Here is a 218,690-nt window from a genome sequence, read left to right on the forward strand (position 1 = left end):
AGGCCTCAAGCTGCTCTCACAGAACATTTGCCCCCATCCCGTGCCCACTGAGGAGAGAGGCCAGAGCGCAAAGTAGAGAATTACAAGGTCAAACACTTGTTCACATGCAGGCCGCACCCCAACCCAACTGACACGTCCCAAATGGGGCTTTACAGGGGGTTCTGATGCCCTTCAGTCCTTCAGGTACAATGGAGCTTCACTCATCACCAACACCAACGCCACCCAGCACTGAGAACACTCCAGCTTGGCAAAGCAGCTCGAGTTTGGAAGCATTCGTTCTTAAGGATTTTGGCTACAACACCAGCCAAGAAAATTTACAGTTAGAACTAACGCAAGTTCCCTCCTCCATTGGCACCTCTTTCTCCATCGGTTCTCTGCATTTCTTTAGTTCCTGGGGAGGACACACCAAGACTTTCCTCATTTAAATAGAGGAGAACGAGGAGTCACAAGCCTGCAGAAAACCTGACATCCATACAGAGTGGACCCACACAGGAACAGTCTCAAGGCCCCGCAGATACACAAAAGATTGAATTAAGGAACCGTTTTCCTAAACAGGGAGAAATTAAGGATCAATTGGGTACAACCACCACTTGTGGTTACTGTTGCTAGCCAGGAAGTGGAAAGAATGAAGCATTAATGCTGTCCCATCAGGGACATCAGGACCGTGAGGAAGTCTTTGTGGCCTCTCACCCCAAGGCCTGTCCAGAGCTGCTCCTCACGTCAGCTCAGCCCTGCATATGGGACGTGGCTTTTGACTTGTGGCCACAGGACTATTTCAGTTGGCAGCTTCGTAGACATGATGGGGAGGGGTTGTCAGCAGGATCACCCATGACAAGCTGTGGCACGATGCAGAATCACAGAATCACAGAATCATTTTAGTTGGAAGAGAACCTTAGGATCACCAAGTCCAACTGTTAACACACCCCTGGCACTACCCCATTTCCCCGAGAACCTCATCTCCACGTCTGTCCAACCCCTCCAGGGATGGTGACTCCAGCACTGCCCTGGGCAGCCTGTTCCAATGCCCCACAGCCCTTTGGGGAAGAAATTGTTCCCAAGATCCAACCTCAACCTCCCCTGGCACAATTGAGGCCGATTCCTCTGCTCCTGTCACTCACTATTCGCATTTTCCCTCCTTGACGCTGCTGCCCACTATGAGCTCGCACACAACCCCAGCTCTCCAGTTGAGAAACGCGGCTGAAGTGCATTCAACTGCAGCCAGGAGAGAAGAGGAAGGAAAAACGAGAGGCACTAGGAGGACAGAGACATGACGGGAAAATGCTCAAAATGTTTTAGATTCCCGCACCAATCTGTTGGTATTTCCCACATGGAGAAACATACATCCCGCCCCTTCTGTTCGGTTGTCAGGGAAAGACCAAAGACTTTGAATGCTTCATTTGCCACTAAAGTATTCAGGATCAATTTTCCTGTGTTTCTAGGAAAACGGTTACAGGAAACATCCTCTCCAACATGTTGATAAGGTCACGGGCTCGTCCTCAGCCTCACCTGAGCCCCATTGCAGGTACCAAGAGACACAGAGATCTCATTCCCTGTTGAAGACCCCAAAACCAGCTTGGCTGGTAAAGCTTCCCATCACAACTACCTCTAACATGTATCTTCTGATTGTACTTAATCCATTTCTCAGTAAACTGGCCTAGAAAAAGGAAATTTCTAATCCTAGTAAAATAGTGGCTATACAGGAATATTTTTTGACACGTTAACATCGCTGGCAATGGAAAGCCCACTTAAATAATTTTCTCTATGTAAATTAACCCTATAGTAACATCATCACACCTGTGCCAGGGTTATGCATATGACAGATCGATCTGGATTTTGCAGACGATTTAAAAAAAATAATCATAGAATGATAGAATGCTATGGATTGGAAGGGACCTGGAAAGCTCATCCAGTGCAATCCCCCCATGGAGCAGGAACACCCAGATGAGGTTACACAGGAAGGTGTCCAGGCGGGTTGGAATGTCTGCACAGAAGGAGACTCCACAACCCCCCTGGGCAGCCTGGGCCAGTTCTCCGTTACCCTCACTGAGAAGAAGTTTCTTCTCAAGTTTAAGTGGAACCTCTTGTGTTCCAGTTTAAACCCATTACCCTTTGTCCTACCATTGTTTGTCACCGAGAAAATCCTGGCTCCATCCTTGTGAACACTCACCCTTTGTATATTTATAAACATTAATAAGGTCACCCCTCAGTCTCCTCCAAACTAAAGAGCCCCAGCTCCCTCAGCCTTTCCTCCCACGGGAGATGCTCCACTCCCTTCAGCATCTTGGTGGCTGCGCTGGACTCTCTCCAGCAGTTCCCTGTCCTGCTGGAACTGAGGGGCCACAACTGGACACAAGATTCCAGGTGTGGTCTCCCCAGGGCAGAGTAGAGGGGCAGGAGAACCTCTCTGACCTACTGACCACCCCCTTCTAACCCACCCCAGGTACCATTGGCTTCCTGGCCACAAGGGCCCAGTGCTGGCTCATGGTCATCCTGCTGTCCACCAGGATCCCCAGGTCCCTCTCCCCTACACTGCTCTCTAATGGATCATTACCAAGTTATACTGGAGCCTGGGGTTGTTCCTGCCCAGATTCAAGACTCTACACTTGCCCTTGTTCTATTTCATTCAATTTTTCCCCACGCAACTCTCCAGCCTGTCCAGGTCTCTGATGGCAGCACAGCTTCCAGTGTCAGCCACTCCTCCCAGCTTGGTGTCAGCAGCAAACTTGCTGATAGTGCACTCTAGTCCCTCATCCAAGTCATTGATGAATATATTGAACAGTACAGGCCCCAGCACTGCCCCCTGAGGCACTGCACTAGATACAGGCCTCAACTGGACTCTGCCCCATTGACCACGACTCTCTGGCTTCTTCCCTTCAGCCAGTTCACAGTCACCTCACTACCCGATCATCCAGACCGCACTCCCTCAGTTCAGCTGTGAGGATGCTGTGGGAGACTGTGTCAAATGCTTTACTGAAGTCAAGGTAGATCACATCCACTGCCCTGCCATCATCTATCCACCTCGCTATATCTTCATAAAAGGCTATGAGGTTGGTCAAGCGTGACTTCCACTTGGTGAAGCCATGTTGACTGCCCCTAATGACAATCTTATCCCTCATATGCCTTGAGATGGCACAAGGATAAGTCGTTCCATTACTTTCCCAGGGATGGAGGTGAGGCTGACCGGTCTATAATTACCCGGGTCCTCCTTCTTGCCCTTTTTGAAGACTGGAGTGACATTTGCTTTCCTCCAGTCCTCAGGCACCTCTCCGAAGACTTGGCAAAGATGATGGAGAACGGTCCAGCAATGACCTCAGCCAGCTCCCTCAGCACCCGCGGGTGCATCCCATCTGGGCCCATGGATTTGTGGGTGTTCAGATGGCCTAATTGTTCCTTCACCCAGTCCTCATCAACCAAGGCAAATTCTTGCACCGTCCTGCCTTCCTCTGGGGCCTCAGCGGTACGGGATCCTCAGGACAGCCTCCAGCAGAGCAGACAGAGACAAAGAACCATTCAGTAACTCTGCCTTCTCTGTATCTTCTGTTGCCAGGGCAGCCACCTCGTTCATCAGTGGGCCTACATTGCCTCTGGTGTTAGTTTTATCTGCCATGTATTTGAAGAAGCTCTTCTGTTGTCCTTGACCCCTCTCGCCAGGCTTAATTCTAAGGAGGCCTTAGCTTTCCTAGTTGCCTCCCTACGTCCCCTGACAACAGCCTGATATTCTCCCCAAGTGGCCAGCCCCCCCTTCCATGGTCTGTAAACTCTCCTCTTCCACCTGAGCTTACCCAGCAGTTCCTGTTTAACCACGCAGGTCTCCTGGCTCCCTTCCTTGACTTCCTACATGTCGTGATGCTCTGATCTCGTGCCCCATAGAAACAGCCCCTGAACACCAACCAACTATCCTGGGCCCCTTTACCTTCAAGCAGCCTTGCCCATGGGATTTCCCCCAGCAAGTGCCTGAAAAGGCCAAAGTTGGCCCAGGGTTGCAATTCTGCTTGCTGTTCTGTTCCTGCCGCACAAGATCCTGAACTCCACCATTTCATGGTCACTACAACCAAGGAAGCCTTCAACCTATACCACTTCAACCAGACCCTCCTTGTTAGTGAGGATGAGCTCCAGCAGCTCCTCTCCTAGTCGGCTCCTCCACCATCTGCATGAGGAAGTTCTCATCAATGCACTGGAGGAACCTCCTGGGCTGTGCCTGGCTGGCTGAAGGGTCCTTCCAGCAAACACCAGGGAGGTTAAAATCCCCACCACAACCAGGGCCTGTGACTGTGAGGCTGCTCTCAGCTGCCTGTAGAGGCCTCATCAGCTTCCTGACCTTGATCTGGTGGCCTGTAACAGACACCCACAACAGTGTCTCCCCTGCCAGCCTGCCCCTTAATTCTCACCCATAATAATAAAAAACCAGTCTTCACAGCAAATATACTCATTGAAAGCAATTGATAGAGGCCTGGAAAGAAAGCACAACTAGAACATTCCACAAGGAGACACAGACATGAATCCTGCTGCTGCTGAAAATAAGAACAGGGGATTAGAGAGGAATGTGCCTTGATGTGAGTCGAGCAAACATGGATGTAATAAGGACGAGAAGAGGATGCTCATAAACTTTACACAATTTCTTTCTTTTTATTTCACAGTTACTGGCTTTTCTCTTGATCGTATCTTCAGGTGTCAGGGGCACAAACAATTAAAAATAAAAATAAAAAAAGAAGAAAGGAAAGGAGAGGAGAGGAGAGGAGAGGAGAGGAGAGGAGAGGAGAGGAGAGGAGAGGAGAGGAGAGGAGAGGAGAGGAGAGGAGAGGAGAGGAGAGGAGAGGAGAGGAGAGGAAAGGAAAGGAAAGGAAAGGAAAGGAAAGGAAAGGAAAGGAAAGGAAAGGAAAGGAAAGGAAAGGAAAGGAAAGGAAAGGAAAGGAAAGGAAAGGAAAGGAAAGGAAAGGAAAGGAAAGGAAAGGAAAGGAAAGGAAAGGAAAGGAAAGGAAAGGAAAGGAAAGGAAAGGAAAGGAGATATGATAGTAAGGAGAAAGCCACCTGATGAATCCAGCTTTCTCTGTACTCCAGTCAAGCTCCGTCCAGCTGCATCAGTCACAGCCCCAGACAAGCAAACGCTGCTCCCACCTCCTGCTCATCCCGACCCTGCACGGCCCGAGTACCTGCGCATCTCCACTATTTTTATTCAGTCACAGAATCACAGAATGGTTTGGGTTGGAAGGGACCTGCAAAGCTCATCTAGTCCAGCCCCATGCCATGAGCTTAGAAACAAAGCGACAAATGTCCAGGTTCTGGAGGATCCAAGTATATTAGTTCTATGGAATAGGATAAAAAAGGCGAAAAACATGAAAACAAAAAATATGTTTCATGCCGGTGTGGAGGAACAGGAGGAAGCAAGGCTCTCATTCAAGTCACATCTACACAGCTGTGGAAAACCTTCTGGAAAATTCTGGCTCCCAAGGCCTCTGTGATGTCACCGCGTGCTGCCATGACGACCCCACGCTGTCCCCAAGCCCATCTGGCCACTGACAGCCCGCCTGTCCGGTCAGATTTCCTGCGCTCTCCAGTGATTCCCACTGCGAGCAGAGCACTCGAAGGCGAACTCACCTGATTTCTCCCGACCCTCACCCACCTTGATCCTCGCCCGTCCTGATCCTCGTCTTCCTCCTCATCCAACCCCGTCTCGTCTGTCCTTCTCGTCATCCTCCTCCTCGCCCGTCCTCCTCCTCTCCCTTGACCGTCATTCCTCGCCAACCCTCGTCCTCATCCGGTTTGTTCACTGCAGCTGAGCCAGGTGATGGACCAGGACTCATTCTGGGGGAGGTTTCAGAGCTTCCCTGCCGCAGTTTAGCACCAGTGATGGGCTCCACAGGGTGTGATGGGAGATTTGTCACCCCGCTCAAAGCACTTTGGGCACCAGGAGAAATTCTGTCAGGCTGCTCTACATGAGGAGCCAGAAGCTCTGTGCTGGCAATCCTCCTCCTGTCTGCCCCGCTTGCAGGGAAAGCAGCACGTGGGGAGCACAGGGCAAATGACCATGTGGGTCTGAGGAAAACATGAGCCAATCAGCCCCTGGAGACTCATCCTGATGCAAAAAACTGGAGAGAAAAAATTCTGGGTGATGAAAAAGAAACATCTTTCCTCCCCGGCCCTCGTCACTACAACAAACTGGGGTGAAGAAATCCACCTCTCCCAAAAAGTGACGCTCGGGATGGGGAATCGTAGGGACAGGAGACCATCATGACAGGAAACCATCGTGGGTCTGAGAAATCATTACTAGGAAACATTGCTGGGATGGGAAACCACCACTTCGGGCAGGCCAGGGCAGGCAATCACCAGCAGGATGGGAAATCACTGAGATGGGAGGACGTGGTGTGAAAACTCAACCCCTCACAACACTGAGGCTGATGCTGGTGGAATCATGGCCATGGGGATGGAGGCTGTTTGTCCCCAACCAGCCCCACGCTGACCAACAGACATGGCTGGGGCAGCAGCAGCTCCCGTTCCTCCTGCTGCTCCTGCCCTCCAGGTCACCCCCACCGGCTGTGACCCCCAGGATCTCACCCCATCTCCCCTCTGTGCTTCCCCCAACAGAGAGGATCCCTCGCCAGCTGCTGATGGCGTGGCAGGCACAAGCCAGCAGATACACCATCCCGGCCATGGCTGCACCTGTGCCTGCCCACCTGCTGCCCACCGGCCAAGGGCTGCTGGTGCCCCCCCAGCCTGCCCAGTGCTACCCTGTCACCTACCACCTGGGACAGGGGAGTGTCTGGCAGGGGGTGCCAGGGACCCTGGGGCAGCTGCTGCAGCTCCCGCCAGGGATGCAGCTGCAGCAGGTCCCCCAGGTGGTGCAGCTGTCCCCAGGGGTGCAGCTTTGCCAAGGGGTGCAGCAGGTCCAGCTGCCCCAAGGGGTGCAGCTGGTGCAGGTCCCCCAAGGGGTCCAGCTGCTCCCTGGCCCTGCTGCATTTCCACCACCCTACCCCTGGGGACAGCAGCTGGTGACCGGCACCACGCTGGTGCCACAACAGCCCATGGGGCTGGGGCCATGGGCCGTGGTCCAGGGGCAGCCCCTGTACCCCCCGGGCTCTTACCAGATGCCTGTCCCTGCCCGCCCCGGCCCCCCGACAGCCCGTGGCCCCGCGGCTCGGTGTGTGCGGAGCCGCCCTGAGCCCCACACCCTGCCTGACACCAGCAAGGAGCCAGCGGAGGCCTCCGGCAGGGACGGGGTGGCTGCGGAGCTCAGTGTCCCCGCTGCCAGCCTCCACCAGCCCGCCCTGGCTGCGCCAGCAGAGACATCCAGTGGGGAGCCCACAGGTGAGTGCCGGGGCTGGCAGAGCCTGTGGGCAGGTGGCCAAGCTGAGGACAGCTGGCATCACCCGCCTTGGGTGGCTTCGTTTGCTTTGTCAGCAGAGGTGACCACCAAGGCAGCCCTGGGGAGCCCGGGGGGTCTCCCCCAGCAGGAACCACCTGCCTGCACGGGGGCTGCTGACGAGCCGGACCCAGACACCGTGGCCGACAACCTGATCGCCTGGCTCGAAGCCACCCTCGGTGGGGATGACGTCCCCGATGTCGCGGACAGCCCCGACCTGGCCAGCTTCCTCCGTGAGCTCCCTGACCTCTCTGGGTACGTGGGACATGGCGGCTGCCCAAAGCAGCCAGCGGTGGCACTGGGGATGGGGAAACCAGCCCCCATGTCCCTGACACCACAAACCCACCACCTGCCTCAACGAGCTCCCCGATGTCTCCGAGCACAGGGCAGAGAACACCAGCCCTGGAGAGCGAGTGGCGGCGGTGGCGCTGGAGGACGGTGAAGACACCAGCCGTGTCCCCAGTGCTCCCACCTTCCTTACCGAGCTGCCGGACCTCTCCGAGTACGTGGCGGATGGCGGCTGCTCCAGGGATGGAGTGGTGGCCATAGGGCTGGGGGACACCGAGGACACCATCCCTGATGTCCTTCGTTTCCCCAACAGCCTCAGGGAGCTCGATGGGTTCTGGGAGCAAGTGGATGACAGCACATGCTCCCAGGACCAAGTGTCGCTGGCACAGCTCGGGGACAGCGGGGATGCCGGCGTTACCACCTGTGGCCCCTGCATGACCGCTGAGGCCGTCGAGGAGCTCCCAGACCTCCCCAAGTACGTGGCAGAGGGCAGCTGTCCCAAAGAGCTGGTGGTGGTGGGGGGGCTGAGGGATGGTGAGCACACCATCCCCGATGTCCCTGACATCCCCCACTTGACCCCCTCTCTCAACAAGCTTCCCCACCTCTTGGAACACAGGGCGGAGGGCGCCTGCGTGGACATGGAGGACCCAGTGACAGAGGAGATGCTGCTCTACGGGGACAGCACCTTCCCCGATGGCCCTGACAGCCTGGCCAGCAGCACCCCTGTCACTGGGGACTTCTGGGAGCACGGCCCAGAGGGTGACAGCCCGCAGGAGCGACTGGCGACGGCCGTGATGGAGGACACTGACCCCTTCTGGGGGGTGATGGCCTCCCCATCACCGGCTCCCTGGGGGTCATGGGATGCTGGGGACAAAGACCTGCAGGAAGCCCTGCACAGCCCCTTGGCCAGCCCCCCGCCTGCGCCCCAGCCTCAGCCGCCCTCCATGGACCTCCTCATGGAGGAGCTGCAGCGCACCCGCCTGCCCCTGCCACCGGGCACCGTCACCTGCCGGGGGCTGCCGGGACCGGGAGCTGCAGGCGCAAGAAACACCAAGCGCCCCGCGCCATTGAGAGCTCCTGAGGGCCACAGGACTGCTCCGCTTGACACCCTTGACACCATCCCGCGGAAGCGCATAAGACTGTGACCAGGAGCCCCCCGGCCACCATCCTGCGCTGGCCCTGGCACCGCCAAGCGCTACGTCGCCACCTCCACCTGGCGACCCTGCCGGCCCCAAGCCTGGAGAAGAGGCCACGGCCCTGCCCGGCACCTCGCGGTCACCCAGGGGAACCACCATCCATAACCAGGACCCCCCGGCCTGGTACCACCAGCACTGCGACCGCCACCTCTACCCCTTCCTACTGCTGACAGCCACAGCACCGGCATCCCCACCACCCGCTGGGACCGGCGGCCCCAGGAGCAGCGTCCCCACCCGGGCTGAGGACGCACCCACCGGGGGACACAGGACTGAACACCAGTGATCCGAACCCCAGCAGCTGAGCTGGCTGTGCCTGTGCCCACGGGGACAATCCAGCGCAGGGACTGTGGCAGCAGCTGCCCGGGCCCCGCGGCTGCTGCACCTCCCGCCAACTCCTCGCCATTCCTGGGCCCCTTGCCCAGCACGGGCAGGATGGGGCAGGGGATGCATTTTGCTCCCTCCAGTCTTTTGCTAATAAATAACTGCTATAATTTATACCAGTGTGGAATTCGTGGTGGGGGAAGCAGCTCCCTGGGTATGTGGCTTTTCACAGCTGTGCAGCAATCCAGAGCAGGATCTGGTCACAGGGATGCTTCCCTCTGGTTTACTGCCCCGAATGGGATCTGTGCTGGAGACATGGTAAAGGCAGCAGCAGGAGTGTCACCCAGGGGCCCATCCCCTGGCCGTGGTTGGCACAGCCCATGCCGTGTCCCGCACCAGCACCAAGACACAGACGGTACTGGGGCTACACAGAGAAATAAACCCACTCTGGGCGCAAGGTTTAGTGGCAAGGAGGCTGTTCTGAAGGAGGAGCGTGTGGCGGTGCCAGCTGTGGGGAGGGGACGGGCTGAGGGGACAGGGCATCCGGGCCCAGGGGGTGTCTGGACACAGGAGCAGGGCCGGCACTGGGCATGGCCCCAAAACAGTTCGTTTTGGAGCCCCTGGGGAGCGTGGGCACATCCAGCACGGCAATAGCTGGTGCTGCTGTTCCTGAAACACCTGCAGGCCGGTTTGCCCTGGGGATGGGATTAGTTGTTTGGTCCAAAGCCATCATGCACATCTGTCTGCTGCGTGTTCCTGGTAAGGCTGGGGACACAGGGACACTCTGGCATGGTCATTTGCAACCTGCAGCCTTGTCTTTGTTTGGCAGAAACCTGTCACAGCAAAACTCTGCTGAACAAACCTGGCAGGGCAGCAGCTCTCTTTCCCGAGGAGAATAATGCCATGTTGTTAGGAAACATAAATTTCTTCCTAATTTTGTGTAATTAAGTAGTAATTCACTCCCTAAGCAGTTGCTTAGCCGTTCAGATGCTAAGCAATAATTAAGGCCATTGATTGCCATGACGGGGAGGCCAGAGCGGAGCTGTCACCTCCCCCCGCAGTGGGGACGCTGTGGGGCGGCTGGCGTGGGACTGGAGACGATACCCGGGGGCACTGGGTCCCCAGGGAGCTGCTCCCTGCCCACACTCCTCGCTGCATGGCGGGCAGGGACGCCCCGAGGGCCTCTGCAGACCAGGTTTGATGAAGCCGCACGTCCCCAGCTCTGCCGCGGGCAGCCAGAGCCACGGCCACGGGGGGAAGAGGAGGCCAGCCCCGCTGGCAGGCAGGGGAGCAACTCGCCAGGTTTTATTTGACTTTATCCATGGCCTTCCAGCTGGAGCACAACCTTCCCTAGAAACGCTGGCGGCAGGAGCAGGCAGGTCACAGGCAGGTTGCAGGCAGGGAGCAGGCAGGTTGCAGGCACGTTGCCGGCTGGGAGCAGGCAGGTTGCAGGCAGGGAGCAGGCAGGTTGCAGGCGGAGCAGGCAGGTTACAGGCAGGTTGCAGGCAGGAGCAGGCAGGGAGCATGCAGGTTGCAGGCGGAGCAGGCAGGTTGCAGGCAGGGAGCAGGCAGGGAGCAGGCAGGTTGCAGGCGGAGCAGGCAGGTTGCAGGCAGGTTGCAGGCAGGTTGCAGGCAGGAGCAGGCAGGTCGCAGGCAGGGAGCAGGCAGGGAGCAGGCAGGGAGCAGGCAGGTTGCAGGCAGAGCAGGCAGGGAGCAGGCAGGTTGCAGGCAGGAGCAGGCAGGGAGCATGCAGGTTGCAGGCAGGTTGCAGGCAGCGCAGGCAGCTCGAACAGGAGCTGAGCCACGCTGGCACCGCCGGCAGCACCGCAGCTCGGGCACCAGCAGGATGCCAGGATGGAGCAGTGAAACAGGGAGGCAACACCAAAGGCCATGAGCTGCCTGTGAGCAGCAGCCCCGGCTCCATCTCCCACAGCACAAGGCGGGGAGGAGCACCCTAATTACATGATGGAGTGGCTGTGTGAGGGCTGTGCAGCGCCCTCAGCCCCGCGCTGCCCAGCGGGGCCGCAGGAGCGGGAACACCCCCAGACCCGCGGGACGAGCTCCCTGCGGGGAACACGCTGCTGCTGTCGGGCACCACGGACGCAGATTTGCTTTTGCTGAAGCAGTTTTAGGATGTTTGGCTTCAGGCTTTCGGCTATGAACCCCAAACTGTGGTTTTGTGAATGCAGGGAGGCAGCATTGACCTGAGGGGCATTTTGTGGTACCGGCACCATGGCGGCATTGGAGCAGAGGACATCTCAGAGGGGTTGGTCCAGCCTGGACCTTGGGCAGCCTGATGGTCTCCCAGGGGGCCAGGGTGCAATGGGCGGTACAGAAAGTCACCCCAGGCTTGAGTAAAGATTTCCTTGCTGCCCAATGCAGACACCTCTGCTCCCACTTGGGTCTTCATGAATGTCTCCCCTCCAGGGAGACAGACAGAGACCATGGGTGGGGAGAAGAGCATCGTGCTCACAGCCCAGCCCGGTCCTTTGGTTACAAACCAAGGGCTTCCCGGAGTGGGAGAGCAGAGGAGCTGCCAGTCCAGCCTCCTCCTGCACGGGGCTCCCGTGGCAGCTCAGGTGGCAACAAAAGTGCCGCAGCATGTGGCCACCTCAGAGCTGCCATTGACCACGACCACACAAGGACGGTGCAGGCAGGGGCTGGTGTTGCCGGGGTGGTGCGGGGGGGCCGTGGCCCCCGGCTGCTGGGATGCACCAGCCCCAGCCGCAACCAGGCGCTGGAAATAAATGCCACCAGGGGTAGCAGCTGACGAGCTGATTTTGTCCCACTGGGCGCCATGCACCAGCCCCCCCTGCACAGCCACAGCAGCCAGGGACAACCAGGCCTGGGGGAACAGGGACACATGGTCACCTTTGGGGAGCGGTGGGGCAGGGTGACAGCTGGGGACACTGTGGAGATGCAGGGGAGCGGCCACCTCCCTGCATGGTGTCAAAAGGTGTTCTCCTGCGTGTGCTGCAACCTTGGGCTGAGCTTTGGGTCTTTCTTCAGCGTCCCTTGGCCTGCAAGGGTCCCAGGGGCTCCCCAAAGCACACTGGCACCCCCAGGCTCCTCCCGCTCCCCCGGAGTCTGCCCTTGCTGGGAAGGTGCTGGAGGTGGCTGCTACTCATGCCCCTATTCCTTCCCACCTGTCTGACCTGTCCTGCCAGAAACCTGCACTTTTGCCCAAAAATATGTATCTTAAGTTTCTCTTGTTTACTTTTGCCTTGTCCCATCCCTGTTTTCTCCTCCCCTGCAACTTATCTGCTTGGGCCTGAATAAATCCTGTCCTCCTGCCCTCCCTCCTCCGGGATGGTGCTGTCAGTGCCAGCACTGCGTCCCTGTCCCCGGGAGAAGTGTCCCTGACAGGGACACAACGGGGCAAGCGAGGCCCTTCCCTCGTGCTCGGCAATGAGCCGGTGCTGACAGACACCTCGTGGCTCTGGGGTTTGTTCTCTGGTGCTCGGTGACCCATCGGCACAGCTGTGGCCTCAGCGGGGTCGTGTCCACATGCTCCCAGCCCAGAGCACCGGGATGGGGCTTGGGGGGGCTCATTTTTCCAAGGCTCCCCCTGCAGAGCCCTGTCTGGCAGGGGAGGGAGGCGCTGCCGGCAGCCTCAGCCCTGGCAGGCGCGTTGGGCAGGAGGTGACATCCGCCCGCTCCCTGGCTTGGTTTCCCCATCAGATGCACACGGCTGACGCCCCAGGGCTGCACAGTGTGGGGTGCCCAGGGGTCCTGGCTGCCGCTCCAAGGTGCTGCCTGCACCGGGACGGGCATCGGTGACCGCAGGTACCAAACCAGCCCCTCGCCTGATGGTGGGGACAGGCAGCTGCTTGAAAGGCGGCATTTCGGCAGGTGAGGGGTGCACGGTGAGGGATTTACAGCTCAACCCTCTGCCCACATGGAGAACTGGTGATGTTCAGTGCCATTAATACCACTAAATAATTGTGCTGGTTCGCCAGGGTTTGTAACAAAACCATACGGAATCATAATTGCTTTAATTCCCTAAGAATTGCTGTGACATCTTCAAGAGGAGTAAATTGTCCATTGCATCAAGAGAAGGAAAATGAGTTTTGCTTTCAGCGAGGAAACTTCCCCATCACACGGCATTCAGCTTCAGCACAGCATTGCTACCCTAAAACACGAGACCTTAAAAAATTCCCTGATCCTCTTCTTTCCTGTTCATCTGCAGCAGAGTCCCCGGCTCGGTGCCGTGGGGTGGCCACGGGGCCTTTGGAGGACTCCAGCCTGGCCTCAGCCCCTCCTGTCCCAGCAGCCACCCCAGCTCACAGCACGGAGCCTGGCTCTGCTCCGCTCCTGCAGCCCCCATGCTGTTGGTCCCCCCCACCCAGGACACCCCACAAACTCACACCAGGTCGTGTCCCCTGGGACCACGGGAAAAACCTCCCTGGAAAGTTGTGGGAACAGCCAGGCCTGGGGTGGCACTCAGGGACCGGGCTCCTCTCCCGCAGGGTCAGCGTGTCCCAACGGGCTTTTGCTTCTGTGCAAGGTGCTGCAAAAAGGGAGGTGTTGGCAGTGGGGGGGTCCCCAGGGCAGGAAGGTGCTGTCGGTGCTGGGGGCACATCCTGCTGCTGCCCAGCCCCGACCATCGCCTGGGCCGCTCCAGCCCAGCGCTCCTGAAAGCTTCTCCGCTCCCCGCTGCCAGCCCGGGGGTGTCCAGCACCCACACGCGTGCCGGGCACACCGAGAGCCCAGCAAGCTGGGTTCCTCTCCGGCCAGATCCAGCAAACAACCACATGGACACAGTGGGAGGATGCGAGCGCTCCTCGCATTTGCATTGATGGCTGTTTAATGAGCTAATTTTCCTTCGCAATATTGATTTCCCTGGGCTCTGCTGCAAGACGGCTTGCTTCTAGGTAATGAAGACTTGGCCGCTCCGAGCGGAGTCCCGCCTTAAATCCACAGGACCCGCTGGCACGGCGGGCAGGGAGCGTCCCACCGCCCGGGGCTGCTCTGAGCGGGCCTGGAGGGGGCTCCTTTCTCCAAGCTGGTGTTGATGCAAAAAGCAGGAAGCTCCGGGAGAAGACTCTCACGCATGTCCAGAGCTTGGATTTGCAACAGACTCTTGAAATGCCCACGTATTGCCTTGCAGCTGGAATAACCCAAGCCTGGCTTTTCCCAGCTCCAGTGCTGTGCTGGGAAGCTGCTGCAGAGCGGGATGGACGCGGCGGCCATGCACACAGATATGCACACACACACACCCGTACATGTGCACACACATACACACACACAGACCCTTTTACTTGTGCCACCACTGACCCTACAGACCAAAGGGGCCCTGGGCATCCCATCCCTCCCACTGGCCCCTTGCTGTGACTCCAGCGGGGGACAGGCTGTCCCCAGGCAGTGTCACCCCTGCCCAACAGCTGCCTCCAGCAGCACTGGGGCAGACGATGTTCAGACCGCAGCCTGGCTACCCTCCTGCGTCCCCCCACCCCCCTCCCTGCCCCTCCTGGCACCAGCGATGGAAGCAGAAGTGGCACCAGCCTCACCAGCCCCAGCCCGGCACCGGCTCTGGGGCACAGCTGGCTCTGCAGCCCCATAACCACAGCTTGGACGAGACGCAGCTGACACTGGAGGGGGCACTTCCAGCACAGCCCTTGGGCACAGACGATGACAAGGGGCCAGCCCACTGCACGCCTGCCCCGTCTGGTGCTTGGGAGGGATAAACAAAAGGAGCTGGAAGTCTTAATGCGTGATCAAGATTATGATTTAATTGGCATAACAAAGGCTCGGTGGGCTCAGCCACGTGACTGGAATATTAATATGGAAGGATGCAGCTTGTTCTGGAAAGACAGGCAGGGGATTAAGGAGGAATGTGTTGCTTTGTATATGAAGGCTGGATATGTTTGGTTTGCAATCCAGGGAGAACCTGGCTGCCACCCCTCTGCGGCGAGCGGCTTTCATGAGCAACCGCCAGGCTGACCCAAAGCCCGGGACATCCTGGTGACGGAGAATGTCCCTACCCAAGCGACTGGTGTGGGATCAGGACAGCAGGGACAGGCTGTACAGCAAACACTCCCAAAGCATTAAAAGTGATTTTTGGGGGGAAGAGGCGAGTAGATGAGAAAGGCTCTGGCTTCGTGTCTGACCTTCAGGGCATGGATGCAGAGGGCAGGGGGAAATAAGTGGGATGAATGCAGCCAAGACATGAAGGAGTTCTGTCTCTTACAGATGGAAAGAGCCAGAGCTTGAGACTGAGAAAAGGGACATCTGGGGACGCTGGGTCCAGCACGCTGCTCTGAGCAGGGCCAGTCAGACCGAGGTGCTCAGGGCTTTGTACAGGGGTGGTTGAAATAATCTTCACAAGCAGAGAGCCCAGACCTCTGTGAGCCCTGGGCCAGGGGCTGACCGCCCTCATGGGAAAAGTCGTGTCCTTACATCAAGTTTCCCTGAGCCTGCTGGGTCCTGTCCTGCCTCTGTGCACCCCAAGTGCCCTGTGGTCCAGCCCTCTGATACCTCCTATTTTTGGCCGTTTCTGCCACCTGCTGAGAGCAGCCTGGCTGCAGGGAGCCTGCGGGAGCCCACGCCAAGGGCCACACCAAGGGCCAGCATCCCGGGCTCCCTCCAAACTACCAGCCTTGGACCAGCTGGCTGGGGAGTGGCTGGGAAGCAGGCGGGCAGGCTTGAATGCAAATGTATCAGCTTGGAACGCAAAACCGAGAAGGCCAAAGGGAAAAGCAAAAGGATTTGGTGAGCAAGGCGATGAGAGTGTGTGAGGAGGAGGGGGACAGGCAGAGCCGGGGCGGATGCTGCAGGGCAGCGAGGGGGAGCTCTTGCCTGGCATGCTGCGGTGCCGGGGGCGTTCACTGCCCCGGTGCCTGGATCAGCTGGGGGGTGCAACCAGCACCAGCAAAAGTGCAACAGCTCTGAACAGGGCTGGGGAGCTCGGAGAGACCCAGTGGTGCAGGCAGGCCAGGCCTGGCTGCCGTCTCTGCAGGTGCAGGCGGAGCTGGCAGCAGGAGAGCCCGGAGCGGGAGGGATGCAGCCAAAGTCGACGGGGCTGCGGCGGCAGAAGGACAGCATTGTGAGGCCTTTTAAAAAGAAGACAACTGAGTACTCAGCACAGCTTCGGTCCCCTGAGAAATGCCAGGACAAGCAGCAAAGCAGCCCCAGGACCCACAGGACAGCACCTGGAGGAGCAGCCGCCAGCATCGACTTCTCACGGGCAAACCGTGGCAAACCCAAGCTTTGCCAGGAGAATGGGAAACACAGTGTCCAGATCTTGATGTTTGCAATGCTTTTGACTCAGGCTCATAAAGAAGCTCAGAAGCAAGTTGTAAATCCTATTCAGCCTAACTCTGCTATAAAATGAGTGCTGGTCACAGCTCAAGTAACTACCTCTGGGCTGCAGCTGCCAGCAGGTGAGATAACGGGATACAGGACTTGCAGACAAAATAGGAAGATAGGAAGAGTGGGAATTATGCTGGAAGGCAGATTCCTACCCCCAAACTCTTCCTCCACACCACCCTCACTGACAAATTGGATAAAGAGTCTTGGGGAGCAGGACAGCACACAGCACACAGCACAGCCCAGTGCCGGCAGCATCCCAACACAACCAGGCCATTGTGTAAACAAGAAATGGGGAGCAAGAAGCAAGAGAGTGATTTTTCAGGGGAAGGACCTGACACTCTAATAAATCACAGCAGAGCGGGGAGCTAACAGCAAAAAAGGGGCAAACACAATGCTGGGATGTGTAACCGGGAGGGCTTCGGAGATGCTGGATACAGCTCTGATTTCTCCGTGGCACCGGGAAGCCGTGGCTAGAGAAGGCGGCTAACGCTGGACATTGCCCTTTGGGCTGGCTGGACAGGATGCAGGGAAGGATGTCAGAGACCTGGAAAACATGATTGGCAAGAAAAACCAGCAAGCCGTGGGACTGCTTAATTGGTAGGAGAGAGCGCAGGGGGCTGCAGCAGCAGTCTGAGGAATGTAAATGATTCCTGCAATGAGGAAGAGATTAATGTGCTCGTGCTGGATAACGCATGGAGAAGCAGGGTTACATTATCGCAGGGAAATTCAAGGTAGGCAATGGGAGAAATCTTGCCAGTCATGAGGGGTTTGGGGCTGGAGTCTCCATTGCCGAGGTTTCCAGGAGAGCCGGGTCCCAGGCAGTGCGGTGTTAGCTGGCATTGGCATCAGCTGCTCCCAAAGGCTTCTTGTTTCTAGGATTCCACCATTTCTGGCTACAAGCATACGGAAAAACCCTTAAAGTACAGGCCTGGCTGGCTTCATGGCCTGCAGAGAAGGAGAGGGGGAAAAACTGGGCAAGCCCTGAGAATAGCCCCTAGAGACCCCAAGGGATGAAATGGTCTGCAGGGACCATGGTGGCAGCACCAGCATCATCCCCCCGAGCCACACAGGGGGTCAGATGTCAAACCAGCTTCCCCAGGAACTGACAGTGAAGCCAGGGCTGGAGAAGTCACAGGAATTAACTTTCGGAGTAAAGCAAAGCAGGTGAGGCTCCCATGGGCACCAGACCCCATATCACGCTGGGTGCTCAATAGGAGCCTGGGGAAGGAGCAGCCTTGTGAGGAACCTGCCTGGAGCCAAAATCAGTTTGAGTCAGCAAGAGGAAAGTGTGCTGAGAGAGAAACAGTGCTTTAAGAGTGAGGGCTGTGTGATTTGTACATCATTTCTGCTGTGTCTGTCCAGGGGCGGTCGTGGCTCTGCTTTAGTTTCATGCACAGGATGAGCAGAGCTCACGTGGGAGGCAGGTGATGGGTGCTCAGGGACTGGCTCATGATGAGCTGCCTGTTAAACACCTTTCACTCTTGGTAATTGGAGAAGTGATTAGAAGCACCTGTGAGCTGGCAGCTCTCAGCAACAGGAGCCATAAAACTTGAGCAGGAAGCGTCCCAGGGATTTCACTGAGAGCACTGGGAACCTGCTGCTGGCAAATCTTTCCATGGTCCCACGGATGTCACCTCCCATCTCTGGTGCCAGAGCACAACTTTGGAGCACCGTCCCCGCAGCTCCAGCCTTCAGATGCTCAGCATTAGAGATTGTAGGGCATGAGATGGTTGATGCGGACAGAGACGGGTTTAGCCAACATGTTTCCCAAAGCAACTGATCTTTGCTTCAGGCAGCAAAAATCTTTGCAAAATCAAAATCACTTCTGTGACAATCCTGAATCAATGTAAGGAGGTTTGTTCTACTGCAGAGACAGACATATTGAGTTTTGCTCTAGAAGATGTGATTTTATATGACCTCTGGCAGTTGCTCCTCAAACCCTGCTCTGAATCCCAGGCCAGAGATCAAGTGGGTCTCCAGCCCCAGGATGGTTCTGCACAGTGTCTGCTCACAGACACAGGGCTCATGTACTGGGGTACAACTACAAACCCCGTGGCTCACATTGAACCTCTGTCTATGTCTGAACCTTTAGGACCAGAAGAAGAGCAGAGGCCGAGCAGCCCAACAGCCCCATCACACCCAGACTCTGGCCTGAAATGACACCGGCACACTCCGGTTGCACTTGTGGCACGTATGGGGAGAGGATGCCTGAGGATGCTCGAGCTGCCCTGACTGCCAGGAGCAGCACGACCGGGCTGGCTGTGACCCCTTGCTATGGCCAGAACACGGTCCATCCACACCAATTACTCCAGTGCAATAACTCCAGTGGGTTTGTCCAGGTTTGTAGCAGCATGGGCAATCTGTCTTGAAATTTGCTTCCAGAGAAAAAGGATGCAGTAAAACTAGAACTGTCTGCTGATGTGCATCTGACAGGGGTTTATGTATCTTAGAGTCTCAGGTCCAAACTTGGAAACAGTCTTGTGTGTCCAATACAAAGTCTGCAGGACAGCTTCTAGACAAATGTACCCCTCTGCCTCGCTTTTCAAATGGATCATCAAAGAGGGATGAGAGAACTGAGGCTCCTGGTCCTTCCTGCCGACCTCCATCTGGACAGCCTGGATGGAGGAGGACAGTGCAACCTGGTGATGATGAGAGCCGAGCTTCCTGCACCTGGCGCTGTGTGGTCAAGCCCTGGGCATGGAGGATGCACAGCAGAAAGGAGCTGAGGGATCCTTCACTCACCTTGTGCTGGGACAAACATCCACCACAGGCCAGGAGAACTGCTCTGGTTTTTACACAAAGCTCCAAGAGCCCCAGCAAAGCTTGAGCTTGTAAGGAGGACACAGATAACCATGGGAGACATGCCAACCTCCCCAGAACCAGGCAAGTCAGCCCTCTGAGATGTGCAAATGCTCAGATGGCCACAACAAGCAAAGGACCGCTACATCATACTTGAGACTAATGTACTGAGGTGGACAAAGCCCTGAGTCCCTGTACCCAAAAAACCCCACGGCTAACAGCAGTTAATTGCTCCTTTAATCACCTTTTCAGACTGCTTCCAAAACCTGTGGAGTGGCTGCCCTGTTCCTGGGTGAGGGCTGCCACCATGGAGAAAAGTCTGTATCTCCCTGCGCGATGGGCAGGAACCCCGGCACGCGGGGCTCGGCAGCGCCCGGGCCGGCACGTCTTGCAGGCAGCACGGGAGTGTCCCTCTCTGCAAGAGGATGAGTCCAGCCTGGAAACACCTGGCATTTCTTCAGCCTCAAGGGACTCCTTCCCTTCCGCTGCCGAAGGTGTCCCCAGGGCAGCCAGCGCCTGTCCCCATGGTGGCAGCGTGCCCAGCGCGGCAATGGGGCTGCCCGAGGCTGCACAGACCTGCGGTGTGCCGGCACAGGCACCCTCCCAGCCGAATGTGCTGCGGCACTGAGGTGTGCCTGGGAAATCCATACTGCCACTGAATATCAAGCAGGCATTGGAAATCTCTAGGGCTCCTGTCCAGGAGAAGCAGCGTGGTTGTATGAGTCTGTAGGCACGGCGCTGCCGCTCGGCCTGGGCGATCCTGGCTGTGGAGGCAGCACCTTTCTGCTGCAAAGTCTGCATCTTGGATAAACCAGTGACATGTGCAAGAGTAGCGTGCAACGTCAGAGGTCTCCATCCCTGGTGACAAGCTCAGCCATCGCTGCTGTTCCTGCACCCCGGCGCAGAGCTGCAGGCAGTGGCCGCAGGCAGCCCCGCAGCCAGGGTGCTGCTGTGCAGCTGCTGCTGGAGCAAAGTCACTGCCCCAGTCACACAGTGGACATGGGTCAGGTCACAACCAGCAACCTTGGGACATAGCTCAGGAGCCTGTGCCCAGCTCCCTGCAGACACTGGGAGTCTTCAGGAGCTCTCTGTAAGCAGGAGCACATCCCAGGCCCCAAATGATGACACTTGTCCCACTTCATGGACACTGGCCAGGAGAAAGGCACAGGTGCCCAAAGAGCCAAGGTCCTGGCAGGTAGGTCACCTGCAGGTCACACTCTGCCTTTCCCACTGACATCTGTGAAAGCCAACAAAGTGTATTATTGCTATAATTTTCTCACTGCTTTCTTTTGCATTTCTCAGTGTTGCATAGCTGAGATGTTGTGAGTAACCACCATGATTCGCGTTTTGCTTTTCCTGATTCCAGTTATCATTGGGTTCAAGGTAAGTACGTAACAGTAACACGTTCCTCATCGGGGTGGGACACGTCTGTAAATCAGGGCCACGGTGGATGTTCATGCACGAGGGCAGCAGAGCGGTCTGCAGCACATTGCAGGTAACGATGCAGGTACTGATGGCCCTTCCATGCATCCCACGCGGAGCTGGCCCCGCTCCCCGGGAGGAGGCAGAACCCCCTGGCCAGTGAAGTATGGGGGTGTCCTGAGCCCAGAGGAGTTTGCCCAGGGGGACTGTCACAATCCCTCTTTGTAGAGGCCAAATTATTATTATTATTATTATTATTATTATTATTATTATTATTATTATTATTATTATTATTATTATTATTATGTGCTGATCCCAAAGATGGTGTACAACGATGGCAGCTGGCAGCAAGGTTGTGCTCCAGGTGACACTTGACCCCAGCTCTGTTCGGTTGAGTACTCTGCGCACACAGGGGTTACATCCTGTGTCCAGGGGGATTTAGGAATAACCAAGCTCAGGACTCAATTCTGCTTTCCAGAGAGGCTGAGGGGGTCCAGTACTGGCATCAACAGGTGCTGGGGCCACCCAACAACAGAGTTCACGCTGCCTTTGTGAGGGGACCAGGTGGGAATGGTCCCAGTTTGGGTGCACTGTTCAGTCCTGTTAGGATGTCACTAGCACAGTCAAAGACCGACACTGGGACAAGTCTCCAAATCACCTTGTCCAAAACACAGCAATCCTACTCTGTAAATAATATAACAGATGGGGCCTGGATTGGTAGATGAGTTTCTATTATAAAATAATACATTCTGTCTTTACTGCATCCAGTTTTTGGGCCCCCAATACTGAGAAGCCAGAGAGGCATCAGTGATGGAAGAACAAGACGGGCACAGGGCCCTGAATACAAGTGGAAGAGCTGGGTCGGTTTCCTCTGGTGTGGAGATGCTGAGGAGCTGGTGGCACAGCAGCCTACGAGCACAGGAAGGGCAGTTACAGGGATGATGGAGTCAAATCCTCCTTGGTAGTGCCTGGTGCTCCATTAAGGAGCAAGAACCACAATGCCTGAAAGGCTCGGGTGGGATGTTCAGAAAACCCTTTTCTTGGGAGGATGGTGCAGCCTTGGCACAGGTCACCACAAAGGTGGGACAATCACTGACCATGGAGGGCACTAAGGGTCAGGTAGGCAGAACCACATCTGATCTCATCTTGTGTTGGTCACCAATGTGATGCTGAGGAGGGACCTCTGGAAATCTCTAACATAACCTGCTGTGGTCCCTTCCCACCAACATTTCTGCAAGTCTATAACAAAGGTGTTAAAACGCCTTCCCAAATTATATTTGCCAGATGAATTCTCATGGAGGGGAGGGATCTGCCTCTTGCTTCGCCATTTCCTAGTGACTGGGCCACCTATTTTGCATGTACAGCAATGAGTCACTTAACCACCCTTAAGGGTTCTTTTAAGACCAACTGACCAAAAAGTAGTTAATCTGAAAATAAGCTGCTTTGATTTGCTGGTCATAAAGTACCAATTAATGCCACCTTACAGGCATTCTTCACACAGAGGCCAAGGTGCTGCTCTGGAGGCAGGGGGAGGGTAAAGGTTGGCCAGCGCAGGATGAAAACAAAAAGCTCAGGTGGCTAGAGGAGCAGGCAGGACGAGGGAAAGAGGAAGGCACTGGACAGGAATAATTTATGCATGTTGACCTTCTATAAGCAGAAAAAGAATCTGACCCTGAGGTCCAGGAGAGACAAAACACACACATGAGATCTCAGCAGCATCCAGCAGTGCCGTCCCCGGGCACGGAGCGAGGCTGAGAGAGGAAAAAGGGCGGAGGGTGAAAATGTGGTTGGAGCAAGTGAGAAAGGAGAAAGGGGAACGCAGCAGAGAAGGAAGCCCTGCCTTACTGGGAAGAGGACAGCGCTGTACTGGTCTGTGCAGGGGACCTGGAGGAGGCGTGGAATGAGGTGGGAGCAGCTCCGTGACAGCTCTGCGTCCCTTGGCTGTACCCTCTGTTTGACCTACACGAGTGCAGCGACAGGTACCTCCAGAGCACACCTGCACTGCCCGGCGGTGCTGCCCAGGAGCCCAAGAGCTGTACGGCCAGGGGAACAGCACCTGGGGAGAGCTGGGAGGCGTCGAGGGGACGCGGCAGCCGGACAGCACCGGATACCGGCACCAGCTGCTGCTGACCCAGCCAGGGTACCGCGGGTGCGGCGACGGGCCAGCATCCCGGGGCAAGCGGGTTAATCAGCCCTGGGTCTCGGCAGAGCTCATTAGCTCTAGCAGAGCTTCCTTCTGGTGCTGGAGCTGACTCGCTCCAGCGATGCAGCGACTCCTCACTGCCAGCCTGTCCCCCGGAGCAGGGACACAGCCCGCGCCTCCTCGGGCACCAAGGCAAGGGTGCTGCCGCTCTGGCTGCCGAGGCGCTGAGCCGCAGGGCCCACACTGCCGTGCAAAGCCCCCGAGGCCGTGCGACCACGCACCGGCCCCCGAGCAGCCCTGGCCGGGAGAACTCCCGCACAAACCCTTTCTCAGCGGGGCCGCCCCCGGGCGCCTTCGCGCCGCTCGGGGCCTCAGGCGACCCCGGGCGCCAGCGCCTGCGGGCAGCGGGGCAGCGAGGCGCGGCCGGGGCCGGCCGGGGACACCCGGGGGGGCGGCGGGCTGGCGGCGCCGCCACAGGCCCCGGCGGGGCCGTTCACATCCGGGAACGAGCGGCGGGCGCAGACGTGGAGGGCGCGGGCGGGGCGGCGGCGGGGGGCGGCGCGCGGGGGCGGCGGCGCGGCCAATCGCCGCCGCGCTCTCATCGGTGCAAACAGGAGCACAATGGAGCGAGCGGCGGGCGCGCTGCAGCCAAGCCTGCCGCGGCCGCCGCGCGGCTGACGGGCCGGCCTGCCAATGGGCGCCGGCGGCTGGCGGCCGACAGCCAATGGGCGCGGGGCGGGGGCGTGCCCGGGCGAGGTTAGGGTGTCCTTGCAGGGTGCTGGGCTAAACTTCACCAAATAATAGCTGTTTGTATTTGGGCGGCCGAGGAGCCATTTTAGGTAAGTTCTGCCCCGAACTTTTGGGTTCGGCCGCCCGGCGCGGCCGGGGGCGGCGGCGGGGCGGGGGGCGGCGGCGGGGCCGCGCCGGGGCGGCGCTATGAATGAACTCGGCGGCGCGGGCCGCGGGGCGGGCGGCGGGGCCGGGGCGGCCGCCGGCCCTGTCATGGCTCCGGCCGCGGGGGAGGGGCGGCGGCGCCCCCGCGGTTCCTCCTCGCCGCCCTCCCCCGCCCCCCCGGGGCCGCCGGCAGCGGAGGGTCCGCGGCCCCTCTCGCCGGCCCTGCCCGCCGCTCGCCCCCGGCCCGGGGAAGGCCGGGCCTGGCCGGCAGCTCGAGGCCCGCGGCGGTGCGGGGCCGGGGGCGGAGGCGGGGCGGGCTCCCCCCGGCGCTGCGCGGAGGCTCCTCCCGGCTGGGGTGGGGGGGTGAGGCCCCGGCCCCACCGAGCTGCGCGGCGGGATGCGGCTGCCGGGAGCCTGCCCGCCGGGAGCCTGCCCGCGGGGCGCCGCTCCCGCCGCCGTGCCGGCCGCAGTGCTCCAGAGAATCCATAATCAAGTCTTTAAACTTCGCGGGCGGGGGAGAAGCGGCTCCCTTTGCGGGCTGGAGGCCCCGGGGCACGGGTTTCCTGCTGCCCGGCGCCCGCCGAGCAAGGGCACCCGGGGCGGGAGGGGGGGATCCGGTTGAAGGGCCGTTCCCTCCGCTCCGGGCGGCTCGTCCCGGGGGTCGGCGGGTCCGTCCCGCCGGTCCCGCTGCGCTGCCGCGGCTCGGGGTGCGATCGCAGCCGCGGCTCAGCAGCGGCATCGCAGTCACGCCGGAGTCGCGGCTCGTTCGCCGCAGTCATCGCGCTGGAGTCGCCCCACGCAGCCGCACGGCCGCTGTGTTTTGGTGGCTGCGTTGTGCAATTCTCCCTGTTCTTAGCAGTGGGTTTTGCTGGCGATCGAGGTGGATTTTAGTCTGGGTCAATGAGGTTTGTAGGGTAAATGAGAGAAATGCACGCAAACAGAATACGGAAGGAGGAAGAGGAATGGTCTGCCGGTATTGCTGCCTGGTGTGCACACCCGGCTTGGAGCAGCTAACGGTTTCTGTTTATCGATTTGCCTTCCTGACAACTACGCTAAACTCACAGTAAAGTCGGGGACCTCGGAGGCCAGGCGGACTGCTCGGCACACGGAGAGCTGGTTCTGCTCGGTCTGCTGCCGGCCTCTGTTGCGCTAGAGCTTTCCCGTGATTTTGCTGTGCAAAGTGCTTGGTGTACTTCAGTGAGTTGGGATGCTTTTTGCCAAAAGCTTGCGCTTTTTTGTTGTTTTCCTCCTGCTTGGGAAATGCAGCCAATGCTTTTGGGGTTGGAGAATGAGGGGAGAAGGGTAGAGATGGTTCGCTGTGGTTGTGCAAAGTGTCCTGTAGGCCCGTGCAGAAGTCTCCGTGCCCCTCTGCGGTCCCTGGCAGAGGCTCCGCGGGGGCAGACAGATGTGGCTGGAGTTGCCAGGTGTTTATCCCTGACCCCTGCGCTTACAGGGCTACAGATATTTCGTAGCTGGTGCTGCCTGTATCTTTGTAACTCATATAGGGTCAGTTGGATTTGGGTGTTGCCGGAGGAGAGAACACTGGGCTCTGTGAGTATTTGCCCTGCCAGGAAGTGTTGCTGTTGCTTTTGGGCCCGTTCTGGTGATGGCACAGGAGTAGGTGCTGCCTTACCGCTCCTTGCCCTTTGTTTACCTCATTCACGTGGGAGCTCTGCTGTGCTGCTTTGCACAGAAATTGTTGTTTTGGAAACGCTGTTGAAGTATGAAGCAATAACAGCATATTTTTGTTCTGGGAGTAAATTCTTCCTGGAGTAAATAGGTTGTTTCTCTTGAGGCTTCTGGCCTGCAACTGGGTTGGTTTTGTTCAGGGCTGCCACTGGGTTCCTTTCCCACTTGTTCCGTGGAAAATTGATTCCTCTGCCGCTACAAAGCTTAATGTTGTTATCCGTTTGCTTTTGAAAAGCTAATTCTGCGCATCGTCTCCGAATTTGTACAGTTGCCTAAACTTGCAGGTCCTTCGGGAGCGTTGGACATGCTGCTGAGTTTCCTTCGCTGCAGAGATGGAAGCGCAGCCGCGGTGGGTGAAGCTGGTGGAATGTTGCCCCTCGAGTGCTTCAAGCTGTAAAGCATGACAACCTGTAGACTTGCATCCCACCAAAATGTCTGCCTGTGCCTTGTGCAGCAGAACTGGAAGTATGTATTATTCTTCTTCAAACAGAAGCCAAAGTCAACAAGAGGGCTTGGAGAAAGGCTGGTCTTGGTTCGTTTTCACTTCCATTAAGTTTGAAGCCCATCCTGCAGCCGTGGCTATTTGTTTCTGCCTCTCGTCTCATTCTTTAAGCAGAAACGTTGGTTGCCCTGTTGCTGCGAAGGCCGCGGGGCAGTACGGCTGTGTTAAAACCTTGCCTGTGTGAATCTGTGAAGCCAAGGCAGCTCTTGTGCTGTTTCTCAAGGCTAGCAGCATGTGAATAATGCGCATCTCTTGCGGAAGGTGCTGTCAGGGTCCCTCGTCACCCTGTTCTGAGCGCTCTGTTTGGTTTGGTAGCATATGTCTTGAGTTCAGCTCCGTTGCCCCACGTGTTGGCGTTAGGGGAGAGTGGCTGTGTCTGAGCTGCTGGTCTTCGAGCAGCTGGCCTCTGACGTTGCAGCGTTAACTCTGAGGGTCGGTGCGGTGGGTGTTTTTGGGGTCTGTTGATTTCTAGTGGCTTGGGGGAGGAGGCTCTCAGAGGAATGTTTCGTTTTCCCAGCTGCTTTTTACCATCTTTCTTTAACAGGAAGCAAAACTCTGCCTCTCCCTCTCTAGAAGTATCTCAGTAATTTTTAAGATCTACTCTTCCTTGAGAGATCTTGAATATTTTCCCAAGAGATTCTCCAAAGACATAAACTTTTACAGGTGGATAATATAAAGTGTCTCACTTTATCGGGTTGTGTTATTTCAAGAGGAGTTTGCACAAGCAAGTGAACGTGTTTTTGTGAGATGGCAAGGCTGAGAGCTCGGCTGCTGGAGCAGCCCTTTGTTTTTCGCATGAGGCGGCGTCCTGGCCTGTCTGGGGTTTGTGGAGATAAGAGCTGGTATCAGGTGCATCAGCGTGCAGGAGAAGCTTCCCCTTGCGAAGGAGGGGAGAGGGTTGATCGGTCTTGCACTGCGAGTGAGCCCTTGGTGCAGGAATGCGGACTGGCTGTGTTGGGGCTGGGAAGCAGGCGTGCGTAGGGAGGCTTCTCTGAACTTGTCTTAAAGAGACACTGGCAAGCACGGTGCTTGGATTCTCACTGGGCTTCAGGGGAGCCGAGAGGGCTCGTTGTCATGTCTCCTGTAAGTAGCAGTGGAAGTGTTTCTCCTCGCTCATCCCCAGTTTCCCGCTTGGGACAGTGGAGTCAGCCTGTGGTGTTGGTGGCTTCGCCCTGCTCTGTGGAAGCAGAGGCAGAGCTGTTGTGGGGCCAACAGGCTGTGTGAAGGGGCAGGAGATGGTCAGAGTGAATGGTCTGGGTGTAGTCGAGTGACAATGTTTGCTGGGAGCAGAGGGTTGGTGACAGCATGCAAGGTTTATATGGTGGGTTCTCAGCACCCTAAAAAAGCACAGAAACAGGGTTACAGTTCACAGAGGGAACGGTGGCAATGTCAATGCCTCGTTGCCAGCGTGGTGGCGTTGGGACCAGGACCCTCTGAGGAGGCACAGGCCCCGTGCAGCAGCCCCCGTGCTGCCAATGCCACGCTGGCCGTGCCCGTCCCAGCAACCCCGGCATCCTCGGGGACGGGAGTAACAGCTGGGGAAAGCGAGCTGACCGAACCACCAGCAGAAGGGGAAAAACATGGTGCTGCGGGTGTCAGCTTGTGACATGAGGAGACTCATTTTGCTCTCTAATATCCCGGGCTGGTGCGAGATGTTTTCCGTGTGATAGGACAATGCCTTCAACTTTCCCTTATATGGGAAAATCTGGTATGCAGCCTAACAATCTGCCAATACGTGGCTATTAATTTTTAGCATTGCTCTGCTGGATGTGTCCAGTCAGCCTAAGAAGTAGAAAACACCTGGGATGCTGTGGCTGGGCTTTAATGTTTGAGGCAGGTCCCTGAGCGGTGTCTGGGGAAGGGTTGTGGCTGTGCCCTGGGAACGCCTGAGCACACCCGGCTCCTCGGGCAGGCAGCTCAAAGCCGGGCGAGTTTGTTGGCCGGCTCTGGGGCTCCTGCCCTGCGCTGCCCTCGGCCCGGAGCGCAGAGGGGACCTGGGGACCGTGGCTGTGTCGCTGGAGCACTCGGCCCATCCTTTGTGCCGGACCTTCCCCCTGCGGAGGGTCGGTGGAGGGTAAGGGCTGTGCGCTGTTCCGTACGGCAGCCTGTTGCCTCCAGGGGATTCCCAGCCTGGAGGAAGTATAAATCCTGCTCTAACAGGAGCAAAACACTCTCTTCAGTCCAGAAATGAACGTGAGAAGTGTGGGAACTGAGTCCCAGTCCCTCTTTGTTTTTATGTGGGTGCTGGACATGCGCTTGCAGAGGTGCCTTGGGTGTGGATCGAGTGCGGGTGTTACCGCGACGATGAGATGTCGGCTTGGCCGTGGGGTGCACATCACACTTCCAGCCCCGGTTTCCCTGTGAGGGACGCTGTTCAGTCGCAGTCTGCGGTGATGGTATTAACGTCTGTCCTGGGAGGTACAGCACATCTTCTGCAGTCCCGCCTTTGCCTTCACTTTATGCAGCCCTAACGTTGCACTAGTATAGGTAGTGTCAGCTGGTTGGTTGGTTTGGGGGTTTTTTGTGCTTTGTTTTTTAATTGTGTTATAACTGGTGAGATTAAGTTTAGATCTCTTCTGGTGAAGCTTTCTGACACTTGTCTGGCTCTTTCTGCTGTTTGGATCTGTTGTTGTGGGAAGTCTGGGTTGAGATGCAGGTAACTCGTTGCTTCCTCTTGAGGTGACTGTGCCAAAAGCAGGGGAAAATTACACTTGTCAGTGTCAATTTGTGGAACAATTGTGTTTCCTAAATGTTTCCATGAAAGCGTGGGAACTATGGAGCCCTGCTTTGCATTAGAGTAAAAGGAGACAATACCTGGGGTCAGGCTGGTGTCAACCCAGCCCTGTGAACTGCATGTCCCTAATAAGGCGCATGTTGTTGCGAGGGAGGGACAGGTGGGCAGTGGAGGGGCAGGGTTGTTTCATTCAGTATCATATATGGTGCTAAAGCATGTGTTTAAATTGCAGCCTGGGAGCTCTAGCACAGGAGCAAAGGTGGGGAGGGCACGAGCTGTGAGGGATCCCAGGCCAGAAGCCGGGGCAGGTGCCGGTGTCCCTGCAGCCGACCTGCTGACAGTGCTGTGGGGACAGAACTGCAGCTCTCACTGCCTCCCTGGGACGGGAGACCCCCGCCCCTTCTCCCAGAGGGATCTCATCTGCATTTCTTTGAAGGCAGAGGCAGGACTTTAGCTAATTGACTGACTTCAGCTACCAGGCCCTCCACATTAGCAGCCACTGCTGAGAACTTTGGTCCCTCTATATTGCACTAGAATTAGACATTTGTTATGTGGACTTAGTTGAGTTTCATTCAAGAAACATCCACTTATTAAACCTCTTTTCCAAAGTCATGAAGGTAGTTAGATATCTAAGTTGCTTTATATGCTTTCTGGTTTTCATTTTGCAGGTAACGTATGCTCAGTGGCTGCCTTTGAACTCCAGCGTTAGCAATGTGCTAGTGAGCTCCACGCGGGAACAAGGATGATGCAAAGTTTTTAGGGACTTCCACTTTTTTGACATATAGGTAGGTGAAGTATTGGTTCTTTAAGAAACATTAATGCTTTGTTATATGTGTGCGTTGGGGCAGAATTAAAGTCAGTCCTAGATACAAGAATAAACATTAGTACTCTGCTATAGACGTGCTGTGAAAGCTGCTATTTTTGTGTGAGCTGCTGCCTTGACTTCTCTAGCTCGTGTGTGCAGAGCACCTTTAACCCTAAATGTCTCATCCACTTCGGTTGAACTGAAGCTTCATTTTTTCTTAAGTATGTTTTAAGTGTTAGGTGTCCGTTAATTGAGGATCAGAGGAGAGAGCGCTGTTCTCATGATGAGTTCTGTACACACATGTGTACAGGGTACATCCCCGCTGTACCCTGTGCTGCTGGGCCAGGGCAGGGGAGCGCACAGCGCGCTACTCTCATTTGTATGCTCCTCCGCTTGTCGCTTTAGCGCAGGTGAAGCCCTTTTTCTCAGTGATCTTTCCTGGTCCCCATAGGGTGCCCCTCACCAGGGTATCGGAGCTTCTCCCGGCATGCACTTGTGTGCATGCATAAAGGCAGGATTCCCTCCTCCACCGCAGACAGCGGAGACTGTGCTCTGTTTGTTCCCTGTGCGGTGGTGCTGTGGGAGAGTGCCTGAAGCAAGGCTTGTGCTTACTGGGAAGGTGCTGGGGTTTGTGGTTACCCTGATTTCTCAGAGAAGCGGTTACAGATCTGTGGGTCAGTCACAGTGGGTGCTCCATGTCCTTGCCCCAAAGGCTGAGAATAACATCTCTGTTTTGGAGTTGGGCCAGTCTGCTATTGTCCTTTGAGAGTGAGGACCAGGGTCCTGAATCTGGAAGGTGAAGGAAGGAGTGGGTCACTATGGGCATAGGCTCTTGGAAGCTTTAGTAGTTGTAATTTCAGTGGGAGCAGCGTCTCGGGGAGCCCTGCAGCGAGCTGTGACTGCCGGCTCGCAGGCCGTGTGCATTTGGATAGGTACAGCTGTGCCCACATCTGGCAGGGACAGCCCACTGTGTGGGGATGTGGTTATCTGCAGAGGCTGCTCTCGGGTTTCCAGACAGGCTCTCTGCTTGCTGCTTTGCTGAGTGGAGTGTGACATCAGGGCTGAGGAGTTCTGGATAATGCTCCTAAACCCTTTCCTGGATCCAGCTCTACCTCCTGCTCTTCCTGCCACCCTGAGCTGGGAGTGGGGATGCCTGCCGCAGAGCAGAAGGGCATTTGTGGCCCTTGTTGCACAGTAGTTCCTCCAGAGATGTCTGCTGAAGGAAGGGGTCAGAAAATGAGTGGCTTACCAGGTATGGAGGGAGAGGAGATGTGGAAAGTGTGCTGGCGTGGACTTCTGACAGATACATGCAGGAAGAGTGGGCTAAGACATGGGTCTGTGGGACCCGTGCCCTGCTGTTGTGTCCGGAGCTTGCTTGCCTGGTCTTCATGTTGCTCCATGTCAAAGGACACTCAAGTCTGTAGGCTGCCAGGGCCAAGAGTCTCTTGGTAGCTGGGTGCAGCCGAAGCCACGTGCTTGCCCGCTGGCTAGCCGACCATGAAGATGGTGCTGGTTGGCCAGGAGGGTCCAGGACACGGTGGGTGTCTTCTGTGTCTGTGCCCCGAACAAACGCAGCTGGACGCCAGGGGAGACCCATCGCAGCTCTGCCTGTGTGCTGTCTGAAGGGGCAGGTGTGCTCTGAGGTCCCAGCTCCGCTGAGAAAAGGGCTCTGCCAAGACATTGCTCTGCAGTCAGTGTTAGTGGTGGCAGTTTGGGTGTGCTCTGGCAAGATCCCCCTCCCTCTGCAAGCGTGGACCTCAGCCTGGCCGGGCCGGTGCTTTCTCCGCTGCTCCCTGAGCTGGTGTCTGGCTGGATGACTTTATGAGCTGGGACAAGAAGGGGCTACTCTCCATATGTGCTTTCAGTAGCACTTAACCTGCAACATGTCATGGCAAGAGCTTGGGTGCTTGCAGGTTAAAAAGGCTGCCCAAGTGCATTAAAGAATTGCCAGTAGCTGAGGAGGGAACCAAACCTGGTGTTGCTGAACTCCAAACATTTGCACTTGAGGAATCGAAGAATTTCTTTTTGGCACTTCTCTCTCCCTCCTATGCAGGAGTGTCTCTTGGGATGGTGTAAAAGACACAAATGTAAGGAAGCATTGAGATGATTGAGAGGAATATCTACTTACAGATGGCATCTGAACTCTGGAGACAGTTCTTCAAAGTAGTTTCAGCTGAGATCGTGGAGAACTTGTATCCCAGAGAGTTAAATTCAGAATAAACTGGAAGCCCTTGGGGGTAAATGTCAGGGGGTTACAGACCTCGCAGCGCAGAGCACTTGAAGTGGAGATGTGGGTGGATGTGGACCTGAGGGCTGTGGGGTAGCTGTGCTGCTGGTGAGGCGAATTCTTGCTCTGTGTTGCATCAGGAGGGTTTGCTACGTTTTGCTTTCTCTCCCTGTTCTTTAGGTACTTGGGAAATAGGTCTGATGCTTCCATATACAAGTTCTCAGGCCTGGAGAACAGCAGATTTCGGTCTATTGCTATTTTGGGCCAAGGTCTGCTAGTTTCTCTTAGGATGTACAGGCAGAACAGATGCCATGAGCCGTGGGACCTCACCACAGCACAGAGCAAACTCTCAGGCTGTGGTTGGTTGGGGTGTTGCTTTCCTGGATGCCGAGGAGCAGTTTGGCTCCCCCAGTGCCTGGCACTGCCACAATGAGGGGTCTTGCCAGCCAACCTTTCTGCCCTCTCCTGGGCTGGGCGGCCTGTCTTTGCAGTGCTGACGCGGCAGCTGCAGCCTTTGCTGGTGGAGAAGCTCCTCTGCAACACAACAGCATCCAGCAAGTGACCTCTGTAAGCTGGTGGTGGATGTGCCCTGTACTTGGGGTGTCAGCAGTGTAGCAAAATGTCCTTTACCCCTGGAGGTCCCTTCTGCTCCCCCTCCAGTCTTCACTGTATGAGAGAGCAGACACTGAGCTGAGCTGCCTTTGTCACCTGGGTTTTGAGCCCCCTGGGACGAGGACGGCAGTGCTGGCTCGCTTGTCAACGCTAAGACGTAGGTTGGGATTGGCCTTCAGTGCCTGTGCTTGAGAACTGTGTGTGGGACGCAGCTGTGGTGGATGAAGCGCAGCTGGCCCCGAGCTCCCTTCGTGCACTGTCCCCCTTGCCTGTATGCAGACAAGGCACTTGGCAAAGCAGAGGTGTCCGGCCTGCTCGCGAGGCCCTGGAAATGTTTAAAATGCTAACTGTGCTCCTGTGGCCCACCTGCTGGTGGCCCGGCCGTGTTCTGTTCAGCTCCTGGCTTGGATGTGTTTCCTATGGCCCATTCCCATGGGCCGTTCTCTAGGTGAAGCAGGGGCGGGTTGGCAGCAGGGTGCAAAGCCTGGTTTACCCTTTTGCTTTACTGTGGTTTTAGCAAGAGGGCAACAGGGAATAACGTAAAGCTGGAAGGTAACAGCAAACGGGTGTGGGGACACCAGCTGGATGGCTGGCAGGGGTGATCCACCGTGGAGCTCTGTGGTCTAGAGCAGGGAATTCAACTGGAGAAGGGTGACAGAAGCTCCTGAAGGGAAGATTTTCAGCAGGACCGGGCTCTGCAGTGGGGTCTCCATCACCTTTTGGAGCTGGGGCTGGTGGTGCTGTGCCATCCCAGCAGAAATCTGCTCTGGGTGTCAGATGTGCTCTTCGTATGTGTCTCCAGCCAAGCCTTGAAGTGCATGGCAAGTGCTTGTTGATGCTCTCAGTGGCCCTGCTGGGAAGGCTGATTTTTATCCCCATTCTGCAATTGGAAAATAGAGGCACAAAGGGCTCTGGTTGCCTTTGAGGAGCTGTCTGTGGTGTGGCAAAGTTGTTTTCTGACAACTGAAGTTTGCTGTGCAGAATATTAACAACAGCGAGAGGGGAAGATCTGTGCTTTTAGGAAGGCCATCGCATTTTTCAGCTCTCTGCCTTGGGATAGCTCAAGTTTGGTGCTGTTCGGTGTGTAGCTGTCAAGCAGTAACCTTACAAAAGGTTCTTTGCATTGGCCAGTTGTCAAGGTCTACCGGTTGAGCTGGCTTTTGTATACCTTTTGTACTAATAAAGGTGCTGTGGGCTAAATTATGTGCCTGGTGGCATCTTTACAGGGCTGTGACCTTGAGGATGGACTTGGGCAGCTAAGTGAAGTTCCGAGTGCTTGTGCGTGAGAAATAAAAAGCAGTAGGAAAATCTGCAGAGTATGCAGAGCTCTGGTTTCTGCTGAAACCTCTGTATTCCTGCCGATAGCTGGAGAGCAGCTGGGTGGTTTGCCCTGCCGCAGGAAGGCTCCGAAGCAGCTGGCAGGAACCTCCGTGCTCCCACGTGCCCAGTAATTGGGCAGAGGCTTTTCTTACGCTGCTGGGAAGTCTGGTTCCCCGTGAGCACTGGTGCGGGAAGCCAGCAGGAGCTGAGCCCGCCATCCCATGTCTGCCCAGGGGTAACAGCCAGGCACTTCAGAGAAGGGAGCCTGTGTGTCGCCAAGAGTGTGTCTCAGAGCTACGTTGCCTGTTGCCATCTAAACTGTAGTGAGGGTTGTATTGTCACTCTGACCTGACGCAGCCTTGGCACATCCTCCCCTTGGTACACGAGGTTCCCTGCCTGCGAAGGAGCAGAGCGGTGCACAGTCCCAAGCTGAGGAAGAGGAGTTGCCCACCAGGCATCTCTCTGTTTGCCGGCAAGCTGGTCCTGCAGCTGTGTGGCAGTGCTGTTGTGAGGAGTGTGCTGTGGCTCCGGGCCGGCGAGGGCAGGGGCTGCGAGCCACTGGGCTCCTGCCGCAGCGGTTCAGAGCCGTGCCGAGGCTGTGCCGGTGGTGGTCTGCCATCGGCTTTATTGGCCTGTGCAGCGCAGGATGCTCCTGCAGCACATGGGTGCAGATAGTGTGCTTTCCCTGATTTAAGATAGGAGGTTGAGTGCTGGGACTGTGATGGGAGAAGTGGGAAGGCTTTATGGCCACTGGCACAGTCTGTTCCCTGGACACCCCATTCACAGAATCATGGAATCCCAGAATGTCAGGGGTTGGAAGGGCCCTGGAAAGCTCATCCAGTGCAATCCCCCCATGGAGCAGGAACACCCAGATGAGGTTACACAGGAAGGTGTCCAGGCGGGTTGGAATGTCTGCAGAGGAGACTCCACAACCTCCCTGGGCAGCCTGGGCCAGTTTTCCATTACCCTCACTGAGAAGAAGTTTCTTCTCAAGTTTAAGTGGAACCTCTTATGTTCCAGTTTAAACCCATTACCCCTTGTCCTACCATTGTTTGTCACCGAGAAGAGCCTGGCTCCATCCTTGTGAACACTCACCCTTTGTATATTTATAAACATTAATAAGGTCACCCCTCAGTCTTCTCTTCTCCAAACTAAAGAGCCCCAGCTCCCTCAGCCTTTCCTCACACGGGAGATGCTCCACTCCCTTCAGCATCTTGGTGGCTGCGCTGGACTCTCTCCAGCAGTTCCCTGTCCTGCTGGAACTGAGGGGCCACAACTGGACACAAGATTCCAGATGCTCCTGATGCAACATGTCCTTCCTTGTTGGCTTGCTGATCAGCATGCCAGGGCTGGTGAATAAGTGGAAGGGAAAACTTGACTCTGGTGATGGAGAAATGGCTTGTTAAAATTTGGCAGACAGGGCAGTTGATTTGGCCTGTGCGGCAGCAGGGGTCGAGTACCACACCGCTTCGTGTTTGTGTTTAACGGGGAGCAGAGGTCTGGAAAATGCCACATCAGTGTGATGGGCTTTGCTGGTGTGGCAGGAGCTTGAGCTGGTGGTGCTCTTGACAGGGCACGTGAACCGTCCTGGCGGGTGCCACCCTGCAGGGGGCTGCTGCGGCCCCCGCGTGTGCAGGAGTGCTGCACGTGTTCACACACACCACTGCACCCTCACCATGAAATCCTGGCCCTCGGCATTGCTGAGCGTGGTCATGGGCCTGCTGCCCACGGGAGCCCAGCCTGCTGGGTGCCAGCTATGGAGCTGGGTGGGCTTGGCCTGCCTACCTCCTCTCTTCCTTGTCTTACATAGGTACTGAGCTGTAGAGATTTATTTTGCCTCTGGTTTTTGCCTTGCTGATGCTTAGGATTAAAATCCACTGCCTGGGGCTTATGAGCAACTGTTTGGAGTGAGGCTCTTGGCCTGCTGATCAGAAGACAACAGACGCAGGCTTGAGAAACCTGCCTTGCTCCTGGCAGCTCCTGCACAGCAGGCAGCAGGGCTGTGGTGTGGGAAAGGGGTACGGGTAACGCTGGGTACATCCCCATGGTGGGAAAGGGGTACAGGTAATGCTGGGTGCGTCCCCATGGTGGGAAAGGGGTACAGGTAACGCTGGATGCGTCCCCATGGTGGGAAAGGGGTACAGGTAACGCTGGGTGCGTCCCCATGGTGGGAAAGGGGTACAGGTAACGCTGGGTGCGTCCCCAGGGTGGGAAAGGGGTACAGGTAATGCTGGGTGCGTCCCCATGGTGGGAAAGGGGTACAGGTAACGCTGGGTGCATCCCCATGGTGGGAAAGGGGTACAGGTAACGCTGGGTGCGTCCCCATGGTGGGAAAGGGGTACAGGTAATGCTGGGTGTGTCCCCATGGTGGGAAAGGGGTACAGCTGATGCTGGGTGCATCCCCGCTCTGTAGACAGCCACCTCTCAACCCCCAGTGCTGCTGGGGAGTGACGTGTCCCCTTGTGTTGAGCTGTCCATTAGGTGGTGAGAAAAATACATGTCTAGAGTGAGTTCAGACCTGGTTTCCCTCCCTTTAGCAACAAGCTGGAGTGCAGTGTCTTCATGCACGTGCTGGCTGGCCAGGCATGGCTTTGTGTTTCGTGATGTGCCATCACTGGACAAAACCGAAGGTGTTTCCAGCTGTTCTGTGGCTTTCTCCCCCTTGTGCTGTTGGTGCCTGCTTGCTGCTGTGCTCACTGGAGTCTGAGCGGGCCCTTGGTTCTCAGCCCTGTGGTGCTGTGCAGCTTGGAAATAATTGCTGAAGGTCATTGTGGTTACGGGCTTGGGTTAGAAGCTGCGTTTGAAAACTCCCCAAAAAGGAGCTATTGCAGTGTTTGCCACGTGAGCTTGTCATGAGAATCATGAAGCACAGCTGACTGAAGCTCATTACCAGGGGCTGCATCCAGCCTGTGTGTGCTCTCTTGCTTGTCGAGCGTCAACAGAGCATCCTGTGTGCACAGGCAGTGGCACTGTCCCAAGTGTCTCCCCAGGGCCTCTGACGTGGCTGTAGCTTTAGGGCTGGGAGCTTGCCTGGGAGGGCTTGGAGCAGAGGTGTTGGTGCTGAGCAGGCTTCTTGGAGGGGGAATGCTGTGCAGCATCTCCGTATTCCTTGTCCCATGGAGCAAGCAGCAAGGCAGTTGCAGCTACTTTGTGCCTGCCCATCAGTGTCGTGTTGCCTGTTGTCCTGTGGGGTGGCGGAGTTGGGTGTCCTGGGAAGGTGCTTGCAGTACTACCACACACACTGGGTGTCGTTATCAGCAGATCTCTCAGCTCCCCTGGCCCCACAGAGAACACAGATAATTCCCTCCCTCTCCTTTTTTTAAAGATCAAAATATTTTAAGAGCAGAAGGTTGCTTGGAGCACAGCTGTGAGTCTCCTGGGTCTGGCCTCCGGTGCGATGCTCAGCCCGGCCTGCCCTGGAGCCACCTGAGAGCTGTTTGCTCCCTGACTTTGGATTATTTGGACCTTTTGTACGCTCCTTTCTCCCCTTTCTCTCTCCTTCATCCTGCGTGTGTCCTGCTCAGGGGAGTGGGGCCTGCGCCCCTTCCCATCGGGGCAAAGCAGCAGTTGAGGGAGCGTTGGGGCGGCTCTGAAACGAAGAGCATTTGGCTGCTCAGTGAAGCCTCTGCAGTTGGGATGCTGAATGGGTCTTGCTGTCTGTATCTGTGTGTGCTGAGCTGGGAGGCTGCCTCTCCACAGTGCTTGGGAAGGAAAAATGTGTGCTGTAGCTGCCTCGCAGCAAGCTCACAGGCTCCCCAGCCCCCTGCCTCGCTGCTGCTGCTGCTTCTCTTACTAAATGACTGGGTTATTTTTAACTTGGAAAAATCACAACCCAACATTTGCATGCTGTACCCCCAGCGGAGGGCTGGAGGCAGGATGTGGGGGAGGCTGTGCGGAGGGCTGGGAACGCGGCTCCGCGCTTCGGCAGCCCCTGCCCAGCGGCTCCTGCCCCTGCAGCGCTGGCCCTGCTGGGCCCTGCGTGCTCGCCCGGCTGCGAGGCTGCGCAGGGGGCAGGCAGGGGGACAGGCCGCTTCTCCGCGCGACGTGGCTGGAGTTTCAGCCTGGATTCCCATGGCGAAAGCACGGAGCAGCTGCAGACACATAAACAACTCCTGCCGCAGCAGGCTGTGCGGAGAGAGAGGCTCTGTGCTGCCAGGCTGCTTGCGTGACAGCCTGCAGACTGGTGACTTCTGTCAGGGGCTGGATGCCTCCTTCAAAGAGTATCCCACAGAGCAGCTCCCGGGCGACTGAGCGTGCTGTGGAGGAGCAGCCGGCTGGGTTGCTGTTTTGCCCAGTGGAGGAGGCTTTGCTGGGCCGTGCAGCCCTCCCTAACTCAGCTTGCTGAGAGCTGCCTGGGAGGAGCCAGGGAGGGAAGTGTCACTCTTGCGCCATATTTCTTTCCCCCTCCCATAGCTCTGCCCCTTCAGTGTTTTGCAGGCGGTTGTCTTGTCAGTGCTCCTCTCCCCTGCCCAGATTTCCCCAAGTGAGCAGGAGTGTGTCTCTAAACCTGGTGGCAGGGCCGTGTCTCTGCAGAGCCCCTTCTCCGTGCAGCCCACAGGAATGTAGCTGCCTGAGTCCCCCCGGATTGCACCACAGATACTCCGGCTTCAAGCTCCGGTAGCTCTGCCGGCTGAGACGTGTCTGTGCAGCCCTGCTTGGGAACGGGAACTGATAAGATAGCAAGAAGGGGACTGCAGGCATCTCTCTTCCAGCTGTTTGGTGCGTCAGAGAAGGGTGTTGGTTGAGCCAAGTGGATGAAAGACAGTGCAGGCTCTGAGTTCTGCTCTCGGTCTGTCCCAGCTGGACCTGTGGGTCCTTTCCTGCCCTTCACGGGTGGTGTGGATGCATCATGTAGGGAGGGTGGCTGCTTCCTGGGCCATGCTCGGTTGTCCTCGGGCTTGCCAGCAGCAGAGCCACTGGGAGTGAAGAGCTGCAGGGGCCCCTCTGATGGGCAGGTGCCAGAGCCCGTCAGTCCTGGCCTGGCATCGGCTACTCCGTAGTGCTCCTAATGATGAGGACAGGAGTAGCCGGGCAATGCAGCAAACCTCTTGGCAAGCAATGGCCAGTGCTGTTTTCCTGCAGTTGTCTTCAGGCAGACGCAAGCACCCTTGTTCCTTTGGGAGTGATTTGTGTTTGTTTGCCAAGACTGGTCCCTTGCCTCCAGCACACTGGTCCAGCTTGGCCCCACACGCTTCTGGTCTGTGTGCTGGTGCGAGGGGCGTTCCAGGCTGTGGAATGGAGGTGCTGGTGTTTTCCTGTGGCTCCGACCATGCCAAGTACCAGGACTCTGGGAGTTCTGCTGGAGCAGCAGTATTAATGCCTCAGCTCTGCAAACGCCTCAAAAGCTTCACGTGATGCCTGACCCTGATAGAAAAATGACATGGCTGGGGGTCATCTCTGCATGGTAGGGCTTGGGTGCTGACTACTCTCCTCTTTCCTCAAGGCTGTAAGGTTCATTGTCAGGCATGAGGCGCTGCTGCTGTGATGACAGGAGGCGGTGGGAGCAGAGCAGCGCTCAGGCTCCCAGGACTGGGGCAGCACCTCTTCCCCCGAAGAGCTGCTTCTGCAGCCTCTGTGAGGCAGCGGGGATGTCCCTGCCGCCCCAGAACGGCGTGTGCACACAAGCACAACTGCTGACACTGGCACAGGGGTTGGTGTGGGGTGACAGAAAGACCAGGACCCTTTACTTGTGCGACAGTCTTGTGAAAGCTCTTGGTTGCCCCGTTGCCTGATGCCCTTTGTTGCTGCCCTGTGTTTGGAAGGGCTGAGCAGGGCCCTTTGCTGTGGCTGCGGGAGCTGCCCCCAGCTCTGTGCTGCTGGGAGCACTGGCTCCTGCTCTGGAGAGGCCTGAATCTTCTCACTCTGACCTCGGCCAGCCTTTCTCAGGGCAGGCTGGCACATCTTCTGGTACCAGAGCAGGGCTGTGCTGAGCCTCCCCGGCTCCACCAGCTGCGCTCTGAGCCTGGCTCGCTGCTGGCCCGTGGGCCTGGGCAGCACGTTTGGACCCAGCACCCCTGACTCATCTCTTTTCCTTCAAGCTGTGCCCAAACACTTCCTGAGGCTCTTCAGCAGAGCAGACCTGCTTGTCTGAAAATCAGTCATTTCATGGCATGGCTGTGCAGTTCTCCTCTCTGCTTTATCTCCCTGCTTGGCCTTGGGGGTTGCCTGCAAAGTGCTGTGTCTGCTTGGGATCTTTGTGTTCTAGAGATCCTTTCTGTAATCAAAACTATAGGAGGGAGGAGAGAGCAAGGCCACCTGATGTGGAGGAGGTGAGCGAGGCTTGCACCCTCTAATCTGGAAGGAAGCATCACCAGAAGTCTGCAGACAGATGGAGGTCAGACACTTCTTGATGCCTCCATCTCAAAGGAGCTGCTTGCAGTGAGACCTCATCCTTGGTGCCTCCCGGAGCCTGAGCCCGCGGTGCTGTGGGTGTGATCCGGCCCTGGGAAGGGGAGCCTGGGCTGCAGGGAGCAGGGTTGGCACACGGGGCCAGCCCGGGGAGGGGGCATGGCCAGTGGCACCAGTGCCACCCAGTCCGGGAGATGAGTGAGGGTATGTGGAGCCGGGTATACTGTTCTAGGGTACTCCTGGTTTGTAATAAGCAGAGGGGCCTCCAGCCTGAAGTGTGGGGTTCCTGTTCCCCTTGAATGTCTTTGATGAACCACAGAATGAGTTCATCTTCCAGTCTGCCATGGGGGAGAAGCGTCTGGGAAAGCTGCTAATCTCTTAATGCTGGCTGTTAGCTCCTGGTGAGGGTGGGCAGCTGAAGCATGGACCCCAACTGGTGTTTTCAGAGCCATTTAAGATAGTGTTGTGAGCCTGCAGTGTCACCATGTGCTCCTGGTTGGACCAAAAGTAGGTGCTGGTGGGGTCCCCGCCTTGGCCATGGTGCAGGGCTGGCTGTGACCCCACCGGCCCCAGTTTGCTTTGCTTCAGGAGCAGGTGTCGGGGGCTCTCACTTCTGGCCTGGGACCTGAGTATCCCAGGGACCTGCTGAGATGCAAATGCAATGTCTTTGCTGGGTTTTTCTCACTTCATTGAGGTGTGGCATACGTGTGCAGGGTGCTGAGTGGCTGGGTTGTCTCAGTGAATGTTTGCTACAGCTGTGGTCTGAAAATCAGAATTGAAATATATTGTGTGGTGGCACACAGAATTATTGCAGTTGGCAGAGACCCTCAGGATCATCGAGTCCAACCATAACCCAACCCAAACCTGGCACTAACCCATGTCCCTGCGAACCTCGTCTAAGCGCCTTTTAAACCCCTCCAGGGATGGTGACCCCACCACTGCCCTGGGCAGCCTGTTCCATGTCACCTTAGAAGTGACTGTTCATGGTGCCTGTGGCTGCAGCCCAAGGCTCCTGCCTGTTTCTGCTCTTTGCTGTGGCAGCTTTGGAGGGGCTTCAGTGCAGAATTCCTGCTTAGAAAGCGACAAGGAAGAGTGCAGGTTTTCTGAGTCTATTATCCCCAGTGTTCCTGGCACATAGGTGGGTGGCCCACTTGTGTCTGTGGGTGCCCCTTGTCCTTCAAGAGGTGACTTGTGAGCCCTGGTTGCTCTTTGAATCCTGGCTCCTGTTGTGCTTCCCACTTGGAGAAGGCCACATGCCACTTTTGTTCATCCTTCTGAAGAGGATCCATAATCTCTAAGGACCTGATGGCTGGGTGTTGATTTTTGTTTTAGCTGCACGCGTTGTTTCCTGGCTGCAGCTTATTTCTACAGATAAAATCTGTTCTTTTCCCTTTTAAGAAGGAAGCCACCTGCCTCTTGCAGGCGGCAGATCATGGCGCTGTGCTGCAGGGATGTGCTCTAATAAAGCAAAAAAAACCCTTGTCAGTGCTGCTGTGCTGAATAAGGAGCTTTCTTGGGCAAATGCCATCAGTTTCTGCAGATGCTGAGGCCTCTGCTTTGTCTGAGTTCGTAGCTGTTTTGCTTGTTGGTGACAAGTGTGGGGACAGGGCCTGGGGACCGGAGCTGGGAAGCAGAGGCAGAGCAGAAGCAGGACTGTGTTCAAAGCTGCTGACTCCCACCCTCCTCACCGCGCTGCAGATGCGATTTCCCTGCAGGAAATGAAAGTTGCTCTTTGGATAAAGGCTATGAATAAAACTTACTTTCTGAAGCGCACTGGTGTGTCTGTGACTGAGGGGCTGTTGGAGCATCTGCCCCTGTTGGGGTGCAGAACGCTTGAAGGGGTGTCAGGTCTGCACGGGGAATGCCAGCCTGCCCGTGGGGATTGTGCTTGCGCGTCTAAAGTCATCTTGGGAACACGTGCAGGAGGAAGGGCTGAGGCAAGGCTGGATGTGTCCCCAGGGGAAATACAGGGGCACCCCCTGACTCTGGATGTGCCTTACTGGTTTGGGGAATTGTTCCCAGTTTTTGTGAACCATAGAAACATATTACCTTAGAAAAGACCCTTAAGATCGTTGAGTCCAGCTGTTAACCCAGCACTGCCAAGTCCACCACAAAATAATGTCCCTAAGTACCACACCCACACATCTTGACCCTCTCCAGGGATGGTGACTCCAGCACTGCCCTGGGCAGCCTGTTCCAATGCCCCACAGCCCTTTGGGGAAGAAATTGTTCCCCAAATCCAACCTCAACCTCCCCTGGCGCAACTTGAGGCCGTTTCCTCTGCTCCTGGCGCTTGTTCCTGGGGAGCAGAGCCCGACCCCCCTGGCTCCAAGCTCCTTTCAGGCAGTTCAGAGATCAGAAGGTCTCCCCTCAGCTCCTGTTCTCCAGCTGAACCCCCAGGTCCCTCAGCTGCTCCCATCACACTTGTGCTCCAGCCCCTCACCAGCTCCGTTCCCTTCTCTCCACTCGCTCCAGCGCCTCAAGGTCTTTCTTGGCGTGAGGGGCTCACAACTGAACCAAAGCTTCACCCCCTGCACTGTTCCACCAAAGCACTTGTCTCGTTGGGACCCCAAGAACTGGCCCTGTCTGGCTGATCCTCTCCTGTGTATGTATTATATTACATGCAGGGCACCTTGTTGCCAGGTGTCTTGGTGACCAATGAACTTCTCTTAGCCCAGACTTTTTTGGAGGATGCACTGCAAAATCTACTGGAGTTTCAGATGTGGGAGCCCACCAGGAGCCTCCTAAAAGGCACAGAGGACGTCAGCTGAGAGCGGCTTGGATGGCGCAGACTCATCCTGCTGCCTGCTCTTGGAATACATGACCTGTATGCACAGTCCTCTTCTGCTTGTTAACACATGCCCTGTTTGCAGCTCGTTGGCTGTGGAGACCTTCAGACTTGTGGGCCAGTCTAATTACAGCTCGTTCCCGCAAGATATGTTTTAATGTAATTCACTCCTAGGCGGTGGTGCTCTCTGCGATGAAGCTCCTCTGCGCAGTCAGAATAATCCTTGTCTGGCTCTCACTGCTTTGCAGTGCAAATCTTTGCAGTGCCTCGGGCGGCCTTTTTTGTAAGGTTTCAACGAGAACGGATGTTGTTTTTGATGAAGAGGTTACAGAAAAAGGCAAAATTTGATCTTTTACCTGTCCTTGTAAAAATTCAGCCAGCCTCAGCAAAGCACCAACCTCCGAAAATAAACACTTGATTTTTTAAAATGCCGTTTGTTGCTTTGCTCCATTCCCTTTACACCTGAATGATGGACGGCAGAAGCCTGTTACCCTGACTTTGTGTTACCTTAAATGGAGAAATCCTCTTTCTCTCTCACCTGGTCCCCATCCTTCTGCTGAGCCTTGGGCAGGAGCCCCCGGGTGCTGCACAGGTGAACATTCCTCCCATGCCAAGTGTCCTGGCCGCCGGTTCCCGCCCGCCGCGGGAGCTCCGTGCTGCAGCCGCGGCCTCGCTGGCCCTGGCGCTGCGCTGCAGAGCAGACCTAGCGCCGCTCTCCTGGCCGTTCCGTTCGGCAGCCCCTTCCCAGCCCGCTCTCTGCAGCTCCGGCCCTTCTCTCAGCCCCGACTCTCCCTTTCCAGGGGGAGCTGTAGAGAAGCTGCTGAGCCGTTTTCCAGACCGAGGGTTTCTCCTCACCCTGGCCAGTTTCCGTCCCGGCTCCAGTTGCTTCTCTAGGCTTTCTCTTCAGTGTTACCCTGATTTGCAGCTGAACCTTTTGACACGAGATGCTGTACAGGAGATGATTCCCAGCCAAGGTCTGTGGGCAACCTAAACCAATCTTTGGCAGCCCATTGCTAAGCTTGTTCCAACTGAAACCCTAGGCTTTTGCTTTCTGTCAGCCTTAACCCTAGTTCTCATCTGATCCTGAGACATGGAAACCCAGCAGAAAGATTTCTGCCAGCCCTAACCCTGGCTCTAGCTCTCATTTTCCCATGGAACAAAAGTAAAGGCCCCACAGCCTTTCCCAGATGGGAACTTACCCAGCCCAGCTCTCTCGGTAGCCCCTGCTCGGCTGCTGAGCCCAGCCAGGCTCAGCTCTAAGCTCTCCACTCAGCCCTGTCTCCTGTTCTGTGTGAGGAACTGTTGGGAAGACCCATGGCTCACTCCAAAGCTTCCTCTCAGCCCAGGACTCTTGACAGCACCTTTCCAGCTTGGCTCCAGCAGCCGGACCAGGCTTTCTGCTTCTCCGCCTGAACCTCCTTTGCCTGCTGGGCTGTCAGGAAGGTTCTCCCAGCCCTGTCCTGGTACAAGGTGTCTCCCACCCTTTCCAGCCTCAGCCCAGCTGTCTGTCCCCTCTCTCGGTTCAGGCCTGGGGAGCTGTTTCCAGCTGGGCTCTAGGGAAGGCCCCTGAGCCATTTCCCAGCCCAGAGCCCTTGGCAGTCCCCCTGGCAGCCCTTGGCCATCCCCACCTGAGCTCCGGCCTTTCTCTGAGCCCCAACCCTGGCTTGCCAGCTGAGCCTAAGCCAAGCCCCAGCAGTTTCCCCCATGAAAACTTTCTCCCAGGTGAGGCCGCTCACAGCCCCGCTTTGCTCGGGCAAGCCCTCCCTCACCCCGCTGTCACTGCACCTCTGGCTTTGCTTTTTCTTAGCCAGAACCCTGATTCTCCTGGGAAGCTGTAGAGAAGTCTCCTACTGATTACCTGGACCAGTGATTCCTCCCAGCCCAGGCTTCTTGGCAGCTGCCAAGTACTTTTGCAACCCCTTTCTTGCCCCATTCCAGCTGCAGCTCTGCACTTTGTCTGGGCATTCTCCCAACCCTAACCTTATGGCTGAATGCTGCACAAGATCATCCTTGGGGAAGGTTTCTGCAAGCCCAGGTCTTTTAGCAGCTGCCACTTTCATCTCGTCGTCCCCCCCAGCCCCTCTCGAACTGCAGCTTTTATCTTTCTCTTGACTGTAACCTTAATTTTACATCTGAACCCCAGACAAGGGCTGTTGGATGAGCCTTCGCCTGGACCAGGTGTTTTGGCAGCTCTCACTTTGCTTTGGCAGTGCTTGTGCAGCCCCACTCCCCTGCCTGGCCTGTGTACCCAGAGCTCCCGTTCCCCAGGCTTGCTGGTAACGGGGTTCCTTAAGATTTTATGTGCAGATTTCTGAAATTATTTTTTTTTAAGTCAGAAAACTGCTATCTCAAAGTTGAGCGGTCAGACAGGGATTGTGCAACATTCGCTTGCTTCCCTTTCCCCTTCCTCTCCTGCCGGGCCGGTTGGGGACGCGGCTGCCGGCACACACAGGCTGCTCCTGCGCGGCGCTGGATCCGGCTTTGGTTTGGCTGCTGGAATTGCTGCTGCCGTGCAGCATCGGTGGGCAAGGCTTTTCCCATGGAACAGCTGCCTACAGGAGTTCAATCAATAGTGCTTGTGCTTTTGAGTGCTTCCACTGCTGTCCTTTAAATATCCTCTTGAGACGTGAGGAGGTGTGGTTGAGATGCAGCCCAGGCCCGTGAGCATCCCGGACCGCGGGATCCTGGAGCGGGGAGAGGTGCTGGCCTGCGGGGTGGCGGCAGCGGTGCTGGCATCGCTCCCTGCCGCAGAGAGCAGCTTTATGGGCACAGCTCAGCTGGCAGCCTGTAAAGAAGTTCCAGGGCTCTCGTTTGGCTTCTAAAGGTGACCTGCAAAGATTTCACGGAAAAGGAGCCACCAGCAGGTTGCTGAGTGCCTGTGATGGGGGTACAGGCTCTGAGCCTGGCTGGCCCCTCGGCGTGTGGTCAGCAGTGCTGCCCGCCCATCACACTGCCCCTCTGCTGCCTGCCCCTCTGCCTGCCCGTCACACTGCCCATCACACTGCCCATCACACTGCCCATCACACTGCCCATCACACTGCCCTGCTGCCTGCCCTTCACACTGCCCATCACACTGCCCCTCTGCCTGCCTGCCCCTCTGCCTGCCCATCACACTGCCCATCACACTGCCTGTCCCTCTGCTGCCTGCCCCACTGCCTGCCCCACTGCCTGCCCCACTGCCTGTCCCTCTGCCTGCCCCACTGCCTGTCCCTCTGCCTGCCCCACTGCCTGTCCCTCTGCCTGCCCCACTGCCTGCCCCTCTGCCTGCCCCTCTGCCTGCCCCTCTGCCTGTCCCTCTGCCTGTCCCTCTGCCTGCCCCACTGCCTGTCCCTCTGCCTGCCCCACTGCCTGCCCCTCTGCCTGCCCCTCTGCCTGCCCCTCTGCCTGTCCCTCTGCCTGCCCCACTGCCTGTCCCTCTGCCTGTCCCTCTGCCTGTCCCTCTGCCTGTCCCTCTGCCTGCCCCACTGCCTGCCCCACTGCCTGTCCCTCTGCCTGTCCCTCTGCCTGCCCCACTGCCTGTCCCTCTGCCTGTCCCTCTGCCTGCCCCACTGCCTGTCCCTCTGCCTGCCCCTCTGCCTGTCCCTCTGCCTGCCCCACTGCCTGTCCCTCTGCCTGCCCCTCTGCCTGTCCCTCTGCCTGCCCCTCTGCCTGCCCCTTTCTCCCAGGTGCCGCTCTCTGCTGCTCTGGGAGGGTGGGTGGAGATGTCAGGATTGTGCCTCTGCTGGAAAATCTGCATATTTTATGTTTTCCTGATGTGAAACTGCAGCCTCCGGGTCTGGAAAATTGTTTCAAGAAAGCGAGCCTGAGGGTTAAACCCTCTCCGAAACCCTTTCCTTTTTTTGGATAAAACAAGACCTTGAAAGAGCGTAACAAGTTGCCAGCTGTCCTGGCGGGGTGGGTGGCCAGCACTGCGCCGCACCCCCGCCTGCTCGCCCGGCCCAGCAGCGCTCCCAGGAAGCTGGAAATAGTTGGTGCTTCCCATCCCTGGGGCAATTATTTGATCCTCTGCAGCTGATCTGAGCTATTCTCAGAGCTAACAGCTGGCCTGGGCCAGGCCCTGGGTTGGGGGCTGAGCACCCCCAGGACTGGGGCTGGGTTCTGGAGGGAGCAGGCAGGAGCCCGGGCTGTGAGCTGCCCCCGTGGGTCCCGTGAGCAGCCGGGGGTGCTGGTGCCGCGGGGCTCTCCTGCCGCACGTCCCCACCAGCGCAGCCTTGTCCCTGCTGCGTGAAGACCCGCGGTCCCCAAAGTGAGCTGCATGTATGAGCGAACTTCACACAGAGCTCGCTGTCACACGGGGTGATGAGAGGAGTGTTAGAAATGATGTATTCTTCTGCGGTGGTATTAAACACCATCAGTTTTGGAAGCAAGGTCAGTGGGGGCTGACGTACGGTTTGTAGCTGTCTGGGAGCTTTGTGCACCCCTGGCCGCTGCATTGTTGGTCCTCCTGGCCGCTGGTTTGTCCTCCTGGCCGCTGGTTTGTCCCCCTGGCCACTCTTCGGAGGGAGGTGGGTGCTGCAGCAACCATCTTCCAGACGGACAGCAGCAGCAGAACAATGCTGCTTGCTGTGGTTACAGACCACTGGCTCTGCGCTATGTAAATGAAATTAATGTTACAGAACTATGTTTGAAACTTCGTTGTCTTTAACGTTTCAAAACCTGGTTAATCCCATTAAATTGTGGACTCCTTTGGGTCACGATTTGAGACTGTGATGGGATATGTCTGAGGTTATCTGAGACCTAATTGGTGGGTAAACAGGGACCCTGAAGAGCTGCTGCTTGTAACGCTGCTTACTGGTTGCTAACGTTGTGACTATTTTTGCAAACCACATACTAGGAATTCTTTGGTGTCCTGTGGCAGTTTGTCTTCTGGATTTCCTGCTTCCAGCTGTGACTTGCAACATTTCTTACAGCCGTGCAGACCCAGCGGTGTCGCACCGTTTCTGTAGGGGCCTGGCAATGCACCGCGGTGGCCGTGTCCGGCGCTGCGGGTGGATGCCCGTGGGGACGCGGGGGCATGCTCGGGGCACCCAGCCCCGCTGTTGGCCCGAGGACTTCTCAGACTGGATGGTCACAGTGATATGTAGGATGTGTTCAGCTCTTTGGACAGATGTGGAGCTGAGCGGGTCAGCCTGACCTTGCAGTAACTGCGGGGGGGTCAGGCTCGCGGAGGGGCTGTGACACGTCCCCCTGGGCTGGCCCCTGCCCTGGGCAGCAGCGTGGCTGGGGAGGCGCTTCCAGAGGCCCAGTGAAATGCTGGGATACTGTCTCACCGGGGGATGGCTCAGCACAGTTGGAGAAAAAAAGGGCTGTTCTTGGTGGGGCTGGCTGCAGGGGACCTCCTGTGGGCAGCGTGCTCTGGAGCGAGATGTGGTGGCACACAGGACAGGGTCCCGGCATCCCCTGGGCTGCAGAGGAGCTGTGCCTTGCCATCTGTCTGGCACAGGCCTCTCCGAGCCTTCCCCAGCCCCAGTGGTTCCCAGTCACGCCAGCTCTTGGGAGCATCGGCTGTGCCGTGAAATTGCTGATGACTCCAGGCTGAGCTGTGTCTTGGATTTTCCTGGGGGTTGAGTGCAGAAAGGGCGAGTGCCGCGTTATTTTCAGCTTCAGTCCTCTCTGAGTTCAGGCCGGCCTTCCTCAAAGCACAGCCCCAGGCACGTGGAGCAGCGGCAGGGAGCGGGCTCCAGCCGCGCACGCATTCCTCCTGGTTTTACAGTGTGGGGCTGCCTGTATGCTCTTTTTAGTCCCCTGTACAGGATATAAATATAGTAAATAATAGGAAGAGACAAGCAAGACAGGTGCAGAAAGCCAAGCGTCCTTTTCCAGCGCTGGCCCTGGCAGGAGCTCTGGGGAGGGCTGCGCGAGGAGGCTCTCCGAAGCACACGGGAGCAGGGACATGCTGTGTGACATATGGATGGCCCTGACAGCAGCTTTGCTGCTGAACGGTGCTGTAGCTTGGCTGTTGGAAGTTGCCTGGGGAGAGGGAATGCACAGCCAGGCTGGGCCGTCAACTGAGCAGTGAATTTTAAGGGAACATGGTGGTTTAAAACAATGGAGGAAGGTGTGGGGAGAACTGCGGCCCATGTGAACTTACCTCTCCAAGGTGGTTTGGTCCTGTCTGAGCACCTACTGCTTTGCTTCAGGGCTTTGTATGAGCCGGGAAGGATGTGTTGCCTGTGTAGCTGTAAAATCCTTGCCTGGCACGTGGGAGGCTGTGCCGAGGGTGCTCTGAACAGCCTCAGCTCGCCACTGTGTTTGCAGAAGTGCTCTCAACCATGGGGTGCTGGGAGGGACCTGTGGGGTGCCCAGGGAGGAACAGGGAGGTGCTGCAGGCGGCCGGGCAGAGCGAGCCCTGGGGAGCTGGTGGGGATGGCCGTCTGGAGCGAGCTGGTCCTGCCGGCCCCGAGTCCTGCGCACCAGGATCCTGCGCTTGGTCTTTGCATTCGTACCTTTTCTGCTGGGCTCAGGGGTGGATCCAGCTACTCTTTGGGTGCTGTACACTTGGTACCTGCTCCCACCACGTACAGAGGGGTGTACCTGCTGCTCAGAACATCTCCTGGCTCTGCTTCATCCAGGTGCTTCTCATGCTCCTCAGGGTCTCTCTGCAGGCTGGGTGCAGGGGTGCATGTTCCTGCTCTGATGGTGCTGCAGCAGCTGCATGTACAAATGGAGTCCTCAGTGTTCTGCATACGTTGCCCGGCTCGTGCATCAGTCGCAGATTGCACTTGAGGGTGAGTACACAAGTGTGCATTTTGTTTGCTCGGAGCTGTATTTTCAGCAGATGGTGTTGAGCAAGCAAGAAACCGGATGCTTTGGTGTGGAGACATGTTGTATGGTGGAAGGTTTGGAAAGGCGCTTTGACTTTTGTGCCAGGACCCTCCTCTCCTTCTGACGTGCAACAGTATGTAGGAATCCACAGTCTGTCTTTCCATCAGGTACAATCTTGAAAAGCATCCAGAGCGGTGGCCTGGCTGTGCCGGCTGCGTCCTGGGCTGCTCAGGGCTGTCTGTGGCAGTGCTGAATGCAGCCCGAGCACACGGCCTCAAAATGTTGTTTTCCTTCGTCTCTGCTAACATGAATGAGTTAATGTGCCACATGGGTGCTGGGAGGCTCGGGATGGCCAAGGCTCCAGCCCTGCGAGTGCTGGGGCTGATCCAGGCCAAGCTACGCGTGCCTTTGGGTATATCCCTGTGACTGCTTTATTGGTTTTCCTTCACACGTTGACCTCCTCCCTGAAAGGTGTTTCTGGAACACGTGTTCAAAGTTCTCCTCTAGCCCTGGAGAAGATCTGTCACTTTACAGGTTACTGCAGCTCTCAGCTCATTTTCAACACCCTTCCACTTGAAGATCATCTTGAGAAGATCTCCCATTTCTGAGCGAAAACAGGGGTGAACCACTCCCTGGGGATGTGTGCTGATGGGTAGATGATTGCCCCCCCCAATTAGCTGTGGTTGCTCTCACAGGGTGCTCGTGCGTGTCTGTGCTGCAGGGCCGGTGCCCAGGGCTGCGTGGCGGGAGTGCGGTGCATGTCTGCAGGGTTCTGCTGGCACGTGAGCCACATGTCAACGACCCTCAGCCTCTGAACTGGGAAAATCCGTCCTCCAGCTGCAGCGGAGAGCTTGGCCACGCGTGTGGGAAGGCTGGTAGAGGGGGAGAGCACGCGGTCACTGCTTGGGCTTGGGTTGGTGTTGGCTCAGATGTGGAATTTCTGATGATGTTTTTGACTTGTGCAGAGATGCTGCAGCTCCTGGAGGAGCCAAGGCAGGAGCCACAGGAAATTCTGGCATGATGTGGGCTCGGTCTGTCGTAGGGATGTCTTGTGCTTTCAGAACAATAAAAATAAATCCAAGGGAGGAGGGTAGTAACCTGAGGTGCCCCAAATTGCGTAACTGAAAACGTCATTGCTAGCAGCAGGTGCTTGGTAGAGGCTGTGCCACAGCGAGCTGGTCTGCTCATGCGGAGGGACAAAACACAGCTTTCCGACTGCTTCGCTCCTCTCCTCAAATGCAACAAGACAGCTCGCGAGCGCACGGTCAGCCTGGCCGCGCGGGTGCCGGTCCCTGCGCTCGGCCGTGCGCCGAGGGGGGACACAGTGCCACGGCCTCAGGGGGCAGGACTTGGGGGATTGGACTGGATGATCTTTTGAGGTCCCTTCCAATCCCTGACATTCTGTGAGTCGCCGTTAGGCATGAGCGCCTGGTTCTGGGAGTGTTGCCGGCTGGCAGTGCTGGTGTGGGACGTGCATCAATTTTCTTGGGTTAAAAAGGCATAAAAACTTGAGCATGGAGAATAAAAACTCCCCACTTGTGACAGTGGCAATAAAGCTGAATCTAGCAGCCTGGAGCGCTTGCATGATGTGCTAGTGAGAACATGTTGATCTCCATATGAAAACCATAAGCTCATTTAGAAAATTGGGCTGTCTCATTTGAGATTAGAGTTTCTCTTTAATCTGCAAATACTTAATTAGCATGGAAATGGCTAGTTAAATGGAGTTCTCAATGTATATATCCACATGGCAGTGTGGTGGTGCTCCCTGGCAGGTGGTGTTTCCCTTCAGGATGCTGGACAAGGTCCTGGCTCTGAGGCCAGGAGAGATGCTCTGGATGCAGCAGGCAGACCACAGCACATGCAGCCATGAATGTGTTCCTTTCCTCCTCTCCAGCTTGTCCCCTAAGAGGGGATGGCAGGACATCCTTGCTCCACCAGGATTTTCAACAGTGGGATGTATTAAATGCCCCGGGTTCCCTGGATTCACAGCTGGCCGCAGGGGCTCTGCTCCCTGGCCAGCACAGAGTCTCACGCTGGCTTGTACACCCCAGGATGGCACCTCACCCCGGGAGCTGCAGGGGCCGCTGGGGACTCGGGTGCTGTGTCCTCTGCGTGCGGGGAGACCAGCTCCTGACACCCGCACGGGCTGTGCTGGGCCTCTCCTTGCACTCAGTGACTTGGCACATGGTCAGAGTAGGTGACTCTGTTAAACCATGTCCTCTGGGTCTAACTGGTATCCCAGCCTTGTTTTATCACAACAGATGCACACACTGGCCTCAGTGCTATGGAAATACATGGGTGTATGGTGGGGTGATACTGTTGTGTGGCTGTTGCCAGCTGCAACAGAGGACGGAGCGTAAAGGAGACCAGTCTGCTGGTGGTTCGGGCTGCTGCTGGGCGAGGGACGGCCCTGCCTTGGGCTGGCCTGGCCCTGGCACCGCGCGCTGCGCCAAGCAGCTGGGCTCCGGTGGTGGGACGTGAACAGAGCTGGTGATGCCTGTGTAGAGCTTGGCATGTTCAGGCTGCTGTATGTGAGGACAGACAGAAAGAGAACCTGTACATGTTTACCCTTGGCGCTTTGGGAGGGAGCTGGGTGAGTGTCTCCCGCTCTGTTCCTGTCTGTCCTGGGCTGTGGCTGATGCTGGGTGCTGTCGGGGCACAGTCTGTCCTGGGCTGTGGCCTGTGCTGAGGGCTCTGCGCCCTTTCCCTGCCAGGGGCTGGCGTGGCTCCGTTTGCAGCTGCGGGCAGCCCTTGCTGCCTAGAGGAGAGGGGACACAGCCGGTTCGCTGCCTGCTGCGGGCAGCCCGGGACGCCTCCCCAGCCCAGCTCTGGCCTCCCACCCTTCACCCGTGGGTGTGAATCTGAGTAGGAGCAGAGGTGTGTGCTGAGAAGTGACCGCTCTGCTTCGGTCACAGAGAAACCTCGTGCTCTGCTCTCCTGTGTCCTCTCTTGAACCTGTGCCCTTGTCCCCTGTTGCCCCAGTGCTCATTCGGAGCGTGCCAGCGGGCTGGCCAGCAGCTCCTTCTCGGTTGCCGTGTGCCGGTGCTGCCAGCCGCGGCTTGGCCAGCCCGGTGGCTGCGCTGCTGTGCCTCTTGCACAGCGCTGGAGCCAGGGGCTCTGCCGCCCGCGTGCTCCGGGAGCTGCGGCAGCCCTTCCCCAGTACTAACTTGAACCTGGGCAGAGTTGTTCACGAGCCATGTGTGTGCAGGTGAGTCCTTGTGTGCTCCCTGGGAAAAACGATGTTAGGAATGTGCAGCCTAGCCCACCGCAGCCTGGTGCAGGGCTGCCCGGGAAGGAGAACAGCCGGCTGCAGGAGAGGGCTCTGGGGCAGCAGCACCCGGCTCTCCTTCCCCTGGGGAGCCCAGGAACATCCCAGCTCTGCGCGGCCCCTCCGCGGAGCACCGGGCCTGCGGCACAAACCTGCTGCCGGCTCCTGTCCATACACAGCCTGCCTCTGCCTGCCTTCCTTCTTGCTGTTCATGAAGCAAGGGCTGAAGCTCCTTCCCTGCGCAACTTGCTGGTAGCACTGGCTGCCCTTCCCTGCCTGCAGGCACCATCCTGCCCAGTGCCTGCTCAGAACCCCCCTTCGCCGAGGGCTGGGTGCCTGCGCAGCGCCAGGCAGGGTGGTGCCTGCGCAGTGCCAGGAGGCGCAGCAGCGGATGCCGGGGCTGTGGGGCTGAGCCACCAAGGCTGATGGCAGCGGGTCCCCAGCCCTTGCCTGGGCTCTGCAAAGGCCGCAGGGCTGGGGCACTTGCTCACTGTCACATTGGGCTTCCTGGCACCCCTCAGCCCTCTTGCTCAGCTGCTGTGCTCCCACTGTGCACAGGTGGGGAGTGTGTGGGACCTAGGCCACTAAATGTGTGTGATCCACAATGTCTGAGGTTTGTTTCATTTTGACCAAAAAAAGCCCTGAAAACCCAGAGCTGAGTGACAGAAGCAAGCCCTTGTAAGCCATGGGATAAGACTTCTAGCCTGGGCTAGCCTGGTACTGAGGGACTTTTAACAAGGGATTTAATGTTGCTTTTACTTGCCAGAAGTGGTGCTGAACTGCTGCCTTGCAGACCACGTCCTTTCTCCTTCCCAGGATCCATTCTCTGGGTTACTCCAGAAGAAAATCCGTGAGTGAAAGGCTGGGAAGCAGAGGCAGGGCAAGAGCATCTCCCACCCTGGGAGCCGAGGGGCTGGCTGGGCCCTGGCAGGACCTGCTGGGCGCAGGAGGGGCTGGTGAGCCAAGGCCAGTGTGCTCCCGCGCTGCTGGTGGGGAGGGTGAGTGAGCACCTTGGAGTCTCCTGCAGCCCAGAGGCCTCTGTGAAAGCTGAACCAAACCCAGATCTCCAACGCTTCTGGCTCTGAGCAAACCCTTGGGATGGGGCTGCTCTCTGCTGGAGCCCGGCAGGATTGTGAGCTGCAGCAGCCCTGTGTCCTGCAGCCCTTCTGGGGCACGTTTGGGGGTACAGGAAGGGCTGGCAGGAGCAGTCATGAGAAAGAAATTCTGTGTCATCCTGTCCACAGATGCCATCAAGCTCCTCCCCAGTCAGCTGGTGGCGCTGGGTGCCTTGCCTTACTGCCACCAAGCTTGACCTACATGTGAGACAGGCTGGGCTGGCCTGTGCCATGTAGCTGGGATCAGAGTAAGAAGGCTTTGCCTCTTCTCCGTGGTGTGGTGGCCATGAGCCATGGACCAGCACTGACACGCAGAATTCATCCAGCAGCTGCGTGGGAGGCTCCTGTGTTGCTGTGGCTTGTGGTGTGGGGTTTGTGTGGTACGGGAGGGGAGCAAGAGGCAGGTGCTTGTGGGATTTGTATCTAAATCCCTTGTAAAATGCTCTGGGCTCTTTAGTGCCCGTTGCTCGCACTGTGGGAGCAGACAACTGCTTGGGGTCGGCTCCCCAAAAAGCCTCTATTGCCTGGAGCAGGGTGCTCTGGGCAAACCCCAGCAGCTCCGTCAGGTGTAGTGTGGCTGGGCCTGTTGTGGGGAGCACATGGGGCTGTCACCTCACTGTGTCACCTTGACTGTGGCAGGTGAGTGTGTTCATCCTGGGGAACTGCAGCAACCCCCATCCACCCGGGATCGGTGCCGATCGCCCCGTGTGTGGCGGGGCTGCTCCTGGCCTTCCTACCGACACAGCAGCGGCAGGAGGGAAGCGCTGGGCCCGGCGTTCTCCTGTGGCTGGCAGGGTCCAACCTGCGCCCAGTCCAGAGGAATCGGGCCTGGGCAGCTGCGTGTCCGCTCGCCCGCCGGCCGCACGCTGGGGTGGGTGTCAGGGCACAGAGGTGCTGGGTGCTGTGTGGGGTGGGTGTCAGGGCACAGAGGTGCTGGGTGCTGTGTGGGGTGGGTGTCAGGGCACAGAGGTGCTGGGTGCTGTGTGGGGTGGGTGGCAGTGCACAGAGGTGCTGGGTGCTGTGTGGGGTGGGTGTCAGTGCACAGAGGTGCTGGGTGCTGGGTGGGGTGGGTGTCAGTGCACAGAGGTGCTGGGTGCTGTGTGGGGTGGGTGGCAGTGCGCAGAGGTGCTGGGTGCTGTGTGGGGTGGGTGTCAGTGCACAGAGGTGCTGGGTGCTGTGTGGGATGGGTGGCAGTGCGCAGAGGTGCTGGGTGCTGTGTGGGGTGGGTGGCAGTGCGCAGAGGTGCTCGGTGCTGTGTGGGGTGGGTGGCAGTGCGCAGAGGTGCTGGGTGGGGTGGGTGTCAGTGCACAGAGGTGCTGGGTGCTGTGTGGGGTGGGTGGCAGTGCGCAGAGGTGCTGGGTGGGGTGGGTGTCAGTGCACAGAGGTGCTGGGTGCTGTGTGGGGTGGGTGGCAGTGCACAGAGGTGCTGGGTGCTGTGTGGGGTGGGTGTCAGGGCACAGAGGTGCTGGGTGCTGTGTGGGGTGGGTGGCAGTGCGCAGAGGTGCTGGGTGCTGTGTGGGGTGGGTGGCAGTGCGCAGAGGTGCTGGGTGCTGTGTGGGGTGGGTGGCAGTGCGCAGAGGTGCTGGGTGCTGTGTGGGGTGGGTGGCAGTGCGCAGAGGTGCTGGGTGCTGTGTGGGCGCAGCTGCTGGGGCAGCACCTGCGGGAGCTGTGGCCATGGGGAGGGACCAGCCAAAAGGTGCCACGGGGGGCAGGGTGCTGAGCCGTGGAGCAGGGAATTTGCGGAACAGTCTTCGCCCCAGAGAGCTCTCGGATTGCTGCATCACCATAGATCCCTCCTTGGTCCCCTCTGCTAGTGGGGGACAGTGTGGGGACCTGTTTGCACAGGCAGTTCTGCCTCTGGCACTGAGGTGCTGCTCAGGGCTGGACTTGGGCAGGCTGGTGGGGGTGCTGCTTGGGAATCACCTCACCTGCAGCTCCCCGTCCTGCGCTGGGGACACAGGCTGCGGGACAGCCGGCCCCTGGCCCTGCCCCGCCGCTGCTCCGGGGCTGCTGCAGCTTCTGGGGAGCTGGTGTCTGCCAGCACAGCTCTGCCCCCTCCTTGCCCTGTCCTCGTCCCCTGGCAGCTCTTCCTTGGCAGGAGGGCTCGCAGTCCGCTCCGAGCTCCTGCATCCTCTCATGTCTCTCCCTGCTGTCTTTGCTGCTTGGCAGAGCCTGGTTTGTTTACTGCGTTCCTCTGCTGCAGCGGGGCTGGCAGCAGCCGACACACCTCTCAGGGGTGCCGGGGTGGCTCTGGGGCTCTGGGGAGGTGACGTGAATCTCCGCTGGCCCTGGCTGCGCCACTTCATGCTGGGACTGTGACTGTGAGGTGGGTCCTGCCCGGCGGGTTCAGGCAGCACCGAGCTGCAGAGATGTGTGGTCGGGCTCCTTGCCATGGCTCAGCAGAGCAGGTGTCCCCAAGCTTGTCCCCGAGAGCGTTTCAGTCCTGCAGCTCTGTTGCTCTGAGTGGCACTGGGGTTGGCTCGGCCTCTTGGAGGGGTGATGTGGAAGGATGGAGCACCTCAGGTTCACCAGTCTCTTTATTGTGAATTTTTTTTTGTGTTGTGTCTTGCAGAAATAACATTCATCCCAGATTTGATGATAATGAAAATACAGAAAAAAGAAAAGCAGGTTTGTGACCCTCTCTCCTTCTCCCAACTAAGCTGGCAAGGCCTGGGGACCTTGTCCTGTGTGTGAATTGTTGCAGATGATGTGTGGTGGAAGCGGGGGGGGCTGCATTTCCAGACGAGGCTGCAGCTGAGCAGGTCAAAATTTGATCTGAGCTGCAGCCTAGAGCAGATGAGTCTGATGTGGGCAATTGAACAAGGTGCGGGTTATCTTCAGTAATGGAAATGCTCTTGATTCGGTTCTGTTCCCTGTGGAGGAGCAACCCTTCATTCCCTCAACGTCCCTACCATTGGTTCTTGTTTGAATCTCATCACAATAATCTTACAAAACTGCATGTTTGCTGTGTTTGCTGCTGATAACATGATGCTCCAGGACTGACACGGGCGGGGAGGCCGGGAAGGCCGTGGCTGCGGGGCTGTGAGAGCTTGGCCAGGGAATCTTCCCTTGCTCAGAAATAATCCCAACCCACCAAGCTGCCATTTCAGAATTGCCGCATTGGATCATATCTACCTGCTGCTCCTGGAGGAGATTTATGAGCCGGTGGTATTAACTGTGTGCCGAGGAAGAAGCTGAGCGTCGGCACTCTGATCAAGGGAAAGGACCTGTTAGGTGCGTGGAGAGTTGCTCTGCATGCCCGGGTGAAATACGGCTGGAGGTATAAAACAAACCGGTCCACTCTGCGCTGATTTGTGTCTGTGCTGCTTTTAATAGGAAACCATTAAATTGCACACTGAGCTAAGGGATAAATCTGCTGGAGAGCACGAGCTGGTGCCATTTCTAGCCAGCCCTGAAGCAGCATTTTCGTGCCGCTCGGGGCAGCTGCAGATGGCACCGTCACGGCAGGTTCATGGCGAGGAGGAAGGGGAGGAAAGGTTTGGAAAAGCCGAGTGTGCTGTTGTGAGCTTGCAGCAAGCCAGCCGCTGTGGAGACAGGAAGGTGTGTGTACGGAGCACCGATGCTGTAGGGAGTTTGTCAGCGTGTCCTAAAGACGCTGTGAAGGAGCAGAGCCGGGCTCAGGGGAGGAGGAGGGGAGCGCGGCCGGTCCTGCGTGCCAGCCCTGCCGGGCACCCGGGGCGCGGGCCAGGCAGCTCTCTCCTCCGGGAGCCAAACCCAGGTAAGGAATTCCCACCGCTCCTTTGGACTAGTGTAGCGGGTTATCCGCTCTGGAAATGGGATTGCTGAAATCACATGGGTTTTCAGCACAGCAAAACCGTCCTCCCTCAGCATTTGGAGATTTTAGAGGGCTCAGCTGCCAAAGGGTTTTGTGTGATTGCCCCGGCAGATAAAGTCTGGGATGGAGATAAAGGCATGCCGGTGTGAACCAGGAGGGGTAGGGGTGGAGCTGCTCATCCCCTGAGCTCTCTGAACTGGTGGCAGCATAGGACAATTCTTGCAGCATGTCACAGAGTGAGCTGCAGCGTTCCTGGGGTCACCAGCTCTGCAGGGGCTGTGCTGGGCTGTCCCCGGAAGGGTCTGGGCAGCACTCAGAAGTGCTGCTGTGAGTTCGGTGCTTGGCTGAACTGGCTAAGCGGGGCTCCTGGGGGTCTGGGTTCCTGATGGGTGTGGTGGAGGGGCTGGCTGGGTCCCTGCCCTGCTCTGCAGAGCCTGCTGAGCGGCCTTGGAGGCAAAACAAGCAAGAGGTGCCATTCCACATCCCCCCGGACACCTGAGCGCAGGACCTCCCACACCTTATAAACAGACTCCTCATGGCACCAAGGCTGTTGCCTTCACAAGTCCATTGAGCAGTCTCTCTGGAGAAGACAAGATGCTTGTGTGCTTCCCAGGGCTCTGAAGGGCCATGCGTGTCTGTACGTCTCCCTGCCAGCCTCTCACCTGCAGAAGCTCCACCTTGGTCGTGAGGTGTAGGTTCAGGTCCATGGGTACAAAGGTTGGCAAAATGCCGGCACCCTTCACACGGGGCAGGGATGGCAGGAGAGCTGCCGGCTTCCTTTGGGAATGGGTTCTGGATGCGCTCTCTCCTTCGCCGTGCCCCTGGCTGCGCTGAGCAAGTGCCTTGTCCTGGCCATGGCCACCGCGGTGGCTTGTGAAGCCTGGGCTGGAGAGCTGGGGTGTCGCAGGGAGCTGTCCTGGGAGGAGCTCCTGTCTGTGTCCCCTTGGTGTCCCCCGCAGCAGTGCTGCCCTTCCTGCATGCGTTAGGATGGCTTGGCACGCAGGGCATTGCCAGCTGGTGCACCAGATGAGGGGCTGTTGTTAGCGCAGGCAGGGTCTGTGTTTGCACGACTCGTCTTAGTAATGCATGAAAATCTGGTGGATTTGTCACCAAGCTGTGACTAACTCATGAAACCTGTCACTTCCCTCGTGACTTAGGAGGCTTCATGCCAGGGTGCCTCGTCTGCTGGCAGAGGTGGGACAGGGGTTTCCCGCTGCCTTGGAGAGCAACAGCAAGCCATGGATTTAATTTGGGGGCTTCAGCAGCACCATTGCCCCTGGGCTGCCTCTCCCATCTGTGCCCTGCTCCTCTCTGGGCACTGAAGGGTCTTCTGCATATTTCTGCCAAGCTCTGACTTGTTGAATAACCTGAGAAATATTGAACTAAAATAAATGCAGTTATCCCACAGTGCCTGTAAATGCCCTTGTTCTAGACCCATGGAAGTGCTCCCGTCCGCTCAGACTGTCGGAGCAGAGCAGCACTGATTGCCTCTTGGAGAGGGAGGGGATGGGAAGCCCTGTGACCCCCGGCTCCTACTTTCTCCTCGAGGGCTCTTCTATTTCCAGCCGGGGCGTGGAGGTGGTGGGATGTCCTGCTCCCCAGGGGTGCGCAGCGGCAGCGTGGGGCGGCAGCAGGAGCGGTGCTCGCAGCAGGAACGGGTCAGGGCATGCGGCCCCCAGGAGCGTCTGTGGGAGTTCTGCTGGCCTTTGCTTCAGGCACTCACTGCATAAAATGAAAGCTTTTCCTGAATTTTGTGGGTCTGTGTAAGTGGAACGGGAACTTGGTTGTCTTGCCTGCTGCAAATGCTGCCCAGGGCTGTTAGTGGAGCTGGCGGGGCTGGAGCAGAGCGTGGGCAGCAGCGGGAGCCGGTGCAGGGAACGGGGCTCCCCAGCCTGGGGGCACCTGGGGCTCTGTCCCAGGCTGTGTCCATGGGCTCCTGGCCCATCCTGGGCTTTTTTGTCACGATGAGACTGTCAGGTGTGATGACCCGTGGTGCACGGAGGAGTTTTGCTCTGCTGAGCAGCATGCGGGCACCTGTGGCTGTAAGGACAAAGGGGAGCGGTGAGCTGCCAGGGTGCCCTGCTCCTCCACCCACAGCCAGGAGCGCTGGTCCTGGTCCCCCCCGTGGTCCCGAGGGCTCCTCACCTCACCCTGCTGCTGCACAGACTCTCCTCTTTCCATGCCCTTTCCTGCCTTCCCCCCTGAGCAGAGAGGACTGAGCGGGGAGGACGGCCTGGGCAGCCCTGGGCAGCCCCGGTTCCCGCTGCCCCGGCCGTGCCCTGTGCCAGGGCGGTGGGGACATGCGCGCCAGGGCTGGCTCGGCCACAGGACGGAGCTTCCCGGCTGTAGTTGCTGAGGGCTGTGTCTCAGTGGAGTGTTTCGGGAATGGAGCCAGGCCCCACCTCCATCACGCACATCCCATGGCGACTGCAGAGCCTGCTCGGAGACATGACGGAGGGTGGCACTTGTGTATTTTTAGCTTCTGCTGCATTGCATTAAGAGCTGGAAATGAGGGGTGTGGACACCCAGCGACTAGAATACACCAGCCTGTGCTGTGCACACCAGAGAGGACGGCTCAGCAGCCTGCTGAAACGCTGTGTGTGGAAGGAGCTGCCTTCTCCACTTCTGTCACGGGGCTCTGCAGCCGGCTGTGCAGACAGACTGGGCCGGTGGCGGCCAGTGTGACCATCTGGGGATGGCAGAGCTGTGTGGTGGTGCCACCTCCAGCTGCTGGTGGCTCCGGTCAGTGCCCTGGGGGAAGCCGAGCAGGCCGTGGACATTGGCCTCTGTGTGAAGAGCATGGAAACCTTTGGTGAGCCCTGCAGTCAGGGTCCCCATGGACACTCCACATATAGGACAGATCTCTGTGTGCAGTGAGCTGTGCCCTAGACCCAAATGCAGGGCTTCTCTGGCGGAGTCCTTCGGGGGACTGCAGGAAGGCCTGGCCCAGCCTGCAGTGAGCGGGGGTTGAATGACGCTGGCACTCATGTGCAAGATGGCACGTGGGGTGGCCACTGCTGCTGGCTCTGGTCACACTGCCCGGCAAGAACGTGTTGTGTGGGTGTTGTCTGAGCCCAGCAGCCGCGGGAGCTGGCTTTGCTCTTGGCGATGACTGTGAAAAGGGCTCAGCTGTGGCCTCCTCGCAGGATGGAGCTGCTGTTGAGACCCTGAGGCTGTGGCAGAGCTCTGCCCTGCTGGGAACGCGGTGCTTTTATGGGGAGAGGCTCAGGGCAAGGCCCCGAGGCGCAGGATGGGCAGCGGGGTGGACATCGAGTTGTTGCTTCTTTTCCCCTCCCAGCCCCAGACTCCTGTGGTACTGCGGGATTTGGGTACGGATCAGGAGCGATGCCCGTGCACTGTCCGCTTCATCCCCATCACACCTCCAGCAGTGCTGGCCTGTCCCTGCTGCACGTGGGTCCAGGGGGGCCTCCCTGCTCCTGCCTTTCTGGGTGTCACATGGCAAGTGTGCAAGCTGTGTAATCGGTGCCCCCTTTACAGGCCACGGGGTGATGCTGGGCTGCCCGCGCATGGGCTGGGAGCCCAGGAGCGCTGGACGCAGGGAGGGTGATGTGGTCTCATGGGCCGTGGAGGGGATCTGCAGGATCTTCTGCCCCATGCAGCCAAGCCTGACCCCTCCTGCTGAACCTCTCCCAGGTGCTTGGGCCTGATTTTCTCTTTTCTTCACCCAAAACTGCCTGCTGTTCTCCATTCTCACTTGCTCCGTAGGACCCTCATCCTGTAACATCTTAGTGCCATCCTGACCTCCTGTCATAGCTGCCCCCTCCCTGTCCCCTGTTCGCTCTCCACCTTCTCTTCGCAGTTACTGTTCCCCTCGTTCCTCTTCTCCGTGGTTCCCTGCGCAGGTACCTGGGGTTTGGGGCCGGCTCAGCCCGTCCCGCGGGCCCCGGGCTGCTGCGGGCCCTGGGCACTCGCGGGGAAACCGCTGCCGAACTTCACGGCTCTGAGCACCCTGCACACGTGCCAGAGGGAGTTTTTAACTGTTCCCTCAGGTCCCGTGAGCCCAGCTCTGCTCTTTGCTGGGGGCTCGGGGAGCGCTGCGGCGGCCGCTGCGTCCTGGGTTGGGAGAGGGGAGGGAGCCCGGCCGGGGCAGGAGCCGCCGCGCCTCTGGTGCTGTGTTCCCCTGCATCCTGAATGGAAACTGGGAAGCCGAGTCAAATGGGGACTCTAAATGAAGTGAAACAAGGAAACACACCGTTAAAGCCCACCCTAACCTTGGCTTTGCCCCCTAATGCGGTCGTGCAATTACAAGTGCTCTCTGTTAGCCTTCACGGCTCTCTGGGGAGGTTTCAAACATTTTTGTCCCTCTGACCTTCTCTTTGATAGTAGTTACACACATGGGACGAGACTTTGTGCTCCAGCTGCTGCCGAGGGACTTGTTTCCCTGTATGAAATGTAATTTATAGAAGATTCCTCGGGGAATAAAAAAATGTACAAAAGTTACAGAAAAGCTTATTCCAAAAATGTAAAATCATTACAATGTCACCAAAAAAATGCCAGTTGAGAGACAGCGCAGAGGCACAGCTTTACTGATCAAAGTGGCGCTGGACGTGTGGGGGCTGCCTGGGTACCAGAGGTGGGCATCACCTCCCAAAACCTGGACGTCGGGCTTTCGCTTCCCCTGCCTCCAAAATACCCCAGAAACAACAACCCTGCATGGTTAGACAGGCACGTAAGAGACACGTAGAAGAGGCTGTTCAATTTAAAATACTGGCTTCCTTTAGTTAAAAAATGTTGTAGTAAGAAAAAGGACACATACTCAGGGAATTTAAAAGTAAAACAAGGCGGGACTAAAAAGATTTTTAGGAACCACTTGCTAAAGACCCAGAGTTTAAGAATAGTTTTTTTTTCCAAGTATCTTAGGACTAAAAAGCCTTGAAGAGGAGTCAGAGGGTAAATAAGCATTGCGGTGTCAAGTGAGTGCTCATGGAAACGCGGTGTTGGCAGAACGGCTCCCAGCCCAGATCCGTCGCCAGTGCCAGACCCATCGGAGTCACCTGTAAATTAAAGGCTTTGATAAAGACATTTGTAGCAAAGTAACACAGGCCACCTGGCTCTGATGGTGTTTGCTCTAGAATTGTGAAGGAGCCTGATGAGATGTTGGGAAGCGCTAACAAATAGTGTTGGGGGCCGTCACCCATCAGGGCCACGTCCATGGAAGGGGAGGTGCAAGTGTGAAACTAAAGGACAGTAGGTTTAGCTGGGTATTGGATAAATCATTAGGAACTAGAATAAACACTTTGTCTACGAAACTACTACACTGGTGAATAGTCAGCATGGCTTTTGTAAATCAAAGGTAGTCCTTGCGGTCTGCCCGGGATGTTGGAGATGGCCACGGCGCGGGCTGAGGTTGGTCTGGGCTGCACAGTGCGCAGGGGCTCCCAAACCACTGCCGGGAAAGTTCCTCACCAAATGCTTTTACATTGTCCTAATCAGAGGTAATCCTGTAAATTAGTGACTGGTTAAAGAACAGGAAGCAAATCAGAGGAAGAATGGCTCTGTTGTCATGGTGCAGAGCAGGGGACAAGGTACCAGCTGATTCCTGCGGTCATCAGAGGTGCTGAAATGGAGTCCGAAGAGTTGAAGAAGAATCTTAAGATGTGCCAAGTAATGCACACGGGGGAACCAGCCTTGTGTGTCTTTGCTCAGGGTGTCCCCGCTTCTGGAGGGGTCTATAAAACGCTGGCAGAGAGTGTGTGATCTGCCTGCAGGTTGTCCCAGAGGCACATCTAGTGTTTGGGAAATGGAGAACAATGAGTCAGAACGATGTCTGAGAGCTGGCCTGGCCGGAGGGGAAGGGGACTTGTCACCTGTCCCTTAGCTGGGCTGAGAGCTCTGCAGGGGAGCATGTGATGGGGAACAGCAGAACGGGGAACGGAACAGAGCAGGTGACAAGGTGCTCTCACTACTTGAGAACTAAAAGCCACTTAGGAGGGCAGCATGATTTAAACAACATTAGCAGGTTTTTCCCATACCTTGTCAGCTTGTAGTGCGGAATGTCGCCAGCTGCTTTGGTGCTCGTGGTTACACAGTTGGGTTCATGCAGCCCTTAGCTGCCGTGGTCTGGATGCCATCCTGCCGCTGGAGCTCCGAGCTGCAGTCAGGCTGGGCAGACGGGGTGGCAGAGCTCGCTGCCCGTGCTGCCCACCCTGCCTGTGCTGCCCACACTGCCCACCCTGCCTGTGCTGCCTATACTGCCTGTCCTGCCCACCCTGCCTGTGCTGCCCACACTGCCCATCCTGCCCACCCTGCCTGTGCTGCCTGCACTGCCCACCCTGCCTGTGCTGCCCACACTGCCTGTGCTGCCCATCCTGCCTGTGCTGCCCACACTGCCCATCCTGCCCACCCTGCCTGTGCTGCCCACCCTGCCTGTGCTGCCCATCCTGCCCACCCTGCCTGTGCTGCCCACCCTGCCTGTGCTGCCCACACTGCCCACCCTGCCCACACTGCCTGTCCTGCCCACACTGCCCATCCTGCCCACACTGCCTGTGCTGCCTGTCCTGCCCACACTGCCTGTGCTGCCCACACTGCCCATCCTGCCCACCCTGCCCGCACTGCCTGCACTGCCCACCCTGCCTGCACTGCCCACACTGCGTGTCCTGCCCGTCCTGCCCACCCTGCCCGTCCTGCCCACCCTGCCTGCACTGCCCACACTGCCTGTCCTGCCCGTCCTGCCCACACTGCCCACACTGCCTGTCCTGCCCGTCCTGCCCACACCGCCTGCGCTGCCCGCCTGCTGCAGCAAGCATCCTGGGGCTGCGATGTGCCAGGTTTAGGCTCGTGAAGCTCGTGTTTCTCCCCTGCGAAGGGACGTGTTGGCGTGTCACCGCTGTCTGTTCCTGCAGACGTGGTGGCTGGTAGCCCAGGCAAAGCCGTGGGCAGCCTGATGGCTCATGGGGATGTGTGTCTCAGGCCACTCAGCGTGCTGCAGCAGAGCTCCCTGCGGTGCTGTGTCCCCATCGGTGTGGCACGGCCCTGTGGAAGCAAAGGTGGTGGTTCCCGGTGGCACTGGGGCCGCGGCTGGTCGGGGACAGTGTTCCTGCGGCTGTGAGTGTGCTTTGGAGCCACGCAGGAGCACAGATAACGCTGGCACTGCGTTCTCAGCCTCTTCCTGTTGACGAGAAGCCAGGATAAACTGAACCTCAGCAAGGGAAGTAGGAAAAGCCCATTCCTGGCTCACAGCAGTGTGCTGAGCTCTGGCTGCCGCTTTGTGCTTGTGTGGATGGCGGGAGCTTGCCATAGACTTGTAAGAACATGACATGGAGCCTTTTGCCCTCAAGAGAAACGAAGCAGCATTGGATGCTGGAGGGTTTCTGGGGCTGGCAGTACCTTGCCTGGTGTCCCGGTGCCTGCTCAAGCCCTGGCCATGAGCTGCTCGGTCCCAAGGCTGGTGTTTGGTGGCCCTTCCATGCCTTCCATGCACCAGGCCTTGTGGCTGCTCCAGCTGGACGCAGGTGCTGCTGCCCCGTGCCACAGCAGCTGTGAGGTGATTGATGCCCACGGGACATCCCGTGGCACAATGCCGGCACTGCTGGTGCCGGAGCCGCGGCGCTGCCTGGGAGGTGGCCGAGGTGGACACTGAGGCACGGAAATTACTTTGCAACCTGTGAGGTTATAAAGAGGTATGTTTATTCAGCGCTGGACACACGGGGCAGCTCTGCCCAAGATGTGTAAATTTCCAGCAGCTGCGAGTTTGGTTAAATGCTGTAAAGTATTTCATATTCATGAAAGTTCTAGGAATGCCTATACATATTCATAACCTGTCCCCGAGAAGGGGTTTCTTATTACAATGAGATCCGGGAAATCATTTCCATAGTCTCCACCTCCGGTCCCTCCTGGCTGTGCCTGTGCGGTGATGGTGGCCGGGGTCTCCTCCGCTGTGCGCTCTGACCCTGGCCTGGCGTGCTGAGCTGGCTGGGACTCAGACTGATGAGTTGGTTAGAACTGGCTTATCTCCTGTCCTGTGCCCAGCATTCTGTTATCTAGTTCACCCAAGGATGCAGCGAAGGGTTTTTTATCTTTGCAAGGCTTGTGAAGTCATCTTCGATCTCCTGTTTCTCATACAATAAGTTACACAAAACCCTAAGCTAGGCAATTCTATGTGGGCTAAGGGTTAGCTCTTTAAGGGTTAGTTCTTCAAGTGTTAGTTAGTGAGTTCCCTGTACCAACACGTCTGTGCTGCCGCGGTGGTGTGCTCGCCCAGAGGCTGGGGGGCCGTTGGCAGCCTGGAGGTGCTGCAGGAGGAGCAGAAGGAGTGTTGCATTGCAGTAGCCAGACCGTTGCCCATTGGGGGGTCTGCCTGGAAGCCGGCGGCCCCTTGCGAGACTCAGGGCTACAAGCTGTGGCTGGGAAGAAGTAGTTCACCCTCCTGCTGTGCAGCGATGCTGAAGATTTGCTTTCTGTCTGGTGTCTGCACTTGGCTGCTGTTTAGTGCAGGAGCAGAAGGAGATCCAGGCTCTTGGGGGTCTGCGAGCTTTGTAGCTAATCCAGTGAATTGTTCCAGCTGATCCCGAGCTTGCAAGATCTGAGGAATGCAAAGGCTGGGACTGATCCTGTTGCTCAGCCTGTGGGCTCAGAGGCAGCATCTCTAGTGCTGATTTTTTCCCAGTCCAGAATAGGTTCCGCTCAATTGCTTGGGTGCGCTTTGATGGCTTGTCCGTGTGACAGGAGGGCTGATCTCCCCGTTGCAGGTCGCAGGAGCAGCCGCGGCCAGGGCAGAGAGCCGGGGGTGGCCACGTGCAGGCAGGTGCCGGTGTAGCCAGCCCGGATGGTGCCAGATGTGCCAGCAGCCCCCTTGTGGATACCTGCAGGTGCCTGGGGGGCTGGAGGTGCCTCGGGTGGCTTTTCCCCTTTGCAGCCTGTTTCATTTAATGCTTCCCTCTAATGCAAATCAGAAATCTGAGCATACACAGTGCCCTGTGCCTAGACCACTCTGAATGGGCTCCAGTTCTCAGCCATGGGATGTCGACATTTAGATTCTCTCCCGCAGCTTGGGGATGTCTGAAGAGCTGGATGGTGCTGGGCTCCGTGGGGCCGGGCATTGCTGCCACGGGCACCGGCACCTCAGCACCAGGGAAGTGGCTCATGAAGGAATCCGCACCCCTGGCCCAGGGCAGCTGTGGGCGCAGGGTGCCGGGGGCCAGCGCTGCCACTGTCCCCGCGGGCACAACACTGCCCAGCGCCACCCGGGCCGCTCACCACAGCCCCACAGCTTCCCTGCGAGGGGCTGCCACCCCCAGGCTGGCAGGACAGGCCTGACAGGGCCTCAGCCTCACAGGACAGTCACCAAACACCCACCTGCAGGACCAGCTTCCAGCCCCGGTCACGCTGCCGGGCCCGGGCTGATGCTGACCTGCAGCCTTGCGGCGCTGAGCCAGGCCGGGGTGGCCGCAGCTCCCCTGGGACATGGCTGGGCACCAGTTAGAAGGAGTGGATCGGGTGGCTGTGGGTGAGAAGTTTGCCGTCTCCTGTGGAGGATGTGGGGTTGGCTCTCCCGCTGGGCTCCGTGCTGGTGCTGCACAGGCTCAGCCGTGCCCCAGGGATGGGCGCTGGCTGTGGCCCCGGCCGCAGGCAGAGAGCAGAGGGAGCCGTGGGCCGGCGGAGCGTGCAGGCAGGGCCAGGCGCTGCCTGTGCCGGTGCGCTGGGGGTGGGAACTCACTGCACAGCAGCTAGGCTGGAGACTGACATGTTCCCTTCCCCATCCTTGTGCACGGCTACGCTTCTGCCCGGCCCTTTGTGCAGCCCTTGTCTCTGCCCCTCTGGCAGCTGCTGGAAGGGATGTCTCTGGTCCCGGCTGTGAACCCCCACCCACAGGTCCCTTCCTCCAGCTGTCCCCTGCCTGCCCTGCCGGCCCGGGCTGCTCCTGAGGGGCCGGGATCGCTGCTGACAGTCCCGGGCTCCTGGTGACAGACGCTCCTGCTGCTGCTTGAGCACACCTGGGCCTTTTCAAGCTGTTTCTGGTTGGGCTGCCATGGCGGAGCGCGCCAAGAGGCAGCTGAATTCCCATCAGTGTCCAGCATTGGAAAGTTCGTGAGACGTAAAGGAAGAGCTGGAGCAGGAAGAGCAGCTTTGGCTCCCAAGCACCCAGCAGCTCTCAGGAAAGGTGCATGTCTAACTCCCTGAATGGACCTGGGGGCCTGTTTCTTGTTGCAGAGGCCACACAGCATCCTTAATGCCCTCTCGTGCCCTGCTGGGACAGTCCCTGGCTCTGTGCAATGGGCAGGAGGTGGCCTGGGCATGTGGGTCGCCCTGGGGCTCAGCAGGTGGGGTGTGAGGGTGCGATCAGAGGCAGGATGGTGCTGGGGGACCCAGCAGAGGGGCCAGCGCTGGAGCTGCATGGGCTGGGGGGAACTGAAAGGCCTTTCCAGCCTGTGAGCCCCTGTCGGGCAGGTAAGAGGTGTCCTCTGCCGTGAGCTGCCTCTGTGTGCGGTGGCCATTAGCCATAGACCCCGTAGGTTGAGGGATGTTGCTCGCGCTGCAGCCAGGTGATTAGAGCCTGTCTGGGGCTGCAGGTCCCCCTAAAGCACTTGCTATTTCTGTATGTGGCATTTACTTCACATGCCGCCTTTCTGTTCTCTCTGCAGCCGCCAAACTTCAAAGCACTGAGCTGCTCCCCGATGTCAGATGCCTGGGAGTGCGAGGCACAGGACCCCTTTGGCAGCAGCGAGGAGCAGGACGAGGTGCCCCGCCAGGTGACGGTGACAGCCATGGACACGGGTGGCCAGTGCCAGTGCCCAGAGGAGGAGCCTGACGAGACTCCGCAGAAGCGGACGAGCACCCAGAACGGGATGCAGGACAGTGGGGGTGGGGGCACGGGGGTGAAGAAGAAACGGAAGAAAAAGGATCTGGGAGAGCAGGAAGGGGGAGAAAAAGCGTCTGTGGAGGTGAAACCAAAGAGGAGGAGAGAGCCTAAAGAACCAAAAGAGCCTAAAAAGGCCAAGGAGCCCAAGAAGCCGAAGGAGCCCAAGCAGAGGGAGGTGGCCAAGAAGCCCCGGAAACCTCGGGAACCCAAAGCCCCCAAGGAGCCTAAAGACAAGAAGAGCGGCTCTGAGCCTGCCCCCAGAGCAAGATCCAGGAAGAGCAGGTGGGTGGTGGTGTGACCTGGTCGCTGTGCCCGGTGTGGATGGGGCTGTGGGCTTGCAGGAGCTTCGGCCAAGAGAGCTGCGCTGGGCCACCACGTTGCAGGTGCGTGGGCTGGACGTGGTGGTCGGGAGGCCAGAATGAGCCCTCTGGCCACACAGAGACAGGACATGTGAGTGCCCTTTTGGGGGACGAGACCCCAGATCCAGAAGAGACCAAAGAGTGTTGGCCCCTCCTTGGCCTGGCCCTTGTGCCGAGTGTCCTGGGGGGCAGAGGGACCGCAGGGAGGTGTCACCAGGGCAGCGAGGTACGTGGTGCCTGTGACGCCTGTTTTGGGGTGCGGGCAGAGGGTATGTGAGTGAGCCGAACCTGCCCCCGGGCTGTCTGTGCAGGCCAGGGTCCCCGCTTGCCTGGGGTCCAGCAGCCTGGCCTTCCCTCGGCTCAGCTTTGGGGGTGCTGGAGCTCATCCTGTCTGTTCTCCCCATCCTGGCCGGCAGGACCTGTCCTTCCCTCGCGCTGCGGAGCTGTGCTGGCAGACGAGGGTGGCAGCAGGGGGAGGCCTGAGGACTCCCTTGTACTGCACAGCCCAGCGCCACTGCCTCCGGTAATTCCTCATCCTTTTAATTAACGTGCTGATTGGCCAGAAGCTCTTATTTCTTAGCTCTGGCTGCTTTTTAATTGGGAATGTGTGCAGATAGCAGAGCAGGTCTCAGCAGCACCAGCGTCATTTGGTTTACTGTTGTGCACTGGTGAGAATAACTGTTTTTGGAGAGGCCCGTGCAAAGCAGGCCTATCGATTGGAGCTCGGTCCTCCTCCTGTACTGTGAATAATCCATAGGGTGGATATATTTCTGCTGTAAATGGGATTACTGTAGGAGCCAGCTGGGAAGTTTTCAGCAAAACCTGCCTTTCTTGGAAAACACCAGTTTGGTTGAGCTTTTCGAGGGCACTTTCCTGGAAGTGGTCACCAGAATGGGCGTCCCAGGGTCAGTGGGATCTGCCCAGCTCGCTCCCATCCGCCTGCCCGCAGGACACGTGTGCAGCACGAGGACCGAGCCCGGGGTCTTCCACAGCCCGGCTCCTTTGGAGCTCGCTGACCGCAGATGAGGAGCTGGCGCCAGGGGGGCCGGTAGTGCCGTCGGTGTGGGCTGGTGGGGAAGAGAAGCTGTGGGGCAGGGGAGGGGTGGGGCAGCATCACTCCCATGCCAGGCTGTCACGGAGCTCCGCGGGGTGAGGGCTGGGTGCCGTGTCCCCAGCGGGTCCCTGGGCTGTGCAGCACTGTCACTGCTGCTGTCCCTTCAGCATGGGGCTCTGCACGTGAGGGAACCATGAGCGGTCGTGGGCCAGTGAGCCAGAGCAGATGGGGATGGACAGATATGCGGACAGTGCCGGGAGGGCTTGGGGTGGGGAGGGTTACAGTATGACCTGCCGTGGGGAGCTGGGGGGCAGGTCCTGCTGCTGGACATGGGGCTTGTGGCAGTGGAACCCCGGCTGCAGAGCTGGACACCCTGGTCCCTCCTGCAAAGGCACGGCGGGGTTTGGGGGTACCAGGAGGGGGATGAGGGGGGATCCACTTGCTGTGCTGGGTGTCAATTAATATAACTCCATAACATATCGTGCAGCCAGATGTGGGAGTCTGGGGGTGCCACAGAGCTCTGTGCTTTCCTGATGCCCTGTCCCAGTGTAGCCTGGGCCTGTGGAGCTTCGTCCCGCTCACCCCCACCTTCCAGGAGGATCAGGCCCACCCTGCTGCTTGGAACGTCCAGCCCGTGGGTCCTCCTGGCAGCTTCCCCCTCCGCAGCCGCTCTGCCAGCCTCCTGTGGGACTGTCGCCTTGGCTCTGGCTCAGCCCCCAGCAAACCACCCACGGGAGGCACGGCTGTGGGGCGGAGGCACCTGTGGGTGCCAGCTCTGCAGGGACAGCGCCGTGTCCCCCTGTGCCCGCTGGCTGGGCCCGGCAGCGCAGGCAGGGAGAGGCGAGCGGAGCGGGGGAAGCCTCGGCGCAGATGGAATGATTGCTGGGAGTCCTCTAAGTGGCAGATAATGGTGGCATAATTTCTTCTAAATTATTTCTAATCATAGCCAACTACTGGTTCATGAATGAAGCAGTTGTTAATTGTGACTTACAAATCAATATCTCGGGAGTTATTGCTCGGGTGGCAGCAATGCTCGCAGTGCATTTTCAGGGCCTCTAATTGAAGTGTGAGTGCATGGCCGGGGTGTTTTTGGCCTGAATAGCAGATTTTTAAGTGCTTGTTTTTTGCTGGCCCCAGGCAAGCAGTGATTTTTCTCATGTGATGTGGGTAAAACCTCGACACGGCTTTGTAAGAAACTGTTCCTCTGCCGCTGTGCCGGTCTGGGCTGTGGAGCGGACAGATGGTGCGGCCATGAGTGAGGAAGGGGACATTGCTCAGCCTGGGGACAGGCACCAGCTCTTTGAGATCTTTCCCTTAACTGAGTTCCCTGCAGAGAGTGAGGGTGGACGGGCACGTTGAGAGACGCTGTTTTACACTGGTGCTTCCTGGGCACTTTCCCTTGCGTGGGCAGGTCGTGGTGGGTGCTGGGTGCCACGCGGGGACAGGTGGCCCTGACCCCAGGGCATGCCACGGGGCTGGGTGCGTCGGCATGTTTTGTATTCACAGGAAGGGGGTGGGATGCACAGGGAGCAGGGCCCAAATCCCCTCCACAACTGGAGCATGGAGGACAGTTTCCTGGTGGGACGGAGCCTCCCGGGCAGCCCTTGGAGGTGGTGGTGACCAACGTGTTGGCCATTGCACCGGTGGGACTCTGGGACCTGCATCCTCCCCGTGTTCATAGCGATCATGGGCCTTAACTCCCTCCGGCTGAAGGCACAGGCCAGCGGCTGCTCAGCTGCCGTCCCGGGAGGGGACTCGGTGCTGTGGGTCAGGGAAGACAAACTGCGAACTGGAGCAGCTTCTGCCTCAACGCTGCTGTAAGCGTTGACCGAGGTCTGGTGGGGCTGGGCAGCACACTTGGGAGGTTGCCGGCAGGATGGCCAGTCCTTCTCAAACTGGGCTAGAAGGTTTGTCTTGGGGGTGCCAGGACACGGGTTGCCCCTGGAGCCGCTGAGCTGTATCCCTGATTTCGTTGGAGCAGGATGTGTCTGTGGGTGCCTGTTGCCCTGGCCTGCTGGGGTTGCTGGTGGGGAGAACCCCTTCGCACCCGTGCCGGACACAGGTCCCCGTCTCGGTCTCCAGCTGGGGCAGATGCTGCCGTGCTCTGTGCAGGACCTGCCTTTGCTCTAGAGGCTTGCTGGTCGCAGAGGGGCCACCCTGCCTGGAGGGGAGAAGCTGGCCTGGTTCCTCATCACCTGAGACGCTGTCCAGAGCATCCTGCCCTCACACATCTGGGCTGCCCATGCCAAAGGAGCTGGCCATGAGCTGGACTCCATCTCATGTAGCCCTGTAGGGCTGTTCCCCTGGCTGAGGGGAACCCCCAGCCCGTTCCTGCCCCACACCAGAGATGGCCAGGTGGACACTTTCATCCCAGTGTACTGGAGCTGGATGCAGAAATACTTGATGGTGATGAATGAGCATCACTGATTGGGGATCCCAATGCTGAGGGTGCCCCAGGAGCCTTGAGCGGCCTCTGGGTGATCCGGTGGGAGCAGAGCCCTGTGTGGGTGCCTGCTGGCTGTCCCTGGGATCCCTAGGACAAGATCTAACTGTTAGTCTGTCTTGGCAGCAAGGACACCCCAGTGGAGAAGAAGAAGAAAGGGAAGAGGAAAAATGAGATACCAGTGGACAGTTTGGATTTGGATCAGGATCTCCTGAGCCCATCCGTGCAGAGCCCAGAGGAGTCTGCAGAGTCAGCTGACAGCCAGGTACGTCCGGAGGCCTCGGCTGGCTCTGAGTGGGGGAGATCTGGGTCCTGGGGTGCAGCAATCGGAGAGCACATTCACCAGCAGGGCTGGTAGACCCTGGACCCAGAGATCTACCAGCCACACTGCTTAATGGCAGCTGGCGGCCTTGGGTTGGGTGCACGCTGCTGCCCTGGGTGCTGCTTGTCCCTCAGCCTGGAGTTTCCCTCTCCTCGGTGGCTCCGGGCAGCTGCTCTTTGCCGCCACAGCGCAGAGAGGCAGGTCAGCCCTGCAGGGCTGGGGAGCTGCACGTGTCCCCGCGGGCTCCTCTGCCTCGGGGCTCGGGGGCTGGTGGAGCTGTGTGGGTCAGACATGCTGGAGACATCAGTTTACCCCCAAGGGCTGCCTGTTCTTCCCACCACCTCCATCCCACTGGGGCAGGGGTTGGGCTGGACATCAGGCAGCCCTGGGGTTTTCTCTCCTCTGCTCAAGCAAGGAGGAGGTACCTGCTCTGCCCACCGCCCATGAATGCCTTTTTCATCCCGTACACAGAAACGCCGCTCAGGACGGCAAGTGAAGAGGAGGAAATACAACGAGGACCTGGATTTCAAGGTGGTGGATGATGATGGCGAGACAATAGCTGTGCTGGGAGCTGGGCGAACCTCCGCGCTCTCCGCCTCTACCCTGGCATGGCAGGCAGAGGTAGGGCTGGATGTGGGACTGGGGTGACAGGGCCGCCTGCCCCACACAGAGCGTCCCAAGGGTGTCAGTGCTGAGGGTCAAGAAAGTGGAGGACCCAGCACAAGGATGGGGTGAGAGCGTGCCTGCCTGGGAGGCTGTGCAGGGACTGTGAGTGCACAAAGGGACGGGCAAAAGGCGTCCAGGTCCAGTTGTCCCCCTCCTGCTTGGAGACTAAGGCCTCTGGAACATGCCGTGTAGCTGGACATGTCCCTGAAGGCATGACCCACCGTTGCCCGTGCCCACCTTTGGCTCCTGTCTCTGTAGCCCCTGTCTGTGAGGTTGGTCTATTATTTTGGCTCTGCCAGCCGAGGGTTTTGTAGGTGCCAGGTCATCATTTTCTGCCCACACTGCTGCTCTCCATCAGTGCCTCATAGTGTAGAGATGCCCAGCCTGACACCTGCCAGCCAAGCTGATGTGCTGGACAGTGTGGCAGAGCTCTGGGCAGCGTGGCAGAGCTCTGGACAGTGTGGCAGAGCTCTGGGCAGCGTGGCAGGGCTCTGGACAGCGTGGCAGGGACCAGCCAGTGTCACTGCAGGTCAGGTCTTGCTGCCCTGCTGCCTTTGCCTGCTTGTTCAGCGCTGGCTCCCAGTGGATGCTGGCAGCTCCTTCCTGCTGGTCGGTGTTCTGGATCCTGCAGCTCATTCCCTCCCTTTGGTTTCTAACAAAGCTGCCAGATACTAATAATGGTCACTAATTGTTTTCATAGTGTTCCCGTGTCCCTCTCTAGTTCCCTCTTCACAAGGCTGCTCCCAGGTCAGGGCTGACCTGGCAGGGCAAAGTGGGTGTGCTGAGGCCTCAGGGCTGCTCCCCCATGGCTTGGACTTGCAGGCTTCCCCGCTGGATCCCGGCCATGTTCCTCAGCAGCTCTCTGGGGTGGCGCAGGGCTCCTCTGGCAGCCAGCACTGAGCCACGGGCCTGTGTGAGCCGGCTGGGCTGCGGGTCAGCGTGGGAGCTCCCAGCACGGAGCACTGGATGCGGCTGCAGTGGCAGCGCTGTGCCCCAGCCGTGCTCACACCAGCCTTTGTGGCCAGGGTCGGGTTGGAGCCCGGTAGCACCAGGGTGGATGCCCAAGTGTGGGAAATGAGCGCTGCACGAGCTGTCCCGCTCCCTCAGTGCCGGCTCTGCTGGCTTGTGGGCTGGGAGAGGAGCCCGTGCTGTTCTGTGCTGGAGGGTGCCAGAGCCAAGCCACACCATGAGCCCGTGAAACAGCGCTGTGCTCTCCTGTCCCCAGGAGCCTCCTGAGGATGATGCCAACATCATTGAGAAGATCCTTGCCTCCAGGATGGTGCAGAAGGAGGTGAGTGGCAGAGGTGTCAGTGGGGCTGGAAGTCCCTGGGCAGAGGGAGGAGACGGGATCTGGCTGCCTTGTGCAGCAGGGACATGAGACATGGCAGCATTGGTGCTGCTGTGCTGTTCCTTGTGCTCGCTCATGGCAGGGTGCTGCTGCGGTGTGCCCAGACTGGCACCATTCTGGGTGGGGGATCAAAGTGGTGCCTCTCCTGCCGTGGACACCAGAAAGCCCCTGGAGATGAGCCTGATGCCCAGGAGGTGTTTGAGTCCCCCTTGTGCAAGAGTGGTCTCACACCATGTTCCCTGGGGCCACTGAGCCTCCGGGGCTGGCAGCGTGCTGAGTGTCCGGCCACCCTCCCTGGCCGTGGGGCTCAGCCCATGGCCGGACAGGGGACGCTGTCTGCCCAGGCCACAGAGGATGCCCCCGTGGTTCTGCACAGGCTCTGACTGTCACTAACTCTCCTTCCCTTGGTTGCAGGCTCATCCCGGAGGCCTGACATTTGAGATGGAGGAGTTCTACGTCAAGTACAGGAACTTGTACGTGCAGCGTTGTGGTGCTCTGTGCCGCGGCGGGGGGCCCTGTGCATGCGGGAGCGAGGGCTGTGCGCTCCTGGCTCCCCGTCTTGCTGCCCCTGTGCTCCTGAGGCAGCCCCGGCAGTGGGAAGCAGAAAAGCTGCTGCAGCCCCAGTGCTCAGTTTTGGCCGGTACCTGGGCCACAGCTTCCCCCAGTTTGGGGTTTCACGTGGCGAGGCGCAGGCTGGGTGTTCTCCAGGCTGCTGCGAGGTCCCTGCTGGTCTGCGTGGTGATGGGATTGGGTCCAAAGGCTCTTTGGTCGTGTTTTGTTGATTTTGTTTTCCTCCACAGCTCCTACCTCCACTGTAAGTGGGCAACGCTGGAGGAGCTGGAGAAGGACCCCAGGATCTCCCAGAAGATAAAGCGCTTCCGGAACAAGCAGGCTCAGATGAAACATATTTTTACAGAGGTGAGAGTTGAGCGTGACAACCAGCTGTGCCCAACCCCAGCCCTCCAGGGCCCGGTGTGGGGCTGAGCGGGCCAAGAGCTGCGTGCTGCCTCTGGCGCCTCCAGCGCCGAAATTCCAGGCTGGGGATGGGCAGGCAGGGCACACTGTGCCGTTAGCTCAGCAGTGTCGGGGTGCTGCCCAGAGCCCTGCCCGTGCCCCCTCGCTGGCACCGCCACAGTGCCCCGCGCAGCAGCCTGGCACCCTGAGCTTCCAGGCTGGTGTGAACCAGGGCACAGCAGAGGAGGGTGAGCGGGTGGGGGTGCTGGAGCCCGCAGTGTCACTGGCAGAGGTGTGGGCAGGGTGACAAATGTCACTTGCAAGGCACCACCAACCCTGGAAGCGCTGCTCAGTGCGAGGGAGGGCAGCGTGCAGTGCTGGAGGTGCTTTCATGGTGGAGCAGAGATGCTGTGGGAGAGAGTGAGCTATAAATACTTGGGCTTAGGGCAGCTCCTGCCTGCTCTGCTCTGTAAGCAGATTAATCTTGTTTAATATGAAAGGTGTTCTATAATTTATCTTGCTGCTTCGGAGATAGTTGTTGGAACTCCTCAAACTGCCCTTACAAGTATAAATCAGGCCAGTAGGCTATGAAAATTTCTCCATGAATGTAGTTGGAATGCTGGGGGTGTGTGACACATTTCTGACTCCTGAGTCTGTTTGGGGTCTTTCCCAGGATGCAGAGAAAAAGCATGTGTTGGAATGCACTGTACCACTAACAATTTAGCAAGGAGCAAATGCTTTTTCCTGTGACTAACTGGGACTTGAGGAGCTGTGAACATAGAATCCTGGTTTTTCTCCTGCCCCAGCCCTAGACAATGTGTCTCTCGAGGACAACTGCTAGTCTAGAGCCCCCTGCTCCCCAGGGATTCCTGGCAGGAAGATGAGCCTCAGGAGCAGTTGCTGCTGGTGGCAGCTGAGCTGAAGGTGGGGAGGAGAGGCAGAAACAGAGAACACAGCGTTGTCCCTTGCAGAGGAGTTCAGCGGGTGCTGTGTGTGGCTCTGCTGTGGCAGTTACAGCTCTGGGTGCTGCATGTAAGCTGGAGCGTGCAGCTCAGGGCTTTGTACCTTGGGGCCAGATGGGCTGCTGAGGACATTTCTGCCTCCCAGCAAGGGCAGCGTGGAGCCCGCAGCTGCTCTAAAGCAAGAGCTTTGTGTTCTGCAGGGCTCCTGCATCCTCCTTGCCCAGAGACAGATGTCACGTACCTGTGCCCAGGGCACTTGGTGTGCTGCACACTGTGAGCAGCGTCCTGGGGACAGGTGTCCTGCAGCTGTTTGCTCATGCTTGCCATCTGGTTAACCCTGAAATCACCTTGAACTTACCTCTCTTTTTACTCTTTGCTGTCGCAGCCTGATGAGGATTTGTTCAACCCAGACTATGTGGAGGTAGATCGAATTCTGGAGGTGGCTCACACGAAGGACCCTGACACCGGGGAGGTATGTGGCTGTGTCATTTGCTCCGTGGAGGGAGGGAAAGAGGCTGGGCAGGCGGCCCAGACCCACAACCCGCATTGCGTGTCATCTCTGAGCACCCTGAGGCCTTCCCAGCGCTGCACATCCCCAGGGACCCCTTGGCACAGGGGTAAATGGAGGACTGCGCCCAGACGCAGGGGCTGAGCGGCCGGAGCCCTGCGCTGACCCCCAGCCTCTCTCGGTGCTGCAGGAGGTGACTCACTACCTGGTGAAGTGGTGCTCGCTGCCCTACGAGGAGAGCACCTGGGAGCTGGAGGAGGATGTCGACCCAGGGAAGATTAAAGAGTTCGAAGCCCTCCAAATCCCTCCAGAAATCAAGCACATGGTAACGTACCCAGAGGTAACGTACCCGGCTGGCAGCTCGCTGCCCTGGGCAGGCAGGGGCCTTCTTGTCCCCACTGCTGCAGTGCAAGCCCCGTATCCTCCCCTCCAGATGGGTTAGTTAGCAGGACCTGAGGGTGGGATCTGGTGGCCCAGACCTTGCTGTGAATCAGCTGTCAGTGACTGTTGTGAAGGGTTGTCCCGATGCGCAGCCCCAGAAGCAGGGCCTGCCCTCGCTGAGCATCAGCCTCTTCCCCGCCACGGACCTTGCTCCTGCTCTCTCCTCCTAGGAGCGCCCAGCATCTGACTCCTGGCAGAAGCTGGAGAAGTCCCGGGAGTATAAGAACAGCAACCAGCTGCGGGAGTATCAGCTGGAGGGAATGAACTGGCTGCTCTTTAACTGGTATAACAGGTGAGGAGGGGCTGGAGCCCTGTGCTCCCACGAGGAGTCCTGCTGTGTGCAGTCACAGGAGCAGCAGTGCTGGGGGAGCAGAGCTGACAAATGGGCCTGACAGAGCAGCTGCTGAGACCTTCCAGTGCAGGAGCTGACAGGCAGCTGCCAGAAAAACTGTGTTAGTTTTAGCTTTGCAACTGAGTCTTTAGGGCTGTTGCTCCCTGGTAAATGCCGATGAGTCTTGGAGATAGCGGGGCTTAGCTATGGTGTTGGCCAGGCTGCTGGTGACCCATTCCTGTGGCAGGAGTGCAGGAATCTGCGTGTTCTCAGCTGCAGCAGGCCATCAGACATATCTCCCACTGGCTAGTGTGCGCCCAAAGGACAGCATCGCTCACACTGAGTCCATCGTCTTGCAAGAAGTTGGATGGTCTGGCTTACCCAGACCTGGTTTGGGCCACTGTACCAACGTTCCTCCATGCTGCAGGGTCAGAGAGGTGTGGGTGGAGGTGGTGTGCCTGACATCCCATCGAGGAGCTGGCAACAGCGTGTTTCCTGCCCCGGAGAGCCCCGTTCACCTGCCCCTGTCCATCTCTGCAGGAAGAACTGCATCCTGGCTGACGAGATGGGGCTGGGGAAGACAATACAGTCGATCACCTTCCTCTCAGAAATATTCCTGATGGGCATCCACGGCCCCTTCCTCATCATCGCACCTCTCTCCACCATCACCAACTGGGAGAGGGAGTTCCGCACCTGGACGGAGATGAACGCCATCGTGTACCACGGCAGCCAGATCAGCCGGCAGATGATCCAGCAGTACGAGATGGTGTACAGGGACGCACAGGTGACTGACACACACGACACTCCCGGGGTGCGGCCCCCAGCCCTGGCTTCCTTTACTTGGGAGGCTCTGAGCTGCGCGTGGAGCTCGTGGTTCACCTGGAGAGGGAAAAGTGATGTTTTAAGACCTCTTTGCTGGCGTGGGCTCAGGGTGCACTCTGTGGGAGTGGAGAACAGGCCCAACTCATGCAGAAAGGGGACAGTGCAGCAGAGCCCCAGCTGTGGTTCTTATCCAGGCCTGTTTGTCTGCCCTGAAGCAGCGTCTGCTTTGGAGAGACGCAGCCTGCAGCCAGCAAGGAGGACTGCAGGAACCTGCCCTCTGCTTGAGGGAGATGGGGAGATCCCAGCTAGGACCCAGATGCTAACACTGATGTCTGACAGTGTCTGCCACCCTGCAAGAGTCAAGCGCTGCGTTTGGTTTGTGTCCCCCTAGGGTAACCCTCTCCCTGGGATCTTCAAGTTCCAGGTGGTTATCACCACCTTTGAGATGATTCTTGCCGACTGCCCGGAGCTGAAAAAGATCCAGTGGCGCTGTGTGGTCATTGATGAGGCTCATCGCCTGAAGAACAGGAACTGCAAACTCCTGGAGGGACTGAAGCTCATGGCCCTGGTGAGCACGTTCTGCCCAGGTTCACGTGAGATCAGGGGGGCAGAGCTGGCCGTGCTTAGCAGTCAGGGCTGAGAGCTCCCGTCAGAGCGTAAACCATCCAGGACCCATCAGTCGCTGAAGCGGTGCTGGTGATGGGGCACCCTTGGATGGCTGGGCCACTGGTGCCCTGCAGCCGTCACAAACTCCTTTATGCTGAAGGGGAATGATAACCCACAGCCCCCCATGCCTTCCCATCCATGTGCACTCCTGACCGTGCAGCGCAGCTTAGGCTGCTGCAGCAGACGGGGCAGTCGCTGTCCGGCCGTGCATGGCATCCTCTGGCCGTGCTGTGCCTCCTGCCCTGCGGTGAGCAGGGCTGCAGGGTGCAGGCTGCTTTCTTACTGCTCTGCAAACATGGGACCAGTCCCTGCCAGGGATGAGGGTGCAGGACTGTGCGTGGTGAAAAAGGGATCAGTGGGCTGCTCTGAAAAATGAATTTGGATGTCCAGCTCCTTTCCAGCCCTGGGAAAGGCGGCACTGCTGTTTGCTGGACCAAGGGCCATTAGACCGATTGGATCTACCCAGTTTCCACTACACTCACCTGTAGCTGGGTGAGGCCTCTGAAAATTATTAGTCTTAGGTCTCCAGTTCCCAAAGACCCAGCTGTTTCTCTTGTGCAGGTCCCTGCTGGGTTGTGAGTAGTCCAGGGCAAAGCAGGATTGCTGCTGGTCCCACTTTGTAACCATCACCTCCCTTTGTACAAACCCTGTGGGAGCCTCCCACCCTACAAGTGCCCTTCCTTCATGGCTGTGACTTCTGGGGACATTCCCTGCATTCGCTTGGGCAGGAGGATTAGCAGGAGCGAGCACCCAGGCCTGTGGCACTGCTGGCACAGAGCGGCTGCTGCACCCCGAGAGGCAGCACCCGGGGGTGCCTGAAGCCAGAGCCCATGGTGTCGGTGTGGGAAGGGAGCACATTGTCCTTGAGGGGCCATTGCTCCTCACACCCTCAGGTCTTGGGGGGTTGTCTGGACCCCTGTATGGACCCCTGTCTCACCTACATGGTGAACCTCTGCTAAAAGCTCCTGCTCGTTCGCAGTGCACATTGGACACAGTCGTACGTGCCCCTGCTGATTGTGGATCATGCCGCTCACGCTGGCACTAGCAGCAGGTCCCCGATGCCACTTGTTGTCACGTGGCTGTGGGCCGTGTTTCCCCTTGTTCTGCCCGAGCTCTGGGGAGGGACGTCCCAGCCCCGGGCACAGGGGGCTCGGGCTGTGCCAGTGTCCCCATCCGGCGCCAGCGCAGCCTGAGGGGCTGTGCCAGGGCAGGGCTGAGGCCTGGGGGCAGGTGGGGTTCTCGGGTTTGGCTGTTGCTGCACAGAGCTGGGCTGCGCCACGTCCAGGGGACGTCCTGAGAGCCACAAGATTGTGCGTGGCAGTGGCTGGGTCAGGGCTGGCACCATGGCCAGGGGAGACTTTCAGGGAGCGTGTGTGTCCCCAGGCCACCCAGAGTGCTCCTGAGGCTGAGGACAAGGAGCATTGTGCTCCTGGGACCGCTCGGACCCAGCCAGTGGGTCTGAGCCCCCAACCTGTTTTCTGTGTATACACAGGAGCACAAGGTGCTGCTGACAGGGACCCCCCTGCAGAACTCAGTGGAGGAGCTCTTCAGCCTCCTGAATTTCCTGGAGCCACAGCAGTTCCCCTCGGAGACGGCCTTCCTGGAGGAGTTTGGAGACCTGAAGACAGAGGAGCAGGTACCTGGGAGAGTGACACTGGTGACTGTAGCACAGGCCACTGGGACAGATGGTCGCCAAGCCAGGCACGCACTCTGAAATGTGCCTCATGGAAGCGAATAGGACTCCTCATGGCGGGAGAAGCAAAGTTGTGATGGAGCCCCCAACGCTGCTCTGGAGAGATGAGACCAGCCTACAGCAGGGTGGGGTCTGCTCCCCCCTTGCTCCCTGCTGCCCCTTGCATGGCTGGGCAGCACAGCCACCCCAGCAGTCCCACCCGGACTGTCCTGAGACCAACAGGAGTGCAGGGGGAGGGAGGAGATTGGTAAGTCCAGGTGTCGGTTGCCCTTGGCAGGTTCCTCTGGGCAGCCCTCCTCCAAAGTTGCCCTTGAGCCTGGGCCATGGAGAGCAGTCCTGTCCCCTGGGCTGTCTCGCTGCTGTTTGAATGTCTGGCGAAAGTGGAGATTGCACAAAGATGGTCATTCTGAGGGAGCAGGGATGGGCATATGGAGCAACCATCACCTCAGCTGCTGCCAAAGCTCTCAGCTCTCCTCTTGAGCTGACTCGTGCCCAAGGCTGCTGGCAGCAGAAGAGTGTGAAGCTGGTGGCCTAGGGCTGGTCACCCAAGGAAGCCAGACCCTGAAGGTGTCCTGGCTGTCAGCAGAGCAGCTGCTTCAGGGTCATTTGTTGTGGGTTTCCAGCCTGGGGAGGCTCTAGCATTGCAGGTCCCTCTGCTGTTGTCACTGTGTGCTTGCCACGCAGGGAGAGCACTGAATCTCTGTGCTTGCTCTGGCAGGTGAAGAAGCTGCAGTCCATCCTGAAGCCCATGATGCTGCGACGGCTGAAGGATGACGTAGAGAAGAATCTGGCACCCAAGCAGGAGACCATCATTGAGGTGGAGCTGACCAATATCCAGAAGAAATACTACCGGGCCATCCTGGAGAAGAACTTCTCCTTCCTCTCCAAGGGTGCTAACCAGCATAATATGCCCAACCTCATCAACACCATGATGGAGCTGCGGAAGTGCTGCAATCACCCATACCTGATCAATGGTGAGGGCTCTGCGCAGGAGGCGTGTGGGGATGGTGTCAGTGCAACGTGCACTGGTCACTGCCTGCAGCGCTTACCTGGCTTGGCAACCAGCTCAGGGCGTCGTGCCACCTGCTGCTGGTGTGGTTGTGCATCCAGGGCCAGCACGGGATGCAGTGACCTGCCTTGTTGCCCTCATGGGCAGCCCAGCTCCCCACAAGTGCTGCTGGCTGCTGGGCACCTCAGGGTCTTGTGAGGCTCGCTGTGTTTGGGGTGTTCTGGTGCAAGGCCATCTCCCAACCTGGTGTGTTTTGACAAGAGCTGGTGCAAGCCCCAAAGAAGCAGCATCCCGGGAGTAGAGGGGCTGCTGGAGGTCTCTACCTAACCTCCCTAGATCTGATTGACTTTGTGGGTTCTGTTGCCCCGGGCAGGAGGCTGTGGCAGCTGCACTGACAGCCTCACCAAGAGCTCATGTCCCTTCTCACCTGGCAGGGGCAGAGGAGAAGATCCTGGAAGATTTCCGTAAAACACACAGCCCAGAGGCACCGGACTTCCAGCTGCAGGCCATGATCCAGGCGGCAGGGAAGCTGGTGCTCATTGATAAACTGCTTCCCAAGCTGATCGCTGGTGGGCACAAGGTGCTCATCTTCTCCCAAATGGTGCGCTGCCTCGACATCCTGGAAGACTATCTCATCCAGAGGAGGTTAGTACAGGCTTCAGCATTCACCACAGCTCCTCCACATCTCCTGTGTCCCGTGCTGTAGACACAGAGTGGAAACAGCCCAGGGTGGGGGTTTGGCCATTCTGTGCCCACGTACCAAAGCAGCCGAGTTGCAGGCCACTGCTGGTGGGTGCAGGGACCCCAAAGCTGGGCAGCTCTGACCTGTCCTTTCTGCACTGCCCAGGGCTAGTCCTGGGAGTGACCAAATGGAAATAGGCCCTTCCCTTGGGCCTGGTTCTCACGAGCCCCATATCTACGCACCATGCATGAGGTCGTGATGATTTTGCCATCATAAGAGGAATGAGTTTTGAGAATAACCACATTGCACAGAGGCTGTTGTGGCCTGAGCCTCCACCTGTGCGCAGGTCCTACCAGTAAGTCCCAGCTGCCCCACACACAATGCAGGGAGGGGGCACGAAGGGGTTTGTGAGCCGCAGCCAGTTCGGGCCCCGCTGTGACGCTGCTCTCGCCTCTTCCCCTCGCGGAGCAGGTACACCTATGAGCGCATCGACGGGCGGGTGCGCGGGAACCTGCGCCAGGCTGCCATCGACCGCTTCTGCAAGCCCGACTCGGATCGCTTCGTCTTTCTCCTGTGCACGCGGGCAGGCGGGCTGGGCATCAACCTGACTGCTGCTGACACCTGCATCATCTTTGATTCGGACTGGAACCCACAGAATGACCTCCAGGTAACGGGCTGGGCTGCCAGGAGCCCAGCATGGCTGCAGCATGGCCCCTGTCCCCCATGCCAGCAGGGGAGGGACAGGCAGCAGCACCCAGCTGTGCTGGCATGGGGAGCTGTGCTGGAAGCCCCAGCAGGAGCGGGCAGAGGGGGCACGTCACAGGAGGGTTCACGGTCTGGCTCTGAAAGCAAGGGCGGGCCATGGAACAGGCAACACCTTGTCCATACCTGGTGCTGGAGCAGGTAAAGTGTTGGGTGCCCTCACCTGCAGAGAGCCAGGGCTCCAGCCTGAGCCTCGTGTCCTTGCTCGGGGTGCAGGGGTGTCCGATTCCTGCTCCACCACCGCACAAACCCGGCATTAACCAGCTCAGGCACGGGCACCAGGTGACGGTGCTCGGGTGTGTGGTGGGTGCTGGTGCAGGTGCCACAAGCCACGTGTTGCAGTCCTGCTGGGCTTCCCGTGCTTGACGCCGTGCCCTCTGCACTCCCAGGCTCAAGCTCGCTGCCACCGGATCGGGCAGAGCAAGGCGGTGAAGGTCTATCGCCTCATCACCAGGAACTCCTACGAGCGGGAGATGTTCGACAAGGCCAGCCTGAAGCTGGGCCTGGATAAGGCTGTGCTGCAGGACATCAACCGCAAGGGCAGCACCAACGGGGTAGGTTGGCTGTCAGAGTGGGGCTGGGTGGGCAGCCTGGCAGGAGAGCTCTGCTCCTTCCCCTGCAAGTCAGTGCCAGCTCGGAGCAGAGACCTGGGCAGGCTCCTGGGGATGGAGAGCCTGGTCCCGCACACTCCCATTGCTGCTGTGTGCCCTGGCAGGCTGTCCCTGCACTGACACAGGGCTGGGTGACGTGAACCGAAATTCCTGACAGTGCCTCAGGCACCGTTTTGAAGTGACCTCTTTGCTGTAGCAGTGGGAGGTCGGGGTTGGCTTGGGCATCTCTGGCCTCACTCCTGGGGCAGAGGGAAGAGCATTCTCCTGCTGTGCCATGCCCAGGGCGGCTGGCCAGGTTGGTGATGTCCCTGTGTTATGGGCAGGTTCAGCAGCTCTCAAAGATGGAGGTGGAGGACCTGCTGCGGAAGGGGGCCTACGGGGCTCTCATGGATGAGGAGGATGAAGGATCGAAATTCTGCGAGGAAGACATTGATCAGATCCTCCAGCGCAGGACACAGACCATCACGATCCAGTCTGAGGGGAAGGGCTCCACCTTTGCCAAGGTGCGCTGTGCTTCCTCAGGAGGGAAGGGGGACAGGCTGGGAGCGCACAGGGCAGCAGTGGTGGGCTGAGCTCTTCTGTGTGTGGAGACACGTCTGCATGGAGGCCAAGCTCTCCCACCTGTCCTGCGCCAGGAGCGAGATGTTGCTGGGGCACAGCAGCAGCCGGATCTCCTGTATCGCTGGTGTCAACAGAGCAGCAAGGAGGGGACCCCAGCCTGGGCGGGTGATGTGGGGCTGCCTGGGATGGTTCAGCTCGGCAGCTTCCACTCTGCCTTCGAAGGCGGCTCAGGCTGGTGCGGAGGCAGAGCAGGGGCTGTTGTCCACGTGCCGGGCAGTGCCAGGGTGCGCTCTGTCACCGGTGGCCGTGTGGACACATGCAGAGCTGCTCCTGTGTCCTAGTCGGGGCACTGCAGGATGGGGGCCTGGCTCTGCTCAGGGGCTCAGGACTCCTTGCTGTGGCCGCTGGCCGTGCCTGAAACGAGACCCTCTGCCCAGGGCTGGTGTGGGCAGGGTCAGGCCTCTCCTTGGGGAGATGGATGAGTTCAAAGCCTGGGTGAGATCCAGGCCTGAGCATGGGCTGAGCTTATTTGATCCAGGCTCTGTCGCCTTCCCTGAGCTTCCCTGAGCTTCCACCACTGCCTTGGTGCGGTGCTTTGCTGAGCAGAAATGCAGGTGGAGACCTGGGCTGGTGTTGCGGGGAGGAGCTGTGGTACCTTCAGCACAGCCCTCCCACAGCGCAGCCCATCTCTGCCTCCACCCTCTTCTGCTGCCGTGGGACCTGGCTCTGCCAGAGACCCTGGGCTGGTGGGACCGGCTGCCGGCCTGCACGATTCCCAAGGCTGGGTGCTCTGGGTGCTGCTGTGCACCAAAGGGCCGTGATGTCCCCACAGGAGAGAGCCTGAGGGGCCAGCTCTGTGTTGTGCTTGACGCTGGTGTCTGCTGGGGGCACCAGGGGCCATCTGTCCCTCCTCCTCTTGCAGTGTCACAGCCCAGGCTCTGTGTCCAACGGGTCAGGCAGGACGGCAGAAGAGAGGGGTTCAGCTCCCTTAGGCCTATGAAGAGCCCTCTGGTGCATGTCAGCATGGGGTGTAACCCCATGGCAGCGAGACTGTGCCCTGCAGACAGATGTGGGGAGGGATCTCTGTATGGGGAAAGGTGCCTCTGGGCAGTGGATTGCACCCCGTTCACTCCTCTTCTTTCACTCCCAGGCCAGCTTCGTAGCATCAGGAAACAGAACTGACATTTCCTTAGATGACCCCAACTTCTGGCAAAAGTGGGCCAAGATAGCAGAGCTCGATACAGACGCCAAGAATGAAAAGGTAGTATCCAGCTTGTGACCTGTGCTCTGACCCCGCGCGGTGTGGTCTCCAGGCAGGAGCCGTGTGCTTCTGCTGGGCTCGTGAAGGGCTGTGTGTTGGGCACCAGGAATTACTGCATGGGAAGACTGACGCCTGAGTGCTGGCTTTAGCCCCAATTGCTTTAGCCCCATGCTGGGCTGTGTCTGCCTGGCATTTCAGGGCGCGCAGGCTGTGCTCCCAGCTCCTTCCCCAGCCCCCTCTAACCTAGGACAGAGCTGAGACCCAAACCAGAGCACCCACACACAACAGTGCTCTGACAAACCCAGTGCCACAGCATTCAACATACATCCCTGCAACCTGCCTTCGTCTGGGAGCGTAAACAAGGCAGGAGAGCAGCACAGCACCTCACAGCATTGCCGTGTTCACCAGAAAGAGATTTTTCTTCTGCCCAGAGGTGCTGCCTTCCAGCCAGCACAGCACTCCCAGTACGGGCCCCGCTGAGCTCCTGGGCTCAGCCGCAGCCTGGGCCTTTCCTCCCAGCTCCTCCATTGAGCTGCAGTGTGGCCCCGGGGCCTGCTGGAGTTCCAGCTAAGGCAGCACCGCGGTAGAGATGGTGTTGGCACCAGGTGAGAGGCCCTGCAGTGCTGCAGAGCTCACCGCTCCAGCATGGAGAATGGCAGGAGGGCATGTGTGTGTCTGTCCCACGTGCTTGAAATCCAGGCAGACTTAGATGACATGGATTCATTTGACAGGGTGTGGGGAAGGAGAGGAGGCAGGTACATGCTGTTTAATTTCTTATGGCTCCCTCCTGCACCTTCTTGTAAGCTGCCTTTCCCGTTCCAGCCCAGCCCTGTCCCCATGACACAGAAATTCCGCTGCCTCCAGCGCTGCGCTGAGCGCAGGCAGCACTGGGAGGGCCGGGAGGATGATTCAGAGCTGAATCAGCTGCTGGTTCTCAGCAGTTTGAACCCAGAGGGCCTGATTTTCAGCCTGCCATGGTTCAGGCTGGGTTTTGTGCTGGCCAGGAATTGTCTTGTGTGTGTGGGCAGATCTGCACGCAGGTAATTTGGAGCAGGTATCCCAGTGGGAAGCTGATGGGCAGGCATGGGGCTGGTGAGCCAGGCGGGGCGTGGAGGGTGGAGAGGACGTGCTGTGCCCTGAGGGAAGGCCGGTGGTTCTGGTGTTCCTACCCGTAACTGATCACATCCCCCTCTCTGTCCCTTGTAGGAGAGCCTGGTCATCGACAGGCCCCGGGTGCGGAAGCAAACCAAACACTACAACTCCTTCGAAGAGGACGAGCTGATGGAGTTCTCCGAGCTGGACAGTGACTCGGACGAGCGACCCACACGCTCACGGCGCTTCAACGAGAAGACACGGCGGTACCTGCGGGCTGAGTGCTTCCGCGTGGAGAAGAACCTGCTCATATTTGGGTGAGTCTCGCCCCCTCCCAGAGAACATGGCCACAACCTCCAGCTGCCCCAGCACACACAGGCCACTGGCTGCCCCAGCCACCTTCTGTCCCTCCTTGCAGCAGTGACCTCCTTGGTGGGACCTGGGCTCTGAGTGACCATTTGGGATGGAAGGAGCATTCTAAGCTTGAGCTGCCAGTTGGCACTTCCAGAGGCTGCTGCTGCTTCTACCCTATTCAGTCCTCAGCAAACATCTCCCCCATGGTGTGGGGGCAGAACATCCCTGTCCGGGGAGCTGGCAGGGAGCTCCTGGAGGGAGACACCGGCGAGGTCTCTACTTGCACAGGAGTGTTAATTCTGTCTGTGTTCCTGCTGTTCCAGCTGGGGACGCTGGAAAGATATCCTGACCCATGGGCGGTTCAAGTGGCACCTGAATGAGAAGGACATGGAGATGATCTGTCGGGCCTTGCTGGTCTATTGCGTCAAACACTACAAGGGGGATGAGAAGATCAAGAGTTTTATCTGGGATCTCATCACGCCGACCAAGGACGGCCAGAACCAGGCTCTGCAAAATCACTCAGGTATTGCGTGTTCTCTCTGCCATTGCACCTGTACCTGCTGCCGCTGTGCCAGCCTGTGGTACCGCGGCTCAGGAGGCAGAGCAGAGCTGACTGCAACAGGCAGTGAGAGCAGAGCTGACTGCAACAGGCAGCGACTGGGTGTGCTCGAGCACCGTGACTGTCTGCACAGAGAAAGCGGCTGCCGTGAGACTGACCCCCACACTGCCCCTCAGAGCCGGCAGGGCTGGCTGGGTGGGGAGGCTGTTTCCTGGCTCCCAGTGCCGTGGCTGGTGCAGAAAGAGCCTTGTGGTGGGCACAGGGATGCCATCTGGCTCTCACATGGGCACTGCTAATTTTTCTCAGGCCTGTGAATACTGCCAGGGTGTCTGGGGACAGGGTGTCCCTGCGCAGGGCACTGGTGGGATGCTGGTGATGGAATGAGCACGTTCAGTGTGATCGGTGTGAGGGTGCTTACTCCAATCGGAGCGCAGACGTGCCCGGCTGTTTCTCAGAGCATCGCAGGACAGGGCACGGTTCATTGTGCGGGGACCCTGCTGTGCCCCAGTGACAGCGGCTGTGGCACCACATCCAGCACCCGCAGTTGCACTGAGAAGCTGCCTGTGTAGCCACCTCACCCCAGGTCACCAGCTTGTGTCTCCTCATCATGGTCCTTGTCCCAGACATACTGGTCTGCAGTGCATGCCCTGATGGGTGCGGGGGCAGCGCTGGGTCGTCCCGAGACCTCTGTGATGCAGAGACCTACCTGGGTGGTGCTGCCTCCTCTCACTCCTTCTAGCAAGACCCTTGACCTCAGGTCTGGCTGTTCAGAGGACTCGTGTGCTTGTTTCCCAGTGTGTGTGAGGTCCATGTATCACACCACGTGTCCATTTGCATCCATGTGCTGTTGAGTGGAGGTTTCCAGGGTATGCTCAGCTTCAGGCAGGGGCCACCAGCACCGTCCCCAGCCCTGCTGTCCCGCTGGCTCTCCCGGCCGCGGGCACTGCAGATCCCCTGCCCGCAGTGCCACGGCTGCTCCCTGCAGTGTCCCATGGGGCTGGAGCAGCACAGCGTAGAGCCCACCATGCAAACAGCATCATGCAACCACTTTTGTCTTTAACAATATGAAGACAGAGCCATTGCCAGCTCCTTGCATCAGCTGTGGCCTGGGACACGTGGTCAGTGCCCATGCTGTGTCAGGGGACTCTGTGCTGACCAAACAGCACAGCGCCTGCACCCTGTGGCTCCAGGACAGGTGAGCTGGGCTGGGAGGGCTGGCAGAGGAGGCCACGACGCTCCCTTGGGGTGGCCAGAGCCCCGGCTGGGTGCTGCTGTTGTGCACGTGGGTCTGTGGCACAAGGTGAGTAGCGAGGAGGCTGGGACGCTCCAGTCTGCTTTTGGCATCGGAACCAGGCTGAAACCTGGGGCTCCTGTTTTGCGGTGGTGGAGCACCGGGAAAGCTGGTCTGGAGTCGTGCTGTTGCTGAGCCCGAGAGCACTGCCTGTTACTTGGTGCTTAAAACTCAGCATCACCATTTCTTCTGTCTGGAAATGTCTGACTGGTTCACAGTGTGAGGTCAGCGTGGCCTTCAAGTGGTTTCCTGAAGTTACTCTGATCACCTCCTACACTCTGGCAGGGTCACCTCCTGCCGTTGTCACACAGCCCTGCCTGGAGTGCCGGGACTGGACTCAAGAGCCCTGCAGGGAGCAGTGCAAGAGGTAGAAAAAAATTGGCTGATGTGAATGGGCTTCATTTAGATAATGCCAAGTAACGAACAAGCCGTGGCGTCAGTGGAGGGTCAGGGAATGCTTTGGTGCAAGAGCAGCACTAAAACGGGATATTTGGGAGAGAAAAGCAACCAGAGCTTTTCAGAATGGCTCCTCCCGCCTGTGAAACCTCCATGTGGTCTTGGCCAGGGGAACAACAGAACCATCTTGCCTGACCTCAGGAGCTGGAGGGGAGCAGAACCCTCTGGTGCGGAGCAGCCCTGGCTCGCCAAGGACCTGCGGTGCCACTCGTGTTCATGGAGAGCTGGCCAGGCGATTCGTACTCTGCGCCTCCTTGATGTGCAGGGAGCGTCAGCAGCCTCCAGCCCTTGCTGGTGCATCCCGGGGCTGTTCCTGCTCAATCCTGTATCCGTGTGACTGCGAGGGGTGAGCACAGCATGCAGGCAACACAGCTCAGAGCTCCGCTCTGCCCCATCCTGTGTCCTGCCCTCCCTCTCAGGAGAGGCCGAGCTGCTGAGGAATCGGCGTTTGCCCAGCGTTTGTCAGGCCAGTCTGGGGCTGGGGACAGGAGTCCTGGTGCCACCTGGGCTGGAGCCCTTGTCCTGTCGTGGAGCTGCAAACTTTATGCAGGTGTTGAGGACATGGCAACGCTCTCTCTTCTTCCCTGGTGCCGCAAGACCCAACAGGTGGGACAGAACTGCCAAGATGCTTCTTCCCCTTCACACAGAGGCAGGAGAGGAGATGTGCAGGACCCGCACTCAGAAACGACCGCCCGGGGAGTCAGCTCCTCCCTCTCAGAAGACTCCAAACAATGGTGACCGCACCGGGAGTTGTTTCCATGTTCTGCTGTGAACTCACATCTTATTTCAAAGTCGAAAATGTGTTCAATTTTCAGCTCCAGCCACTGGATCTCATTTTATCTTTTGTCAGCCAGATGGGATTGCATTCCTGTTCCTTTTGGTATCTTTGACAAGTGTAAATGCCCCCTGCAGTGAACTTGTTCCCACACAACCCTCCTCTTCACGCACTGAGTAGGAAATAACCCTTACAGATCAGGTCATCAGGGTTGTCTTCTGGTCTTTGATCATTTGGGAGCCTCTTGTCTGAAATCTTGTCCCAAATCAGCGCGTTGTCCCCGTAGGGTGAGCTTCAGAGCTGGCTGTAGCATCTAGGTAAGGCTGTGCGCAGGAACAAGGTCCCTTCTATGCTCTGTGCTGTTTTGACACATCAAGGGGCCGTGTTATCCTTTGGGCTCAGTATTGCACTGAGAACTCGCAGCAATTCCATTTCTGTGGTGATCCCCAAGTGTTTCTTGGGGATGGAGCCTCCCGTGCTCTGTGCACCCCGTGCACTTCCCAGCCTGTCTCGCCGACCTGTGGCCAGGAGCTGTGCACGCAGCAGCAGCGCCCGGCCTGCCCGCGGTGCCCGCGGTGCTCACCGGCTGCCACTTGCTGTTACAGGCTTGTCAGCACCGGTGCCCAGAGGCAGGAAAGGGAAGAAGACAAAGAACCAGATGCTGCTTCCCGAGATAAAGAACGCGGACTGGCTCGCCACCTGCAACCCCGAGGTCGTCCTGCATGACGACAGCTACAAGAAGCACCTCAAGCAGCACTGCAATAAGTGAGTGTGGGGGCCCACCCGGGCTCGTGGGGACGGGGGCTGCCGGCCTTAGCGCAGGGAGGCGGGAGGAGCTGCAAAGGGCTCCCGGCCCATGCAGGATCACCAGCTCCGGCTGCTGGACCGCTCTTGGGTGCTCCTCCAGCTAATGGGAGCTGTGTCCTGAGCAGCAAACCCCCAGCTGCTGGGCCCCAGCAGTTCTTTAGTGACCAACGACAGAACCCAGGGAATGGCAGCAGATGTGCCAGGGGAGGGTCAGTTGGACATGAGGAAAAGGTTCTTCCCCCAGAGGTGCTGGACACTGAACAGGCTCCCCAGGGAGGTGTCACGGCCCAGCCTGACAGCGTTCAAGAGACTGGACAACGTCCTCAGACACACGGGGTGACCTGTGGGGTGTCCTGTGCAGGGACAGGAGTTGGACTCCATGAGCCTTGGGGGTCCCTTCCAACTCAAGAAATTCTACAATTCTGTGATCAGAGGGCTGGACACTAGCGAAGCACCACATGGCTGGTGCCTATCCTGCTTTGAGAAAGTGGGTCCTCCCACGTGGGGAAACACGGTGCTGAGCAGGGTTCCCTGGCCTCACCCGCCCTTGGAGCGTCCCCCTGCAAACGCTCTGTGAGGGCTGTCCGGCCAGACCCTGGACTGGTGCCTGGGCACCTGTGTGTTAACATGTGTCCCTCTTTGCTGCCCTGGGACAGGGTTCTGCTGCGGGTGCGAATGCTCTACTACCTGAAGGCTGAAGTGCTTGGGGAGGCTGCGGACAAAGCCTTTGAGGGGACCCCTGCCAGGTAGGGACCTTACGGTGATCCCTGGGATGCCTCTTGGGGAGGTGGTGGCAGCACCCAAGCTCTGCCACAGCCGCCAGCGCAGCCACGGCTGGGCTCACCACAGCGCTGGGGTCACATCCTCACATCTTGCTCAGGTGAAACTTCATCCTTGGACAGCAGCTCTGCCTGGGCAGGGCCGTGGCCGTGGCAGCCCTGTCGAGGCAGCTCTGAGGCTGCAGCACCAACCCGGGGTGGGTGAGGACATTTGGGGACACCCTGCAGGAACATGTCACCACATGCTGCTTGACAAATTGGCCTTTGATCCAAAGTGGGAGCCCACAGACACTGTGCCCGGTTCCCAGGACCAGGCCTCAGAGCAGGGCATGCCCTGTGGCTCTGGGCTGCAGTCCCTTCCCAGCGCTGAAGACAAGGGGGCCAACAGGCTCATTGCTGCTCAGCCTGCAGCCTGCCAGCTCCTGGCCTTCCTGCAAAGACTCAGCTCATGGTGTGACATGCTGAGTTCAGTTTCCTAGAGGAAGGGGCTGCCACCTTCCCCAGCACAGCTCCACCAGCATGAGTCTGTGCGGGAGGGGACATTGCAGCCCACCCCGCCAGACATACTGTTCTTTTGGGGCTGGTAAGTTTGCAGTGTTTTCCCCCAAGAGACGCTGCTCAGATCAGATGGGATCTCCAGTCCTGTGGCGTTGCTGTGGTGGGAGGGGAGAGGGGCTGTGCAGCCCCTCCATCTCTACAGATGTACACCAGGCCGTGGCATGGCCCGGTCCCCAAGCCAGCCAGTGATGGCTCCTGTCTGCCCCAGCCCCTGCCCAGCAGCGCTCAGTGCCCTCCGGTGTTTGGTGGTGCTGGGAGAGGGGCATTCACCCCTTGTGTGCTGCAGGGAGCTGGACGTGCTGCTGCCAGACATCGACTACGTGGAGATCCCAGTGGACTGGTGGAATGCTGAAGCTGATAAATCCCTGCTAATCGGCGTCTTCAAGCACGGTGTGTACCCAGCTTGTCTGGTGGGTGCTGGTGCACGAGGGACCCAAGTGGAGCACCCGGCCGGGTACCGGAGCTCTGGCCGTGCACCACAGCCACACAGGGCCGGGCAGTTCTCCCAGGTGCCGGCAGCTGCGGCGCTGCTGGCTTGTTCCAGTGGTGTGGCGGACACACTGTGGTGTCCATGGCCGTGACTGGTCTCCTGGCAGACTCTGGTTTGCCAGGAGCAGCCTGCAGTCACCACGTGAAGGCGAGAAGGAAGGCCCAGAGCCTCTCCTGGCATCCCTAGCCTTGCCGTGATGTCTCCGTGGGGCTTCCAGGAGCCACGGGGCTCTTTGCTCCCAGCTGCACCCACTGCAGGTGCTGGGCACAGCTCCAGGTGTGCACTGCATCCCGGGCAGGGCTGTGTGATGGAAAGCCTGACCTTTCTCTTTGCCTTCTGCCCAGGGGCTGCAGGGCAATTAGCAGCTTTTGGGAAAGTGTGCTGAATTTCTGGGGGTGAGAATTGCTGTCACAGCAGCTCAGAGAGTGAGAGCCAGGTGGGGAGCTGGGTCCCACGGAGCAGGAGGTTTGCCTGAACCAGGCTTAGGCCTAGCTTTGTGCCATCTTTCTTCTTTTTGATGGCCGGTGGCGGCTGGCAGGTTACGAGCGGTACAACGCCATGCGGGCGGACCCGGCACTGTGCTTTCTGGAGAAGGTGGGCATGCCGGACGAGAAGCTGCTCTCTGCGGAGCAGGGCATCAGCGACGGGGCCCAGGATGCTGCTGAAAGGTGGGCAGGGGATAGAGCCAGGCTCTCGGGGGCTGGCTGGCTCATTGCTGGGGCCGCGTTACCGGTGGGCAGTGACGTGGGGTGAGCTGTGTGCGGGGAGGAGGAGGGAAGCAAACTTCACAGCGGGCAGGGGGAGACGGGGGGTCCTGCCTCCCCAGTCCGAGGCAGAGGGGTGGCATGAGCACCATCCTCCGCTCCCTCCTGCTGACAGCTGGCACAGCCCAGGCGCTGTGCTGCTGCTACCAGGGGCTAATTCACTCTGTTACCCAGGGGCAGCGTGGAAAAGGAAGAGAGCAGTGGAGAAAAGCTGGAGGGGCTGCCAAAGCAGGAGGTGAGTGGGATTCCCAGTGATGGATGCATATCTGCTGGTGCCGGGCTGGCTGTCCCGGCCTGCGCTGTGGGCTTGGCTGCCTCAGCTCTGCCACAGGCACCGAGGAGCCGGCGCTGCTGGTGACCCTGCGCTGTGCCAGCTCTGTGCCGCACTGTCTGCGTGGTCTCTGCTTGCTGGAGCACGTCTTCTGCTGTTGCCTCTGGGTGTTCCCTGCAGCCCTGGGTGGCATCTGCGCCATGGGAGCTGGAGGGGACTGAAGGCTGGGGACAGCCAAGGTCGCTGGCGATCACATGCGGCTTTGGGAACCACTTGGGTCCTTGGCAAAGGAGTCAGGGGTGTCCCAAAAGAATTGGCTTCAGGAGAGAGGAAGAGCAGTGAACAGGGCAGCACGGGAGGGTGCAGGGTTCATCTGAGCAGTGGAGGCTGTCGCACTGTGACATCCTGCGCAGTTGTGTCCCTGTGGTGAACATCCCCTCCAGGCCTGGAATGGACAGCACTGTCCCTCAGACCTGTCACCTCCCCTGTCCACGCTGCTCTGACCTCATGTGCTGAGGGCACAGGACACGCAGCCCTGCCCATCCTGCCACCCCGTAGCCTGCCAGGGCCGGCGGGTGCGGGGGTTCTGTGCGGGGCTGGAGAGCCCTCTCTGATGGTTTCCTTCTGCAGGACGTCGTGGCTGCTGGGGTGGGCGAAGCCAGTGAGAAGCGGGACGAGCCAGCGGCAGGTGAGGCCGGATCTCCTGCAGTGTGTAGCCGCGCAGGGGCTGGCGCGGCACAGCCAGAGTGCTGAGGCTGGTGCTCCTGGTGGGAGGGACACGTTGCTGGGCTCCGGGACGTGCTGCTGGGCTGGGGACGTACAGCTGGGTGTTGGTGCGTCAGGCGGGTCAGGGGCCCTCCATGCAGAGTCACAAGTGACCCAGGAATGGACCTTGTGGGTCTCAAAAGAGAGTGTTTCCAGGCAAAGGCAGCCAGGGCTGACTAGAACCGTTAGTCTGCCCTTGCCTGTGCCGCCGCCTGCTTGCGATGAGCGTGCAGGGTCTCTGCAGTGGCAGTGCCGTGGGCTGGCTGGTCCTGCTGCGGAGCAGGGAGCTGCAGCCCTCTCCCATGCATGGCCTGTCCTGGGGCCGGCATTTCTACCCTCATCTCTGCCTCTGGGCCCTCTCTGAAGGAAGCTCAGACATGATGAGGCTGTGAGCCAGCAGCTTTTGGGGTGTGGAGACCCAGGGATAGTCGCCAGAGCCCCACTCATGACTGATCCCTGGTGTCCCCCATGGGATGGGAAAGGGGGGAGGCAGCTCTCAGAACCAGCCAGAGGGATGTGTGAACCTGTGGCTTTGAGTGTGCATTAAATACTAATGTCCTTGCTGATGTTTGAAGCCCAGGATGGCTCCGACTCAGACAGATCCTGCTGGCCTGTGTCATCTGCCCTCACAGCCAGACTGCGGAGGCTCGTCACTGTCTACCAGCGCTGCAACCGCAAAGAGCTGCCTCCCCGTGCCGACATGCTGGTGCCCGGTAACCATGGATACTGGCTGCAGGACGAGATGTTCAGGAGAGCCTCTGAGATGGACTCGGTGAACAAAGAAATGCAGAAAAGGTAACGCAGTGAAGGGTCCTTTCCAGAGCTGATTTAGTTGGAATCCTTGCCCCCCTGGATTCACCCAGGTAGATGCCACTACGCTGTCCGTGCAGGCAGCTGCCCGTGGGACATAGGCACGTGGGTCCTTGCTGGGCAGGGAATGCTGCTCCCGGCCACAAGGGAGCCGTGTGGCTCCAGCAGCCGGCCTGGCCGGCAAGCTGCTTCCACTGCAGTTTGCGGGCAGCAGCTGGTGACACGGTGAAAGGGAGTGAGGGGACAGCGCATCAGGGTCAAATCCAGCATCTGTGGGGCCAGGATCGCCCCAGCCCTCGCAGAGCGGGTGCTGCTGAGCAGCGCTGTACTGGGGACACACCGCGGGTGAGGGGCGAGCACTGTCACAGCGCACGTGCGCAGCCCTTCTGAGCCCCGTGGCTCTCACGCCGCTGCATTAACCTCCTGCTCGTGGCCTCGGGAGCCCGGTGGTGACATAACCTGGGCTGCGCTCCCGTAGTGTTTGCATCCCAGTAAGTGGAAGGACTGTGGCGCCATCCTGGCACCCTGGGTGACTCTGCAGAGCCCAGGGAGGCTGTGCGGCAGGTGGTGCCTCCATCGATCTGGTCCCCAGTGCACAGGCCTGGGACCTCCTGACACAGGGACTCTCTGTGCTCAGCACCCCTCAATGGCTTTGTCTTCTGTGAACTTGTCCCGGTGGCAGGGACCCACATAAGTGCTCGGTGTCTGTGCTGCCCTGTGCTCTCTGTTCCTTGTTTGGAAGCCACTCCAGCCCACTCACCTTCCCTCCCCCTTTCCTCTCCCCTTCCTCTGGATGACTTCCAGTTATACCACCCCCTTTTCAAAGTGGGGCCATCAGTGGTTGTGCTGGGGACACCACAGCTGCCTGGTATTTCCTGCTCTTTAATTCTGTGGGCTTTTCTTTTTGTGGGTCTCCTTACAGGAGTGTCCTAGGCAGTTTCCCACCAGCCTTTAATTGGAGGCCTTTCAGCAAACTCCCCTTTGGGCTCCTTGTTTTCATCATTGATTTTTTTATTAACTTCTTGTTATTCTCCTTTTTGGGATGAAAAATCACTGCAGAGGGCTCACAACCCCTGGGAGCAGCTGTGGAAATTCTGGTCCAGGTGTATTTTGGTCATCTGGGGTGTGCTGTGGGTGCTGTTACCCCGTCTGTTCTCCCTTGACATGTCCCAGCTGCTGGTGCTGGCTCAGAGCTACACTTCAGAGGAGTTGAATTTTGACTTTCTTCACGTATCACCACCCACCTTGCTCTGCCTGACCTGCTCCTGCACTTGTCCTGCAGTTTGCACCCTGGGCTGTTCTCTGGGGCCTGTTTCTCTGTGCTGTATTTTCCCAGGATGCTCTTCACTATCTCAGTCCTCAATTATTCCTTTGAGAGATCCCCACGAGGTGAAAGCTCAGAGTGAAAGTTGTGCTCTAACCGTGCTGTAACAGAACCACGTCACCATCAGCGGGGAGGGGGTGACACCCAGGGTCCCAGGACTCAGCAGGGTGGATGGTGTTTGTTACTGGGACTCTTACAGCAAGGAACCCCAGGCCCCGTTTCCCTCTGGCAGAGGCTGGATGGAGAGCAGGTCTGCAGGACCTTCCTCTCTAATTCCTGGAGCAGAGACTTGGCCTTTCCGTGGGGGTGATGACACAACCCGATGTGGCAGGAAGAGAGTGGGGAAGACAGGGTTGTGCCTCCCCAGAACTGCTGGAGCCGGCGCCCCGTTGGCAGCACAGCCAGGAGCTGCACTTTGTGGCTTTTCAAACAGCCCAGAGTGGCTTTTCAACAATGAACTGAGAGCCACAGGGCCCATGGCCTTTGCCTCTCCTTGCTGTGCACCATAAGGATCTCAGGTTGTGGTGGTCTCCCCAGTGTGTTCCTCCTGGCAGCTCCCCCAAAACCATTGGGCAGTAACTAGATAGTCCTGTGTGACCCCGCACCTGGTGCTGTGCCCATGCTGGGACCAGAACGTCTCTCAGTGCTGTCTGTGTCTCCTCCCTGCCCCACAGGTGGACCAGGAGGGAGCAGGCAGATTTCTACCGCACCGTCTCCTCCTTTGGGGTTATCTATGACCAGGAGAAAAAGATCTTTGACTGGGCCCAGTTCCGAGCTATCTCTCGACTGGAGAAGAAGACAGATGAGAGCCTGGAGAAGTACTTCTACAGCTTCGTGGCCATGTGCAAGAATGTCTGTGGTCTCCCACTGTGGAAGGAGGATGGTGAGTGGAAATTGCGTAGCCTGTGGGGGTGTAATGGTAGGTCCAGGTATCCATAGGTTAGAAATGGAGAGAAAGGGAGGAGTTTTGGGGACAGCTGGTGGCAGCGAGATGCTGGGCAGGCTGTGGCTTGCAGAAGCCACGTGCATTTCTGGCTGCCTTGTCACCACCATGTGCCACTACCCTGGTGCAGTGCAAAGGCAGGACAGCCCTGTGCGCTCAGCCCCTGCTCTCACAGGTCTCACAGAGCTCGCCCATGAAATCACAACCAATTTTATCCAAGACAGCCAGCTCTAGATGTGAGGGAGGAGAAGGAGAGAAGCAGCAGATCACGTCTTCTCCACACTGACGCTGAGGGTTGTTTGGGCGATCTGCATTGCTGCTTTCTTTCCGAGCATCTCTCAGCCGGCGCTGTCAGTGCCTGCACAGAGCCCGTGCTGTGGCGTAGCTGAGCAGGGAGCTCTGCCGCAGGGCAGGGGGGGCCGAACCCGCCGCAGGAGGCTCGGGCAGCCTGGCCAGCACACGGGGCAGCCGTCAGCTCGGGGTGCCCTGCAGAGCCCCCATGAACTGTCACCGTGCAGGACGTGGCAGATGAAAAGCTGCCTGGGGGCTATTTAAACACAAAGCAATGTGCTTTTAACAACAGCGGGAAGGATTTTGTCTCAGAGCTGTCAGGAGGTCTGGTCTCAGGCGCAGTTCCTTGTGTGTGTTGATGCCTTAGGTAGGTGTTCCTCGGCGAAAGAGCTGCAGGAGTTGAGGGACTCCCTTCCCTGAGAACCTGCTGAAGAGCTGCCAGAGGCAGGGCCAGGCAGCTCCAGCACTGCTGGCGCTGATGGGGCAGCGCTCAGAGCGACTCTGAAATCCTCTGCCGCTCTTGGTGCAGCTGCCAGAGTCGCGAGTTCACTCCTGTGAGTCCGTTCAGTGCCAAATGAGTGGAGGGTGGTGAGACTGGGAAAAGAAGCCTGAGCGGTGTCTACAAGCACTGCCCCACCTCACCTGCAGTCTGAGCCAGAGTTCACACTCACCTTGCTCACCACTGCTCTGAGTAACTCATCAGTCTGTGTAACGGGGCCTTGGCTTTACTGTCCCTGCTGCAGGTCCCCCCGACCCTGACATCTACGTGGAGCCCATCACGGAGGAACGTGCTGCCAGAACCCTCTACCGTATCGAGCTGCTGCGAAAGGTGCGCGAGCAGGTGCTCAAGTGTCCGCAGCTCCACGAGCGGCTCAAGCTGTGCCGGCCGAGCCTCTACCTGCCGGTGTGGTGGGAGTGTGGCAAACATGACCGGGACCTGCTGATCGGCACCGCCAAGCATGGCCTGAATCGCACTGACTACTACATCATGAATGACCCCCAGCTGTCTTTTTTAGATGCATACAGGAACTATGCCCAGCATAAAAGAACGGGGCTCCCAGGCCCAGAAACCCTGTGCTGCCTTTACCCGACTAACTCCAAGCTCTACAGTTCCCCTCTGTACAGCCAGGTGGACCGGACTTGCGAATCCCTGGAGAATGAAGCTGAGAGTCACATCAAGCTAGAAACTGTAGACAACCCCATGTCCCAGGCTGGGCACAGTCCCCCGCATGCAAACTGTGAAACTTTCATGTCTAAAGTCCGGGACATCATTTCCAGTAACTACGACGAGAGCTCTCTGCCGGACTCGCTGGTGTGCATGATGTACGACGAGAAGGCCTGTAACAGCGAGCAGAGCTCCCTCGCCCGAGACAGCCCGAGTTGCACAGATGTTGGAAGCAGCGTTGCTAAGCTCTCTGAGGGCAAACTGGAGGGGGACGAGGATCCATCCAGCTGTGATGCAGATGCCATGAGAGAGACTCCCTTCCTAGGGGGTTTGCAGGTGGGCTGTGAGCGCATGGACAGTCAGAATGAGGACGCTGAGCCTTCCCCGGCCACCCCCGACAGCGGTCCTGCCCCCGCGGAGCTGTGCGAAGCCTTGCCGCGGAAGGGAGACCTCGCCAGCCCCGCGCCAGCGCTGCCTGCGCGCGGGGCCATGGAAGAGGTCATGGGCGTGGGGCTCTACAGTCCCGGTCTTCATAACTATGACATAAAGGTTCCTCCTGAGCAGAGGTTCATCAGTTTGCTGCAGGAGAAAGGAATGGAGGCAAAGTCAGGGCCAAGCCAGAGCCACAGCGAGGAAGATGAGGAGGAAGAAGAGGATGATGATAACTCTGAGGCAGCAGCAGATGTTGTGGGAGGCTTGAGTGGTCCCAGGACCAGTGCCGGTTGTGGCCCCGATGCTAATGAACTGGGGGGCAAGGAGCAGAACTCTGGCCTCCCCACACCTGAGGACACTTGCCCAGAAGACGTGAATGGCGAGAGAGAGTCGCTGGGGCTGGGGACACCCGAAGCGCTGGGGGAGCCCGGGCCGGAGGGCAGGGAGGACCATGGCCTGGATGAGGAGAGCAGCCTGCAGCACTCACCGGGCCCAGCTCAGAGCCAGGCTCTCAGCCTGCCCACACCGCTGCTGGGGGCCCCCGGGGCAGGGCCCCCCCATGCCTCAGGGGAGGCCTGGGGCCGAGGGGCCGAGGGGCTGGCCGGCTGCAGAGACACCCTGCACCCCCAGCCCCAAGGGGCAAAGCAAGAAGAGTGTGAGGACAGAGACGAGGGGGAGAAAGCCTGCAGCAGCCAGAGCCAAGGTACGGTCCTGAGAGCTCCCTCTGGTTGACAGTCACCTCCAACTGGGGTGGAGGTACCTGCTGTGCTCCCAAAGCCTTGGGGCTGCCGAGCCCCTGGAGCAGCCTCCCCTCTACAGGAGCTGGGGTCCCGCTCGCTGGTGTCCTTGGGGGACAAAGGGTTGGTGGCTACATTTGCCAGCAGGGCTGGCCAGAACCCCCGTCCTGAGCCCAGGCAGCCCCTCTGCCATGAGCAGCCCGTGGAACGCAGACCACCTGCCTGGCACAGCGCGCTGCCTGGTGAGCAGCTCCTTCTGGAACGGCCTGTGCCCTCCTCCTCTCCTGCCCGGGGTATGAGGATGGTCGGGGTGGGGGCCACTGCAGTACAAGCCTCCCAGACTCGGCCCAGTGGAGCACTGGCCCTTCTTGAGCAGCATGGGCCACCTGCCGTGACCCGGGGCTGCTGCAGCTCTTGGTGGCTGGTGGGGGAGCAGGACCCTTGCGAGGCAGCTGGGCGCTGGGATGGGAAGGTGCGAGGAGTTGCTCCATCTCCAAGACAGTAAGACAGGCAGGGCAGTGATGGGCTCTGTCCTCTGTTGCTTTCTCAGATGGTCCGGAGAAGTACTTGGAGGAAGAGAGCAAGAGTTCTGCTTCTGTCCTGCCTGGAGAGATGGACGACCTTCAGGATGCCCGCGCACCGACCATAGCCCAGCTGCTGCAGGAGAAGACACTTTACTCCTTCTCTGAGTGGCCTAAGGTGAGTTTAAAATGAACACTGCTGGTACTGCAAGTGTTACAGCGTAGCCCTGACCAGCAGTGGCTCACACAGCCCCAGCTCTTCCTCTTGCTCCTCCACACAGGGCTGCCCACTGGTGCTGCAACGGGCCTGCTCTTCCCAAGCACCGGGGCCATGGACACGCCTGCCCCAAAGCAGCTCCCTGCCCAGCTGAGCTCACTGGGCCTGGCTTTGTCTTTAGTCCTGAGATGACACACAAGTCAGTCGTTTGAGTCCCAGCCTGGCACCATCCAATTCTGTTTGCAGGACCGTGTGATCATCAACCGCATTGACAACATCTGCCACGCCATCCTGAAGGGCAAGTGGCCTTCCTCCAGCCAGCAGTTCGAGACACAGAGCCTGCTGACAGCCCCGGCGGTGGCCAGCAACGCCGGCAGCAGGAACAGCTTTGCCGAGTCAGAAGCCCCCGATCCCGGCTTCAGTAACGGGGTGTTAATCTCACAGGTACAGAAGGTGAGGGGGGCCCTGGGGCAGGGACAGGTTTGGGACTCGGGGGTGAACCGTTGCCCAGAAGTGCTCAGGAGTTTCCCAAGTGGAGCTGGGGTTTTCACAGCCTCTTGGTGCCGCTTGTGGTGTGTAACACATGGCCTGAGCCACTGGGTCCTTTCTGCTGAGAGCTCCTGGTGTCCAACTGCACCCTCAGCCCCTGCCAGCCCTCCTCCCCTCTTGGGAAGGTGGCTGCTCAGCGGCAGCTCTGGAGGCACTTCCAGAGTCAGCACTGGAAGCACCCGACATGTTCGGGGGGGAAGGGGACACTGCGGTGCCCGTCATTCACCAGCTGTCTCACCCCCTCTCGCTGCTGGACACAGTGCAGACAGAAGCTGCCGGCCTGGGACTGAAGCCTGGCTGCCCAGCAGCTGGCAGAGCACCCAGGGTACAGCACCTGGAGGATCACAGTGTGTGTGAGGGTGCTCCTGCACCAGCCCTGCACAGCGACACAGAGCCGAGCTGTGCTCTGGGACAGGGCATCCCTCGGGGCTGCTGCGGAGAGGCAGAAGAGCCTGACCATTAGTTCTGTTGCTTTGAAGAGCTGTGGTCCCTGGGCGGTGTGCGACCAGCTGTGACCCTCTCCATGGCTTTGATCCACACAGGAAGGTTTCCTGGCCCCAGCCTTCGCAAAGGAGGAGCGGAAGCACAGGAGGCCCTATGAGTTTGAGACGGAGAGAGATGCCAAACAGAGGAGCCTGGAGCAGCTGGCAGCAGCCCACATTCATCCACCCATTGTGCTCAACGGCTGGCGCGATGCAGCGGTGGACTTGTCCAGAGCCTCTGACGGTTCCCCAGGGAACTCCTCTCCTTTCCCCCTGACCACCAACATGGCCAAACTGGGGACTGTCAACACCCTCCAGGGCTCCCTGGGCATGGACTTGTCTGGCATCCTGCAGGCAGGGTTAATCCATCCTGTCACGGGACAAATTGTAAACGGCAGCCTCCGAAGAGACGATGCTGCCATGAGGAGGAGACGGGGCAGGAGAAAAAATGTAGAAGGGATGGACCTCATCTTCTTGAAGGAGAGGCCTCTTCCTACCAGGCTGCAGGTGGGTTGATGCTCCCCCCATTTTACGTGGCCCTGATGGACTTGGCATGATTTGTCTCACGGTCCAGCTGTCCCCTATAAGCTCTGCTGTCCGTGACAATGCAGGACCTCCTCCAGGACAGCTTCCTTGTGCGGGAGCAGGCAGGAGCAAATCCTGCTCTAGAGAGGGAGGGAGGTTTTCCCTCTGGCCTGCAGCATTCCACTTGGAGTGTCAGGGTGTTATCAAAAGCAGCTGTCCCACTTCAGGGGTGTCTGGGGTTAGAGAACATGAGGAAAGGTCCTTGACTGCCTTGGACCACTGGCCAAGAGCCTCCTGCCCCCTTTCTCCTTCTACCCCGGGATCCACCCAAAGATGAATGGGGCTCTGGGAGCAAGACCAGTCTGTCTAGACCACTTTTAGGAGTGATCTGGGGGCAAGTTGGTCCTTCTGGTGAATGGGGTGTTTCCAGGGGAGTTCAGAAACATCTCCCAGCCCTCTCTGCCCTCCCACGCCACCTGTGCTGGGAACTGAGCAGACACGTAATGCCATGGTGGGGTGGTGGTTTAAGGAACAGGCACTGGGAGTCTGGATGAATCTGTGTGGTGGGAGCAGATGCCCTGCTTTGGGAGCTCTGCCTTGTGTGTGCACGTGCATCACCACGCGCTGCTGACGGGCTGTCCCTGCTGCTCCCTCCACACCAGGATGTTCAGGAGGATCAGCCGCAGCCCCCCCACAACAGCCCCCTCCCCGACGGGCCGGTTGCTGCTACCTCAACCCCACAGCCGGTCCCAGCTGCAGGCGGCCAAGCAGAGAAGGCCGTCCCCAATAAGAGTCTCCTCGACTGGCTCCGGCAGCAGTCCGACTACACACTCGACGTTCCCAGCTTTGGCACAGTAAGGGTGGCCTGCGGTGGCACGTCTGTCTGTCTGTCTGTGTGCCTGCTTTGTGTGTCGCCCTTTGTGTTAGGTTTTCTGCAATTGCTCTGGAGTTCAGGGCTTCCACAAGTGTCTCAAATGCAGCCTTTTTTCCCGTACCGTGGCTTGTGGTGTTCACCAGGGCTATCTGGGAGGTTCATCACACGTCTGGGAGGCGGGCACAGTGAAGGGCGCTTGCTGAGCTGTGTCCTCCCTCCCCAAGGTCCGTTCTGCAGCCCCAGTGCATCCATCTGCCCGGTGCACAGTTAGTCCAACGTCTTGCAGAAGCATCAGGGATGGGGAAAGAAATGGGAAAAGGGATTTGGGATGCTCAAGGTTTGTCTGCGTTGCTCCCTTTCACCTGGGGGCATTCTAGGCAGTGCCGTTGTATTAAATAAGATTCCCAGATAAGGGGAAACCTCCTCGCTTTAATAACTGGATGAAGCAGCTGCACAGGCTGCAAAGGCTGCGGGTGCGTGACTGTGGGTGCCGTCAGAAAGCAGAATGGCAGAGAGCGGGGTGCAGAGTCTGTCTGATTCTTCTTGCTGTCTTATAAGCGTCTACCTCTTGGTTTCATAGGTTGCTTTGCTCCAAGTCTGAGCTTTAGCTGTTAGACCATGTGGTAGGCGGAGCACAGGCTGTAAAACACAATAGGAAGAGATATGGTAGTCTGTGCATCTTGGTCCTAGAGACTGGTGTTCCCAAGGCACACAAGGATTCCCTGGAGCTGGGAGCTCAGGCGAGCTGTGTTCAGGAGCTCACGAGGGATGAAGAGCCCAGGGTTTGCTCAAGCAGGATGGCCCTGGCTTTTCAAAGTCCAGAGGCAGGTGCAGCTCTGTGCACAAGGCCAGGCTCCCAGGAGCACTGAGAGAAGCAGGCAGATGGTGGAGCAGGCATGGAGGTGCCTTCTCACTCCTTTCCATTGCCCCTGCCTTCCCCGGGGCTGACTGGAGCTTGCCCAGCCTGGCCATGCCGCTGGTGAACCTCCAGCGAGCCCCAGCGCCCTGGGCCAGCCCCACGGGGTCTCCCGGTCAGGGCGGGTGTCCTCTCTCCGGGTGGGATGGATTGGAAGCTCCTTGGGGTACTGCAGCAGCTCTGCTTGTTGAAGGACAGACCAAGCTCTCAGGAACAGCCTCTGGTAGTTCATTGTAATGCCACATCCTTGCGAGCGCGTTGTCACCAGGACTCGGTGCATGTGGTGGGTGTGCAGCAGCTCAGCTGTAATGCTCTAGGTTGCAGTCCTGAAAGCTCTGATCCCAAAGAAAGGAGGTGCGGCAGCTCTGCAGTGGGAACAGCTGAAATAGGAGTGAAACAAAGCACAGATGAGCTGGTGAAAAGCAGTAGCTGTATCAGAGTGACGGGAGATGGTGCACACAGACCTGTTCTCTCTTTCTAGATGTAGCAAATGCCCCATTTACAGATGCACATACATGAATTGGCAGCGGGTTACAGTTTTAGGATTGGAAGGGAATTAGGAAGGGCTGGAGCAGTCTAAGTGGGGTACACTGAAAACCCCTTTACACCTACAAAACCCCCTTGTGCTCATTTGAGGGCTGCCCTGTGGCAGGGCCCAGCCTGTGCTCCCAGCCCAGTCTGCAGGGACACGCTGTCCCTTGGGATCTCATCTGTGCCGCTCTCCTGCAGCGCTTGTAGCCATCCAGGCTCATTAAGCTGTCTGGTCTCATTAACGTTGTCTTGTTTGCACTCCAGAGTTTTTCAGACAAGCCCAAGCAGAGGAGGCAACGCTGCAAGGACCCCAGCAAACTGGACATTAGCTCACTCTCAGGAGAGGAGCGGGTGCCTGTGGTACATAAGGGTACCGGACGGCGGGTGAGTGAAGGCCCGTTCTGTGCTCTGCCCTTGGTGTCCTGAAACGCTGAGCAGACCCCGAGCTCACCTGGGGGGAGATTTAATCCAGAGAAGCCTGTGGATGGGACAAAAGTCTGGAACACGTCACTGATCTACACTATCCTGTGATACATGTCTGCCCGAGGGGACACAGACCTGCGATATAAGTGACTTTCTATGTGAAGTAAGGGAAGTCTGAGCGTTCGGCCTTGCCAGGGTACACAGACCCCGCAATGGCTGAGGGATTCAGCCTTTGGTTTTAAAGCCACCATCAGCACAGCCCTGGCTGGTGCTTCCCCTCCCGGATTGAATCGCTCCCCTTGAATTCACTAAAATATGCCACAAACTGTAGTACTGCCTTGCAAATACCTTTGTTTTCTTCCTCCTTACGAGGTGCAGGCAGAGCACACTAATACCCATCCAAGTGCTGGGCATGCGGGAAGTGGAGGGTTTGAAGGGCTTTTTCTTGCTTACTGAGCAAGGAGTGTGGATTTGCTTGTCTACAGTTTAGTCTCTGGTGCACTGATGTTCACCTCTCGGAGTGAGAAGGGATGTTCAGGGATACTTTCCACCCAGATTCTTAGGGACACTTAGGACTGCACTAGGGCGGAAGGGGATGTGACATTAATCACATCTAAAACTGAAACTAAAGAGTGAGGCAGAAAGAGGCTGTTTTCAGCCACATTTGTGTTTCCCTCTGTGACACCCACAATGGCCATTGGAGACCTGGGTGAATTGGTGGCCTTCATGGATGTCCTGTCCCCATCGCTTGTTCGTGGGGAGGGTGACGGGATGGGCCACAGAGGCTGAACTTGCCTTTCCCCCTGAACGGTGTGTCTGGAGGCAGCAGGCGCTACCGAGTCCTGCAAAGACGGGTAGTGAGGGAGGATCCTCTGCCCCAGCCAAAGTGCAGCCCAAAGCAAGGAGTTAGGGGAAGTGTAATCGTATTTCTTGTATTCTTTTCATAACTCTTTCTGCAATAGAGGTCATCCTTCTGCTGTGTTTTATAGTTAGGGGGAGCCACAGCACCAGCATTGAAGGAATTGCCAAGGTGGCTTGATGCAAACTTGGAGTATGCTGTTGCAGCTGACTGGGCTGACATTGTTAAGCTTTCAGTAAGTTAGAGCTTTTGGAGAAATCTGTATCATGTCATCTTTTCTTTCCCGTCCCCATCCCCACAACCTTTCTCCAGTGAGGATGCGGGCGCTGCGGGCAGGCGCTGGGGGGGATGGCGGCAGGGCCGGCGGCACCGGGACGCGCGGGGCAGCGGGAGGTTGGGTACGTGCCACCGCGCGGCACCGCGGCCGGGGAAGGACAGGAGGGGCTCCGCGCCCTGGGAACGGGGCTCGGCCGCTCAGGGTGACTGTCCGGAAAGCCTCGGGATGCTTAAAAAGAGCAGGGCCAAGAGAAACGTCCTAGGAGCTGTAATGCACCTCAGGTGCTGGATAGCTGAGAGTGGACAAAACACATCCTTGTGGGGCAAATTTTCAAAAATACCCTCAGCCAAGGCTTTTCATTGACTGCTGCAAACCCTGCCTGTGCGGCTCTGGGCCTGGGAACGGCCCCGGAGGTCCCAGGGCTCAGACAGGCCAGGGCCAGGACGGAGCGTCACCCGCCCCGGCCACTCACCCTGTTTGTCACACCAGTCCCAGGAGGAGGAGGAGGAGGAGGAAGAGGAGCGCTCCCGGGCACACAGGCACTGCCGACCACCCCTCCCCAGCCTCTCCAGGCTTCTCCTGCCTCCCTCTTGCTGCTCCCGGGTTTTGGGGGTGCCGTGCTTTGTGTGACACCCTTGCAGGGGGCTGGAGGGAGAGGCAGTTGGCTTAGAGGTTTGTCCCGCTCTCAAATTTGCTTTTAATTAGTGCTGGGGATTTGACATGGTCTGTCCCACTGCCCGGGAAACAGCTCCCCGTCCAGCCTGCCAGCAGCGCCTGTTCTAGGTGCCCAGCACCTAGAGCTGGCAGCTCTTCCTCACCTTCACTTGCAGGGGACGGCGCCTGTGCTGGTAGAACGGCCGTGTACCCGCCCGCCGCCCCGGCACCCGCTCGGTTCGGCGGCTGCGCGCCCGTGAGCATTCGCACCCCAGCCCCATTGGCACTTTGCTTTTGGCCATTGTGTGCCCGTCCTGGCCCCGGCGTGCGGAGGGACGTCCGCTGTGCGGGCGCTGGGCCAGGCGGGAGCGCGGGCACCGCCGCCCCAGTCCCATGCGGGTGTCCCTCGTGCCAGGCGAGCAGAGCAGAAGAGTCTCCTCTCCGGGCAGTAGCCGTGCTGTGCAGAGTCACTTGATTCAAGTTTCTGCACCGCAGGTGTCAATGGGAAATGTTTTTCTTACTTAAATCTGTTACTTGAAAAGGTTTGAAAGAGCGGTGATGCCACAAAGAAAATGCTTAAGTGTCTGTGATGAGGTTGCTGAAAAATTGAGTTTTAAACCACACTATGGACACCCGCTGCGTAACCGGGCAGTCTCACCCAGCTGTGGCCGCTGGGTTCCAATCCCGTATCTCAATGCTCAGAAGAACCTTCCTGGTGTCTCAGTGGAGCTCTAAGCAGGAGCTCCTCAGACAGTGTGTCCTCTGTCTATGTGCCATCCCACACCGCTTTGCTGTCCTGCAGAGCATTGAAAATTTGGCTGTTTCCATCTAAAAGACATGATTCTTCACCAGTCGCTGAAGCAGCGATGGAAGGTGGGAAGGGAGCTAAGCTGGCATCGACACGAGCTGCCCCGGTGCTTCTGGGGTTGTGAACGGCCGACGCTGAGGGCCTGGGTGAAAACACGGGGTGAACGTGTGTGTCCTCCTTTCCTCTTGGCGCGTTTTGCCACTGCGGTATCATGCCAGGGTAGAGAGAGGGTTTTTTGCATTTGGCAGCATCCCTTGGGGAAAAGTTGTGTGTGCCTCTCAAATTCCATATCATGTAGGGAAATATTTCTGTGCTGGCAACATCTGGGATGCAGATGCGAGCACAGAAAAGCCAGATTTCCTTTGCTGCAGTAATAACTGTCGGGTGTTTTCTGTTGTGTGTGTTTCATTTTCAGGGCTACTTACCGGAAAGCAAATTCAATCGCATCCTAACCGAGCCCGTGCTCCGAGACGTGGGGCCCCGCCGCAGGGGGAGAAGGCCCCGAAGCGAACTCGTTAAAGGCCCTGGTGTTGTTGCAGATTCTTCTTCTGGAATGGGACCATTGTTCATGAATGGACTGATTGCTGGGATGGATCTAGTGGGACTTCAGAACATGAGAAACATGCAAGGGATCCCTCTGACCGGGCTGGTTGGCTTTCCCGCTGGGTTCGCCGCAGTGCCCGCCGGCGAGGATGTGAAAAGCACCCTCAGTATGTTGCCCATGATGCTGCCGGGCATGGCCACCGTACCCCAGATGTTTGGCGTTGGAGGACTTCTCAACCCCCCCATGACAACGACCTGTACTGCGACTGCTCCGACTTCGTTAACAAGCACAACGAAAAGCGGTACAGCCGGCGCAGAGAAAGCTACTGAGGACAAACAGAGCAGCCAGGACGTGAAAAAAGAAACTCTCTCAGAAGATAAGCCTGGTCCTAGTTCGTTTTCTAATCAGACAGAATCCGCAATAACTACCAGTAGTCCTGTAGCTTTTAACCCGTTTCTCATCCCAGGGATGTCTCCTGGACTGATCTATCCCTCCATGTTCCTGTCCCCCGGCATCGGCATGGCGCTGCCCGGCATGCAGCAGGGCCGGCACGCCGAGCCCGCCCTGGAGAGCCAGAAGCGCAAGAGGAAGAAGGCGAAGGGGGAGTCGGCACAGCCAGAGCCAGAAACTGTCCCGCTGCCCGAGAAGGACGCCGCCAACGGCCAGAACTGTACAGAGCAACCGCCGCCTCCGTCGGCAGAGAAGGAGCGGGACGGAGCAGCGGAGGAGGAGCGCGAAGCGCCTCGCGATACCGATTAGAACTTCTGTTTCATTGAAAAAAAAAAACACAAAAAGATTGTGGCTTGTGAGTTTCTTATCCCATAAACTCTTTGTTACTTACCCTCCCGCCCCACTCCGCCTTCATAAACCTGTGTTTCCATGAGTAATATTATCTACCTAATTCCCTGTCAGAAAAAACTCTGGTGACATACTACATGTTAATAGTTGCAGGGTCTTGCCACTTTATTAGATAAACAGTGTTGTCTAGCTAGTATGGGAGGCACCGAATTCTTGTTCTGTTTTTCCAGCCGTTCATCCCAGCCGACGATAGCAAATCCAGTACTCGGTCACCCCCGCAAATTGCTCACTCCTTTGAGAAGAAAAAGCAGCAGAAACACAAGAGCAAAAGAAAAGTCTTTGCCTCTTGGTCTACACGCAGACAAGGGTCTTTCTGTCTACAGCGACACTGAGCGAAAAGCCTGTATTTGGGGGTAAAAAGCACAGCTATAGTAAGTGCTAATGTGTATTTTTGATTTAAAGTATTTCCCTATTTTATCATGGTTACTAGAGTAGTAGTATAGACAGAAGTATATAACTAATGATTGAAAATGCATATATTCATTTCTTTGAAAGGAAAAAACCATAACTGGTAGTGATATAATTTCTTTATCACCCCCACCTCAAAGGTCCGGACACAAACTGCAGCGAGCGAAAATATGACATAGACATTCTTTTGTATTTTTTAAAACCAAAGTTTGGTTTTACGTTACGTGGAGTTTAGTTGCCCTTTCCTCGATAGTTATGAGAACTTTTCGGCTTGAGCTGGAAAGGTTTTGCACATCTTGCATGACTTTTTTGGGATTGCTGTACCCGTAGCTACCGGTCTCTTCATTGTTCTGCTGGTCTTTGGTTCTCTATGGCGTTAGTTCTCATCTATGGCATTAGAAGTGCTGTAAGGTATTGTTTTTCCAACCATGAACAGGCCACATTGATTTTAATGCTGTTGTATGAACACTGAGGCTTTTTGAGTTACGTTTTCCACTCCTTACCCCAGACGCAACGTCCTTTCAGCAAACCAGGGCCAGGCTGTGCCCAGCTTGGCGAGTCCTCCGAGACGGACCGTGGAGACTTTCAGAGCCTGGGTTTCTTCTTTTCTAGCGTTAGACTGTGAAGAGACGACCTTGGCTGCTTCTTTCCATTCCGTTTGCTGTCGAGCAGTGTTTCCCAGTCCCACCCCCATTGGCAAACGATTCTGACGTCTGCATTTCGCACGGACAGGGGTCGTGGCGCCGGCCCCGCCGCTCCGGGTGCTGAGGCTCCAGCGCAGGCTCCTTCCCGCGCTCCTCCTCTCGCTTTTCTTCCACTTGGGCTTGTTCTTATTCGCAGCTCATGGTTTGAGACTTGAAATAACCCCACAGGGAGATGGGGGCAGGCTGGGGGGGCTGGCAGCGTGCTAGTCATCGGTTCCACTTTGGGTTGTCACAATTTACTGTATTTTTTACTTATTTTCTGTTACAGTTGTGCTAATTTATCGGATGGTCCAAATGTTTTGACGTAACTATTTCAGTTTGCATTATTTATTTATGATGCTATTTTGTCATTGTCTTTTATACATTTGGGGTTATAAATGATGTACATGTTAAAATTAGCATCTCAAAGAAGTCTGTTACCCATGGGCTAAAAAGCATTTGGTTTCTATTCTCACGGAATATTTTCCCAGTTTACTGGATTGGATGAGTTTGTTTTTTAAGTATGTAACCAATCATAATACACACACCCCCCCCCCGATAATTAAATGTGTTCTATTTAATAACATCCTTGTAGCATAGATACTGTATCACTATCGACAGATTTCTTAGAAATGCTGCTATCGCTATTTAACTAACCTTTGGTTCCGTTTTGCCTCCAGTGGAAGCAGAAAGGGTTTTTCAGCTGTTAAATCCAAAATCAATATAATTTATTTATGTAAAAAAAAAAAATCACGATTGATATATTTTTGAACCTTTTAAGTACTAACTTTCTTTTTATTCAGTAGAACATGTACTTGCCCTAAATCCTTAAAATACAAATGCTATAAAACTTCATTTATCTTCAACGCCTTACTGTGAATGGATACGGAAACCTCTTCTTCATGTCGCGGGACGGTTGTTCCAGGGTTACACGCGTAAGGAACAGGGTTTCAAGTTAAACTGATTTCATTAGCCAGCATGCTCTATACCTTGTTCTTCCTTATCAGACATGTATGCTGTGTCTCTGGGTGTTTAGGCTTCTCTTTGGCTGCTACTTTGTGACCCTTTTGCAACCCGATATACTCTGTGGATCATTTAGACTGTAAGGCCTAAGCGGCTCCTTCTTCTTTTCCATCATATCCAAACCAAACGCCAGATTTCCACCGGTTTTCATGGCTGCTCACACAAACATACATTCTTCACCAAATGTGCTAACAAAATAAACTGTCTGTGCTCTCGAACATGGATTTAAAGAAAGAGATTTAAAGGTCAGATTTTTATTTTTTTAATTTAGTGACTAGATGCTTATCTTTCGAACTGGGCAGAGCCTTGCTACAGATGTATATAATCTTTTTCAGCAAATATATGTGAATGTTGAATTCACCCGACTCAGTGATAAACGTTACTTGCCTTTTTCCAGCACGACCCCGTGGAGAAGCTGCAGTGACCGCGCTCGGCCCCGCTGCGCCAGCGGCTCTTGCACCAGTGCTGTGCCGGGGGGTTAACTCGCCATGCTGGGTGGGTTAACTCGCCATGCTGGGTGGGTTAACTCGCTGTGCCGGGGGTTAACTCGCCATGCCGGGGGGTTAACTCGCCATGCTGGGTGGGTTAACTCGCCATGCTGGGTGGGTTAACTCGCTGTGCCGGGGGTTAACTCGCTGTGCCGGGGGTTAACTCGCCATGCCGGGGGGTTAACTCGCCATGCTGGGTGGGTTAACTCGCTGTGCCGGGGGTTAACTCGCCGTGCCGGGGGGTTAACTCGCCATGCTGGGTGGGTTAACTTGCTTTGCCATGGGGGGTTAACTCGCCATGCCAGGTGGGTTAACTCGCTGTGCCGTGGGATTTAACTCACTGTTCCACAGGGATTAACTTGCTGTGCTGGGTGGGTTAACTTGCCATGCCATGTGGGTTAACTCACTGTGCAATGGGGGTTAACTCACCATTCTGGGTGGGTTAACTTGCTGTGCCATGGGGACTAACTCGCCATGCTGGGTGAGTTAACTCGCCGTGCTGGGTGGGTTAACTCACCATGCCGTGTAAGTTAACTTGCGTTTCGGGATGGCTGGGGCAGCCCGGGCTCCGTGGCAGGTTAAACACGTGGCCTGTGCCGACCTGTGTCACCCGGAGGGACAGTCAGGAACCCCCACACCAGCTACAGCCCTTCACACCTACACCACAGTTCCCAGCAGGAGGGGTTCGGTTCCTCCTACTGAGAAATTCAGCATCTCCATCTAAGCCTTGTAAAATGCTGATAGGTGCCCAATAAATACTTGTCATAAATCCCAATGTAAGGATCTCATGCTTTAGAGAAGTAGGAACTACTTCAGTTTTTGAGATGAATAAACAGATGCACAGGAAAGGCTGAACAGTTTCTTTAAGGTCAAGGGAAGAAGGCACAGAGTAACCCAAGAGTTTTTGCTGGTTCCCCCTGCCCTCGTATAAGCACCTTGTCCTGGCATTTTGTCGCTGTGTTTATTTGCGAAGAGAAGCAGGAAAGCAGCGGGCAGACCGGGTTTGGGGTGTTTCCTGGACAGGGCAGAGGAGAAAACGATGGTGTGAACTCCCCGAGTCTTGCTTTGAACCCCGGCCGCACACACCGCGGCTTCCGCCCGGCATCGTCAACGCGGAATGTTCGGCTTCCGCCCGGCATCGCCAACGCGGAATGTTCGCTCGAGGGCCTGCGGGAAACCAGTGGTGCCCGGTTCAGAGATGTGCAGCGTTTGTGCTGCTGTTTACACTGTGGATCCTGGCACTTGCTCTGTCTCATCAGGTGAGGTGAGAGAGTCACCTGCTGGCAAGGGGTGAGTGGCTGTGGATGTGCATGTGGTTGTAGTGGCTGTGGTTGTTGTGGTTGTGGTTGTGGTTGTGGCTGTGGATGTGGCTGTGGTTGTGGCTGTGGCTGTGGATGTGGTTGTGGCTGTGGATGTGGCTGTGGTTGTGGTTGTGGATGTGGATGTGGTTGTGGCTGTGGCTGTGGCTGTGGATTTGGATGTGGCTGTGGTTGTGGTTGTGGCTGTGGATGTGGTTGTGGTTGTGGCTGTGGTTGTGGTTGTGGATGTGGATGTGGCTGTGGTTGTGGCTGTGGCTGTGGTTGTGGCTGTGGCTGTGGTTATGGCTGTGGTTGTGGTTATGGCTGTGGCTGTGGCTGTGGCTGTGGTTGTGGCTGTGGATGTGGCTGTGGTGGTTGTGGTTGTGGATGTGGCTGTGGTGGTTGTGGTTGTGGCTGTGGCTGTGGCTGTGGTTGTTGTGGATGTGGCTGTGGTTGTGGTTGTGGCTGTGGATGTGGCAGACATTGCAGCTCTGGTGTCCTGACCAAATTACAAGCAGGGATTTTGGGTCCAAAATCTCAGCTGGCAGAGAGCAGAGGGCAACTTCTCTAATGACATTTGGCTTGTATTGAATAAAACTCGAGCTTTTCAGTGCATTTATCTTTTCCACCTCTTCAGGAGCCACTTGAGCTCCAGAGCTGTGGAGCACAGGCTGAGTCACAACCACTAATTCTCCTCGCTTTTTACAACCTCAAAGCAGTATTGAGCACTTTACCGAATGGGTAAAAGCACCGGTGGTGGTGCCCGAGTGCCCCGCAGCACATCTGCCAGCACCGCAGCCCACGGAGCCGGCCCAGCGCTGGAAAATCAGCAGTAAGAGAAATCCAGCTTCTCTCTCGTTTCCCTTCCCAGCTACCTGCACGACATGCCCCTCGTGGCTTGTACGAACATCCTCCTCAGCCTCCTGCTGCGGTTTTTGGGGTATTTGCGGTTTCACAGTGCACCCACGGGTGGCTCGAGGCTGTGGGTGCAGCGCAGGCAGCGCTAATTCCTGAAGAACCCAGATTTTGCCTCAAAAAGCATAAAACAATGCAAGATCCGCAGCCCAGTACAAACTCAGTCTCACTGGCCCGTCTCGCCCCGTTACCCCTCCAACGGGATTTTCCCCAGAGGAACGGGGGTTCAGCACCGTTACTCGGCTGCCGTTTGCCAGCGGTCCGGTTGGGGAGGTGACGTTCGCAGTTTAGCCTGGAATTCAACCCCAGTCTTGCTGGAAGCACCAGTTGGTGCAGGACCAGAACCGCCCCTCGGGGTCTCGGGGAACAGCAGCGGCCGTGGAAGAGACAGCGAGGGCCGCGGGGCGGCTGCAGATGCTCTGCCGCGATCTGCTCCCCTCTCTTGCTCCTGCCACGCACTTTGCTGTTAATTTTTCAGCTGGGTACGTGGTAGCAAACCAAGACCTTTTACAGGAACAGCCTGTACCACTTAGAAGGACAAAACAGATTTTTGAGGGAAAACCCCAAGGTAACCGACTTTTTTTTTCAGACAAAGGGCACGAATTTCTAATAGAGGAACAAATGCACAAAAAGCAAAGCTCAGGTCCCTCTGAGGAAGGCACAGCTTTGTTCCTGAAGGAATAAATATGACCGTGGGACTCTGTGTAGCCTAATTATCAGCAATTAAATGCATTTCCTGGCTTTTCACGGCAGTCTGTTTTCCTTGCTCTTACAGCAAATCGTTTTACAGGCACGTTTGGATGGATTTGCTTGGCTTGACGCTGGCTTTTAGGGGAAGGAACATTTAGGAAGGCGCTCGGTGAGGGACCAGCCCCACCGGCCTGTGGCTGCCGGCCAAGCGATCCCGGGGCTTTAACAGGCATTAACCCAGCGGTGCAGGAGCACACAGGTCAGGAGTTGCTGCGGGGGCAGCAAATGCCGCTCCCGCCCGCAGAGACCCCGCGGCCCCCGGCCGGACTCACCGAGGGCACACACGCCCCGCTCGCCCCGCCCCACTCTCCCTGGCCCCGCCCCCTTTCCTGAGGCCCCGCCCCACTCTCCCCAGGCCCCGCCCCTCTCCCCGGCCCTGCCGCGCAGGGCGGAAGCCGCCGCTCCCTTCCGGCGGAGGCGTTTTGGCGCGCGGAGCCGCAGGCCGGCCGGGCCGGTCCCGCCATGTCCCGTCCGGCGCCGCCCGCCGAGCCCGGCGCCGCCATCGAGCGGCTCTGCCAGGACCTCAACCTGGACGCGGTCAGCGCCGCCGAGGCGCTGCGGGACTTCACGGCGCTGCGGGGCACGTACAGCCTGGAGGTGAGGGGGCCGGGCCGGGCGGGGCCGTGCCAGGGGCGGAGCGGGACGAGCTCCCGCCGCGGGCCGGGCCGGGGGGGCCGGGCGCGGGGCGGCTGCACCGGGGCGGCCTCAGCCCGCAGCGAGCGCCGCGCGTGTCCGTGCGGGTGTGACTGTGCATGTCCACGAGCGTGCTGCAGGGAGTGGAGCATCTCCCGTGTGAGGGAAGGCTGAGGGAGCTGGGGCTCTGGAGCTGGACAAGAGGACACTGAGGGGGGACTCATTCATGGGATCAATATGGAAAGGGGGAGTGTCAGGAGGATGGAGCCAGGCTCTTCTGGTGACAACCAGGGACAGGACAAGGGGCAATGGGTGCAAACTGGAACACAGGAGGTTCCACTTAAATTTGAGAAGAAACTTGTTCCTGGTGAGGGTGGCAGAGCCTGGCCCAGGCTGCCCAGGGAGGTTGTGGAGTCTCCTTCTGTGCAGACATTCCAACCCGCCTGGACACCTTCCTGTGTAACCTCAGCTGGGTGTTCCTGCTCCATGGGGGGATTGCACTGGATGAGCTTTCCAGGGCCCTTCAGCCCCTGACACTGTGCTGTCCCGTCCCCCGCAGGGCGAGGCGCTGCACTGGCTGGCCTGTGCCCTGTACGTCGCCTGCCGCAAGAGCCGCGTGCCCACGGTGGGCAGCGGGCTGATGGAGGGCAACGGCGTGTCCCTCACCAGGATCCTGCGCTGCGCCAGACTGAGGTGAGCTCTCCCGGGTTGCTAATTGCCCTGGCTAATTGCCGGCTGCTCCGGTGCTAAAGCAGTGCTCTGCTGTCCTGCTAATTCAGGCACCCACTCCTTTTCTCATGGCTCCAAGCACTGCAAAATGCATGTCTTGAGGTAATAGTATAGAAGTAATAAATCCTCTTTTGTTAAAAATGGAAATAAGATGCAAATACGTAATTTTCAACTTTAAGCCTTTGAAAAACATCCCACATCAAACCAACAATTGTTCCACCTACGCCAGTTATTATTTTTCTCTTTGTAGTTAATTGAACCACAAGCAAGACTCTGTTCTGTTAGCAATCCAGATAAGACTCATCCGAGTCAGGATTTAGGCCAAATCGCTCAGTGCTGCGTGGTTCTGGGGACACAGCCGCGGTCACAGAGGAGCTGACGCCCTGCAGGGCTCCGGCTGAGCGGCGCTGACCCCACATGACAGAGCCCACAATGTTTCTGTTCCACTGACGGACCCGTTCTCAGCTGAACTGCCAGAGGGGGGTGTTGCCAGTGTAATTACACGTACAGTTAATGAGTTTTTGTGTAGGTAACTTGGATAGGCATAGACTCTGGTTTGTGGTTTTGTTGCCTCTCCTGCCTCCCCTCAACACGTGCAGAGCTGTGCGCTCTTTTTCTGCCCCTCACGGCTATGCTGGCAGCCCTTACATAAAATGTGTGTTTCCATGCCTGTGCCTTAAAGAGGGTGGAGGAGAAAAGCCCAAGTGATAAAAGGCAGGAAGCTTACAACATGTGCAGCCTAGGAGTATGTAAAAAGAAATGGTAAACCTGTATATTAATCAAATTAGTTGTTAAGGAGTAAAAGCGTTGCATTTTGGCTTTTTGAAAAATTCAGAATGAAAGAAGTTAGTTAAAGCTCAAAATAAAGTACACTTTTCTTTTTTCTTTTTAGTTTAATTCAGTTTTTTAGCAAAATGAAGAAGTGGATGGACATGTCAAATCTACCACAGGAATTCCGCGAGCGAGTGGAGAGGCTGGAGAGAAATTTTGAAGTGTCGACTGTGATTTTCAAAAAGTTTGAACCAATATTTTTGGATATATTTCAAAACCCTTACGAAGAAACTTCTAAACCACTGCGAAGCAGGAAACAGAGGTATTTTTGAGATGTAATGTGACTTTTCCACAGAAAGGGCTGGACCTCATATAGATGTATGAAAAGTAAGATTGTTATTCGTGCTTTACGTAAAGTTCAGAAGTTTAAGGGCCTCTTGTGGCCTTGATTCTGAAAAGCAGTGAACACAGAAATGTCCTCAGTGTTGCGGGTGCAGCTCCTGGTGACGCTGTTCCCTGGCCCGTGGTGACCATGTCTGTGGTGGGAGAGGCGCAGGGAGGTGGGTTTGCTGAGGCGCAGCCAGACTGACACTTGGAAATGTTTAGCAGCAACAACTGAAGTCGCACAGGGTTGTTTTGTCTTGCTGAGGCAATTGGTCTCGTGACGTGATCACTCCATACAACTACGTTACATCCACAGCCACCTCCACCTTACTGGATTTTTAATGTGATTGTCAGATGAGTGATAGCAACATATGGAAGAAAGTTCCAGCTGACGCATTTGCAGCTTATGATGAACTTGGTGTTGGGCGGTGTGGCCGTGCAGACGCACACGGAGCTGCTGCCGTAATTAGAGCAGTGTGTCCGTACTGCCCGTGCCTGCGCAGCCGGCTCTGGGATGGCTTATGGTGAGAGCTTCACCTCGGTGACGAGGGAGCTGAGCTGGGTCTGTGCAGGGTATTTGTGCCAGATCCGATGTGTCCTCTGGGTGTGTGGGGGATAATGTTCTGATGAAACAGTCCCGCGTGGCTCCGCGTCTGCAGGTGGAAGGGACGCTGCTGCTGCTGCTGCAGCTCTTCCTGCATGGGACGGAGCTTTGCTGCGTGTTGGGAGACATTTTGTCAGCGGGCTCTCTGTTAATTAATGTTCCTTCATTGGGGCAGTGTTGGGTAATGTCACTGCAGCTTTAGTTTCTCTGTGGGCTGTCTTGCATGTCTTCCCCAGTCTTCCAGCTCCATGGTTTTGGATAATTTCCACTCCAAACACGATTTAGCAGATGAGCTGTAATACAAGCTGTAGTTGCATATTTTGAAGGGATGGCTGATGCTTTAGTGAAATACTTAGGAGAAAACACTGCTGGAATTTATATAGCCCTGGACATCTCCCCTCCTGCAGCCGCGGGAGGATCCTGCCGGAGATGTGACACCAGCAAAACCGCATCTCCAGGGTCACGAGCCAAAGGCACCGGTAGCTCGGATAATGTCAGGAGGTCGGGGATGCTGCGAAACGCTCCGTGGAGTGACGCAGGAGATAGTGAAAGCTGAAATTAGGACATGCAGCCTAGATTGTGCCTTAGTGTGAAATTAAAATAGATGGTGGCGCTGACTGTTATTTTAAGCAAGCAAATGGAAAGAAATTCTTATTGTAAAACAAGCTTCAGCTTCCTGGAACTGAAGCCTGACTTCTCGTTCCTTTTCCCCTCTGCCAGACGGGTGCCCTGCGGTGCTAAAGATCTCTTCAACTTCTGCTGGACGCTCTTTGTGTACACTAAGGGTAGGCTGGCTGGTTTTAGCTGCATGGTTTGTATATGTTCTGGGTTATGAACTTCTTTTGTGTTGCTTGACGTGCTGTGCTGTCTCTTAAAGGTAATTTCCGTATGATCGGAGATGATTTAGTAAATTCCTATCATTTGCTTCTGTGCTGCTTGGACCTGATTTTTGCAAATGCCCTTTTGTGTCCAAATAGAAGAGATTTGCTAAATCCATCATTTAAAGGTACGGTGGGGACAGATTATTTAAAATCAAATATGCTTTGTTCTCTTATTTCTTTTTAAATGAAGTTGAAGGTTGATTGTGGGTTTTTTCTCTTCCTCCCTCTCCTGTTCTCAGGATTACCAGTGGATTTCCACGCCACAGAGATCAAAGCCTCCGCAGACGCTCCTTGCATCATTGCGGCGCTGTGCGAGCTGCACGACGGGCTTTTAGTAGAAGCAAAAGGAATAAAGGAGCACTACTTTAAACCATACATTGCAAAACTATTTGATAGGAAGGTACATCTTACTAGTTTTAAGAATTCATGGTACTGCTCGAGTGAATGATCTGGAGCCCGTTCAAATCCCGCGGGTTCTGCAGGAAGGGTTACTCATAGGGACATGAACTTGGGCTGAGTCAGGTTTTCTTTGTGTGTATTTTAGCATGAGCAGAATTTACTCTCGCTTTTAATCATGTGCTGTAAGGTCCCTTCTTGGTTTGACTTTTATGTCAGTGCAGAATCTTTGCTTTCCTTTCTTGGCAGTGGGAAACTCAGGTGTGGACAATAATGATTTCTTCAGGCAATAATTTCACTGTGAAATAACTTGATAACTGTCACGATAGTGTGAGTCCTGCTGCTCATCTTGGAGTTGAGCAAAATGCTTTGGGAAGGAAGAGGGTGTCCAGGTGTCCAAATGCTTCTGTCCGGTTTGATACTGGAAATGTGTGCCAAGCTCTGGAATTTCTGTGTAGTTGCCCATAGGTCAGTGGGGCAGATGTTACACAGCAGTGCTGGTTCCGAGGAGTGAGTTTGTCTAGAGTTTGGGTAGAGCAGGGCCGTGTCCTCCTCTCTTTGTCCTGCTCGAGGTGTTGTAGCCCTTTGGTCTACAGTTATGTTCCTAAATCTCATTTCCTTTTTGCCTCCAACCGTCGTGCCCTTACACTGATAGAGCTGGAACAGTTTTAATTTTATTATGTAAGATATTTCTGCTTTTATTCTTAGATCTTAAAAGGAGAATGTCTGTTGGATCTTTGCAATTTTACAGAAAATAAGTAAGTTACAGCTTATGTTCTTAATCCTGGGGTTTGGTTTAATTTCTAAAATACAGCCTTTGAATGCTAACTCTCAGGTTTTCCTGTTCCTTTATTTTAGCATAACTGGTGGTTTTTGATTATTTGACAATCAGAGCTGCTCTGTGGCTGAAACGCTTTCTGGGTCTGCGATGTGTCAAATGTCAGGGGCAGCGGCTCTTCCCTAGTGTCGGGTTTTGTGGCGCTTGCCCTTATTTTCTGGCAGCTGTAACCTTTGAGCAATCGAATGCAAATCAAAACCTTCACTCTGAAGTTCACGGGTGTGTTTCTATACATTCCTCAATATTAGACCTGAGTAAGGAAGTCCTTAGGGTCATTTATCAGTTTCCAGTTGAGTGTCTGAATCTGTGAATGCATCAGAAGTACTCGAAAGAAACAGGAGCAACCATCGCAAAACCACAAAAAAGAGGTAGAGCGTTTTTTGTGGCAAGTACAGTTGTTTCAGAAACTTAAAATTCACTTCAGAAAGCTAATTTAAATGCAAAATATGAACAGCAGCTGCTTTGTTCTGCATCCCTTCGAGGGGTTTTTTTGCCTCTTCCAAAAATACCCGATGGCTTGTTTATACAAGGTGAGAATTTTAAGCAAAGGCTCAATTGTTTTAGCAATGTGGATAACACTCAAATTTATATATAAAATGGTGTTGCTGTGATCCATTTGAAGCAGTGAGCTTTCCTTAGTATTTGTATTTTAAAACTATATCGTATTACTTTAATAACACTGTCATATGGAATGATACAGCAGCCCCTGTTCTCTGAAGGCACCTTGACATCTCAAGGGAACCTGGAAGCCTCTGTGTCTCTGTCCAGACTTCTCATAGACCTTTGCCTCTTGTGAAAGGCACGGGGAGGGTGGACCTGTCGCATGGTCCAGTGTCCTGCGGGATCACAGAATCACTTGCATGCTGAATACATCGTTATGTTCCATTAATATACATGCTTAAGTGGTAGCTTGAATTTCTAAGGCACTTTGCAGGCAAAAGATATTTCATATAGCGTTCATGTATCATGAAAAACCTCCAGGCAGGATTTGTTGACGCGAGCTATTTCTAATTTTTATCCAAAAGTTTCATTCTGCTTCCCAGGTATAAGTTGAAAGCTTTGCAACCTTTGTGAGACTAAACATTCCTGTTTTACAGCTGGAATATGGAAAATGAAAGCTATTTTTGGTGTCGTATGTCAGTGGTGATATTAGAAATTGAATCCAGACGGGTAGCTCTTAAATTGCCCTTCCTCTGTACCATTGTGAAAGTTAGGCGCTACAAAATGGCAAAAATAGAAATCAAATGTAGATGGTTTAATGCAACTGCTGTTAATGTGCTCTGTGTATACAAAGGTTTACCCTCTGGTCAGTTGAGTGCTTCCAAACTGTTTGCTTCCATCCCAGTTGTGTATCAAAGTTGGTTTTTCCTCCTCTTACTTGAGAGCCACATGTTTGTGGTGGGTGAGGAGCAGAGAGGTCCCTGCAGCGGGTCCCGGGGGTTGGCGGGACGGCCAGGGACACGTGGGCTGCTCACGGCACTGAGGTTTTGTTCATGAGCAGTTTAAGCTTTGATATGTAACGTGGGCTTCTCTTCCAGCAAAGCACTGAATAAAGAGTACGAGGAGTACGTTCTGACAGTGGGTGACTTCGACGAGCGAGTTTTCCTGGGAGCTGATGCTGAGGAAGAAATTGGCACTCCTCGGAAATTCCCTGCAGACGTGCCAGTGGGGAAGCCGGCAGCCAGGGCTCACGTGGAGTGTCATCTGCAGCAGCACTTCGAAAAGGTGATTAACTGAACACATTGATCTCATGTACTACTTCAAGTTTCTCCATTGTGGAGGTTTTGATTGCGGGGTGACAATAAACCCTGGCAGATGTATTGTTAACCTCCTCTCCCCCTGCTTCCCCCTTCAGCCTCTCCCTCACCCCTTCCCACTCAGCACAGGCGATCGGGAGGGAAAGAAGGACAGAGAGAAGAGAATTGGAAAAATTAACAATGTTTTACTAATGCTACTGATAAAATAGAGAAAATAATACAAAATATACAAAACCAATCTTGAAAGTCCCAGCAACTGCAGAGCCGGCACCCGAAGTCCTGGACTGGACTCTGCAGCCAACCGGAGCTGGATTCAGCCTGTCACTGGCCTCAGTTTGCAGGGACGACTTGCATGGTCCCCTCCTAATGTCGCCATAAGGAAAAAGGGACGAGATCCTCGTGATCTCCCACTTTTATATGAAGTATTCATGTGAATGGGATGTTATACTCAGTTGGCCAGTTTCTTGGTCACCAGTTTCTTGTTGCCCCTCTCGCGAGATGTCCATCCATGCTTATCAATGACCTCGCATTCCATTGCTACGTTTACCAAAACATGTATCTGGTTCTCCAGGAAAATGCAGCTGATATGAAGCTTTAGCTGACAGGCACATTCACTAAAAGAGAAACCTGTTTTTAACAAGCCCAGGACAATCCGTCCTTGCACACTCTTTGAATCACTGAGGTGACTTTGAATTTCTTGAACTCCTTCCCAAGAGGAAGATGGCAAATGCAATTGCAGGCTTCAGGGAAGGAGAAGTGGTGGTGTCGTCTTTCCTGTGGAATTTAGTAACCAACTGTTCCTTAACCCGGATGAGAACACTGTCATGTGTGTAGTTTGGTTTTGGCCAAGAAAAATCAAAAAGTACTTAAGACCTAAGTATATAGATCTTATGGTTTTGTTCAAATTTCATTTATACGCAATAAGAACACCATGAAACCTTCATGCTGGATTAATTGATTTGCTTTCCTGGTATTTCCTTTTTTTATTTTTTTAGTACAGGAAAACTCATCTGTGTACTGTTCTATGGAAAACAACACTCAAGACATAAAACCCACCGAAGTCTAACTCTTCATTGTAAAAAGTAACCTGTAAACAGAGTGAATGTTTCACTACTTTTAAAAAAGTGTAAAATGTATTTAATGACGGTGCCTTGTGGCAAAACACTCAGTTGCTGACTTTTGAGTTAGATAAGGGGAAAAAGTGGTGCTGGCTGTGAAAGAACCACGTGCTGTTTGATCCACATGTCAATTAAAATATAAGAATACTTATTACAAGATGCTAGTGCTGGCTTAATTGAATCATACAACTTAGCTTTTTCTCCCAAATATAACTGAGTTTCATATTCAGGTAAATTAGAGAAAGGAGCTTGGAATGAGTTATCAGTTTTGATGTTCAGTTTCTGCAGTATGATCACGAGCTCGTGGCTGTTTGTGCGCACTGACCGCAGGCTCAACCTGCCCGCATCATTTGCCTTGTATCTGCAAACCGTACTCGGTCCTAAGAACTCACAGGGGCTGTTAGCGGAAGCATCTGCTTCCTCGTTCTTGCCCTGTATTTTTCCATGTTCCAGTAAGCTTAAAGGTATGTAGGCTTTATGATTTGGTGGTTTGTTTTACTATATTTTATTAAAAATGAACCACCTTTGGGTTAATTTTAGCGTGAAGATTTGTTGTGTTTTGTACTTATGGAGTCCTGGGGAAACTTGAAGTCATTTTCAGTCGGTTCTGCGGTCGCAGGTTTGCTGGCAGCCCGCCGGTCACGCACTCACAGTGTCGTTTTAACCTTTAGAGTGATTTGCAGGAGATGCGCATTCGAAAGGTTTTTGCAGCAGTTCCATTGACAGATCTCGTTTATTGTTTTTGTCCATCTTGACAGAAAAGGTCGTTTGCACCTTCAACCCCACTGACGGGCAGGAGGTACCTCCGGGAGAAGGAAGCCGTCATCACTCCTGTCGCCTCAGCAACACAAAGCGTGAGCCGGCTGCAGAACATCGTGGCCGGATTGAAAAATGCACCGAGTGAACAACTTATCGCTATTTTTGAGTAAGTGTGTCCACTGCAGCTGCTCTCCTGGAAGTGGAGACTCATCTTTTCACGCTTGCGACTGCTTTCCTGCTCATATTTGACTTTGCTGTTTGGTGCAGAATATTTTTGTCTGTTTCTATATTATTTCTAGTTGAAAGATCATCTGTTTTCTAGATGATTGTGGAGGGTTTTGATTGCGGGGTGACAATTAAACCCTGGCAGATGTGTTGTTAACTTACTCTGTGCCCCTCCTTCCCCCTTCAGCCCCTCCCTCCCCCCTTCCCACTCAGCACAGGCGATCGGGAGGGAAAGAAGGACAGAGAGAAGAGAGTTGGAAAAATTAACAATGTTTTACTAATGCTACTAATAAAATAGAGAAAATAATACAAAATATACAAAACCAATCTTGAAAGTCTCAGCAACTGCAGAGCCAGCAACCAAAGTCCTGGACTGGACTCTGCAGCCAACCGGAGCTGGAGTCAGTCTGTCACTGGCCTCAGTTTGCAGGGACGACTCGCAAGGTCCTCTCCTAATGTCGCTATAAGGAAAAGGGAAAAAAGGAATGAGACCCTCATGATCTCCCACTTTTATATGAAGTATTCACGTGAATGGGATGTTACACACAGTTGGTCAGTTCCTTGGTCACCTGTTTCTCGTTGCCCCTCTCCTGAGATGTCCATCCATGCTGATCAATAACTTCTCATTCCATTGCTATGTTTACCAAAACATGTGTCTGGTTCTCCAGGAAAATGCAGCTGATATGAAGCTTTAGTTGACAGGCAAATTCACTAAAAGAGAAACTTGGTTTTTAACAAAACCAAGTGTCGAAGGTTAAGATTGCGGGGTGACAATCAAACCCTAGCAGATGTATTGTTAACCTCCTCTCCCCCCCCACTTCTCCCGTTTTGCCCCTCCCTCTCCCCCCTTCCCACTAAGGACAGGCGATCGGGCGGGAAAGAAAGACAGAGAGAAGAGAGTTGGAAAAATTAAAGATGTTTTACTAATGCTACTAATAAGAATAGAGAAAATAATACAAAATATACAAAACCAATCTTGAAAGTCTCAGCAACTGCAGAGCCGGCAGCCAAAGTCCTGGATTAGACTCTGCAACCAAGTGGAGCTGGATTCAGTCTCTCACTAGGCCTCAGTTCTCAGGGACGACCAGCTAGATCCTCTCCTAAGGTCGGCCATAAGGAAAAGGGAAAAAGGGACGAGATCCTCGTGGTCTCCCACTTTTATATGAAGTATTCACGTGAATGGAATGTTATACACAGTTGGTCAGTTTCTTAGTCACTTGCTTCTCATCGCCCCTCTCCCGAGATGTCCATCCATGCTTATCAATATGTTTGCATTCCATTGCTAGGTTTACCAAAACATGTATCTGGTTCTCCAGGAAAATGCAGTTAATATGAAGGCTTTAGCTGACAGGCAAAATTCACTGAAAGAGAAACTTGTTTTTTAACAAAACCAGGACACCAAGACACCAAGGTGAGATGTGAGATTTTAGAACGTGTACTGAAACCCCATCTTCAGCTGTTGTGGCAGTTTAACAAAACCAGGACAATGATCTCATTGCAGAGAAGGATAGCTGAACACACATCCCCCCCAGCTTGTCACCACCAGTGTAGCTTCAGTTTTTGCTGATGTTAATTTAGCTGTTTGTCTGCTTGAAAACCAGAGACTTCACAAAAAAAAACCAACCCAACCCAAACCAACAACAAAACCAACAAAACAAACAAACAAATAACCCAAACAAATATGGCGCAAGTGAAAGATATGATAACTATGAGGTCAGCAGAGGTTTTGGAAATGTCAACAAGCAATAACCTTTGCCTTAAAGAGTTGGGAAGATAAGACTAAAGGCTCCCCATTTCTCCTTCATACTTCTTCAGGATGTTTTGTTCCTGCTTCAGCAGGGGCCTTGGAGTAGATGACCTTTTGAGGTCCCTTCCAATCCCTAACGTTCTGTGATCTTAATCTAACTTTATAGCTTATATATAAGCCCAGCAGTGACCACAATTACCAGGATGCTGATCTCTGGTGTAGCAGTAGCTGTGTTTTCCACCTCTCTGGTTGTTCTGGTGGCCGTTCTCTGAACATGCTTCGGCTTTTCAGTGCCCTCCCCAAGGCCCGATGTCTGTCGTGGGGCTGGAGTTGGAGCATTCCTGGTCAGGAGCCTCTCGCTCAGCCCCTACAGCTGCTGTACCGTACTGGGAAATCACAACAAGTGACCACCGAACACAACCCTGCTCTCTCCTGATCACCCTTTCTAGGAGAGTCCCAGTTATATGAATCCACCTCTATTTTTAACCCCTGGGTGCATGACTGTGCTGGCTGGAGTGAAATGCACCTGAAAATGTTGGTGTATAAGCAGATGAGTCTAAACAAAATGGTTTATCGGCAAAAGGGAGATAAGTGTTGCTTTATAGCTCATAAAGCAATAATTTAATAGTAAATCCCTGTAAAGCTGTTGGGTGTTTGCCTAACCCATGCAAATTAAGGCCTTGCTGTATTATGGTGTAAGGTCTACAGGTAGTTTTTAATCAGAATGGACATTTAGTATTAGTCAAAAGTGCAAAAGTGATGTGTTTTCTTTAAAGCAACCTTCATAACTACGTGAAAAATATTACTTTTAGTTCTCATCTTTCGAGCAACGTATATCTTGACAATTTTCCTAGCACTTCTGAAGTTTAGAAATGCTCAGCAACATCTATTTCTATTTTTAATGTTTCTTTGGTTGTTTTTTTTAAGGACTGTTTGGTATTATTTATATTGCACAATTAAAACATTAACAGGTCTGTAATCTCTAGCGAAAAAAGCACGTGTGAGCAGAACTGTGCTTGGGACTGTGTGGACTGTTCTGTGCTTTTGCCTGTTTTCTCTTTCAAATTGAAATTCCTTGGAAACATAACTTTGTTCAATGAAACCTTCATTTATTTCAGTGCTAGCTTTCAAAATAGTCTAATGTCTTAATCTGATCATGAGCCACTGTCCTCTAATAGAGAGTTGCAGGAAAATCTGGAAGTGTTGAGAAAGGAACCTCTGTCTGGAGATGCTCTGCAAAAGCTGGCAGCCCATGGCTTGGACAAGTGCACTCTCTGCTGGGCTAAGAACTGGCTGGAAGGCCGGGCCCAGAGAGTGCTGGTGAATGGGGCTGGCGGCCGGTCACCAGTGGTGTCCCCAGGGGTCAGTGTTGGGTCCAGTCCTGTTTAACATCTTGATTGATGATTTAGATGAGGGGATTGAGACCATCATCAGCAAATTTGCTGATGACACCAAGTTGGGAGGGAGTGTGGACCTGCTGGAAGGCAGGAGGGCTCTGCAGAGGGATCTGGACAGACTGGAAAAATGGGCTGATTCCAATGGGATGAAGTTCAATAAGGCCAAGTGCCGGGTGCTGCACTTTGGCCACAACAACCCCCTGCAGCGCTCCAGGCTGGCACAGAGTGGCTGGAGAGCAGTCAGGCAGAAGGGGACCTGGGGGTACTAATTGACAGGAAGCTCAACAGGAGCCACCAGTGTGCCCAGGTGGCCAAGAAGGCCAATGGTGTCCTGTCCTGTATCCAAACCAGCGTGGTCAGCAGGACAAGGGCAGTGATCCTTCCCCTGTGCTCTGCACTGGGGAGGCCACACCTGGAGTGTTGTGTTCAGTTCTGGGCCCCTCAGCTCAGGAAAGAGATTGAAGTGCTGGAGCGGGTCCAGAGAAGAGCAACAAGACTGGTGAAGGGACTGGAACACAAGCCCTATGGGGAGAGGCTGAGGGAGCTGGGCTTGTTTAGTCTGGAGAAGAGGAGGCTTAGAGGTGAGCTTAGCACTCTCTAGAACTACCTGAAGGGCAGTTCTAGCCAGGTGGGGATTGGGCTCTTCTCCCAGGCATCAGCAATAGGACAAGGGGCCATGGGCTTCAACACTGCCAGGGGAAATTGAGGCTGGAGATTAGAAAGCAATTCTGTGCAGAGAGAGTGGTCAGGCATTGGAATGGCTGCCCAGGGAGGTGCTGGACTCACCGGCCCTGGAGGTTTGTAAACTGAGATTGGACATGGCACTTAGTGCCATGATCTAGTCAATGGACTGGAGTTGGACCAAGGGTTGGACTGGATGATCTCTGAGGTCTTTTCCAACCCAGTCCATTCTGTGATTCTCTGGCCCCTTTTTCTGGCAGTGACTGCGTGCATCGCATCAGTTCTGCTCTGCCTTGTTAGTAAACCAGGTATTTTTGGGAAGATGCCAACTTGGAAAGCTTTCCTGCCCTCACACACACTGTGCCTGGTTTGGGTGCTCTCATGACGCGGTAGGTTGGTTGGTTACCTGCTGTAACACCCTTCCTGCTCTAGCAGATGGGCTTTTCTCCCAAGAGCATTCCTGTAGCTCTTTGCGTTCTCCTACATTTGTTCCAAAATCTGCATGTGGGGGGGGGGGGTTCTGCGGGTTTTTTGGAAACTGGATATTTCATCCAGCCAAGGCTTTCTCTTTGTGTCCTGCTGCAGGTCGTGTGCCCGCAACCCTGTGGAAAGCGTCATGAGCAGAGTGAAAGAAATAGGCGAGACGTTCTGTCGCAGCTACACCCAGTCAACAGCTGAGCAGCCAGGATCTCACATCGGTATGGGCATGAAACGCATGGGATGCTGCACGATATTAAAGCGGACAAGTGAAACGTATACGTATACTGTCATCTGAGTATTTAATACAGTGAAGCTGTTTTAACCCAGGATGTAGCCAAAGAGAAAACTGTTACTGTCAAAACAGAACACTGCAAATAATAAGACTTTGTAATAAAACAGTAAACAGAGTAAAACCAAGGTTGCAGTTCAAAATGGGATAACCAAGAGCACATTAAAACTACAGCAGCTCCTAAAAATGGTTCTTCTTAGATTCAAAATTTAAAGGAAACAGAGTACAAATAGGAAAATTATTATTGCAACTGTCTGCAAAATTACATCAGAAATATTATATGAATGCGCTTTTTTGATTTGTAATGTCCATACGTACACACGTATGCGCTGTTTCCTAGAGAAGGACAAGCACTGGTCAGTTTAGTCTGAAGTGGTTTGTGCAGATGGCATTGGGCTTCATTTCTGGTTTTAAATTTCAGATTTTGCTGTAAACAGATTTAAGCTGGCGGAGATCCTGTACTATAAAATCCTGGAGACTATAATGGTGCAAGAAACACGAAGACTACACGGGAAGGATCTGACTGTGAGTAAAGAACTGGCAGACGCAGACAACGCGTTTGTGACCCTCTCTAGGGGGTTATCTGCAGGTGATTCCAGAACAGAACAGTCTGCAGTAAAGCAGTTTGGGTACATTGTTAACATTAAAAAAGGAAGAATGTATGGGAGATGCCTAAATGCAGGGTTTTCCTGCTATTACATCTGCCCTGGGGAGACCACACCTGGAATATTGTGTCCAGTTGTGGCCCCTCAGTTCCAGCAGGACAGGGAACTGCTGGAGAGAGTCCAGCGCAGCCACCAAGATGCTGGAGGGAGTGGAGCATCTCCCGTGTGAGGAAAGGCTGAGGGAGCTGGGGCTCTGGAGCTGGACAAGAGGAGACTGAGGGGGGACTCATTCATGGGGATCAATATGGAAAGGGGGAGTGTCAGGAGGATGGAGCCAGGCTCTTCTCGGTGACGACCAGTGACAGGACAAGGGGCAATGGGTGCAAACTGGAACACAGGAGGTTCCACTTAAATATGAGAAGAAACTTGTTCCTGGTGAGGGTGGCAGAGCCTGGCCCAGGCTGCCCAGGGGGTTGTGGAGTCTCCTTCTGTGCAGACATTCCAACCCGCCTGGACACCTTCCTGTGTAACCTCATCTGGGTGTTCCTGCTCCATGGGGGGATTGCACTGGATGAGCTTTCCAGGGCCCTTCAACCCCTGACATTCTGGGATTCTGTGATCTGGTATAATTCTGGCATAACTAACCATATTAATTTGTGTTGCCTTCCAGAGTCAGAACTTTATGGACAGATAACTTGTATTCTCTTCTTTATCCAATTAATGACATCAGTACTTCATGTTAGACAGCAATGCTTTTAATCTGCTTTGCGATTCACAATTAGGAGGCCGGTTCATTTGGCCACAGTATGGAAAATGCGAAGGTTGTACTGTTAGTCTGCTTGTAGTCTTTACCATTCAAAACTTCCCTCTAAAAAGAGAAGATTGTGGAAGGGGAGGAAAAAGCAGCAGCTCTTCTCTCCAGCAATAAGCTCTGGAGTATCAGTGCCGCAGAATTCCGGTTTTCCTGTCCCAAAGGTCAGGCCGTTGACGTGCTGTGTGCTCTCTCGAGGCGCTGCTGGAGCAGGACGTCTTCCACCGCTCCCTCATGGCGTGCTGCCTGGAGATCGTGCTCTTCGCATACAGCTCCCCACGCACCTTCCCCTGGATCATCGAAGTTCTCAGCCTCAGGCCGTTCCATTTCTATAAGGTAAATCCGTCCTGCGTTAGGACTGGAGCTGTGTTCAGAATGGCACGTTACTGGATTCACAGCTGGAGGGGATGATGCTTTTCCTTCCTAGGCAATCAAGTAGGAGAAGGACTGATGTTCATGCGTAACATGCCTATTCTAAATTCTGGCTGTCCTTAAATGTATTACCTGGAACGTGTAATGCTGCCGTTGAAGCTGAAGTTTAAAGCAAGAAAACCATGTTGTAAATGGTACTTAACTGTGACGTGCTGTTGATCAACTTTTAGTTCTTAATGTATGTACAATTTTAGACAACTGAAGCATTCAAGCATACAGTTTTATGATATTCCTATTTATTGATTGCAAGCTGTAGTTCTGCTTATTAGTGAAAACATAGCAATAATATTCTTTGCCGTTGGCAGCTGCTATTTATCATGGACTTGCTTAGCTAAATTTTATATTATTCTCTGTTTTGTGTCATAGAACATAAATTTTCTTTTCCTGGGTGTTCTCTATTCTTGCTCTTTGTTTTTTAACCTCAGTCCCCCTGCCTCCAAGGTCATTTCTGCTCTTTGACTTGTTTGATCCTTTTATTATCAACCCGTATACCTCCTGTTTTCACCAGACGCCAAACAGCTTAGTGCACTGAGTCCTGAATAAATTAAAAGCAGTTCTGTTCAGATGGTAACAGCCAAAACAATTTAACCCTCTGGGAAAGCTGTTTATATTCTGCTCTCCCTTCTTTAATCCTCAGATGTAGGGCAGGAGTGAAACTGAAACAAATCTGTCAATGTTGGTGTTGGTCGGCTACAGCAATACCAGGTGCGCTGCTGCAGCTCCAGCTTGTACAACAGATTTACACGCGACTGAATCTTCTCTGCTTTCCGTGTACATTTTTGCGGCACTCTTACTTGCAAAAAATTGCCATCTCAGAGACTCCACCCGAGAGACACAATATTTATTATTCCACTTGTACCATTTGTAACTCTCTGTGCTTAGTTTCTGTAGTATAAATAAGGAAATGTATCAGTAAATCCTTCAGAGTAGTTTTATGGCATTTCCATCTCTGGAGCTTTAGAAGAACAGGCTGAATGTTCCGCTGTCAGAAATAACAGAAATAAAGTAGATCTTACATTGGAGTATAGGGGTGGAGTGCGATATTTCAAGGCTCCTTCAACCCTTTTCTACCCCAGTTTGCACATGTTAAGGGTTCAAACCTTTTCTTAAATGAAACTTTAAACCAGTGGCTTTCAGCCCTTTTCATTATGGGCTTGTCTGAGAGGAAGGAAAGCTCGAGTGCCGGCCTGCGTGCTCAGGGCTCCCGCTGGGTGCGTGCTTAGCGATGGTGAGAGACGGCCTTAAACAAACCAAAAAACACCAAAACCAAACGTGGGCGTCTGTTGTTGTGCATGGCTGGGCCGTCTGCTGTCCTTTCCAACTCTGGGGTTGCTTTAGGAAAGGAGATTAAAAAAGAGAAGGATCAGAAGAGGGTTTGGGAAGATGAAGATGCAGGCAGGCTGGAGCATTCTATGTTGAAGTGTTGAACAGGACCTTGAAACAAATAGTGATTTGATAGTGTCAAGCATGAGCGATACGACTTTGCTTGTGGTTGTGTCTCTTGTTGCCGTTAGGTAATTGAAGTCCTGATTCGGTCTGAGGAAGGACTCTCCAGGGACATGGTGAAGCACCTCAACAGCATCGAGGAACAAATTCTCGAGAGTCTCGCCTGGACGCGGGACTCGGCCCTCTGGAGCGCGCTCCAGGCCTCGGAAAACAAGGTGCCAACCTGTGAAGAAGTATGTTACCTATTTTCCTTCTATTAGGAAATCAATGCTCTTTTTCTTACTGTTGTTTTGTACAGAAAACGGTTCAAGTGAGACAATTTTTGCAGGAAAAAATCTATTAATAGAAGGGAAAGAAGGGAAATCTATTTCTTCCCCAAAGAAGGGAAATCAATTTCTTAACTTAACTGACATTTCTTATTTCTCAGGTGATATTTCCCAGTAATTTTGAAGCAAGCAATGGAGGAGTTGGGCTTGGGCATTTGCCTATGATGCCAATATCTCCTATAATTCATCCTCGAGTAAAAGAGGTTCGGACAGATCTCGGTGGGAGTTTAAGGCGGGGTAAGTTCAAGGTTTCTGATGTGAAACAGTGTGCCCAGGTGGCCAAGGCGGCCAGTGGTGTCCTGGCCTGTATCCAAACCAGCGTGGTCAGCAGGACAAGGGCAGTGACCCTTCCCCTGTGCTCTGCATTGGGGAGGCCACACCTGGAGTATTGTGTTCAGTTCTGGGCCCCTCAGCTCAGGAAAGAGATTGAAGTGCTGGAGCGGGTCCAGAGAAGAGCAACAAGACTGGGGAAGGGACTTGAACACAAGCCCTATGGGGAGAGGCTGAGGGAGCTGGGCTTGTTTAGTCTGGAGAAGAGGAGGCTTAGAGCTGAGCTCAGCACTCTCTAGAACTACCTGAAGGGCAGTTCTAGCCAGGTGGGGGTTGGTCTCTTCTCCCAGGCATCAGCAATAGGACAAGGGGGCATGGGCTTCAACTCTGCCAGGGGAAATTTAGGCTGGAGATTAGAAAGCAATTCTGTGCAGAGAGAGTGGTCAGGCATTGGAATGGCTGCCCAGGGAGGTGCTGGACTCACCAGCCCTGGAGGTTTTTGAACTGAGATTGGCCATGGCACTTAGTGCCATGATCTAGTCAATGGACTGGAGTTGGACCAAGGGTTGGACTGGATGATCTCTGAGGTCTTTTCCAACCCAGTTGATCTGTGATTCTGTTATTTGAATGTGTGAATTTAGGGAGAGGGGGTTTAGACTCCTTAAATATAATTGCAAAAAGCAATCTTGAATCATAATTAAGCATTCTGAATTGTGAAGCCTTTTCTTTGATCAAGGGAAAGTCAAGATACATCTGATCAAACCATTGCTGAGTTGTACTGGCCAGCAGACGCTGGGGACAGTGCTTCCCTTCTGATCTGGAGCAGGTCTTGCTGCTCTTTTGATTCAAGAGTTACCTTCACTCTCGGGTGGGCTGATGGCTTACTGTCCTTTGCTGTTTCCAGCTGCGTGGTTGTGTTTTGGTTTGGTTTTTTTCTTCAGTGAGTTTGAATGGATTTTAGGTGACTTTTTTTTAAAAGGAATGACAGAGCTGCATTTATTCCTTCTTCCTAGAGAACTGCTCTTTTTTGCAGGAGGGAGGACAATGCTTTGCGGTATTCTTTCCTCTAAGAACAGCTTTGCTCTTTGCGGGTTCCCAGGTGTCACACAGGACTGTCTCTTGACAGGAGGCTGAAGAGGCAGCAGCAGCACTGGGTCCCTAGTTAGGAATTGCTGCTTTCCTTGTACCCTGAACAATCATCCATAGGTTCTTTGGTGTGCTATGGACTGTTGGTGGTGTGGTATTGTCCCCTTTTGTGTTTGTCTGACAAATTGCATTACAAGACTGTTTGGGTTTTGTGTTTGAAATACTCATTAGGAAGGAGATGTGTAAGCAGTTGCTGTACGTGTTACGGTTAGTTGTTTGAGGGGAAGGAAAGCAACTGCCAGATGGTGTCTTACATGTAAATAGAGCTGAGTGAGACCTTTTCCTGTGTGTGAGAATCTGGTACCAAGTGCTCCTCTGAACTTCAGATGGAAAGTGGTGGGGGTCGGAAATGTTTGTTTGCCCCTGGTACCAAGAAAACCATCCTGGTGGAGTTAGAACATCGATCTCCAGTCAGGCTCAGCTGGCTGCTTACCCAGAAGGTTTCTGGGCACGTCAAAGCCAGAATGTACCGAAGACACCACATCCAGGGCGTGTGGTCGGTGCTCCTGTGGAGGATTGTGTTCAGAGGAACTGCACTTGCAGATATCATTGATCCACTAAGCAGACTGGAGTAAGTATCTGTAATCCTGCGTGTTCCTCAGTCTCTGCAAATCAGATTGGTTACACTTGTCTTCAACGTGGTACCTGGTTGTGAAACTGAGCTGTCTGGGATGAGCACAGAATAAAAGGAGACAGACTAGAGGGCTTGTTCATCTTGTCCAGGAGCAGTGAACAGTGAGATTAGTTCTTAACTAGAAGTGGTTTCTTGTTCTCTGTTTTGTAGTCTGGCAGTAGCCTTTTCCCTGCCTGGGGATTATAGTCTATTAAGCTGCTCCTCTGAAGGTTTGGGTGTTTTCTCCTTTGCACACTAGACGTGCAGCCGTTGTCACCCATCTCCGTTCACGAGCGCTACAGTTCTCCTACCGCTGGAAGTGCGAAGAGGAGGCTCTTTGGGGACGACAGCCCCAAGGAAATGCAGATGGAAAAACTCCTAACTGAAGGAACGAAGTTGACAATTTCTCCAGCATCAAGCATCGCTGCTGAAAATGTGTCCGTTTCTCCTGGCCAGACAGTACTGACCATGACAACAGCTACGGTACCAGGAAAAATGGGACAGAAGGTCACTATCCCGCTGCATGGTACGAATTCCTCCCATCTTTCTTCTCTACTAGGTGTTTTGCTTGCCTCTTAGGATATGCTTAGGCCAACCATGCATCGTGAACATGTATTGCTCTTCCTTTTTTAAGAGAACAGGTATCACTTTATCCAAAAACCAAAAAAGCTTAAGTTTACAGCTGTCTCCTTCCATGGAGACACCTGGTGTCTGACAAGCATCCTGAGGATTCCTCCTTGCAAACAGAGTTGTGGAGTTCTGGTGTCTTCCAGTTACACCTCACCACAGGTTAAGCGATTCTTGGCTCCAATGACAATTTACTACGGCTTGTCTGAACTTTGGTCTGTTATAATCTTAAAATGCTCTGGAGTTGCTGGATAAGGGCTCCGTGTTAACGTTAGCAAACTAGTGGGAGAGTTTTGGGTTTTTTAAGTTGAGCGATGCTTGAGTATTTCTGAAAATGACACGTGATGAGTTCTGTAGGCTTTTTACATTTAAAATCCGGGTCTATAGATAAAGATGGAAAGAAAAATATCTCCACTTCTCATGTTCAAGGAGATATTCAGCAAGAGAATTTGACTTCTGAGGGAAGTAAGGAGAGCTATATGCAATGTGCTGCCAGGTTTGCAAACAATGGAAAAATAATAGATAATGCCAACCTCCCCCAAAAGAGCAGAACACTGGCTGCAGAAATGGGGATTTCTTGTAGACGTTGTACTTTCAGATAGTCTTAGAAATGCTCGTTCCCATTCGTGTTCTTCTTTTAAGCATTACTGGAAATGTAGTTTTTAATCATTCCTGAAGACTCTGAGGGACAAAGTCTTTTTAGCATCCAGTGCAGAAGGATGAGATGTCTTTAGCATGAAACATTTGTGGATGAATTTGATTTGCACTTTAACTCTGCAGCTTGAGGAGAGCAAAGGGTTCATTTCTGGATGTGTATGTGGTCTCCAGGTATTGCCAGTGACATGGGGGGGATCACACTGATCCCCATCTCCATGAACTTCGGTCAGCCCTGTAAGGTGGAGGCGCAGGTGAACCAGGCACCAGAACTGCACCTGTCAGCAGCAGGCAAGCCAAGGAGAACGGGATCCCTGGCACTGTTCTACAGAAAGGTAAGTGTCTTTCCTGGCAACTCAGGCCATGCTGAAATTTGCCTCCTGTGCAGTTTTCCTGACCTGTCAGTCTTCACAGACCTTTCATTTGGCGTGAGCGGTTCTTACATACCTGGGAGGAGAAGGGGAAAGACTGTTAAGTGTTGCAGAGAATCCAATTTTCCACCTTCCTCTCCCCATGAGATATTTCATGTTTATTTTCTTCTAATCAGCAGCTTCTATACAGGGTGTTTCAAAAGGTGGGCCCAGTTTCAAACCTATTGCAGGGTGACCATCCTGCGAATGCCTGAGCCTGGGAGAGCCATTTAGCGGGAATTGTTTGGAACTCCGTGCCGTGCCCTTTGCAGTGCTAAGAGTTTCATTTCAAATTGGGTCGATCTTTTTGAAACACCGTGTAAATAACTACCTAAGAAATATTGGTAGTTTTTCCTTCTCTTGTCTATTTTTACTGCTTCCCACATTTGCAAGGCTTGGACATCTCAGAAATGAGCTGATTCTCCTGTGTCTTGCTCATCCAAACTGCACTGTCTGGGGTCCTGCAGCTGGAGATTCGCGTCTGCAGTTTCCTGAGGTCTGCCCAGCAGTGCTGACCCTGCTGGGACGGGGCCTCAGAAAGCACTGGCGCATAACACGCTGTTTAGAAGTTTCTAGAAAGAAGGAACTTCTTGAAATATTGAGGGATTCCAGAAATAAGTTAAGAACTTGCATGTGCTTCAGAGAAACTTCCAATTACTTGTTTCTGGGTGCTTTCATTTCCAACGTGGAACGTGTGAGGGGGCTCTGGAGGAGGCAGCCGTAACTTGCCTAAATGCCTAAATTAATCTCTCAAAATATTGAAAGATCTTTTTGCCATTATTTTCTTACTCAAGAAGTTATTTTCAGAGATTTTCCCCTTTCAGGCTATCTTTATTGTAAACCTAGAGAATTCTACATTGAATGGTCTTTAAAGTTAATCTTAATACGGACACTAACTCCTGGCAACACTTGTACCCACATCCTGCGTCTGAACTGGTGGTTCCTTAACTTCGGTGGTTCTGGTGTGTCCATGAGCGCGGGTTAAGAGCCGATGAACCGGCTGCCGGGCGCGAACTCGGGCTGCGGTTTGGGAGCTTTATTCTCACTTCAGCTGTAGCCCTGTGTTTGGCAAACCATGCGGTAGGCAACATATTCCTCTAAGTCATGAAGAACTAAAATCCTCACTTACATTTGTCTTGAGATTTTTACCGTCTCTTTACAGTTATATTGAAAATCATAATTTTCCCCTACTTTCCTGTTTCTGTTGCGTAGAGTAAGTGAAAATGAAATTAACCCTTTCTGCTTTCCAGCGTTAAGAGTGTCCCTAATTACTCTCCGTGAAGCTAGAACTTGTGAAATAACTGTCAAGTGCACCATCGGCCTTCTTCCATTTATTTCAGGTTTTGAGACAGATTTTTGGTAATCAAAAAGGAAAAACATCCATCAGGTTGCTAATCTGAGATTATACTTAATCATAATTAAAGTACGTCCCTTCTTTTTTGCTTGTTGGAAGAGTTCCATTCTAGTGAGTGTGTGATATGGTATAGAAGCTATAGTGACAAAGTTTTTAATGGGATGTTCTATAAGCATTGAAAACCCAACAGCTAAATGGAGTTGACAGCTTAGACATTGAAGACATTGTCTAGGGCAGAAATGAACTATTCAACTCTAGAATAGCTCTACTTGGAGGACTTTTGTTTTTGCAAAACAAAAGTGGTTGGTGTTGCTGTGTTGGTTGGTTGGTGTTGCTGTGTTGGTTGGTTGGTGTTGCTGTGTTGGTTGGTTGGTGTTGCTGTGTTGGTTGGTTGGTGTTGCTGTGTTGGTTGGTTGGTGTTGCTGTGTTGGTTGGTTGGCGTTGGCTGGTTGGTTGGTTGGCGTTGGCTGGTTGGTTGGTTGGCGTTGGCTGGTTGGTTGGTTGGCGTTGGCTGGTTGGTTGGTTGGCGTTGGCTGGTTGGTTGGTTGGCGTTGGCTGGTTGGTTGGTTGGCGTTGGCTGGTTGGTTGGTTGGCGTTGGCTGGTTGGTTGGTTGGCGTTGGCTGGTTGGTTGGCGTTGGCGTTGGTTGGTTGGTTGGCGTTGGTTGGTTGGCGTTGGCGTTGGTTGGTTGGTTGGCGTTGGCGTTGGTTGGTTGGTTGGCGTTGGCGTTGGTTGGTTGGTTGGCGTTGGTTGGTTGGTTGGCGTTGGCGTTGGTTGGTTGGTTGGCGTTGGCTGGTTGGTTGGTTGGCGTTGCTGGGTTGGTTGGTTGGCGTTGCTGGGTTGGTTGGTTGGCGTTGCTGGGTTGGTTGGTTGGCGTTGCTGGGTTGGTTGGTTGGCGTTGCTGGGTTGGTTGGTTGGCGTTGCTGGGTTGGTTGGTTGGCGTTGCTGGGTTGGTTGGTTGGCGTTGCTGGGTTGGTTGGTTGGCGTTGCTGGGTTGGTTGGTTGGCGTTGCTGAGTTGGTTGGTTGGCGTTGGCTGGTTGGTTGGTTGGCGTTGGCTGGTTGGTTGGTTGGTTGGCGTTGGCTGGTTGGTTGGTTGGTTGGCGTTGGCTGGTTGGTTGGTTGGTTGGCGTTGGCTGGTTGGTTGGTTGGTTGGCGTTGGCTGGTTGGTTGGTTGGTTGGCGTTGGCTGGTTGGTTGGTTGGTTGGCATTGCTGTGTTGGTTGGTGTTGGCTTGAGTCTTTACCGTGTGTCTCTTCCTTGCAGGTCTATCATCTGGCCAGCGTGCGCCTGCGTGACCTGTGCTTGAAACTGGACGTTTCCAATGACTTGCGCAGGAAGATATGGACGTGCTTTGAATTCACGCTGGTTCACTGTGCCGATCTAATGAAGGACAGGCATTTGGACCAGCTCCTCCTCTGCGCCTTTTATATCATGGCAAAGGTAATGGGTAGTTTTAAGGAGTTCAGGGAATTTTATGTCCATTGAAAACATAAATTGTGCTCACAGTTTACAGTTTGATTGCTTTATTCACGTCATATTGCTGGAGGGAAGGGAAAAGTCTGTCCAAGGAGTGGATGAAATCCCAGTATGTTTCTTCCTTTTTTTGCATAATCTTAAAACTCCCTATCAACAAGGTGAAAAGGGGATTTCTCTTCTCTTCCCGAATGCATTCCCGATGAGCCCTGCTCAGCGTAGCCCAAGCTGTGCGTGCTCTCATTGCCCCGTATCTCTGTTTTCTATCCTGTTCCTCATCTCCATGAACTACAATCACAGAATTATGCAGGTGCAACAATCTGCAGGAGCTCACAGCCCTGTGTATAGAGGGAAACTTTCTAGTCCACAAAAACCCTCTCAGCTTTTGAAGATTCAGGCTGAGGAATCGAGCTGTTACTTGTATTTCTTATTCGACTTGCCAGCATTGATTTAAGGTGTTAAGTTGAATTATGAAAGTGGAATATTGGTTTTGCTCAAAGTTGAGAGCTGGTGGTTGCAATGGCCATGGAGTCTGATTCAGAACCGAATTCAGGAGAGCAAAGCTGAGCCCGGGCTCCCTCGAGCACTGGGGATGGATGAGCTTTCCTTGGGGAGGAAGGAGAGGAAGAGGAGCACGAGCTGTGGAGGGAAACTGCTGTTCCAGCTGGGATTACCTGTGCTCTTAATAACTGTAGCAGAGCTCAGGCTCGTTTGCCATCGATACTGAGAGGTGTAGAAAAGCAAAACCATCGAGTAGTCAGCGCTGTGTATTTTACCATGAGGTCTGTCGGTTGTCCGTGCTGTGGTTTTGTGCTTTGCGTTGTTTTTAAGGCAGTGCCGTCCCCGGTGCGGCGTGAGACCCGGCAGCTCAGCCAGACACAATCATCTTCTCTCCTGGCTCCTACTACCAAAGTTGTTGCTTATCTGCTATAAAAATTACAGATGCATGGCTGGAAAACAAAGTCCTTTAACAAATGAGATATTTTGAAGTATGAAAAAAAACACCAAATTGCATGTGTATATATACCTGCCTAGTATTTTGTTCAGGATTTATTCACTTTCTGTTCAGAAAAGTTAAAGGATCCAGTTTTCGAGTTTACAAATACATTTTTGACTTAATATTTTCCTCCTTTAATTTTTGGTGTCACTAGAAGAAAAGGTGGAAGACGAATAACTCCTCAGCATCACAAGCAACAAAAAGCTTTAGTAGCCAAGAAACAGAATGCCAGACCAAGAAAAATGCTCCTTTGTTCATACTTGCATCACCAGAACTAGGTTTTAAAATTATGTATTCCTAGTAATATTCATTAAAAAGCTGGATAGAGGGAAGCGAATTGAATAGGTTGGACATGTGCTGCTTGTACTTGGTCATCAACAGCCTTTTCTTTTCCAGGTGACCAAAGAGGAAAGAACATTTCAGGACATAATGAAAAGTTACAGAAATCAGCCACAAGCCAACAGCCACGTGAGTAAACAGCATTGCCCTTCCTTTCCGTCACCTCTGACAGACGCGGCTTTTCAGGTGTTTACGCTGATCAAGGAAAGTCAAATCCTCTTCAGGGTTATATTCATTCTCATTCAGATGGATTTCATCTACTCTTCTAACTTTTCCTTGACAAGAGTATTTTCCCCGGTAGGTTTACAGGAGTGTCTTGTTGAGAAATGTTTCTGCCGATGCCCAGCTGGACAAAAATGCAAAGCAAGATGTGGAGATGAGAGAAGGTACGTATGGCAGAGTCACCCGCTGCTTTAACAGTGTTCTTGTGGGATTTGAAGACGTGAACTGTCAAGGAATAAGGAGAAGTGAAGCAAGTTTTACCATTTTTAATGCATTAAAGAAAATCAAATGTATTACTAAAAAAGCAGCCAGTAGCCATCCTGTGTGTTAGATATGGAAAACAGCTTAACTGGCTGAAAAAAGAGTTTAATTTTGTTTCCTTAAATGAGGTTACTCAAGGTTGAAATGTTTCCTTAGCATGAGTGATATTGTAGTTCTTGGACAGCAGCACTGGTTAACCAGGAGAGATGGGCAGCAGCACTGGTTAACCAGGAGAGATGGGCAGCACCTGCAATAGTGTGACAGGTTTTTTCTTCATATCACCAATCCTGAAGGTTTAAATAGGGAGAACTTGTTTCAGAAAATAAAAATGGCGAGTCTCTAAGACCACCAGTTTCTTGTATTCAGGTTTCTTTTAAATAGTTGTTTTCTTTGCTATGGGGCAGAGGAGAAAAGGGACAAGAGTAATATTGGAGAAAAGCGTGAAAATCGTGCCGTGCCCGTTTTTAGTGACGTGTCAGGAGGCTGAGAGCACAAGCCCCCGTGTGAACAGAGCAGAGCCGATCTGCAGCCCGGGCACACGCAGGAATTAGGAGACTGTTCCACATGGTCATTCCCCTGCGGGTGGGATTCAACAACTCGAATGAGCATTACAGCCACGTTTTAAAACGCTTTTTGTGAGGAAGGTGCTGGTCTGCAGGTTCAGCATCCTGTCCAGCAGCTCCACAATTCTCGGATGTCATGGACCATCTGAAGCCGCGCTGGGCTGGGGTATTGTGTCAAACAAAGGTCCTTGGTTACCAAGTTCTTCAGCTGCTTTTCCTGACAGACTTTTTCCCCAGTTAATCGACTCGTGTCTCCCTTATGTGGTATTAACGCCCGCTCTCCCGACGGCAGCGACAGGAGCGTCTGCTGGTGTTGTGACACGGGGCGGGCGCGCTGGGCAGCGACCCTGACAGGCCGAAGCGTTTGCTGTTTGTCTGTGCGCTGGTTGCAAGAGGCTTCACTGTGTGCTGCCCCGCGTTGCCGGGCACTGAACAGGGCAGAGCGTGGAACGCAGGGGGTTGTATTTGATACCGATCCGGCTTAACGAGGGGAGAGAGAACATGAACAGAAATATCCTGCTGTGTAGCTGCAGTTATTTCCACCGAGCAGCCGTTTCCTGCTATGCCAGAAGAAATGGTGTCGCGGGTTCCTTGCAGCAGCCGGGGGTTGAGCACGACGCTGTTCTCTGCCAGCTGATCACAGCAACTTGCACAGAAGCGAAACGCTGCGGCTTGTGAGGCTGTTTGAAATGAGTTTTCAGAGCAACAAATGGCTTTGTCACCACTGCCCAAAATAAGCGTGGAAAGAGGGGGCAAATGCACTACAGGTTTTTTTGCTACAGCTATTTCCAGGTTTGGAATAAAGATTTATGTTTAGCCATAATCCATTGATTGCTCCAGCGATTTGTAGCTCCTCCTGGTGTTCATGACCACCCGCAGCACACCCTGCTCCTGTCTGACGCGCAGTTCTTTAATTCATCTCATTAACTGGTCAGTTCACGGTTCCTGTCAGTCAGGTGTTTAAGTTTGAATCTGAAGCGCCTGGTTTGCTGAAACCGTGTGAAATCTGAAGCTCTCTCTTACTGTTAGAGGCACCTGTGGAAAGCGGCGGTTCCTCCGGACGATCCGCAGCAGAGAGCTCCAGTGAGTCGGAAACAGAGGAGAGAGGAGATCTGATTAAATTTTACAACGCAGTCTATGTAGCAAGAGTAAAATCGTTTGCCCTGAAGTACGATGTCACAAACCAGGATCACGTAGTAAGTAAAGTATTTGGGAATTTTGCTCTAGCGACACAGCGTTGTTTTTCCTGACCACTAAACCTATGTCAATAGTTTTGTTCTGTTATTCACCTGCTGTGGTTACAGAAGTCAAACATTTGTAGGTAATGGTGTGAGGACTCGCTTTAACAGACTTTAAAAGGACAAAAGCTGATGCAGTTCACTTCACAACCCCAGTTTGTTTCCTTTATATCAATGCAACACCAAATGCCCGCATAGCATCTGTATAACACTCCTGGGAAGTAAATTTGCTGTTGTTTGGTGGATACTTGATCTGTTTACTGTTACGGGACTAAATCTTCTAAAGCAAACCCGGACATGTATTAATGTTTCCTTCTGTGAAGTCACTGCTCTTAGACTCCCTCTGATGGGGCTCCCGTCCCGATGTGTCCCCGCTGCAGGCGGACGCGCCCCCCTTGTCCCCGTTCCCGCACATCCGGCAGCAGGCGGGGTCTCCGCGGCGCATCTCGCAGCAGCACTCGCTCTACGTGTCGCCCCACAAGAACGGCGCCTGCCTGACGCCCCGCTCCGCGCTCATGTACAAATTCAGCGGGAGCCCTTCCAAGGTAGGGAGCAGAAGGGTTGAGAGGGTCCGTTTGAGATAGGGTTAATTAATCTCATTAGGATGTGTTCTGATGCACTGAGGTTTCGTTGAACTAGTCTTTCGGTTTGCGGTGAAGAGTGGAATTCTTCATGTAGAATCCATCACTCACTAAGCAAAGAGGTTCAGAATAACCTTTTGTTCTCAAACAATGGAAAACCAAAGCGAGTTTGAAATGGAGTTCTTCATTACTAGTGGTGTTCCCCAGGGGTCAGTGTTGGGTCCAGTCCTGTTTAACATCTTTATTGGTGATTTAGATGAGGGGATTGAGACCATCATCAGCAAATTTGCTGTTGACACCAAGTTGGGAGGGAGTGTGGACCTGCTGGAAGGCAGGAGGGCTCTGCAGAGGGATCTGGACAGACTGGAAAAATGGGCTGATTCCAATGGGATGAAGTTCAACAAGGCCAAGTGCCGGGTGCTGCACTTTGGCCACAACAACCCCCTGCAGCGCTCCAGGCTGGCACAGAGTGGCTGGAGAGCAGTCAGACAGAAAGGGACCTGGGGGACTAATGGACAGGAAGCTCAACATGAGCCACCAGTGTGCCCAGGTGGCCAAGAAGGCCAATGGTGCCCTGTCCTGTATCCAAACCAGCGTGGTCAGCAGGCCAAGGGCAGTGACCCTTCCCCTGTGCTCTGCATTGGGGAGGCCACACCTGGAGTGTTGTGTTCAGTTCTGGGCCCCTCAGCTCAGGAAAGAGATTGAAGTGCTGGAGCGGGTCCAGAGAAGAGCAACAAGACTGGGGAAGGGACTTGAACACAAGCCCTATGGGGAGAGGCTGAGGGAGCTGGGCTTGTTTAGTCTGGAGAAGAGGAGGCTTAGAGCTGAGCTCAGCACTCTCTAGAACTACCTGAAGGGCAGTTCTAGCCAGGTGGGGATTGGGCTCTTCTCCCAGGCATCAGCAATAGGACAAGGGGGCATGGGCTTCAACTCTGCCAGGGGAAATTTAGGCTGGATATTAGAAAGAAATTCTTTACAGAGAGGGTGGTCAGGCATTGGAATGGCTGCCCAGGGAGGTGCTGGACTCACCGGCCCTGGAGGTTTTTAAACTGAGATTGGCCACGGCACTTAGTGCCATGATCTAGTAAACGGACTGGAGTTGGACCAAGGGTTGGACTGGATGATCTCTGAGGTCTTTTCCGACCCAGTCCATTCTGTGATTCTGTGATTCATTTGTTATGAGTTACTCAATGTAGTAACTCATTTTTGTCTTGATTGCAGAGTTTGAAGGACATCAACAACATGATCAAACAAGGTGAACAAAGGAGTAAGAAACGAGCAATAACGATTGATAGTGACACTGAATCCCCTACAAAGCGACTCTGCCAGGAAAATGATGATGTTCTACTTAAACGTCTCCAGGATGTTGTCAGCGAAAGAGCAAATCATTAAAACCGCTGGGTTTCTGTGGGGTCTAAAAGCTCTGGAGTTGGATGCAACTGTTGTGCTATTTATTTCTTGCTTTTACAGACAACTGCCAAGATTCTCTAACAACTCTCACCTGAGGACGCAGAAAGCAAGGGCCAAGTAGTAAATGCCGGAGGATGAGAAGTGGTGATGATCCGTGTTCCCAAAGGCCTTGCTGTGTTACAGGTTACTCTGTTTGAGCTTTTTTAGCAAAACAGTGACCTGTAGAAAGCCATATTGGATGTTCTTGAGCCTAATTTAGAGCATCATGAGTTCTGAGTGTCACTCAGCTTCTCGTAATACTGGTTTTATTTTCATAACAGGAATAACAAGGAAATGAGTGAAGCCAGTGACATTTCCTCAAGCTTTTGGTATTTGGGGAAGAAACTTTGAAAGTGCCTTATTTTAAAAGAATGTGGAGTTTGATGTATTATTTTGCTGTGGGGTAACTGGAGTGGAGATCGAGTTGTTCCTTCAGCCTCGGGAAGAGCTGAGCGGTTTAGAACGCTGTGATTTGTGCCGCGCTCCGTCTCTGGTCACAACCCCTACAAGTGCATGTTACGAGGTGGATCAGACGGCTTTTACAATAACAAAGTCAATAATCAAAAATACAAATGGCAGGGACTAAAACTGCACCCGCGTCTGATAAAGCCCGAGGCTCCGCTCAGCGGGTCCCGGTCCCATCTCCGCCGCCGGGAGCCGCAGCGGGACGGCCCCGCGCTGGACGCTGCTCGTACCCAGAACAAGCTGCTTCCAGCTCAAAACCAGCTGGTACTTCGGCCATCCGACAGCTCTTCACACGCACAAATCCATTGAACAAGTTGTATCTCTTCATTTTATTTTTTCCCGAAGGTCTTAGCCTCTTGTGTAGTATCTACACTGAATGTAAGCCCATCAGATAAGGCGTATTTGTATATATATATGGGGTTTTATAGCTGTTAAGGGAAATGGAAACGTGTACATTCCAGCATGCAGTTCTTGTAATGAAGTTTTTAGCGCCGAGGAATTTGGTAGGCTCAAAAGTTTATTCATTACTGTAATTCAGTAGCTTGGTCTTATTTCATAATTGCATTTAAGATTAGAGCCACAGAGAAACTTCTCGCACTGTATTCTTCAGTTTAATGTGTATGTTGAACTGAAAAAAGAGTCTGAACGGTTACAAGGGGCCGTTGAGCGCACGGTTTGGTTTGTTCGGTGTGTGCTGCGGGACGTGCTGTCCCAGGGCCGGGAGAGCGCCGTGCTGGCTCCGGGCAGCCCCCGCGAGCGGGCCTGGCCAGCGACCACGGGGAAGTACGTATCTCAAAGTGCACGTGTGCAGGGACCCTACTCAGCGGTGAGTAGAAAGTTTACAAACTCAATCATTTGGTTTTGAATCATTAACTACTTAAATATATATATTTTTTTAAGGTGTTACTTCTGAAAGGCCCAACTGCAGCGAGCTGCGGTGTGAGGAGACGGCCGTGCGGTGCGCTGGGTTTCATGCAGATTCGGCTGTTCGCTTCCTCTTATTTTATTCCATTTTTACTATTTGTCTTCAGATCTTGAGATAAAAAGCACGGGAGGAACAACCTTTGTGTCCTGTTCATCAGTGCTGTCACAAATATCGGTTCAGCGCGTGTGCTCCGGTCCGGTGGGGAAGTGGGGGATCTTGGTGCAGCTCTGGGCAGAGTGTTTGTTTGCGAGGGGAATCGCAGCATCGTACACGCAGCTGCACAGCCCCAGCCCAGCAATATTGTCTGAGCAGAGTTTAGCTCATGGGGTTTAATTCAACATCCCGTGCAGGTCTCTCCTCACCACCCTGTCACTGCGTTCTCTGAAACTGTAGGAAACGGATGGTGCTAAAATCCTTATTGTTGTTAGGTGTAGTGTTTTTTCACTAGAAAAATGAGCGTACTGCAACTGGACGTAGTGCAGATTTTTTTCACCTTTTTATAGAAAATATATTTTTGGACTTTCTGAACAGTTAAAGTTTATATGAAAATTTTGTAACGGTTTCAAAGTGCCTTCACCTGTAAATATGTATTTTATAACGAACAATTAAAGTATTTTAACCCGCGTTGCTGTATTTTCTGCGGTAATTCATGAAACAATGCCTTCTCTCTGCCTTTTCTGTGATGTGAAAGACCTTGATCATTTTTGCACTCCCTCGAATTCCTTGGGAGTGTTTTCAGTTTGGATTCATCCTCTTCGTGCGCTGTCTGAAGTGTCTGTGCCGCCTGCACCTGAGTCAGCCGCGGTGTCTGGAGGAGAAGATGAGCAGTGAGCGCTGGGAAGGAGAGGATCCTGCCGCAGGGTGAGGGGCCCCGGGGGGTGCTGGGCTGTGGTGGGAGCCGCGGCCGCTCCTGCCGCCCCCTGCGGCCGCGGGAGCTCAGAACCAGCTCTGGACACGCTCTGGACAACGTCGCTGCTTTTCTCCTGTGACCTTCCCTTTGCAGGAGACGCCAGAGCGAGGGGACGTTGTCACGGGCAACGGGACGTAGGACATGAGGCCACCGGCCCCCGGCCTTGCAAACTCCATCCTCTCCGCCCAGACAGGGGCATCCACAGCCAGGTGGATTTTCACTCATTCTCCAACTGAAAATACTGCCTCTTTAATGCTGCTCAAAGTGGAGTCGGAGCTTGAATGTTTGCTACAGGTCCTATTTTCAGAGAGCTGAAGTTAAAAGGTTATTATACCACTGGGGGGAATGCCGTAAATCTGCTAGCACGCCACAAAAGCAGCTTGTTGTTACTGGGTTGCCACACCCCAGGTGTTGTGCTAAGATGTGGCTTCCAGACAATTTGTGGTTAAGAGTACAATTAAGCAGTGTGGTGAATTGAAACTGATTTTTCTATTTGGTTTCCTCTTAGTAAATGCTCTTATGTTCCCATCCTGTGACTCATGGAGGGGTTTTTGTTACCCGATACCTGAGGAGCAGCAAGAACTAAAATTGGGGATGTAATAGAAGGTGCTGTGAGGGAACCTTGACTCTGTAACAACTGCTGGGATCTCAGATGGAAGCAGCTGAAAGTGTTGAAATCTGTCTCAAGGCCAAAGAAACTGAGTTTACTGTAATCTCCAATGTATACAATAAGCACATAACTCACCACCCAAGTAGCAGTTCTTGAAAAACAGGTGGCAGACAAACATTGTGCCAAACCCATAAACCTTTTCAGCTTCCTCGGGTGAGCAGGAGTGTATTCCAGGGCGGGTGAGTCAGAGGTGGGTTACGTGTGCGGTTCCCAGGCTCGTGCAGCCCGGGCTGCCCCGCGCCAGCTCAGCAAAAACCCGGTGGGCACGGAGGCTGACACACCTGAGTAACGGGGAACTGTTGTTTTACGGGCCGCTTCACCCTGCGACAACACCCTGCGGCAGGGGCTGCCTCCCCAAAGCAGGGGCTGCCTCCCCAAAGCGGGGGCTGCCTCCCCAAAGCAGGGGCAGCCTCCCCAAAGCGGGGGCTGCCTCCCCAAAGCGGGGGCTGCCTCCCCAAAGCGGGGGCTGCCTCCCCAAAGCAGGGGCAGCCTCCCCAAAGCGGGGGCTGCCTCCCCGCTGAGGCCCTGAGAGCTCCAGCTGCAGCAGCTTCACTGCGGCCATGCCTCTGCCTCCCCTGCATGTTCATCGGGGCTCCCGCTAACAGAAAAAGAGCTCTGCGAGAGTTTAGTCAGAAGAAGTGGAGCACCTCCCTTATGAAGAAAGGCTGAGGGAGCTGGGTCTCTTTAGTTTGGAGAAGAGGAGACTGAGGGGTGACCTTATTAATGTTTATAAATATATAAAGGGTGAGTGCCATGGGGATGGAGCCAGGCTCTTCTGGGTGGCAAACAATGATAGGACAAGGAGTAATGGGATCAAGCTGGAACACAAGAGGTTCCACTTAAATTGGAGAAGAAACTTCTTCTCATTGAGGGTGGCAGAGCCTGGAACAGGCTGCCCAGGGGGGTTGTGGAGTCTCCTTCCCTGGAGACATTCAAAACCTGCCTGGTCGCCTGTGTGACCTCACCCAGGTGTTCCTGCTCCAGCAGGGGGATTGCACTGGATGATCTTTTGAGGTCCCTTCCAATCCCAAACATACTGTGATACTGTGAATTTCAGCTAGTTAACATGTAAATACGGGGTTCGAGCAGAGGAGGTTGTGGAAGGAACCGCTGCCAAGTCATGGATGTCTTTGCTGCCAACTTTTCCGTTCCTCGACTGTGCTACCTCCCGGCAGTGAGTTTGTAGCGCTGCTTCAGAGTCCAGCCAAACCAGGAACGTGCCACTAGAAACGTACGGTGAAAAAATGAGACCCTACACAGGAACAATCCTTCATCACGACTTGTAACATGTGCCTTGATTTTTGATGGTCATCACGGGGCGTCCCGCGGGATTCATTTTGGGTTTCTGCACCAGGAATGCAAGCGGGTTCCCTGAGCGTGGGGGGCTGGAGGGCGCTGGGGCTGCCCCTGCTGCGGCGAACAAGGGGGAAGGAAAACAATCGCTTTGTCCTCCCTTCCCCTTTTCACAGGCTTTGTTTTGACACTAGAGACTGTGCTGCTCAGGACTACACCCCGCGTTGCACACTGTTTGCTTTTCCTTTGCTTCCTGCTAGTGAGGGTGACGCTGTTAAACCTCCATCCTGTTGCTATGCCACGTGTTGGTCTGGTGTTGCAATATCAGCTTTTGCACTGATCAAAGAAGGATGTCCTGCTGTTTCAGGGTATTCTTCCCTTGCTCTTTTTAGGCCACAAATGCAATGAGATCCCGCTTGAATTTTTAATTGATTTCATTTTAGATGAGCACTCCAGGTGTATTTGTCCTGTGGAGAGGATGCACGTCCTTCAACTCCTTCCCCTCCCCAAGAAGCTCTGGGGTACAGCCTGGGTATTGAGCTGTGCAGGGCAGCTTTTGACACTGGTAGAGTTGTGCAATGGAGCGGCCATGGATTATTCCATAAAAGGACAAGCACCAGCGCCATTTGGGTGTCACTCGTGTGGGAGTGGGCTCCGAGTGTCCTGCCTGGTCCTGTCTCCTCACAGCCCTTCCAAGAAGAGCAGCCTTTTCCTCTAAATGGGTGGGACCGGCTCCCAGCCAGTTTCCTTTCCCAGTTGGAGAGCACAGCCCTGATGCAATCCCCAGAAATCCTCAAGGGGATGGAGAGAGACACTCAGCCAAACGAAAAGCAGGCAGGGAGCCTTAAGTGCCCGTTTCTAACAGGAGCTGAGAAGTGAGAAAGCAGAATATCTGCTTACAAGAGCAAATTACTGCAGCATGACAGTAGAATATGTAAGCTCTGCTCCATTGGGAGACCTCAAGGAGAGCCTAGAAGGGGCTTTTTGTTATTAAGATAATGACGTTTTCTTTCCTGCGTGTCTGAACTGTGGTGGGGAAGCTGTGAGGAGAACGCAGCAGTTCTCAGAAATGTGGTGGGTGCTCGCCGGCTGTGCCCTCGCTCCCCTTCCGCAGCAGGACGGGGGAGCAAGTGCGATGAAAAAGCTCACGAGTTGAGACAAGGAGGAGGAGACCACACACCAATCACTGTAACGGGCAAGAGACTGGAACTGGGGAAGATTAATTTCTTGCCAATTAAGAATAGAGTAGGATGACAAGACACAAACCCCAAACTAAAAGCACCTTCCCCCCACGCTCCCGTTCCTCCTAGGCTCAGCTTCACGCTTGACTTTCCTACCTGCACGAGCGGTGCAGGACGATGGGGAACAGGGCTGGGGTCACACTTTGTCTCTGCTGCTCCTTCCTCCTCTCGCTCTGCCCCTGCGCCAGCACAGGGTCCCCCGGGCGGACGTTCTGCCAGGAGCCGGTCCTGGTGTGGGCTGCAGGGAATCTCTGGGCCCTGGAGCTTCTCCTCCCTCTTCTTCTCTGACCTGGGTGTCTGCAGGGCTGCTTCGCTCACATTTTTCTCACCCCTCTCTCTCCCAGCTGCTCCTGTGCAGCATTTTTTACCCGTTCTTCAATGTTATCACAGAGGCACCACCAGCGTTGCCGATGGGCTCAGTCTGGCCAGTGGCAGGTTTGTTGTGGAGCCGGCTGGGGCAGCTTCTGGTGTCTTGTCACAGAGGCCGCCCCTGCAGCCCCTCTGCTGCCAACGCCTGGCCACGTGAGCCCCGCACACGGGCACGTTCTGCTGAGGGATGGCGGTCCCTGGACGTGTAACCTTCCCCTGGGGAGCCCATCGCTGTAAGTGCAGCTTGTGCTGGCACTGCAGAGCTGCCAGAGCATGGAGGCAGCTCAGAGGTTCATATCCCCTGGGATGTCCCCGTTGGTGCTGGGGATGGCAGCGGAGAGGCGGGCTGTCCCCAAGGAGGAGACACCGGTGGGGTCGCTGGGGGCGGGCGAGGGGGCTCCCAGGACAGCTGTGCAGCAGCACAGCACATACCCAGTCATCAGGGCACCAAGGGGTGAGGTCCACGTGGGGCAGGTGCCTCTCTGAGAAGATGCTCAGGGGTGGATTGAGTGGGGATTTCGCCAGCTGTGCTCTTTGGGGTTTGTATTTGGGAGGCAAAGTCTCAGGCCCCTTCTGCGGCCTTTGCAGCACGCAGAGGCCTTTTGGAGCAGAGCTGGTTTCATGGATGTTGGGGTGTTACTTGTGGACACAACGTCTGGAAACCAGCACGTGTCTCCATCTGTGACAGCTGTGGTGTCTGGTCATTGTGGCTGTGAGCAAGTCACCCTGGCACCTGGGATGCATCTGGTTTCACTGCCTGTGATGTCTCGGGAATGAGCTCTTGGAAAAGCTGGGTCTGGGTGTCTCCGCAGCATTGCTTGAGTGCAACAGAGTTGTGGCATCGTGTCTTTTGGGAGCACATTCATGGAGCTGATGTCTGTGACCGAGCTGGCATCTGGGCTGATGAACGGGCCTTGCTGGTGCTGGTTTTGTCCGAATCCCTCACAGAAACCCGCTGCTGTGTGGAGCGCCGCTCGCCTCGCTGCAGCAGCGCGGCCTGTTCCACGGCTCCATTGGCGTGATCGGCGCTTGAGTGTGGAAAATGGCTCGCTGCAGGCAGCAGCCTCCTGCGTGGGCTGCGGGAGAGACGGCCCCTGCAAGAGCAGGTCACTGAGCTGCTTTACGTCCCAGTGCCGGTAACCGCTGGGTGCCGCAGCGCCCCAGGAAGGGGCACCGGGAAGGGTCGGGGCAGCGTGACGCGGGCCGCCGGGATCGCTGGTGTCCTGGCTGGTGCCGGGGCGGGCCGGTGGGCGCGGTGCCGGCAGGAGGGTGCAGCTCTCGGGGAGTTCTGCCGGGGGTCTGCTGCCCAATTCCCCGCGCCAGCCCGGGCTCCCGGCGCTGGCTCCCCGCCCCCCGGCTCCTGTGGCGGGGCGGGCGCGGTTCGCGCTCCCGCCGCTCCGTGACGTCACCGCGGCGCCGGTGTCCCCAGCGCGGAGCGGGCGCTGCGCGTGCGCGGCGGGATGGGCAGCCCGGCGGGCTGGCGCGCGCCTCCCGCCAAGCGGGCGCGGCACGAGCGCGGCGCCGCGGCCATGGACGATGGCGGCGACCCGCGGCGCTGGGACACCGAGCGGCTCTGCCAGCACCTCGCGCAGTGCGGCCTGGGCGAGCCCGACCTGCTGCGCCGCTTCCGAGGTAACGGCGGGGCCGGGGCCGGGCAGCGCCTCGGGGCGGCCGGGCCCCGCCGCTCACGCCGTGCTTGCCCCCGCAGAGAACGGAGTGACCGGGAGCATGCTGCTGGACCTGCCGGCCTGCGCCCTCGAGATCGCCCGCGTCTGGTGAGAGCCGGGGCGGGGGGAACCGGCGCTCGGCCCCGCGGGGCGGCCGGGCTGGGTGAGCCCGGGCTGGGTGAGCCCGCGGGCTCTGCCGGTGCCGCCGGGCTGCGCCGGTGTGACCGCGCTCAGGTCCCGCCGCCCTGGGGAACAGTTTCTCCTTTACAGCAGGAGCGGGACGTTGAGCCGAGGGGCGACCCGCCGCGGGGTCCCGCGGGTGCGGGAGGAGCCGGGGCCGCTGCAGGCGGGTCTGTGCCGGGCGAGGCCCCGTCCGAAACAGGGAACTCCTGGAAAAAGCCGTTTCCCGACCTAAGAGGGCTGGATTTGTCCCGTTTCTGCCACAAAGTGCCTAAGAGCTTGGATGTAAGGACGGTGAGAACGGCTGTATGTGGTGGAACAGGCTCCGTGTGTAGGAACTGGGTGTCCAGTAACCGTGAGAAGTGAAAACAATCTATTAAAAGCTTTAATGAAAATACTGTTCATAGCACAATAACCTCTTAAGTGTTTGTGAGAACACCAGCATGAACTCCAGGGGTTCTGATGAGAACTTTCTTCTCAGCCTAAAGTTAATGCTGCTCTAATTCTAGTAACGACAGGAGTAACGGTTTTGAAAACAGCGAGTGGGTGCTGCTTTGGATGCTGGATTTCACCCGTCGCCCCGAGACAAATGCTGAGTGTTGCAGTTCTAATGTTGCAACAGTTGCTGGGACGTTGCTGTTGGTGTGTCCGCTCCAACAGGGCAGACATACAGAGAAAGGCTCTGATGTGTGTCCTGCGGGCCGGTGACACAGTTCAGTGGCCGCCGTGAGCTGCCGCGGCACTGGGCTGCGGGGAGCGGGCAGCGTGACCCCAGCTCGGTAGCAGTCACCTGAAAGCATGTGGAGGGTTGTTCCCAGCAGCGAGGGAACGGACTGCTCCCAAAACCTTGTCATTTTTCTGGTGGTGAAGTGCGCTTTCCTGTTCTTCTGAAACAGAGTATAAATGTGTCCTGTCACCCTTGGCGTGAAGGGTCTCACTGCCCCTTCGCTGCCCCACTGGGATCGGTTTTGTTCACCTCTCCTGGCACTTGTTAATCTTTAAATGTCTTTTCTGTACTCCTTTGCTGATGTTGTTTATGCTGTTTCCTCCAAATTTCCCTCAAAACCTGTCTATTCCACTCAAGCTATTTGCTGACGTCATTAGCGGACATAAGGCAGTTCGGATGTGGTTACCTGGCCGGTGAGCACAAGCGCAGGGCTGTGCTCGTCTGCTGGCGTTTTGTGCTTTGCAGGTTGGCTCCTTGGCTCAAGACTTGTCCGAGCCCACACCGCGCTGGGGCTGGCGGGCCCCGCGTCCATTGTACCCAGAGATCCCGGCTGCCCTCGCAACTTGTGAAGGACAAGTTGACAGGATGAGGCGTCTCATGTCGAAATGTGTGGGTGTGGGCATCAGGTGTCTGGGTGTGTGGCCGTCAGGAGAGGAATAAAAGCTGGTGTGACTGCAGGTGTCAGGGCAGAGTGGCTGCGCGTCAGACGAGGTAAGACGTTGGCAGGAGTCGTTACGGTATTTTGGGGGTTTCTTTGGAAGAAGGGTTTTAACAGCGGCCGTTTGCAGTGTGCAGATAGAAAGCATGTAGTATCACGAGGAAGCCATCTAAAGGCTTTATTTGTTTCTGAAGTATAAGGTAATTGTGTAATTGAAATGGTGAGCAGATCTATAGTTTCTGTTTAGAGACTGCCACGAGGCTGGTGGCTTTTCGTACCTCGCTGGCTGAGCACCAAGCGGCCATACGGGCAGTGGGACCCGCCGGCCCCGTGTGGTGCTGTGAGCTCGGCAGAGCCGCAGCCAGCACGGGCGGCACAGAGCTCCCCGCTGGTGCTGGGCTGTGGGGTGATGTGCTCGTGGCTTTTCTTCTATAAGGTGTTTTCTTCAGTGAGGTCTGATATCTTGTTTTTGTTAAGCTGAAGCCATTGTGAGTTGGGTGAGAGATTGCTAAAGCCGCCTGCTTTTTTAAAAGCATCTCGACTTTGCAGTAGAGAACAGTCCTCTTGCATGCGTCTTTCCAATGCACGCTGTATCCTACAGCAGCTTTCATAACGTCTCTGTGACTGGCCAGTAACAAATGTGTATCCTTAGTTCCCTGCTGTTCCTGGGGACAGCGCGGGGAGAGCTCAGGACGCAGCCCTGCAGGCAGCGCTGGGTGTTCTGCTGTGTGCAGCGTACGGCTGGTGAGTCGGGCTGTGCGGCTGACCTCTCTGAACTATTAAGTTCCTAGTAGGTGCAGGAAAGGGGTTTTCTCATCCTTGTCACCTGTGGCATGAGAGAGGGCGTGGGCAAAGCAGGGAGTGGTAGACAGGAATGGATAGGGAGAGTCAGTTCTCTTTCAAAGACAACCGGCAGCATGGCTGCTTGAGGAACTGTGCCTGCAGGGCGCTGGAAAACCACAGCGCTAACACATGATTTGTGTGCAGTCTCTTGGTTGAGGTGGTTTTACCACGTAGACACCAGGTGGAAAATCTCCTGCTGTTGTTTCCTGTCTGCAGGAGGATAGAGAGCTGTCTGTGGTGACATGCAGGTGATCGGTCACCCAGGACTGCACCGGCAGCAGCTTTGTCACCTGGAGGCCAAACCCAAGCCCAGGGTTAGTGTTTGTGGACGCAGGGCAAGGAGACAACACACGTGGGCCACGGGCGGGGGATTCCCTGCGTTGTCCCAAAAGCAGAGTTCTTTATCCGGGGTGCAAGCAGCTGAATATACACAGAGTCAAGGTATCATTTTATGACGAGATTGTGCAATGTCGAGTGCCAGGTGATAAAAGGCTAGCACACGTCTTCACAGCATGTACACATTTATACTTTCGTTTTTGGTTGGCGCCTCCCCAGGATTCCACCCCCATTGGTTAGTAACGTAGACATGGTTTACACAATTGTTTTCTTGGACTATGCATGCTCGTGGGTCAGGGTTTTCACATGGGTCTTTGCTCCTGTAGCTGTGATTTTTAGTATTATAATGAGCAAAGTTGGTCTAAAAGACACTTTATCTGACAGTCTCAAGATATAAACCCAGCTGATTGCGCAGTTTCCAGGATGTTCAAACTGCAAGGGCAAGAGCTCCTGATAAGGAGTTCTACAAATCACGCTTATCTTTGCTAAAGGAGCAGACTGACCCCAAGCTGGTCCAGTGATTTATACATCCTGAGGTCAGCATTGCTGACAGGATTCATTCTTTAATTGGCAATGACTACACCAGCCTCCCTGGTTGGGCCTTTCCCTTGTGCTGCTCACCCATGTGTAGCCATGGCCGGTTCCAGGTGACTCCACAGGTGTGTCACCCCACGCTGTGCCTGTTGTGTGTGACTCCACAAGAGTATCACAGTGTGCTGTGCCAGTCCGGATGACTCCACAGGTGTGTCACCCCATGCTGTGCCCTTTCCAGGTGACTCCACAGGTGTGTCACCCCATGCTGTGCCCGTTCCAGGTGACTCCAGAGGTGTGTCACCCCATGCTGTGCCCGTTCCAGGTGACTCCACAGGTGTGTCACACTGTGCTGTGCCTGTTCCAGGTGACTCCACAGGTGTGTCACACTGTGCTGTGCCCGTTCCAGGTGACTCCACAGGTGTGTCACACTGTGCTGTGCCAGTCTAGGTGACTCCACAGGTGTGTCACCCTGTGCTGTGCCCGTTCCAGGTGACTCCACAGGTGTGTCACACCATGCTCTGCCTGTTGTGTGTGGCTCCACAGGTGTGTCACACCGTGCTGTGCCAATCCGGGTGACTCCACAGGTGTGTCACACCGTGCTGTGCCAGTCCGGGTGACTCCAGAGGTGTGTCACACTGTGCTGTGCCAGTCCGGGTGACTCCACAGGTGTGTCACACCGTGCTGTGCCAGTCTGGGTGACTCCACAGGTGTGTCACACCGTGCTGTGCCAGCACCGCTTCATTCGGCCCTGCTGGGGGAGTTTCTGGGCTCTGTGACCCGTGTCTGCACAGGTAGGTGTGTAATAAACTGTGCTGGCAGTAGGACAAAGCTGTCACTTCTTGCCATTCCTGTAGTTGCCGTCGTTGGTAATTTCTCAAAATGCAAGGTGCCCACATGCCTTCCTCCTTACATACCTGGCTATTTCCCATTACATTTTCTCCTCACTCCTGAGTTTTTGTGGCATGTAAAGGTGTAGTCAAGTTGTTCAGACCAGCAGGCTGTTCTGTGCTCAGCAGGGCTGTCCCTCACTCAACGCCGGGCACTGTTTGCACGGCTTCACCTTCTCAAAGGCCTCACCAAGTCCTGTCCCATGTGCTCTGTGTGACCCAGAGTGTCCTTTGGACAATTGTTACCTGAGGTCTATTGCATGACCATAACAGCTCGTCCAAAAACACGCTTGTGATGTTTGACCTCCGTTATTAGCATGCTTTGAAGCGATATCTACAGAAGACCTCTGTTGTCATTAAGAATGTAAGGCCCATTTCTGTACATCAGGTATGGGTGATTAATTTTTGAAGCCTGCTGGAGCAAAGATGCTCTAGTCCAGGTGTAGTTCTGCATGTTAAGTGTCTTGAGAGAGAACCTCTCCACAGAAGTAAAATGACTGTAGATGGCTGGAAACAGGCTGGTTCTGACCTTGCTGTCCCTGAGCTGGTTTTGAGGTGGTGGTGGAGGTACGTGGTGCCCAAGTGCTCGTCCTGCCCGAGCTGGCTGTGCCTGCACTTGCAAAGTTACATGTTTCCTATAAGCAGCAGTTGAATGTTCTTGTTCCAGTTTTCAGGACAAAGCTCAAAGAGTAGCTGCAGTTGCTTTTCCTGGGGGTGTAAGGATAGGTGTGCACAGGGTTCTGCTCTGCTGGCTGGTTTCCTTGGCTATCTCACCACACCAAAGAGAGTGAGAAGGCCGGGCAGATGCTGGTGGTCCTTCTCTTGCCTTTGTTGCCCTGTAAACAGCGTTAGCTTCCAGGAGCTCCCTTGTAAGTCAGTATCTGGGGGTTGTGACCACTCCTGCAGATGGATCTGCCCTGGCTGGGAGGTACCGTGCTGGTCTGAGCCACCGTCACCTCCCGGTGTCACCCGGTGCGTCCATGGTCCCCGCAGCTGGTGCCGTTCGGGCTGTGACACGGAGCAGCAGAGGCCGCAGCCCGGAGCGCCCGGTACGCTCGAGCGGTTGAGGCAAAAAGTGCTCACCAGCAGCTCACACATCACGTGCATTTAATATCTTTTGGGTTGTGAATTATTGAATGATTCATCTGAAGATGTGTAGTGCATCTAGCTTCATTTTTTGCTAATAGTTGACATTTTATATTAATAGCGTTACTATTTTGCTATTTATTATTTGTAGTATTGCTAGGCTGAATGGTATTACTTTTTGTTTAAACTGAGAGACTGTTGTAAAACTGACCCTGGGATGGTTAACCGCTGGAGGGTGCAAAAGGCAGCAAATTGTGTTTTAAACTCCAGTGGCTCTGCTGTTTGAGTTGAAATTAATTTGTGTAAAATCCAAGTTAATTTGGCAAAATGAAGCTGCTTTTAATACAGAGTTGACTAACTGAAAGTTCTATGAAAACGGTTTACTACAACTTTGACATTTTAGTTTAAGGAGTTTATCAGCCTTAAAAAATGTCAGTTATTCAGGCACTGCATGTTGTCTTTCCTATAAATTTAAAGGACTTATCCCCAAATGTGATTTTCCCTAAAAGGAATTGATGAAAAAAATGTGTATTCCCTGGTGTTTCTATTTCTTGGATCTATATAAGTGGGAGAAGCACTTAACTGCTTTACAGACAACTTCTGTAGCTATTTGTTCTCTTCCCTCTCTACTTTAGAAAGATAAGTGCTTGCAATACTTTTCTGAAAAAGCTGCAGAAATACATATTTCTGTAGAAGAGTCAACAAATGTCAGACTACTATGAATTTGCACGAGTAATTCCATAGAAACTGCAAATTGTAAATGGAAACGCGTGGCAAACTTTGCTCTCCATGTCTTTTCTTCCTTCCTAGCCACCCTGCGGAGAGACTGAAGGTGCTGGCGTGTCTGAACAACCTGCACCAGCAGCTGATGGACCAGAAGAAGGTACCAGCGCCGGCTCTGCCTCCCCGCCCCGTGCTGGCACCAGCTGCGGTGCTGCCGTTGCCGAGCAGCAGCTCCCACCCTCCTCCTGGGTTGTGGTGGCCTTTGAAAAACCACAGGAACCAGAAAAATTGTCAAAATTGTCAGTAAAGAGCTTCATGTGGGCACCTGGCGGTTGTGAGAGACCGAAGGAGCAGATGAGCTGTTTGAAATGTGTGGAGAAGCTCCTCTTTCACATCTCTTTGTGCAGAGCCCCCTTTGGGGTTTGGTGTTGGTTTAGCTCCAGGCCTGGCTTAGCAGAGTCCTTCTCAGCGCACTGTTTGCCGTGTCCAGCGGTGCACGCCGGTTTAACTCCAGGGCTGCACACATTCATTCCTCAGTATCGTGCCCATCTGCTGGAGCCCTGTCAGCTTAGTGACTGAGAGCAGAGAGAACGCAGGGAAACCTTATTTGCCTCACTATTTTACTGTGAGATGTGTGTGATGAAGTGGTTTTATTTGCTGTAGTGAGGCAAGGACTAAACACACGTTTATCTTCTCTACTAAGTCACTGCAGTTACTCAGATGTCTCCTAAAATGCATGTTAGAGGTGATCAGGGAGTACTTATTTCCCTTGAGTTTGGCACTGTTTTATGGAAAAGGTAAGAACCATAATTTCCACTCTGCAAAATTTCACTTGGTTTTAAAAAACATGAACAGTGTTGAACTAAGCACTTACGGGATATCTGGGACATGTATTGCAGTATCCTGCTTTAGCTGGAGTAGCAGATTAAGAAACAACATTTTTAGAGCTTTTGCCTGTCATTCCCTCGCCTTCTGAAATACGTGACTTTTCTTTTTTGATGTCACGTTTAAGTCGTTCTCCAAGATAAATCTTGATGTAGGACAGGCAGGATATGGCTGTTTTACAGGAGAAAACAAAACAACCCCCTTCTCCCAGCAGATACCTGACCCTTCTAGATATCCTTTACCTTGGTGCCTGTTGCCTTTCAATGTTGAATTTCAAATGTTAATTCCACTGTTGTTTTGCTTTTGTAGGTTTTTAACGATCCAATTCATGGGCACATTGAGATACATCCCCTTCTTGTCCGCATCATCGACACACCTCAGTTTCAGCGCCTCCGATACATTAAGCAGCTGGGTGGCACGTACTTTGTGTTTCCAGGAGCCTCTCACAACCGCTTTGAACACTCCATAGGGTGAGGTGGTGCATTTGGAGTTTGGTTCTGCTAATGGGCATTGGGGAAAACCGCTGTGGTGGCATTTTGGGTCTCAGAACTGTTCCTGGATAACCTGTGTGATTCCAGGATGTTCCCTTGAATTTGATTTCATAAAGACAGATAAAGAAGCCTACAAGATGAACTGATGTTACATTTCTTCTTCCACCCATTCTTCTGTTAATAATGTTAATTAAAAACTCTGAGTGCTTTATGTTCTCTCTGATCAAAATTTGAGTTTTAAAGCATAAACCTGGGAAGGGTACTGGGGCTGTTATAAATGACTTCCCAGACAGTTGTAATCCCCTTGTGCTGTCGGGGCAGCTAAACCCCACTTTATCTGTGATGTTTGCATTTGTAGTTCCGTGTGCTGTGTGCAATCGGTGGCAGATTGTCAGGCTGTTGGCTGTAAAATAAGTTAACAAGAAACAGGTGATGGACACCAGGATTTCCACTGTTGCTAGGTCGTTCACAGTCCACAGAGAAGCTGATTAATGACAAATTTAAGCTTGTTTTAAAGGTGCAGAGAAATGAGTCGGTGGTTTTTACTCAGGTAATCTGGCCAGTCTGAAGTTGCTTTTGTTAGTGCTGAAATACTGTGGACTCAGTTTGGCTTCTTCCCCAGCCTTGTGACACTAACAGGATGCAAATGGACATTGAAAATGGTCAAATCAGTGAGGCAAGCTGGGATTGTTTGTGTCTGGTGAACAGGAAAAGACAAAAATAGGAGGAATACAAACAAAGGTTTCACAACAGGAGTCTGCAAACACCAGTGATATCAACAACCTTCTCTTTTAAACAGTTCGGTTGATCTATATATTTAAACTTAGGACAGTTGTTCTCAACTTGCATATCATTTTGAAAATTGTTATAGCATTAAAATAGAAGAAGTGAAATTTGTATGCTTATTGGTCTAGTAAAAAAAAACTCCAAACAGTAAAATTTGGTCTAATAAAAGGTGTTGGCTTCTCATAAGACCTTCTCTTGCTTTGGCATGTTCTGCACGGAGACTCTTGAGGCAAATAGAAAAGAAGTCAGTGTAGAGCTCGTAAAGAGCTTGTAGGAGTATGTGCCATGTGTTTGTTCCTCCTGGTTTTGTATCATGAGAACAGAGCATCCCATTCAGTGAAATTAAATGTCGAATCTAAAATGAATGAAAGGAAGAGGTAATAACTGTCATAAACTATTGTTAAAGTAGCGATTTGAAAGAACAGGATGGTTTGGTGACTGTTGTGGCCTTGGCGGCTGCTCAGAAGCCGCACGGTCAGCGAGGCGCCGCTGTTTGCTCGCACAGCTCCCCCGGCCTGTGCATTGGGAGATGCTGCAGCTCGCCGCTGTCTCTGTGTTTTGGGCATGGTGTCTCCTGCTTTTCTGCTTTCAAATGTGTTGCTGATGACTAAAAGTCTACTACAGGAAAGAGTTTGTTCCTGTGATTGTCTTGCATTTTAGGGTTTGAGTATTTGTGCGTTACACCTCAAACCAGGGCTGTGACTTAATGGGGCAAAATAGAACAGGTGATCTGCTCTTTGACTGTGCAGCCTGAAACACTACTATATTCACTTTATTTTTCCCCCTGCAACAGAGTGGGTTACCTGGCAGGATGCCTGGTTCGTGAGCTGAAGGAGAGGCAACCAGAACTGGATATAACCCAGCGAGACATCCTCTGCGTAGAAATCGCTGGGCTTTGTCATGATTTGGGTAAGTAACACCCTAATCACAGAATCCCAGAATGTCAGGGGTTGGAAGGGACCTGGGAAGCTCATCCAGTGCAATCCCCCCATGGAGCAGGAACACCCAGATGAGGTTACACAGGAAGGTGTCCAGGCGGGTTGGAATGTCTGCAGAGAAGGAGACTCCACAACCCCCCTGGGCAGCCTGGGCCAGGCTCTGCCACCCTCACCAGGAAGAAGTTGCTTCTCATATTCAAGTGGAACCTCCTGTGTTCCAGTTTGCACCCATTGCCCCTTGTCCTTGTCACCCAGAAGAGCCTGGCTCCATCCTCCTGACACTCCCCCTTTCCATATGGATCCCCATGAATGAGTCCCCCCTCAGTGTCCTCTTGTCCAGCTCCAGAGCCCCAGCTCCCTCAGCCTTTCCTCACACGGGAGATGCTCCACTCCCTGCAGCATCTTGGTGGCTGCGCTGGACTCTCTCCAGCAGTTCCCTGTCCTGCTGGAACTGAGGGGCCACAACTGGACACAATATTCCAGGTGTGGTCTCCCCAGGGCAGAGCAGAGGGGCAGGAGAACCTCTCTGACCTACTGACCACCCCCTTCTAACCCACCCCAGGTACCATTGGCTTCCTGGCCACAAGGGCCCAGTGCTGGCTCACGGTCACCCTGCTGTCCCCAGGACCCCCAGGTCCCTTTCCCCTACGCTGCTCTCCAGCAGGTTGTTCCCAGCTTATACTGGACCCTGGGGTTGTTCCTGCCCAGATTCAAGACTCTACACTTGCCCTTGTTATATTTGAGGTGTCTTGTTGCTTCGGAAAGCCAACCTGGCTGGACAGCTGGCTGGGACATCACAACACCAGAGCTGCTTAGGGCTGCTCAGTGCGGGACTGTGTTCCCAGGCAGGGTTTACCTGTCCTTGTTTGGTCCGGAGTGCAGCCGCAGAGGCAGCTCCGTTTGGTGAATTTGTAGCTGCTCTTAGCCGGTTGTTGTCTTGTTTCTGTGTGTGTTGGGAGTTCTGCCATCAGTGGCCAGAGTGTCTGCTTCCTTCTGTGATGCCCTCAGGTCTCTTAAAACATTTCAGAGTGAAAATCAGTGGCCCTTTCAAATTGTTACGATTATTTTATAACTACTTGTTTTCTTCAGAGGTGGCACAGAGTAATTAATGTGCTGGGTGTTAATGCTGTACTTGCCTGTGGTAGGTAATGGGACTCGCTGTGTTAAGTGCAGTAATACTCTAAGATGTCTTAGGAAAGTACTTGATATAGCTGAATCAAGTCAAATACAAGAGAATCCAGGTCCTTAGCTTGCTCAAAATATTTTTACTGACAACCATGATGTCTCAGATTAAACGTGTGTCATCTTTATTTTTAAGGTCATGGGCCATTTTCACACATGTTCGATGGAAGGTTTATTCCACTCACTCGTCCGGATTTGAAATGGAAGGTAGACTTTTTACTGTTCAAGTACAAATAGAAAACTGTAATTTTTAAAGAGAGAATAATTCATCTTCAAAGACTGCCGGTGCTTGTGAGCACATAGGAATCATCCAGCCTTTTCTTATTGCATCATTTTGATGGCATTATTAAAACCCAGAGTGTTGTCATCTAATCTCATGGTGATGCAAAATACCAATTGGGAGCTTCCTTTCCGGTTTAACATTTTGAGTCCAGCATGTTTTATACAGTGTTCACAATTCAGCCTTTCAGAAACGTTGAACAGAGTTTCAAGGGCTGTTTGTGGTGAATGAATTGTAACACAGTCCTTTCAGGCCTCTCTCTGCTTGTGATTACTGAGCAAAACCAGCTGAGTAAACTTGTCAATCTTTGGCACAGCAGAAGCGGTTATTTGGTCTTTCAACACTGTAACTCTCTTACTGCTGTTCACTAAAATACACAATTAGCAGCTCCCTGCGGAAGAGGGTGTTTCTGAACTCTGGAGCGGCTGACTTTCTATCCAAAATGAACAGAGCTGTTGCATTTCGACCCCACGGTGCCCAGGTGCCCTGCCAGGCAGTGCTGCGGCGTTAGGGGGAAGCTGGGACACTGATGCCTAAACTTCGTAATGCAACATTTAGGCTTTTTTTTCTTTTTTTTCAAAGCATGAAACTGCTTCTGTTAAAATGTTTGAGCACCTGATCGCTTCCAATAACCTAGAAGAAGTCATGGAGGACTATCATCTTGTCCTGGAAGAAGACATGATCTTCATCAAGGAACAAATAGCAGGGCCTATAGATGAAACTGCTTCTGACAATCCGGTGAGTGACTGTGCTGCTCCTGTGGTTATCGCAATAAATGTCTTCGATTTTACTGAAAGAGTAGATAATTTTGCTTCTGCTGTGTTTGGTTATTTGTTTGTAGCCCCATGGAGTTCTGAGAGTCCTGGCACAAGAGGTGCTGGAGAGGTGTAGCGTTTATTCCTCGCGGTGCTGGCAGGACACGGTGCCTTCACTATGTTATGTGCTTTTGTCTTCCCAAGAAGTTCTTACCTCAGAGTCTTCAGACCAGAGGAGAGCTTAAGAATGTTATTTGTATTTAGCAAACCTAATTCACCATAACTAGATTGGTAGAACTGAATTTTTAATGGAAACCTGAGGTGACCAGGTTGTGGTAGCAGCCTATTTACTGGACACCTGAAGGCAGATCAATGGGCAGTTGTGCTTTCAGGTGGCTGCAGGGAGAGAACATGAAGATAGTTTAGGGTGACAAAACTGTGAGCTGGCAGAAATGATGCAAAGAGCAATGCAAAACTGTGGCCCGAGTACCAGAGCCACATCAGCTTTGATGACAGCAGCAAAATGTTTGGATTTATTGCAGTAACATATGCAGAGGCAGGGATAAGACTTGAAGAAATGTGTTGCCTCAAGAGGCAAAGAAGAGGTTCTGATTATTAATCCTTCCAACTCTGAAAGAATTAAGTCCTCCTTACTTACATTTGACAGTTCCTGTCATCTCTTCGAGAACACCCATTCAGTTACTACCAGAATTAAGCACCCGTCAGCAGGAGGTCTGTCATGACAGTCTGGTCCTAATTGGAATTTGTATATTGTCCCAAACAAGTCACCAAAATGCTGGCACTTACCCGTTATTTTCTGCTGTAGGAGTGAGCGGTGCTGCCATGTGTGCTGCAGCGCTCTGATGACACAGGGAGCTGAGCATAATAAGATTCACTTTGAGATCTTATAGGAAGGGGATATTAATTTATAAAGTCTGCAAGTTGATTTTTACCCACTCGTGCTCATTTGCACACAAATCTCGCTGCCTGCTGCTGCCACTGATCTTGTGCCGGGTTCTTACCCCTGGGTCTGCTTCTCCTTCTTTGGATTCTGTGCCTGTTTTCCAGCAGGACAACAGGAGGAGGGTGTTGTAGGTGACCTGTGGCACCGTTCTTGCCGTGCTGCTGGTTGTGCCGCTGGCGGTGGTTCACGCCGCACTGTCCCACTGGAGCGCTGGCTCCTCTGCGGTGCTCGTTCGGACCAGAACAGCAGGATGTTTGTGCATTGGACACAGCAGTGTCCTGAACACCATCCCACCAGCAGAGCTCTTTGTAATCAGCATAAAATCTTTTTATCTGTGATGTGCTCTCTTCCCGCTGCTTACAAACATTTCTGTCCTTATTCATATGAATTGTAATATTTCTGTAATGCTGATAACATCCAAGCCATTATCTGTTTGTATACAGTGTTTTCCACCCTCAGAATTTCAAGGCCACTTTATGGTATTTTTTCTTTAACCTGAAGAATCATTATGTTTTCAAGAATATAACAACTTGTATCTTATTAGTTTAGCTTTGATTTCCTGTTTGCCTCATGGCTGAATTATTCCTCTGCTGTGGGTTAGGAGTTGAAGTAGCTGGCTGTTGAAACAACTTTTGTTTAAAACATCTAAATGTTTGTTTTAAAGTCTTCTATAAAGTTGTACAGTTGATTGCAGAAGACTGCAAGACATGTTTGTGTGTTTAACTAACTCCCCGAGGATTAAATGATTCCAACCTTCTCCCCTCTTTATTGTGCATTTATTTTCTTTTGGCCTTTCGAAGCTGCAGGCTTTGCTTTAGTAGATTGGAAACAAAATACTTATGTACATGGTTTTTATTCTTCCTGATATTCTAGGAAATCAGCTGCTTAAGCCTGAGTTCTGGGTTTCTAATGCCCAACTTAGCTTCTGAAAACTCTTTTATCATCTTTTGTGTTCTTTGCTACTTCAGTGTTGGATGTTTATCACAGACAAAATCGAAGTATATTCCCACTGTCTTTAAAATATGTTTCTGACATTGTTTGCACACTTAAATTTCTTATTGTTTCTGGTTTGTTTGTTTTTCCTCTTCTCGGCTCCCCTGTTGCCAGTGGCCGTACCGTGGGCGACCGAAAGAGAAAGGTTTCCTGTATGAAATAGTGGCTAACAAAAAAAATGGCATTGACGTTGACAAATGGGATTATTTCGCAAGGTACAAATCCTGTAGTTTTCCTTTTTATTATAATTCCTATCAAAACAGTGCCATTAAATTTACAAGCATCATCTCATTGTTAAACACTCTGTGGAATATTTTTAGGGATTGCCATCACCTAGGAATCCAGAATAACTTTGATTATAAACGATTACTTAAACTCAGTCGGGTCTGCGAAACGGAAAACCAGAAGGTTATCTGTACCCGCGACAAGGTAAGCGACGTGTGTGAGCCGGGGAGCGCGCGGCGGCGCAGCCTGCGTGGGGGGCAGCGGCCCGGCACAGCCCCCACGGGCCCGGCACAGCCCCACGGGCCCGGCACAGCCCCACGGGCCCAGTGTAGCCCATGGGCCTGGCACAGCCCCACGGGCCCAGTGTAGCCCATGGGCCTGGCACAGCCCCACGGGCCCAGTGTAGCCCACGGGCCCGGTGTAGCCCACGGGCCTGGCACAGCCCCCACGGGCCCAGTGTAGCCCACGGGCCCGGTGTAGCCCACGGGCCTGGCACAGCCCCCACGGGCCCGGTGTAGCCCACGGGCCTGGCACAGCCCCCACGGGCCCGGTGTAGCCCACGGGCCTGGCACAGCCCCCACGGGCCCAGTGTAGCCCACGGGCCCAGTGTAGCCCACAGGCCTGGCACAGCCCATGGGCCCAGTGTAGCCCACGGGCCCAGCGTAGGCCCGGTACAGCCCACGGGCCCGGCACAGCTGTGCTCTGGCTGGCCGGGGGTGCCGGGGCTGCCCGCCCCACGCTGCTTCAGCCCAAGTTGCTGCTCCGGGAGCCATTCTCAGAAGCACCCGGTTTAAGGAAAGGAGGCACAGAACAAGTCTCTGTTTGGAAGGGCTTGTGGTGGGTCCTTCCAGGGGAGGGTCTGCAAAACCACCAGTTGTGCGTGATCCTGCTCCAGGTGTTCTGAGGGAGGGGGAATGCGGTTTTGGGAAGGGGCTGCTAAAGGAGCAGCTCTGGCTGGGTCAGTGTCGGGTCTCTGCTCTCCTACAGCAGCCTAACTGCTTCAGCATCTGTAAACTGAAAAATAACCATTCTGCTCTGTGCTGCAAATGGGAGGAGACAACTTATCTGATTCCTTGACTGTTTTTGTCTTCTAACTGAGACAGACAATGTCAAAAGTAAAAGGTGATTGGGTTGGTTTGTTTTTATTCAGGAAGCTGAAAATTTGTATGATATGTTCAACACACGGCATTTGCTGCACCGGCGAGCGTACCAGCACAAGGTTGGCAACGTCATTGAAATAATGCAAGTATTATACTTTCTTTCTCTTGCATACCATTTGGTTTTAAATTATTGAAACTGTATATCTGTTTTGAGTGTTCAGATAATCAATAAGGTGTGACATGCAATAAAAGCCGCTGGGCTATATAACCCAATTCTTACGTCAAGGCTCAGGGTATCATAGAGGCCATGATTAACAAAAGAGAGAGCAGGACAACATCATCCTTCCAAGAGAAATTCAATTAGAGAAAAACTGCTAAAGCCCCGAAAAAGCGTAGGACCAGGGTGTGCTTATGCTGTTTTAACTGCTGACAGCTGAAGTCAAATTTTCAGCTACAAGTTAGAGGCCACTTAGTCCAAATGGGCCAGTTAACAGGGCGAGGTTACTGTTACTAACAGAGTAAAGTAACGGGCAAGCTTAGTGTAGCTCAGCTGAGGCCTGACTGTGTTCTTGCAATGCCACAGCAGGAATGGTTCAGGACCAGTTCAGCTGGCTACCTGCATTTGTACCTCTCCTGTTGATGCCTATAGAAGTTTCCCTATAGCTTTATTCTTTTTGCTGTTCTTGAAAAGCAGAAATAGTAGTAACCCCCAAAAATACTTTCGTTAGGATTTTAGTTGCTGAGTAATCATCTGCTGAGTTTGGGAAAAAGAGACACAGAGGATTACAGGGTACAAGGGTGATTTGTGACTTGTTTCATTTCATGTACTTCAGCTTCTGGTTTAGTGACCCTCGAAAGCTCAGACTGAAAACGCTAAGGTTTGACCGTTGGACTAAAACAGCCAAGGAATTTAGTTCTTGGTTTACCATAATTATAGCAGCCTTTCCACGTGAGCGTACCAGCTGGACATGGGAAGAGGTACAGGGATCTCTGGAAGAACTTGATCTTTAGAACATCAGGTTTTCCCACCTGAAGATACCACATATTCATGATGCTCTGCCTTTACAGTGGTTTGTATTCTCTCAGTTAACTCCTGGAGCAACGAGTCTGTAGAAGGATATGGTCATCTGTGGGGCACTGAGTGAGCATGGCACTGTCTTGCAGGTTCTGCGCTTGTCTAAGTAATGTTAAGCTCATAGTCTGAAGCAGATCCAAGTGTACTTGCTCATTCATCGAAGTAGGGTTGAGGTCTGATTTGAACCTGTTTTCAGTAAATGGAAAGACTGCTGAAACGCGCAATGGCAGTGGATTTAGGACATGGCAGTGCCATCAGGATCTGCTGTGTGCTTGGGAGACAGTTTCAGTTGTTGTCTTCTGTTTATAACATACTAATGCATTTCTTTTTGACTCTTAAGCAAGAAGGTGTTTCAAAATGATGCTTTCCTTAAGTCTTAATTTTGTCTCAAACCAGGATTACAGAAGCCTTTCAAAAAGCAGACAAATACTGGAAAATAGAGGGCTCTGGAGGAAGATTGTACCAGATTTCTACAGCAATGGAGGACATGGAAGCCTACACTAAGCTAACTGGTATGAGCTCTCAGCAATCTTTTTAAAGTAAAAGAACATGAGTACCTGTTAGAATGCTGGTTTTCCAGCTGGGTCCTTGCCTGCGACTCAGCCTCTCAAGTGCTGCTTTTACGCACAGGTGGGGAAGGTCCAGAGAGTCCAATCTATGTGCTCTAAGATCTTGCTGGGAGAGCAAGACCTTCTAGTTTAAATTACCTTCATGTTGAGAGAGAGAAGCACCAGCTTCTTATATTCCACACATGTTCAAATTCACATTATTGCAAGCAGTGCTGTCAGGAGGTCCTGCCTACGCCCCGGGTTTGTTGCACTTGTCACAAGCGGATGGCAGTGGGCTCTGAGCGCTACATCTGGCTGCGTCAGGTAGAGGAGTATGTGTGGTGTGGTGTGGAACCCTGAGGCAGGTTTCAAAGGGCTCTGATTTGATTTGCTTCAGACATTGCTACCCTGCTTGCAAATACAACAAAAGAAAACAATATATGAGCAACTTAATTGATTGCTGAAAGTTTCTGGTTGCTCAGACAGGAGCTTGTGAGAGTGGTTCTCGTAGAATAAGTACACAGAGCAGCACTTGCTTGAAGATGTGCAGGAGAACTCTGGCGTGATTACAGAGTGAAGCACACAAGACCTGAGACATGCAGTGTTTTCCCATTTCTCAAGGTCTGGCTGAGTGCTGTGAAGAGGAAACACAGAGAAATTACTGAATTCACAGAGGCTGGCTCAATTTGTGTTTTGTCCACCGTTACATAGTTCCACGGCTTCCCACCACTGCAGTGTGTTGGTTTTGTCTGCTGCAGCAGAGAGACTCAAGAATGTCTGTCTTTGGTCCAGGGACAAGGTGACAGAGGCTGAGGGTGCTCTTGCAGAGGATCCCGTATGTCTTGACCTGTGTCTTGCTAAAGGCCTTCTGCTGGCAACCCTTCACCTGCCACATCCAGCCTGACCAGAGGTGCCTGGCGGGGGCTGCAGGGAGCGCTGGGCTGAGGAGCTGCCTGGCCCCTCCACACCGGGAGCAGCAGGGGCTGCAGGGGCTGCCTGCCAGTGACAGGAGCCGCTGGAGAGCATAAGTTGCAGTGTTGGGCTGGGGAAGGCTGGGCAGAAAGGCAAGAACTGAGGTTAAGTTCTTTGTGGGCTGGGATCCATTCTGGGGGACTCTGCTGTGCTGGTGAGTTAGCAGCAGGGTCTCGCTGTCCTGCCCGCGGTCCCTGGAGAGGAGCACAGCTCAGGGCAAGCAGAGCAGGGCTGTCCTGCCTCCTGCGCTCTGCTGCAGCAAGGAGCTGCTTGCCGGGGCTGTCCTGTTCAACCAGGAGAGCTGAACAGCAAGGAGAGTGATCACAGAATCCCAGGATGTCAGGAACTGGAAGGGCCCTGGAAAGCTCATCCAGTGCAATCCCCCCATGGAGCAGGAACACCCAGATGAGGTTACACAGGAAGGTGTCCAGGCGGGTTGGAATGTCTGCACAGAAGGAGACTCCACAACCCCCTGGGCAGCCTGGGCCAGGCTCTGCCACCCTCACCGGGAAGAAGTTTCTTCTCAAATTTAAATGGAACCTTTTGTGTTCCATTTTATACCCATTGCCCCTTGTCCTGTCACTGGCTGTCACCAGAAGACTCTGGCTCCACCCTCCTGACACTAGTGGTGCGAGGAATGTGCCAACATCAGATGGAACAATGGACAGTGAAGGATGAGGGTGGTTTCCTTCTGTTAAACTTCCTTCTGTGCCTCCAGTGGTTGCAACCTGGGGGCGTCTGAGAGGACCACAGGCTTGTTTTCAGCAGTCCATGATGAGTGGTGTTTCTGTGAAGCTGTCCAGCTGCCTCTCACAAATAAACCTCTGTGAGGTTGTGCAGCAGAAGGTTCCCTGGCTTTCTTCCTTGATGGGTGAAGAACCACTGTTTTTAAGTTGTTGCCTCCTAATTTGACAGCAAATCTTAGTTGTAGTAAAGGATGAGACAGCAAACTGTTCCTTGCCACAATGGATGTGTTCATGGGCTGCTTGTTCCACCTGCATTATCTCGTCCCTCAGTCTTAGTCTTGTTCCTTGTGGGGAAGTTCCTGACTTTGAAATAAACTTTCTGCTCCAAAGCCACATCAAAAGAAACCTGTTTCTCTCTGCTCTTATTGCTGGTGGGAAACACGCTGTGTGTTCACTGCCATGTGGGGACAGGAGCAGTGACTTTGGTGCTGGCATCCAAAATCTGAGAAACTCTGCGGTTTAACAAAGGACTTTATTCTTGTACAGGGTGCCCTTGTCCCTGAGCCAGCGCTGTGTTCAGGGTGTTCTGCTGAACAGGGAGAGGAAGCAACTAACAGTGAAACGATAACATTTGTTGCAAGGGTGAGAACAGTGTTTTTCCATCAACAGCTGTTAGGAGTTTTAGAATGAAGATTGTGTTGTGAGTGGCTTCTCAGTTGTCAGATTTAGTATGTTCGGTTGTTCTGAGCGCAAGTGTCTTTCCTGAACCGGCAGTTTTTCTCAGTGCTTTAACCTTTGTCCCCGTTGGTGCATTTTGCTGTGACACTGGATTTTGACCCACTTAACAAAAATCAGTGCAACTTTGGCAGATAACATCTACCTGGAAATTCTGCACTCGAGTAGTCCGGAACTGGAGGAGGCACGAGAAATTCTGCGTAAAATACAACGACGTGAATTATACAAGTTTGTAGGAGAGACTCGACCTGAAACAAAGAAGGATGTTTCAAAGGTACTGTCCATTGGTTGAATTCTGAATTCTGTCCCTGTAGAAATGTTCTACAAGTTGCTGGCAATCTTTTGTTTCTCTGTCTCTCTGTGGTTTTTGTTTGTTTGCTTGTTTGGGGTTGTTTGGGTTTTTTTTGCTTAACTGCTACTCCTAAAATAGTGTCAAAAGTTGTCCTGTCCTTATGTAGCTGAGCCATGAAACATATTATAGGAACTTGGGAAGAGTTTTATGTACAAACAGCCAGCAGAATGGCATGAGGTTGAAATGCTGAACTCAATTATTGCAGAAATATTTCCAGAAAAACCTGTTTTCTGAAAAATACAAAATTGCTTAAAAACCTGATAGAGTCCAGTGATTGAGAAAGTTATTACTATCAACTTCTGTTCATTAAAATGTCAAAATAATAAGGAACGCTTTTGCTTTGAATCATAATTTGTGTGCTTTACTTTGAGAACACCAAACTGAATAACTTCCATATTTATTGGTATTAAATTGTAACTTGGCGTGAGCATGCATGTCTTTTTCTAGTGTTTGCTTTTCAAAGCACTCAGCAGGCATTGATTTAACTGCTGTCTTATTTCAGAATAGTGCTATATTAGAGCAGATGTTGCTTCAGATCGCTCAGCTTTTCTTGTAACGTGCTATACCACATTACCAGAGCATCATTTAATTGTCTCTAAACTTCAGCCATGATGCTTAAAATTTTCCATGGCAAATTTCCGGACATGGCTGACTGTATCTGTGAAGCTTTAATAAAGATAATTTCAGCTCTTTTAAAGAAAAAGGTTAGAGAAAGACAACTAGATGTCTTACTGCTCTGTTCATCTTTGTTTGAAGAGAAGATTTGCTTGTGTTCTTTGGCGAAGAATAAGGAGCATTAAGAGATTCTGTATTAAAAAGTAGGAGGAAAGAAAACGTCTGCAGACCAAGGTCAGCACAACGTGAGATGGCTGTACGTTGATTGTCAGGGTGAGAGGAGGAGTTCAGGATAGACAGCCTGGCCCAAAAGGAGATGGGCAGGGGGTGAGTTACCCGGTATATCCAGTGCGCTGTGCTGGAGGCAGCCGGGGTCGCTGGGGCTCCGTGATCGTGTCCAGCCGATGCCTTGTGGCTTCTGATGCTCAGCTGAGGGACTAGGAGAGCTTTTCCTCCTGGGGTGCAGGAGTGTTGGATGCTCAGCCGCCTCTGCCGTGCTGCAGGCGAGCGCTGGACGGGCTGTTCTGCTCCCCGGGAGGCTGCAGCGGCCTTGTGTTCAGAATCACAGAGCAGTTCGGGTTGGAAAGGACTCTAAGGGTCATCTAGTCCGTCCCCCTGCAATGAGCTGCTCAAAACCTGGTCCAGTTTTGTCAGCTTCAAGCTGGCCAGAGCCAAGAACATCCCAAACAGCTTGAGTTCTGAAGTACAAAGCTGAGTTTCCAATTAATGCAAACGGGAAGGGGTAACTTTAAAAAAAAGGCAAGTGAACAACACCACCAAGAAAAGAGAAAGTTAGCATGTGTACATTCTGATACAGCACAGGAATAAAAGAGCTTACAAACAGGCTGCCAGTTTTCTCCTGGCAGTTCTTTCCTCTAGGTTTGCTCTCAATCTAAATCTTGCCGTGGCTTCTTGAGTCACAACAAACCACATGTGGCCGGGCTTGGCAACGTGCGATATTCCCTGCTCTTCTTTGCAATGGACAAATCAGCAAAGAAAATGCTGCCAGGTGAATTCTTCCCTTGTGGACCTGTCTCCTGGCTGCTCTGTGCTGCGTTTGAAGCTTTGCTTCCAGGAGTCTTGGCTTGTCCCAGGAAATCTTGCTTCATGGGATCTTGCATCTCCCCCGGGACATGGCAGCTCTGGGAAAAGGTGAACAGGCGACCTTCTCTCTGCTGCCCAGCCACAGCTCTTCATGAGAATTGCTGCGTTTCCATGGGGGCTGCTCTCCACACCGCGCTGCTCTGCCTGCCTTGAGCCGAGCAGTCGGCAGGGAATATTCTGTCAGATCCAAAACCAGACAAAAGCCTCTTGTGGGTTTCAACTTGAGCTTTTGAAGTAGGTCACCATCCCTCCCAAAGAACTTGCTCTTTCTGTTTGTCTGGTTTTATAGTGGTCAATGACATTATAGATGTAGTTTGTCTCTTGGGTGTTTGTATAGGTATAAAAGCTTTATTAGAGGACAAGATCCTTTTTGGAAACTTCAGCACTCTGGATGGACTCTCACTCTCTCTGCCTCTCTGTCCCCCTCTCTTCCTGTCATCAGGTGTGGAACTCTTCCCCCACAGGCTGCTGGTATTTGGGTCTTCTCAATTATATAAGCTTGGGTTTTTTTCTAAAAATGGGTAGGAAACTTACGGCTAAGGTATATAAGGATTCAGACCAGCAGATTGCTGCAAGAAGAGTCTGTCAAGCCATGAAGAAATTAAAGCTTCGGCTTAGTAACACGTTCCGTCATGTATTTTTTGCCTTGGTCTAGACATGATAGTGCATAAATGTAATCTGAGTTTACTGTCTCTTTTTCAGAATAATGAACTGAAGGAAAGTTTTGCTAAATCCAAGCCAAAAGTGAATCCTCCAGATGTGGAGATAAAGGCCGAAGACATCATAGTTGATGTAAATATCACTTAGAGTGGGTTCAGAGGGCATTGCGTACCGTAGTGAAAACTGGAGAGAAGTTTCAATACATTTTCAAACTGAAAAACCAAAACCCCGGGGTTGCCTCCTGAATGCTGTTCCAGCCGTTCAGCTCAAGGCGCTGGGGACAGACCAGGCTGTGGTTGGGCTCTGCTCCCAGTGCCAAATGTGTCCTCCCCTGCCTGTCCCCACTTTGAAAAGGAGCAGCAGGGAACATTTGGGGTTCAGCAAAGGGTTTAAAGTCGGCAGGTGGGGCCGCACTGCTGCAGGGTGTGGGGCAAGGAGCCCACGGGCACGGTGGCTTCCAGGCCCTGCTGCTGGGTGGCCGTCACCGCTGCGTTCTGTCTGCTGCGTAAAGCACCGAGCTGCTCCGGCTCGGTCTCCAGCCAGCGCCGGTGGGAGGGAGGGACCCGGAGACAGGAGGGAGCTTGAGCAGCCTGCAGGCTTTCAATAGCTTAACCCTGTTCTTGGGTAACTTGGGGAAGAGCTAACGAATGGCTTTGCACAGAGTGCATCTCAAACCGCTTCTAACGCTCCCTTGCACTGAAGATCCACACCAGGCTGGGTGAGATTGTTGCAGGTTATTTAGCTTTAAAGCAGTTGACTGCGCTTTCCCAGTCCTACAAATGGAAGTCATGGGGAAATGGGCTCCCCTCTGCAGACCACAAAACTGCTGGTGTACCGAGCAGATGTAAATGATGTTGTCTAAACCTCTTGTTTAAAATTGTGAGCTCTACTGCTGCCTCTGTGGGTTGCGTTTTGGGGACACAGGCTGGCAGGGGCCCCCCGTGCTCCCCGTTTGAAACTGCAGCGTTTCAGAGGATGACTGGGAGCCGGTTGGTGTTAATGTGAATATTCACCTGGCAGCTTCAGAACAAATGGTGGTAGAAGAAAAGATATAAAAGGCAAATCCCAGATTGTTGTATTAGGTAATAATTTGTTAATTACTGTTCTATTTGATTAGTGTTATTTACAGAAGTATACAGTGTATCCTTTTGTATTTATTGTGAGAAAACTAAAGACAGACATGAACAAATGCTATTTTCTCTGTTTTGCATGCAAGGTTATCAACATGGATTATGGAATGAAAGACCAGAATCCCATTGACAAAGTTCGCTTCTTTTGCAAGGGTCGTTCTTCCAAGACCATAACGATCAACGAAGATCAGGTAGTCTTGTCTTTTCCTCAGCTGCCTTCTGAAGGGCATCTTCTCCACAGCTCGCCATGGAGGCCGTTCCTGTGGAGAGCTTGTGGAATCCATGTCCTCGCAGGTCTTTAGTGTGCGCTGTGCCGCGGCAATCCGGAGCGATGGCAGCCTTTGCGTATGAACAGTGTTGGATACCCTGGGAGTCTCAGAATAATACAGTTGGTTTGGATAAAGCTCATGGATTGTAGTGGGATTTATTTACCGCTTGCCATTTATATTCAGATTAAAAAAATAGAAGGTCAGTGGACTTTATATTCGAAGAAATACTGAAGCTTATTTCTTTTTTATTCCAAAGGTTTCAAGGATTTTACCCAAGACGTTTTCAGAGCAGGTTATCCGTGTTTATTGCAAAAATCAAGATCCAGTTGTTCTTTTGGCTGCGAAACAGTATTTTGTTCAGTGGTGTATGGACAATAATTTCACCAAACCACAGGTAACAAATTCACACGTTATTTTTCTTGTTCTTGGAGCATTGTCCGTAAGCTTCCTATTTCATCAAAAAACTTGACATTCAGGCCTTGTCTTTGTGGCAGAGCCGCTCCTCGCTAACGTAGCTCCCGGTTTTATTGCAGCTTGCATCTGAGCATGCTTTAGTTTCACTGAAACAGTGATGGACTTGAATGCATTTAACTTATGTGGATTGAAAAGTCATGTTTTTATAACAATGTTACCATCCACAGACAGTCACCAGTTCACAGATACAGGTTTCCTCCTACAAAGGCTTAAAACAACACTGGAGATTCACGGTCAGTCCATTTGCCCTGAGTTAGAGGAGCTTGGAGCCAGGGGGGTCGGGCTCTGCTCCCCAGGAACAAGCGCCAGGAGCAGAGGAAACGGCCTCAAGTTGCGCCAGGGGAGGTTGAGGTTGGATCTGGGAACAATTTCTTCCCCAAAGGGCTGTGGGGCATTGGAACAGGCTGCCCAGGGCAGTGCTGGAGTCACCATCCCTGGAGGGTTGGACAGAGATGAGGTTCTCAGGACATGGGGCAGTGCCAGGGGTGGGGAACAGTTATATTAAAGTCTCCAAGTTGCTTAAGGAATGCAGCGTGAACAGTTTTTTTCTGTGAACGACGTATTTTTTTTATCAAGTGTGTTAATATCCCTGACTTTGCTTTTTTCTTTTTGCTAAAGAGACCTGCAAGTCTCATTTGGGGAAAGAGCTTCATCCTCTGAAATCAAAGATCCCCAGTAGATGAGTGTTGTCATGTGCTGGAGCTGCAGCTGTGGGCACAAATGACTTGTTTGAGGCTTGTTCTGAGGTCTTCTATTATTCATCTTTCGGGAACTGTTCATTTCAGAAGGGCTTTTCGCCAGTGGGTCAAACAGCAAGCATTCTCTCCTTGTAGCTTGTGGAGTCTGGTGGTGTCCTACAGCCAGGTTCTTCCCGTGCAGGCATAGCCGTCTGGCGGGCCCTGGCACGTTGTAGAAATGCGTCTCACCAGCTTGTGTCTGCGCTTAGAGAGGTCGTTGCTCTCTTGTCTGTGTGCGGTGTCTGAGCAGTAGAACCACGTCCGTACCTGCCAAGGGTGAGCGCGGCCGGCTCAGGCCACAGCAGGTTCTGCACCGGGCGTGTGTTTGAGCGTGAGAGGCACAGCCCAGCACCTGCAGCTGGGAAACTGCAATGGTTTTAAACGAGGTACTGTGGCAAAGTCAGAGAAACACTTACATGATGTTTCTGCCCAAGGTACAAGCCTGCTGATGTTCTGGGTGTGCTGGTGGCAGTACAGGGAGCAGTGCGCTGCCAGTGGTGGAGGCTTCTCAGATACGCGGGGAATTTTCTTTCCTCCCCACCAGATGCAGCCACTGACCTACAGCACTTTCCATCCCCGATGCGCAGTCTTCAATGTTCGTCCATTTACAGTGCTTCTAGGACCTTGCATTTATTTTTGTCTGTTAAGTCTGATACTGGGTTTTTTGACGCTGCTTTAAGGATAGAAAGCGAAAGCAAATGTATTATCATGAATGTTTTCTGACTTTTAATAACAGGATGGTGATGTGGTTGCTCCTCATCTGACTCCAATGAAGAAAAGCTGGAATAAGAGGAGAAATGATGAGCACAGGACACCTGAGCGCTCATGCAGACAAAAGCTTTCTTTTGATAAGTAACGCTTCATGTTTGCACTGTTCAGTCTGCTGCTTCAGAAGATGATTGAACCCGATTCTTTTAAAAGCTGGTTGGATGGACTGTAAGAATTTATGGAACAATGCAGAAATGCATTTTACAATACAGTAGGTTTTAATGTAGGTACTTAAACATAGTGCATATCCCAAACAGAGTTCTAAAAAATTAACAACCTATTACAGCAGGACAGAGTTCTCGTTGTTGAATGTATGGGCACTGTGCAGCAAGAGTCATTTTACAAATTGCAATTCATCATTGTTACAAGAAGTGCTGAAGACACTTTACTGTTCCTTCTAGTCCTGATCTCTTCCTCAGATGATTGTGAGATGACATGAACTAGTGGAAGAACTTCCAGCTCAGGGAAGAGAACAGTGAGTGAGCTTCTGACACATGGAGCTTTGAAATAACCGTAGATGGCATCTTCAAGAATAGCAGAACGAATTTCATTTACAAAAATGAGGGGAGAGGGGAATTTTAAGTACCAAAGATTGCTTTTCTGGTATTCAAAAAGCTGATGATGGTGCAGGCCTCTTGCTCTAAGTGCAACTACAGTTTTTATTGCCATAACAATGCATTGCAGTGCCATGCAATGGCCTTTTGTTGTTTTATAGTATATTTTTGTTACATCGAATGCTGTATTGAATGTTATATTTTTACTCTTACACTGAATGACAAAAGCCGTCCGTTGCTGGGGCGCTCGCAGAGGACAGAGCGGCCCCGGTGCTGCCAGGACGCAGCACCTTGTTCGCGGCACCGCGCTCGGCCGGGCCCTGCGCGGACCCTCCGCTCTTGTCTCCCTTCCCTCTCGTCCCTGGACCTCCGATCGCTGTTCCTGTGACATCTTTTTATCCCTTGTAGAACTATAAAGGTTCTCACGTTTTTCCCTTACTGGCAGGACTCGTGAGTGTTGCTGAGTGTCTGTCCAGTTGGAAGAGTGCCCGAGGAAGAGCTTTTCCTCTCGTGTTTTACTCAGGTCCAAGAGGAAGGCTGCTTTCAGTAAATAAAACCTAAAAGCTTGAAAAAGCCCGTCCTCAAAACTGAAAGTGCAAAGCAAAAGATTAAGTAACGCTCAGAAATTGGAACGAGCTTTGGGTTTTTATATCTGAAGTGGGGGAAGAAGAGCTCAGCGTTCCATGTGGGCAGCCCAGTGTGGGTAACTGGTTAGTTGTGGAAAACTAACCCAATGCACAGTCACGGCGGGAGAACTGCAGAGCTCTCCCCATCTCTGATTACGTTTCCTTTGCCCTTTTTATCACGGGAACTGCCAGCTGGTAGGCAGGGGGAGGAGAATGAGCTTCCACCTACTCAGAGTCCATTTGTTGAAATAACCAGGAGCTGCTTTGCACTCTGCTGCTTTCTGACCTACACGTACCCGTCTGTCTAAAGGTGACACGGTGCGGCCCCTGCTGTTTGTATCTTTAACAATATTTCCAATCTGCAGGTGTACTAGATAACTGTTAGAAGCGGTTGTGACCTCTTTTAAAGAATTTCTTATTATGCTTCAAGAAACAGCGTCATAGAGTAAAGGCATTTATCTCCCTTATGGGCATAAAATCAAGTATTGTTCAGAATAATGTAATTATGTTACTGTTGCTTGGGTTTGTTTTGAATCTGTTATAAAAGGTGCACTTTATACTTGGGAAGTATCTTTTGCTTGTGATTAAGGAAAAATTCATACTTAATGTTAAATTCTGAGACAGAGCGTTTCTTTTCCTCGTGTTAATCTGAGCCTCTCAGGACTGAGAATAAATTTATAAACAATGATTTGACTCTTCTAAGGAATTGCACTGTGTGAACTTTATTAAAAGCAATTTCACGGCACAGCCCGGTGTGTTCCGCAAACGCTGCAGATGGTCCTGCCGGAGGAGGCGGTTTCATGGTGTCTGCTCGCTCTGCTATGAACCTGCAGCAGGGCCGGCTCGGCGGGAGGGGCAGCGTGCGGGTTGTGCCGAGCGGAGGATGCAGCCTGCGCTGGTGCCACCGCAGCCCTGGCAGAGCAGCCGGGCCGGCCTGCCTGGGGGGGCTGTGAAAGGAGGAGCGAGGCTGCGCTTGGCCGACCAGGCCCCTCTGCGGTGGAGTGAGCGGCCTGTGGCTGCAGGGAGCAGGGGGCACGGGCTGGATGGGCGGAGAGGTGGGTGGGCTGAAAACTGCCCAAAGGGCTGGGCCAGTGGCACAAAGGCTAATTGGAGGCCAGTGACCAGTGGGGCACCCCAGGGGTCAACACTGGGCCCAGTCCCAGTGATCTTCAGTACTGCTCTGGATGATGGGACAGGGTCCGCCCTCAGCAGCTTGGCAGATGGCACCAAATGGGAAGTGTCCTGGTTTTGTTAAAAACAAGTTTCTCTTTTAGTGAATTTGCCTGTCAGCTCAAGCTTCATATCAGCTGCATTTTCCTGGAGAACCAGACACATGTTTTGGTGAACATAGCAATGGAATGTGAGGTTATTGATAAGCATGGTTGGAGGGGCAAAGAGAAACTGGTGACCAAGAAGCTGTCCAACTGTGTATAATATCCCATTCACATGAATACTTCATATAAAAGTGGGAGATCATGAGGATCTCGTCCCTTTTTCCTTATGGCGACATTAGGAGAGGACCTTGTGAGTCGTCCCTGCGAACTGAGGCCAGTGACAGACTGAATCCAGCTCCGGTTGGCTGCAGAGTCCAGTCCAGGACTTCGGGTGCCAGCTCTGCAGTTGCTGGGACTTTCAAGATTGGTTTTGTATATTTTGTATTATTTTCTCTATTTTATCAGTAGCATTGGTAAAACATTGTTAATTTTTCCAGTTCTCTCTGTCCTTCTTTCCCTCCCGATCGCCTGTGCTGAGTGGGAGGGGGGAGAGGGAGGGGCTGAAGGGGGAATGAAGAGGAGAGGAGGTTAACAATACATCTGCCACGGTTTGATTGTCACCCCGCAATCAAAACCCTCGACAGGGAGGAACAGATGATACTCCAGAGGGACTTCACCAGGCTGGAGAAATGAGCTGACAGGAACCTCCTGAAGTTCAGCAAGGAGAAATGCAAAGTCCCGCTCACAGGGAGGGTCCGTCCCAGGCACCAGGATGTGTCAGGGGCTGCCCAGCTGGGAGGCAGCTTGGTAGGAAAGGTCCTGGGGGCCTGGAGGACACAAGTTGACCATGAGCCAACAAGGTGCCCCTGAGGCAAAGAATGGCCAGTGGTGGTGGCCTAATGGACAGCACTGGAAGTGTCCCAGCAGGGCCAGGGAGCGGATCCTTCTCCTCTGCTCAGCTCTGCTGAGGCAGCCCTGGGGTGCTGGGCTCCCCAGTATAAGAGAGACAGGACATACTGGAGAGAGTCCCGGGAAGGGCCATGGAGATGATGCAGGGACTGGAGCGTCTCTGCTGTGAGAGGCTGAGAGAGCCGGGACTGTCCACTGGAGCAGAGCAGGCTCAGGGAGATCCCGTCGGTGTGGAGATACTGGAGGGAGGGTGCAGACAGGACAGAGCCAGGCCCTTCCAGTGGTGCCCAGCGACAGGACCAGAGGCCACGGGCACAAACTGGAACACAGCAAGGCCCCCTGAACATCAGGAAACACTTTATCTCTGTGAGGGTGACCGAGCGCTGGCACAAGCTGCCCGGGGAGGTAGTGGAGTCTCCATACGTGGAGATACTCAAAAGCAGCTTGGACACAGCATATTTGGGAGGATATGGAAAGGGAGGGAGGGACAAACCTCCATCCCACTAATTGATGGGCCCTGAAGAAGCTACAGGTGACCAGGACTTTGCAGCTGGTTGGGGTGTAACCCTGGGGTCAAGGACATTGGAGGGGGTCAGTGGGACGCTGCAAGCGGAGGAGTAGGGAATATGCGGAGGGTGTGCTGAAAAAGGGTATAACGGCTTGTGTGTTACATGGGGCCAGTCAGTGCCTTGTTTGCCTGAGCCCTGTGCCCCATCTGTCTTGTCTTCTGTCTGTCCTGTTACTGTCCCACTGCAGACACGGGTGTGGGTGGGTTTGGGCCTGGCCAGTGCTGACTGCTGAGAGCCAGCGGCTGTGTCGTCCCACATCGGGTGTCTGGGGGTGTGACAGCCTTGAAGCACTCCCCCCATCCTTAGCAGAACAAAGGACCATGTTATGCCTGAAACATCGAGGTTTTGTTGCTGTGGGAGGGTTAGGTGGGTGGCTGTGGAGGCAGACATCTCCTCTTATCTTTCCCGAGGTTTTGCGTTTGGCTGTGGTGTCAGACACCTTAATCAGTGGAGGCCCCATGGCCTAATTGGGGTTATAACTGGAATGACAGAGGTGAACCACCTGTGGACAACCAATTATCAGAAGAAACCATGAACCAACAGCTACCCCTGATGGGCAAAACAACTCACTTCTGGTCAGTACCGTGAACTTTCCCCTAGTTTGAAGACCCCAGACCCATCTTCCTGATGAGCATGAAGAGCAAACAAAGGGAGGAGATGAACCACCCGCAGGTAAATGAGCTGGGTTATAAAACGACCCCGCGCGTGGCTCAGGTGTCGCGTGTGTGTGCTGTGCGGCGTGACCGAGCTCTGCAAAGTGACCTCCATAGTGACCTCCATAGGACACCGTCGCTGGACCGATCACCTGTGGGGTGCTGACACTTACTGTCTCTCTCTTATATCTTTGTTTTCCTTCTCTCTCTCTTCCTTTTTCTTGAACATATAAAAATAATATCATTGTAAGTTCTGCTGTTAAAGTCTTGTTAAGTTACAGTTACTAATCGTTGCCAATTCACCATTTTTAGAAGGACATTTGCTGTCAATGTATTGATAAGTTTCATGATATTATAATATACATTTGCCAACTCACTAATCGCTGTAATTTGTATTCCGCCATGTGCTTTAAGTAAATTCATAATTGAATTGGACCCCCAGAGTGACTGTCTGTCATTCACCACGTTCCTGCACAGAAATACCCAGAGTTAACTCACACCTGATCTCACCTGTTGATCAGGGTGCGTGTGGCATTCAGAGTTAACTCATCCTTCACCCCATCAGTTGGGACAGGACAGGGCGGACGTGTGATTCACAGGCAAACTTTAGGCTGGACCGTCTGGCGCAGAGGGGGCTGTGGTGGGTAAGAGGGCTGGGATGTGGGCAGCCCCCTCCCCTGGGTGAACGTGGGGCTCAGCGGCCGGGCAGGAGGGTCCTGGGCTGGAGCAGCTGGAGGAGGCGGCAGCTCCTGATGTCCTTCGACACCGTCAGGCTCCCCTGGCCTGTGCTGGGTGCCGTGGGCAGGGCGGCCTCTGCCTTGGAGAGGGGAGCGGGCAGGAGGGAGCACCTGCTGGGGTGGGTGGGCAAATGGGGGCAGAAGGACTGAGTCAGCTCCTGCAATGGAGGGTGATTGCTGGGGCTGCTCGGCAGCTCGGTAAATGACTTTGGAAAGGGGATGAGTAGTCAACTAGGACGAGGAGAGAGGAGCTGGCCATGGAGCATCTGCAAGGGGAGATGGAATCAGCAGGGAATGGCTGGTGAGGTTCAGCGCGGAAAGGCACAGGGTGGGGGGTGTGTAAAGTGATGTAGCCAGCGGCTCTGTGGGATCCAGGCTTCACAAATTGCAGGTTTAGGGTGGGAGCTGACAACGAGTGATGCTTCAGCTCAGTGCCCCGCCACGCTCCCAAAATAAATCAATCATATGCAGCCAAACCAGGCAGGCTCTTGTCCTCCTGTGGAAACCCTGGGCCACCCACCCCTGCCTTGGACCGCACTGGTGGGGCTGGTCCTGCTGCTGGGACAGGAGCAGCGGCTGGTGCAGGAGGAGCAGAGCTGCCCGGTGTCTGGGCCGAGCGGCCGGGCTGCGTCAGTGTGGCAGCTGCGCACCCTGGAGAGATCTGGACTTTCCAACAGGCCAGCCAATGGATCTTCAGCACCTTTTGTGCCCCACTGTCCCTGTCCTCCAGTACACACCTGGGTCTGTACCGACCATCATGTCCCCCCTGCCCGGCCATGGTGACTCCTGGTGTTCACCTCACCCTGGCTAGGGGAGCAGGAGGAGTGGGAAAATGGTCAACAGACAGGAGCCTCAGCCAAGGAGGTGCCCAGGCTGAGAATCTCAGAAGCTTCTGAACCATCCTGATAGCGATCAAAGCTCAGATTCAACTCAGGTATCGATGGAGCTGCCAGAGACCCCAGCTGGAGTTGGTCTCCTCGGCGCAGCAGGTGTGCAGGTGGAGACTCTCATTCTCAGACTGGCCACCTAAGGAACATGCCCTGGGGACTGAGACACCTTGTCCACCCGGTAAGTGATCTGGGTACCCTTAGAGTCCTCACTTTGACACCAAGTGAGAAGATGCGCTTTTGGAATCATCACTCTAGAGTTTTGGGATCTGATTCCCTTGAGTTTGACTTGGCTGCGTAGTAACTAACTCCTAACCAGTAGTCATTGCATTATGTTCAAAGTGCTGAATAATTCTGGATAAACTCTGTTTGTAGTTGTTTTCCTGTTAAACAGCTCTGTTTAGAATAAAGTCTGTTTGGAGCTTATCACCTGCCTCAATTGGCTTTTGGGGTCCCTCTGTGACAGTTGGCCAGCGAAGAGGCAGCCGGTCATGGGGCAGTGGGAGGGAAGGGGCCTGGGGGCTCCTGTTGTCCCCTCCCTGTGGGGAGCAGGGTGGGTGAGGCACCCACGGCAGCCTGGACACCCCTGAGGAGGAAGCCGTGGTCCTGGGGAGGTGACGGGGTGGACAGGGAGTGTGGACTATGGCAGAGGGGGGACAGGTCCCCACAGACCCCTGGGCTGCCCCCATCTTGCTGAGGGCGCACAGCCCCAGGCTGGGACGGGGCATGGCCAGCGCTGTGACCTGCTCACCACCACTTGCTCTGCACAACTTTGCTGTGCCATTTTTGTGTTCCCATGGCAAGGACAAGGCTGGAGTGCAGCTGTGCCTGTTTATTGATGAGACGTCACCGTATGTCCCGTCAGCACCTCCGCTGCGGCAGAGGCTGCCGTGCCCGCTCGGTGCTGCCGCCACAGCGCTGCCACACCTGGGGACCCGCGGGGCCGGCCCTGCCACGCACCCCCTCCCGGGGACTCTGCTTGTCCCGGTGGGCAGGTGCTCGGTGCAGGGAGTGGGCCAGTCCTGCAGCCACCCTGGGGACACCAGCACGGTGTGGGGGCGCCGAGATCCCACTGCAGCCTGTCCCCATCACGCTGCCCCCACCGGCTGTTGGCACGTGAAATAGGGACATAGTGGGGACAGGGTGGAGGGAGGCAGGGACGAGGCTGTGCGCCATCCCGGGGGGTCAGTGGGTGCTGGCTGTGCACCAGACGTCGATCCCAAAGCCCCCGATGCCACCTTTGTCCCGGGTGTGGGCTGCAGGGTCAGGCCAGGCCCCACACCTCCAGGTCCTGGATGCGGAACTGCTCCCGGGGCGAGAGGGTCTCGTTGTCGAAGGTCTCGCAGGGGTGGCTGCCCCCATGGTGCAGGTCCCCGTCCAGCCACAGCCCAAATCGACCGCTGGGAAGGTGCCAACAGCACAGTGGGCTGATGGTCCCCTCTCCTGCCTTCTCCGAGCCTGGAGATGTCCCCAGACCTCCCATGGGACCAGCCACCTCCCTGTCCCCACTCCCAGGTGCCCTCCTGCCGAGGATGCCAGGCACAAAGGACGGGCAAAAGGGGGACGGGCATGACAAGCAGCCGCCCCCAGGACTGTCACCCAGCCGCAGGCAGCAGGGCCAGGGCAGGAATGGCCGGTGCTGCTGGACAACCTCCACTGGTGCTTTCGGCTTCAAACCAGCGCTGTGTGCCCAGACCCAGCTCCACAGGGCAGCCTGGGCTCACATCGTGGCCCCAACAGCCATCGGGGCTGGGGACTCCCTGGGCTGCCAAAGCTGCCAGTGCGGCTCCTACCTGCCCCCACCGAGCATCAGCAGGTCCGCATCCCCTTTCATGAAGAAATTGTTCCTGCCCGTCCACTTGAACACCTGCGTGGGACAGCAGCTGGCTGGGACCATGGGCTGGGCACAGTGTCTCCATCCCTGCCACCACCCTGCAAGGGACAGCTGGGGGCTGCTGAGCAAAGGCAGCTCTGCCCATCCTGCTGTGTCCTGCTCTTCCAGAGGGAGACCCGGCTGAGCCTGTGGGCACCGTCTTGGCGCTGGGCTGCACTCCCAGAGGGCGGCTGCCACCCGCTGATGCCCCAGCAGCATCGCTCACCGCTGCCACCAGCCCCGGCACACACACAGACCCCGTTGGTGCAGGTGGACGTGGAGCTGCCTCCATGTCCCACTGACACGGGGCTGTGACCACACTGGCATTCAGAGGGACCCCTTCCCTGGGCCCCTCTCCCTGCACGGCCACCTGGGTTTGCCTTCCCCCCGGCCCTGGATGAACCCCCAGGGCTGCAGTGGGCAGAGACCCCAGCAGGGTCCCTTTGCTTCACCCACATCTGGCCAAGTGTGGTCATGTCCCCCACATCATCACCCCAGACCCCTCCCCAGCACCTTGGGGACCCCCTGGTGTGACCGGGTGCCAGGGGCATCACCAGCCTCCCCAACACCCCATGGTTGCAGCCTGTGGCCCCCACCTTCAGCTCCGGGGAGAAGGAGAAGAGGAAGGTCTCTCCTGTCCCATAGAAGCTGTTGCTGCAGCGAAAGGTGGTGGCAGAGAAGGCACCGAAGGCCTGGGGGTGAACAGAGAGTGGGGGAGGGTGTCCCATGCTGTGGTGCTCAGTGGGGCTCCCCAGTGCTGGAACGTATCCCCCATCCTGCCGGCAGCAGCGAGGACGTGACCAGGCCTCGGTGACACCAGGTTTGCTGTCCCCAGGGGCAGCTGTGCTGGGGAGGGCCCGGCCGTACCTGCGCCTCCGTGTCCCTGATGAGCAGCAGGGCCGGGGAGCCCGGGCGGCCCCCGCGGCGGTACAGGCTCCGCAGGCTGAAGCCGTCCCGGCCGGTGCAGTACAGCAGGTGCCAGGGCTGCTGCGTCAGCCGGGGGGGCAGGTGGGGGCCCAGCTGGGGCACAGGGGGCTCAGCAGGGCTGCTCCTGAGCATCCTGCCCAGCCCCGAGCGGCCTCCCAAGAGATCTCCATGAGCACCCTCCCAGCAAAGCGCCTTCTCAAGAGACCTCCTGCTACCTGAGCGTCTTCCTGAAATGTGTCCCCAAGCATCCTTCCCCTGACCTCCTCAGGGGTCTTCTCATGCTCCCAGCTCCCCAGCAGCCTCCCAGGATGCCCCCTCAAGCATCTTCACTGTGACAACCCTTCTGAAATGTCTCCCCAGACATCCTCCCCTGCTCTGGCCCCCCCCGCCAGCAGCGCTGCTGAGGTGGCTGTCCCCAAGGACGTGTGGATTTCACCCATCTGGCCTCTCACTGGTCCAGGTCCTGGCAAGACCGTGGCCATGGCTACATGGCGTGGAGGAGGTGATGGAGAGGGTGGGGGTCTCCGTGCTGGCGGGAGGGTCCCTCACCTCCTGGATCTCGCTGTCCCGCAGGACGCTGCTCGGCGCGCTCAGCACCAGCCTGCACAGCTCCTCTGGCGCGGGGGCTGCTGGGGCTCCCTCCCAGCCCGGCTGCTCCTCTCCAGCTGTGTCCCCATGTCCCTCGGGCAGCTCCTCGTCCTGGTCAGGCTGGGGACAGGTGCAGGTGAGCGTCCTGAGGGAGCAGCGTCCCCAAACCCGCACACCCAGGGGCTGGGCAAAGGGGCCCAGAGGCCACAGTGATGGGTGCTTGGCTGAGCCTGCAGCCCAGCTCCCGGCCGTTCGTGGCAGCCCTGCCGTGCCATGGCGCCCCGCCAGGCCATGACCCCGCTGTATACGGAAGTCACGAGGGTGTGGGCACCCCAAAGAGGAGGCAGAGAGGAAGAGGAGGCAGGGGAGGCTTCCACAAGCTCAGCTCAACCTCAGCCATGAGCCCAGAGCTGGGCTGCAGTGTGTGTGGGGACAGGGATGAGCCTTGGTCCTGGTGGCAGCTGGTGACAAGTTTCTCAGGGTGCAGCCGCTGCCCAAGGGCAGCTGGGCAGCATTTCCTTGCTGCTGGTGGGGAACAGGCAGAAAACACCCCGAGGGGACAGACAAGAGCAGCCCAAGACAGCAGCAGATCTCCTGTCCCCAGGGTGCTTGAATCCTCAGGGCACAGCGGGGCTAAGGGGCAGGTCCTGACTGCGCCCATCACCCCCCGCACCGCCCAGCCCTCCGCTCGCCCCGGGGCACCCTGTCTGTCCGGCCAGGTGCGTCCAGCCCAGCCGGTGCCCCAGGGCTCGTTCCCAGCGCCCGCCGCGTCACGCTGGACCTACCAGGAGGTGGTAGCGGGCGCGGAGCCCCCTCATTGCAGGTGTGCAGGTGCTGGGAGCCGCGCTGCCAGGGAGCCCTCGACACCGCCCGGGTTAATGTTCACCCGCCTGGTCCCTCCCTGGCCGCTGGGCTGTGCCAGGGTGAGGGGGGTGCCGGCAGCCTGCCCCGGCACATGGGGACCAGGACGTGCCCCCTGCAGAGCCAGGTCCCGCAGGGGCTGGGGCGGGTGGGCTGGTGTCCCCTCCAGCCAGGTGCGGGGTATCTGGTGACTGTCACCTCCGTTGCACCCCAACTGCCGCCCGGTCCAGGCTCTGGATCTCCAAGCGGGAACCCCGAGGCCGTGGGGAGTCCTTGTTTTGGGATCAACAAGCAGCTCGTGCTTGTGTTGCTCTTTGCAACACAACTGTTGCAATGGTTGTAGCAACTGCCAACACCTCCCCTGGGGACGTGGTGACACGAGCCCCTCGCTCCGGGAGGGACACCCGGGGTGCTGTCCCGCGGTCGGGTGAGCTGGGCCCTGGGACAGCCGGCTGGGGGGCTCTGCAGGGCAGGGGGAGCGAACCCCAGCCCAGGCACCCACTGCCCACAATCCTGCAAACCAGGGAGGGGCTGACGTGCCCTGTGTGTCCCCTTCCCACTGATGCCCCTCAAAACAGCCAGAATGGCCGTAAGCCTGTGGGCCCAACAGTAACAGCGTCCCATTTATGCCAGTGTAGGAGTTCTGTGTGCCCTGCATGGTGGCATGATGGCCACAAAGGCCTGTCCCAAGCTCTGGCCCCTCTGCAGGCATTTTGGGGTTGCTCCTCAGCCCCATGGCATATTGGTCCTGGATGCCCACTGGAGAGGGGTCCCCACTGGGCTTTGATGGCAGCTGTGGCCCCAGATTGGTGCTGGGAGGTAGGGCTGGTGCTGGGCACAGCTGGCACTTGGTCACTGGCAGGGTCCTGGGTGGCCCAGGTGGTCCCAGTGGCCCCAAAAACCTCCCTGGGCCTCACCTCCCCCCCAGGAGCCAGGATGGGGCACCCAGTCCCTGCCTGAGCTGCCGCAGGGTGGCCATGCGTGTCCCTGCCCCTTCCATGTCCCTACCCGTGCCAGCAGGGTCAGTCCCTGTCCTTCCCCCTGCCCCTGCCTTGGCCTTGACCCTGCTCCTGCCCTGTCTGTATCACTGTCCCTGTCCTCAACACCGCGCCTGCCGCTGCACTGTCCCTGCCTGGTCTCTGTCCCTGCCACCACCCCTGCCCTGCACTTGCCCGCTCCCCATTCCTGTCCTTTCTTTTCCACTGGCCCTGCCCGTGCACTTGCCCGCTGCCCTGTCCCATCCCAGCCCCTGCCCTGTCTTGTTCCTGCCCATTGCCCCTTCCTCCGCACTGTCCTTGTCCCCTCCCCAAATGCCTCTTGCCCCTGCCCCATCCCCTGCCCCTGCCCCATCCCCTGCTCCTGTCCCATCCCCTGTCCCTGCCCCATCCCCTGCCCCTGCCCCATCCCCTGCCCCATCCCCTGCCCCGTCCCCTGCCCCTGCCCCATCCCCTGCCCCTGCCCCATCCCCTCCTCCTGCCCCATCCCCTGCTCCTGCCCCATCCCCTGCTCCTGCCCCATCCCCTGCCCCATCCCCATCCCCTGCCCCTGCCCCATCCCCTGCCCCTGCCCCATCCCCTGCTCCTGCCCCATCCCCTGCCCCTGCCCCCTGTGCTCCCTCCAGCACCTCTTCTCAGAGCCACTTTGAGTGCAGCTCTGGGACCTGCTCTCCGAGGGTGCTCCCCGATGGAGCCAGCCTGGGGGTGGGTGGCCAGAGCAGGGACCTGGGCAGTCACGGGAGCAAATTCAGCTGCTGCAGACCGAGGTGGGGCCTGTTCCCCTTTGCCCCTCAGCCTGGCCCTGTCGCCTCCCGGCAGCATCAGCTCCCTCCTGATGGGCGAATCACTTTCTGCTGTGGGGGAGGAGGGGGCTGTAACATGGCCGCCCCCAGAGAGCCCCACTACTCATCCTCTTATTGAGATGTTTCACACTGCTGTCAGGTTGAACCGTGCATGGCTGGCATCTCCTGAAACCAGAGTGGGTATCAGTGCACCCTAGAGCCACGTTTGCATCTTGACATGCCCCAGAGCCACTTGTTTTCCCTCCTGACATGTGTTTGATTTGAAGTCCCCTCACCAGCCCTCCCTGTGCCTCTTGGTGCCTCCCAGACCACCCCTCACCCTCTTGTCCCCCCCAGCCCTCACCCCTCCCATCCACTGAGCACACAAGAGCTCTTTAAAACTTGCGCAGTTTATTAAGCTCCGGCCATGCCGGGCAGCCGGGAGCAGCCCGGGCTCCATGCGCCCCCGCCACGGCCCAGGGCTGCACGGCCTGTCCCAGATCAACACCCCCCACCAAAGCGCTAATAGCAGTGCAGTAAGGCAAAAGTTTTAATTGTCCAGAAAGAAATACGGGCTGTTTACACCACTGCCTGGGCACGCCGGGCTCTCAGTCGCTCTGTGCCAGGTGCAGTTTGACGCTGTGACATTCCCAGCCCTCTGGGTTGTTCTAGGGAGCAGCGGGAAGCTGGCTGCCTGCAGCCCGGCACCAGCAGAAGGCTCCCACGCTGGGGCCACCGCTCCTCTGCCACCACACACCCAGCACTGCAAGAAGCCAGCCTGGAGGAGTCAGTGCGTGACATTCGGGGGTCAGCAGCAACGCCACGGAGAGCAGGACTGAGCACAGAGGCAGCGGAGGGAGCGAGTGCTGCACCGGAGCCCCCGCGCACAGCCGCACGGCCCCACTGCTGCGCTGGCCAGAGGGCACCACGGGAAGGGCACATCCCGTGGTGTTCAGTGGCTGCGGAGCACCTGGAGCCCAACTCCACGCCAGCAGTGGCTCAGCCTCCTGGATTTGGTCCGGATTTGGACACCGGCAGGTCCCCAGGCAGGCAGCTTGCTTGTTCCACAGCAGGCTCCAAGCGAGCGCTGCACCGCCAGGCTTTGTCACCCACAGAAACAAGGAGTACAGGACTGTTGTCTCCACAGTCGTGTTCCCTCTTCCGAGACCCTGCAATGCCTCTGTGCAGCTCCTGACACGAAGTGCCGGTGCGGCTTGGACGGGATACAGCAGCCACCCAGCACCCCCGGCTCCTGCTGTCACCCCAGTGCCAGTTCTTACTAGTGTTTGAGCTCCAGGACTGTTACCTGTGGCAGCAGCTTCAGCTGACCTCCTTTCAACAATTCATTCATCCTTGGTCACCATTTGTTTCACAAGCACCCCCTGTGCCTGAGCACACGTGATTTTTCCAGATCCCACAGCAGCAGATCCAAGAAATGGCCTTTGCGTCCCATGCTTGAGCACCAGGTACCCAGAGGTCACCTTGTGCCGAGCAGGAGCATCAAGCAGTGAAGGGGAAATTTCCGGAAGCAAACATCCCCAAGAAGCAGTGATAGTCAAGGAAACAGTTTATGGTCTGAGCTCTTTCTGGGCCAGAGATTCAGCCCTGCTTTTAGTTCAGACACTTTCTCCAGTTCCTGCTGGACTGCCCAGAGTTGATGGCTGAGGTCACAGTGCAAAGCACAGCTGAGGGAAGAGGGGAGAAGCTCCAGAGGAGGCACTGCAGCTCCTACTTGTAGTTCTTAGTCTCTGCACTGAGCCCACAGCTCAGGAGGGTATTCCCAGAAGAACCTCAGCCCTTCTTTTCAGTAGGTATCATTCCCAAAGTCAGACCTCATTCAGGGAACCTTCCCTCCCACCCCACGTACCCCAAGCTTTGCACGTTCCTCAGACTGGTCCATGTCCCAGGGAATGGTGGGCAAATCCTTATTTCAAAACGAGCATGGCTTCTGTCCCGTCTTGCCTCGTCAAGTGGAGTCCGTGAGTGAGGTAGTACTCCCGCCGGAGGAAGGCATAGAAATAATCCGAGACGAGCAGGATCTGCAGAAGTGAGATGTTCAGACACATCAGTGATGCTTCAGAACAAGGAATGAAAAGGGGTTTGTGCTTGTGACGGCCCCTGAAGTGGTTTCAGAAGTTCCTAGGCTGTTCACTATGCTTTGCAAGAGGAGAAACTGTGTTTTTGTCAACACCCCTTGCAGCATTAAACCAAGGGAGACTTAAACTAATCTATTTATTGCATGGCCAGTGTGCTCTCACAGACATCTCTGCTAAGGAGAATAGCTCCACAAACTGACCAAAATATAAGACAATGGCAGGTCCATCTGTGCCACAGCTTTACGGACCATCTCTATTAAGCACTTTTCAATTGTGATTGTTTTTCAACTGCTATTTCTATCAGAAAAGGTAAGAAGCTTGCAGGCAGCAGAAGACCACAGCTCCCCAGGTCAGCCTTGGCGAACAGCAGCTTTAGCAGCTTCACAAAATGATACCTGGCTAAGGGGTGAAGAGCTGAAATGCCAAGGCTGTGGTTTCCCAGTCCAACATCCAGGCACAACACCAGCTAAAAGCACTTCTCCCACCCCCATCACTCCTGCATCTCCTTCCTGCCCTCTCCATGAGGCCGCCAACCCCATGCACACGCTTGCACATGTCTCCGTTTAAGCGGCGAGCAGAGCTGGCTGTCCACGCATCCTCCCGGCCCAGGCTGGGCGCACTGCCACACTCAGCGGTGCAGACGCCGTCCTGTGTTGCTCGGGAGCAGCCGAACGTCAGGCTGGTATCGCCACCAGCCGCGCTGCAGTGGGAAACACAGTGGAAGGGCTCACAGAGAACTGCAGTGAACATGGAAACCTGACGTGGGATCACCAGTCCCCCCCTCCGCAGCCCCGCTCTGGCTGTCCCGAGGCAGCGCAGTGTGACGGCTCCCCCGCCTAAAAGCGCTGAGGTTAGTGGGGATGAGGGCTCGTTCTGTCTCACAAGGAAATCAGAAAGCAGATTTTTTGCTCTGTCTGCATTTACATACAGCGTAAGACCTTGCAGGATCTGCAATGACTTTTCTCTGGTAGGAAATAAAATCCTCCTAGAATAGCAACACCTGCTATCTGTAATTAAAGTTTTACTATTCTTTTCACTCCATAGCAAGATGTGTAGTTAGAGAGATAATGAACCATTCCCAATTTCCTATAAGCATTTCTTAGTAGTATTTCTATACTCCCTCTCACCCCACTCACTGCTCCGAGTCTCGTTTTGCTTTTACAGAATGGGCTTGTGCCCATTTACCAAGGGGGTGGCGGCTGTACAAGCAGGTGATTTTAGCTCCTGACAAAACCACTCCTCTAGTTTTAGGAGAAGCAGACAAATGTAAATGGCTGGGGCACATTCAAAATAAAGGCAGTTTTAATGTGAAATGAACATTCTGCTCACCCAAATGTGAAACTCTCTCAGGGCTCAGGGACATGAGAAATAGCAGAGAGAAGAGAAGGGACATAGCAAAGGTTGTAGTAACCGTGTACACTGAACCCCATCTTCCTGGAGTGCCCAGCTCTGCTTTCCCTAAGGCCTGTGGACGTCATGCACCTAGAACAGCTGTGAGAGCAGCAGCGCAAGCAAGCCCTGCACAACCCCACAACCCTGTGTTTTAGTGAGATATCACGCTCAGAAAGATTGGTGTCATGTCCCTGTGTATGGGCAGTTCTCATTTGCCTGCTGTCTGACCCTGCTGCTGCTGCCCTGTGGTTTTTCCCACTTCCCCTCTTTGCTCCCCCTCACCCTTCAGCTGTGCCTCTAGTCCTGCCACCAAGATGCTTTTCCTCTGCTATCAAACACCAGCACACATACCTTGCAGTACAGCCCAGTGGGATTGTTAAGCTATAGCTCAAATCCTACAGCAACCCTTGCCCATTAGTGTGCCAGAAGATGAGGACGAGGCAGCGTCCAGCTGGAGCAAGGACAGGCTGGAAGCTGCTGTGCAGGACACACAGGATGCGAAGAGCCAGACATGTCCTGCAGAACTCACTGTTGCTGTCAGAATCCCCAATCCGGTGACCGACCCAAAGCGCAGCCTTGTTTACCCCGCTCTACTAACCTGCCCTATGTTGAAAGTCAACGTGATGGCATAATAAAAATTGGAGTTGGCACTTCCTGCATAAATCCATAGGTGCCACAGGACGGGGAATAGGAAGGAGCAGGCAATGAGCACACATGACAGGATGAAGATGTTCCGGAGGACTGCAAAAGAAAACCAAGCTGTTAAAATGATGCATTACTGAGCAGCCACGCTCACGCAGCCAGCAATGGTATCTAAGGTATGTGTAGTGAGGGAGAGGCACTCATCAACAAATACTACTTTCCAATAATCCTTCACAGTTTGCTTTAATAAGCTTTTATATATCCACTATATTTCCCTTTAAAATAAATACTTCTGCCTTTGCTTGAGTGTGAAATCCTCATTTGTAGCTCTCTCCTTCTAGATTCTACTTCCAAACACTCCTTCTTGGAGGACTTTGGCTTTTTGGTGTCTACACTACAGCAACCAGCAGTTTTGGGAAGGGCCTTTCCACCAGCATCACGGTCCAGAGAGGACAGCATGCCGTTCCCACACCTCGTCAAGCTGACGACAAAGCAAACAAATGAACCTGTGGGCCATAAGACAAGAGGTACTTTCTCAGGATGTTGTAGGGAAATGAAAGCACCGTACCAGGAGGAAACTCATGTTAGGTCAAATGTGTTGACAAACACATGACCTGGGGCAGTGCAAGTGTGGCCAGGATCCATTGATCTGTCTATGTGTCAGATGGACAAAAACCAAGCACAAGCTTGTCTAACAGAGCTAGGAACTACTAGGCCAGAGATGTTTTCTTCCTGTGAACTATTTATGCCTGTCCTTTGGCAGCACTATTATAATTCATCCCGGCAGTTGTGTTGCTGTGCTTGGCTATAGCTCAGCCAATGTCCCTGAAGGTATGTGGATGATTCTGCAGCTGAAGGGAGCTACCTGACATTTTAAGAGCATTGTCACATCCAGACCTGTTCACACCTCTCTTTTTGAACTTCTTGTTCAGTAGGTCTGTTCACTCGCTGTGGGGTGGCAGCATGTGACAGATGGCTGTCCCTCTCACTGCTCCCAGCTGCCTTATCTGCACATTCGGAATGTGCAGCTGAACCACCTTGACTCAGGATTTCTCAGAAGCTAAAGCGGTTCTTTACAAGGCATTTAAGAAAAACTGGGCAATTGCTTGGAATAAATCAGTTATTTGTACTCGGAGCAAACAAGCAGATGCAAAACGAAGAATCACTGCGAGGTGCAGGATTTCAAGGCTGGGGGACTCACCGATTGCAGGAGCAGTGTTCAAATTACACAGCCTCACACGGAGTGAAGCATTTGAAGGATGGATGTACTTTAAATAAGCCACATCCCTTGTGCAGGACTGTAAAAAAGTTCATCTTCAGAACAACTTGGAGAAAGGGGGGAGATAAGGTACAAGTGAAAATTCCCTCCTCAAGCAATTTCAACCCTAGTCCTACAGACATGTTAGAGGCTGTATCATCACCAGAAAAATCTAACCTCCTTCCAGACAGCCCTGGTTTGCTTTAGTGGTGACAATTATTGGACAGGCCCTTTCCCTCTCCAGGGAAGAGACAAACACAAAGAACTTACATCTGTAAAGATGGCTCCAGACTGGAAGGAAGGCCATGTACAGTGCAATGTCTCCCACGGTGGGATACGACTTGAAGATAGAAATGATTGCGAGCTGGACAAACATGAAGAACACAGGTTGCTCCCTAGAAGGGAAAAGACACAAAGGGTAAGAGGATGCAGTAGGGTCCCTGGAAACTGGATATAAATAGCAGCAAGGGCACAAATACACTGGGGGATGGGCTTGAAGAGGCTCTTGTACCCTTGTTCTCTCTAAACCAGCCTCCGAGTGCTGGGTGGGGAACATGGAGCCGCTCTGCAGAGAAGTAGGATAAGGGGATGCACATTTGCCTGCTGCCCTCACGCAAAACTTGGTGCCCCTTCACGGCTCAACTCAACATACGTCCATGCAGTTGGTCACCTGGGCTTCCCCAGCTCTGTCTTATCCACCGAAATGCAACCAGCACCTCCCTCTGAAAGTGATTTGGAGAAGCCCCCAGTTTTCCCTCTGGTGTGTCCTGAGGTCTGTATCCATTCCAACTCAACAGATAAGCTGACTGAGAATCCAGGCATGTGAGAAATGTCCTGGAGTTTCCACTTTTTTTCCTTGACGTTCCAGATGAGAGTCCGTGCTTCCTGACCGCACTGGTTTGTGCTGGCAGGGAGCAGCCACCTCTAGAGCGTACATGTCTGCTCTTTTATGTCTGCAACACATCTGTTGCACAGCAGAGCCCAACTCACTTTATTTAAGAGGAGTCAAGATTGAAACTTTGGGAAATGAGGAGTACAGGCCCTGCTTCAGGCTTGTACATCCAGACATCTGATGCCTTATCAGCTTCCACCAGACAACCGAGAGCAAAAACACTAGCGGAGAAATATATACTTACTTTAGCTTTATTGCCAAGGGGATGGTGTAGAAGAACACATTGATTTGAAATACACATACGAAGAAAAGACTAAAGTGTTCAAACATCTCTGCAAAGAAGTACCAGAAAAGGCCAATATTGGGTGTCAGATCTGGAACGGAAAGGCTGAAATTTGAAAAGAAAAGCCAAGGTAACATTTTTAAATGGTTGTTTTTCACTGCCCTGCTTCTGTTACATTAATTAATAATTGTGTGCTACTGGATGGAGAACCTATATTTTAAATTCATGGAAATGAAACCAAAGGGGTAAAAATCTGGAGGGAAAAGAAACTAATCCTCCCCTGTGCCCCAGCAGGATTTAAACTGTTCCCAAACACACATTTCTAGAGAGATGAAAGTTTCAGAGTCATGGTAGCTCAACAATGAAACTCAATGGAAAACATCTGTCTTCTCCAGTTCTCACTGATACTTAATGACCAGAAGCTGGGTAATGCCTGCACTCCTCCACACACTCGTTTATTACATTGCCAGTTTAACCACAGATCACACATTCCTCAGGATGGGGAGCGGGGTGTGTGTGTGTGTGTGATGCACAAGAAACAACACAGACGGGGCTATACAGAAACAACTTATACTTACATAAACCCGTAAACAGATGGGATAAAATCCCAGGAGTTGAGGAGGAAGAAGGAGAGGCAGATGATCACCACCAGGCTGCACAGGTACAGGGCTGCGTACTGCATGGTGTAGAGCCAGAAGCTTTTGCTTTTCAGTTTTATTGGTATGAACTGACGCTGCAAATACAAGCAGACAGATTTCTCTCATCAGACAAAAGCCACAAGAAAGCCTGAGTGTCCAGTGTTCATTTTAAAATCAATGAAAGAAAGCATCAAATACTGGCACTATGGCACTGGAAGGAGCAGCTCTCAAGCACAATTTGCTTTATATTCCTGACTGTGGCAAATTAAGTCACCCACATTTCACATATCTCCAGAATGGTGCTTGAGAATACCGTAGCTAAGCTGGTAATTTCTGCTTGCAGCGAGTCGAGTCTCATGCAGCCAGTGTAGGATTTACACCCACCCCCTCACAGCTACACCTGCACCTTCAATGTCTGCAATACTGTCACAGAATCCCAGAGTGTCAGGGCTTGGAAGGGACCTGGAAAGCTCATCCAGTGCAATCCCCCCATGGAGCAGGAACACCCCAGGGCAGAGCAGAGGGGCAGGAGAACCTCTCTGACCTACTGACCACCCCCTTCTAACCCACCCCAGGTACCATTGGCTTCCTGGCCACAAGGGCCCAGTGCTGGCTCATGGTCATCCTGCTGTCCCCAGGACCCCCAGGTCCCTTTCCCCTACGCTGCTCTCTAATAGGTCATTCCCCAACTTACACTGGAACCTGGGGTTGTTCCTGCCCAGATTCAAGACTCTACACTTGCCCTTGTTCTATTTCATTAAATTTCTCCCCGCCCAGCTCTCCAGCCTGTCCAGGTCTCTGATGGCAGCACAGACTGCAGTGTCAGCCACTCCTCCCAGCTTGGTGTCACCAGCAAACTTGTTGATAGTGCACTCTAGTCCCTCATCCAAATAATTGATGAATATATTGTCCCGCTGCCTGATTTCCAGCGCAGGAACCCCCAGCAGTGAGGCAGCTTTTCCCCGGGCAGGAGGTGCCACAGGGAGCCAGCTCCCGCTGGTGTGCAAAGCACACGCTGTTCTCACAGTCAGTGTGTGCTTAACGACACTTGCTGGAACAACGTAAGCAAGCTTACCAAGGAGTTTCAGCAGGACAGATTAGAAAGCGCTGAGGAAAAGCTATTTAATTCTGTACAGGGAATGTAAGAAAGTACATCTACAAATCTCAGTAAAAGAACACACTCTAGCATGATCCCCTTTAAAAGCTTCAAATTAGGCACTCACATATCAAAGCACTCATTGTTGCTTGTGAATGCAATGCTGGTACTTTTCTGCCACTTTAAGTTAAAACAGGACAAACGAGACCAAAATATAAAATATATAAGGTAAAAGCTCGTAAAAAAACATCAAACTGAAAAAGCCACAGTGACCCTGCAGATGATCTTGCCTTGCAAAGAGTAATAATAATAAAATTTCTGGTAAAAAGTAAGAGACATTCATGTCAGATTGTCAAGGAAAGAAAATGGACTAGAAGGGACTCTCCATTCTCTTTTGAAGTTCCAAAATTTCAGAATAGACTGTAACGAACCCGTTGTTAAGATTAGCCGTAACAATCACTAGGGAGACAGGGCAGAAGCAATCAAGAAAGACTGGTGAAACACTCAGCAGCAGAACTTCCAGAGCGGCGGAAGTAATACAAGTGATCACCAAGTGATCTGTGAATTAGGTAAGAGTCCTCTGCTAGCGGTTGCAGCCTCTTCTTGCTCCCATACCAGAACAGGACTGGCAATTGATCAGTTTTCATTAAATGCACTATAATTTGGACTCTCAGTTAAGTCGCTGTTTGCAGCATCAGCACAAGAGCTAAAAGAGAGCCCAGCGGGAAGCACGCGGGCAAACCGGTGAAGAATCCACTCATGAGCAATGAGCAGCATCCCTGCCCGCAGCTGTGCCTCCCAGCCCAGGCTGGGCTGCTTCTGCCTCTCTCTGTGGGGCCCTGTGCCCACGAACGAGCACGGGCAGCCCTGCGGGGACCCAGGGCTCCTGGAGCGGGGGGAGAACGGACAAGGGCAACCAGCCGCTTCTGTAAGCACTTGCCTTTCGCCATTAAACTCCAGATCAGCACTTCCAAGTTTGAGCGATTCAAACATACAGCTCCTCATTCCTCCTCTGCAGGTCCACAATCCCCTTTGCTATTCATGCGACACAAAGAATAGCACTTATATTGGGCAAGCCAGTTCTGCAGACGACTTTCTGCTCCCTTCTCTCTATGCACAGGCATCTCCATTAACGATTCAAACTTCTATGGCTTGAGGAAAGCAACTTTTTCTGAAACTCGGGACTTGCCCACCTCCCCTCTCAATAGCTAAGGACTGTCCCTGCACAGCTACAAGACAACAGGTACCAACAGTCAGAAATCATCTACCTGTAGCAGGTAAAGAAGTGCTGGAGCAAACAACGTGAGCGGGTAGAGTGACTGGTATGTTGCTAAGGCCAGAAATACAGCACTGAGTAAGGCACTACCTGCAAAGAAAAAAAACCACTTTTATTTGTAATGAATGTATAATATGAACAGCCTTACAGACAGGCAGTCCAAACGTGAAGAAATGCACAACCCTCTGCAGAGGCTTTACAAATATCAGGACATCACTTAAAGGCATTTTTAGTGGAATGTGTCCTGGAGAGTGTCCTTTTATTAACTACATTTTGAACGGAGAATGACTCATACCAAGGTGATTCTCCCACAGGAAAGAACTGCTGACTGGTTTATATCTCCCATCATTCACATAAAGAGATTCATGTAGTTCAGACTATATATAGACCATGCTGGTTGCTGTTTATGCATGGGAATGCATTCCCTGATGTCACATCTGCATGAAACAGCTGTTCCACTGGGCACGCTGGATAACCTGCTCACCAGAACGTGTCAGGGCCCCCAGCAAAGCTCTGTGAAAAAGAGCGAGCACAAGTCTGCGGCTCAGGGAATGAAGGGGCATTAGCCCTACTTTACAGACACCAAAACTGAGGCATAAATAGGATTAGCACAACTTTTCCAAGTGGTCTTAAAAATATGAATGCCTTCCTTGAGGAAGCTGTATTTGAGGTGTTGAGCTAAGGGCTGAGTACTCTTACTGCCCAACACCAGAAAGGAAGTACAAAATGTCCCAGGTTAAACAATTAAAATACAAGCACCGAGTGCAGTAGCTTGCTTATAGCTTTCCATCTTATGTCATTTGATAGAAGTCATCTGTAAAAATACAGCTTAGACAGCAAGAATCCTGACTCTGCACTGGATTAATTGCCAGCCTACTGCCATTGAACACTCGGTGAGCTGCTCTCTGCTTCCACCTTTTGAAAGAGAAAATACAGGGTGACCTAGTGATGAGCCTTCTCTGTTCTTAAACACAGACAAAAACCTCTCTGTCCTCTGTTTCATCAAGTGTTCAATTCTGCACACATCTAAAGAACTGGTACCCAGAAATCAGAGTCATAATCCGATACCCTCTCTGCCCACTTTAAAACTGAGAGGCCGCCACTCTCCCAGCCAGGGAGCAAACACAGGGGCCAGCCGCTACAGCTTTGTGACTGAACTATTCACTATCAGCGAACACAGTTTAACTAAAAAGACCCCACTCATTTGCTTTTGCAAATGCTTTTAAATCAAAACCTCTCTTGCCTCAATTAGTCAATAATTGGAGGAAAACTCGCTTTTGGAAACACTAACAAAACCAATCTATACCAGCTTTCTTTGCAGTGTCTCGGTCTGGGCACGGCCAGAGACAAGATCAGACAGACCCTTCCTCTGATCCACCACAGAACTGCTGAAACTTCTGTGCAAAGTGAACCGAACAGCTGTTCTGTCATCATCTATCCAACTGTGCTGGTGTGGGTTTTTGGTTGCTGTTTTGGCTTCCCCAAAGCTCAATTAATTAATTTCAAACCAAGGGTACAACCATGAGTGAAAGGTAAATAATAGCTGCAGGCAACTGCCTGCTTTTGAATAAAAGTTCAAAGACACACTTGGAAAATAAATTGTATACAACACTTTAAGTGCATATTCACGTACAAAAGAAAGAGCAGCAGGAGCATTACGTCCTCCTACACACAGACACACATTTCTTCATAAACAGAAAACTATTCAAAGTCATGCAGGAAAAGGAGTCAGTTTTTAGAGATTAAACTCCCAGGTATACTGAGATTAAAGCAAGTCTTGACTTGATCTCCTGTGATTTCAGGTAGAACTCGGACCTTGCTCCAGTCCTCGTTTCTGATGTGTTTCCCTGAGATGTGTGTCACAAGCATCCACCTTGATTTAATTTCTGCTAATTTTTTAATCTTTATAGAAAGACATAATGAACCTTTTTTTCTCCATTGCATTACCTTTTATTGTAGCTAAAATGAAGAACGCAAGGACAGTGTTGTTGATGGCACAGGTGGACTTTGCCACACAAGACATCACGGTGTAGGGGTTTAGCAGATACCTGAAAAAGAGCAAAGCTCGAGTTAGTCATGCCACTCAAAGGAGACGCCACCTAATCAAAGAGATACTCAAAGGAAAAGCTGACGCAATTTGCCATTTCTTTTTGTTTATTGACATTTGATGGGATCCTCTCATCATCAAACTAATTCAGCTGAACAGATCCCTTAGTATGGGGCAAAGAACAGATCCCTGAGTTGTGGCCTTGGACAGTGACCACAGGGAGCACACTGAAGAAACGGAGATGGTTGGGAAGATGCCTAAAATCCATGATCTACCCTAGAAAATGACTATGAAAAATGTTCCTTGCTTTGCAGAACCATTGTGTGTTTATTCAGTCAGACCTAGGAATACTGGATCCAAAGTCAAGTCTTTCTGCTACTCACATTTACTGACTTTGAGAAAGTAATAAAAATAAGAAGATAGCAAGATGGAAACAAATCCTGAGACACTGCCAGAGTTTCCCCCAACCCAACCGCACCCACACTGCCCTTCACCCTCAAACTGAGTGTTCAGAGCTGGGGGGGTTCGTATAACAGGAAATTCAGAATTTCTGGGGGAAAAAAGCCCAACAACTTCAACAACTATTGAAGCCCCAAATCTGAGAAATGAAACCCAACGGGAGCTGGGGAACCAAAGCAGCGCCAAGCAGCAATACTTACACTAGTGCTACCTTGAGGGGGATGTAGTGCATCTCCATGGGCGTCCGGATGAGCTCAGCCACGTCTGGTGCATATTTATCCAGTTCTATTAGGAGCTTTTGCTTTTTGAACTGAACAAGGGAAAGTGACCAAAGATTGTCAGATGAGGAAAGCCATTATTTCTTATCACTCAGGCCTTCCATGACTGTGGAGCACTATAACCAAGCCCCAGGTGTGAGCCACAACTCATGCTTTGTGCGGTGTTGTACAAACACAACAAAAAAATCCCTCTCTTTTCCCAGATACTTAACAACTGAAGTAGAAGTCATGAGAAAGCAGATAATCTCTACTCATTTGAGCTTCCTTAATTATCTATGTCTAACTCTTGACACAGCTGGCAATGAATTCACCACACTAGAGTTTAATACTTTCAATCTTCCTACAGCTTGTCTGGATCTCCAATGGAAAGTTGACTTTCTAAATTCACTGTTTAACGTACAAGCCCCTAAGAAAACAAGTCAGAGAAGCACACGGTCTTTGTTACTTTGAAGATGGATATGTCCATGGCAAATCTCCTGTAGGGATCCAAGACCACTCTCTTTAATCTATCTTGCTCTATAATGCTCTGTATGGAGACAGAAGAGAAATCTGAATTATGAACCTACTGAACTATGTCATGGTGAGACAGAAGGAGAGAGATGGTGGCAATAAATGCTCAACGAGCACAGTAACTGACACACAGGATTTTTACACATCTGCAGTTCTATAATGAGTCCTTTCCTCAGCCTCGAAGTCAGAGCACACGGAGCCAGCATGTAGCTGGATGGGAGACCAGACAGATGCTGTAGAAAACGCAGCCTCCCTGCTCATGTCGATACTGACTTGTTGCCCCTCTGGGGTTGCAGAGAGCGCAGCGTTGCTTACGTTAAATGCTCTCAGAGCTGCCTATGAGGGACAGCTGGCAGGAATCACTCACCTCGAAATACGTGTATTTAAAATTTGAAGAGAACAAGTAATATTTGGTGTCAAACTTTCACCTGGCTCAGTAGGATGATTTATGTCACCTCAGCATCCTTGGAAGGTTTATTTCTTGTTTTACCCATTTCCAGTCTGTGTATTAACTCAGGCTATGTGCAAACACAAACCATGTTCAGGGTAAAACATTTCAGGCTCCACCTACAGAAGTTGTAGCAGAGGTGAGAAAAAGTAGTGCAGAAGTCTTGCCAACAGTCTTGCCAAAACCATAGTCCAGTAATTAAATTCCACATGCTGCAAACTGTCACAACAGCTGAAGATGGGTTTTCAGTACACATTCTAAAATCTCACATCTCACCTTGGGAACCATGACCCCACACTCGTCTGCATTTCATTGGCTACTACATTCTCACAAACTTCTCAAATTCTTTATTCTCCCTTTGGATTAAAGAATCTACACTGCTGTGACCATCATTCCAGTGCAGTGTGGCAGCAACAGACACTATGTTTCATACCATAATACTGCCACAACAAACCTTTACGTTTACCACATTCAGTCCTCATGTTTATTGTTCATCCAGAAATGGCCAGATTTACTGCAACACGGACAGGTTGATACTGTATGCTCTGGCATGGGTTTTCTTTGGTACAAGATGTATTTATAGTTGCTGGGAGAAGAGGATCAGCAACACTTACCACAACTTTGTTGAAGTCCTGAATGGCCAAGTAAAGGGCAATAGCAGTCAGCACATCAGTTATCTAAAAAAGAAAGGCATAGACAGACCGTAAACAAAATAAACAAACGGAGAAAAAGATATTGCAATGTTGAATATGGACTTTGATCTGACTCTGCTCACAAGAAGAGAAAACAAGCTTTAAAACCACTAGATTGCTGATTTGTTCACTGCGCTCACACGCCACTGCTTAATCTTGAAGTCATGAGCCGTACCAAAGATATTAACATTTACAAGAGAATGGGAATTATGGGGAAAGAAGTATGTGAGGGTAATAGAATCAGTGACCTAATTAGAGCACAGGCAACACTGGGCAGCGCCCAGCTGGCTAAACCCACCTGCCCCTAACCCAGCGTGACAGTGCCCAGCTGTCCCCAGCACACCGGCAGCACCGTCACCTGGGCCCCCAGCCCTGCTGGCTCTGCAGAGACCAGGAGAGGCCCCAGCAGGTGCCATGTGCAGCCAGCTGGGTGATTTCTGTCCTCCTGAATGACGCAGGACTCAGAGAACCGTTTACAACAAGGGACATTTGGGGGACTAACTCGTTTGTGCTCCCTCTGCAGAACGGGGGTTTGGCAGCGGGTTTTAATGAGAACCACCGCAATGTCGGGATTAGGCTGGGGGGACAAAACATTCTGACCCGCAAAAGGTAACCTTGAAATTGGAAACCAAATGCCAGCTTCCTGTCCCTCTGCAGGGATACTTATCTAACCAAGAACTCACAAAAAAGAAGGAATATGTACAAGGGAAAAGCCCGAGCGTGGGTTTGTACAGACAAAGCTGCCTTTCTAACGGAACTGTGAGCTCAGCAGGAATCTGAACTACAGGGAGGCCGAACGTCTTTGATTCTTGCAGGAGTAAAAGGAAAGTCGTATTCAGCATTTCACAAATGGGACCTTTGAAGAGGAGCTTTCCAGGAGCACTCACCATGAACACCAATTCAGCATATTCAATCACGAAGTGGAAGAGATATATTATCAGAGGGGTCTAAAAGAGAGCAGAAGGGAAACCCATGTCAAACACTGTCCAGATAAAACAACTGGCGATTTGAGGAGAAAAATGTAGTAGTACTATGAGGGCTGCGAACGGCAATTTTCTTTTGCCTCTTCTACAAGGCTGTTTCTTCAGAGTAAAGTGACTAAACAAAGTACACTTACTGGTCTTCTTCCTTGCAAAGTTCTGTTACCTTTTATATAAGCCACCATCAACTTTGAAAGTTATATTCCATTCCAACTTTTCAATTCCACTAGTATAGTGGTGGAGTTACAATAGAAAGCATTTAAAGAACAGCTTTAGAAAATATTTTTTTCTATGGAATCTATTTTTTCAGGTTGTTTGCAGGTACTTTTGAAACTATTTCCTACATAGCTGGCTGCATTGTTTAGCCTGTTTAGATGAGTCTTTCATAAAGCAAAAAGAATAAAGCATGTTAAAACCACAAAGCAGTAGGACTACAGTCTGGTCATCCTCTTAATCCCACAGCTTTTCCCTTCTATGGTAAGAGGAAGAGCATGTTTCTGAATAATTCCTTTGGCAGAAAAGCTTATTCTGGAAGCACTATATTTACATGGTTGTGCTGGCTTAACTGAAATAGAGCTAGTTTTCTTCATGCAGTTAGAAACTCTTTGTAGACAGCACAGTCATCGTTTGGATTCAGTTTCAGAATAAGACAGCACCCTGCGACACAATTAATACTTTTCTCCAAGTACCTGTGCAGCGGTTTTGAGCTGGAACAATGTCAGAGCTCACTGTTATCCTAGTTGTTGTCTGGGAGCCAAGGACACTGAGCTCTGCCCACAGGTGTGAGGCAGCTGGGAAGGGGGACATGGGTGGGACAGACCTCGACTGACACCCAGACTGAGCAACGAGAATATTCCACACCATTAGCGTCAGCCTTCAGATTTAATGAGAGCTGGGTTTTCCTGACCTCTTCCCATTCTGCTCTGTTCTGGTAGAATTCGGGAGTTTCTTTAGTTCGGCCTTTTGCCATTCTGCTCTTTTGCAGTGGCCTCTGAGCCTTTCTGACCCTTTGACCCTTTCTCTCTCTCCCTGGGATCAGCTGTTCAGGATGAGGGTGTCTCTTCATAGGACCGGCTGCTCAGCATGGATGGAGTTAATGGGAAATTGCGTTGACTATTACTTATGTTATATTTAATTTTTCTATATATAATTATTAGTAGCAGTACATTAGTATTATTTTGTTATTTTATTAAACAGTTTTAATCTCAATCCACGGGTTTCTCCCTTCCAATTCTCTCCCCTCCTTGTGGGGGGAGTGAGCGAGTGGCTGTGGTGGTTCGATTGCCACCTGGGTTAAACCACCACAATGGTCTAATTTCAGGCTTCACTGTCAGAAAATGTATTTATTTTGAAATACTTTAAAAATAATGCAATGGTATAAATAAGCATTGCAAAATATTACAGTCTGGGAGAAAAATGCATTTAAAGAAGAATTTATTGAAGAGAAACAAGTTTTCAAAGTATACAAGATATCTGCCTCATCCCCAGGTGACACTATGTACGAGTGTGCCTTCAGATCACTCAGACCTCTCCAGGGCACAAAAACCCCACAGGTGCTTAAGTGTCTGGAGGAACGAGGTGTTTGCAAGATGAGGAATAAATGCATTGCATGCTTGTGCTAAGGCCAGTATTTCTGCAAATGCAGAAAGTCAAGACGCTACTATCCAGTAAACTGTGTTCAGACTCACACTGACACCGTCTCTCCCCACTCTGGCCTCTGCTGACAGAAATATCTGCATTGAGCAAAGTCTTGTACTTATTACAGATCTCCCCTATTCCAGACTCTCCTTATGCAGAAAAAAATATTACGATGTTCATCATCTGCACAGCAATGAGTTATCCCATGACAAACTGCCTTCTCTCATTGTGTCACTACGTATACAACTATTGCACAGACACCTACACAACTCTAAGTTCTCTGAAGTGTTGGGACCAGACAGGTCCCCAGCCTTTGCCAGTCTGTGAGCAACAAGACTAAGACATGTTCCATTTGAATATCATGCTTAAAATGAAACACGCATACTGACCTCATGGAAAACAGCTCCAGAATATGGCGAGATCCCCAAATCCAGCAGAGCTAATCCTTCAACCACTGGAACAAACAAAACACCTACGTTAGAATCTGGTACCGTAGGGAGAGAAAAATCTCATGATGGTACAACTGCAGTTTTTAAAACACCCGGTGCTCATGAGAACCTCACACTGAACCACCCTCTGAATGGGTGACACAAAATCTCACAAAGCCAACAACCAGCTAGAACTGATTGTTACTTCTGCCACACAAATGTCTTTAGTAAGTAAATGATCAGTTGTAATCTATTTATTTGTTTCAGCTAAAAATGTTATAGCTGAAATGTTTTGCTCTTAACTATATATAAATCGCATGTATGGTATTTACTATTTTAAGTCACCTATTATGTGATACATGGCATCTATGCTGGAGAAATACTTAATTCTAAGAGAACAAATCATGACATAATATACAATTTGAACTATTTTGACTAAAACAGATGCAGAGAGACCTGAAACAAACAAAAGCAAAATAAAAGAGCAGAAATTAACACATATTACCAGGCAAAGGTAACAGCTTTATCTGTTGTTGAAAATTCCTGATATTTTGCTGCCTTAATTCGGATCCTTTGCAATCATGTAATTATGCCTTGCACTGCAACGCATGCACATGTTTTTCCATAGGGTTCCACCTTACTGAGCACAAGGACTCCCTGGGGATGGAGCAGCATATGCAGTGAAAGAAGCTACGGGAAACAGGCCCATTTGTTCAGAGGGAGGAGACTGCAGGGAGCAGCGAGAGGTTCTCCGTTCAGCGGTAAGTGCTGCAGAAGCAGATTCTGTCTTTGTGACCAAGCCCCCACATGACAACAGCCCAGACTTTTCAAGGTGATCCTAACTGTGCTCCTTACTCACTCCTGCCTTGATGCTCCAAGGTAAGACTCAGAAAGGATCCATTGCTGCAAGGGATTTTTTGGAAGCTGTACTTAGATACTGTGCAGCACAAAGTGCTACACACTGTGGAGGAAAGGCCTGAGGTCATCAAACACTTCCATGCTTTCAACCTCTATTACTCTGTGCCACCGTTTTCCACCCCAAAATTGAAAATAATTTAACCTGCATAATAACTGGATATTATTTGCCCAAAGGGCTGCCTTTAAAATAAAGGTTCCTAATGGGATCAGATGCTATAGCCGTGAATGACACCAAAAAGCCTTATTTAAACTGTACCTCAGCCTTCTGAATAGAATCTGAATCTTGTTGGTAACAACGTGTGAGGCCGCAAACTGAACGAGGAAAACAAAACAGTGAAAAGCTCTGCGGGTCTGGGAACCGTGCCGGTGTGTTCACCCCACGGAGCAGCGCTTGTGCAGCTCAAGCGTAACGAAAGCGACTCAGCGGGGCTCCTCAAGCTCCATATTCAGTGCCAGATTTTGTCATTTTTGCGTTTTACACACACCTGTGACACAATCCGCTTGTACAAGCACAACCAAGGCGGCTGCGCTGTGGCTACACCGCGGTCCTGTGCCCCCCGTCCTCCTGCAGCCGCCGGGCACTCGCTCTTTCCTCGGGGACAGCTGCCACCAACTACCTCACGCAGCTTTCGGTGGGGAGAGAAGCGGCCCGACCCCAGCCCGGGCCCGAAGCCCGGGCCTCTCTCCGCGGGGCCGGGCCCCAGCCTGGAGCCGGGCCGGGGACAGGCCCGGGCCCGCCGGCACCCCGCTCCCGGCCCCTGGGCGTCCCCAGCCCCGGGCGGCCGGCAGCCCCGTCACCGCCACCCCGCGGGCCCGGCCCATTCAGCCGCGGTGGGGAGCGGGGCCTCACCTCGCTTCCAGGCGTTTAACGGGGACGCCACCTCCACCCGCTCGGAGATGAAAGCGGCGAGGCTGGAGCGGTAGAGCGCGGCCCGGACCGTCACGGCCACCAGGACCACCAGCACCAAGGGAGCCGCCATCCTCACGGGCAGACACCGGCCGCCGCCGCCTGTAGTTCGCGGGCGGCGCCGGAGAACGCGGCGCCAATGGACCGGCCGCGCCGGGCGGACTACATATCCCAGGAGACCCCGCGCCGCCGCCTCCCGACACCGCCTGAGAGCTACGGCGAGCGCCGTGGGCCGAACTTAGCCGGAGCGCGAAGGCGTGGGGCTGCATCCCCCGGCCCGCCGGGCGGGGGCAGGAGCGGCCGGGCCGGAGTGCGGGCCCGGCGGGGGCTGTGTCCGGGCGCTCTGCCGGCGCTGCGGGGCGGCCCGGGGCGTGTGTCCCGCTTTCCCCCCGCCGCCTGCCCCTTTCCAGTCAGCTTTGCTGCCCTTCGCCGGCCGGTGCTGCCTGTCCCAGCGCCGGGCGGGTCGGGCCGGGCCGCCCCACGGGGCCGGTCAGGGCTCCCCGCCCCGCGCACCGCGCTGAGCCCCCGCCGCTGGGGGGTCTGGCTCCGGTCTGGCCCCGGCTCCCCGCGGGCCGTCCCGCGGCGGCTCTGCTGCCCACGCAGCCGCGCTGTGCCCTGCAGGGCCGGTGTCTCGGGCAGCGCTGCCGAACGGGCTCCTCGGCTGCAGGACACCGCCTGGGCACCGCCGGTCAGCGGGCTCCTCGGCTGCAGGACACCGCCTGGGCACCGCCGGTCAGCGGGCTCCTCGGCTGCAGGACACCGCCTGGGGCACCGCCGTTCAGCGGGCTCCTCGGCTGCAGGACACCGCCTGGGCACCGCCGTTCAGCGGGCTCCTCGGCTGCAGGACACCGCCTGGGCACCGCCGGTCAGCGGGCTCCTCGGCTGCAGGACACCGCCTGGGCACCGCCGGTCAGCGGGCTCCTCGGCTGCAGGACACCGCCTGGGCACCGCCGGTCAGCGGGCTCCTCTTCTCCCGTTCTCCAGCCGGCGGAGGTGCCCCCGGGTCACAGCTCTGCGAGCTGTGTGCTGCTCACACCTTCTGTTCGCTTCTGCCCGGCTGGCTGCTCACCGGCGAGGGTCCGTAGCTTCTGGGCAGCTGTTTGGGAAGTCCCTCAGACCCTTCTTTATTTCCTCACGTGTATATACCTCCATAGTCTTCTCCTGCGCAGAGCTGCCACCACCCTTGTGGCCATGGTCAGTTACACAACTGTTGATGGCAGGGAGTGCTGGTGACCGTGGACACTTTCAGCAGGCTCTTGGTGAACTGAGATTGTCAGCCTGTGTGGTTTCAACAGGACCACCAGACTCCAGAGCTTGTGAGTTCTTGGGAGACCTTCACGCAATACCTTCCCGGCACACGGTGTCCTGATGCTTTTCCAATAACTGTTTCTCCATCCGCAGCCCATTCACACAAACTCTCACAAAAGTGGCCTTTGCAACACTTCCTTCGGAGTGGAGGTAAATGGAAGGAAGACCTGGTAGTCTCTTAAAAAATTGATGGACAGAATGAAAACCCATATGTCATATCATGATATGTGAAGACAACACTTATTTTCATGTAAGAAGCTGATGGGATTTGCTGACAGTGCTGGGGCTACCATTTAAAAGAGATGGGTAATGTACATTGGACTTATGCAACTTTAGAGCCATGGTATAGGCTTGCATCCACGTGCAGGAACGGAGAAAGGCTGAATGTCTCTGCGACATGGTCCCTGAAGGCCCATAGGACGCAGCACATACCCTCCCTGGGACTGAAGGGACTGGTGGATTTAGCTGGTAAATCATATGCACTTTCTGGACCAAGTCCATAGCTACTTAGAACCGCGTTAATGCCTTCACGCTACAGAACAAGCTTCAGATGGTCCAAGGAGCATTTCCTGCTGTGCTTGCTCCCTTGCCAGGGTGAGGCAGCACATCTGTTCAGCTGCTGCCTTTGCAGGGGTTTCCTCAGGTGTGTTCTTATCCACAGGACAACAAATCTGGTCCTGAGGCAATAACAGGATCTTCAGTGTTCAGTCCATCATGTGGCAGCTCTTCTGCTGTCAGGGCGCTGGCATGAGGGCACAGGTTAGCGTGGGCACTCGCTGGCTGTGGGACTTGGCCACAGATCTGACTGGGCTTGGCACATCCTCAGGTTAATCAGAGTGGGTTTGTTCAAGTTAAATTATTTGTGCAGACATCTGTAAATAAGAAGGCAGAAATTCTTCTTCGCAGTTGTTAACTATGCTCTCTTGAGTGTGCTGATCAGAAATGCTCTTTTCCCAGCACTGATTGCTCTCCAACTGACAGTTCTCACCCAAGCTAATTGACAGCAGTTGCCCGAGAGTGCTGCTTTGCTGCACAGTTGGGGTACGGTTGTGTGGTTAAAGCTGCACTGCTCTGAGATGCTGATTTTCCTAGTCTGATCTGGGCCATATACTTTCCAGCATCATCAATGCAGCAGAGGGAAACAGAAGCCCTGGGAAAATTCAGATAACCTCCAAGAGCACCAGGAATCAGATGTGAAATCATGCCACTACACTAACTGGAGTGCAAAAGCCAACTGAAAAGAAAGGTCAAAAGAATAATTCATGAACGATGCAGCAATTACGTCTGGAGCTTAGGTTTGCTCAAATGTTCCTCCAGTAGGAGATGCTTGGGCTAGCAACGAAGTCAGGTTCATAAGCTGAGTTCACATGTTCAGCCCCCTCAAAGTATCAAATATATAAGGCAAATATGAGGGGGGTAAGTGCTGGAACCTTGGTATCTGTCTGCAGACTGACACTAACTGGGGGTCACCCCTGGGTCTGTAAGGAGTGGCGATAAGCACACGCACTGTGTGGCTGGAGCTTTTGAACCCATGTTCAGCCACATGAGACAGAGGAGCAGACCTCTAAAAACCTCAGGGTTCCTACAAGCTTCTGAAAATCAGGAAGAGCTTGAAGAGACCCAGACTGGTGCGGGTTTGCAACAGCAATAGTCTGAGACTGCTCAGCAGCATGAGCTGTGCACCAGGCAGTGCTGTGCAGCGAGGAGGCAGCGAGCGGCGGCAGGAGCAATAGAGAGCCCAGGGGTTACCGGAGATGGGTGCTGAGATTTGAGGCAAAGAGCTGTAAGGAGACAAACCTTAAAACTCTGAGAAATAGGGGCTAGCTTGGGTTTTTTTCAACAGAGGCATAAACCTGATCCCCTGTGTCCTGGTGTTTACCCCAAACTGATGGTAGTTTTTGCAGTGTTGGGGGTTTTATGCGCTATCCTTTCTTCCTGAAATTCCTTGCTATGCAAGCGAGCTGGTACTAACATGCACAGAGGGCTTGGTGTGAGCGCTTAAACCATCTGAAATTTGTCTCCTGCTGTGGTACCACCCTCAGTACTGTGATGGGGCGGTGGAGTCGTTTTCCCACACAGGTAGTGGCAAATGCCGCTCTGAACAGCACTTACTCTCACTGCCCACCCGAATCCTCCAGCTTTGGCTGCCTAACAAAAAGTGCAGGTCTAGATGGACCCAAAAAGGCAAATAAGAGCTGCTGTTGGAAGCTTCTTCACTGCATCGATTGCTTTGCCTATATGGGGCACCCACGCTGATAATTTAGGTGATGAATTCAACCTGGTGATGTTGCATCACAGAACTTTCATAAAACACTGTTTAAGACTGAGGCAATTCAAGGATGATTCATCTTTCTCCTGGAAACAGATGCTGGTTTGGGCACTTTTTGTGTGTCCTGTTGGAATTGTGCAATGGTGACATTTTTCTTGGTAAACAATCCACTCCTTTTCTAGCTTCACTGTATAAAATAGGTGTTCTGATTCCTAAGGCACCCTACAGCCCTTCCTGGAGGCTCTTCCAATCTAATTCCATATTTTTGCACTTGGGAGACCACAACTATATGTTTTGTTCTACCTGAGACCTCGTCAGGACTCTGTGCAATGGTGTCCATAGTTTGAAGATGCTTCGTCTTCCTGTGGGATCTGTTCCACCCCATCCCCATGTCCCAGAGGGATGATTTTCACCCACCATTTATTTTGGCCAAGCTGTCATGTTTTATTTCCTCACAGTCAACCACTTCAGTGCTACACCGTGTTCTCCTGCCTTTCCTGCCACAGACCTTGCACAGCAATAGTTGCAATGTAGTCTTTGCTGTTCCTCGGTGGTTTTAGTTTTCCTGTGAAGTCCATTTTTAGATATTGTGTCTTACATACCAGGGCCCTTTATTGACAAAACACTTCAGTTGGTTTTGCTTCTTCTTTTCCAAGTTGTCTCCTGTTGGAGTTTATGGGCTGAAACATCTGTCAGCTTTTGGCTTTGCCAATTAAAAAAGACAACCACCTCTCAATTCCTATGCATTTAATTTGTGGGGGCTACACGAGTTCTCGTGATTTTTTCTCTGGATTCTTGGGTAAAAACTGCTGTTAAACCGAAGCGTATTGCTGTTTTTGTAGATCACTGGGAGAAAGGTGCTTGCCTTTAATTTACTAGCTTGGGAAACAGCAGATTTTCCTCGCAGGCTGGAATAGCAGCACTGTTGGTATCTTCCAGTCTTTCTGCTGCTGATTGGCAGAAGACAGTATGAGCCCTTTGGTCCTTCGTGGAGATTTGCAGCCGGCTGTGTCAGAAATGGAGTGTGAGCGATCAGCTCTTCTTCTGCTGCAGAGAGAGGAGTGAATGAATTGCACTTCACATTTCTCTGAGTGGCTTCGTATGCCAGGAGCTTCCTCTGTGCGAGAGACAGATCTCTTTGTAATAAAGAACATCAGCTTTTCTCAGCCCCCGGAAAGATTATATTTCTGGTGCCACATTGAACATTTTCCATAAAAATACCCAAAGAGGAAAGATGTAGTTCCTGCCAGCTAATTTAAGCCAACTAATTGTCTAGTGGAAGCTCATCATCTACACAAGGGAGAGCTGGGCTTGTCCAGGGAGCTGAAAACTGCCTTCAGCCCTCTCTCCTGGGTGGGGAAGGGCCGAGCTGACCAGGTGAACTGAGCACCGAAACTCTGGGCAGCTGACGTTAGGCAAGATGAACCTAAAGGGTCTGACAAACAGCATTGTTCGGCTTTTGGGCTTTGTCTAAACAGAGCATAACAAGCTACTCACCTTGACAGCAGCATCTTAAACCACGGGCTGTCTCATCGACCGGTGCTGTTGCTGTCATTCCACTCAGCCTACTCAGGGCTGGGTGTGATCAGCCGTCGACAGGAACGTCGCGCTGGACCCTCCACCCGCCTGCTGGGACGGTCCCTGGTTAAAATCCTGGCCTAGGCTGCAGTGATGGTCGTTCATATCACATTTGTGAAGGTTTATGGGTTTGCTTGTTGGTTTCACTTCTCATCCCAGCAGCTGCCTGACAGACGCACCTGCTTTGCACCTTTCTTGGCAAATCTGAGGGAGTACCAGAGATTCGCATGGTCTTGCAGACCAGTGGGTGTTTTAGGTCTTTTTTAATACGATGAGAAGCACTTCAGGTGTGATGAGTTTGTAGGTCGCTGGTTGGATGGTTCAGAGTACTTCTGTACCAGCATTTCAGCAGTGCTTTACTGTTCCACAGTATTGCTCGTTCGGAGGGTTTCAGGATGGTCTGTGACACCCCTGACCGAGCAGCTGAGGGTGATGTACAGTCTGTACCAACCTGTGGTACAACCTATTACACCTCCTGCGCTTACCAAGGCCACAGGCCTTGTGCAGGGACCCTGCTGTTGGGTAAATGCATCCCCCAGCGGGGCTGGAGAAAAGAAGAACCAGAAAAGAGGGAAGATATGGGATGTGTGCATGGCCATGCTGACAACACAGATTTACAAAATCAGCACGGTTTTCTCCATTTGTGACGAACTCAGTGAAAGATTTGAAGCCAACAGGGTGTGATGGATGGAAAAGCAATTGGTAAAACGAGATGTTCTTTTGTCTTGTTCACTTGACTTGAGGAATAGGAACAGGCAGGTGAGGGGACTTGGAGAACATGCTGTGCACCTGGGAGCTTGTCAGCTTCTCCCAGGTAGATCTAACCCAACTTGTTTACCTCTGCCTGGGATCCTCCACACAACCAGATGAGAAAGAGGTGGAAAGGGATTGATCTGTGTGTTACCAAGACTCTTTGCAAACCAGCCCTTGCCCTCCATCCTCCTCTGTGTTTCTTTTCTCTTCTCTCTCGATCATTTGCACGATGCATTGCTCGTTGCAGGACCAGTGTCTTTTCCCCTGCCAGACCTGTGCCGTGATACCTCATTCACCTTTTCCAGCTGCAGTAAACTCACAAACATCCCCACTGCAACGCGGAGTACAGGTAGGATGTCTGCTGCTGTCAGCAAGGCTTGCATGAATTATTTATAGTTGTTCTGTCTCTTTGCAGCTTTGGGAACAGTCCAGCCAGAAGGAAATCATCAAGTGTTGGGAAAGAGAACACAAGTGTGTAAAATGTGGCTGTTCACTGAAATGGGTTGTCTGCAATGTGAACCAGTGGCGCTGGCAGCGCTGGCCGGGAGTGCTGGAGCTCTGCCTTCCTGGGGAGGTGTTTGCAGGGAAAGCTGCCCCAGAGCCACGTGCTTCACTGTCATGGAGGTGGGGGACAGCGTGTGAGCCGTTACAGGAAGCAATGTGCTGGGGTCCGGAGCAGCTGGCTCTCTGCCCCCAGGCTGCGGGTCCGGAGCAGCAGCACATCCTCTGTTTTGTGCAGAGCCACCCAAAGCCCTGAGCCATAGGTGATGCCTGGGACTGCACTGGTCTAGATACAGTCTGTACAACTGCTGCTCCAGAAGTTGTGTTACCATGAATCAAAGGCATTCAAACAAATACATATGCACAGAAATCCCAGGAATTAAAGATTTTATTTTAAACAACCAGAGTAAAAGTGCTGAGCCCGCAAACCTTGCCTCTCTTGTCTCCCTAGCTAGCAAAGATCTTGCTGTGCAGGGGCCCGTTTTACACAGCACCTCTCAAATCTGTCATTTAACCTCTGCCTCAATCTTGAAGTCTAGGTGAAGGTAACGAGGGAGAGCAGGGCTGCTAAACCAGCAATGGGGATACGGAGCATTCCCCACTGAACCTTGCAGGCCAGGGAAAAAATGGATATTTCTCTAGCAGGGAATTTCAGTGGGCCAAGATACCACAGTACCAGGACATTCACACTGTCCAGGCTGGGGGACTGTGGTTGGCAGTGAGAAACCCATCTGCAGAATGGAATTATTTCTCTCTCCTCTCCTTTGCATGGAGGCACTGACTAAGAAGTCAATGAAGATGGTACGAAGCTTTTCCACCTCCAGCTGCCCACCTGTTACTGATGTAAGTCCAAGTCATCTACTCACTGCACAACAGATCAGAACCACACAACCACCTTCACTGATTACTCCTTCAAAGACTCACTGTTGACAGAAACCAGACTGAAGAGGCTCAGGCTCCCAATTCTCCCGGATTCTCAGACTGCAGCCAGAAATGAAAGCAACTTAGATTTAATAATCCAGTCTCGACAAAGCTGTATTTGGAACAAGGGTTGCTTATGTCATTGCAATAATAACAACCCAGAGCTGAGAGCAACTGATGCACTCAGTGCAGAGGAGTTAGTTCAAACGCAACCACCACGTGTTGTCAGGAGCCCCAAATGCAGCGAGAATCTAGCCAAGGACAGCTCAAACCCTTTCCTTCAAGATTTAAGACAAATTCTGGCCAGAATTGCTTGTTTAGAGAGGACTGGGGAGCTGAGTTGCCTGAAGATACACTACATCTTATTGTAGTTAAAGAAAAAAAAAGGAGGGAAGAAAAGAGATTTTAAAAGGAAGGAAAGGAGTGTGACTGCTGTGGTGACTGTGGTGACAGCAATGAGGCTGCTTCAGCAAAGCGGGGGGGTCAGTGCCATCCTGCCCCTTCCCATCACCAGCGCTCCCTCCCTCTCACGGCGCCACAGGGACTGAGCCAATCTTGGTTAACAAGTGACCTTTCCAGAGCTCTCTGGGCTTCACAGATGTTTTGATTTATTATCACTTTAACATTTTTTGAGGTTCCTGCTGGAATTGTTGTGTTTGGATAATCCCTGAAGCTGTTAATGCTTTACTGGACAATGAGATCACACATTTGGACACAACATCGGTTGCATCCTGGTAGCAGATTAACCTGGCTAATGAAACAGTAATTAACATGTTGCTATCGATTCCCTCTCCTCTCCTTGCTGAGAGCAATCTCTGTGTCTTTGCTCTGCTAAGTGGATTCAGCACTTTGACTCTGCATATCTCTGTGATGAAAGAGCCTAATAGCAATTTTAATGTGGCAGCAAATTTACAGAGCTGCAGTATTTTTTACAATATTTACAACTGAATATACTGTGGATCTTCTAGATTCACTCATTTATAACAAACACATGGGGTTTGTTCTGATGAAGTAGAATATTGGCTTTCAAGTCCATTATACCCAAATGCTGGGTCAGATCCAGGATCCCGAGGACACAGGCTGAACATTCACAGCTGGCAGCCCTGCTTCCTTCTTCCTTTTCCAGCAAAAGAAAACCAGGCAGGTGTGTAACAGCTGGACAAAGGAGAGACTGGAAAGGCAAAGTGGGTTATGAAAAGCAGGTCTGTGTATCATACTCTCCTTTGTTGTCTGTGTTGTGGGAGGCCACTGGGACAACACTGTCTTGGAGGAACACAGATCTGTGAGTTCAGCTTGGACCTGCCTCACCCACCTTTGCAAGGAACAGCGAGGGGCACGTTACCCAGCTCAGCACCGTCCCAGCTGAGGAGCAGCCGCTGGTGAGAGCAGGGCAAGGACAGCAGAGAAAATCAAAGCACCCACTTCCTCGGGTGGGCTCCTCCCAGCCACGCAGGGACCGCCGGTCACTCGCCGCCTCCGGGAGCAGGACCGCGGGTGCAGGGGATGCTGCTGCTCAGACGGTGCCGTCCCCGGGCATCACTCACACCCCTCTCCTGCCCTCGCACAATTCTTGCCAACAGGCAGCTACGGTGGTGGCCCACACTGTTGTTTTGACAGGTGTGGCTTGTTCCTTTTGCTTCAGCCTTTTTTGCCGGTGTGAATGAGCAGTTGTTTTGTGTGACGGATGCTCCCTCTCCTTGCGTGGTTACACAGGAGCTGATTTTTGGCTGGCAGCTGCTGAACTGTACTGTGCCTTTGTGTGCTGCATGGACTGCTGGTGTGGAGTGTGTTTTTCTCAGCCATTCCATTAGATTTATTTGTTTTCAAGGCAAGTGTGTGTTTTCAGGCAAAAAGCTGTTGCAGAGAAGCCCTGTGAGCGGCCTTGCTCCAACCCAGGCACTGAGAACCCATTTCTACTTCATCTACTCCATCCCCACCCTGCATCCCCTTCACCACCCTTGCACTGGTCAGCACTAAACTTCCTCCAGGCTCAGGCACCCGCTTGCACAACAGACTTTCCAGAGGAGGGCAGGGAAAAATTTAATGAAATATAACAAGGGCAAATGTAGAGTCTTGAATCTGGGCAGGAACAACCCCAGGTTCCAGTGTAAGTTGGGGAATGACCCGCTGGAGAGCAGAGTAGGGGAAAGGGACCTGGGGGTCCTGGGGACAGCAGGGTGACCATGAGCCAGCACTGGGCCCTTGTGGCCAGGAAGGCCAATGGTACCTGGGGTGTATTAGAAGGAGGTGGTCAGTAGGTCAGAGAGGTTCTCCTGCCCCTCTGCTCTGCCCTGGGGAGACCACACCTGGAATCTTGTGTCCAGTTGTGGCCCCTCAGTTCCAGCAGGACAGGGAACTGCTGGAGAGAGTCCAGCGCAGCCACCAAGATGCTGAAGGGAGTGGAGCATCTCCCGTGTGAGGAAAGGCTGAGGGAGCTGGGGCTCTGGAGCTGGACAAGAGGAGACTGAGGGGGGACTCATTCATGGGGATCAATATGGAAAGGGGGAGTGTCAGGAGGATGGAGCCAGGCTCTTCTGGGTGACAACCAGTGACAGGACAAGGGGCAATGGGTGCAAACTGGAACACAGGAAGTTCCACTTAAATTTGAGAAGAAACTTCTTCCCAGTGAGGGTGGCAGAGCCTGGCCCAGGCTGCCCAGGGGGTTGTGGAGTCTCCTTCTCTGCAGACATTCCAACCCGCCTGGACACCTTCCTGTGTAACCTCATCTGGGTGTTCCTGCTCCATGGGGGGATTGCACTGGATGAGCTTTCCAGGTCCTTCCAACCCCTGACACTCTGGGATTCCGTGATTCTGTGAGGGGTGAAAACCCAACCTGTGCCCCCCAGCCACTGGGGCCTCGGCCTCAGGAGGGGTTCATGCAGGGGTATATTGGTCCTGCAGAGCACCCGAGCTGCCTGTCCCAGCTGCTGGACAATCCTGGAGCATCAGGACCTGTCCCAGCGTCAGCCTCTCACAGCCAATCCAGCCCCAGGGCACTGCAGAGGAGGTGTCTGAGGGTTTGTCCTGTTTTTCCCCTTTTCTTTCACCAGAAATGTGGCAAGAAATGCATGTGGTGTTATATAGTGTTGCACCTATTATGCAGCCTATTGCAGACAGTGGGGTGGCTGCAGGGCCATGAAACAAGGCTGGCAGAGCCTGCGGGCACTCCTGTACCAAAGCTTGCAATCTTTTTGCATTGTAGAAGCTCAACATTGTTTTAAACCACTGAAGTATGAATTTAGGTTCTGTATTCCTTGGAAATAAAGGTGACAGGAATACATCATTCACTTTATCGTGCACAGTTTTAGTTACAGTGAACCAATT

General features: G+C 54.0%; 5 protein-coding genes across 25 annotated transcripts; 3 read left to right on the top strand and 2 right to left on the bottom strand.

Annotated features, from left to right (window-relative positions):
- The first annotated feature begins 23,528 nt into the window (after window positions 1-23,528).
- Window positions 23,529-112,149, top strand: CHD6 (chromodomain helicase DNA binding protein 6). Of its 16 annotated transcripts, XM_082065356.1 has the most exons (39): window positions 23,529-23,676; window positions 29,325-29,441; window positions 56,477-56,532; window positions 68,302-68,801; window positions 72,502-72,640; window positions 73,169-73,318; window positions 74,589-74,654; window positions 75,126-75,184; window positions 75,512-75,629; window positions 77,013-77,099; window positions 77,308-77,475; window positions 77,747-77,868; window positions 78,448-78,691; window positions 79,121-79,297; window positions 80,888-81,031; window positions 81,807-82,062; window positions 82,532-82,742; window positions 83,251-83,446; window positions 83,931-84,095; window positions 84,476-84,655; window positions 85,864-85,974; window positions 87,181-87,383; window positions 87,744-87,943; window positions 91,107-91,266; window positions 91,965-92,054; window positions 92,932-93,035; window positions 93,674-93,803; window positions 94,074-94,134; window positions 94,801-94,858; window positions 95,511-95,730; window positions 97,744-97,952; window positions 99,047-100,603; window positions 101,188-101,336; window positions 101,622-101,828; window positions 102,467-102,913; window positions 103,594-103,785; window positions 105,517-105,636; window positions 106,665-106,769; window positions 108,689-112,149. In XM_082065356.1, the coding sequence occupies exons 3-39, from the start codon at window positions 56,500-56,502 to the stop codon at window positions 109,574-109,576; spliced, it is 8,226 nt and encodes a 2,741-aa protein (XP_081921482.1). In that variant the 5' UTR covers window positions 23,529-23,676; window positions 29,325-29,441; window positions 56,477-56,499; the 3' UTR covers window positions 109,577-112,149. The 16 variants fall into 16 exon arrangements, with proteins under 16 accessions (XP_081921482.1, XP_081921488.1, XP_081921474.1 ...); XM_082065362.1 differs by lacking the exon at window positions 56,477-56,532; XM_082065348.1 differs by lacking the exon at window positions 29,325-29,441.
- Window positions 112,150-115,657: 3,508 nt separating this feature from the next.
- On the top strand, window positions 115,658-146,759 carry RBL1 (RB transcriptional corepressor like 1). Of its 5 annotated transcripts, XR_014185415.1 has the most exons (23): window positions 115,658-115,837; window positions 116,433-116,566; window positions 117,495-117,695; window positions 119,082-119,146; window positions 119,239-119,367; window positions 119,482-119,642; window positions 120,347-120,396; window positions 122,015-122,201; window positions 124,110-124,276; window positions 128,746-128,858; window positions 129,351-129,454; window positions 130,544-130,681; window positions 132,292-132,456; window positions 132,651-132,786; window positions 134,838-135,104; window positions 136,034-136,194; window positions 138,886-139,062; window positions 140,489-140,560; window positions 140,733-140,817; window positions 142,507-142,673; window positions 143,096-143,260; window positions 144,518-144,889; window positions 145,027-146,759. XR_014185415.1 is itself a non-coding variant. In XM_082065535.1 (22 exons), the coding sequence occupies exons 1-22, from the start codon at window positions 115,703-115,705 to the stop codon at window positions 144,686-144,688; spliced, it is 3,150 nt and encodes a 1,049-aa protein (XP_081921661.1). In that variant the 5' UTR covers window positions 115,658-115,702; the 3' UTR covers window positions 144,689-146,759. The 5 variants fall into 5 exon arrangements, 4 of the variants coding, with proteins under 4 accessions (XP_081921661.1, XP_081921662.1, XP_081921664.1 ...); XM_082065535.1 differs by having other exon boundaries at window positions 144,518-146,759; XM_082065536.1 differs by having other exon boundaries at window positions 132,292-132,438; window positions 144,518-146,759.
- A 5,291-nt stretch (window positions 146,760-152,050) lies between these two features.
- SAMHD1 (SAM and HD domain containing deoxynucleoside triphosphate triphosphohydrolase 1) lies at window positions 152,051-178,865 on the top strand. The gene is made up of 16 exons (XM_082065094.1): window positions 152,051-152,250; window positions 152,327-152,393; window positions 158,347-158,419; window positions 159,454-159,614; window positions 161,215-161,330; window positions 162,678-162,748; window positions 163,404-163,559; window positions 165,648-165,748; window positions 165,854-165,962; window positions 166,909-167,000; window positions 168,330-168,445; window positions 171,009-171,148; window positions 173,648-173,737; window positions 174,822-174,926; window positions 175,261-175,398; window positions 176,952-178,865. Exons 1-16 carry the CDS (start codon window positions 152,079-152,081, stop codon window positions 177,069-177,071), a joined length of 1,827 nt encoding a protein of 608 aa, XP_081921220.1. The 5' UTR covers window positions 152,051-152,078; the 3' UTR covers window positions 177,072-178,865.
- A 5,099-nt stretch (window positions 178,866-183,964) lies between these two features.
- On the bottom strand, window positions 183,965-187,338 carry TLDC2 (TBC/LysM-associated domain containing 2; the record flags this gene model as incomplete). The annotated part of the gene is made up of 6 exons (XM_082065561.1): window positions 183,965-184,532; window positions 184,926-184,999; window positions 185,602-185,697; window positions 185,873-186,025; window positions 186,482-186,640; window positions 187,306-187,338. The coding sequence occupies 6 exons, from the start codon at window positions 187,336-187,338 to the stop codon at window positions 184,397-184,399; spliced, it is 651 nt and encodes a 216-aa protein (XP_081921687.1). The 3' UTR covers window positions 183,965-184,396.
- A 2,232-nt stretch (window positions 187,339-189,570) lies between these two features.
- On the bottom strand, window positions 189,571-208,186 carry PIGU (phosphatidylinositol glycan anchor biosynthesis class U). Of its 2 annotated transcripts, none has more exons than XM_082065282.1 (12): window positions 207,980-208,186; window positions 206,173-206,237; window positions 204,053-204,112; window positions 203,088-203,150; window positions 201,438-201,547; window positions 200,679-200,779; window positions 198,724-198,821; window positions 196,300-196,454; window positions 195,683-195,826; window positions 194,817-194,941; window positions 193,245-193,387; window positions 189,571-191,197 (listed from the first exon to the last, which is right to left on the bottom strand). In XM_082065282.1, the coding sequence occupies exons 1-12, from the start codon at window positions 208,107-208,109 to the stop codon at window positions 191,084-191,086; spliced, it is 1,308 nt and encodes a 435-aa protein (XP_081921408.1). In that variant the 5' UTR covers window positions 208,110-208,186; the 3' UTR covers window positions 189,571-191,083. The 2 variants fall into 2 exon arrangements, with proteins under 2 accessions (XP_081921408.1, XP_081921409.1); XM_082065283.1 differs by lacking the exon at window positions 207,980-208,186 and adding an exon at window positions 207,386-207,489.
- Between the last annotated feature and the right edge of the window lie 10,504 nt (window positions 208,187-218,690).

This window comes from Streptopelia decaocto, assembly GCF_964273445.1.
Source record: "Streptopelia decaocto genome assembly, chromosome: 14".
In the NCBI taxonomy this organism is placed as follows: domain Eukaryota; kingdom Metazoa; phylum Chordata; class Aves; order Columbiformes; family Columbidae; genus Streptopelia; species Streptopelia decaocto.

Coding starts and splice junctions, on each gene's coding strand:
- CHD6 (XM_082065356.1), top strand. CDS start 56,500: ATGATAATGAAAATACAGAAAAAAGAAAAGCAG. Junction 87,384..87,743: donor AAGAACCTGCTCATATTTGG/GTGAGTCTCGCC, acceptor CTGCTGTTCCAG/CTGGGGACGCTGGAAAGATA. Junction 92,055..92,931: donor TTTGAGGGGACCCCTGCCAG/GTAGGGACCTTA, acceptor TGTGTGCTGCAG/GGAGCTGGACGTGCTGCTGC.
- RBL1 (XM_082065535.1), top strand. CDS start 115,703: ATGTCCCGTCCGGCGCCGCCCGCCGAGCCCGGCGCCGCCATCGAGCGG. Junction 119,147..119,238: donor GCTCTTTGTGTACACTAAGG/GTAGGCTGGCTG, acceptor TGTCTCTTAAAG/GTAATTTCCGTATGATCGGA. Junction 132,457..132,650: donor AGGTGCCAACCTGTGAAGAA/GTATGTTACCTA, acceptor CTTATTTCTCAG/GTGATATTTCCCAGTAATTT.
- SAMHD1 (XM_082065094.1), top strand. CDS start 152,079: ATGGGCAGCCCGGCGGGCTGGCGCGCGCCTCCCGCCAAGCGGGCGCGG. Junction 174,927..175,260: donor TAACGATCAACGAAGATCAG/GTAGTCTTGTCT, acceptor TTTATTCCAAAG/GTTTCAAGGATTTTACCCAA. Junction 175,399..176,951: donor ATAATTTCACCAAACCACAG/GTAACAAATTCA, acceptor TTTTAATAACAG/GATGGTGATGTGGTTGCTCC.
- PIGU (XM_082065282.1), bottom strand. CDS start 208,109: ATGGCGGCTCCCTTGGTGCTGGTGGTCCTGGTGGCCGTGACGGTCCGG. Junction 198,822..200,678: donor CATTTTAGCTACAATAAAAG/GTAATGCAATGG, acceptor TTTTCTTTGCAG/GTAGTGCCTTACTCAGTGCT. Junction 193,388..194,816: donor CTGGAGCCATCTTTACAGAT/GTAAGTTCTTTG, acceptor TTTCTTTTGCAG/TCCTCCGGAACATCTTCATC.